The sequence below is a fragment of the Oryzias latipes genome, chromosome 24 (genome assembly GCF_002234675.1).
Source record: "Oryzias latipes chromosome 24, ASM223467v1".
Lineage (NCBI taxonomy): Eukaryota > Metazoa > Chordata > Actinopteri > Beloniformes > Adrianichthyidae > Oryzias > Oryzias latipes.
This window is the reverse complement of record NC_019882.2, coordinates 17977095-18265452: the sequence shown is the minus strand read 5'-3', so window position 1 is coordinate 18265452 and position 288358 is coordinate 17977095. Positions and strand designations below refer to the sequence as shown.

General features: G+C 40.9%; 2 protein-coding genes across 3 annotated transcripts; one reads left to right on the top strand and one right to left on the bottom strand.

Moving 5' to 3' along the window:
• The first annotated feature begins 145751 nt into the window (after nt 1-145751).
• LOC101158740 (mannosyl-oligosaccharide 1,2-alpha-mannosidase IA) lies at nt 145752-271249 on the top strand. Its single transcript, XM_023953195.1, has 12 exons — nt 145752-146506; nt 175885-175981; nt 196091-196206; nt 201389-201469; nt 237578-237672; nt 250540-250663; nt 250739-250832; nt 254507-254622; nt 260380-260599; nt 264037-264209; nt 264304-264419; nt 268166-271249. The coding sequence occupies exons 1-12, from the start codon at nt 146000-146002 to the stop codon at nt 268290-268292; spliced, it is 1866 nt and encodes a 621-aa protein (XP_023808963.1). The 5' UTR covers nt 145752-145999; the 3' UTR covers nt 268293-271249.
• Nucleotides 271250-272400: 1151 nt separating this feature from the next.
• tmem214 (transmembrane protein 214) lies at nt 272401-282775 on the bottom strand. 2 transcript variants are annotated; one of them, XM_011491997.3, is made up of 17 exons: nt 282449-282775; nt 279979-280172; nt 278204-278354; nt 277993-278127; nt 277814-277896; nt 277635-277740; nt 277089-277170; nt 276237-276338; nt 275958-276099; nt 275783-275874; nt 275655-275703; nt 275467-275574; nt 274003-274120; nt 273832-273928; nt 273455-273623; nt 273226-273377; nt 272401-273075 (listed from the first exon to the last, which is right to left on the bottom strand). In XM_011491997.3, exons 1-17 carry the CDS (start codon nt 282594-282596, stop codon nt 272946-272948), a joined length of 2058 nt encoding a protein of 685 aa, XP_011490299.1. In that variant the 5' UTR covers nt 282597-282775; the 3' UTR covers nt 272401-272945. The 2 variants fall into 2 exon arrangements, with proteins under 2 accessions (XP_011490299.1, XP_004083837.1); XM_004083789.4 differs by having other exon boundaries at nt 282458-282775.
• Nucleotides 282776-288358: the final 5583 nt, after the last annotated feature.

Below are 288358 nucleotides of genomic sequence, written 5' to 3'. Positions count from 1 at the left end.
AGTTAAAGTTCTATTAGTTGTCACGCCCCTAGGTGTGTGAAATGTGTCATTTGGTGGTTTAAATAAATGTAAAAATATAAACAACAACAAAAATTCTGCCTTTTCATGCAAATATGTGGCTCTTTAATGACTTACTCTGTTCTCCGATGAAGCAGGGAGGAGAGGGGCAAGGTGACAGCAGCAGTGAGAGAGGGGGGGTGCGCTGTTCACAAAGTCAGATAGGGTTGCCAGAATGGACAGTTTCCCACTCAAATCGGGCAGGTTTTTGCTGAAATTAAGCGTTTCTTTGCCCAATCTGGCAACACTACAAACAACTGAATAAGTAAGGTTTTAAGTAAATTCAAGCTCATTACTGTACATATTGAAGAAAAACTGTGACGAAAGCATTGATCTCATCAGCCGCTCCCCCCCCACCAGTAAGTGTTGTTTAAGTGATAAGTGCACACTCCTGGCATGTAACCCATTGACTATATGAGGACTGGACCGAGTGTGTGCCCCCACACAGATATCCCCATTTTTTATCTATAAACCACCTGGGTGCCAGCAGAGCAAGCAAAAGAGCTCCGACAGTGGCTATCTGTCTGGAGTCCAGCCAGCATACATGGCCCGACCGGCGTAGCCAGCGTGATCGCTCCAGCCCCATGGGCCATGTGACAGGCTGAGGGGCAGGGTGGTGCAACATTAGCCAGGACAGTCTCCAACAACCCCGGGGCCACAACGGGTTAAGAAAATTGATGTAACCTGTGCAAAGTTGTTGGTCACATGAGTCATTTTATTCTAAAAAAAAAAAGTTTTTCCATTTTACGAATAACTTATGGGTGACACTGTATGACAGTGACCTTATGCCCTAGTGGTAATTAGATGTGACTACTGCCTCTTTACTGACCGCACACCAATGATGCACGCACGGGATGTGGACATGATATGTGAGTGCTTGTGGCATTCCCACACAAACTACACTCTGAATGTCTATCTTCATTTCTAACAATCCCCCTGGTGCGCAAGGTTTGGGGAGTTTAACAAAAAAAAATCTGTACAACATGTTTACATCTCACCTACTTCATCCTCACTAACCCTTACCTTACCAACCCTTATTTGTGCGTGAACATTTTCCCTTTACAACCTCAAAATGTCCTTCAATTTCAATTACTAGTTTGTCCACCTTTTACCTGCAGTATTCATCCATAGTAGAAATTTTCCGTCTTTCCTTTTATAAAATGTGATATTTTTAGCATCTTCACAGAGACGTTGGCATCATCATTATTTTTCTTATGTTATGAAACACTGCTATTATTTCTGCTCTTTTTGATCAACCTCTGCAGCACTGAAATGTGTGAAGCGGCTCTTTTTTTATGGCTTCACTTGAAATCCTGTCACTTATTTATAGCGAACTGAGTCACCTGAGTTATCTTGTACCTGTGCTGTCCCTTTGTGAGGCGGCTGCTGTTGAAGCAGAAGACAAGAAAGTGGCAGCTGGAAAGAAAAAGGTACATTTCTAGATGACTGGAACTGGGTTAGTGTGCATTCCCAGTGTTTTCCCTTTGTCGACAGCCTGCCAATTCTAGATCCTCATGTGAAAGCCATTGTCAAACAGAGAAAGACGGGGGAGACATATGTTTTTCCCATCAAAATGGATTTTTTTAGGTATGAAAGTGGAGAATTCCAGTACTTTTTGTTCAGTATCTTTTAATAATTGAGCCTGAATGAAAACAGTTGTGTCTGCAACAGATCCAAACTGGCCTGAGCTGAATCCAATCCCAACAATCAAACTAATTTCCTGACTCAAGCCACAGATGCTGATAAAACAACCAGATTAAATCTTATTTAAAGCACTTACGCAGACAAAAATGTGAGCAATCAACAGTAATTAGAACAGCTGTTCAGCGCTCTGTACGGGAAGCAGAATGTAAACAGAAGGGAAGAAGACTTGAGACAAAAGGCTTAACGCTTTCAGAATGAACAAAAAACCCAAACAAAGCAAAGGAAAAAAAAAACAGAGGAGCAGAAGGCATTAAGGCCACTTGAAAAGACAGAAGCAGCGAGCCAGAGGAGACGGGGCGAAGCGGAGAAGCACTCATCCCTTGGAAAAGTTAGCGAGCTTGCTGTAGTTTTGCTGAAAGCTAAGCCAACATGAGCAGCGGTGATGTATTGCGCCTGTCAGGGTAAGCCAAACAGAGATCTGTGTGGTGTATGACAGGCTGCTTCTTGAAGCTGCAGTGAACAAAGCCACTTCTATCTATAAACAGATGGACATGGTGCTTTTGTAATGCTTATTTTTCTAAATCGGACTTTTAAGATGCATATGTTCTTTTGAGATAACAGGTTGTTTAAACATCAGTATACAACTTAAGGCCTTAGTCTCAACTGCCAAAACTGTAGGTGAAAATGGGGCAAACCCCTTCAAGGCACACACAAAATTGCAAGATCACAGATCCCTCAGTGAACCTGTAGAGTGAAACTTTTCATCCAATTTTTAACTATGGACATGCCGTAGTCATAGTGACTTCTGTAAACACGTATACAAAACATGACAAAAAGCAGGAAAACATAGCTGAAAACAAACCAAAGTGCACAATCCTCAAAGCTTACACGCTCGAGCAAACCAACCTTTCTGGAAAGAAACAACAGCAGCTTTCAAGGGGCCTGCTTAGGTGATGAGTGCATGCCCTTTGTGTACAGGTTTCATTTTTCACCTGCAGACTAACGCTTTGCTAATGACCAGAGTGTTTCATGAAGCAATTTTTTGCGCCACGGACTGGTTTGACGTCAGACAAAATTTTCACGGGCCAGCCTTTAAGCTGAGGTGGACAATTACTGTAGTAACGCTACGATGAAGGAGGCAAAGAGACATGATAAAACAAACTCTGAGCTTTTATGTTGACATGCATGACATAGTACATTGCACAGGCCCCATCATCCTCTCCCCTCCCCACACTCATGGTGTTAAAAAGAAGGACTGTCTATTAAATGTAGCTTTCATTTTTGGGGAGTTGAAGGCTCCTCTTCTGTCTCCTGGCTGGGCGTTTTCCCCTTGGAAAAGAAACTTTCCAAAGACGTTTGGTTTTTTTATTCATTTTGCTAGGTCCTGGGTTTTATTTTAGCGGTAACCTTTCACGTGACCGAGAAGAGCGCCTTGGCCTGCGTCAAGAGTCACATAGACGGATGGAACAGAGAATCGGGCAATTTTCCAAATAAAACATCTTTCAGGTTCCGAAATCAATAAAATGGAAGTAATGTAAGTTATTTATTCTTTCTGTGCGGCCCGGTACCAAATGACCCACGGACGGTACCGGTCCGCGGCCCGGAGGTTGGGGACCGCTGGCGTAAAGGACATCCAACTCGTACATCATAAGTGCGTGTAACTTACATTATCCTTATGAATCCTTGATTTGATTTGATTAATTTCAAGCATTGTAGTCAAAGCAATAAAGAATTTAAAAATTAAAAAAAGAATTAAAAAGACAGAAAATAAAACAAAACAAAAAAGTCACTTAAATCAAATTTTCTTAATTAAATATAGTGATCATTAACTAAAGTCAAGTAGAGCTTGATTTGTTGCTTGAAAAGGAGCGGTAATAAGCAAATTTATAATAGCCCACCCCAACTGAATTATTGTTTTACAGTTTTGTAATCTGGTTCTGATCCAATAGATTCTTTTCAAGTAACAAAATCCAGTGCCGACTAATAATTGATTATCTTTAGAAAACATTCATTCACGAGTTCAGTAATTATTACTTAACCCGTTCCAAAGTTTAGTGCCACACACCGACACAGAAAGTTTTCTTTGTGGTTCTTATCAGTTTGATCTTGAAGTTCCTACATCCCCTCAGTTTGTAGCCTCCTTCATTTTCTAAGAACTGTTTTTGGATATTGAATGGTCACGATTTCCCAATGACTCTGAATAAAAGTTGCGCAGTGTAAAAATCCACAAGGTCATAAAGTTGTAACCCTTGTGCTATCCAAAGCACTTTACCATTCGGAGTGGGTTTATCTAGACCCACTAGACAGTGCTCTGAACCTTTTTTCTTCAATGATTTGTGATCTTCACTGGTGTCCATGGATTAAATGAAATCTTTCCACCTTTATCCACCTTTGTCATGGTAGGGAGAACACGTCAATGTAAGGGTGGGTCATCTAAGATAGCACAAGGGTTAAAAGTCTGGATTAATAAAATAAAATAATTTGTATGATTAAGATATACGGCTTTATGTACAATTCTGATGGCTCGATTTTGAAGTAAAAAGAGAGGATGTAGTGAACCCCCTTTAATTATTCCCCCAAAATTCTATACAGTAGGTGAAATATGGTAATATTAAAGATTAGTACAATAAATATCTACTGTTGTATTCTAATATATATTTAGATTTATCTATGATTAAAATACTTTTTGGGACTTTAGTTTGTATGAGTCTGATGTGCGGCTTCCAACTTAGTTTGTCATCAATAACAATCCCTAAGAATTTGATTTCTGCAACACTTTCAATTAGGACATTATTATTTTAATTAAGAGCTCGGTATTGGCATTGTAGTTACCACAAAACATCACATTGGTTTTATCTAGGTTTGAAGATATTGTGTTGTAATCCATCCATGACTTCATTCTGTTTAAATCTGTGTTTACCAAATTAACGAGTTCTTAATGATTGTCTGTAGAATAGAATATATATCTGTCATCAGCAAATAATATGAGTTTCATAAGCTTTGAAATATTGAATATAATCCTTCAAAATATGCTTACCACACGCACGACAATAATGCGTTCTAATTTCATGACGCGTGTACATATCATGTGAACAGCAACAACTGTAAAAAAAAAAAACTGCCTGTAAAAAAATATGCGTGAATATTTTTTTTACTGATTTAACAGGTTGTCTAGAATTTTCAAATTTCCTGCAGGTAAACTGTGTGCGCCGCAAACATTTGCTCATTTTTTATCTACAGACAGTCCACATCCACCTGTAAGAGCAGTCAAATGAACCTTGACTGCAAGACACACCTGCGCAGGTATCCAAACTTGAGGGTGGGTACGGGTTGTCTGCGGGGTGAAAAATGGGCAAATGGGCACTCAGGTGTTCCACAAAAAATGGTAAAATCGGTGAGCCCGTGAAGCGAAAATGTTTATACATGTTTTACTACAGCCATGCTGCGGGAAACAGGTTGTAGTGAACACTTAAACAACACGTAAGCTAAAGTTAAGTTAAAGAACTATCTACACTCCGCCCATAAGTGCTGTTGAAGTAAAAGGTGCGCACTCTTTGGGCATCCATGGCACGCAGTCTGACTGGGAGAATTGAGGAAAATAGGCAATCACAGTGCAATAACTGGGACATCCTAGAGACACTTCTATATCGAATACACACCTTGAACGTACAATCAGTACCAGTACACACACCTTTCTAACCACTGTGCAACAGCATCACAGTAGGTGTAAGTGTAATTTACTCTATCCTTACAAACATGTCACGATACTCTTACCACACACACGAAAATGGTACGTTCCATTTTCATGACGTCCCTCCATCTCTTGAGACCCAAGCTCTAAATTTGAGCTAACCCTCTACACACATCTCCTATATATATCCTAGTTAAGTAGCATTATTTACCGTGGTAAAATAACCCAAAATATGATGTTTATGCAAGTGGACGCCAGGTCTGAAGAGGTTAAGGGAACTGCAGGACACACCTGCAACCCCTCCTCTCTATGACCCTCCATGTAAACAGGCCTAGAGAACCAAAAACCTGTAGCACCCATATGGGTCAGCCCGCTGTACTAGTGTGACTAATGCCTTATTTTGTTTCTCTACCTCTAGCACCTGTGTGCAACCCTTCACTCCTTTTAACTACTGGAACTGCCTGTGCACAATGTATGGACACACATAGGGAGTCACCATGAGATATCCTCAAACGCAACTTGTTTGTGCCTTTTTTCCACAACAGCAACATGAAAGAGGCTTTGAGACAGAAATCTTGGGCATTTATCTAAATGTGGAGCTCTCATGAGTGTTTTGCTTCTGAAGCGCTGATGATCTGACCTAAAATTGATCTGACGTTGGAGGAAAATTGCAACCAGTCTAAGGATCGTGGGGTCAGTCTATTTTTCAAAACATCGCCCCAAGTTAGGCAGAAGGTCAAAGCCAAGTCTGCTGTGATGTTAGGAAAAAGAAAAACACATAAAAAGATCCTACGATTCCTCCTCATCCTTATTTAGCAACCTGTTTACATGTTTTACTGCCTGTGTATAACTAAAAATGTCCAAAAGCTTTTGATGTCACCAGCTGACATGAAACCAAAATAAATCTAAACACAATTCAGCAACGGCTAATCGTCACATGCGTGTCTCCCGTGTCATAAATGCAAGCCAATGTACTATTAGAAAACCGCTAACGGCAAAGTGGTTATGTAAGAGTTTGGACGTAGTTGCAGCACGTGTTTGCAGCAGGGATGGAGGAGATCATCTGATTTCAAACACAGCCCAATTCTCCAACCATTCTGCTCGGAGGTGTAGCAGTCAAGTCGAAAGGACGGGTTGTGCCTGGATCCTGGAGGAATGTCACGCCGAGGCAGTGTCAGCTGAGTCGAGGCAGAACTGTCAGGAGGCATCAATGCACCACTTTTAATGTTTTAGTAATGAGGACACGCTGTACACAGCAACAACTCCGCTGACGTGCAAACGAGTGTCTGGGAGACATGAACGATGAGCTGCAGAAGCAATCAAGAAGAAACAAACAGACAGAATGAATGACTGAAGAAAAACGTCAACTCAGAACTGGAGTTAAAGGAATCCACTATACCTCTGCATGTAAACAATTTTTCAGCTTCCTTTTACCCCTCTTGCTTGTTTAGAATCTTTTACTGTTGTATGTAAATGTGATGAAGGAAGGTGGTGGAGATTTGCTGATGTGATGAATGATCAGTACAAGAACAGCCAGATTTCTCCCCAGACTTCCAAACAAGCCACTGTTGTTCCTTTCCGGAAATGTTGGGTTTGCTCGACTGTGTAAACTGTGAGGATTGTACAATTCTTTTGGTTTTCAGCTGTTTTCAGTTAACCAAGCCTATCCGTCAGACCCATTGACCGTATATCAGAACTGGACTGAGTGACTCCTCCCCTCTCGTGTTCCAAAAAGGAAGAACCTGCTGGGTAGAAGAAGCCAAAATCGACACACCTTAAGCCACGATACAAAACATCACATCACTACCTATACAGTGTTGGAAAAAAATAAAATACAGCAAATTATAGTTCATCTATTAATTGTAGAAATCTTGTTAATCTGTCTCCAGGCTTTCTTTTCACAACTCTATGCTGATATATGAAAGACTTGGTGTCGTCTAAATCTGGCCTGGAATAAACCACAATTATTAATTTCTCTTTTATGATCATTTTTCAGGCGGTTGGTACTTTTGTGTCTTAAAAAAGACGTTACCCATGTGTCCCTACTAAACCTGATTCCTTGATTTTTTTAAAGTTGAACTGGTTTAACTTTCAATGCATGTTCAATGAGCATGTGTTTTGTACATAGGGCCCAAAAACTGACTTAAAAATGTGTGTATCAACACATGAACGTGAGATTTTTGAACGTGGAAACCCAAAACTTGCATTTACCTGCGTGGACTTTTCATTGGAAGTGGCTGCTTGAATGTGTGTTGCCGATCTCAGTGTGAACGTAGCGTGAGGGCACAATACAAAACCAGCAGACTATGTCACATTAACTCCAAGATAAAAAAAGAGAACCAGTTCAGTGGCAACTCATGTCTAGAAAAGACTTTCTGTAGTCTGAAAAAGTATTTCTCGTCCTAAAAGTTACACAGCTACCACACGTTTGGAAAAAACAAGCAGATATGGTGGACAAATGACTTCACGCAAATCCACCAAAGCAAATTTGTGTGTGATTTTCATTTCAAAATATGAGACACATGTTTTGCTACATCCCACACAGTGTGTGGCCCTTGACACTGGAACCTTCTGCAAATTCTCACACTGATTCATCTTTCAATGCCATACCAAAGAAAATGGTTGTTCTTTTAGTGTCCTTGAGATCAATCTTGCTTATCCTGATTATGTTTTGTATTTAAAGTCACTTTTTATTCTTTCAGTTGCAGCAGAAGTGTCAAAAACCTACCTTCACATTGCAGGAAGCCCTTTTCTATTCCTGTTTAAGTCATTTGCATAGCTTCACTTGTTTATTTATTTATTTTTTTGGACAAGAAAGGCACAGAAGAAACCTGCGAATAGCTTTGTGAAAGAAAATTGAGTCTCTTCCAACAAAACCCAGAACAATATTTTTCTTCAGTATTCTATCTGTCAATGCAGAGCGGTTTATTACCCTTTGCGTTGTTTTAGAAAGTTAGATTTGATTTACAAAAAAAAAAACGATGGAGAGAAAGAAAAGGCTGGCTGGCACCTTCCTCGGTGCCAAGCTGTATTTGCCAAAAAAACAATTGTGTTGACAAAATGGAGTCTAGTCAAGTATAAAACTCCTTCCCTGTGTTCATTAAATTTGTTCACTCTCCCAGTGAGCAGTGTCGGTAGACAAAGTTTCAACTCCTCCTGTTATCTCTACATCAAATTCACAATCGCTTTCGCTTCAGCTCCACTTGCCTCAGACCAGATCCGATTGTCTTCCGGTAAACCGTTTCTTTTTCTTCTCTGAAAACTTCATTAAACCTTCCCCATGTTCAAGCTCCAACAAAAATCTCTGACTTAAATACAGCATGGGGAAATAGGATGAATTAAAAGAATTTAAAGACTCAGAAATTATGAAATGCATAGAAAATAAAAATAAAAACAGATTCTTGCTTGAAAAGGAGTGGGAAGAAGTGAGTTTATATAATGCCACACCTACAAGGTTATTTATTTTATGGTTTTACATAGTTTTTATAATCCAGTTCTGATCGGATTTTCACTTTTCAAGTGACATAATCCAGTGCCTATTAATAATTGCTTATCTTCATAAAACATTCATTCATGATTTCAGTAAACAGTAACATAAATCACACACTATGTAACAGATGTGCAATACTCATTGATTATAATCAGAATACAATTTTATATTAATCCATATATCATTGCCGCACATTGCAATCAAGTTATCAAGAAACCCAATCGAGTGCTTTTTGATTATCCTCAGAAATAATTCTTTCATCTTTTCAGTAAACATTAATGATTTGAACTTTAGGTAACTGATATGTAATAACCATTGTAACACATTATCACATTAAACCAGTAATTATTGCTACACATTGCAGATCAAGTAAAGAAAATGATTGATTGCAATTAAATAATTTCAGTAATTATTATTGCACATTACTCAATGTAATACTCATTGATTGTAATTAAAAGAGCTTTGATTATTTCACCACAATCAAGTTTACACATGTATTTGGAATTATTCAAACACCTGTTAATCCTTAAATCCTGTTATCTTTATATTGTAAAATCAGAGTTTCTTTATACATTTTCTTCAATATTTGGATATCTGAACATTGTTTGAGCTCATTACCTAACCCGTTCCAAAAGTTTAGTGCCACACACAGAAAGTTTTCTTTGTGGTTCTTATCAGTTTGGTCTTGAAGTTCCTACATCCCCTCAGTTTTGTAGCCTCCTTCATTTTCTGTGTTTGGATATTGAATGATAACGATTTCCCACTGACTCTGAATAAAAGTTGTGCGGTGTAAAGATCAACAAGGTAGGTTTTAAAAGTCCGGATTGATAAAATAAATTTTTTCTCTGATCAAGATATCAGGCTTTAAGTACAATTCTGATGGCTCGTTTTTGAAGTAAGAAGAGAGGATGTAGTGAACTCTTATAATTATACCCCCAAAATTCCATTCAGTAGGTGAAATATGGTTGTATTAAGGAGCAGTACAATAAATATCTACTTTTGTATTCTAATATATATTTAGATTTATTGATGATTGAAATACTTTTTGAGACTTTAGTTTGTATGAGTCTTCCAACTTAGTTTGTCATCGATAACAATCCCTAGGAATTTTATTTCTGTAACACTTTCAACTGGGACATTATTATTTTAATTGAGAGCTCTTAATTTGCATTGTAGTTACCAAAAAACATCACATTGGTTTTATCTAGGTTCAACGATAATGTGTTGTAATCCATCCATAATTTTATTTTGTTTAACTCTGTATTCACCATATTGATAGGTTCCCTATGATTGTCTGTAGAATAGAATATGTTTGTGTCATCAGCAAATAATATGAGTTTTAAAAGTTTTTGAAACATTGAATATATCATTTATGTAAATATTGAATTGCAGCAGGCCCAGAATTGATCCTTGTGGGACACCGCAACTTATCTCTCTGGTTTCTAATGTAAATAAATCAATCTTGACAAATTGTTTTATTCCCGTTAAATAGCTTTTGACCCAAGTTAGCGCCGTTCCTCTCATCCCATCTACTTACAGTTTGTCAAGTAGGATGTCATGATTGAACGTGTCAAATGCTTTTCTTGACCTCTGTTTTAAGAATTTTTTTATATAGGTTATTTTTCTTTTACAAGCATTTTGTATACCAGTAGTTAACCAAGGGCATTTGGCAAATTTGTTCTTGAATTTAAAAAATTGAACAGATGTTACCGTAAACTGAGCTAAATATTTCTAAAAAAATAAAACATTTATAAGCGATGTCCACATCTTTCTCTCTGTACACAGAGTTCCAGTTTTGTCTGGATAAGTCATTATTAAAAGAATTCATAGTTTTGACATTAGAAAATGCAATCAGTGGCCATTCTATTAGGCACACCTGTCCAAATGCTCATTAGTGGGTGCAAAAGCAGCTACTGTCTGTTCCAAGGAAGTTAGCGAGTTGCTCCTTTTCCTTGGAGGTTGTTATTCAGACTCCTCTTTCCTGGTTATTCTGAAGAAGTCTCTGGTAAACTCCTCATTGTGCTCATTCCAAAGACAGGCCACTAATTTTCTTGGCTGTTTCAAAAGATGTAGCTTAATTCCTTTTCTTCTTTGTCCTGACTGTTTTAAAGATGCTTTTGTACGCTCTTGTTCCAAGTAAGATTTCGACTCTAAATACTAAGAAAGAAGAGAAAAATTATAGCTAACGTGAAAATGCCTTATGTGCGTACATTCTCGAAGCATGCCTGACCTTAAACATGACCTTTGATCTGTTTGTATTTTGTGAGGGGTTTTCATGTTTAACCAGCATAAACAGCAGCTTTTCTTTGTGATCAGCTAATATTTGAGGTCTGTAAGCCTCAGATCTTTGTGCTGCAATCAGATCAAACACATTCAGAGGTGCACCTTTGATGTAACTTTGAGAACAAAACTGTTAAATCTCTTTTCTAACTCCACTCTTGTTTGCAACAGCAGCTGGCAGACTATGTTTGTCATACATTTGAAGGACAATAATTCTCAGAGAATTTCAAAGGGTTTTAGATATTCTGTTGTCAGGACTATAGTGTCAAATTTGATCAAAAACGAAGCAGAAAATCATCCATTCAGAGTACTCTCTTTTGGCTTTTTGCATAGGGGTGTATTCAGGCCGGAAAATTCCTTTGTTCCAAATCAAGTCCGCTTAATTTATTCCATGTCGAGTTCTGAACCTGATATTTGTTTTATGTTTAGACTGGCATCATTCTGTAACATACGGAGCCCTTTTCCTGACATTAAGATATTAAAATATATCTTGTTCCCACAGATTAATATCTTGTTCCCTCAGATTAATATCTCGTTCGTACGAAAAAATATTCCGTTCTCACAAAATACTATTCCGTTCCCTCAAAATGATTAACTCGTGCGAACGCAATAATTATTTCGTTCGAACGCAATAATGTATCTGTTCGAACGCAATAATTATTCACGTCATAAGTCATTCACGCGGATATGCTCTCTGTACGCCGGCAAAAGCCGCTTTCAGCGGTAACTTCCGTGTCTCTGTGACTCACATTCGTTCAAAAAAGGAACATGAAAAACAAAAATGATCACTTTATTACCGTCTCAATGAATATAAGAAAAATATCAAAAGATTTATGATAACTAGGCTGCTTTGTCATATGATAGCTCCTGCTAGGCTGCTACTAGCTCCGCCGCAGAGCTCTTTGATGTATGCCAGCATTTGGGCAACTGGCTGGTCGGTTGACAGACAGCTGATATTGTAGTTTAGGGTCGAATAGGAATAATAATATTCAGGACTTGTCTTTTATTAACTTTAGCATTCAGTCGCTTTACATTCGAAGGCTATTAGGCTACATGCTAACTGACTAGCCGATCATTTCCTGTTATTAATTTACGTCATAGATTTACAGCAGATACCTTCACATTTCTGTCTGTGTGTGTCTCATTACATTGCATTGAAGACACGGAGGATGTTTAGAAAACAGGTACTCTGGTTCACTTAGAGTGGACCACAGATATAATTTGATATATATAAACGTACATATATATATATATATATATATATATAGAGAGAGAGAGAGAGGGGGGGGGGTGTACATATATATATATAGAGAGAGAGGGGGGGGGGGGGTACACATATATATATATATATATATATATGATCGACGAACACAAACAAACAGAGAACCCCCCGTGTCAGTGCAGAAATGTATTTCTAGAAAGAAATGGCTTTAAAACTTTCCATTACTATGGAAAACAAAATGTTAATATAACATGATTATGAGTCGAACGTCTGATTGCAACCCAGGATGCACTGATTCTCCCAAAAATGGTCTGATTTAGGAGCCAAGGTGAGCGAACAGGAGCAGGAGTAAGTCTGGGGAACTTGAATTCTGTTGAAGTAGAGTTTACATAACAACAACTTTCAAAGTAACACAATAGGAAACAAAAAAGAAAAGAAGAGTGGCATAATCTCCGACTGGTTGAACATGACAATGAGTTCACTGGACTAAGATGGTCTCCACAGTCACCAGATCTCAACCCAATAGAGAACCTTTGGGAAGTGGTGGAACAGCAGATTGGCATCATGGATGTACAGCTGACAAATCTGCAGCAACTTTGTGATGCTGACATGTCAATATGGACCAAACTCTCTGAGGAATGTTTCCAGTACCTTGTTGAAACAATGCCACCAATGATTAAGGCAGTTCTGAAGACAAAAGGGGGTCCAACCCAGTACTAGCAAGGTGGACCTAATTAAGTGGGCAGTAAGTGTAGTGCACCAAAATGAATTTCTAATCAGTCAGTCAGCAGCAGCATCTTATGCATACTGACAAAGTTCTTGAGAGCCACAGTTATCAGATTTGGGAGAAAATGTGAGACGTTTGTGTAGTATTTTGAATTTCCCGAGAAGCACCTGGATGGAAGGCTGGGATGTTAAAAAGAAGCACCTCTGACAGGTGAACAGGCTCTGCATTTCTACACATACGCTGACGCATTATGCTGCATTATTGTTACAGCCTTGCTAATGTTTTTGCTCAGCATGCTCTGGCTCATTAAAAAGCTACATTTGGCACCAAATGTAATCCAAACAATCCACCACCTGTTTGGTTCTGTCTGGTGACTGCAATCACAATCTACTGCAATCTACTGAGATAATGTTGTGTTTACGTATTGTAAAAAAAAAGAACATAGATGCTTAAGTTAGGGAGTGAGATGTGAAGCCAAATATTTATCTGCAGCTGTAGAACCGATAACTGGTACCAACATCTGAATCGGTAAAAAAATAAAAATAAAACTTTAGGACAATTTCTTAAAATGTGTTATTGTGTGTCTCATGCCATCTGCTCCTTCACGGCTGCCAGTCCACACACCCATTGGCTTGATTAGTTGATGATGTCTGCCTTGTGACATAGACTTTCTGTTTTTCATGCATGGGAGTCACTGCCTTCTTCTTTGTCTTGGTTTAAGCTTGTTGGGTTAATTAAAACGTTAAAAAATCCATTTTTATCTTTTTCCTTTTGCAGCTATTGCTATAGCAAATTCTTCTGGATTCTTCATGGACCAACGGAATAAACTCTTTCTGAAATCTGCTATTATAGAAGCAATACACCAAAAATTCCAACCCACACATAAAGAGAGACTGCTGTCTTGCATGAAAGTTTAACTTTTAAAAAAGTAAATGACCCGGAAAATTCCGAAGACCTATTTAGAATGCTACATGCAGAACATCCTCCCAATTTCATGAATGAGGCTTGGTTTAAATCGTAAGAAAATAAAGTATCGGATAAAGGTTTCTAACATTTTACATGTTCTATCTGCCTTAAATGGTAGAAATCCACCAATATCCTCCAATATTTATAGGAGGATGATACTTTAAAATTGAGCTAAAAGTCTACCATACCTTTTTGGACCATAAGGCGCACCGCATTATAGGGAGCATTAAGCGACACAAAACATGTCACATAAGTCACATTATCTACACTACCCAAAATGCCTAGGACAATTGGTCAGAGGGGTTGATGGGAAATTCTTCTAGTAAACTGTGTTGTTCTTCAGGTTCTCTTTTATATGCAATAATCAACCTTTACAAAGAGAGAAACACAATAGATAAGTCAAACTTTATTGAGAATAACACAACATTGTTCAGTTGGAACACATCAAATAGTAAAGAGTACTCTCACTTTTTTAGTTGAATATATTGAGGTACATTTCGTCTCACTCCATCATGCTACTGACTGCAGTACCCATAACGCTCAATCAATCGAGTAACCCTTGTGCTATCTTAGATGACCCCACCCTTCCATTGACGTGTTCTCCCACCATGACAAAGGTGGATAAAGGTGGAAAGATTTCATGTAATCCATGGACACCAGTAAAGATCACAAATCATTGAAGAAAAAAGGTTCAGAGCACTGTCTAGTGGGTCAAGATGACCCGACTCTCAACCTTAAAGTGCCTAGGATAGCACAAGGGTTGAGGGATTCTGTTTCATAGTTTACCAAAGCTCCACTAAAACGTTTGGACAGGTTCTTAAGTACCACAGAAAATTAGTTCCAGGTCAGTAGACACAACCTGAATTCATACTTAAGGAGCACTGTTAATTTTTCTACGGAATAAAAAGTGCACTTTATCGTCTGAAAAATATGGGAACTCTACTGACTCAAGTCCAGCAGTTTTGTGAAACTTTACTGTACTTGAAGATCAACATCTTCAGCATGTACGGGGACACAGGATTCTAGAGGGGTAGCGACTCAAGGTCAAAAAAGGCAGGAAAAAACATTTTTTTTGTCCTTTAAACAATATGGAAATAAAGTAACATTTCTAAATAAACTACAATTAGATAACTACTTAGCTACCATAGGTGAAAGTGATATAATTGTCATTTCTTTTATGTAAATAAATTATTGTCAACATGAGTTTATTCACTTCATCATAGACTTGAAAGATATCAAAGCAATAAAACACTGGGGGGTATTTATTTTGGCACAATGTGCTTTATAATCAACATGAATAAAGTTTAATCCAGATAATAATATTTTAAACACAGACATCCTACAATTTCCATCCCCAGAATGCTGAAATTATTTTTTTTATGACTTAAACTTTATTCATTTTTAACCCTTGCTCTATCTTAGATGACCTTGATGTCCTCTAAAATGTTGCAACTTGATGGGACTGTAGTGGCAGAACCGAAAGTTGTTACTAACAAGTGTCGTAACTGCAGATATCGCCAGAAATCTTGACGAGGTAAGTTGAAATCCTGCCTTAACTTTTCAAATGATTTGAGTTTATTCATATCATATAAGTCGCTTAATGTAAGCGACTAACATTAAGCGACTTTTTGGAACCAATACTTCCAGAAAAAGGTTGTTTTGCCTATGCAGATCTTGGGATTATGCCAGATACCTGCAGCCAAGTGAAGGTGTGGGTGGAATTTAAAGATTTTGGCAACTTTTTCTATATATACCCTTAAGATGTGACAGGATAAGATGTGACTTGGAGTAGGGAGCCAGATTAGTTGACAGACAGCTCAGTGGTGTCAGCGGGGAATTAGCCATATTTTCTAGAGGAAACCAAGGGGGGGCTAGTAGGAACTAATGTGCTAGATGCCTAAGAGAAAAGGCATAGTGATAGTACAGTAAGTTAGGCATTCCAAGTCCGCTCCTTTCAACACTATCCTGCAGTTTCCTCGGGTGTAGCCTTGGTTTCTTATTGTTCCATATAAATAAATTACAAAGCTTGTCAAACTGTTTAAAATATGTAACAGGGATATGAACTGGTAACGCTTGCAATAAATAGTTAAACTTAGGAGTGCAGACCATTTTGATTATATTTCCTTTACCCCACATAGAAAGATAAAGCTGAGACCAACGTTCTATGTCAATCTTCATTCTGTCTAGGAGGGGTTCAACATTGATTTTTACAACATTGTACAAATATGGTGGGAATGTTATGCCTAGGTACTTGATTCCTCTTTCGGGCCATGAAAACATACCAGTAGGAAAGAGAGTTTTGGGGCAGTGACTAGTTAGGTGGAGTGCCTCAGACTTAGCCCAGTTAACCTTGTAACCTGATATAACAGAAAACCTGTTTATTATTGGGAGCAGTGAGGAGAGTAAGTTACTTGGGTGTGACACTAGAAGGAGGATATCATCAGCATACAACATTAGTTTATGACAGCTTTGTCCTTTTACAATACCTGGAAATCTGGACTCTTTTCGTATGGCGGCCGCCAGCGGCTCCAAGGCAAGGGCAAAAAGGAGGGGAGAAAAAGGGTTACCTTGTCTGGTATCTCTTCTTACCTCTTATTCAAACGATGGCCCAATTATACCAAATACTGCCATTCAACCCTATCGAAAGCCTTTTCAGCATCCAATGAAATAGCTGCCATGGGGGATTTGCTATCCTTCACCACCCACATAATGTCAATTAATCTTCTGATATTATTAGCAGAAGAACGGGAATGTATAAAACCAACCTGATCTGGGTGGATGAGGGAATCCAGCCGATTGGCCAAAACCTTTGATAAAATTTTACTATCTCAGGAGGTTAAGCTAATAGGCCGGTAGCTTTTGCAGTCAGATGGATCTTTATCTTTTTTTTTTAGAATGAGTGTTATAATTGCTTCAGAGAGTGAGGGTGGAAGTATTTGCTTGTCAAAAGATTCATTATAAGTTCTAAGCATTAAAGGTGCAAGTTCTTGTGGGAGGTTTTTGTAAAACTCAGCTGTGAAACCATCTAGCTCTGGAGCCTTACTTGAGGGAAGGTGTTTAATAACACCAACTATTTCTTCAATAGTAATAGGTCTGTCAAGACATTCAAGTTGACCCTTGGTCACTTTAGGAAGGTGCAACTCTAACAGGAAAGTATCAATGTCAGTTTTAGTGGCACATGACTCAGAACTGTGAAGCCCCTTGTAGAAATCTCGAAATATCTGGTTTATTTTTTGTGGTTCAGAGAAAAGGTGACCCTTGTCAACCTGAACTGCTGAAATGGTGCTCGTAAGGAAAACTCTGAATGTGAAATATTTCAGATTATGGTCTAGTGATCCAAGCAACCCATGAATTATTGATTTTCCCTTCTTTTCTGTTTGTTTTGGGTTCTTTCCTCTCCCCCTTGCATGTTCTTTCCAAAAATAAAAAAGCAAAAAACAAACCCGATTAATCCAGAGAGCTGATGAAGGCCAAGGCTTCTTTGTGGTCTTCAAACCGGCGGGAACCTTGAGGTGCTTTTACCATCAGCACCGCTGGGTAATTCAGAGAGAAACGGATGTGTTTCTCATGGAGAAGCTTCTTGCATTCTCTGAACTTCATCCGTCTGTCGCTCAGCAGCTCGCTCCTGATTGGTGAGAGTGGTTGCCATAGAAACGAAAACTTATACCAACTCAGACCAATCACTGCTTACTGACGTCTTCTGGCACCAATATGCGATGTCAGTATCGCGAAAAAGGTGACTGAACTGATTGCATTTGGTTGGAGCTGGAAGTAAACCATTTTCTATTTGTGACGTAGAACTCACTCTCTCCAGTTCTCATATAAAGTCAATGTTTTGAACCAGAAAGACGAACAAAGCCCCCTAAAGATGACTGAATGACCTGTAAAAAGTATTTCCAGTTGTATGATGGCTGCATTTGAAGCCAAATGAACCCGACACGTACATTTCATTTATTCACTGGTGAATCCAGATATCTGCTTTGTGTCTGTTCTGTCCCCTTCTGCCACAGTAAAAGCACTTTTTCATCTGTTATTAATGCATTTGATTTGATTTCAATTTACATAATTTCACCTTTATTTTGTTTTTGTAGAATAAAAGCAAAACAAGTGGATGACCCACTTTATAGTCTGTAGTTCCTTTGTTCCTCACAGTGCTGCTCAGCAGGACAAGTGTTTAGGAATGGAGTCACACGGTGTGCTGGATTATTAGGCAGCAGCAGCTCCACCATCTGTTCAGCTCTAAACTACAAAGGTGTGTGCATGCACGTCCTCCACCCTCCAAGCTTTGTTTAAACTCCACCTGATAAAAGCTTTGGCTTGATGCCACAACTTACAGTGACATTTCACTGCACTAGAGTCGAGCACCTATTTTCTAATAGGTTTTATAGTTTGCATGTAACTGTGTTTTAGGATAGAGCAGCTGCCTTTTTGGCCAGTTTCCCTTCATAAAAATGTTCAAATTTAAGTTTATAATTGAATTTTACTTTAACCTAATCTAAGAGATCTGACATAAAGTAGCCTACTATTATGGAAAGGTTTCATCTAATTTTTCATCCTCTGGCCTGTGGTATAAGAAACTGATCTGCAGTCCATTATTTTTATATTCTTTAAGGTGAAATGCAAGGGTCCTTAAACTCTCTCTCAGGTTATTTTTTGATCTATTGTAAAATCGTTCCCAGTGGTCTTTTAATCAGGACAATGCCATTTTTAGCTTCACATTTAAATGTACGGTGGCCCTGAAGGGTCACAAAACAACAAATTAACTTACCACACAACACATTAACTCACAACACAACACATTAACTTACCACCTAACACATTGTGTGTGCCCATAGGATATCCACACAACCACTGATCTGATTGAATAATTTCCTTATTTCAGTCAGACAACTCATGCAGTTAATATATTTATTTATTACATTCCTTTAGTTTGGCATTCAAATTCTTTTCGTTTGGCATTCACATTCTTTTAGTTTTGCATAAGGCTCCATCCAATTCCATGAAACAAGATTTCCATAAAACATTTTGGGTAATAACTACCCCTAATGGAGCTCACAGGTAGAAGCCGGGGAGGAGGGTGGGGCGAAGAATGCAGCGCTCGCGGTAAAGGAAGAGAATGAACAACTGCACACCTGGACTTAAATAGGAAGCTGAACAGGTGGGTTAATTAACTGAACCGCCCTAGGGGAGTAACCGAGTAAAACACTGCTAGAGTAGCCTGCCTGAAAGGCTCCCAAGTTCGCTCATTTTTAACAGTCAGGCTGCACACAAAAAAAGTAAAAATCCACATGACACATCTGCCTCTCATTTACTTTACCCTTACTTACTGTATCTTTTCATACAATATAAGTGTTCCCTAGGACCTGTCTCTTGCAGCATGCCCATACAGAAGAAAAAATGTACACAAACATTTTTACTCTACGGGTTCACCGAGCGGACCATGACCTTGCTATTTTGTGCAGGCTACCTGTGTGCTCAGTACATTTTTCGCCTGCAGACAGCTCTTACCTGTATGAACCACTCCCTATGTCTTCAATGTCAGCTCATGTCTAGTTTGGTTAATAAATTCTTGGGACTTTCACATCTGGTTTTACCCTACATCTGAATCCCCACCGGCTTGCCTGACCATAACATTATGCAATGAGCCTTTTTTTTTTTTTTTTTTTACAAAGTCCTTACATCTCATCAACCTTAAATGATGGAGACAGCAAACTCCCTTTTGAATTTAAACCTGCCAACTGCCAGACCTCTGCATGACTCCAGTAGAGGACACGGTAGAACACCCAGAGCATTATCCTAATGGCGTAATCTATTCCATCCCTGTCAGGATTATCATAATGTTTGTATGGTACTGGTTTACTTAAGTACTGCTTACACAGCTTTGTGAGCAAATGAACCGAGTTATAAAAGCTCACAGGTTGCATACATTGTGGATTTAATGACAAAGAAATGCAAGAGGCAGATATTAAATCTAGACCAGCTACAATTTCCAAATATTTCCAGTGTTTGTCCAGCTGGCACCATCCGAGATGACGGCCCGTGCGGCATTCAAATGACCCCATTTCCGGGATGATACAGTCAAGAACGGGTAATTGGTGGAGCATGGGTGTTACCAAGCGGAGAGGGTGGCTTCATTAATTATTGGCTTCACCTCTTTAACACTGGCAGGCCTGTCAGGGAGTCCTGCTGTGCTGCAAAGCACTGGCGAACACCCACACAAATTGATTTGCAGTTGTTGTCAAAGCAGCAGGCCTTTCCAAACATGCCAAGAGTGTGAAGCTGTCAGGAAAAGATGTTAAAGATAGCAGAAACACACTAAGCGTGTGTTAGTGGGGCTTCTGTTGGTTGAAAAGAAAAACCAGTGTGAATTAGATTTCATCATGGGAGTATAGTGCTTTGGATTTTTCCTCAGGGATAGTGGAAATTTGAGGTGGAAGTCATGACTGTTATAACACACCTGCTAGGCATGAGTCTTGTGTTTGTGAAGGATTTGTGTCCCACACTTGTTTGTGGAATTTGTTTCACTTGGACACATTGGTGGCTTGTTGCTGATTTCATTATTTGTTTTTGAGGCTCTGAACAGTCTTTTTCTAACCTGCTGCAGCTCCAGGAAGAAGTTTGAGATCTTCCACAAAGGTTCTCCTGACAGTTCCTCAAACAAGACTCAAACCCAGAGGTGATAGAGCTTTTGCAGTAGCTGCACACAACTTTTGTCCAGTGAACCAGATGATCAGGACAAAGCGACAACCAACCTGACATTCTTCAGTCTGTCAATTAGACAAAGACAATGTTTTGTTCTTCCATAGGAGGACAGCTATTGTTTAATGTGGGTGAAGCGCTGGCGCGCCCAAATGACTTCCAGACAGTGAGGAGGAATCTGTAGTCTAGTTGTAATTCAGCAAGAAAGAACACACTGATAATCGTATTCTGGAAGCAGTGGATTCATGTTGTGTATCACAAAGTTGGGTTAGGCAATGGCCAGCAACTTCATGTGACAATAGAAATAAAACTGAGGTCGGAAGTGCAACTTGACTTGGCATGGGTGACGTGCTGGAACGAGTCGAAAACACCCCTACAATCTGGCAGAGATAGATCTGTGTGAAGCCTATGTATGTAGAGTAACACGGGCGAAGTTAATGAGCTTGACTGAACCAATAAAAATGTTGGTGCTGAAACCTAAATTGCATAAATCACACAGTCCCTCCATGTCAAAGACAGAAAAAAAGAACTCCTCCTCTCTCTGAGAGGAAGAACAGCTTTCAGTTCTGTAGTGACTACGGAGGTCAATAATGGTTGGCCATCAATTTTACACACACTTAAATGGAGTGCAGCTACAGGTCGTAAAACACCCTCCATCTGCTGCATACATCACTCATCTTTATAACTGCTGGCACTGTTGCTTTTTTTCTTTCCCATGCCGTTCCTCTTGCGGGCTGCTGTTACAGCGCCTGTGGACATTTGGACAGATAAGCGTCATCATTTTAATTGCTTATTTAAACATTTATGGGTTGCAGTAATCACAGCTCCATCCTCACAGATCCAGGGACTCGTTTCCATTTTTTTGCATTTGTCAGAAATTATAAAGTAATAACAAAGTAAAATGGTAAAGTTTGTATGAAGAAACTTTCTGTTGACATTTACTAATTTAATAGGTGGACATTCGAATGGATTTCAATCTATTTTTTTGGGTTTGGGTCCCCCACTACTTTGACCAAATTATTCTTCTACTTTTTTTAAACAGTCGTTTCCACCACCACCCTCTCCCATTTTGGAACCACATTTATGAATAATTCAGACAGTTGATGACAGCCTTTCCAAAAAGAAGCCTTTAAGAGAGCTCAGTTCAATTTAATAAACTTTATTAGCCCCCAAGGGAAAATTTAAACAGCACTGTGGAGTAGAATAAGATGTAAGCGCAAAGGAACTAAAAAAGAATGAAACATTTAAAAAGTAACATTAAGAAAAAAAATAATAATAATTAGACATGGGGTTGCATGGTGGTGTAGTGGCAAGGAAACTCGCCTCACATCAAGAAGGTCCTGGTTAAAATCTTGGCTGGGTTCTTTCTGTGTGAAATTTAAATAATGATCTGATGTTTTATTTTAAAAGCGCTTTTTCATGACTCTTAAGGCCATTGTACCAATGAAACAGGTAAAACACACAAAAAAACAGATGGGAGAGATAGAAAGGATGAGGAGGTGTTAAAGATCTGAATTTCTGAACAGGTGAGTTTGGATTTGAATGGGGACATGGAGTCAGAGTTTGTTAAATCCAGTAAAAGAGTGTTCCAGAGTTTGGGGGCAGAGCAGCTGGAAGCCTGGCCCCCATGGTGCTGAGGCAGGGAAAGGGAGCAGTCAGGTGATCATGACCTCCGGGTACGGGAAGGTGTGACGACTTTGATGAGAGCAGATAGGAAAGGGAGAGATTGTGGATGGCCTTAAAGGTGTATAGAAGGATTTTGTAATCAATTCTTGATTGGACTGGAAGCCAGTTAAGCAGCTGTAGGATTGGAATGATGTAGTGAGGTAGTTCTGGTAATGATCCAGGCAGCAGGGTTCTGGACCATCTGGAGTTTGTGTTAGGACTTGTTGGGGGAAACGAGGAGAAGAGAATTGCAGTAGTCAATTCAGCTGGTGACAAGGCTGTGGACCAAAATGGAAGCAGTGTTGGGGGAGGACGGAGACAGTTGATGTTAAAAAAATGGAAGAATGATGTCCAGTAGATGTTGTTGATGTGGGATTGGAAAGATAGATACCTGGCTAGGACAACACCATTGACGTTTTAACCCTTGTGCTATCTTAGATGACCCCACCCTTACATTGACGTGTTCTCCCTACCATGACAAAGGTGGATAAAGGTGGAAAGATTTCATGTAATCCATGGACACCAGTGAAGATCACAAATCATTAAAGAAAAAAGGTTCAGAGCACTGTCTAGTGGGTCTAGATGACCCAACTCCCAACGTTAAAGTGCCTAGGATAGCACAAGGGCCAAAGCATTCTCTTTATATTTGAAGTTTAGAACATTTATTTTCAGATGAGGTCATTTATGTCTTTAGACCTTTTTAAATGTTTTTAACTATTCACAATTTAGAAATTAGCTAGAAAAGGAAGAGTTCTCTACAAATCCTGTTTTGAATATAAGCGCATTATGAAAGTATTGTAAGGAATTACTGTTGAGCAGGGCAGGACAGGTGCAGAAAATCATAAATACTCAGAAAAAGTAATATATTTGGTTTTAAAGGCCTTAAATGTTCAACCACCATAACTGTGTACTACATGGAGTCTGAGTTCATTCCTGTTGCTACACCATTTGCTGTAAAAGCTTTAAACAACATGTACAAACAGGAGCCTTTGGTACACTTGTGTCCCAATTCCCAGAAGAGGGCAAGAATAAATGGTAAATGGTTTGCACTTCTACAGAGCTTTTCTACCAATTGGTACTCAAAACACTTCTCCACTGTTTTCTATTTGCCGACTGGTTCACACAAACACACATTATACACTGATGAAGAAAGGGCTACGCAGTGGGATCTAACCCACTGGGGAGATCTGAAGCCCAACAGACAACAGTCCCACAGGTTGCTATGGTAACCTTTATTTTCGTATCAGCCTTTGATGTTTTGATAACCAAAGTTATCATTACTCTCTGGCACGTCCCAGCCCTCTTCAGGTCTTTGACAAGTTCCTCTGTTTACAGTTGTGCTCTTAAGTTTACATACCCTGAAAGAAGTTATGAATTATTGGTCATTTTTCATAGAATGTGATTAATACAAAAACCTTTTTTCCACTCATAGTTAGTAGTTGGGTGAAGCCATTTATTGTCAAAAAATTCTGTTTATCTTTTAAAATCAGAATGACAACAGAAACTTTCCAAATGAAAAGTTTACATACCTTGATGACTTTGTTCTGAAAACAGGCACACATGCTGATACAAAAGGGTTTGAATGACAGCAAAAGGTAACCATCCTCCTCTGTGACTTGTGTGTCTGTAATCAATGTGTGCACAAAAGGTCTTGGAGTTTCTGGGCTCCCATCATTCCTTCATCTAGTGCTACACTGACATGTCTGGATCCTGAGTCATGGGGAAAGCTAAAGAGCTGTCTAAAGATCTACGGGAAAAGGTAACTGAACTGTACTAAACAGGAAAGGGATATACGAAGATATCCAAGGAACTGAGGATGCCAGTCAACCTTTTCAAATGTGAGGGGTTCTGTTGACACTAAACCACCATCACAAACATTTCTGCCAGAAAAATCGTTACGGACGCAAAGAAAAACCCACAAATAACTTCAGCTGTGATCCAGGACTCTGAAAAACTGTGGTTTGAATGTTTCAAGATGTACAATAAAGAAGCACCTGGAAATAAAACGGGCTGCATGGTTGAGTCGCCAGAAGAAAGCCTTTTTTACACAAATGCCACAAAATAGTTCGCTCATAACACGCCAAATAGCACAGACACGCCCCCAAACCTCTGGACCAAAGTCATTTGGAGTGATCAGACCTAGATTGAAGTTTTTGGTCAAAACCATAAACGCTACATTTGGAGAGGAGCCAACAATGAAAAGAACACTATTGCTGCTGTGAAACACGGAGGTGGGTCACTGATGGTTTGGGATGTGTGAGCTACAAAGTCATAGTGATGGCAGATGAATGCAGCACATTATCAGAAGATACTGGAGGAAACCTGCACTGTTCAGCTCAGAGGCTGCACATGGGACGCACCTGGACATTTCACCATGACAACAATCAATACCACAAGGCCCCGCCCACCTGTCATTGGTTCCAACAGAATAAGGAGATGGTTATGGAGTGGCTGTCTCAGTCTCCTGAATTCAGTATTTTCTAACCACTCTAGGGAGATCTCAAACAGGCAGTTCAACCAAGACAACCCAATAATTTAAAGGAACATGAGGATTTCTGCCAGAAAAAAAATCACAATTTCTTCCAGGATATGTAAACTTATGAGCACAACTGTAGTTCTGAACTGTTTCCTTGTTTTCTTGATCATTCATACCCCACCAGGTAAGCTCTTGTAAGGAGAGTGTCAGTGGTCTTGTGTTTCTTCCATTTCATTTTGTAATATTTGCTCTAACAGTTGATCTTTTCCCTTCAAGCTGGTTGCTAACTGTAGATTGGTTTGTTTCAGTTTTGTTCAGGTGAACAATCTTGTCCCTGGTGTTTTTTGAGAGCTCTTTGGTCATGGTGGAGAGGTTACAGTCTGACTGTTTTAGGGGTGTGGACATGTGTCGTTTATACAGATAACCAGTTCAAACAGGTGACACTAATACAAGTGGAGGTTGGAAGACCTTTTTCAAGAAGAAGTAACAGGTCTGTGAAGGACAGAATTGTTGTTTGTTGGAGATGTATACCTAATTTCTGCAAAAAAGAAAAATGTAATCGCCACACTGCATCTTCAATAAATATAGTATTTACAGTTTACATGTAGATAGATAGATAGATAGATAGATGACTTTATTAATCCCACAATGGGGAAATTTCATTTATCTGTGGCAGCAACACGACATTCAGAAATAATCTATATAATATAACATCAATAAAGGACATCACAAATTACATTTATATTAGATAATTAAAAATATTACTAAAATTATTATGAAAAATTATTATCAAAAATGAGATTCTTATTAAATAAAGAAATAAATATTAAATAAATACAGCTGCAAAAGTGTAAAAAACATGCGGTCTGCAAAACATGTAAACTGTAAAAAAACATTACAAAGTTTTTTTAAAATACAGAAATAACTAATGAAGTTCACACCAAGAACAAAAACAAACAACTGTTCAGGAACAAAAAACAATTTAAAATTGAAAAACAACAACTACAACAAAAGTAAATGAATCAATGACTTAACAGAAAAACACCCCTGGGACCGTGGAGTGTCACTTTGACACGGTGTTGTACAGTCTGATGGCTGTGGGGAGGAATGACCTGTGGTAGCGCTCCTGTATGTTGCATGTTCAACCATGTGTGCACTGATCTAGTTTTTTCTGTCCAACAGATTTCTTTTTGAGAATTGTACAGTACAGACCAAAAGTTTGGACACACCTTCTCATTCAAAGAGTTTTATTTTTTTTCTTGACAATGAAAACTGTAGATTCCCACTGAAGGCATCGAAACTGTGAATTAACACATGTGGAATTATATACATAACAAAGAAGTGTGAAACAACTGAAAATATGTCATATTGTAGGTTCTTCATAGTTGCCACCTTTTTGTTTGATTACTGCTTTGCACACTCTTGGCATTCTCTTGATGAGCTTCTAGAGGTAGTCACCTGAAATGGTCTTCCAACAGTCTTGAAGGAGTTCGCAGAGATGCTTAGTACTTGTTGGCCCCTTTGCCTTCACTCTGCAGTCCAGCTCACCCCAAACCATCTCCATTGGGTTCAGGTCCGGTGACTGTGGAGGCCAGGTCCTCTGGTGCAGCCCCCATCACTCTTCTTCTTGGTCAAATAGCCCTTACAAGGCCTGGAGGTGTGTTTGGGGTCATTGTCCTGTTGAAAAATAAATGATGGTCCAACTAAACGCAAACCGGATGGAATAGCTTGCCGCTGTAAGATGCTGTGGTAGCCATGCTGGTTCAAAATGTCTTCAATTTGGAATAAATATCCAGTGTCACCAGCAAAGCACCCCCACACCATCACACCTCCTCCTCCATGCTTCACAGTGGGAACCAGGCATGTAGAGTCCATCCGTTCACCTTTTCCGGGTCACAAAAAGACACTGTGGTTGGAACCAAAAATCTCAGAACCAATCAGACCAAAGCACAGATTTTCACTGGTCTAATGTCCATTTATTGGGTTCTTTATCCCGAGTGTCTTCAGTTGCCTTTCTTTAGCAGTGGTTTCCTAGCAGATATTCTACTGCGAAGGGCTGATTCACACAGTCTTTTTTTACCAGTTGTTGTAGAGATGTGTCTGCTGCTAGAACTCTTTTCATAGTCATGAAAAGAAAGAAAACTCTTTGAATGAGAAGGTGTATCCAAACCTTTGGTCTGTACTGTATGTTGAAAGTTAACTTCTACTCCAAGATTAGTTGCAAGAGAAGAAAAAAAAAAATATTCTGACAATATTTATAATATTACACCTCTCACTCTAAATATGACTTTACTAAGATCCCATATAAAAGGCTGAGAATTGTGTTTACACAGAAATTACTGTTTGTTCACAATTTGCCTAATTTGGACTGTGCACAAAGAAACGCCCAATATGTGTATGTGACATTTGAAGGATGTTTTGAGACACAATTGAAATTCAGCTTTAATTACCATGACCAGCCCCATATCGGGCCTAAAGTCTAAAGTTAAAGGCCCAATGTTGTGTAAAGTATTGCTAGTTTTCACCTGCCCTTCAGAAAAAAACATAGATGCAAAACGGCGCCACCAATGCTGCTTTAGCCATGTTTTTAGTCCTACATTGATCTTGTATCACTTACACTGTGCGGTTTTTGTACAACATGGAAAATGTTTTTGCAAAAATGCTAAATTCAAAAAATCTCTTTACAAATGCAAACTTTTAGTCAATCGGTCCCATGTGATATGCCTAACACAACTATACAACCGGACAGTAAAGCTGTCCACTCACTTTCAATGGGATCTTTTTAATGGTGACCCAATTTAAAAGAGAAAGGCAGGATGATCAAAGTATAGGAACTATGTGAGAAAATCCACATTTCATTTAAATAAAACACAGATCAGCAACACAACAACAGCAGACTTGAATATTTGAGTCCAGCTTTTTTCTTTGATGCATTCCTTTGGTGTGATCCCTTAATTGGCTGGTGAAAAGACAAATATGTAATTTTCTTAACAAGAAAAGGGGGCTTGTTATTGTAAAGCAAAAAGGAGGAAGTGTTAATAAACACATGAAAACAATGTAAAAAATTCTTAGTTGAATTTGTTTTACATTATTCACAGAGATGTGTTTGAAGTTGGAGACAATTTGTGGCACAACAATGTCTTGAAAAATTCTAAATTGGTTAAAAAATAAAAGAAAATTTAAATTTAGCACACCAGCTAAGACATCATTTAGCAAGAAGTAGCATAGCTTTACAAACATTTCATTTGGGAACAAATCACTTCTTTTGCTTGTCAAACCACTAAAATTAACAACTCATCAATTCCAGAAAAAGTTATTTTAACGTCAGGCTCCTTTCGACCCGATTTTCAGTTTGGGTTTTGGTAACCAGTGATTGAGAAAAAAAACCTTCAATGAGCTGATTAATCTTGGTTTTACTGTTTTTTTTGGGGATTTGCTCTTGTAACCCTTGTACTATCCTGAGCACTTTAACATTGGGAGTTGGGTCATCTAGACCCCACTAGACAGTGCGCTGAACCTTTTTCTTCAATGATTTGTGTTCTTCACTGGTGTCCATGGTGTCATGGCACGAATGACGTGGCAGACCCAGACGCTAAACCCGGAAGTAAACTCAGACCAGGAAGTCTCGGAAAGGATTTATTTTGACTGTCCAAAAAAGTATTAACGTAAGGTTGTGAGGTAATGGTAAGTAGGTTCTGGAAGATCGCCGTAGGCATCAGTGCTGGAGTTTTGATGATGGCGCCGTGGAAGATTTGCGACCGTGGCGGAGGACTTGGAGAAGCCGCTGTGATCGTGGCCGGAGCGTGGCGAGGATGACGTCGTGGCCTGAGCAAGATGAAGCGAGGATCTCTCGATGAGGAGGAACCAGCGACACCCGTGGAGTGGAACCTGAAGGCAAGTGACAAGGCGTGGTAAGTACAAGACCAGACTAAGACACTTAGCTTAACTTGGAGACCAGACATAAGCACCGGAGTGAGTAACGAACTGGCGATGAATGCCAGGGTTGGATCTCCTTATGAAGGCAGGCAGGTGATGACATGAGTAAAGGCAGCTGGTTCCAATCAGCAGAGCAGAGAAGAGAGGGGAGGGGGAAGGTAGACTGCCAGAGGCACCATGACACATGGATTACGAGGGATAGGTATCGTTAAGGTTTTAATGGTACCACTGCTCTTTTTGATACTGCTTATCAATCCGGTATTTTAACGATACTCTCAAAACTCTGAAAAACTGTGGATGTTTCAAGATGTACAATTAGGAGGCACCTGGAAATAAAATGGGCTGCATGGTTGAGTCACTAATCGATACTTTTGAGGACAAAAAATGAATAAATAAATGAATAAATGAATATCAAATTAAGAACATAGTGTTTTATGTCCTCATTATGCAACATTATTTTTGTAACAAAACGTTTTACTTGAAAAGTAAAATACATGAAAAAAGAATTTTTTTACAGAAAAATAAACAGCAATGTTTTGACATATTCCTGTCATGTTGTAAATATAAAACAGATTAAATAAATGTTTGATTCATAAGGTCATGCCAGAGAGAGTCTCTGCTTCAACTCCCGCAGTGAAAGCTGCGTCTAAATCTGACACCCGTGTTTCCATCTCCCTTGACAGTTTGAAGCCAAAGCCCCTCCCCCGCCTCTCTACCTGCTTTACTTCTCTACCCTCTTCACCTGTTCATATCCTCTGCAGCAGCTGAGAGTTTCTTCCCGCGCCCCTCCATCGTGTGATACACAGAGACTGCAAAATCGACAGGTTGACACGATAGTCGGGGCGCTCTGGCGCAGATTTCATTAATTTTACACGCGCACCGCGTACTGCCTGAACAACAGCCCCGCCCCCCATGCACACAAATAGCCAGACAGACCTCTCCTCTTCAGCGAGAATAGCGAAATTAATATCATAAATTAATTAACGAAAAATTGACTGACTTGGTGAGTTAAATATGGCAGATAACGTTTATACTTTGTGGGACACAAAAAAAAATGCGAATTCTCCAGTACTGAAAGCAGAACCGTTTAGGTCAGACCTTCACGATACTGCAGTCTTGAAGAATGTTGCCCCAGGGCGCGTTCAATACCGAGGCTTGGTACCCATCCCTATGGATGACATGAAGTCCTTCGGTACCCATCCCTATGGATTACATGAAGTCCTCTTCGCCTTTATCCACCTTTGTCATGGATAACACGTCAATATAAGGGTGGGGTCATAGGATAGCACAAGGGTTAAAGTGAATTGACACAAAGACAAAGACCTTACTTTGAGATGATTAAAGAAGCTGTTCAAACTAAAAGTACCACCAGCTACTATTGTGTCTCTTTGTCAGAAGGGGAATCTGGGCAAGTTAGCAACCAAGATAAGCAATTATGGCTGGCTAAGGGCAGCGTCATGCTTCATGGTAGCTAATCTGAGTCAATATTGTGTTACAAACCAAGATGCATCCCACATACGCATCAAACATGTGAAAGAAGCTGCAGAAGGGAGAGTCCGGAACAGCTCAATGGAAACTTTGGATTTTCTATGAGGAGATCATTGATTGTATCTAATCAATGAGTGAGTGTCACGTCAGTCATAGAAAATGGCTTCTAGCTCCAACAAAATGAAGTCAATTCAGTCATCATTTTTTGCCATACATATTTCGCCTGGCTGGAACCAGAAATTGTCAGTGAGCAGTGATTGGTCTAAGTTGGTCTGAGTCCATTTTTCTATGGCAGCCACTCCCACCAAACAGGAAAGAGCATGATGGAAGTCCAAACCTCTATCACTTGAATGCGAGTTTAATTTTATCTGTCCATCAAATGTTTCAAATGTTGGGGCCAGTGGGTAGCACCCACTTTTATAGGGACATCTGAACTGAAACTTGAACAACTTGCATAACTTATGAACTTTAAAGGTTTACTTTTGCTGTGAACAATACATAATAAAGATTTCAGGATACCTACAAGTATATACGGAGCCCGTGACCTGACATGGATAAAATAATAAATATCTCGTTACCACAAATTAATATTTTATTCCCACAAAATAATATCTCGATCCCACGCAATAATAAAGTTGTGCGACCAAAATAATTTTGATTTTTTGATTTGAAATGGTTTATTTCAAGCAATTACCGTAAATTCCGGACTACAAAGCGCACCTGATTACTAGCCGCACCCACCCATTTTCACGTGTTTAACTACTTTTATACATGCACAAGCCGCGTCGGAGTACTAGCCGCATAAATTAGGCAACATTGTCATCCTGACAAATCACGTCCTGACTCCCAGAGTAAGTGTGATTCATTAGCACACAGTGGGTGGAGTCAGCTTTGCCTCAGGCTCATGTATTTGAGTTTATCTACATCTGCCAAACAGCATGGAACTCTATTCTGTTCACAAGTTCCTCAGTTATGTTTTTTTTTATTTATTTTATTTATTTTTTTATTTTTAACTTATTGACAATCTAGGTATCATACATAAATTACAAACAGTAACCATATAATCAACATTACATCCCTCAGTTATGATGAGGAAATTTACATCCGCGATCCCCCATTTCCCATGAGTCTTAGGGGCTAAAGGCGGGGCCAATGCCCGGCTCGCCATACTGTTGTACATGTTTACGAATGAGCAAGTATCAGCAGTGCATGGAGGGGTGAACGGGAACAGCTCTCCTTCCGCTTGTGTCGCGGCAGCGTTATGGTACTAACAGGGCTGGTTAAAAAACACACTAGTAAAATAAAGCAGCGACGACTGAAAAGCGCGCGCCTCAGCGCGATACGCGCGCCTCCTCGCGGCGCGTGGGTCAGAAGTTTCCTTCCACAACAAACACTGTTGCTCCGCGGACGCCTCGAGTAAGCCCTGGCTGCAGCCTGCGGAATGGCTCGACGCCTCTGCGCTCCAAGCTCCCGCGCGCTCCTTGTCTCCCCTTCCTATCTACTCCGACAGCTCTGGCCAGGGCGGCTTCAAGGAGGAGCGCTTCGTCCCCATTGCGCCGGTGAACGGAGCAAATCGTGTCTGTGCAGAGCAATCGGACTTAATACTGTACGTTTTGTGTATGAGGGGCGGATGCATTGTTACGTGTGGGAGCCTTCAGACTGCCATAGGCCCCGCAGCTCACACGACACGCAGTCTCCAGCTCACACGGAGGCTGTGAGCGTTTCAATGCAAAACTCCGCTCAGTCCTTAGAAACCGTTAAAACGACCACGTCAATTTGTGTTTCCAGTCGTGTCCGGACAAAATAAAGGCTGATGTTATTCTCACATATTTACGTGCAGCCAGCCGAGTCACTATGACTCAGAGGTAAATTCACTCCATGCGCTGTTCTCTCCGTCACGCAGCTGACCGGCTTTTCCAAACCCGATGGTGATGGTGGATTTTTTCACGCTGCTTTTAACTATTGTTTTTAACTTGAAAGCTTCATCATATTGTAGTGGCGATCACGTGCACGTTGGGTCTAATGGCACCAAAGGATTCTGGGATGCGGTCGGGCATGCGTGTTTCGTTTTGTCGAACCATGACTGAAGTGTCTAAGACCTGAAGTGAAGTCCATGCTGTTTGGCTGCTTAGAGGTGTGTTGAAAAAACAAATGACTTATGCTTGGTGTTAGATAGAGAATTCAAACCATTCACTTTGTCCGAAAATGCGTACATGGCGGCCGCCAATTAAAACCATAATTTAGCCGCGTCACTGAATAAGCCGCACGGCTGTAAGCGCAGGAAAAAAGTAGCGGCTTATAGTCCGGAAATTACGGTAGTTTGAAATAATACACAACAGCAATATAATCATCAGTTATACATTCATACAGTAACTAATCAAACTTAGGATAATTAGACATATTAATAAATATTGCTTGAAAGGGAGTGGAAGGAAGCCTACTTATATAATCCCACCCCGTTATACTATAACCATTTTATTACATGATTTATTAATATCCGGTTCCCAGTTTTTATCAGACAGAATTAAAAATCATAAGATATCGATAAAGCACATGACAAAGATGAATTACTGAAGTATTACGTCAAAAATAACTATTTTAGAAATCAACATGGCAAATGCAGATCAGTCATCTGAAATATATGCAGATTATGTTACTTATAAAAGCCATTCATATGAATAAAACATAATACTATATCAGTAAAGTAGACACAACACTGTTTCAGGAGTTTTCATAGCAAAATTTCATCAAGTATCAAAAGTTAAAAACATGTGCAAAATCATGTTACATTAGGAAAGATTTTTGATTCAATTTATCAATTTTTGGAGAAATTGAAGTAATATCATTAAAAGTCAATCAATTTAACAATTTTCAATAAGTGATTAATCATTTGTTTTACTTTTTTAAATATTTTTTTTGTATTTTTATTATTTTTTTTTATAATAAAGTAATGCTGTAGGGGGAAAGTAAAAAGGGTCCATAACTGTCGATTGTCCAAGGTTGGTATTTCTTCTTTTACTGATAACAGCCGTTCTTCTGGGTTTAAACAGTTAATAGTTCTCTTCGATGTTATGACTGCAGACATTAGATTCAGGTCCATATCCTTCTTCAGCTGATATCAGCGACGGTGAAAGTTGAGGTCAAGTTGTCTGCAGGTCAGAGCTCTGCTGTTATTCAGGTTACGTCAGACATACAGAGAAAGTGAGGAATCCAGGTGTCATATTTCTTGAAATTATTTGGCTCTTTGGTTTATTACTCCACGTTGTTTCAGACGACCGTGATCAAACACTTTTCAAAGTCTTTCATGGTGTTCACAACCAGAACCTTGGACCGGTCCTCTGGACCAAGCGGTTTGACGTAAATCCTGCAGCCTTTAACCCAAGTGTTCTCAATCTGCTTACGCTTCCTGAGAAGCTGTGCATGTTTTGAGATTTCAGCATTCCTTCTGGTCAGATGGTCGTTCAGATAAGCAGCAGAACCTTTCAGGTGTTTCCTTTGGGTCATCAAAGCTAGCTTGTGTTTGTGAGTCACAAACCTGATGAGGATCGCTGGTTTATCCGTCTCCTGTCTCCTGGGGAGCAGGTAATATCTTGACACAGAGGATGTTTAGAGATCAAATTTATTTATTTTAAAAAGCACAAAAGCATCGGTAATCATGTTTTCTTGTCTGGGTTCATTCACATCCTGGTACGCTCTCCGTCCATCCTGCCGCAAAAGCCGCTTTCTGCCGCTACTTCTGTATTTCTGTGACCCACGTTCGTTCAAGAGGGGAAAAATAAATCCAAGAATGATCGATGTATTATCTTTTGGTTGTCATGCCGGCATTCTGACAGCTGGCTGGCCGGTAGACAGAAAGCCACTTGCGGTATGGGATATTGTAGTTTAGGGTCAAATAGGAATAATAATATTCAGGACTTGTCTTTTGTTAACATAATTGTTAGCAGTTGTTTTACATCCGAAGTATAGTAGGCTACATGCTACGTAGCCTATCATTAGTCCTGTTGTATTTGAACGCACCACAGTTACAGGGACATGGTGATTGGTCGAGATGCATTATGGGATATGTGTGGTGCATGATGGGATACGTAGCATGTAGCCTACTAGCTTTCGGATGTAAAATGACTTCTAACGAGTATTATGCTTTTGTAGAGCTTTTTAATAATTAAATCTGATCTCTAAACATCATCCGTGTCTTCCTTGCAATTTAATGAGACACACATCTGAATAAAAAACAAATATACAAGACTATTCTTTATTCTGGGCTGTGGCCTTACAGTGGGAAGATCCTGGCCCAAACCGGAATGTGCATCTTCTCTCTGTGTATTCTTGAGGTTTTTTTTTTTCAAACAGCTAAAGAAATATTTTATTGGTTGGTTGGTGGCTGCTAATTTCCTTTTAGGATTTTGTTTGGTTGTCTGTCTTTAATAATATCCAATTGCTATGTACTTGAACCCCATCTTCTAAGTTAAGAAAGGTTGGATGACTTAAACTTTTCTTCATTTTTTTTTAAATCAATCTACCATTTGGAAACATTCATACGCTATTAAAACCTGTAATTCTCTAAAGAGAAATGAAAAGTTTTGTTCTTCAGTCATAGAAAATAATAATGTAGTTTCTCTTAAGATTTCTGCCAAACTTTATAGCTAATAACAACTGAAATATTGTAGAATCTAGAGAATATTGTTTCTATATTTTATCAACGCCCCATTTGAAAGGAAACAGGATGCATAATCAAAATTTTCTATTAAATTTAATAGATAAGTGCTTCATGGCGATTTGTAGTATTCTTGGACATAAATGTTAATGCACAACGTAAAACTTTATTTGCCGTCTCTACAAACAAAAAAAAATCAGTTTCAAAATAAAAAGATATCTACAACCACATCTTTTGTTTTTTGTAAAAAAAAAGTTCTTCGGTCCAACTCCGAACTGGTCTTCTTGCATCATCTTTCAGGAAACAGATAACCCCCTAAAGGCATATCACGATTGACAGGTGTAGGTCTGCTTACTGATAAGGTTTGTTCTCAGTACAGAAAATTGAAGGACACCAAATGAATATCGGACGTTTTGCTTTTTTTCTCTTCTTTTCAGAGCTCTGATAACAGAGAGTGTCTGACCAAGCGTTTTTGGAGTGAGCAGTGAATGCAGCACTCACAGATTGTTTGATACCCCTACAGCAGTTCTGATAAGACTACCTGGAATGCACTTTTGGGAAAAAAAATGGTGCCATCTTTCTATCACTAAAAACCACAAAACTATTTTCTCATGTGTATGAAATATGAGAATTAAAAGAAAATGAAATGGTTTAGTCAATAAAAAATAACCGTGAAATAAAGATGATTAAATTATAAGAGTGATGCCACTCGTCCATCTTTATTTCAGCTTATGTGTATTCAGGAGATGTAGAGGCTGACCTCAAACTCCACCCAGAGGATGCAGATGTAGTCTCAGGCCATCTATTAGATATAATCTTCAAGTTTTAGGTCCATCACAGGACTTCCAACAACTCACCAGCAAGGAGGCACCCTGGAAAGGTCTGAGCTTTCTCCTTTTGACAAAAAACAAAAAACAAATTTCATATGAATGATGGAATTTGTTGCCATTATGAATGTGGATCAACTGGCAGATTAGCCTTAGCTGTATCTCAAGTTTATTTTCTTAACTACAACAGACAACAACTACAAACTGTTCGACTCCACCCTTTTCCTCATAAATGAATAGAACTACAACAAAAGCTGGCCCGTGTAGGAACGGCCCAGAAAAGTCTCAGTTTAGACCTCCAGGTCTTAGCCTTCGTCACAACTTCAGCTGACTGTGTGGAAAGAATTGACAAATTAGTAAGCGGCGTGGAGGTGGTCTGCAAGAAATATCAAGGTCATAGACGAAGGTAGAGAAAAAATATTCAAGCACATTTTTCCTAAGGGCTTGCTGCAAGCAACAGATCACAGTATACATTTGTACAACAATTACACGTACACATAAGTGTGAAGTAGGTGAGACACAGGCATGTTGTACAGATTTTTTTTCAAGCCTCCTCAAATCCTCTGCACTATGCAAGAGGCCCATTAGTCCTGTTCAAGTGATAGGTGTGCGCTCTAGGTGTGCAATCTGACTGTTAGAAATGAGGAAATTAAACAGTCGGAGTGTAGTGTGTGTGGGCATCCTATGAGCATCTTACAGGCACTTAAATATAATTTGCATACCGTGTGTGCAACATTTGTGTGTGGCCAGTAAGCAGCCAGTACGTACGCCTTACTAGTGACTAAAGTGTGACGCTCGGACAGTGTACGACAGCATCACCTGTACAACATAAATGTGTGTAACTTACATTATTCATGGTGCAGCGGTATGTCGACCTCTTATCAGAAGATTGCAGGTTTAATTCCATCCTTGCCCAGCCATATGTCGAAGTGTCCTTGGGCAAGACACTGAACACCATCTTGCCTCTGGTGGAAGGTTGGCGCCAGTGTTTGGCGGTGGAGCCATCATCAGTGTGTGAATGTGTGTGTGTGTGTGTGACTGGGACTGTGACTATAAAGTGCTTTGGGCCTTCGAGGAAGGTAGAAAAGCACTATATAAGTATACACTATTTACCATTATTACAAATACATCAAACTACACTTACCACATGCATGGCAATCATACATTTCATTTTATGACACCCCTTTAGGTGTCCACAAAAACCTGAAGGACCCATACGATTCATGAGTCCAAGTCACTAAGGCTTTAACCAACACAAAGCCCAGAATGTACAGAGCGAAGGCCAATCATTGTGACCCCCAAAAGAAATAAATTAATAAAACCTTTGACTATGAATTTGACTGACAGAAAATGTAACAATATTTTCCAAAGAAATGTTAAAAAAGTATATCGTTAAAGTTTACCATTACCAAGTAGGAGCATATTGGTATGAAGTTTGCAAAGGTTTACAAAGTTAAGTAGTTCTGCATTTCTTCCATAAATATTGGTTGGGCTTCAGTGTGGACACTGTGTCCATTCATTTGGCTGTCATTTCTCTGATTTAAGGGGCCCTGGTGGATCATTAGCAGATTGTTTCGATGTCTGTTGAGTCATTGTGTATTCAGGAAGTCAGTACATTGTTAGTGTCTAAGTCAATACTGAAGACTCGGTCCCAAGACTCACTGAAAAAAAAGCTTTGGGACAAAGTTTGAGCAGAGGCAATTCAGCAATGCTCATACTTTTGCATGCTGTGATTATATTAAAAACAATTCAGTTTTATTTTTAATTTTATATTTTTAAGTTCTATCTTTTCCTAGAAGGCACTGTTTATTTACAGCGATCTGTAAATCCACAACATTTTGTAAAGATATTAAAACTTAAGGTGCCGATTGGTTGCAAACCACAGAAGGCTTTGCTGGCTGTGGGCTCATCTGCAAGCAACAGATGACAGTTTAAAAATAACACGCAGTTTTCAGACACTTATTTTACTTTCATTCAAATGAATTCAATTAAGTAGGTGTAACTTTGGTGCTGCTGTTAGATTGACACCACAAGGAATTGTGGGATACCATTCCCTTTGCCTGCCTGGACGGATTTGGGTTTAAGTGTGGCTTTTTGAGCAAATGTGTTTAGATGTTTAGCTGTTTTACTGTGTTTTGCTGAGTTATTTGTCCTACTATGTTTAATTCTTTCTACACCATGAGTGAGAGGGAGGGAGAGGATGATGAGATTATATAGCACCCCTACTGTGGAGAAGTGTGTGGATAAATTCAGAGCTATGGTATATGTTAAATGTTTCTGATCTGTTTTGTTTCATTCATTTAATTGTTGTAAAAATGAGTATGTCTGCAGGCTCAAATTTAGACATATCAGAGTTCAAGAACTACAATAAATTAAGATGGAAGAACATTTAATTGAATTGGAGTAATACTACATTTAGTTAGATAAATATGTAAATTTGGGTTGTAAAAAATTTAGTTGGATAGGTGTAAGAAATTAGGTTGAATAAATTTAACACAATTACTTGTTACCAATTGAATTAATTTAAGTTGGATACGTTTTATATATATGCGTCACAATGAAAATAAGATCAGAAACTGGTGCGTTTACTTTGTCCGTTCTTTTTTCTCCAAGGAGAAACTGTTTCTTTTAGTGATGATGCAGCAGTATTAATTTTTTGATGGACGTATAATCTTCATACGCCGTCATTAATCTCAGACTCCGTCTCACTGAAGTACAGCGCTTTCTTTTTTTCACCACGCGTTTCCATGGTAACTCCAGAAATCGGCGATCCATTGAGAATGTCTTTATGTACTTGACATGCACATGCATTAACCCAGGGTTACCAAGTCAAGCATAATTACGCTAAGTCATATCCGGTCTTTTGGAACCGACATACCCAGAGTAAGCAAGTTCAGGCGGATTTCAACCAGAGTTCAGGATTCAAGTCAGGGTAGTTTAAACATGCTTTCTGGAATACCCCCCAGGTTATGTTCAGAGCATGAGTTGCTATGGCAACTTGACATACCCTGACACATACCTCCATTTTTGGAACCGAAAACTGAGATCATCCGCTTCCTTAGCCTCAAATTTACCGTGGTAACTAGCATAACCTGCTTTCTAGAATACCCCCCCTGGCAGAGGTCTTCTTTATGTTCCAAGAGTCAAATCTAAACATGGCGAGGCAGCTTTCCAGTGTTTTTTGTCAAAAATCTGGAACAGTCTCCCTAAGAGTGTGAGACAGTTCACAAGTCTGAAAATGTTTAAATCTAGGCTGATTTTTGGCTTGTCCTGTCCAACAGCTTAGCAGACAGATAGGAGCTGAAGGCCTCTTGTGTTGGACATATTTCACTCTTACAATAGAGGGTCGTGGATCTTCTGACACAAAAGGTGTGTAATTGTATAAACCCCTTCTGTAAGTGCACAGAAGAAAGGGGGAAGAGGGGCGTTAAGTAAATCTGGAGGATGACTGCAGAAGTGGTGGGGAGTTAGAATTATTAAGCAACAAGATGCTGGAGGATTATCATCATTATTGTCCGGTGTAAAAGTTAGTCAAAAGGGGTGGGGCCTGTCCAGACACATACTCAAATGATGGAATGTTAAAAGAGGGAGAGTGCCCGGCCGTCCCCACACCAAGACCCCCGCCGAAACCCTAGCGGTAGCCAGGGCGCCCCGACACTGGCGCGGAAAAGCAGATAGAGGGAAAGCGCCCGCCGGGCAATCCAACCAGACACCCTGACCAGGGCAAGCTGGACCCAAGCTGGACCCAATGCCAAAGAGCGAGGGGGACTCGAGTATGGTGAGTGGAGGCCCCAGCCCAGCCAGGAGGATAGTCCTCCACCCTGCCAGGGGGTCCAGCCCGGGACCCCACCACGGAGAGCTCGCCAGCTCCAGACGAGCGGCCCACCACCACCCAGCAGTTCCGGGCATCCCCCCTCCCCAACCCCAGGCAGGAACCAGGGCCCTCCAAGGGAGAGCTGTCCCACGCTCCAGGCAACCACACACCCACCATATGGGAAGTCGGGGAGAGAACAAGACATCTCTGCACATGAGGAGGACGCCCAAGAGAAGTGGGGGTCCCTGAAAAGTGTAATAAAAATTTGCCCGACAAGGCTCACCCACAGTTGGAATTTTGGAGGGGGACCAGCGCTTGGGGGTAAGGACTAAAACCCAGAGGTTCCACCTTACTTGTGTAAAGAATGTGTTGTTTGTTTGTGTGTGTGTGTGTGTGTTAGAGGAATTTTGTTTTTTTGGTTATCAGTCTTAATAATTTGAAAGGTTTTGCTCATGTTTTAAAACATGATTTTTATTTCTTTTTGTAATTTTGTATAATGTACTGCACTTTGAATTGCCCTGGGTATGAACATCGCTTTATAAATAAACCTGCTTAGTTGGCTTCTTGGAGGCAGCAGGTACTTCCTGTTTGACACAGGAGGGGGGCGGGGTGACTCAATCCTCTTATACAGTCAATGCTCTAGACTGCTCCACTCATGCTCAAAAAGAAGAATGTCTTTAAGAAATACAAAAATAACAATACAATAACATGTAACACAAGAGAATGTAGAACATGATTAAAAATCTCCTAATTTGCTGTGTCAAAGAGCATTTTCTAAACTCTACACCATCAATCCCACAGGAGTTATCAAAGCCAGGTGGTTTTCTGCATTTCATCAAAGCGGGATTGTGTAGTTCAGCAGTCATGCAGGTGAACTGTGTAATGATGCTTAGCATTTGCATGCGCTGCATGTAGGTCTTGAACATGGGCTGCTGCTGCTAGCATTTTTAATGGACATCCCAGCACTAATTAACCTGAGATGTTGCAGAGTTGCACATTATTTTGCACTTCCATTCTTCCGGATGTGTTTGTGTTGTGTTGAACTGATCGCTAATGTGGTAGTTTTTTCAAAGAGCAGATTAACTCCACTGGCCTCAGATTTTCCTTCTTACTGATGGAACAGACAGAATTTTTTGCCACTAACCCTACAATGCTTTTTTTACTGTGATATTTGACCGTCTTAATTTCCATTTTTGTGCAGATCTCTAGGGTTAAGGGTGGAACATCAAACCTCAGCCTGTATAAAACAGGTTGAGAATCCCCTCCATCAAAGTTTGAGGAAATTTCTTCTTTTAACTTTAAAGATGAAATGATATTTCCCAGAATAGCCGACTAAAGGAGAAAACAGAAACTCGGTGTGTTGGGCTTGTGACAACAATGTCCTGCTAAAGGATGGCAGAGTCATGACAGAACCAGAAGGTTTTTTTTTAGCTGCTGCACATAGCTCACAGAATCAAATACATTTTCCGAATGGACGTGGTGGCAGGAGCTGAAACTCACAGACAATCTGTCAGAGTCATGATTAACTTTGGAGAACAGGTCTCACACTGCCAGGAGTCGGACTGATGAGGTTACTGAGAACGTGATCTGGTGTAGAGCCCCGGCTGCTGCAAGAATTTAAATCAAACAAGAGGTGAAGCATGAGACCCTTTGGGCAGAAACTCTGAGGGAAAGCAGACCATCCTTTGATTGTTGTTTTTAGTCTATGGTGTTTTTTTACTTTTTATTGTTTTGTTAATATGCAGGATCTTTCTGCCAATCTTCAAAAGGTCTTCTCTCTTATTGGAAAGTGTTACGATATCAATCAACGAATCTGGTAAGAAGCCGTTGTCCATCTGCATGTGGACGGATCGTCACAGGCCTGACAAATGTTTGAGACTGCTTTGTTCTAAGGGACTAAAGATGCCAAACAAACTTTAAAGAACTCTGTGTAAATAATTTAAAGGCTAGGTGTAATTGGGTGGTGGTTTCAACAAAGGGTGGTTTTTTTGTATATATGTATATTTCAAAAATAACAACGTAACTGGGAAACATCAGTGTGTCATGTAAGTTGTTTCATATAAATTGAGAAAAAGAAACAAACACATACATTTAAGACAGAAAATAGAACCCTAATTAATTTTGTAAATTCTCTCATTTAACCCTTGTGCTGTCTTAGATGACTCCACCCTTACATTGAGGTGTTCTCCCTACCATGACAAAGGTGGATAAAGGTGGAAAGATTTCATGTAATCCATGGACACCAGTGAAGATCACAAATCATTGAAGAAAGAAGGTTCAGAGCACTGTCTAGTGGGTCTAGATGACCCAACTCCCAATGTTAAAGTGCCTAGGATAACACAAGGGTTAATGCTGAGTGTTACACTGTTTTTAGCTGTTTTTTCCTGGTGTCATCCAACAGCATTATTAACATATATCTCACCTGAAATGAAAACCGACTCAGTGAAGTGTGTATTTTTTCTCTGTTGTTTCTTCAGGATGTGACAGTGGATCTAATCAGTGCATGCTTTATTGGTGTGGACAGTCCTGCAGGAGACTCTCAGAAGAATACAATGTGATTTATTCCATAATAAACCTCAAGCAGTGAGAAAAAGTTTCTCTATTCCCTCAAATATCTGGAGAATTCCTCCCAAAAGGAAAGGCACATTTGAACTATGTTCATTCTACTATGTCTTTTCAGCTTTTAAGCTCAATTTTAGACAAAAATAACCTTTTTTGGCTTTCTTTGACTTCTATACCATTCTGTGCTTCATTGAAAAATTATTAAACACGTTGCATTCTTTCGCACGTAATGATTTTCCTTTTTCTTGCAGAACACGATTTGTATGTGTGTGCACCTTTTGAAGTGCACATCAGAAGTAAATCAACAGCTCCAGCAGCTCTAATGTCCCATAAAGCTCCAATATTCCCCCAAAGCTGAGCCCCCGGGTCTCATTCAGCCTGATGCAGCTCTCCTTCTTCCTCTTCTCCCCTGCCTTAAGTACACATTTGTTCTCCTCACCTCTACAATAAAAATCAACTCACACCTCTTTCTGAAAGAGATAGACTAGCTCAGGGTGGAGGAGTCCTGTACATTTTCAGAGAGGACACTAGATGAAACCAAAATCAGACCACAGAATGTCGGTGAGGAGCAATGTGGCCCCTATAAGCATTATTCAAGTGTTCTTGTAGGATTTTGATTGATTTTTACATAACATCCCACATGCACCTTATTTAAGACAGATTTTTGAAGCAGCCGACTTGTACATAGGATTGATGAAAACCAATCTGGTCAGAAAGTGTTTTGGATGTTTCTAGTTAGTGTCCTGTGCGTTTAATATTTGAGACACGTCAACATAAACACCTTTTTTTGCCTCCTAAATCCAAAACTAAGATCAGTGTTGTGATGTTTTTATATGTAAGGTAAAGGTGGACCCCAAAATGTAATGACTCAGAATGAAGAGATTAAAGCCGTTCCTTTGGCAGTCACAAAAGTCTTCCAAACAGTAGAGTGTTGAAAGGCTAAGGTAAGATATGTGCACTACTGACATATGGGTGATACTGTCATACTCTAGTCTAGTGAGGCTCCTTACTGACCTACTGCCCCTTCTGCTGCACAAAAGTTGCACAGATGAGGTGTGCAGGCGATACAGGAGTGCCTAAACTCCAACTGTCTGATTTTCTCATTTTTAGTCATCTAATATATTCATCATCTAGCGGTTTTTGCAGCAGGGGTGGAGCTAATATCGATAGAGACTGAATGATCTCATGAACGTGATTACAGATGCTTTTGTATAGCTTACAACCCTTGTGCTATCTTATGTAGTCAAAATGACCCCACCCTTACATTGACGTGTTCTCCCTACCATGACAAAGGTGGATGAAGGTGGAAAGATTTCATGTAATCCATGGACACCAGTGAAGATCACAAATCATTGAAGAAAAAAGGTTCAGAGCACTGTCTAGTGGGGCTAAATGACCCAACACCCAATGTTAAAGTGCCTTGGATAGAACAAGGGTTAAAAAAATCCCATCTCTAAACATCCTCTGTGTCTTCGATGCATTATAATAAGACATGCACAGACAGAAATTTGAGTGTATCTGCTGTAAATCAAAGTACTGTTCACATCTGTGTTTATCAATGACGTACCACGCGAGTCGGTATGTGTTAATTACCATGATTAGGATTTAATGGAAACTGCGAAATTGTGTTGTTTTTTTACATTTTTAGAATTAGGATAAAGTTTTGTGTGTTGGAAACAGACTGTATACAGCTTTCCCTTTATACAGTAAATACAATTATTTTTTAAAAAGTGAAATGCATTTTATTTGAGATCCATTGGCCTCTGTGAATGAATATGTAATAAGAAGTAATTTGGCTACCATGTTGGTTGAGGCCTTTTTTCCAACTTTTGCTTTTATGTTACTGGTCCGGCCCACTTGGGATCAGATGGGTTGAATGTGGCCCCCAAACCAAAATGAGTTTGACACCTCTGTCTTACACAGTCAATAGGTAAACTCCACCCTTGCCTCTTAGTAGTTGGATAGTGACCCCATGACCCCAAACAGGAATAAAGCGGATTTAAAAGATTTATTAAGTTTTCAGTCAACTTTAGTGTTGTTGTTTCAGATTTTACAGCTTCATCAATACAGCTTCTCTATGTTGTCACATTAGTTCTGTTAAAAAAATATATAGATATTAAGGACTGATGTGTTATTTTAACATACAGCACAATATTCAGTAATGTCATTTAGGTAATTGTAAATGTTACAGCTGAAAAACTGAAAAATGTATTTAGAAAGTGTAAAAACCACCAAAGAAAAAATACATTTTTTAATGAATATGTTATGGATAAATTGTAGATAAACCAATTGTGGATAAATCCCACAGGTGAAGGACTTCCACTCAATGGTTCTAAATGGGCAAAAGGCTGGATTAAGACCTGAAGGGGCTGCAGGCGGTCATTGGGCTTTATCTTTGTAATACTGAGCTTATTTGACTTGAAGACAGAAGCACCAAAGCCAGTTTCCCTTCGGGAGTAGAGAAAAAAGGAGGAACACTGAGGAGAGGAACGTTGTGAAAGAGGAAAATCAATGGAGATGAGGAATAGAGGGACGTGCCTGCAATGAAAATGAAGCGGTGCTAAAAGTGGCAGCAGCATTAATAATTGGATCCACGTATTAGCTAGTTGTCCTGACTAATTTAGGTCAAGCTCTTTAATGATTGTATGAAAGGACTTCTCAAAATCCCAAGTGTTCCCGGCTGCAGATTGAGCAGGAAAAGAGTGTTTTCTGGCATAATTATGCTCAAGGTTCATCAGTTATCTGCTTAACTGTGAGTGGAAAAGAGAGCACAACAATTATCATAATTCTTCCTTAGCTTTTTTTCTTTTCATAATTGGGTGTTGGTCAAGTCTAGCATTAATTACAGTTAAACTAGTTGTTCTGTGACTAACAAACAAATCTGGCAGCTGCTGGACCAAACACAGAAAGGACACAACCTCACCACCTGTAGAATTTTGTTTTTGGTGTTTTTAACATGTTCTTGTAGCATATTTCTGATGACTGCGCACATATGTAAAGAAAGTTAAGATTAAAATAGCATTTTTAAGCATTTCTTCATTCAAATCATTAATCAGAATCATGCAAAAATCTGGTAGCAGTGATGTAGAAACTACAAGCGGTTTATGGATCTACAATAGATCCACGTACGTCTTTGTTTTCCTCGTCTGAATTATAATCTGTCTCAAAACTAAATGGCTAGATAGCTCTGATATTGTTCGCCATTTTTGTTTCACAGCTAGTGTTGGTTTTAGTGAACTCCTGCCGCTCTGCAGAAACTGTTTCCAAGAAAACGACACTGGTTTTTTTTTTGACAAAAAACTGCATAATTAAAATTAAAAGACCACTGGAAACACTTTTACAATAGATCAAAGGATGATCGGAGTGGGACTTTAAAGACTTTAAAATACAACATGGACATGTCCTGACAAATGCCTAAATACTAGAAACAACAAAACTCTATAGATAAATAGAGATAAAAGTTTACATCCAGCCATTTTCCAAACCGGCTTAACCCTTTTAGGGGTTACCGGGGTTGCTGGAGCCAATCCCATCCACTGTTGGGCAAAGGTGGGGTACTTCCTAGGCAGGTTATCAATAAGTTGCATCTGTTAGACATTTAAATGTGCATCACTTAAAGTCTTCACAGCTTGTCGAAAGAGACTTCTGGCATGATGAAATAAAGTATTTTCTTGCTCTGAGGGCAAAATTAAAGAAAAGTTTCTCCTCCTTTTCCTTCAAATTCCTTGCTTTTATAAGTTACAAACAAATACATTTTAACCTATTTTAACCCACTAAGTACTCTTACTTTTAGGACTTTAAATGTTCTAATTAACCTAAAACATCAAACTATCCATATATTTAGAAATAAACTTCCCCCCTTAATGTGCTTAAGAACTCAGGTATTTTGGCACGTATCTTGGTTTCTTTTTTTTTCTCTAACTTGTCCTGTCCAACAGCTGGGCAGACAGATGAGAGCTGAGGGCCTCTTGTGTTGGACATATTTTACTTTAACAAGAGGGGTTATTAATCTTCAGACAAACCAAAGGTATGTCTGAATAAACCCCTTTTGTAATTGAGGCCAAACTTTATTAATTTCAACCATGTTTGAAAATCTTTGGTGTTGGACCGGACGGAAAAGGGAAGAGGGGAAGAAGAGAGAGGGATGTTAGAGAGGGGGGGGGGGGTGATAGTGGGGGGGGGGGGCAAGACCATGAAGCAGCATAGAGCAGACAGGTTTACTGGTTGTTTATCATTACGGCAAGGCTCAAATGTAGTACAAAAAGGGCGGAGCCTGTCCAAACACACACTGAAATGTTATCAACACACCTGCTAGCTGCAAAAATGTTCACATGTCAACATGTACACAAAACAGATAATGTTCACACACGTATACCTATGCCTTCAAACCAACTAGTGTGAAATATTTCATTCAATCATGCAAACTATTAGTGCAAAGGTGAGCTAACACCTGTGCTCAGGTGAGTGTTTATGTTCTTCTAAAATGGATGGTGGAATGTGAAAAGAAGGAGGAAGAGCGCCCAGCCACCCCCACACCCAGACCCCCGCCACAGCAGCAGCGGCAGCCGGAACCCCCCAACGCCACACGGCAGCAGGCAGGGAACAACCGCCCCCCGGGCGACCAAATCCGCCACCCAGGCCAGGGCCAGCAGGACCGCCGCGAGGCCCCCAGAGCCAGAGAGCAGGTTTCTTTTTGGATCATGATCACATTCATGATTCTGACCCTTTAAATATGTCATGATGGAAAAAATTGAAACGGTCTGGGGATCTGGCTAAACATTTGCTTTTTGAGAAAACCCATTAAAGTCGGCTAACACATGTGACACCAGAATGTGGTAAAAACTCCTTTGTCAACATGATCTGGCTTTAATGAAGAACACCTTCTTGGGTCAAACTCCAACATTAAACCCAGAGGGACCTTACTAATGCCCTTAAACTTCCTGGAAGATTTTACCCCGAAGAGGTGAGGGGGGGGATTCTATTTAAATCGGTTCCCATGGCGACTTTGAAAAAACTTCATCATCAAAATTAGATCCATGGATGGATGTGCCTCTTAAAATCTGAACCAATTTAGTAAACAAGCACAACTTAACAGGACCGTGTCGGTTTTTGGGATGACTTGTTTATAATGTTGACTTAATGCCAAACAAATTCAAAGTGCGTAAAAATGGATCAAAGGTCGATTGGGAGATTATTAAAAATGAAGTAGTGATGACTTTTCAGGCCCTAACTAAAAAATTAAAGGACCTCTATGATTTGGATAACCAAGACATTCATGGAAGAAGTCAGTTGCAGATTATGTTGCATTATGGTAAAGGGGTTCTTGTGATAAACGAAAGCTTTATGGCATCACCATAAAGGGGTGTATTCATGGATTGGGTGCATCCAGAGGAGCCAGTTGAGGTGGCTCGGGCATCTAGTCGGGATGCCTCCTGGACATGTCCCACTGGGGGAGGCCCAGGACACGCTGGAGAGACTACGCCTCTCGGCTGGCCTGGGAGCGTCTCTGTGTCCCCCCCAGAGGAGATGGATGAAGTGAGCGGGGTAGACTTGATACGAACTAGATAACTAGATAATCTGAGACTTCACAAAATGGGGAAAAATCAGAGCATAACCTTTTAATATGGAAATCTATGTAGTTATAAGTATTGGCATCGCTTAATGAAAAAAGACAAAAATAGATATGTTTAGAATATATAAGTAGCCTAAACTTGTAATAATATGCATAAGGATTCACAGCAAAAAGTTAAAACTAAAAGCTAAAAAGAACTTTAACATTGACAGTGCAAGGAAAAAAACAATTTCCTTTATCATTATCAGTCATACAAATATTTTCACATATATAATTTTTTTATGACACGTAGCCCTTTACATTCAGATTACTGAAGTGTGAAGAGCAACACACTCGCAACACACATGTACACCTTGGGGACAATTTAGAATCCACCAACCTATGAAACATGTTTATGGACTGTGGGAAGAAAGTTTCCGGACAAAACCCTCACATGCACGAGGAGAGCGTGCTAACCACTACACTGTAGTGTTTTTCAACCTTTTTTGAGCCAAGGTACACTTTTTCCTTGACAAAAGGCACACAATGATGTACAGTCCTTCCATGATCTCGTGTGCTTTTTGGAGTAATTGAGGCAGAAGTTGCAGATGTCTTTCTGAAAGTTGTATAAAATGTTGCGACAGTTTTCGGTGATGATTTTTAACTAAATTAGCGTAAAGTTTGCGCATGTACCCGTTTTTCCCTCCAGTTTATTGAAATGCAATATTATGTGACTTCACAAAAAACAACTAAAAACAATAATGGTTCTTTCTGATGTGATTAATGCTGGGCAGCAGCACTCCCCTCCCTCCTTCTTTGCACTCACCAGGTTTCGTGTGTTTAGGTATTAAGGTTTCTGTCATTGTGTTTTCGTTGTCTCAGTGTCCTGTTTAGTCCTGCCGTTGATACATAGTTTTGTCCCACATGTGTGGAGGATGGATTTTCTGTTTATCAAAACTTTTTAGCTTTCAATCCTCCTGGATTCGAGTCCTTCCTGCTCCTGGGTTCCTTCCCATAGCACACTGCAACCATGACCAACCCAGCAGGAGGTTTGCACCTGAGAGACTTACCTGGACCATTCGCCGAAGGAGGCTCAGCTGATTTCACAAATCATTTTTAAAATGATAAATATTTCCTTTTTTTTCTTCCAAAAGTTGACTGAGAAAAATATTTAAACCCCCTCCCAACTTAATCAACTTATTATAATTTTCTCTCAAACCAAACTGACCCAATCAAGAATGCGCCGTGATGCAGGCCAGACACTGAAGGAAATTGCCTGTTGCAGCAGATCACAGGCTACATTAAACTGCTAATTACTGAAATTAAAAGACGGACACATACTCAAGAGGTCAGCCACCATTAACCTGCTGAAAAAGCACCTCCTGTCTTTGTGAACTTCGTTCCAACAAATCTGCCTGAACCACTTTTCCGGCTGTTTGTTAACCAAGAAAAAGATAAATATCAGCTGTTTCCAGGACTTATCCAAGAGATCCAGTTCCATCATTGAAATCTGTTGAAATATCTCAAAGGGGAATGTGTAGTAAAATATTCACTAAGCGCTTTTTTCTTCTTTTTTTTATGATGCAGAAACAAAAGAAAAAATTATGCTATAAAATTAATTTTTGAAGTCAAACGTACTTTTATCTAAAATCTATTTTTTTGTGTATTTTTCATGTCATTTTCTTATAATTCATCTTTTAGACAGATTCACAAGACTTTACTTTCCACAATACTTTAGTCCCAACTGCCCTTATGGGTGGATACGGGCTGTCTGCAGGTAAAAAAATAGGCGACCTGTACAGGGCAGGTAGGTCAAGGTCATGGACCACTTGGTGAGACCATAGAATGGAAATATTTGTACACATTTTTGTCAATGGGCACACTGCAGGCGAGCAGGCAGAGCATAGCAAACACTTTAAAATTGTGCAAGGGTAAGTAAGGGGTAAAGTAGGTGAGATGGTTTGCAGGAAAGATGAGAATGGAGAACAAAAAGAGTGTGACCGGGATCAAAGAAGGCTCAGAGAAAGAAAAATGAGAGATCTTGGATCGTCTTCTTCATGATCTGTCATCCACGGTCTCTGCTCTCACACTTTTTAGCCTTTCATTACCCCCCTCTCATACCTTTGGTGTCTCTCCTCCTGTCTCATCTCATAAAGTTACAAAAAGAATCACTTTAAGTCTAATTTTCTGCAGCACAGAAGTCTGTTTCGTCTGGAAGAACCTGACAGCCACTAATAATTTTGGGAAGTTTGAGCCTTCAGGCCGACTCCCACATGAAAAAAATCCCAAAAAATGTGCAGAGACTGCTTGACTAATCATTTTCACTACTTTAACTGTTAGGCACATCAATCCATGCACGTTCGAGCTACTGAAACAGGGTCACTGAAAATATGAGTCGATGGGTAACTGCACAAATGAGAAATGCACGCGTAGCAAAAGTAAATATGAGAATAGTGCTCTCTGTTGCTGAAGATGTACAGATGAATGACAAATACATAGAATCACATAATATTACCTTTAAAGGTCTCTAAGTTACTGCACAATAAAATACATGGATCTCCTTAAGCCTGATGTAGGTAAGATGTTTGGTCTTGAGTCCCATCATCGTTGTGTAATAGATAGGGAAGGAGTACCGAGCCCCGGTATTGAACGAGCCCCGGAGCAACATTCTTCAAGACCGCAGTATCGTTAAGATCTGACCTCAACGGTTCTGCTATCGGTACTGGAGAAGTCGCTTTTTTTTTGTGTCCCACAAGATATAAACGTTATCTGCCATATTTAACTCACCAAGTCAGTCAATTTTCTGTTATTAGTGAAGATATTAATTTTGCTATTCTCGCTGAAGAGGGAAAGGTTGGTCTGGCTATTCGTGAGCCCAGGCGGCAGGGCTGTTGTTCAGACAGCACACAGTGCACGCACACACGAACGCAACAAAGATATACGATGGCAGAAACAGCTAAACGGTCCAAAATGCGGCTCTTTCCTCCCTGTAATGAGGCTCTCTGTGGTTTTGTAAAATAACTATCCTGTTCTCAGATTGTTGTGGAGCCTTTAACACCATCACGTGGAGCGAGAGAGAGCAGCGTGAGCACGCGGAGGGGGCGTGTCTGCAGCTGTTAACGCCGACCAGTCTGTGACACAAGGGGACACATGAACACCCGAGAAAAAAAAAAAAACTTTTATCCTCCTTGACTAAGACCACCCATTTCTGGGTAAAATGACTTAAATTTGTGTTAGGGCGCTCCCATTATCCTATCACCTCGCTGCTACGATGACCGTGTGTTGCACTGTCTGTGTAGAACACACTTGGTGGGGGGGGGGGGGGGGGGTTGCACGCAGGGGAAAACAAAGAACAGGTAGAGAGGCAGGGGTGGGGCTAAAACTCACCGCTCATGATTCCAGACAAACTAGCAGCTGCTTCCTAATAGAAAACAGTTTTCATCCAAAAAGTTATTATAATTTATTGGGTTTACTGGATTAAAATAATAATAAATAAATAAATAGAAAGGAGTGTGCATCAAGGTGAATTTGTTTCCATCTTCTCACTTATCTTAACTCTGGGTGTTTAACAAACAAAAAAGTCAAGGTTGTGGAAAATGGACAAAAGATCAAAGAAAACATCTCGCTCATAAACAATAAAAATAATTAAATTAAATAATTAAATAAATATCCTGACAGCATTTTGAATCAATACAAGTATTGCCAAATGAACTATCGCGATGTGTCAGCAAAAACATTTTTCTAACACATCTAGTGTTGCGGCTCCCGGTGCTTTCATCTCAGTGGGAAACTGATCCAAATGGCTCTTTGAGAGGTTCAGGTTAGCGACCCCTGGTGTAGCACATCCACGTGCATTCCAGGTTTGTATTGTAACATTATCATGTATAAAGTAAAATGTTTTGTTTAAAAAGCAATGTTATTGCATAATGAGGAAATAAAACACTTTATGTTCTTAATTTGATATTTGTTTATCTATTTTTTGTCTTCAAAAAGTATCAATAAGAGTATCGTTAAAATACCGGATCGATAAGTAGTATCAAGAAGAGTACTAGTACCGTTAAAATCTTAACGATACCCATAAATTGTCATAGACTAGGGATGAACCTGCTGTTTGCACTTCAAGAACTTTTTACCAGGACAACCATGACTGCCCTACAACAGACATTTTTGAGGGGAGCGGTGTGCTCAAAACACACAAAACACACAACTCAACCCGAAATCATTTCCTAATTTATAGTAGAGGTGTAACAATCAACCGATTAATCAATCTATACCTTTACAAACCAATCGGATCGATCTGTCCGAGGCAAGTTATTATTCAAATCAAAATCAAACTTTATTTATAAAATAACGCTTCTCATGCATTTTGTGCAGCTCGAAGCGCTTTAACATTAAAAACAGAAAACACACAATATTACAGTAAAAACCCAACCCAACCCAACAGCCGTGAAGCTGCAAAGTTAAGCTCCAGCTGCCCCAGCAAGGGCAACAACTGCAGCAACAACCACCGACCAAGCCGGCAAGCCCTGGAGGAAAAGATCCCCACAAGAAACACTGGGGCTAAGATCATGATAAGATACTAAAATCAAAGACATAATATGCATAGAAAACATAAAATTGAGAATAAGAGTCATAAAATGAAAATAAATACCTTAAATAGCCTAGACTAAAACTAATAGAATAAATTAGCTCTTAAAATCAACTAAAAGCTAAATTAAAAAGGTGGGTCTTGAGCCTCTTCTTAAAAACCTCTACAGTCTCTGCGGCCCTGAGGTTCTCCGGCAGGCTGTTCCACAGGCGAGGACCGTGATGGCAGAAAGAAGCCTCACCATACGTTTTGGTCCTCACCTTAGGAACAACTAAGAGGCCAGCACCGGAGGACCTCAAGGTCCGCGAGGGCTCATATTTTAAAAGAATATCATTTAAATAAGAAGGCCCAAGACCATTAAAACATTTATAAACCATTAAAAGAACTTTAAAATCAATCCTGAAACGCACAGGGAGCCAATGCAGCGACTTTAAAACCGGTGTAATGTGTTCCCGCCCTCTGGTCCTCGGCAGAACTCGTGCCGCTGAGTTCTGTAGAAGTTGTAAGTTTGAAAGAGACTTTTTGGGTAAACCAGAGAGCAGGGCATTACAATAATCTAAACGACTGAAAATAAAAGCATGCATTAGCACCGCTGTGCTGCCAAGAGAGAGGAACGGGCGGACTCTGGCAATGTTTTTGAGATGATAAAATCCTGTCTTAACGACATTTTTAATGTGTGGGATAAAATTTAGCTCAGAGTCAAAAAGTACGCCCAGGTTTCTCACACATTGAGAAGGTTTAAAATTATGAAGATGGGGTAAAATCATCTCTCTCTTGTCTTCAGAACCGATGATTAGAACTTCAAATCAAATCGAATCAAATCAACCTATACCATAAAGTATTTTCAAAATGAAATAAGTCAACTGAATCAATCTTCTATAAGATGATTTGGATTGAGACATGGTAGGTTTCTTTTATTTATCGTAAAAATGACCAAGTGCGTCACAGTGAACAACACACATGTGATGTCATCAAAAACTGATCATTCCAGTCCAATGTGTGGAAACACTTTGAGTTTAGTAAAGTCATGTGACCATACAGTGTCTAGAATGTTCTAAGAATGTTCCCTTTGGATTCTTTGGATATGGAAAAACAACAGTGGGTTGAACTTTAGGAAACTACTGTACATGTGAATGGATTCTACATTCATTATAGTTTACTTATTTGTTTGACACATATTTAATTTACATTTGATTATCTTGAAGAAAAACAAGGAATCAGTTGTGTAAATGGTTGAAGAGTTATGGTAGTTGAAAGCATCCTTGGGGCAGATCTCCACCTACCCAGAGAGGACAAGCTACCTTTTTCTGGTCAGACGGTTGGAGGTGCCGATCCTCATTACAGCTGCTTTAGACTTGACTTTCAATCTGTCATGGCTAACAGAACTAAACAGACCCAGACGCTGGAACCCAGAGGAAGACGCAGGTGAATACTGTAATGGTTTGGAAAGGTTTAATATTCAGGACTTGATTAGAGGGTTTTCTTTAGTGAAGCGGCTGACTCCGGGGAGGACCCACGACGAAGATGGAGGGTTTACGTCCGCTCGTGACGTCACTGGTGGTTGTGACCGCCGCTCATGATGGGCTGAAGGCTCGGCAGAGGCTCGTGGTGGATTGAAGGAATGGCAGAGGCTCGAGGCTTGACAGGAGGCAATGACAAGGCTGTGTTCCGGAAAGGCTGCTGACGCAGGCGACCACTCGTGGCAATGAATTCCTGGAGACAGGTAAGAGTATGATCTTAGACACAGGCTTAAAACAAGGGCAAAGAACGTGACGATATTGTTAACCACCATCAGGGGCAACGGACTGGCGATGAATACTGGTCCAGGAGCTCCTTAAATAGGCAGGTGGAGAAGATGAGTAGAGTGGTCGCTGCTGGGCTGAATCAGGGAACCAAGCAGAGAGGGGAGGGGGAGGAGTCTGACAGAGGCACCATGACACAATCGTCCCAATGTACACTTAAGGTTGTAGTTTTGGAGCGGGTTTTTAATCAAGATGAAAGGGCAATATTGACCGAAGAAATTTACTATTAAACAATTAAAGATTTGAAGAAAAAAAACAGAAAAAGTGGTTCATGACACGAAATGAATTAAACAACATTTTGACAGCGCAATTGATTTAATTGATTTCATTGGCAGAAATGGGTTGAGGTGAAGTGGACCTCAATGGTGCAAAAACTCCAATAATGGAAACATTTACAGCTACATGGCGTGTGAAAGTCAGTTGCCTGGAAGCTCATGCATTATTCCATCACTGTGCTGCGATCTGCATGTTTGCGCTGTTATCATAAAATATTAACATGACACCGACCTGAATGACAAAACGCGATCGCTTCAACAGGTTTGTAAAAAGCCAGTAATGCTGCATATCAGAGAAAGTGGATTCTGCCTCATAAAGAGGTGCATGGAAATTTCCCCTGGGTGCTGCTATTGACTCGTTAAAATGAACTGCCATGTTGCAGGGAAGTTTGTATTCTTTTACACAATTCTAGACAGCAATGAGGACTGCACCCTGCGTCGCAGACTAACCAAATTTAATTCACCAGCCGCTTTCTAACAGGGCTTCATCTTTCAATAAAAATGTTAATAACCTGTGATTACCTCTGCGCTGCAAAGCCGGAGCCGAGGCTTTTGCTTCAAGCATGTTTGGAAGTAAATCGCTCTGCCTCTAAGGATCTCTGTTTTTCTTTTTCTTCCTTTTTTTGTTTTTTTTTGCTCCAAAGGTCTCTACCCGCATAAAGAAGGGCTGCAGATCAATGGGTTTTGACCCTTGATTTTTCTCCTTATTTGTTAACTAAATCTTTTTTTTTAAATCATTTTCAGTTTAGACTCACTGGCGCTTGATCACGACTTAATTAAAAATCAAGGAAGCAAAGATGTCAACATCCAGCACAAAAATCTTTCCGTCTCGTTAAAGCCGGATAGAAGTTCTTATCTTTGTTAAATGAACTGTTAAAAGTAATTAGTGTTTTAATATATTATTACAACATAAACAGAAAATGGAGCAATGTCGGTTTTTGGTTTTTGGTTTTCTGGTTTTCTGGTTTTCTTTGAATTTTATGAGTCATATAAAAAATAAAAAGTGCAGGCGGAGAGTTTTCTTCTGTTTCAAGTCTTGAGTAAAACGTTTTCTATAGTTTAATGGATTTGATTTATCCATCTACTGTATTTGTGAATTTAAATGTGACATGTCTTTAACAGAAACAAATTACTTTGTGAAAGTAATCAACACAACTGCAAAAAAGTAAAAAAGTTTGCAATTTTTAAAATGAATATTCAGGTCCAAAAAGGACCAAAAGTAACAAAAGAAATATATATTAAACTGAATTGGCTTCATTCCGCTGGAGGTAAGGTATTTTCTGCGGGTGACGTCACACACGAATTGTCCAGTGATTTATACTGTCTGTGCGTAGACCCTGGATGGTTTTACCAATCCATTGCACGGCCAGCCCTAACTCCAGTCTCACTAACATTGATTAGTTGGTTTATTTCAAGCAATTGTAGTAATAAAAACCAGAGAAATAATACATTAAAAATAAAAATTGCAGAGATCAAATCTTTTTAGATCTTGAATTTAGAAATGATTTATTTTAAGCAACCGAAACTAACAAGAACTAAAAAACTACAAAAAACAGAATACATTGCGTATTTCAAGAAATTATTATTGTACATTAAATAACAGTGTTCTGCTGCGGTGGGAGGGTGTTGTACTCTGGCCGCTGTAGTTGGTTAGGGCTTGTAAATAAAGATTCATCTGACTATCTTTATAAAAACTCTTTTGCACATTTCCACACACGAAGAGAAACTATGTTTTTCAATCTGATGAAAGAATCTGTAGATTATCTCTGTCAAACTGCAAAAACACACAAAAAAACCAAAAAGTTTTAGTTTAACAATAGTATAGGTGATGGTGATTAGTTTTAGACAGAAGATTGAATGACCTACTGTGGAGCGTCTGACCAAAGGTGGAGTTGCAGTGTCCCACAATCACTCATCCTGCCCAAACATCAATCACCTGGAACCAACAGTTGTTGTCCACAACTGCAAGATGAACTTTTAAAACAGTCCCCTTGTTGTTTGTTGAGCTGGTATCCTGAGTTGGGGGACATTTAAAAAAAAAAAAAGTTCTTTCTTTTTTAACAGGGCTGCGTAAATTAGCCTTTTTGAAGGCCCTAGACCTGCCGGGTTCCAGGAACCCCCCCTTGGTACGGCCCCCTGACGGTTTGCAAGTGTAACTCTGTGTTGATAGAACCTAGGCCATAGGCACGTACTGGCAGCCACATCTCTGTCAGTCTGCCCCAGGGCAGCTGTGGCTACATCAGTAGTTACTAGTTATATAAAGACATAATTTCACAAAATCGAACTTTTATTTAAAAAAGAAAACCAGTCCTGATGAGATTCTTGAGCAGAAAAATGTCCGTTTCAATTCTCTGAAGTGTCTGCAAGATACATTAACCCTTGTGCTAGCCTAGGTACTTTAACATTGGGAGTTGGGTCATCTAGACCCACTAGACAGTGCTCTGAACCTTTTTTCTTCAATGATTTGTGATCTTCACTGGTGTCCATGGATTACATGAAATCTTTCCACCTTTATCCACCTTTGTCATGGTAGGGAGAACACGTCAATGTAAGGGTGGGTCATCTAAGATAGCACAAGGGTTACACAGGTAACGTTTGATGGTCTTTGTTGACTCGTTTCAAAAACCTAATAGGACATTTTATTCGCAAAAAGTATGACTTTTTCATTGTAAATGTATGACTTTTTGAAGCATAAAAACACAACTTGAATCTTGTCGATTGTTGCATATTTTTCTCTTATATGCACAACTTTTTTCTCTTAAATTCTTGACATTTTCTCATCATTTTACAACTTTACTCTCATAGAATTTAGACTTCTATTTCATAATTTCATGACATTCTTCTCATGAATTTGTTTCTTCTTTTATGATAGCCCCAATACTCCATTGTAAAAGAATTAAAAAAAAAACTAAATACCGTAATTCAAAACTATTTTTTCGTTAGTGATTTTGATAAAGAGTTATTGTCCCAGCATTTGGTGGTAATAAGCCCTGAGATGCTCCAATAAAGCAACACAACAAATGTGAAGTCTTTTAAACCACCTATGACCAACACTTAAATCAAAAGAACACATTCAATGTCTGGAAACACACGGTTAATAAGGAAAGCATTCATAGCCCATTTATTTTCCATTTGTCTGCATCTGAATGAGGTTATAATGGCTCGCTAAAGAGCCACATTAGCAGGATAGGCCAGAGCTATGGATTAATACCCTCTGATCCCTCCCTGTCAAACCCATTAAAATGTATGCAATTTGCTATTATCTCACGCGGCACGCTTGCCTCTCTATTCCACATGGTGGGGATCAAGCTGAAAAGATTCTGAATGTATCAGCGTTTCATTTGCTGTGTTTAATGACTCACCAAGTCTTCATTTTCATTTCCTTCTTCTCTTCTTTCCCCTCTAAGCATGGAAGTAAAGATAAAATATGCCAGTCATTTCTCCTGACCTGTCAGTCACGACTGAGGGAAAATTCAAGCCGTCCTGATGATGTTCAGCTTCTTCTTCGTTTCCTCTTCCTTCGGAACTGACCAGGAGAGGCCGTTCTGCCTGGATGAGTGGGTTTCAGGCAAATGTGGTAAAGCCATGCCTCAACTCATCAATAAAATGTCTTGTTTATTTTTATATTTTAGAGATAAGGTCAAGCTTTACTTCAGAAAATGTCTTGTTTTTCAAAAAGTTCTTCAATCTTTTTTTTATTATTTGTTAGTGAATTAGAGGATAGTTTAATCATATAAATAAACAAGAAATCAGACAAAACTTTTTTTTTCCTACGACTTTCACAAATTATTGTTAGAAAAAAGTGTAACTACTGAAATGCCCACCAGCTCAGTGGCCTTGTGGTAGAGTGTCCGCCCTATAAGTTCAAATCCAGGCTGAGTGAATGTGACCCAATGCTTCCCTGCTTGACACTCAGTATTAAGGGGTTAGATTGGGGGGGTCGATCCACAGAATGGTTCCCCCATGGGACTTCAACTTTTCAACTTTTAACTTGTTTTGTTCAAATCATTCATCTTTCAATTTTATATTGGTAGGTATTTGGTATTGTAACGTGTTTAGTGTCAATTTGAATTTATTGAAAGTGCTATTAAAAGAAGTCATCCTTTGTTTCTTCTAGCTCTCCTTCAAGAATTATGAGTTTTCATTCTTTGTTATTTGAGTTTTTCCCATGCTTGTGGTGATTTTTTGGCATTAAAACGTATGACCTTCTAAAGTGGTTGATTCCTTCCTGCTTCTTAGTTTTCTGCTACCGGTCAGCTGTAACTTCCCCGTAAATTGGGCTGGCAGGAAGAGAAGCGTCCTGGAGACCCCCACAAAACGGAGCAGGCAGGGAGAGGAGCGTTCTGTAGACCCCTTAACCCTGGTGCTATCCTAGGCACTTTAACATTGGGAGTTGGGTCGTCTAGACCCCACTAGACAGAGCTCTGAACCTTTTTTCTTCAATGATTTGTGATCTTCACTGGTGTCCATGGATGACATGAAATCTTTCCACCTTTATCCACCTTTGTCATGGTAGGGAGAACACGTCAATGGAAGGGGGGGGGGGGGGTCATCTAAGATAGCACAAGGGTTACATTGGGCAGGATGGAAGTGGAACAATCTGGAGATTCCTTTAAGGCAGGTAAGAAGGAAGAAAACCTTTCCAGAGACCCCCTTAAAACAAGCAAACTGGAAGAGGAGCATCCAGGAGACCACCCCCGATCATAAAATGTATTAAAAACCATGTCAAAATGACCAAAAATTATTCTGCTTTTATGAACAGCAAGATAAAGACAGAAGAAATATTAACTATTAACCTGTAAATAGGAAAGCTTTTGTAAAGTTGTACTAGGTTTCAAATATATAGTATAAGTAGTTATTTGTAAAGATGTATTTATTTCCTTTTATAGTTATATAGATAGTTTAATATTAAGAATATGATCCTAAAGAAAAAAACTGGTTTAATTTTAAATGAAGAAATGGGATAATAGGGAGTAAAACAAGACAACTGAAAAAAATCAAACAAGGTAAACATTTCAAAAAGTGTTGCATGTGTTTAAGAATATAGGATGAATTAAAACTTCAGCTCAACCCACTTGTCAATACAAGTTACTAAAAACTGAAAAAAATACAAAAGGCCATTTTGGCACACTCATTAAAGAGCGTACGCTAAAGCATAAGCGCCGGAACAGTTTTAGAAAAGCTCTCTGCTCAAGCATGAATGCGCAATATAAGCATTAACCAAAGGGGCGTGTCCAGTACGAGGACAAAGATGGCCATTCAGCAAGTGTGGAAATCTACAGCTCAACACACCTTAATGGATGGCCAGTGGTCATGTGTGTAATTCAAATGTTCACTGGATCACTGCGCTTTAAAGACCCACTCCAATGAAAATTGTGCCTTTGGTGTTTTTAACATGTCGCATTTTTGATGATAGAAGACATTCAGTATATAAAGATAATTAAGATTTTTCTGAGTATTTCTTTATTCAAATTTTTGTGAAGAAGTAGATGAAAAATGCAAACGTGAGCGTAAACATCTATTTTAGAAATTTAATTTCAGATCAAACTTTAAACAGTTGTTCCATTTGCTTATTTTTTCAAATGTGCATTGATGTAAAAGGCTTGAGAAGATTGACATTTTCTATCTAACCCTTATGCTATCTTAGATGACCCCACCATTGCATTGACGTGTTCTCCCTACCATGACAAAGGTGGATAAAGGTGGAAAGATTTCATGTAATCCATGGACACCAGTGAAGATCACAAATCATTGAAGAAAAAAGGTTCAGAGCACTGTCTAGTGGGTCTAGATGACCCAACTCTTAATGTTAAAGTGCCTAGGATAGCACAAGGGTTACAAGAACAATGTCTCTGGAAAACTTATCCTTCAAATTTTGATCATGGATAGCAGCACATTTCAAACTGATATTTTTCATTTCTTGATTAATTCACTTTGTGTGTTTTAGAGTTAAGGCTAACGACAAAAGTCCGAATTTTATCATCAAAATCTGTCTCTTGATTTGAAACTGGTATTAGCAGGTTTGGCTCTCAAGAGCAGAAACCTTCTCCCCAGTGGCAGACTGCACGCTGTCAGGGCTCTCTGAGGCCAGATGGCGCGTGTTGTGCTTTGGTTACCTGCCAGACGATCTCCCATTAAAAGATGCCAAGAGTATCTCCGCAGGAAAACACTTGAGGTTTATCAAGCTTCCAAGCAGCTTCCCCTGCCAGAGGATCAAATCTGCCATGATGGCGCAACAGAAAAAGTCCATCTTTCTTGCTTCATGTCCAAACATGGAGCTTGTCCTGTAAATATTTCAAACAATGTCAGAACCCAAATGTTTCTGGCACTCAGTTCTATTGTTGTCCAATGTTGTCTGCAGGCGAATGCCTTTATCAAAGTGCTAAAAATTCACTTTGTTATTAAAAAAAAACTACATTTTTTGCTTTTGTCTTTTCTTTTTCTTCATTTATGTTTCTTCCTTCACTCTCAGCTGGAGGCTGCAGGAGAATGCAGATCCACCAGGGAATAAGGAGGCATGCCTTTCAGAATACCAGGTTTTCATGCACTGACACTCAGTTGAGACTTTCATCAGTTAAACGTGATCTTAGGTTGGTCTTATTGTTCTATAGATGTGAGAAAGACTGCTCACATACTACATATGGCCAAACATTGTCAGAACAGCAATGCTTGTAAGCTGCAGTGTGTGGTATGTGACGGGAAGCGCGTTCCAAGTTTTGACAATCAGCTGGCGAGCGGGTTGACGTTTTTTCATTTCTTCCCACTTGTGTTTGCTCGCTAGCTCTGCTTGCTGTCATGCAAGAATTTCCAAGTCTTCATTCAGTGACTCGAACTTCTTCACCCATATGTCTGAGCCCTTCAGGTCAGCAGCTCTTGGCTCAAAATCTCTGACGGAGACACCACGGATGAACCTCAGGTCAGCACTGACGGTTGCACACTCGTGTGGATGGGTGATGAACTTAAAAAGACGAGTGTGCTCACCAAATTCTCTGAAGCATGCTTTGAATGTCTGCAGCAGGTTAGACGTGAAGTCCGCTAGCTGCTGAAGATGAAGATGTTGAACAGGGTCACTTGCTGTGCATGCATCTTTAAACTCTCCCAGCATTTCAAAGTGTAGCAAACGACCAGTTTTAATATCCGTGATGAAGAGCTCCAGCTTGTTTTCAAATACAAACACTGCTTGTTGAAGGGACAAGACAGTATTTTTAACGCCTTGCATTTTCAAATAAAGCTGGCTTAGATGCTCAGTCATGTTCACGAGATAGTAGAACTTAAGGAACCGCTCAGTGTTAGATAATTCAGGACATTTTTCATTTCCAAAAAGTTCGCTCAGGCAAGCCGCGAAACAGCTGAGTACCTTCCGTCTTGACAACCAGCGCACATTCCTGTGCAGGAGCAGATCAGGGCAATTATTCCCAATTTCATCTAGCACTGATTTAAACTGGCGTTCATACAAAGATCAGGCCACAACAAAGTTGATCACCCAAATGACCAACGACATCACCTCACCAAGCTCCTCATCACACATCTGAGCACAAAGCGCCTCCTGATGCAAGCTGCATTGAAAATTTAGGATTGGTCTCTTTTCATGAGGAAGAGCTGCGAATCCTTTGTTTTTCCCCACCATGCACCATCAGCACACACTGAAATAAGTTAATTTGTCTGTCTGTTATTTTTCCTAGCAAACTCAGGGAAAATCTTGAATAAATCCCCCTCTCTTGTTGTCCCCTTCCTTAGCAAAACAGCGAAACTTTCCTCACGTAATGTGCCACCGACAGCAGGCCTTGCAATCCGCTGAACTGGGATGATTGGCTCACGCAAGAGAAAGGAATAGCGCTGCATTCATATCCTTCAATTGCCTCTATTTTGTGTTGCAATTGTGATCAGTTCTTGCTGACGGAGGCATCTCTTTTATTCATTTGATGATCTGGTAAATGGTAAATGGCGTATACTTATATAGCGCCTTTCTTCCTACAAGGACAAAGCGCTTTACAGTCACACACACATTCACACACTGGTGGCGGCTCCGCTGCCAAACACAGCCTGCCTACCACCAGAGGCAAGGTGGGGTTCAGTGTCTTGCCCAAGGACACTTTGACTCATGGGCGGGCATGGCGGGAATCGAACCTGCAATATTACGATCGTGGGTCGACCGCCCTACCACTCCACCACGGCCGCCCCGTGGTGCAGCGTGGTGATCTTGTCTCCGAATAGTCGTCAAAAAGTTCATTGGCAACATTTGGGCATGAATGCCTTGGTATACTCTCCATCTGTGAATGGCATCTCATTTCTCATAATTGCTTAAGATTCAGCAATGCTCACTGAATTCCAGTCACCTTGTTGGGTCAAAACGCAGAGCTTCTGCTGACTAGCGTTCACTCTGCACAGTAGCTCATGACATGCTCTCTTCCTGCTGTCCCTTGCAGGGTGTTTTGATGCAAATGTCGCATGGCGTATGTCGAAGTGCCACTTTATATTTGACTGTTTTATCGATGCAATTTTTATTTTTTTTGTTTTTTTAAACTTGTACTGTCCAACAGCTGGGCAGACAGATGAAAGCTGAGGGCCTCTTGTGTTGGACATATTTTACTTTAACAAGAGGGGTTATTAATCTTCAGACAAACCAAAGGTATGTCTGAATAAACCCCTTTTGTAATTGAGGCCAAACGTTATTAATTTCAAACATGTCTGAAAATCTTTGGTGTTGGACCGGACGGAAAAGGAAAGAGGGGAAGAAGAGAGAGGGATGTTAGAGAGAGGGGGGGTTAGGAGGGTCATAATAGGAGGGGAGGGGGGATAAGACCATGAAGCAGCATTAAGCAACAAGTTTACTGGTTGTTTATCATTACAGTAAGGTTCAAATGTAGTACAAATCTCAAAGGGCGGGGCCTGTTCACACACACATTTTTATCAACACACCTGCTAGCTGCAAAAATGTCCACATGTCAACATGTACACAAAACAGATAATGTTCACACACGCATACCTATGCCTTCAAACCAACTAGTGTGAAATATTTCATTCAATCATGCAAACTATTAGTGCAAAGGTGAGCTAACACCTGTGCTCAGGTGAGTGTTTATGTTCTTCTAAAATGGATGGTGGAATGTGAAAAGAAGGAAGGAGAGTGCCCAGCCACCCCCACACCAAGACCCCCGTCGCAGCAGCAGCGGCAGCCGGAACCCCCCAACGCCAAACGGCAGCAGGCAGAGAACAACCGCCCCCCGGGTGACCACATCCGCCACCCAAGCCAGGGCCAGCAGGACCGCCGCGAGGCCCCCAGAGCCAGAGAGCAGGGAGGCACGGGGGGAAAAGAGAGCGCTGCCCCAGCCCAACCAGGAGAGCAGCCCCCCCCCCCCCCCCCCCCCGCCGCGCCGGGAGGGCCCAACGAAGGGCCCCACCCGCCCCATCGATGCAATTTTAGCGTTGCTTATTAGACACACTGCAGAACCGGCTCTCTCCACGAAGGTAAGTTCCTCTGTCCATTCCTGCTGAAAAGTACGATACTCCCCATCTTTTTTCTTTTAGCCATCTTCTTCATCTAAATGGTTTCCACAATAAGCTAGATGACTAATTGATGAAACACACTATGAATAAGGACGCCAGTGACAAAAATTACCTAAAGTGAAGCTGCACAGGACAACCGTAAGCAATGTTTGGTGTCGTGACAAGCCATGAGGTTCAGCAATATGGCAACTGCAAACAGTGGTGCAAGTTTTTAAACATGTGCAGCTGACTAGTTGGCATGAAATCTTGTGGCTCTCCAACCAGACCCCTGGCTGTGCCCAGAAATTCTGTCCATAGAGATTTTAAACACAAAGCAAAATCTAAACCACGTTCTAATCCATTCCAAGCACAACTGGTTTCTACAGACTCATATTCTCTCCCTTTTTGGTTCTTCAGCAAGTCAACAACAAATGCATTTTACTCAGAGATGTGACGTTGACAGGAAGGTCCACACGTCTTCTCATTCGGTTTTAAAGCTGACAGCTCACAATGGGAAAACTGCAGTGGATCAGACGGAACTAGGATACACAAACATTTGCCTCTGGGATGTAAAGACAGGAGTTTGGCTGACCTATACGAATGACCTTTAGTTAGACGATGTACGTTTAGCAGCCGGAGAAGGTCATGGAGATGCCTGCTCAACCCAATGTGTCATTTATACATGTTATAGTTATTGACATTCCTCAGCCTTTGACTTATATCTTTATAAAAATATATTTTACTTTTATTTCTGGTTAATACCTAGGAAGAACTCGTGATTTTAATGGAAAAATAGTCTTTTGAGGTGGAAAAAGGCAAGAACAGGTTGATAAAAGAACAACATTCTGGTTTAGAAGGATTTTTTCCCAAATGTACAGTGCTGTGTCCACGCTTCCTCACAGCAGACAGCTCCATCCCTTCACACCTTATCAGCGAGTGCTGCAGGTGAGTCGCTGATTTACGCCAGTCATTTCCAAGCCTCTCCGTCTGCCTGTAATGACTCTGTCCTGGGCCTGCTGGCAGCTAGAGATACTGAGGACTGAAGTCAAATGCTGAATGGTGACTACAGGGGATGGGTCCTCTGCAGTGCTCATCAATTAGACTTTTTTTCTTTCTAATGTCAAGCCTCCAGAGGGACTGCTGCATCTGACTAGACCCTGAACAGAATCAGGAAGCTTTTTCTAAGACAAGTGAGCCTCCAAACAAATAAAATTATCTTTACATTCCAACAAACTTTGAACAAGTGACTGTTTATGTAATTTAAAACAAAATAGCTGGCTGCTTTAAGCCACTAACGGACTGCTTTTTGCATGTGTGAGAAAAAGGGACAGTGCCAGAAAAAAAGAGAGCAGCAATTCATCTGAAATACTGAGAACCTCCTGCTGTCACTATCCACCAGACAAAAATGGGATTTGATGGATGACTGCTCAGAAATAATCCTGTCAACTTTGTGCAAACACACAGAGGGGAAAAAAGTATTTGTCACAGATTCTGCAAGTTGTTCCACTTAAAAAGATGAATTTGGTCTGTAATGCTCATCATAGAAACACTTTTATGATGTATAACTGTGAGAAACAAAATGTAAAAAAGAAATCCAGAAAATCACACTGTTTGATTTTTTTAAATGTGTTTGTATAATGATACAAAAACTATTTTTTTAGACTTAAACAAAAGCTCACCTCAACACATTGTGATGTCATGCTTGTTATTCTGACAGAGGTCAAACCATTGACTCTTTATGAGAACTGGACTTAGTGACCCCTTACCACTCACATTCCAAACAGAAGGTTTAGAATGTGAGTACCATAGACTTCTATAAAGGAAATAAACTGCTATTACTTAGTCATTCTATTGGTCACAATAACTATTCTTGCTCTCTTCTAACTTTTTTTTAACAAGTTCTTGTTAATCCTAGTTTTTTTTTCATGTTTTTTTTTTTTTGTAGTCAAAGTTATTCAAAAAAAGGATGGTGCTGCTACCCCACAACGTGCTCCTGAGCACGCTTTCAAGTAATAGGGGTGAGGACTTCCCACAAGCTCAGTCCTGATTGGTGCAAATGGTTGTCATTTACAGTGAGGCAAGTAAGTATTTAAACACTGTGATTTTGCAAGTTCTCCCACTGAGAAATCATAGAGGGGTCGGCCATTTTCATCTTAGGTGCATGTTCACTGTGGGAGACATCATCTAAAAACAATCTGGAAATCACTTTGCATGATTTTTTAAATAATTTATTTGTGTGCTACTGCTGCAAAGAAGTCTTTAAACATCTGTCTATCAGCTAGAATACTGATCCTCAAAGTCCACCTTTAAATAGTCCACCTCCACTCCTCTTACTATCCTAAATTAGAAGCACCTGTTTAAGGCTGTTGGCTTCATAAAGACGCCTGTCCACCCCATCCACTCAATGAGACTACAACTACAAACAAGACCAAAGAGCTGTCCCAAGACACCAGAGACAAAATTGTAGACCTCCACAAGGCTGGAAGGGGCTGCAGAGAAATTGCCAAGCAGCTTAGTTGCTCTGTTTAAAAAGATTTTAAAAGATTTAATCAATTTTATTTTTTAGACTTCTGAAGATTTTAGATTAAACCAAACTAATCATCCTGGTTTTGGTTGGTGTTTCACCTCTGAACTCTTAACCTGTCAGCTTCTGGATCTGTTGTCATGTCTTACATCACTGTTTTCTTGGACTTCTATACACGGACCTCCTCTTTGTTGAAACTTTACCTACTCCTGCATTCAGTTCTGTTTTGGGGTTGTTCATTCATCCCCATGACAACATCTTTTAAGTGTGAAGGTCAAACATGCTTGTTTTTTTACTAGAAGATCTTCTAAAACTTCCTCTCTTTTACCTTGATTGGTATTTCCGTCAGTCTCAAGCACTTCCCGTTTAACCAGTTCCAGACTTTACCATTTCATCTGCTCAGATGCAGCAGAGCACACTCTCTCATGTCGTCTGTTTCTGAGGTATCTGCTATTTATACAGGTTTCCTCTTTGCTTTCAGCTTTTCCAGTGACATCTCAGGCATGTCTCTGCTGCTGGAGCCATCAGCGCTTTGGATAACTGCCTTTTTTTTTCCCAGTCGGTCTCGTTACAGAGACTCCCCAGCGTCTGGGGAAAATATAACAGCAAAAGTTGTTTCCAATGGAGAAAAGATCATGTTTTAACATCTATGTATAAACTTTCTGACTTTAAGTACAGTCTGCCTTATCTGTTGCATGGTGAAAATTCCAAAATAGAAACACAACATGAGAGCAAGCCAGCTGTCTCTTTATCTTTTAGTCTGGAGGTTTGTTGCGTTCCGGTCTTTTGGTTTGGAGAAGATTTTGCACGACAAAATTAAGAGAAAACAAGTTTTAAGACTAAAAATATTCAATGAAGAATTAAATACTATCACGTCGTAGGATTGAGCCAAAATCTCTTTTTAAGACCAGTTATGATGAAAATTGTGTTTTTAACAAGCTTTTTTTTGAAATTTTTCTGATGATGGAGGACAATATAGAACGAAAATGTATCTTAAAATTGCGTTTCAGAGGATTTCTTTATTCAAATAATAAATCAGGAGCAGACGAAAAAGAACGCTCCATACTGATTCATCCACTTGCATACATAGATGTACATCTTTGTTTTCCTCGTATGAGCTGAAATCTGGATCAAAACTAAACAGTTGTAGCTTTTCACCATTTTCTTTTGCACCGCTAATGTTGGCTTGGGGTTGTTAAGGGCTGTAAGCTAGTGGGAGAGCGTGTCAACAGTTGGAGGATGGGATATCAGCAGAGGTTTACTTCTGCAACAAACAGCCCCACTGTTAGATGGAAAGATAATCAGAGTTTGTTTTTTACCAGTTACTTTATCCAGTTTTAGCTGCGTCTGAGGCACCACTGCTGTTTTGGTTTGATTTGTGTCTTCCTTGTTTTTTCTTTAGTTGCGTCTGTCTCGCTCAGAGACAGAGAGTTCTGGGCCCTTGTCTGTGGCGCTCTAGGCCCTCATTAGTGGGTCTTTAACCCCCGGTGGGCAGTACGTCGGGCCCACTATTCTGGCCCCCTTGAGGCCCTGGATTAGGACACAGAGTGCCCTGTGGAGATTCTTGGCTTCACAGTGAGCCAACTTCATCCCCAGCCGGGGTTTGACTTGCGGAGGGGAGACTCCAACTTAAACATTTGCTTTCAAGTATTTTATCTGGTTTTTTTTTAGGTGAGTGTGTGTGTGAAAGAGTGAGGAGCCTACAGATTTTTACTATTTCCTTCCACAACAGTGAAGGAAACTTCTGGCACGCAACAGACCAGCTTTTCCAAACCCGTTGGTGTTGGTGGATTTTTTCACACTGCTTTTAACGATTGCTTTTAACTTAAAAGCTGAGTCATATTGTAGTGACGGTCACGTGCACGTTGGGTCTAATGGCACCAAAGGATTGTGGGATGCGGCTGGGCATGGGTGTTTCTTTTATTACACCATGACTTAAGTGTCTAACAACTGAAGTGAGGTCCATGCTGTTTGGCTGCTTGAGTGTGTGTCAAAGCAATCACGCATAGAATCATGCAGGCAGTCTCCACTTTGAGATTGTCAGAGCCCTCCTGGCGGCCATTAAATAAAAGCATAAATTGGCCGCATCAATGGACAAGCCGCAGAGTTGGAAGTATGTGACAAAAGTTGCAGCTTATGGTCCGGAAAATACGGTAAATGCTTTGTCTATACGAAGTACCAAAAGCCTAGTGGAAAAGAATGAGATGCTGGATGACCTCCATTGTTGTTGTGAGCTTCACCCCACGTGACGGTCCAACTTTAAATAGGAAATGCTGACTTGAATTGCCTTGGACCATTCTAAACAAGACTGGACCATACCACTCAGTGGAAACGAGGCTTTAGTGTGTGTTCCCTGGCATGGACCTCATGCCCTTCACATGCGTGCATGTCACTGACTGGGGTATCGTTTCTCTTTTTGGCGTAGGTTATTTATTTTGTATTTCTCCACTAGTGACTGCCCGGACCTCTATGGGGGAGTCTCAGCCCAAAGAGGCCTCCTTCAGCCATTTTTCCCTTTCCTGTCTGGTTCTTGTTTTTTTCATCTGGAATTAGAAATTAATAAACTAGAAGCACGTTTCGGCCTGCTGTCCTCTTCCCAAGTTGGCATTGTCATCCTATCACCCACTTGCCATATACATAAAGTTTCAAAACTAAAAAAAAGAAATAGATTATTTTAACATTACAAAATCCCCCTACTATGACAGGTTGAATCACAGAAAACAATCCAGACAAACATTTCTGTTCGACCACATTTGACACTTTTTTCAAAAGTGTTTTACAAATTTCCTCCTCAACACATCTTCCAAAAGACAACCAAATTGTTTCTTCTTGTAACACTTTCTTTGTCACTCTCAAAAAAGTGATGAGTTTAACTGAAAACCTCCTTCTCACTCTGTTATCTTACCCTTTTCTACAAATAATTAAAAGCAATTTCTTTACTAAGATAGTTCATTTTGGCAGGAAACAATTTAAACATTTGACCCACCTGACCTCTGTGGAATCTGCATTGCATTCTATTCAATTTTGCTGCTGGAATTCATATAAATCATCCCCCTTCTTTCCCTCTTCCTCTCCATTTGTGCAGCTTTAATCAGCAGGATCACAGCAAGCACTGAATCATTACAGGGAGCAAATTACCATAACCTGACAGCAGCAAAGCACGTACACCTTCACAGCTCTCAGCCGCTGTTTGTTTAAATGCCTTAGCCCGCTGCAGGTGGGGGGTGAACTCCCAGAAAACGGAGGGTCAGGAAGGCATTTAGCAGCCGTCAGAGACCGCCTGCTTCCCCATTCCACTGGAGCCTAAAGGTGAAGCGGAATAAATGGACGCACACATTTGCCAGCCTCCTCCTCACCTTCTTCCACTGCCTGCTCTGGGAAAAGGGCTTTGACCTTTATCAGACAGGAGAGCTAACACGCTAATAGCCCTGTCCACACTGCAATTAGGGAGAAGATCTGACAGGGAATGGGAATTGTAGAGGCTGTCGCCCCAAGTGGGAGGGAAGGAGAGGGAGATAGTAAAGCTCGATAAAAATTCTTTTTTTTTTTTTTTTTTAGGTGTGGGGGTTATTTGGGTACCAAAATATTAAAAAAAAAAACATGAAAAAAAGCTAAGCAAACAAATCAGGGCCTCTTGTGCTGGACAGAAACACAAGGTGTATGTATGCAAAAACCTTTTTTGCATTTGAGGCTAATCTTTATTTTTGTGATATGAGTCTTGTCACAATGCGGTGTGACTAGAGTGGCCTGGTTAACATAGAAGGCAGATGACCTTAAAGTTCAGGAACAGGTTCTTATTCTCAGCTCACACACACTCATCCCCGTCACACTGAGCTCCTTCCCTTCTATTGGCTCCATTTAATTGGCTGGCCACGCCCAGGAAGGAAGCCACTTTAACCTTCCTCTGGTGTTAGCTTTCTACTGCCATCTGTGGTGTTAGCGGGTCATTTTGGACCCGTGTATTAAATCAGCCATAAAATACCCTAAAAAACAATCTTTTATCATCCAATGTTTTTCTTAACTCTTGTTTAGCTGGTTGGGCTCCCTTATCCATGAAAAGATTGGTTTTGATGTTTTTTGTGGCCCTCTGGGCCTTTGTTTTTAACAGCACACCCCTCGTTTTCAATGTCTAAAAAGTGGTCAAATGAACCTTAAGAGAAGAAGGCAACAAAATAATCAGTTGTTCTTTTACCTGAGTGTAACTGAGAGATATTAAAACACATTTCTTAAATGTTCAACAAAAAAAAGATTTTAATTTTAATATTATCAAATATAGTAACATCTATGGTGTTTCGGGTCATTTTTGACCCGTATATATTCACTTCAAAAAAGGGCAAAAACAAGTCTTTTTCTTCCACACATTAGAACTTTAATACAATATTTAACAATATGAAAAACAGAACAGTCATAAATAATAAAAATTACAATTAAACAAAGATTTGCAAAGTCAAATAAACAACAACCAATCGAGAAAATCACACCAAAAGAGATCAAGTACTTGTTCTATAAATACTCTGTGCAAAGAACATGTGTGTGTATGTGTGTTCAGATGCATATGTTACAAAAAGTTACACTTTTAGTATGTTCTTTGAAGATATATTTGTTGAAGGTGAAGCACACTATGTAGGTTTTTCTGTCCATATTGCTAGAGCAAACCTGACACCTCTTTCTTTTTGAGTGAGGTGGTCTCACTGGCATTGTGGCTGTGGCTGTGGATGGAGTGCTTGAGGCAGGGCTGGCTTCTGAAGGAGAAGGTGATGCTGATGCTCTTCTTGTTACTGTGGATGTGGATGGCGTGCTTGGTGACCCCTGCAGCTGTCTGACCAAGTCTGCAGCAGCTGGGTCTTGGGGCACCCGTTCCCGTAGCTCAATGTGCGGCTTGACATGGGAATTCACGAGCTCCTCAAGAAACATTCTCCGCTTGGTGTTTTGGGTTGAATTCCACCCTTGGTGAATATTGGTCCACAACACAAATGCATTGTATGCAGACACATTGAGGATGTTGTAAAACACAACCATTGGCCATCTCCTGGTCATTCGCTGGCAAGTGTAGGTGGCAGTCAGCTTGTCCAGATTGCCCACTCCTCCTTTGTTTTTGTTGAAGTCCAGGATGATTATGGGGTTTTTGTCAATTCCTGATGACACAGCAGCATCTTTGTGAAGAGTGGTCATAGGTATCACACTTTTTTGGACAGTATGAACTGTGCTCCAACGGATGTTGCCACCTTTGGATTGGAATGATTCAGCAGGAGCAGCTTCAGCACCAGTGACCTCTTCAGACTGATCAGTTGTGTCTGTTTCTTCCAATTGGTACTCCACATCATCTTCGTTCTCAGAGGCCTGCTCATCTCTATCGCTAAAATCCTGTGTGTCCTCTGCCTCATTTGCAGCAAAGATGTGATCCAAAACTTCATTTACATTGAATCTTCTCCTCATTGTTGCATCCTGTGAATTGGAGATGTGTACTCTGCAAGTCACCACTTCTACACTCAAATGGCTTGACAACCCTGGACATGTCTCCTATTGTTTGTTTTCGCAAAAAGGCAAGGAGAAAGGCCACTAAATGAAGCTCAAGTGGTTGGAGGAAGAGGCTGTTGGTTGATTGTGTGTTTATGATTTCATTTTTGTCATTTTTTATTGTTTTATAATCTAAAATTTTAACCGGGTCAAAAATGACCCGAACACCACAAAAGTCATTTTTTTCACCAGCGCACCTTATAATTTAATAAAAAAAAAAAAAAGCTTTTATTTTGTTTAAATGGAAGTCCCTGACAAAGTCAAAAAGTTTCAACGCAAAAAACAAACGTATGAAGTACTTTTATGCATTCTAAAAATCAAAACGGGTCCGTAGGGACCCTAACACCATAGGAAGGTTAACCGAACAATAAAGAAAGTGAAAGTCCTGTAAACAAAGAAAACATAAATAAACAAACGACTCAAATCATTACAACCAAAAGGTATACAAAGAAATCCAAATCCTTTCCACTTCCTGTGCCCAACTCCTACACAGGAAGTGAAGGCCTTGGCCACCATTTTGGTCTTTGGGCACCAGGAAGAGAAGGTGAGAAACATGACAAAATCAAACAAATCTTAAACATTTGGTGGTTTTGCAATTACAGGCAGGTGACAAGTAGATACAACTAATTTGTCACAAATCTATATATTGATTATGTCTGTATATCTTTTTTTTGTTCGCCCCGGACGTCAAAAACAAATCTGGCGGACGCAAATTTGACGTGCAAATGGCGTTTGGTGTGACTGCAGCACGCCATCGTCATCACAGTGGAATGGAAAAGCAAAGTACTCCCAAACGATTGACTTACATAATGCGCTTGCGGGCGATCACTTCCAATGTGATAATCTACAACCAAATAGAACAGCTGACTGCCTCAAAAGTCTTTTTAACCCTCAACTCTGGAGCTATTGCTTCAATGTTGACATGATTTCAAATTATTTCACATACACTATTAATGATAAAGATACTGTAAATCTTTAACTGTTTTATTAACATAGTTTCCAAGGATTCTGAAGTGGAGAAAAGCAGCTGTGCGCCGTTGTGCAACACTTTATGTTAGTGATATTTTGCATGCTGGTGCAAAGGTGATTTGAAAAGCTGCTTTTCTCTGCTTCAGAGTCAGCTGATACACATTGATGGTCAAAGAATTACGGTTTGTAAAAGACCATGTCTCATTTAGATCTTCACAGCGACATTTCCAGTGTTAAAGGTTTTTTTTTTTTTTTTAAACTCTTGGGAGAACCAAAACTGGTTAAAAAGGCAAAGTTACCTATTTGGTTCCCAGGTGGACATATTAACTAAAACTTCTCTGCAGTATTTTTTTTTTCTTTTAAAGAGACCAGATGAATTAATGTCCTGCTTCAACGTGTTGACTATTTTTCTCTTGTTTTGCATGTTTTGTAACCTGATATTCTATCTGCTGCCTTGTTGGCCAGGTCACCTTTGAAAAAGGGATTAGTTTATCCCAGTTTCTACCACAGTAATCCCTTCTGGCCCTCTCTACAGAATGGGGGGGGGTGATGCAGTGTTGTCACATTTTGCTTGGTAAGAGGGGGAGAATCATTCATCTGTTTTGTTCAATATGACTAAATCAACTTTGAGGTTTTTAAACATAGACGGAAACAAATGTGATCTCAGGGTCTTTGTTTTTCTCAGTTTTTGTGTTGGATTATTTAGTTTTGCAGCATTACTGTACTTTTACTAAAGTGCCTAAATAAAAACAATCTTCCTCAGTCGTCCCTGTAAAATGTAAACTAAATAGCTCATACGTTTACATACCTGGGAGGGAATTCTGATTTCTCTGTCATTTTTCATAGAATATGAATGATAACACAAGCACTTTTTCCCACTCATAGTTAGTGGTTGAATGAAGGCATTTACTGTCACAAAATGTGGTTTACCCTTTTTAAATCATAAAGACAAAAGAAACAAACAGAAGTTTGCATTATATGGAAAGTCTTACTAAAGGTCTTAAAATGGTCTGAAACCTAACTTGAAGAATAGGAGCCCTGCATCAACCACTATAGTGGTAACAACTCTTTTTCGACTTATAGTTATAACTATAAGTCGAAAAACAGTTTTTGTGTTTTCATTCATATTCTATGAAAAATGACCCAGAAATCATCATTTCTTGCAGGGTATGTAAACGTAGGAGCACAACTGTACTAGCCAGTGGAGAACGAGCATCTGGCTCTGTAGCCATCACCATGACAACGCGTCACACCGCAAATCAAATCGTTTTTTGTGAAAAAACAATGTCAATGTTAAATATGACAAGAAGTACTAATGTTTGATTTAGTATTGATTTATTTAATAAAGCCCATTAAATATGTGGGACAGTGCCCTTCGAGGTGTCCATTATCAGAAAATGATTGACTTCGCGGAAGCGGTCGTCCTCCGCTTTGCATCGTATTGTTCTCATCTCCGCATTGTCAATTAATTTCAGATAATGGGCATTACCCCTAACTTAAAAAATGGATATGCGGAGCCGGCATCGCTGCTTGTTCATATTTTGCTGATGGGATTGCTTGGCTGTTAGAAACAGAAATGAAACTAAATCATGAGTTGATGGTGAATTTAGCGCCTGCCCTTGACCAGAGTCTGTGTTCTGAGCTGAGCTGAGCTGTAAACCAACTCTAACACATAAATAACCCAACATCAATGGAGGTTTTTTTGTTAGTTTTATCAATTACAGTATGTTTGAGGAGTCCTACTGTTAAAGATCAATTATTCCAAAGTAGAATAAATAATTGTAACAAGGAAACTGATGAGTATGTCAAGATTCAAGGTTTTATTGCTGTTTGCACATGCTGTACATCGGAATTTTTCTTTGGCATCTTTCATGTCAGGGTAAATAAGAAAAAATTAGACAAATAAATAGAATAAAGTTAAAGTACAAGGTATTTAAAAAATAAATATGAGTAAATATGAATATTGCAGCGTCTCAATCTGTTCAGAAGAATTATTGCACATGTGGAGTTAATTGTTTATTGCACTCAGTGATTCAGTCCAGTCTTCCCTCTCTGATGTCCGAATCACTAAGTGCAATAAACAATTAACTCCACATGTGCAATAATTCTGAACAGATTGGGACGCTGCAATATTCATATTTACTCATATTTATTTTTTTATATACTTTGTAATTTTGAGTATTTACCAGATTGTCTAACCTTTTAAACACCATCAAAGTTTTCTGACAAGTGTCCTAAAAAGACTGTTTACTGAGCAACTTCCACCAATTCTTACAGCCTCACTAAAGAGGTCCTGGTTTTACTTTGAGCATGAGGATTAAACAGACTAATTAGAACATGTTTTGGTACCTGAGCACATTTTTTTTTCCTAGAGCATCAACATATTCACAGGCTTTTGAATAATACATAAGGAAGCAAACACTCAGCATTTGGGTTGCTGTAGATGACAATGAATCGCTTCCTGCACTTCAGCTGCAGGTCCAAACAGATGCTCAGAATACGATTATGGGTTTTTCTCTATATGTGTGTGTGCGCGGTGGAGGAAGGGTGTGTCCATGAGCAGGGGGGGAGACTGAGCCCCCTCACAGCAGATTGAACTGTGAGATGATGTGATATGAGACATACAGAGTCACTCACCCTGGCCTGATTGGATGGTAACTGGGAATGATTGCTCCTTTCTTTTTCAGCCAACCCTCTGAAAACTACATCAAACTCAAAGGGAGTCGAAGGTGACAGAATAACACTTTATAATATAATTCCTCAATATTCGAGCTATAAGACATTAACATGTATTAGTAATGTGTTTATAACCCTGTATAAGCATTTTAAGATTGTAATTAACATTTGCTTACATCTTAAAAGTGTTGATTTGCTCTTTATAAAGACTTTAATTTCATTTAAAAGACACTGTTGTCCCACAAATGCCGTGTGAACGCAGCATTACACAACGGGTTGATCTGTTGTATGTTTGTGGCTTTGTGTAATGTCATAATTGGAGTAATTTTTTATAGTATACACTTTGTTGTTGTTTGTGGCAAGAAATAACCCACACTCCAGGTTAGGACACTGCAAAAAACTCAAACTATTAGCAAAGACACAGCTGATATGTTTATCAATCACTTTTAAAAAAGAATCCTCACTTTGGTCACGCTTCAGATCGGAGGCCTGCAGATCAAGCAAAAAACTGTTCAGAAAGACAGTTATGTCACATTATTGCTTATGAGCTGTTTATTAACATGAATAAAAGATTTAAGATATCTCAGATGCTAATAAATGTCTCATAAATTTCAAAATACTCTTAAAAAGCCAATAAATGTTTTAATAAGCAGCAAAAAAGCAGATAAGACATAGTAAGACATTCATAAATGGTAATTAATCTCCTATAGATGTCTTATAAAGACATTATTAATGCTTGTTAATGTCTTATTACTGTATTATTAAGGTGACCTTCTGTCACCAGGAACACTTTTTTGTTTTTTGAATTTCCTTAATTCAACAAAAGTTTAAAACCACTGCAGAGTTCATAAGCAATGTCCAGGTCCTTGTCTGGTTTGTTGAAACCCAATGGACAGTGCGACCATAATAGGTCAAATCCTGTTCATCCACAGAACATTCAGGAACATGACAGCTCCACGTTTGTATTCACTCTCTTGCTCAGGTCATTACATAACCATTCCTGCAGAGACGTTTCAAATACCCATGAGGATTAATGACATCGAAGTCCCACTTTAAAATGCACCCAAGCAATCTCAGGCTGTGAAGTTCATTTTCTCACTCGTTCACCTGTGTGTTAATTTTCTAGAAGACTACACACATGAGAGAGGAGGGTCATTTGATTTTCATTTAGAGCTTAACAACAAAAAACAAAAACTTGACTTTCCATTTTAAGCTGTGGAAGTCTGTTTTTTATCTGTGCTTTTTGTTTTGAGTGTCCTAGATGTATTTTCTTTTAATTTATTGTTAAGATTATTATGAGATGGTGTCGCGGTTGTTTGAAGTTTAATGAAGCAGCTACTCTGACAGAATCATACTGGGTTTTTTACCTGTTATGCTCCAGGTGACGTGAAAGAAGTGGCTATTTGTCATAATTTGATGGTTTAGGTCAGTGTTGCGTACTTCATCGGTAGGCTTCCCAACATGCTTTGTGTTTTCTGTTACCCTCTTTGGAATGACCTGCTTCATCTCATCATCTGACATTGATAGTGATAAAAAAAAACTGTGCAAATTAGGGATGTAATGACTCATTTAAACAACGATTTGATTCATATCATCAATTGCTGTTTTTGATATGATTCAAAGTCAATATTGGTTCATTTTGAACGATCCCATTCACTGTCCTAAAATGGATCCAGGACATCTTTAGCCAAAACTTCAACCAGAGAAATTCCTGCTACTGAACAGTGAAGTTTTCCAGATTCTTGGATTCCTCTTGCCAGATCATCAAGTGTAAATAAAATATGTGTCCAAACAAACAAGTAAACTAGAATGAATGTCAAATCCATTCACATTTTAGTTTCCTAAAATTCAGCCCACTGTTGTTTTTTCACATCCAAAGAATCCAAAGGGAGCATTCTTAGAACATTCTAGACACTGGATGGTCACATCACTTTGCTACATTCAAAGTCTTCTGGAAATGCAAAACAGTTCAATCTAAGTCATGTAAAGTTTTAATCAGTGACTACATGTTAGCATTTTAGCTAACAGATCCTCATGGGATGTAAAAAATATAATGCATGTGGGTTGGAAATTTAGGCATGCAAAGTTTTTCTTTTTAATGCAATTACAGGTTGTAGTTTACACTGTCAATCAATTGCAAGTTTCACTAAACCACATTATTCAGAAGCTTCAGAAACATCCTCCTAAAGCTGGGAAATGGTGTTGCACAATATGTATTCAAAGGACATTATTTACCCAAAATCCTTTTAACACTTAACAATTTTCCTCAAAAATTTTTTGACACCAAACGGCCTTTAATTTGTTAAATGTTTTACATTTACAAACCCTATGAAAGGATACAATCTCCATGTTACAGCTAATTTTTAAGGATCAAAAAGTTGGTCAATTTGTCTGAGCTTTGAGTCTTTTCAACCTCCCATGCATGGTAAATACCATTTTTATAATAGTAGAATGACAATTATTAGCTATTAACTCACAATCATTAGTACTCTACAGTTTTTTGAATCTTTTTTTCTGCTATGAGGTCAATAAATCTTTAATTGGTGGGAGAAATCTGGAAAATGTAGCATTTGAAAAATGGTTCTTAAAACAATCTTAAATTTCTTGCTTATGTACCCAGACTGACCAAAGAGAGTCATTTTTTGACAAACTTTGTCAGAATTCCTGGAGATTGTTGTGTGCTGTGGTGAAGAAATCTGGTCTAAACAAAAGTTACATGCACATTGGTAAACCATCTAGCAGTGAAGGTCATAGTTGCTCCTGTGCCATTAATTAGAGCCTCGGTCCTCTGGTGTCTAATTAAAAAAGCTCTAACAGGGAGCAGCAGTTGTTTGTGTGCATCACAGCGTGTCTCTCTTGAGAGGAGTAATTCACAAAACTGGGGTATTATCAGCAAACTTGCATTAGGAGGTTGGAGGGTTTTTTTTTTTGTTTGTTTGCTTTTTTGCTCCTCCCTCTCTGGAAACTTGGTAAAAATCAGTTTTTCTGCTGTGGCTGACACCAAGGAGGCTGCAATGATGGTGTCAATGTGGAGTAATTGGACTGTAATTGGTGTAAAATGGTCTTTGTGTTTGTGTTGTGGCGCTCTGTCTCCATGGAGATTGTTCAACACAGACAAATTACAGTCCTTCAAGTCTGTCATGGACGTTTCTCGTTGATTTGGAAATTCCTTCCAGGGGTGGTGATTGCATTGATTTTTTCCTCGCAGTCTCTCGGGGCGTTTAATTGAAAACCATGTGACTGTGCGATCCGGTCCCTTGGGGGCGACACCGTAATTATATCCGGAGGGGCGCCTTGACAAAACTCAGAGCTTTTCATGTCGGTGTCCTCCTTCTTATCTCAAGAATGTCGATAACATTCATCCAGTCAACTCACTTCAGCTTTTTTCCCTGCTTCTCATCAGCTGTCTGTTTGTACGACACGGTCTTCCCAAATGCTTCAGCAGCCATTAAAATTCATCAGCAGCAAGATGGTGCTTTCCTAATCAAGTCTGTGTGATCTTGGAAATGACAGAGAGAAACCAAAGTGTGGGAAATGGAGGACGACTTCAAGTGTTGAGGGAAATGCTGAACATTTTGTTGCTCCTCTTCACTTTCTGCTTCTGCTTCGTTGTGTTTCCTGGAATCTAATTTTGTGTTTGGATTTTAATTTTTTGACTCTTTATGCTTTTTTTGTTGTTTTGAACATCTGGAATAAGTAATGCACAAAATAAAGCTTTTCAAAACATTTTTGAAAGAAAGTTCAAAACATCTGTGAAATCATTAACCTACAAATTACACATAAAAACATTCCCCTGTTATAATAATCCAATCCTGTGAGTATTTATTTTAGTAAAAACCGTTGTTTAAAATATTTGTACATTGTTTAGTTTTTTTAAATACTTTATTTAAAGTTTTATTTTCTTTATTTTTTTCGAACACAGAAAAAAATGAAAAAAGATTTTCTGAAATACTTTGGAATACTTGTATTCCTGCTGTAATTTTTATTTTTGTACCTGGTCCTGGGCTGTACAGCGAGAAGAACCTGGTTCCAATCCTGGTTCCAAACTTTCACACTTTTTGACATTTTAAAAGTTTAAAAGTGCTGCAAAAACTGTAAAATTTGTTTTAACCTCTTGAGACTCAAGATAATATATGTGAGTTAACCTTCTGCACACATAGTCACAGGGCTGCAATTAAAAGAAATTAATTACGGGGGTAATATAACCCATAATCTGATGTCCATGCATGTTGATGTCAGGTCTTAGAAGGTTAAACTACTTTATTCTGCTTTACAAAATTTACATTTTTGAAGATAATTTAATTAAGGTCTACTTTCGTTTAAAAGGTTTTACGGGTTAAACAAACTCAAATAACATCTTGTGTTTTATTCCATTTTATTTTAACACTTCTTTTTGTTTTTTTATTAAAAATTTCAGATACATGTGCTATCCTAGGCACTTTAACATTAGGAGTGGGGTTATCTAGACCCACTAGACAGTGCTCTGAACCGTTTTTCTTCAATGATTTGTCGGTTTGACTCAGTGCTGATGACGTCCTGCATGCTGATGGGATAAGCTCGGACCACAGAAGGATGGAGCCTGGGTGCTGATGGTGGTTGAGGCCAGTCTATGTCAAAGCATTGATCCAGGAGAAAGACGGGGCAACGGATAAATTAAAGCGTCATTATGAGTGTGATTAGCTGAGAAAAAGAGTTTTAGCTTCAGGAATTTAGCTTTAGAGTGAAGTCTTAATTAATGAGTGGCGTGTAGAGTGAGTGACGTAAGAACTCAGCTTAGATCTTCCTTATAGATTGGGCCAAAGCTTAAAGATTTAAACTCTTGTTTTTAGACACACAAAATATTCTACCAGGTTTGTTATAGTTATTATTATGACTCACTAATATTATAGAGAGTCGTTTTGGTCCATCTTCTTGCCAATAGAAAAACATTAAATACTTAAAAAACCCTCAAATTACATTGTTATTTTTGGTTATAGATGTTATTTTAAAGTTCAATAAATGCTAAGGTAGACGGGCATTCATTGTCATCATTTTGGAAACACAAATTAAGATTTTTGTCCTAAAAATGAGTACTGCAGATATTACGAGGATTTAATAAGATGGACCAACTTCTACTAAGATTTTCACATTCTTTTCTAAAATTTCCATTTATTACACTAGTTTTTTGTGACTGTAATAAAAAGGAACTACAACATAACTGCATAAAAATTAAAAAGAAATACAAACATTTGCTTAGAACCAGCAAAATATTTACTATTGGGCAGTATAGTATTCAATTTGAAGTCTATCTAACAGTTAATTATTTTTACCTGTTTCAATGCTTGTGTGGAACTCCTTGTTTCTAGATTTTGATATCTTATTATAAGAAGATAACATTTGCCTGTTGAATGGACAGATAATTGTACTACTTTCTAGTGATTCTCTTCTTCAGAGTAGTGTTCTGTTCTTATTTTTAGGCTGCCTCTTTTTGCAGTGTTGTCAGTGATTGTGCCCCTCAGGTAGGATGTGAGCTGGAAGGACGGAGGGAAGAGATGATTTGGACACGTTGAGAGGAAGAACAGTGGGGATGTTGGTAAAAGGATGCTGAGGTTGGAGCTATAAGGAAAGAGAGGAAGACCAAAGATGAAGAGCATTTTCTCATTTTGACTTTGTAATTAGCTGGTAAACAATTAAGTCATTTTGATAGATCAATAGTAAAAAAAACTACATCGGGACCTAAATCATGGCTGATTTGGATTTCCACTGACTTCATGAATGTTTGTTTTCATTAATATTCTGCTTTAGGGCAAAAGAAAAAAGAAAAGAGTCCTACATTTGAAGCTAATTTAAGTTTGTAGAACGCTGCTGTTTCTACATCCTGTAAACAGACAGAGATGCATGTTTTAAATCCCAATAACTTTGACTTTGCTGCTGTTGTGTCGCCTGCAAAGTCGTGTTCAGCTAAATTGAGGTTATCCAGAGCGCAGTCCTTTGGAGGAGTGCCGTCTTCCCCGCTTTCATCTTGAATAACACAAAAATACATTCAAACAAGGAAAATACAGCTTGCTGGTGTTCCTGTGACAGAGACAAAACACAGGAGGAGAACAGAGTGTGTATTTTAGCGCCAAGCTGCTTTCAGTTGGGTATTTCTGTCCTTATGGGCTCATTTCTTGTAAACAGAGGGATTTGATAGAGAAGATGCTCTAACTCACTTATCTTGCCAAGTACCTTTGTAGACTGAGCTGAGTATATCTCAACCTAACATGAATGGCATGTAAACTGATTTAAGCTGCATGTTTATATAGGCTCCCTTCAAGGAAAATTATCTCACAAAGTTTGAGAAAAACTTTATAAATTGTCAGAGAATATTGCTTTTCTAAAGGAACCAGTTGTTATTCTGTATTTGTTACCAAATAACCAGTGTTCTATTGATTCTGATGGATCTTAACAGGGTAAAACAACCTGGAAAAAGAAAAGTACCAGATTTGATAAAGACCCCATGCTTACCATCTTGCTTTATAATGACATATTTAAAGTAGTCAAATTAGAAATACACATTCTCACCCAGCGATTAAAAAAAATGTTGTTCTCCTGCAGAGTTTGCCCAATTAAACATCATATTTTGTGGTAGTTTTTTATCATAAATTTAATAACCAAACTTGTAACTGTACAACAGATCAGCAAACTGAACCCCGCCTTCACTCAACAGTAGCTGGGATAGGCTCCAGCAACTCACCAAACCTGAAAGGGATTAAGCTAGTTTGGAAAAATGAATGGATGGAGAAAAGGGTGATGTCTTTGGTGACACTAAAATACCACACGCTGAGAGTGAGATCTCCAGAGGAAAGACACTGCTGTTAGTGGTTGTCATGAGCCAGCCAGAGCATCACTTCAAGGCCTGGATGAGGCTACTGTAGTTGGCGTGTGAAACGGGGAGGATGAAGGACAGAACCACTCTGATTGTTTGAAACAAACTGTAACCCAAACGTCAGGCTCTCAGTACGCTAACAGGTGGAGGAGCCCACATCAATTTATTTGAGGTAGATGGATCTGTGGTTTCTGCCACAAAGATGTCATCACTCCCTTGACAAGCATGTCTCTGACTCTTTATTGTCTGATAAATAGAACATAAAGGAAACTTATTATTAACATTGGTGTCTTTTGTGCACACGCTCTTTAAAATACTGTGTCTTGTGTCTTGCTGCTGTTGCTATACTGCATCCCCTGTCATTCTGCTCACCTGGCAGGTGTGGCCAATGATCTTGATCAGTACCTGCCAGGAATTTAAGTCAGAGGAGGCTTCAACCAAGCAGGCATGCATAGAGAGCAGTGTTGGAGCGGCGTTGGATGATTTGTTTCTCTTTTTACCCTCTTGCTCCTCAGCAGACTTGTACTGCTGAGGTTTGTTATTTTAGTTTGGGGTTGGGCCTTGGTAGTCTTTATGTGTTTCTTTTGAACAGTCGGAGCCTGTTAAGCAGCTTTAGCATGGAGCTCCTGACTCTGACTGTCTACGTGGCTGGGTGAGCTGTTTCCCTGACTTATTGTATGTTTGACTAAGGTTCCAATCCCTCTATTTTGTCTTTTTGTTTGAACCAGCACAGTAATAATTTATTTTGCACCGGTTCTCTTTCTTTTTTCCTCAACTGTCTTCCCCAACTTTCTGGTCCAGTTTTCATGTGTTATGGACCTGTTGTGATCATTTCCCCTAGACTGAGACAGGTTTGCCTGTCAGGGCAGTAACACTGTAGCTCTTTGACCGCCTGTTTTCACAATAATGGAATTCCAACGGATTAAAGACTATTCATAACTTTACTAACTGAAAGACTTTGCACAGATATGCAGTACTTTCTGTCTTAGTCAAATGCACCCATTCAGGGGATTGACCCGTCCTTGTGTTGTAGACAGGTGCAGCCACATCTTAAAGGGAGCGTAAGTGTGTCTTGCTGTTCCCTTTTTGCCCCCCACCTTAAGGTATGTCATGAAAATGGAACGTGTAATTGTCTTGCGTGTAGCTAAAGTATTTTGAAGTATTTGTTAGATAATGTAAGTTGCACGCACTTGTGTGTGTGACCATGTATGGGTGATGCATGTTCATATGATGCCCTTACGTTGCCCTATAGCTATTAGTGAGGTGTGCGCACATGCCCCTGAGATGCCCTCAATAGGAAGCCAAATGTTACAGTTCCTCAAGTGACCAATGGTGTTTTTTTATGACAAATGTATTGCAAAGCCCTACATTACACATCAATGTTTTTATTTACATCCAGTAAACATGCATCTGTGATCTGCAAACAGGACTGTGACTAACTGCCTTGTCTCTTAAGTTAATAATTACCTCGCCTTTGCACAACAGTAGTTGGGACAGGCTCCAGCAACCCCATGACCATGAAAGGGATTAAGCGGGTTCCGAAAATGGATGGATGGATAGATCTTGTTGGGTGGAAGCTTTAAGGATAAGTCAAATGGAACCTGATACTAGCACTCATCAGCTAAAGGAAAGCAGGAAATAAAAACCTTGAAGCTGTGCTTCTGATCATCAATTGGTCATGTGGATTTCAGCCAGCCACATTTTCCGCAGGAATCAGTTCAAGTTTAAGCCCTTTTAAAGCAGCTAGTGCTAATTTCATTTCACAGTATCAGAGGTGCTCAGTTTAACTGCATGACACCAGTGTCAGAGGTGAGCAGACAATACTCTGTCCCAATCTGAGACGCACACACTAGACATCAGACACAGGTTTCCTTTTTTCCCTCTCGTCTGCGCTCTGACATGCTTCACTTCTCTCCTTCTGATCTCTCCGTCCCTCCTTTCTTCCTCCTCCCGGCACAGCCGTTCCCTCGCTCTCCCATTGATTAATTCCACTGGGTTGCCATTTGATGCTTTTCAAGCCTCGTCCTCCTGCCAGCGCCTGGGGCAACCCAGACGACCGCAGGGATAGTGACTCAGTGGATTGAAGCTCAGAAAAAGGGAGAACTTTTTTACTAAATCATCAAAACCTTCTCGGAGCTGTTGATCGTGCAGGAAAAACAGCTCGGAGCTCTCTGTTTTGAGAGGAAAAGGCAGTTTACCTTCTGCACAGCAATGCAGCAACATTTAGTAAACATGGGGTCATCTGGAGTGAAATAGGCATTGGTTTTAAAGCTGTGAGGATAAATAAGGTTTTAAGGATTAGCAGAATAGAATTAGAGCCATCAGATTTCTCCTAACTCTGGTGAAGAGACTACAGTTGCACTACTTCTTTACTGAGTAAATCACACTTTTTTTAATTATAAAACTATTGTCTACCCTTTTTTTAGTTTAGAAGGCAGTGTTTTTTCAGGCTTTGAACAGAAAAATCTACTTTTTGTCAAAAAAAAAAATCAAAACTGGAATGACATTTTGTGCATTTCTAAAGGAAATTGGCCCCATTGAGATATTTTTAGAAGTTCTTTCACTAAAATTGAAACAGAAAAAACAGAATCTTTTATATCTTTGATAAAACTATAGTGTTCTTCTATAAAAGTGCATCTTTTTTAAGCTTAGCTTTCTCTGTGTCAATCAACAGACAAACAACATGCAAACGAATCAAATACATGTTAAGACATTGTGTTCTACAATCCTCATTTTGTGGGTTAACATGCCAGAATCCGGGGCCTTATTTTTAAACTTCGGCTCCTTTTAATCTGTTGATCTATTTTCAAATCAGATCAACAATTCTTGTCCACATTGGGTATTTTATCACCAAATTACTTATTTTCAAGTGTAAATGTGTTGCATTTACACTTGAAAATAAGTTACAATGATTTTTTTTTTATCAAAGTAAATATATATTGTAAGTCAAATCAGGCTTTATTTGCTAAAAACCTTTCATATTTCAATAACGCCAAGCGTTCTACAGACTCAAAGCAGTATAAAAAATGAAATTGTAAAACATGCAGAAAACGGCAGTGCTTTACTTTTCCACAGCCCTTTATACATGGTTACATTCTGGTTATTCTTAACATTCTAATGTCAATAGAGGTACACAGTGCTCTGTCAAAATGTTCAGTTGTGTCATGGTGGCCCTGGGTGTGGCTCGTCCAGATTGGACTCTGCTGTTTGCACTCATCTCATCAGTTCTGCATTCCTGGATCTCTATTTAGGCTGCTCCTGCTCCAGTGCTCGTTTGCCTTCTCTGGTGTACTACCTGACTTCTGGTTCACATTAATTTATAAAGTTTTTCCTCACCTTCGTCAAGTTTTCTATATATTTACGTCTACCTCCCTGTCCGTCATATGTACAGACCTGATTCCAACTCATCACGGAGCCACTGCCATGTATCTGCCCACACCTCACAGCTTTGAACATGACAGTGAGTTTTGTACTCAAATGACCTCCACAGTCACCAGATCTCAACCCTTTAAAGCAGTGGTCCCCAACCTTTATTGCGCCACAGACTGGTGTGATGTGTGGCAAAATTCTCACAGATCGGTATGTTACATGTGGCGGACACACATTGCAATGAAGGCAGTGACACATGATAAGACATACTCTGCACTTTTATTTTGACACGCCAAACATTGTACATCGCACAGGTGTCATCATCCGCCCCCTCTTCCCACACTCATGGTGCTAAAAAGAAGTAAACACAACAAGAAGAAATAACTGAGGGTGAAACAACATAACTGCCAGATGAAAGGACCCGTAGGCAAAAAGAAACACCCGTGCTAAACCCTATTTTGACCAAAGGGGATTGATTTAATTCCCTGTGCTACCAGCTCCGAAACTAACCCCTGCAGCCTGTGGAACTCGGACAGCAGACCAAACGTGCACGTGACCGACACTACAGTACAACAAAATAATATGACTTGCATGAAAACTGTGGTATTTTTGTAAACATAACAATAAACACGAATTATGACATGAGCAGCGTCCTCTCTGCCCGCAACACTCCCTGGTCGCTATTATTATAAAATTTAAACATGCCTTCAAAATAAGTGCATGAAAAATCCAACTCACCACAATGCTGAATGGTTCAAGGGAATCTCCTATTGGGATAAATCCATATTTTAAGTAGGAATCCTGATACTGTCTATTAAATGTAGCTTTCTTTTTTTGGAAGTGGAAGGCTCCTCTTCTGTCTCCTGGCTGGGCCTTTTCCACTTGGCAAAGAAACTTTCCAAAGACGTTTGTTTTTTTATTCATTTTGCTAGTTCCTGGGTTTTATTTTAGCGGTATCCTATCACGTGACAGAGAAAAGCGAATTGGCCTGCGTCAAGAGTGACATAGACGGATGTAACAGAGAATCGGGCAATTTTTCAAAATAAAACATCTTTCAGATTCCGAAATAAATAAAATGGAAGTCATATGTAAATTATTTTATTTTTTCTGTGCGGCCCGGTACCAAATGACCCAGGGACCGGTGCCGGTCCGCGGCCCGGGGGTTGGGGACCGCTGCTTTAGAGAACCTTTGGGATGTGGTGGAACGAGAGATTGCCATCAAGGATGTTCAACCGACAAATCTGCAGCATCTGTGTGATGCTGTCATGTTAATATGGACCAAACTCTCTGAGGAAAGTTTCCAGTACCTTGTTAAATCTGTGCCATCTGTGCCATTAAGGCAGTTCTGAAGACAAAAGGGGTCCAAGCTGGTACTACCCAGTCAGCGTTCGTATATGACATAAGCTCAAGAATAGACTATTCATTGATGGTCCGCCTTATAATCAGGAGCCCTTTATAGTGCAGAAAACACTGTAAATAGGTAGACTTTTTAACCAAAGGAAAATGGAATTGGATCAATTTACATTAAAACAAAAAATAATATTCCTAAATCCCAACTAAAAAATTAATTAAAAATCTAGGTCCTGAGCCTTTCTTTATAAACATGAATCATCTCTGCAGTCCTGAGGCTGTATGTGACGCTGCTCCACAGACGAAGACTGCAGTAACAAAAAAGTTAAAGGGTTATTAAAGTTTGAAAGCTGTGGCTTTTAAAACGGCAGATTCTTTCCTTTAATTTTTTAAAAATTACTGTTTCAATAATAATGAGGTGGGGCAAGTTCTCAGTCCAGTTTTTAATTACAGTTAATATTTTTTTACACAAACCCCTAAAAGACTCATATCAGAATGTTATCCTTCCTATGATGATCTGACTTTAGTTGTGGATTATCTTCTTGTGGAAACTTGCATCCAATTTAGTTTAACCCCTCTCATTTTTTACATTTCCATTAGAAAGAGCAAAGCTGCAAATCTGGGGTGAAGCTAATGAGTCTCTCTCCATGAGTTTCCAGAGAAAAACGGTCGTGCAGACACATCTTCTAAATGACCAGACTCATGAGATTGTTTTTCATGATCACTGAGTGACATTCAGATCTGACCTTATGCCAGGGAAGAAGCGAGGTTTCTTTTTCTGCCATTTCTTTCCCAGTGTCACATCTGCCTCCAGGCAGATCCCCTCCCTTAGCAGTCGGAGCTTCGACTTGGCGTTGGTGTGTCCTCGAGTGTGCGCTTCAGCCGCTCTCCAGAGTGGTGACATTCAGAAAGGTTCAGAGGCGAGCCCAGCCGTGCCATGCCAAGTTAACACCCTGACATTGTCCTGACATTTTCCTGCTGCTGGCTTCCACTCACCTCCCCACTTAGATACATATATGTATGTGTTTGTGAGAAGGAAAGAGGATTATTTCCCCCCATTTTGTCGTTTACTGTATTTTACTGGCACTTTCCCAGATTTAGGACAAAAGTCTCAGCAGCACATTAATGGCTTAAGGTTTATTGCTGCGATAACCTGCAGCTTTGTTAAATCACAGTGTGCCCTCACTGCATCACCTTTTGATGTCTTGCTGTTTCTCTCAAATATTGTTCCAAAATCTTTCCGTCTGTGATGGTGAGCACTTCTTTTTTGCTGAGATAACCCATCCCACCTCACAGGTGTGCCATCACAAGATGCCGATGAGACAGCATAGAAGAACGTTAGACTGCCCACAAAAACGGCTGTTCCGAAATGTGGCTTTTTGTTCTATTGGGGGGGGGGGGGGGTCATGTGACTCAGAAAATGACCACCTAAAATGACCACCATTTGCCTCATACAGTAAAACACATCTCCTCTGCATAGAGGTGATCAGGTTGTGGATTGTGTCCTGTGGAATTCCTAAATCTATTTCAATGGTGATGAATAAAAAAGTTCTTTTATCACCTTGATGAGAATTTCTATGAGAACTTAACTGCATGAGTGTGACCTTACCCATAGAAAATGATTACTTTCAGTAAAATGAAGTCAACGGACTCCACCATGTTGGATCCATCCTAATTTTTTTACATTTTTTGATAGTAGAATCTCCAATATTAGACATAAGTTGAACAAAGTCATCCCTACTACCAGTCCAGAGCAGGCTGAAGCAGTAGAAGTGAAGGCATCCATAGAAACCTCTGTAATATTAAACTGCTTCACTGCTGTGGATCAAGCGGAAATAACATCAGTTATTATGTCCTCCAAAACCTCCACTTGTCTTTTAGACCCAATTCCCACTAAGCTTTTTAAAGAAACCTTCCGCCTAATTAATGAGTACATATTAACGCTAATAAATACCTCTCTAGAAACAGGTTATGTGCCACAGACTTTCAAATATGCAGTTGATAACCCTTGTGCTATCTTGTGGGGTCCAGTGTTATCCCTAGCATGACACAGGTGGACAAAGGTGAAGAGGATTTCTTGTAATCCATGGACACCAGTGAAGATTAAAAATCACTGAAGAAAAAAGGTTTAGCACACTGTCTTGTGGGGTCTAGATGACCCCACTCCCACTGTTAAAGTAAAGTAAAGTAGTTAAGCAGCTTTACTGCCACCTACAGGACAATAGCCGCTTTGACCTCACCACATTACTGAAACTGCTCTAGTTAGAGTCTCTACTGACTTATTACTGGCCTCTGAAAAGGGACTACTTTCTATCCAGGTCCTGTTAGACCTTAGTGCAGCCTTTGACACTATCAAACACAGTATTTTAGTCCAAAGGTTAGAGCATGACACCGGGATCAGAGGATCTGCCCTCCAATAGTTTAAATCACATTTATCCAATAAGTACCAGTTTTTTAATGTAAATGGACGGTCCTCTCATTGCACTCGAGTTAGCTTCGGAGTCCCACAGGGCTGAGGTCTAAATCCCATTCTGCTTATTCTTTACATGCTGTCCTTAAGAAACATAATCAGGAAAAACAGCATTAATTGATCCTGTACCTGGGCATGAACCTCTCCCGTGGCTCATCTTGCACAAAGAATTGTGTATAGATACTTGCAACATGCTGCCGTGCATTATCATGCTGCATGCTACATGGCCAACGTAGGCAATTTGTCAATCGAAGCGCCAATTCCTGTTCGCCCATGTTTTTAGTTTCGGTAAAAGAAGTTATGAGGTTGTCGACAAAAAAACATTTGTCTTATAGAGAACATGCAGATAAAATGATTACTGACAGATACTCAACAATGACCAACTTTGTCCGAAGTTGCACAAAGACAGGTACGTTCTGACTAAAAGTTGACACTAGCTTATCGGCTAAGTAACTGCTAGCTGCAGTTAAATCAATGAGACCGTAACCTGTAATATGTGTTAACGTTACATTGTACGGTAGCCATCTCTGTATAATCAAAGACTTTCCACAGGTGACGTAGACATTTCCACTACCCACCTTACCTGCAGCAGGTAAGGTCTTCTGTCAATGGGCTACAAATTTAACTCACCATAGCACAACTCCCCAGTGACCTGCATCTAACTCATTTGTTTCTATTCTTTTTTTTTTCTACTCACACTTGATTTGGTGTGAAAAGGAAAATGATTATAAAGGAAAAATAGCTTGACAAAAGTGTTTCATTTTAGGCCAGAGCTACACATCAGTATGAAAAAAATCTGACCCATCATCAATGCTTTAACTGAGAGAATGACATGGCCCTGGTCATCGTCTCCTTAATACAGTGCAGTTATTCAGTTCCATGTACAGAAAAACACCCCCATTACACGATGCTACCATCCCCACGCCTCACAGTAAGGATGTTGTTCTTAGGATGATACTCATCAATCTTCTTCATCCAAACACAGTGATAGGACTTTCTCCCACGACTCGTCTGGATCATCCATATGGTCACTGGCAAACTTTAGATGGGGGAACCTTTCATGCCATGCATGATTTCAAACCAGGTAGGCTGAGTCCTTACCTTTCTTAGGATCACTGAGACCCCACGAGGTGAGATCTTGCATAGAGCTCCAGTCATGTTTAGCTCCTCTCCATTTTCTAATAATTGCTCCAACAGTGGATGTTTTTTTCACCAAGGTGCGTAGCAATTACCCCGTAGCCCTTTCCAACCTTGTGGAGGTCTACAATTTTGTCTTTGGTGTCTCTGAACAGATCTTTGGTCTTGTTAGTAGTTGGAGTCTTACTGATTGTATGGGGGGGGCAGGTGTCTTTATGCAGCTAACTGCCTCAAACAAGTGCTTCTAATTTAGCATATCAAGTGGAGTTTACACCATGAACATGCCTGACCCCTCGTTGATTTCTAAGTGGGAGAATTTGCAAAATCATGGTGTGCTTAAATACTTCTTTGCCTCACCATAATTCTAAAACTGTTTTGTTCAAGTAGAGTGACCCTGAGAAAAATATAATCCATTTTCTGCCTGAAAGTTAACAATAATTAATGTGCTGCTGGAAAGAGCTCGGTCCTCTCTGCATGTCCACTGCCCTGCAGAGTAAGGAACTAATTATTTGCATTGGCTTTTACTTAATTGGGCTTTTTTCCTCTGGATTTGTTTTTAGCACCCACTTTCTCAAGCCTTCAGCTCTTGTGCAAAGTGTAAAGTGTGCAGACAAAGTGAGTGATTTATGCAACATAAGGTGGAGAAAGCTTTTACCCCTTTAAAAACCAAACTTTTCCTTCAGAGCATAATGTCTGAGTGCCTCCGACATAAAACACTCTTCTGCCACATATATGTTGTACAGAGGACAGTTCAATCTGTCCAGAAATGGTGAAAAGTTGAAAATGTAGTCTGTTTGTCACCCAAATACTTAGTCAGAGGGTTGACTCATTCTGGTTCTTTACTGACCATGGACCACACAGGGTACTCAGGTGATGCGTAAGTGCATGTAGGAAACCACACAAACTACACTTTGTCTAATTTACTCATTTTTAACAGTAAAGATCATTACATTGTGCTGGCATCTCACCTACTTCCCCCTTTCTTGCCCTTACGTGTTGTTAAAATGTTCACTACTACCTGTTGCTCACAGCATGCCCGTAGAAAAACATGCATGAATGTGTTCACTATCCACACTCGAAGAGCCGTCTACAACCTTGATATTTTGTGTGAGTCACTTGTTCCTTGTACCGGTTTGAACGTGTTTCACCTGCAGACAGCTCGTATCCACCCATAAGGACAGTTATGACTAAGGTTTAGGAACAGGAACCCACGCTCCTGCCTACTTCTTCCAGCAGCTAAATAATCTCATTAGTCTCTTTTCATTTGTCCTCCCTCCACCTCCACCTCCAGCCTCTTCACCATGGTCATTACGTCTCAATAATCCCCACTCACTCCTCTTCCTCTCCTTACTCTGGCCCTGTCTGCCAAAGTGTCTGTCTCAGCAACAGTAATTGTCATTAATTATCACTGCAGGCATGTTCTGGTGCCAGAACGACCCAGGTGGCAGCTGAACATCGCCGCAACTGGAGAGTGGAGTTAAGCTGGCAGATAGCAAAGCAACTTAACTACCTATCAGTGCAGAGTAGTTAACTTTATCCAAGAGATGAAAGCCGAGAAACGCTTGAAAAGGAGTTGTGAGTGGAATCCAAATTAAAGCTTTTATCCTCAAAAGTACCATTAGGACAACAGTGATGTACTCGACTGTGACCCTCGCCAGGTATCATGCATTTAACAGTCTGCAAGTGTTTGTAACAGATACAAATAGAAAACAGTACGTCTGGAGTCATTTCCAAAGATTAAATATGAACTTTGGGAAATTTACAGCTGTGTGTTTACTCTCAATGGGAGCCTTTTTTTTTTCGTTGTTTTGGCATCTCAGAACTTTAGTCAATGTTATAATTTGAAAAACTTTGTTAATTAAACACAATCATATTTTTGGCTAATTTAACCATTTCTATACCTATTCCACATTCAGTGTCGTTAAAAGCCTTAAAAAACAAAATACAGGAAGAAATAATATTTTTTATAACCTTATTTATCATGACGTTTACACGTAGCATTTCTAGAGATAGCTAGCTTCTCATCAACCCTGAAACACGCTTTATCTTCTTTTTAGCATTTCAATTCTCATTAGCCGCTGTTACATGCACAAAATATCTTCATTGGATCAAAGGTCGGATTAAAATTCAAGCGTGTACATGGGATCAGAAAAAAAAAATTCCGATTATAACAAATATTCACACGGGTCACACTTTCGGTCGGAATAAATCATTTGGACATGGGCAGTAGTGTTGAAAATACTGGAAGAGGACATGAGTCCCTCCGTAAACAAAGTGAGCTGCCATATACATTTATGCAGCAGTTCGGCAATATACAAGATGATCTTCTTAACGTGCTTTTGTTAATGTTATGGTTATTATGAAGCGCCTGTTCACTCATCATTTTATTTTTTAATCTGTGTGGTCAGTGCTTTTTTGTGGAAGAACGGAGCTGGAAGAACCGTTAGGAGAAGGCTAACATGCGCTAACAACATTTAGCCTGGATGAACATAAAATCCATGCGGGAAATGCCGCAATCTGCATCCTGGCTGCACGTAAATATGTAGGAATATCATCAGCCTTGATTTACTAGGGACACGACTGGAAACACAAATCCTCGTGATTGTTTGAACGGTTTCCAAGGACTGAGCGGCATTGCTGCTTTGAAAAGCTCACACATCGCCCCCAAAGCCTCTGTGGGAGCTGGCGGCCGGAGCTCTGCTCATACACACAGTTGTCCTTAGTCCGGCAGCCGCTAACCCAGAGCAGCGGGTCGGAAGCCTCCCCCCCGGAGCGCACACGTAACAAAGCACCACCGCCCTTTCTGCAAACACAAAGCTATAAGTCCGGCTGCTCTGCTCACAGACACGGTTCACTCACGCAGAGCAGCCGGTCGGTCCTGTTTGAGCTCCAAAGCCTTCTCTGAAGCACCGCACCTTCTCTGCGTGACGTAAAACCAGAGCAGTAGTGACACACGATCGGAATGAACTGTTGACATGCCACACGATCGGATCAACCATCGGCAAAACCCACCTATCTCGATCGGAAAGAAATTTTGATCCGAACGAGACTGATCGGGATAGCCTATTCCGAACGGCGTGTTTACATGACGCATTTTTCTACCGATCAGGTGATCTTTCCGATTACTTTTGTCCATGTAAACACAGCTAGTGTCATCTATCATCTAACTATTTTGGCAATACTTTTCCTCATTTTAAAGTGTCTATGTCTATGCAACAAATAAAGTCCAGAAAGACTTTGGAGATTGCTCGGTTTAAGAGATTGCTGCGGCATTAAAGCGTCTAGCAATAAATTTGACGTGCATCAAAAGCGAAACAGCAGATGAGAATTTGACACGCAAATGGCGTCCGGTGTGAATGCAGCATAAGATTAGCATGGTAAAGTCCCTTTAAGCAGTATTTCAACTCCTGAAGCTTCCAGTTGGCCTCAGAATGACTTACCTCCTTGAAGGACTTTTGTATAGTCGTTTATGTTTCAGCAAAACCTTTTTAAAAGCTCTTTTTTAGAAGTATTAGACCTCTGTAAGATAATTTATCATCAGCAAAATAAAAAATTTGCATTATAACATTTTCACCTTTTATTGCTGTTTAGCTTTAGAAGTACACATTTAAATTTCATTATTTCATTATTTAAAAAAATTAAGCTCCACTTCATATGTTTGTTTAATTGTCCTTACATGTTCTCTCATTGTGAATGCATTTATGTCTAATGTTGCACTGTAGGATTATATAACATCTTTTTAGCCTCTTGGACATTCAGAGTTTGGACAGCATTCAATTATTTTTCCGGATATAATATGCTGAACTACATTATGCCTTGATTTAATTTATCAGCAGAGAAAGATTAAGTTTTTCATTTTTGTTGTTCACTAATGTAAAAAAATGTCCAAACTGACTCCAAAGAGTTTAGTAGTTTTCAGATTTATGATAGTAAATGTGTTTTTAACTGCATCTATTGACAGATTTTTGGATTGTTTTTATTCTTGTTTAGATATAATAAACTTTTTTTAAACTTCTCTGAGGTTTTTCGACATAAACTCGTTAACACTGAAGTTGTCACGGTGACGGGGAATTGAAAGAGAGCGTGTTGTTTCCTGTCACCGGCAGCAACTCTGCTGGCCCTTAAACAGCTGTAGCGCTGGTGTTAACTGGTTAAACAGTTTGCAGTTTATGTTGCTAATTTACTTAACAAAGTGAGTTGTTGTTCTGAAAAAACATCTCTGTTTGTGTGCAGGGAATCTGTAAAAATGTTGTGAAAGATACAAAGAAAAAACACAAACGTCTTAATCCATAAACTACAATCTAATCAGGTATTACATAAAATACAGCTTAAAGCTTTCTCCTTTTCCCAGGGATTCAGCTTTTCCTTGATGTGTTTGTGTTTTTCTCCATAAGTGCCTCATCTGAGACAAATGTATTTAACTTCAACAAGAGTCTCTCTCAGGGCCAAACAGTGGAAAGTAAGACCGGTGCAACCCAGACGTCAAGAATCAAACAAACACTCTCTCAAGGCAAAAAGCAAAGCACATAAGTTAAACAAAAAGGGAAAACTCCTTCAGAGGATGAGAAATATCTAGGTTTTTCTGAGAAAATGATGAAGGTTTTGAATAATAGAGTAATCCATTTTAATCTGCACCATCATAGTTTTATTATCCTTTACCTTCTAACATCCCTACATATATGATGCGATCTCTCGTTGGTATAACAAAACATCTTTGAAGCACAAAGTAAAAGTTAAAAATAAAATGATAAAACAAATCCAAGAAAATGAATCATTCTTGTAGCTCTGAACTTTTTTGGGGGCACGTTCCAACTGCAAAGCAGTGCAGAGAAGTCATTGTCTTTTCGTGTGGAACAGACACTCACACCTGCAGTCTGGCAAAATTAGATGTATAAATCTGAACTCAGCGGTGCAGCAGAGGATAATTATTCTGCTATGAATATTAAAATCTAAAAATTATGTCTCGGAGCAGACAGCCTTTTTCTTGTAAAACGTTATGTCGTAATGATAAGCAGCATGAGACCATGTGAGCAGCTCGTGGTGCCAGTTTTCAAGCGAATGTTCTGCAACCATTTCCTCCCTATAGAGTGGAACACGAGATGGAAGAATGAATGATAATAGGGTTTGCCAAAATGTATTAGAATGCATCAATTTTGGGATTGATGGCAGTTTTTTTTTATCCCCACAATGCTCAGTTCCTCCATAGGAATCCTTGGACCTTCAGGATCCCGCCAATGATCGTAGATGTTTTTATTACTGCACTCTTTTGGTCAGAGGTAATAGATGTTTCGGATTAGAAAAAGCAACATTTTCAGTTTGGATGCTCAATCGACCACTTGTACTACCGTATTTTCCACTTTATAAGGTACATTTAAAAGCCCTAATTTCTTACAGTACACCTTATAATCTGGAGCGTTGTATATGCACAGATTGATGCTGGTTGTGTTTACTGATGTTAAAGCGTTTTGACAGATGCAGAACACGGTCAAAATATCTGTCAATTTGTTTAACAAGCTGCAAACAAGGCTGGATGATATTGTAAGTTTGCTAAAACAGCCAACTTGGGTGTTTGACAGACAGAAAAGTCTATTTAAGGTTGTGGAAAATGGACAAAAGATCAAAGGAAAAATCACGCTCATAACTAATTAAAATAGATAATAAAATGAATATCCTGACTGCATTTTGAATCAATACAAGAATCACCAAATGAACTATCGTGAAATATCGGCGAAACCATTTTTTCTAACACAGCTAGTGTTGCGGCTCCCTGTGCTTTCAATTCTGTGGGAAACTGATCCAAATGTCTCTTTGACAGGTACAGGTAGCCGACCCCTGCTCTGAACTGCAAACTGTGACCCAGCAGAGGCTTGAGGATTGAGACTCTGCCTTCCTTCTATTATTACCTTTCTGTGGCACCCACCTCCCTGTTTTGGGAGTCAATGTTTCTCTGTGACCCTCTGGTGGACCATCCACCTGCCATCAAACCCCAGGTACATCTAAAGTTAGCCACCCATGCCACTTTTCTATTGTTTGTTTAAAGGAAAGAAGTGCTTCACACAACCACACTTCAGAAAAGTGCAAGTTGTTCATTTGTTGTTGGAGCTGTGGTGCAGAGGTAGAGCCGTTGACTATTGATAGGGAAGTAGAAGGTTCCGATCCCACCTTGCCTGCTCATATGTTCAACAGTCCTTGGGCCAGACACTGAACTCCACTCCTGGTGGTTAAACTTTACGCCTTGCATGGGAGCAGAGCCACCATCAGAGTTTAATTGTGTGCGTGCATGAGTTAATAGAATTATGAATAAATTATCTTGGTCCTTGATCAAGATTTAAAAAAACTAAAGGAGAATACACCCAAAAACATTCTAGTACATAAAGCTGTGTATCCTTAAGTCTCATTCTGCATGTTCAGTTTCATCTAATCTAGCCTGACTCATGGTGTATGTGCTGTGCTGGGCTGTGCTGTGCTGTGCTTTTTTTGAACTCCATAGATTGTGTTTCCAACCCATCAGATTGCAAAGTGACTGGACTCCGGGCCACAGCTAGACAGTACAAATGTTTGTTGGTTATACTCTGAACACTGAGCACTCTGACTGTGAAGATGCTTTGAGTCCATTGGTATATTTTGGTGTGAGGATTTTGTTTGTAGTATCTGCTTAAATCTAGTCTGTAATTTTTTCTTTGTTGCATAATTTCCTGCCTCAAAAGATCCCATGTCCCATATGTTTAATCGTCTGCCTCATACTTCTATGCTGCCAATGAGAGTTTCATCCACAGCAAAAGCTGAAAATAGTATTTTTTCTTCCTTGTTTTGATCTGTTTTCTGTGTTGTTTTCCTGCCCAACATAGTTTAAGAGCCTGAGCATTTTGGTTGGTTGTATGGATTTCCTCATTTTGAATGGATGCCTTGTGGACAATTTCATCCTGTGTAACCTTCTTAACCAACTGTTTTGAGATTATTAGTTAAAAGTGAAAGCAAAGAGAGATTTTTTTGAACTCAAAAAGAAGAGGAGTATATTTCACATTCTTATTATATTACCAGTTTCTCTGCACACTGCTGGGCTTCGGGAACACCCGGCTGCTGCTTCCAGTCAGCTGGGACTCTGTGGTTCTCATCTAATTTCAGTAGAACAGACTCAGAAAGTAGATAATTAAGTCAGGATCACTTTTCGGCAGTCATCCTGACCAGCTTTGTTATCCTAACAGCCTCCCTCTTTCGTTAGTGCTGCCTAATGCTGACATACACTCAATTTAATCAATGCAATCCATTCAATTGAACACTCACACCCTGTGTTCACTTTATGTTATTTTTGTTTTTTTATTTTGTACTATCGTTTCCCTTCTCATATGGAGGAATTACAGTATTGTATGGTATTGTTTTTTAATGCGTCTCATGATGGAACATCTGCACCTTAAAGGGAATTGTCCCTTGGGGATAAAGTAGTTTGAATTGAATTGAATTAGTGGCCTGTAGGTTCCGTAATGACTCCTCCTGAGCTTCAAACTCTTTTACATTAAGCCCCATCAACCTTTGAATTCTGTCCAATACAAAATCTGACAGGGACAATACAACTAGTTGTGACAAATCTTTTGATATTTGGTAACTATGGGTAGACCTTGTGCCTATTCAGTACCCCAGTTTATTGACAGTGATGATGCCAAATCCTATTGGTGTTCCCACTGTAACATGGCATATACAGTCAGGACCATAAATATTTGGACAGAGACACATTCTTTCTAATTTAGTTTCTGTACATTACCACAGTGAATTTTAAATAAAACAACTCAGATGAAGACTAGGATCTCATAATGTGAGAAGAGTTTTAAATATCATTCATCATAAAAAAGAAAACTGCTCTCCTGTCATTAGATGCAGAAAAAGCATTTGATAGGGTTGAGTGGCCCTATCTTTTCAGTATCTTGGAAAGATTTGGATGCGGATCCAACTTTATAAAATGGATCAAGATTTTGTATAAAGACCCGACAGCGGAAGTTTTAACAAATAGAAATTTCTCTAAGCCAATTAAAATTAAGAGAGGATGTCGGCAAGGATGTCCTCTCTCTCCTTTGCTTTTTACTTTAGCAATAGAACCATTTGCAGCAGCGATTCGTGCACATACACAGATAACTGGAATCACAATAGGACCCACTGAACACAAAATTTCTTTGTTTGCAGACGATGTCATTTTATATTTGAGTAACCTTACTTCATCAATCCCAGCAGTGCTGGAAGTGATTCAAATATTTGGAAGTATTTCAGGATATAAAGTGAATAATGCAAAATCCTCAATTTTAATGCTAAATTCTATGGAAAGGCAAAACCCCACTTCCAAAACATCTCACTTTAAAGTAGTTAACATTTTGAATACTTAGGAGTGGTAATTGTACCAAAGCTGGAAGAAGTTGTCCAACGTAACTATGATTACTTAAAAGAAAAAATCAAAGATTCAATAGACAGATGGATGAAGCTGCCCATAACTATAATGGGAAGAATAAATATCCTAAAAATGAACGTATTGCCAAAACTGCTATACTTGTTCCAAAATATCCCTCTGGCACCCCCTCTAGAATTATTTGCTTGGTTAAAGAAAATCACAGTAGCCTTTATATGGAACAACAGAAAACCTAAACTCCGTCTTACTTTACTATACTTACCATTTGATGGAGGGGGGCTAAAATGCCCTAATTTTAAGCATTACTTCTGGGCTACACATCTGCGCTCCATTATGTTTTACTTCTCTAATGAGAATAATCCACATTGGGTGGAAATGGAGTCCCACAATTTAAAAATACCTTTACCGTCGTTCTTATACTCCGATAAAATAAGAAAGTTACAAAGACAAATCAAAAATCCTTTCTTGAAACACATGATAAAGGTCTGGTTTGAGGTCAAACACTATTTAAAAGAAGTAAATTCTTTATCACAATTCAGCCCAATCTGGGGTAACCAGTGTTTTGTACCAGGAAGAATGGATACAACGTTTAAAACGTGGGCATCCAAAGGACTTAGAACAATTAGAGACAGTCTGATACCTTTATGTCCTTTGAGGAGCTAAAATCTATGTACGACCTGGATAAAAAACACTACTTTAAATATCTTCAGTTAAGAAGCTTTGTGAATGCAAACCAAAAGAGTCTTAACAAAATTCCTTTTTCACAGCTGGAAACCCAGATGATGAAAAACAAATTAAGAAAAGGCATAATTTCGGACCTCTATAACTTATTGACATCTAATACATCAGAGAACTCAAATGGTAAATTAAAATCATGGAATGATGACTTATCACTCAATATTAATGAAAATGATTGGACAAGGGCATGTTGTAAGATTCATTCTATGTCTATTAACAGTCGACTGAGAATACTACAATTTAAATGGTTAATGCGTTTATATACGACACCAGTGCAACTAAATAAATATAATAAGAACATACCAGATGTTTGTGCAAAATGTGGATTTAAAGGCACATTGAAGCATTGCATGTGGGAATGTCACCAAATACAAATCTTTTTGGAAGAAGTTAAAATTACAATAGAAAAAATAATCTCAAAACAACTTACATTGAGCCCTACCCTATTTCTTTTGACTATATATCCAGTGGAACATAATTTTAGTAATACAGAGAGTACATTTATTGATATCAGTTTCTTAACGGCTAAAAGGTGTATTGCACAGGCTTGGAAAACATGAGCAGAACTAGCATAAATCAGTGGCTAAAACAAATTTTGTATTGCCTTCCTTTGGAAAGAATAATGTATATCCATAAAAGCAAACAACACCTATTTGAGGAAATTTGGGGACCCTTTATTAATTATATTCAAAAATTAGAACTAATAGATGATTCAACAAATTTTTGATCTCAACCGCACGGAATTTTGCAACCTCAGTTTAAAAGCTTTTGAAAAGGAGAGCTGTGATGGTACCATGCAAGAGAAGCAATGTTCGTTGTTAAGTTTTGTTTTATGTAATTATAATTTTTATTTGTTTGAGTGCAGATATTTGTTTTGAGTGAAATGTCATACAATACAGTTTAGTTTTTTTTTTTTTTTTTTTTTTTTTAATTATTTTATTTCCTTTTTGCTTTTTTGTCTTTTTATAAGGAAAATGTAACTGGTATTATTGAAGTTGCTGTGTTGTCATGACTAATTCTTTAAATAAAAAGTTGTGGAAAAAAAAAAACAACTCAGATGTCATTGAAGTGCAGACTTTCAGCTTTTATTCCATGGGTTGAACAAAAAGATTTCATAAAAATGTGAAATACTAAAGCATTTTTTAAACACAATCCCTTCATTTCATGGGCTCGTAAGTAATTGGACAATTGAAATAACTGAAAACAAAATGGTCATTATTAATATTTGGTTGAAAAGCCTTTGTTGTCAATGACAGACTGAAGTCTTGAACTCATGGACATCACCAGATGCTGGGTTTTCTCCTTCTGAATGCTCTGCCAGTCCTTTACTGCAGCGGCTTTCAGTTGCTGTTTGGCCGTTCAAGAATATTCCGCTTCTTTGCTTTAATGAACTCCTGAGTTGCTTTGGCTGTATGTTTTGGGTCATTGTCCATCTGTATTATGACACGCAGCCCAATCAGTTTGGCTGCATTCACCTGGATCTGTGCAGACAGTTTGTCTCTCAACGGCTGCTTCTGTCCTGTGTCATGTCATCAATAAACACTAGTGTCCCAGTGCCACTAGCAGCCATGCACGCCCAGACCATCACACTGCCTCCACCGTGTTTTACTGATGATGTAGTGTGCTTTGGATCATGAGCTTCTCCACGCCTTCTCCATACTTTTCTCTTGCCATCATTCTGGTAGAGGTTGATGTTGGTTTCATCTGACCAAAGAATGATTTTTCCAGAACTGTGCTGGCTTTTTTTAGATGCTTTTTAGCAAAGTCCAATCTAGCCTTCCTATTCTCGAGGCTTCTGAGTGGCTGGCATCTTGCAGTGAACCCTCTGTATCTACTTTCATGCAGTCTTCTTTTGATGGTAGACTTGGATATTGATACGCCTACCTCCTGTAGAGTGTTGTTCACTTGGCTGGCTGTGGTGAACGTGTTCCTCCTCACCATGAAAATGACTCTGCGATCATCCACCACTGATGTCTTCCGTGGACATCCAGGTCTTTTTGCGTTGCTGAGTTCACCAGTGCTTTCTTTTTTTCTCAGGATGTACCACACTTTTGACGTTGCCACTCCTGATCCTGTAGCAATTTCTGGCATGGTTTTTTCTGTTTTCTCAGCTTAATGATGACTCCTTTCACCTGCATGGAGAGCTCCTTTGACCGCATGTTGTCTGTTCACAGCAAAATCTTCAAAATGCAAGCACGAGTCCTCTAATCCAATCCAGTCCTTTTATCTGCTTCACTAATAATGACATAATAAGGGAATTGCCCACACCTGCCCGTACAAATAGCAGGGAAGTCAATTGTCCAATTACTTACAAGCCCATGAAATGAAGGGATTGTGTTTAAAAAATGCTTTAGTTTTTCACATTTTTATGCAATCTTTTTCTTCAATTTCTTCATTCATGTCAAGCTGTCATTGCAACAAATGGTTGAAATACCCACTATTAACATGGTCAATGTTTATAATGTCGGGCTATCTTTATTATTGCCTTTTTTGGGGAGTAATAAAAATCGAACAAATAAAAATTGTGTTTTTTCTTATTCATTGTTATTAATATCAAAGGGAACTTTGACACATTTCACTTAAAATAAAACCAAATAGGAAAAGCACTCATTTAAACAACAGTATTATGGAGTGCAGTGTATTTTTATCCCAAATTGTTATGAGTTTTTACACATTTTAAGTCCCAATGTCCCTGTGTCAGCATGATTCAGCAGCTGAAGTTGTTATGAAAGCTTTTGTGTTGTGCTCACTGGCAGTATGAGCAGAGTGAGTTGGGCTCCTACATGCCGCTCAGTTGCCGCGCCGCCCTCCTTGATGCCTTTTTCCGCCGGGTGCACAGCGACACTGTGTCACTGCTGCAGGAAAGGAACAGCCACTGCCAGGCACCATCACAGCATCACTGCTCCTCTACATGGAGGCAGTTCATGCTCTCAATGTGCATTCTCTGTCTCACAATAGAGTTGTTCTCAGTTCACCCTGAGGCAATAAGCAGGAGAGCCGTTATATCATTCTCAACCTGCCTGGGTAAAAATGAAATGCAGAGTGCACTCGGTGGCAAGGACACTGAACCAAATGGCTGTAAGTGATCCTGCATTTCTTATTTAGAGAATATGAATGGATGCTTCCATGGACTTAATTTGCCTCTTCCACTTTCTCTGCCTCTTTGACTCCACCTCAGTTGTTTTCCAAAAAAAAGTTATTCTAAGCAGGCAAATTGTATTCAGGCAGCTCTTTGTCAAAAAATAGACATTTGTTGTTAATGTAAACTACTAAGGTTTTCCTCCCACAGTTTGGTCAAAACTTGTTTTTTAATGATAAGCCGTAAGGACTTAGTGCTGGTTATTCCTCCCGGGGGAGGATAGCCAGCCCTGGACCATGTCGCACTGTGCCGTGGAGGAGAAACGCATTTCTTCATGTTGAAGCACAGAAGATTGCATTTACATGGAATTAATGACCTTTTGTCTTTACAAGACTTCTTAAAATAATAAAACAAATGTTGTTATGTATTTTCCGAGTGCTGGGAGCTAACGTAGCTCACTGGCGACTATTGATAATGTCATAGAGTGGAAGTAACTTCTGAATTTGAAGACACTATTTTTCCATATCACTCCGCTTGGAGGGCTAAATGTAGATGTAGTGAGAAGCCGGATGTTTACGGGGAAGAAGTCTGATTCAGCCTTAGTGTCATGTAATTCTGGCTGCGCACAAACCGCAATTGTTATTTGTCTCCATGATCAAGCAGTCCCAACTGCCCTTAGAGGTGGATATGAGCTGTCTGTGGGCAAAAAATGGGCAAACCTCAACTCTTTAGTTAAAAAGCATTCGCGTGTGAAAGACAGGTCTGCCCTATAGATGTATTCACCAGGATTCTGTTATACTAGTGGCTTTTTAACCAAACTTACACACCAATTTTATTGAGAAGAAAGACTGGTCCAAAAGAAAATCTATTCAAAAAATGAATTGATAATCAATTATACGGTAAAAATAAGGATAGTTATTTTACATTTCCATCATTTACCCAGGCAACTAAAAAGCTTAGGTTTAATGAGGTCGCAGACGCGTCATCCGATCTTTTTGGACAACACAATAACTACCTGGAGCGCCGGCAGCTGTGCCCCGCTATGCTTTGTTCAAAGCTCGGTGAAAGGAGGGCTGCTCTTGACTACCGATCCAGCGCTCTCAGGGAGCCGTGTAGATCTTGAATAAGCTTAATATCCTCTGAATGAGAAGTAAATGCTTTCCTTAAGTGCCTGTCAGCAGCGTGAGCGGAGCTGCAGCTGTGTTGCTCCTCACTCACAGCTTTTCCAAGCAGCTTTGGTTTCATTCTGAGGTTATCGAATGAGCTCGAAATACGTGAATCCCTGTCTGCTTCATCCCTCCTCCTTACCTACAGTGTATTGATGGACAGTTTTTTTTTCTCGCTCATCTTAGTGTCAGATTTTCTCCTTTGATGTAACATTCGTCTTTCCAGCAGATCTGGTATAATTGTTACAGCTTAAATTAATAACTTAGTCAAATCAGTGCTTGTATCCCCCACCTTTTCACCTTTCTTCCTTTTACTCTCTTCCACCCTCCCCTCACATTCTTCCCCTCTCCCTCCCCACACACACTAAATGTAACAAATAAATAAAAAATAATACGACAAAAAGGGGTTTATACAAATCTACACTCTAGTTTCTTGAAGCTATATAACCTCTTTTTGTGATAGTAAAACCTGTCCAACACAAAAAGCCTTCAGCTCTAATCTGTTTGCTCAGCTGTTGGACAGAACAAGTTAAAAAAAAAAAAAAAAAAAAAAAAAAGAAATACGTGAATCTGTGACCTCTTTCCACTGCATTTAGTCTACAATATCCTCAGAAGTTTGAAAATAGAAAATTACATTTCAGGATGTTCTTGTTTGCTTCATCTCTAAAAATTAAAGACTCAAATTTTCCAAATTTTTCATGAACTTACACAACTTCAGCCATCCTGGGTCACGTCAGCCCAAAAATAGATATCAATCCTGATTATTTCAGAGGCATTGAGGCGGAAAGTCTTGGCTCTGAAGTGATTTTGCGCGGTGACTGGTAAAGGTCAACCGATAACAAGTCCAAAACAACTTTATTCTCTGAGGAAATCATATAGCTCTGCCTATGAAACCAGCAAATGGACTTTGAGTCATTTCAGCTTCACCTAAGTGCTTTCCTGCTTTTCAACAATTATTGGTAAAAAAAACAAAAAAATAGATCTCTGCAGTTGCCTGTAACAAATTAAAACTGATATGTATGGATAAACTGTTTTTCTCCTCAACAAGCACATTAACTACTCAGAAAAATCAATTAAAACAGGTCTAACTGGTGCATGAACGCAGGAGGAAACCAGAGAAGCAGCGTGTCAAAGCCCTTCCCCGTCAGAAACAACATCACCCTCATAAGCAGTCAGTCTCTCTGAGGACTGAGGGGACGTAGGGCCCATTTTGGTTTTATGTATGTCTCATTCAAAGCCTTTTTTATACTAAGGGTGTATTCAGACTGGAAAAATCCTTTGTTTCTGGATCAAGTCCACTTAATTTGTTCCATATCGAGTCCTGAACCTTGCGTTTGGGCTGTATTTGTCATGAATCTCGGAGAGTGGCGAACCCAGGCGCTGGAACCCAGAAATACAAAAGGTAAGTGGCAGGTAAGAAATGATTTATTTCTTTCCAGGAACTTTTGAATTTTGTGGTGGCGGAGGTCTGAACAGGACAGAGGCTTGTGGCTGGAGCGTTTGGCTGTGGCGTGGCTGGAGCGCTTGGCTGTGGCGTGGCTGGAGCGCTTGGCTGTGGCGTGGCTGGAGCGCTTGGCTGTGGCGTGGCTGGAGGTGTTAAGCGCGGTCAGCATAAGCCAGGAGATCTTCTACTTCTCAGAGAGCTTGATGGATGATCCAACTGGCGTCACTCATGGGATGATTCTCCATAAGGGGTAACGAACTGGCGTTGAATGATTGAGTTGAGTCTCCTTAAGAGCAGAGGAGGTTGATGAGCTGAGTGACGACAGCTGGTGGAAATCAGGAGCAGAGTGGAGAGGAGCTGGAGGGGGGATCTGACAGATGCCTCATGACAGTACCCCCCCCTCAACGACCGCCTCCAGGCGGTCCAGGACGCCGATCCGGGTGGGCACGATAAAAATCCTCAACGAGGGTACGGTCCAGGATAAGGGAACGGGAGACCCAGGAGCGTTCCTCCGGACCGTAACCCTCCCAATCCACCAGGAACTGGTGGCCACGACCTCGGCGTCGGACGTCCAAAACACCGCTGGCCGTGTAGGCGGGAGCCCCGTCGATGACCCGGGCGGGCGGAGGGGAAGCGGAAGGCGGGCAAAGCGCGCTGTCCAAAACAGGCTTGATCTGTGACACGTGGAATGATGGATGAACCTTGAGGGCCGCAGGAAGCTGAAGACGGACACAGGAGGGATTAATGACTTTTTCAATAGTGTAGGGTCCAATGTAACGGGGGGCGAGCTTGCGTGACGTGGCCTGGATAGGGATGTTCCGCGAGGACAACCAAACCCTCTGACCTGGCTGATAGGTGGGTCCCACCACCCTGCGACGGTTGGCAGAACGGCAGTTGCTCTCCCTGGTGCGCAGGAGAGCAGCCCTGGTTTGATGCCAAATGGTCTGGCACCTGCGCAGATGGTCCTGAACCGAGGGTACTGCCAAGTCCAGTTCTTGTGAGGGGAACAGTGGTGGTGGGTACCCGAGGGCGGCCTCAAACGGAGACTGACCTGTAGCAGAAGAGGGATGCGTATTGTGTGCATACTCGACCCACACCAGATACTTGGACCAGTCAGTGGAATTCCTATCCGCCAGGCAACGGAGAGAGTCTCCAGCTCTTGGTTGACCCGCTCCGCTTGACCATTTGACTGAGGGTGGTACCCAGAGGTGAGGCTGACCGTGGCACCCAAGGCTGAACAGAAGGTCTTCCAAACTTGTGACACAAATTGGGGCCCACGGTCTGATACTATGTCAGCTGGGATGCCGTGGTGACGAAAAACATTGTGGACCAGGACATCGGCGGTCTCAGAGGCAGTGGGTAACCGTGGTAGAGGGATGAAATGAACAAACTTGGAGAATCTGTCAATAACGATGAGTATGACGGAGTTACCCTGGGAGAGAGGCAGACCGGTAACGAAGTCCACAGCAATATGGGACCAAGGGCGGCTGGGAGTTGACAGAGGATGGAGCAGTCCAGAAGGCGGAGAATTGGATGATTTGGAGCGAGCGCAGGTGGGACAGGCGGCTACATACTCCTTGACATCCTTGCCCATGGCCGGCCAGAAGAAGCGTCTGCGGAGAAGACTGAGGGTTCTGGCTATGCCACCGTGACAGGCGATGCGTGAGGCGTGTGCCCAGGTTATGGCTTCAGATCTTAGAGAAAGAGGGACATACAGGGTACCATTGGGAGGATCAGGGTGGTTGGGTTCCTCACCTTGGGCCTGCATCACCTTGGTCTCGATGTCCCAAGTGAGATTACCAATAATGCAGGAGTCCGGGATGATGTTGGTCGAGTTGGTGTCTAGATTGTCCGAAGCGCAGTATTTCCGGGATAGAGCGTCAGGTTTGGCGTTGCGACTGCCTGGCCTGTAGGTTATGGAAAAATTGAAACGGTCGAAGAATAGACACCAGCGTGCTTGGCGTGAGTTGAGCCTTTTTGCGGAACGAAGGTATGCAAGATTTTTGTGGTCTGTCCAGACGATGAAGGGTTGAACCGCTCCCTCCAGCCAGTGACGCCACTCTTCTATAGCCAATTTAATTGCAAGAAGTTCTCGATTCCCCACATCGTAATTCCGCTCGGCAGATGAGAGTTTTTTTGAAAAGAATGCACAAGGCTTGAGCTTGCCAGACTTCTCTTCTCGTTGAGAGAGAACGGCCCCAACACCAGTGTCGGAAGCATCAACCTCGACCACAAATTGTCTCATAGGATCAGGTTGGATAAGAATGGGAGCTGTCACGAAGAGCCTTTTGAGGGTGTTGAAGGCTTTTTGGGCTGTGGTGTTCCATTGGTAGGACCTAGTGGTGGATGTAAGCTGGGTGAGTGGCGCAGCGATAGCACTATAGTTCCTAATAAAACGACGGTAAAAGTTAGCGAAACCAAGAAACTGTTGCAACTTTTTACGGGAAGTAGGAGGTTCCCACTGAGAGACGGCCTCGATCTTGGCAGGATCGGGACGTATGCAACCAGCCTCAAAAATATAACCGAGAAAAGGGATAATAGAAGTGTGAAATTGACACTTCTCGGCTTTGACAAACAGCTGATTCTCGGACAAACGTTGAAGCACCTGACGAACCTGATTTTGATGTTGAATGGGATCTCTGGAATAAATGAGAATATCGTCGAGGTACACAAATACGAAACGGTTGATGAAGTCTCTAAGGACGTCGTTGACCAGACGCTGAAAAACAGCGGGAGCGTTAGTAAGACCAAATGGCATGACCAAGTATTCATAGTGACCGAGGGGAGTTTTGAATGCGGTCTTCCATTCATCTCCTTCCTTGACCCGAACAAGATGGTAAGCATTACGTAGGTCAAGTTTGGAGAATATGCGAGCTTCCTGAATGGAGTCAAAAACGGATGTAATGAGCGGAAGAGAGTATTTGTCTTTAATTGTTATTTGGTTGAGTTCGCGGTAGTCAATGCAGGGTCTCAGGGTTTTGTCTCTCTTTTGGACAAAGAAAAAACCGGCGCCAGCCGGAGAAGACGAGGGGCGAATGTGTCCCGAAGAAAGTGCTTCATGGATGTAACTCTCCATAGCTGCTTTCTCGGGACCGGAGAGGTTGAATAACCTTCCCTTAGGAAGAGAAGCTCCATCCAATAGGTTGATGGAACAATCATACGGCCTGTGGGGAGGCAGCGAGCTGGCTTTAGATTTACTAAAGACAGAGCGTAAATCATGGTAGCATTCAGGGACGTTAGAAAGGTCGATAATTTCAGGAGTGTTGGAGGTGAATAATTTAACGGACGGAACGGCTGACTGTAAACAGTTAGCAAGGCAAAATTCACTCCAATTAGTGAGGCGATGCCGAACCCAGTCAAACTGCGGGTTGTGGCGCTGTAACCAGGAAAACCCCAACACTATTGGATTCTGCGGAGAGTGGGTGACAAAAAACCGGGTGAATTCTCGGTGATTGCCGGAAGAAATTAGCAGAACAGGTTCAGTACAATGCGTGATAATGGACAGATGTTGACCCCCTAACCCAGCAGTTTTAACCGGGGCTTGGAGTTTTTCGGTGGGTAGAGACAGACTGGAGATAATGCTATGGTCAATGAAGCTCTGTTCGGCTCCAGAGTCGATTAGGGCTTGTAGTTCAATGATTTTGGATGCATGGCAAAGCTTGACAGGAATGAAGAGAAAGTTTTTTGAAGTGGAGTCACCCGCCCGCGGCCTGTCTTCTAGCGGGGAAGTTTTGGAGTTTGGACGTAAATTGCATTGATTTACTAGGTGACCTGATTCTCCACAGTAAAAGCACGCACCTTCAACCTGACGTCTCTGCCGTTCATCCGCAGAGAGTTTGGATTGCCCGATCTGCATGGGTTCGTCCGGACGACTGTAAGAGAGCTCAGGTGATGAGATAGAAAAATGATGCTGTGCCGTACCTTGAGATGTCTTAACAGGGTTTTTGCAAGGCTGAGAAGTCCTTTCCTGTTGTCGCTCCCTAAGACGGGTGTCTGAACGGAGAGCTGCGGTGACGAGCTCCTCAAACGTGCGAGTCTCTGGTTGGGTACATAGGTGGTCCTTAATAGTTTCGCTCAGGGATTGGTAAAATACCCCTCGCAACGCAGGATCCAACCATCCTGCTTCCACTGCTAAGATCCTAAAGTCAATGATATGGTCACTGACAGACCGGTTACGTTGCTTGAGGGCCAAGAGTTTACGAGTGGCTTCCTCCTGTCTCCTCGGCTGATCAAAAACCAGCTGGAATTCATTGATGAAGTGTTCGAAGGTCAGATGGGAAATCGGGTTGACCGCCAAGAACGCCTGGGCCCATTGTAATGCTTTGTTACGGAGAGAGTTGATTATTAGTGTTATCTTGCTATGATCAGAGTGGTAATACCTTGGAGCTTGTTGGAACAGAAGTCGGCACTGAAGCAGAAAACCGCCACATGCCTCGACTTTGCCAAAGAACGGCTCTGGTTGTAGACGGAAATTTTCAGGAGTCGAGGCGGAAGCGGATGTGGAGACGTTGCTAGAAGCAGGAAGCGTAGCTGTAGTTACAGGGGTAGCCATTTGCCCTGTAACAGCCATTAATGTTTGTGTTAAGCTGTCGAGGTGTCGAAAAAGTTCCTGTTGGACGGACGCTATTTGAGACAGGGCGGCGGCTTGACGATCCAGGGCGATGCCTTGTTGATTTACCGCAGAGCGTAGTCCGTCTGGGTCAGCTGGGTCCGGAGTATGGCCAGTTCGTTCTGTCATGAATCTCGGAGAGTGGCGAACCCAGGCGCTGGAACCCAGAAATACAAAAGGTAAGTGGCGGGTAAGAAATGATTTATTTCTTTCCAGGAACTTTTGAATTTTGTGGTGGCGGAGGTCTGAACAGGACAGAGGCTTGTGGCGTGGCTGGAGCGTTTGGCTGTGGCGTGGCTGGAGCGCTTGGCTGTGGCGTGGCTGGAGCGCTTGGCTGTGGCGTGGCTGGAGCGCTTGGCTGTGGCGTGGCTGGAGGTGTTAAGCGCGGTCAGCATAAGCCAGGAGATCTTCTACTTCTCAGAGAGCTTGATGGATGATCCAACTGGCGTCACTCATGGGATGATTCTCCATAAGGGGTAACGAACTGGCGTTGAATGATTGAGTTGAGTCTCCTTAAGAGCAGAGGAGGTTGATGAGCTGAGTGACGACAGCTGGTGGAAATCAGGAGCAGAGTGGAGAGGAGCTGGAGGGGGGATCTGACAGATGCCTCATGACAGTATTCAGACCGGTATCAAGCGGACCATTTTGTAACGGACCAAAGCTTGTAAAAAAAAAACCTGTGACTAAAGATCTCTACAGTCATTAGCCAGGAACTACGACGGCGGGTCAAAACAATAAGAGAAAGACGAATGTGATGCACATTATAATCCTAATCGGGACAGTTAACTTATTACAACTTAATATTTCGATAAACCATTGTCACACCATTTTTTCTTGCTCGCGAGGAATGAAGCCCATTGAGATGACTATTTGGGTAATATATAAATAAAATTGAATTGAATTGAACTGAATTGAATTGAAAACCTGGTAGCTAGGAAAGAAACTTGTTCCAAATAGCAAAGTTCCTCGGCTAATACCGCATTTTTCTGACCATGAGCCCCACATCACATTACACAACACATAAGCAACCAAACTCAGACTGACAATGTGGTGTGATTGCACTGCCTGAAATGCCGAGAGGCAGCAGGTGATTGGTCGGTGGGGTTGATGGGAAGTTTTCGTAGTGAATTGTGTTGCTCTTCATGTTTTCTTTAATCTGCAATAATCAGCCTTTGGAGAGAGAGAAACACAACAGATAAGACAAAATATATTGACAATGACTCTGGTATTTCATGACAGATACTAAACAATACTCTCACCTTTTCACTTCTTTATGTTGGAACACAGTAATCTAGCCACAGGGGTTGCAAGCCAGTTACTTCTGTGCCGGTCCCAAGCCCGGATAAATAGAGAGGGTTGCGTCAGGAAGGGCATCCGGCGTAAAAATTGCCAAAATAACCATGCGAATCATCCACAACACTTTAGACATACCGGATCGGTCGAGGCCCGGGTTAACAACGACCGCCACCGATGCTGTTAACCTACAGGGTGTCGGTGGAAATTTGACTACTGTTGGTCGAAGAAAGAGGGGAGGCAGAAGGGTCCGTGGCCAGAGAGAGAAGGGAAAAGGCAGGAACATAGGTTTGAGAATAGGGACTCTTAACGTTGGCACAATGACAGGGAAAGGCAGAGAGCTGGCAGACATGATGGAGAGAAGGAAGGTAGATGTACTGTGTGTGCAGGAGACAAGGTGGAAGGGCAGCAAGGCACGTAGTATTGGAGGAGGATACAAACTGTTCTATCATGGTGTTGATAGGAAGATAAATGGGGTAGGAGTGATTTTGAAGGGGGAGTTTGTAAACAGTGTTCTAGAGGTGAAAAGAGTCTGGGACAGGATGATGAGCCTAAAGTTAGAAATTGAAGGGGTGATGGTGAATGTAGTCAGTGGGTATGCGCCACAGGTTGGCTGTGAGTTAGAAGTGAAGGAGAGATTCTGGAGTGAGTTGGATGAGGTCATACGGAGTATCCCAAGAGGAGAGAGAGTTGTTATTGGAGCAGACTTTAATGGGCATGTTGGTGAGAGCAACAGAGGTGATGAGGAGGTGATGGACAGGTTTGGTGTGAAGGAAAGGAATCTGGAGGGACAGATGGTGGTGGACTTTGCAAAGAGGATGGAAATGGCGGTAGTCAACACTTACTTCCAGAAGAGAGAGGAAAATAGAGTGACATACAGAAGTGGAGGTAGGAGTACTCAGGTGGACTACATCCTATGTAGACGAGGTCATTTGAGAGAGGTTAATGACTGCAAAGTGGTGGTAGGAGAGAGAGTAGCCAGACAGCACCGCATGGTGGTGTGTAAGATGACTCTGGAGGTCAGGAAGAAGAAGAGAGGGAAAACAGAAAAGAAGACCAAGTGGTGGAAGCTACAGAATGAAGAAACTTGTGAGGAATTTAGGCAGAAGTTGAGACAGGTGCTGGGTTGTCAGGATGAGCTTCCAGATGACTGGGAAACTACAGCAGAGATTATAAGGGAAACAGGTAGGAAGGTGCTAGGTGTGACATCTGGAAAGAGGAAAGACGGTAAAGAGACTTGGTGGTGGAATGAGGAAGTACAGGAATGCGTCCAGAGGAAGAGGTTGGCTAAAAGGAAGTGGGACGTAGAAAGGACTGAGGAAGGTAGACAGGAGTACAAGGAAGCGCAGCGTAGAGTGAAGAGAGAGGTGGCAAAGGCCAAACAGAAAGCTTACGATGAGCTATATGACAGGCTAGACACAAAGGAAGGAGAGAAGGACTTGTACAGGCTAGCCAGACAGAGAGACAGAGATGGGAAGGACGCGCAACAGATAAGGGTGATTAAGGACAGAGATGGAAAGGTGCTAACAACCCAGGAGACTGTACATAAAAGGTGGAAGGAGTATTTTGAGGAGATGATGAACGAGGAAAATGACAGGGAAAAAAGGGAGGAAGATGTGGTTGTTGTGGAGCAGGAAGTAGCAGAGATTGGAAAGGATGAGGTTAGGAAGGCTCTGAAAAGGATGAAGAGCGGAAAGGCCGTGGTCCTGATGACCTACCTGTGGAGGTATGGAAGTGCTTAGGAGAGACAGCAGTGGAATTTCTAAAGAGTTTGTTCAATAGGATTCTAGAGAGTGAGAAGATGCCTGAGGAATGGAGGAGAAGCGTTCGGGTCCCGATCTTTAAGAACAAGGGTGACACGCAGAACTGCAGCAACTATAGAGGAATAAAGTTGATGAGCCACACAATGAAGCTGTGGGAAAGAGTAGTGGAAGCCAGGCTTAGGAAGAAGGTGGAGATTTGTGAGCAGCAGTATGGTTTCATGCCCCGTAAGAGCACCACTGATGCCATTTTTGCTTTGAGAATGTTGATGGAAAAGTACAGAGATGGTCAGAAGGAGCTGCATTGTGTGTTCGTAGATTTAGAGAAGGCGTATGACAGGGTGCCGAGGGAGGAACTGTGGTACTGTATGAGGTCGTCTGGAGTGGCAGAGAAGTATGTCAGAGTAGTTCAGGACATGTATGAGAGAAGTATGACGGTGGTGAGATGTGCTGTAGGTCAGACAGAGGAGTTCAAGGTGGAGGTGGGACTACACCAAGGATCAGCTTTGAGTCCCTTTTTGTTTGCTATGCTGATGGACAGGCTGACAGACGAGGTAAGACAGGAATCTCCCTGGACAATGATGTTTGCGGATGACATCGTAATTTGCAGTGAGAGTAGAGAGCAGGTGGAGGAACAGCTAGAGAGGTGGAGGTTTGCTCTGGAAAGAAGAGGCATGAAGGTCAGTCGTAGTAAGACAGAATACATGTGTCTGAACGAAAGGGATCAAGGTAGAAGCGTTAGGTTACAAGGGGCTGAGGTGGAGAAGGTGCAGGAGTTTAAGTACTTGGGGTCAACAGTTCAGTGTGATGGAGAGTGTGGAAAAGAGGTGAAGAGGCGAGTGCAGGCAGGTTGGAGCGGTTGGAGGAAAGTGTCAGGAGTGTTGTGTGACAGAAGAGTGTCAGCAAGACTCAAAGGAAAGGTGTACAAGACAGTGGTGAGACCAGCTCTGCTCTATGGGTTAGAGACGGTAGCAGTGAGACAGAGACAAGAGGCTGAGATGGAGGTAGCGGAGATGAAGATGTTGAGGTTCTCCTTAGGAGTGACCAGGTTAGACAGGATAAGGAACGAGTACATCAGAGGGACGGCTCATGTTGCCTGTGTTAGCGACAAAGTCAGAGAAGCCAGACTGAGATGGTTTGGACATGTTCAGAGGAGGGATAGTGGATATATTGGTAGAAGGATGTTGGAGATGGAGGTTCCTGGCAGGAGGGCAAGAGGACGGCCAAAGAGGAGATATATGGATGTCTTAACAGAGGACATGAAGTTGGCTAATGTTAGGGTAGAAGATGTCCATGATAGAGTGAAGTGGAAAACGATGATTCGCTGTGGCGACCCCTGATGGGAAAAGCCGAAAGAGAAAGAAGAATGTTGGAACACAGTACGTACCACTCCACCAGACTCCTGAATACGGTATCTGTAATCCCATCAGTGCGGCTTTGTTGTTTAACAAAGTCTTGCTAAAAATTTGGACGCAAAATTTTGTTCCACAGAGAACCGATTCCAGGTCAGTAAGAGCAACCAGAGTTTACACAAATTGAACCACAAGACGCACTGTTGATTTTTTGGGATTCGTTTGTGTCTTATTATTGAATACAATTGGTTCTTGAATATTGTTGCTGTGCTTTGCCGATTTGGAAAAAAATCAATTGCAGTTTTTTTGGTTTATTTTTATCTTAAACATGGATCTTTCACAATCTGTAGAGTCACCAGTAAATAATAATTTGAATATTATAAATCTACCTGACCAACAACCAAAATAGTTAAATATGGATCTTAGCTGTTGTTGTGGATACAAATGCCTACTAGCCTACTGATGAAGTCGGAGAAAGAGCTCTTGAAGCTGTTGAAATTCTTTTAATTTGGTGGACTTTAAAGGTAAAAATCGATCCTAAAGTGTAGGAAGACATGCTGATTGAGACCACAAGAAGTGCTAATTCAAGTGCTAAGCAGTCTGTTGGTGCTGGTATGACAAGTTGATAAAAACTAAAAGACTCTTTTTTTGGGGGGGGGGGGGGGGGGGTTATGGTGTAGTTTGCTGTTTGTGTTGTTTACAGAATGTAGACAAACAAATAAATAAAAAAGAGAATAGACAGAAGGTTATACAGCTTATTAGATACCTATGCTTGTCCAATGTCCAAGCTGATCAGTTTAACCCTTGTGCTATCCTAGGCACTTTAACATTGGGAGTTGGGTCATCTAGACCAGTTTTTTTCAACCTTTTCTGAGCCACGGCACACTTTAAGGTTAAAAAAATCCCGCGGCACACCAGCATCCAAAAATGAAAAAAAAAAAGGAGAAACTCATAGTCTGTATTGATCTACAGCCCCTCCACAATCTCACATGCATTTTTGTGATAATTATTGCAGAAAAAGCTGGAAGCTGCAGCTGTTTTTCTAAAAGATGCAATAAAAGTTAAGTTAGAAGATTTTAAAAAAGTTTGAAGTGTGTTCGTTGTTTTCAAGACGTTTAACAACAGAACTCCTTTTACGCTGTCACTCTCACAGCCCAATGCATCATGGGAGATGTAGTGCATAAAAACGGCCGGCGGAGATCGCTTTTCGGAGCTTCATGGTTTTGTTCACTTGTTCCACGGTCTGATACTGGATTCTGTGGAAAGCTACACCGCTAAAGACGAGCTTTAGCTGCTATTTTTGTTAGAACTGAGCGACTTTACGAGCTAAATCGGGACAAGGAAGTGAAGACTTTAACCACTTCTGATTGGGCAGACTGATGACATGTGATTAAGCCTTCATGAATGATTGGTGGAGACAGGTAAAGGGGCGGGACTTTTCCTAAATACAGCCGGAGCTGCAGCTGAATCGCGCTGCCGTCATTCTTATCAAAATGTCTTTAATAAAATAAAATAAATGCAAATAAAAAGTATTTTACGATCTTTTATATTCCTAACTCCTCAGTGTTTTATCGGGGCCTGTTTGGATGAACACAGAGCTGAAATCCTGGAGATGGGAAATGTTTTTAGATCAGTTAATGAGGGCAATTTCACACGGCACACTTGACCATCTCCCACGGCACACTAGTGTGCCGCGGCACACTGGTTGAAAAACACTGATCTAGACCCACTAGACAGTGCGCTGAACCTTTTTTCTTCAATGATTTGTGATCTTCACTGGTGTCCATGGATTACATGAAATCTTTCCACCTTTATCCACCTTTGTCATGGTAGGGAGAACACCTCAATGTAAGGGTGGGGTCATCTAAGATAGCACAAGGGTTAACAAATCAAATAGACACAATCAAAAATAAAAAACAGTTCTTTACAAATGGATACAAGTAAATCAAGTCCTTCTACATCTGTGTTTTGTAACCATTTATACATTTATGTTTTAGACTTTTTGCATGGCTTTGCTCACACAGGTATGCTGTCAATAATCCAATCTGTAACAAATTTCACAACTGGACTTTGCATTTCCAAGGAGAAAACGTTAGAAATCTCTGAAACTTGTTCTGTCACATCATTGTGATTTAACACACCTAAAAACTACACACTAACATTCAAAGCCTTGTTTTAATACCACATCAACAAGTCTACTAAAGTTTGCTCTTTTAACCTCTGTGACCTCCCCCAGCTCTACCAAAAATGGGATTCTAGTAGAGAGGTTGACCCTCTGATCGTAAGGTCACAGGTTGGACTGCTGCTCAGTCTCCCCATGGGTGGAAGTGTCCTTGGGCAAGATACTGAATCCCAGATTGCCACTTTGTGCCAGGAAAAGTCCTGTGTTGAAAAAGATTGGTTTGATGTGAACGCATATGCATGAGAATTGTGATCATAAAGTGCTTTGGGCTTAAATAGTCCTAAATAATTATAATCAATTCATATTGATTTCTGTGGCCAGTAGGTGGCAGTAGAACATCCACAATTATTGAAAAAAAAACTCTGTAGAAAACAAACACCAGAGGGCGATAAAGTTCGTAGCTTCCAATAGGGTAATTTAAATCACAGTTTAAGCGCTCACAGTTAAAACCAACAATTGACTGTTTGTTAATAAAATGCACACATCTGATTTGACAAACCTTAACAAAGTTTTGGTCGAGTTACTTAAAAAAATCACTGGCGCCCATTTTTTTTTTGTTTAGGAAACAAAACAGCAAAAAAACAATAATAATAAACCTAAACAAAACGAGTCAATTGTTATTATGCTATAATCTATAATAGTAACATAGCTGTAATCTGTTTATTTAGGCTAAAATGTCCTAGTAGGGTTTTAATGAGTATTGACGTAATCAGATTACATCTAAACATGTTCAGTTTAATATTCTGAACATGCAACAACTGCAAGTTTTCTTCGTTGTGCCTGTTTGCACATATTCCAAAAAACTAGAAAAATGCAACAGCAACGAAATCCCACTGCCATCTAGTGTTAGGTAGTGGTATTACACAACGTTTGAACAAGTGCATCGTTGTCATCTTCAATAGAACACCGGTACATTTTGAAGATTCAATAGAAACTCCATCTGCGGTCCGATAGAAACATGTAAACAAACTTCCGAGGAGGACAACAGTCAATTGAATGAGATGCTGCTGTTTGTGGCAGCACTTGCTGACTCAGCTCATGCTTTGGCTTTACTGCTTGTTTATTGGCCAAGCTTGTGCTGAGTTTGCATCTTGCAGCCAAACGAAAAGTATTGTAACACAATATGTATGAGCAGTAAACATTATTGTGTGGTTGCTGTTGCAAATATAAAGCCTTATTCACAAAAGAAAGACTGTGTGCTTGTTTTTGACAGGGATCTTACAACAGAAGGAACTCTGGTCAGATGACCATTAAAACAAAAAAACACCTGCAGGCAACTTTGTCGTTAAAATGACCCCAACAGTGTTTTTCATTTTTTTTTATTAATTATCTTATTTTGGAAAAAATTTACCTTGGGTATACATTTGTGGTTTAAATTAAAATATTAAACGTTTAAATGACAAACAGTCATGAGAATTCTGTATTTCCTACAGTTTTCAAGATATTATTAGATTGTAAGTTTGATTAAAAACCCAAAACCCAAAACTCATATTTTAAGTGTTGCCAGTAGGTGTGGGCAATACTGGGAATTTGGGTAATGATAAGATACCAAGTAATTATAAGTAATTACGCACTGTTTACACAGACAGACTGTTGCCAGATTCGACCGTTTTCAGCTCAAATCAGACGAGTTTTTGCTGAAATTTGGCAGTTTTTCGCCCGATATGACAGACAGATAAGCTATGTCCAAATTCACACCCTGACCCCTATATAGTGCAGCATATAGTGCGTTCGCCATTTTTTAGTGCTGACCGAATCAACAATTCCCAAATTGAGTGCCCTAGAAATTTCTCTGTGAATAACCAGTGTGCACCAATGCTCACTAGTCCGGCAAATAGAGACCACAATGCATTGATTTGGAACTATTTTTGCCATAAAAAATGTATTTAAATTTATTTTTTTAATAAATTTTTCATGGTTTGGGCTTCTTTGCCTTTTTTTTTTTGCTTCTATTTGTGTTCTGTCATGTTTTAAGTTCTGTTTCCTGTTTTATTTTGAAGGTTTCCATTACCGTAATTTCCAGGCTATGAAGCGCAACTGATTACAAGCCGCAACCACCCAATTTATGGAGAATAAGCCAGTGTTTTACATACACAAGTCACTTGTTATAATGACTCAGTCAGTATGTCATTGATTACCCTGCCCCTAACGCTGTGCGACTATGAGTAGTCTCAGAGAGGGAGGAGTGAGCAGTATTTAGCCCATTAATTTGAACATGCCCACATTAGCCAAACAGCATGTGAGTCACTTCCGCTCACAACCTCCTCAGTCATCGTGAGGAACTTTACACCCACGATTCCCCACTTCCCATGAGTCTTAGGGGCTTAAAGCAGGGCTAACCCCAGGTCGCCACACTGTGCTGTAGATTGAGGATGTGTATGTGCTGAAACCACAAGCGCATGTTTATGAAGGAGCAGGGAGCTGCAGCGGAAGGAGGGGAGAGCTGCTCTCGTGCTCTCCTCTCCTCCTTCCTGTGACACGGCAGTAAGATGGCAGCAATATGGTAGTAACAGGGCTGGTTAAAAAAACATACCAGTAAAAGTCACTGAGAGCAGCAGTGACTTAAAAGCAGAGATTAATAAGCAAGTTTAAACCTGTAACACCAGAGATGCCCTCTGTTTGATTCCAACCTAAAACAGGTCTGTTTGGTTTGGTCTGAGCATGGCTACAAGATTTAGGCATGTGTTTCTAGGAATTTGTGACCATTCTCCCAAAAGTGTATTGGTGAGGTCACACACTGATGTTGGTGGAGAAGGCCTGCCTCTCAGTCTCCACTCTAATTCATCCCAAAGGGGTTCTATCGGCTGCAGGTCAGGACTCTGTGCAGGCCAGAAGTTCATCCACACCAGACTCTCTCATCCATGTCTTCATGGACCTTGCTTCATGTTGGAAGAGGAGCGGACCCATTCCAAACTGTTCCCAAAAGGTAACCTCACACCATAATTCCTCCTCCACCAACTTTCACACCCGGACAATGCAGTCCCAAATGTACCGTTCTCCCGGCAACCTCCAAACCCAGACTGGTCCTTCAGATTTCCAGATGGAAAAGTGTGATTCATCACTCCAGAGAAGGCGTCTCCAGTGCTCTAGAGTCCAGTGGCGGCGGGCTTTCCACTACTACATTGACGCTTTGCATTGCACTTGGTGATGTGTGGGTTGGATGCAGCTGTTAGGCCATGGAAACCCATTCCATGAAGCTCTCTGCGTTCTGTACTTGAGCTAATCTGAAGGTCACATGATGTTTGGAGCTCTGTAGCAAGTGACTGTGCAGAAAGTCTTTGACCTCTTTACACTATGTGCTTCAGCATCCGCTGACCTTTCTGTCAGTTTACATGGTCTACCACTTCATGGCTGAGTTGCTGTTGTTCCCAAACTCCTCTATTTTGTTCTTGTAGAGCTGACAGTTGACTGAGGAATATTTAGGATGAGGAAATTTCACCACTGGATTTGTTGCACGAGTTGCATCCTGTGACAGTTCCACGATGGAATTCACTGAGCTCCTGAGAGCGGCCCATTCTTTCATGAATGTTTGTGAAAACTGTCTGCATGATTGACTGCTCGATCAACCCAAGGGATTAAAACACCTGATTCTGATCATTTGGATGCATGGGTGAATATTTTTGGCTATATAGTGCATGTCTGACAAAACAACACAGGTTTTTCGAATTTGGATGAAAATAGCCAAGTCCTAATTAAAGGTTTACTGGGATCGCTTTTACCATAGATTAGAAAACGGTTGGTCATGTCCGTTTGGTTCCTCAGACTTTCCGTTTCCTTCTTTAGGGCTCATTCAAACCCAGGACTGGATCAGCAAATCGTGGTCTGCCTTAAGCCGAAGGGCTCTTTGCACTTGCAAGTGAATCCTGATGCAGTTCACTACAGTGTAAACACAGTTACACAATCCAGAGAACCAAAATGGTAATAAGCAATATGTATCATTTGGTTTAGTGAGCAGGTAAATTTGACTTTTGGTTTTTCTTTATGCTTGTACTTCCTCCTGATCAGAATTTGTTCTGGGTAAAACTTCCTCCATATGAGTCACTGCTGTAACTGTATGTGCCAGAGAAAAAAAACAAAATAAACTTATATTCTTTTAAAGTAAATTATTTTGATCAAAAATATATTTTAAATCTTTGCCCTGGCCTACCAGACAACTTTATTACATGTTTAAGGATTTCTATCAATACCTGTAAAATAAAAATCCTAATCATGATTGATGTAGGTTTTGATTGATAGGTTTGCAAACTTTGAATGTGTAATGAGTCAGAGAATCACTAAAAAGAAGAAATCAATGATTAGCTCATTTGCAAACAGTTGTTGGGTCTCAACAATGAAACTGAACCAAAAGACATAAGACGGATCCAGAGATGGTACAGTCCAGACCAGCATGGATTCTGTGTTGAGCAGAACAACCACCAGAAGTCAAAGAGAATGATGGTCGGCCGTAAGTCAAAAAGGCAGTTGACAACAATATAACCGTCTCAGCTCGTGCCTCTGACACATTTTATAACCCGTGATATTTCACTTCTGCTGAGACCCCGAGGGCCAAACGCAATAAAACGAGGAGCAAGGCTCAGAGGGGGGTATTTCTGAGGTTACTTCATTTTGTTAATTTATAGCATTAGATTGACATGTTTTACTTTTCTTTTAACCCTTTAACAGCGGAGCTTTAGCTTCAGTGTTGACTTCTGTAATTCTTCAAGCGTTTACTCAATTAATGCAATCCAATGGATTCTGAAGCAGACATGAGCAGCTTTGCACTTATATGTACCACTTTACAGCAGTGAAGTGTTTACACGATCAACGTAAATGATGAACAGTTATAGCAGATCAAAGAGCATTTGTTGTTTAGGTGTTGCCATCTTTGGTGTTAAAGTCCCACTCCAACTATATTTTGATTATAAAAGTGTTCCCAGTTTTTTTGTAATTTTTTGGCTAGTTCTTAGCCAAAAAAAAAACCTGTCGTTATCTAGGACAGTTTCTGCAGAACGGCAGGAGTTTAGAAGATATTTGCCTCTGGATTGTGGGCGGGACTGTTGGCACGTGTAAGCCTGTGCTGATATCCTATCAACCCTTTGTTTACGCTCTCTCCCGCTAACTTACATCCTTTCACAAACCCTAACCTAACATTAGCTGTCATGATTTGACGTAAGTTCAGAGTGACCCAAACGCTGGAACCCGGAAAAAGACTCGGACAAGAGGTAAGTTTAGATGGTTTAATGTAGAGGAAGAAGAGTATGGCTTCTTTCCAGGAGGAGGCACGGCAGCTGGCTGGAGGAGTATTGCTGCAGAAATCCAAGGGCGAAAACACAGGATACCAGAGGACTGCGACCAGGTGAGTATCTGAGGAGGTTTTTCCTGAGACAGGGCGAGAAGCACAATAAGTAAAGCGAAACATGGCAACATTCAGGAACATGAGTTGACCAGACTATGCACCATAGGAGGAACAACGAACTGGCGTCGAATGATGATCCAGGTGCTCCTTAAGAAGGCGGCGGAGATGATGAGGTAAGTGAAGGCAGCTGGTCGCATCCAGTACAGAGAAGGAGGGGGAGAGTAGCTGACAGGCAACATGACATTAGCGGTGCTAAAAAAATGTAGCAATATTGTAGCTATCCAGCTGTACAGTTTAGATCCAGATTCCAGCTCAGACGAGGAAAACAAAGACACACACGGATCTATTTGTCTGGCAGTGGATGATCAGAATGGAGCAGAGCAGGGAGCTTGTGGCCCGCTATAGTAACTTCTATGTCATCCTTACAATCTTTTTCTAACTGCATTTGTTCTTCTGGTCCTGATTCCAAGAATTGAAAAAAGACATTCTAAGAAACCCAGTACTAAATCAAAAACACTTTAAAAGGGGGGGGGTTATCTGAGTGGATTATTCAAGGGTTGAGATGACATAATCTGTCCCTATGCCCCCCAGCTAAAAGTCGAAAGCAAACACAGAAGAGAGAAATCGATTGATGACCAGGCCAACATAAATGGCGCCCTTCATGATGCCTAAAAAAATGAGACGCACCCAAGTAAACAGAAGAAAAAAATAAGATCCAATATACAGTCTAGCAGAATTGTCAGGAGCCGTCAAAACCTGAGCAAAGTTGGCCTCCACTTTCCAAACTTGAAACCAATAAAAGTCAGATGTTCCCTAAAAAGTAGAGATGTAAAGGATACAGATATGTATATACAACAAAAACTAGTACTGAGAGTACCAGCAGTATCGATGGAAGACATCAGAGACAAACAAGATTATGTTGATAAAAAGATATAAAATTGATCAGGAAGTAAATAATCGATTTGTGACAAACTTTGTCAGTTTCTCTTTCAGTTGTGTGTCTACTGTCTTTGCCTTTTCATGTACTTGTAAGCAAATACACGTCCAATCACAGGCTTGCTTTTCCCAAGTCAGGTCAGTTAACCACAAATAACAAAGCAGTGTGAAAGACCCAAAATGTCCAGTTTGAATGTTTGAAGCGTTGTGTCTTTTAGACATTTTGGTTTTGTTGATACCAGAAGGTAAAAAAAGGTTTCTCAGTTAAAATTAAATTTGAATTAAATGTAACATGAATAATACCTATCTAGATTTTATCCATGTAAAAAAGTGACCATATTGTATCACCACAAAGTCAGTGGAATTTTTCATGCATTGATTTGGACCGTGTATTAAGATGCAAAGTGAATTGTGTGAAGGGGAAAGATACACAACCCTATACCAAAAAGACCTCATATATATATACTGTGTGTCTATAGTTAAAACAAATAAGTGAAAGGACATGATGTTACTTCTTTCATCCCAGGGCAAAAAAGTACAGAAGGATGAACAAGTATGCAGGAGATTTTTACAAATACTGAGGTTCTACACTTAAAACAGGAATGAGTTATTTTTCACTGGAGGTTTTACAAACTCAGCAGAAAGCATAGGCGGGTGGCTCCCTGCAGACATTCTGACTGCTGGGGGGATGTTTCCGGTCAGATAAGTGTGCAGGAACCAACAAACGTCATTTTCGCACTGACACAGAGCGATAACTCTTCCCTCCCTCTCCATCTCCCTGTCCTCTTTGCAACTGACGACGCAAAGAGGGAAGGTTATAGAACCTGAACGACTCATTTGTGCTTCCAGAACCGCCTCCAGCTTTTGTGAGAACTGTTCAAAGTGAATGTCCGCCTCAAAAATCAGGACTTAACAGAGTCCACGAGAAAAAAATAGACTAAATAACTATTAAGTTTTCACTCAGTTCTTTTCTAAGGCCACTGCAACATATGTTACTAGGGATGGAAGAGTACAATGTATTCACGGTTCCATTTGTACCTCAATACTTGGTTCACAAGAATAAAAATACTTTTCAATTTCTCAAATGAAAGTTTTATAAATGCTGGCTTCAGGGCCCAGGAAGCCAGCATTCAGGGGACACGGCCACCACTGCTGAGGGCCAGTCCCCCCACCAGGGATGGGTAGTGGACAGGAGATAAGAGGTCCCACCTCCTTAAACAATATGTGTGTGTTGGAGTTTATACTGTTGAGGGGTAAAGGGTGTGTGTACTAAAGGGGGCAGTTAAAATTGGCAGGTAGGGCACTGAGAGGACATCTCCTCATTGCTTGCAGAGATGTCCACCCACCCCTCCCACCAAGTGTCATACATGCGTGTTCATGGACCCATACATTATTAATGTGAGGGAATGCTTTCTTTTCTTTTCATGTCCAGGGCTCATTACCTAAAGATGTTACGTTAGGAGTTGGAAGACAATAAATCAAGATCACGAGGAGTTTCAATTTCAAATCAAAGGTGACTTTTTTTTTAATTCAAGATGGCGACCTCTTCCTGAGGTCATAGATCAAGGAAACTGTGGTTGTGGTAGTAGACTTAAGCTGGTGGTGTGTGTGAAATTCTGTGAAGAACACTCAAACAATCGTTTCCCCCTTATTTGGAAAATGTAAAAAATCTGCAAATTTCGCACTATTTTTTATCGCCATCCCATAATAAGTTCACAATTTCCCTTGAACATCCCGGACACGTGTTTTGGATTCTTTAGTGGATGATGACATATTTTTTTAGGTCGTAAAGAGATTTGGCCCCCGCTCATTTTGTGATGGTTTATGCTTCTGTGATGTCATCAATTTTTGGATGGGGGGGGTTGTTCACTATCTGAGTGAGTTTTGAGCATGTGGTGGAGGTGACGTAACATTTTTGTCAAAGGCGCAGTAAAAAAGAAGAATTGTGAAAACAATATAGTCCATGCAGTTCAGGACTGCTGCGGGACAGAAAAATATACATCTATATATACATTTATATAAATATATATTGTTCATTATGGGGTTTTGAACCATTGAGGATGTACAGTACCTTATGGTTCAGTTTTATATCAAGCATTGTTACATTTTTATAAGCTACTACTGAGAAAAGTGTTGTTTCTCAGCTGTCAGATGTGTTTCCTCTCTGTGTTAACCCTGACCGTGTGGCGTGTGCTTGAGTTTACTGGATTTGGGACCACCTGGAAGCGGCACCTTGGCGTCCTGCAGAGACACTAAAGCAAATCGACTGTGTCAACTCTCTGGTTAAGACGTGTTGAGTGTCATGTGCAATCTGCCCTTTAATCCCAACGCGGCATCCATCACTTCTGCGAGTGCTGTTAACTAAATGCATCCCGAGCAGCCGGGTGTGAAGAGCTCTCCCTCATATCTGCGCAGCTCCTGTCGCCGGGGTGATGGATGAGGCGGGCCTCGAGGCCGAGCAGCTGGACTACAAATAATGCACAAAGGTGGCGCCGGATGCATCAGGAAGTAGATGCTCGGAGATGCGCTCCGATAAATAACCTGCGAGATAAGGTTATTTATTACCGAGATGAGCCCTCTCTGTGAAAGAGTGTGCTCACACGGAAAAGACAGAAATTGGAATTCTGAATGTGCTGCTCTGTTGAGGTGGGGGGAAAAAATGATGGACAATGAGGAAAACAACACTAAGGTCACGCTCTGTGCACAATGTGATTGTACCGACACTGAACATTCAAGGACTTTTGTGCCTGAGAGGGAACTTTTTAATTAATAACAGACTTGGTCAGTGTGCGCTTCTGCAAGCCTGCGGCATACAAACGCTTTAAATGGACTGTTTTACCAGGCTGGAGGTGATCTTCTTCTCAGCTAATGTGATGTAAGTTAGTGCAGGACTGAGGCAAAAATGAATAAAACGGTTCCTGTTCAGTGTTCAGGGGCTGATTTGTGACACCCAATTTTTTAAACAAAACCCGTCCTATTTTTCCTCTTTTGGTGCGACCACTGTTTGCTTGTGTTCTGATCATATTTATTTCTTCCCTCCTCCATGTCAGCATTAATGAGTCAAAAACAGTAATTAGTTGTTTTATTAAAAGTTCCACTCCAACTATATTTATATCTAATATAAAAGTGTTCCCATTGGTCTTTAAATTACGAATATGCCATTTTTAGCCAAAATCAAACCACCTGAGTCGTTTTCTAGGACATAGTTTCTGCAGAGCAGCAGTAGTTCTTTAGAAATTCACCCCTGACTTGTGGGCGGGACTGTTGGAGTAAACATGCTCTCATTTGCCATCATCCCTTTGTTTACACCCTCTGCCGCTAGCTTACAGCCCCTAACAAATCCCATGCGTACAATTCTGATCCAGATTCCAGCTCAGACAGGGAAAACAAAACGTTCATGGATCTGTTTGTCTGCAAGGGGATGCATCGGAATGGAGCGGAGCAGGGAGACTTACGTAACAAATATGAGCTTTTTCATGTTTGTTAAGCTTTTGTCTGCCCTGATCTGTGACGATTTAAATGAAGAAATACGCTGAAACACGGTTTTAATCTTGAAATCGTACACATGTGTATTCCCTCATGAGAAAAATTCCACAAAAACAAGTTAAAAAAATCAAAAACACAATTTTCATTGGACTTGGAACTTAAAGACCAACTCCAAAGAAAATGGTGCTTTTCTGCGTTTTTGAATAAAGGACTCATTTGAAAATGGACGCTATCTTGTAAAGAATTGAACAATTGTCACTAGTTTACTTGTAAAAAAGTTTTTTGCAGTATTGCTTATACTACACGTTTTTTTTATATAAAAGAAATGTTAATGCTATCCAGAAAAAGTGCCTCCATATTGAATTTTTCAAATAATAAGATGTGTATTTTACCACAAAAGTGAAACATTAAGTGTATTACTTGTTTACCCCTCTTGTTCTTGGAAGAATCAGCAATTTGGATGGAGTGAGATGTGTTTGTCAGGAATCATTACAGCATTAAAGCCCTTTCTGATTGTCATTACAGAGATTGGAAAAAGCTTTTGCGGTGCGTGTCCCCCCTTTCAGCCACTTCCCCGCCGCCTTAAACTGTGTCTTAGTGTCTCAATGTATGAGGAGTTAATGGGAACTGATGCATTGTTGCGGTGTGCATGTGTGTCTGCTAATCGTCTTATAATTGAAAGGGATGGTGGGGCGTAAGCTGAGATGATGAATCACTGGCTGCCGAGCTGTGAGCGCAGCAGTCAGCCAGCAGATGCTGCAGGTGCCGAGTTGTCGAGTGTTTGGCTTCCTGCTGATCTGACACACTTTAGAACACGGGCGTGGAACGACAGCCGCTGCAAAGGCAACGCACACACACAGCGGGGACAAGAAAGGGCATTAATCACTTGACAGTCACCCGTCTGTCAGGACACAGACTCGTACTGAACACTGTGTGAGGAGATCCTCCTGCTTCCAGCTGAATCTTTTCATGACTCTGGCAGTTGTACCCATTAGGTTAAAGTTCCATTTAAGCCTTAATCACAACTGCCCTTATGGATGGATACAGGCTGTCTATGGGGAAAAAAATGGGCAAATCTGTACGGCACAGGCAGGAAGTATCAAGTTTGTTGATCACTTGTTATAAAAAGTGCCCTAGTGCCCTCTGTTTTTTTATTTTAATTAACATTTATATATTTCTGTTAGAGATACATGAACAAAGTTTTGCTACAAAATCCCCCGGTCTTCTATCAAACCCATTTTCTTATCGCAGGGTTTCTCTTCTGCCACTTCTGTCTTTGCGGCTCCACTCGGACTCAGAGCCGCCAGAGAGAGTTAGGGACAGCGGCCGAAACTGCTGAGAAGTGACAGAGAAGAAACTTGAATCTGAGAGTTCTAGTCTAACTAGTCGCCGTCCACGGATTTAACGAGCTGAAATATGGTTCATATTTCAAGAAAAGGCTCTATATTAGTCAAGGAATCCCTTTTTACTTCAGCCAGACGTCTGAGCAGTGCATCCATGCAGCACAGAGCGGATCCTGCAGGGACAGGAAGTTGGTGCTAAGTTCAAAATAAAACACCGCGGGAATTGAAAAAAAAAAAAAAAAAAGAACAATATTTATGGAGAATTCACAGCTTCCTCACTACAGGTCTAACACTACGGTAAGTCAATCTGTAATTATTGTCTAAATAGTTTTGCCTTCTCTAAACTCTGTATCTTTCATGTTTTTACCATCTTCTGTATTAAAAATCTTTCTAATCACAACAAAAGTCTGTTTAGAGAATCAGACGCAAAAGAAAATTTAGCCGTAAATCCCAACATAGAACCAGAGTCACATTGGATCCAGCTGTCAGGAAATGGAGGAACCAAAATGCTGGAAACTGGGCTATCTGGGTGGCAGAAACATGAACATTTAATGAATAAACCTAAACATGAAAACAAAAAGCAGATAAAGCAAAGTGACAAAATAGAACAGAAAACCAGGCACTTCTACTCGCTGAGGACCGTAAACAGAAAAGAAGACAGCTGTGGATGATTTACATGAAGTGACTGATAGAGGATAGAACAAAAGCACCACTGAAAAACAGTATTATACCAATAAATACTATTAATAATTTCAGCATTGTGGGGAAAAAACTTGTGGGATGTCTGTGGTGAAAATATTACCATCTGGATGGAACTTTATTCACGTTGATAATGCAGCTCAAAACTGTTCGGCTGGACAGCTCCAACATTGCTCGGCATTTTGTTGTACCACTAATGTTAGGATGGGGGTGTGAGGGGCTGTAAGCTGGCAGCAGAGCATGTAGAGCTGTTAGGGGGGGGAAAGGGGGTTTGCTCCAGGTCAATGAGTTGTGAATGGAAACTCAAACTCATTCAACATGGCCTCAGAGGTGAATTTCTGATCAATTACTGCCTCTCTACAGAAACAATGTCTTAGAAAATGACCCAGGACGTTTAGCTTTGGCCAAAAACAGCATAATCATAATTAGAAGAACCCTTATTTTTTCTTCAAAAATGGGTCTCCAAGTGCGTTAAAAGAATGATCTCTGTTGATGAATTTAATGTGTTGATAGTCTCCCCAGTCCTAGTAAAATATAAAATATAGTAACTCAAAAAACATTTTAATAGATTTCCTTTAAATGAAAGTCTATGCAGGAAAATATTTCTGCCTTTACAGAGATAAAATCTGGTTTTAATAAAATGTCTTGATTTATTTGATGGGTGTTTAGACCTCCATTAAGTTAACACAGTAAGACATGAGAGATCTTTCCAACACTTTACAGGCTGGCGAATTAGTCTCATTATTGGTATCCTCAGATTTTGTTTGTGAAAAGGAAAAATAAAATCTCTGCTTCCCTCAGAATAATCAAGCAGAGCAGCTGCTTTGTTATCCCCACTCCAGTCCCCACGAAAAGCCAAACCCACCACGTTCTCCACAGTAATGAAGCTGGGCCTGCGTGTTATCACATCACTTCTGCACTTGTGACTTCTCTCACAGTTAAGTTTGTTTCCTTTAAGGAAAAGTCGCCGAGAACATAAAAAGCCAGCATCAGAGGATGACAGCAGCCGGAGCTAAATTCTGGACTCTTGTTATCTTATTCCAGCAGCATTCCCTTTCTTTCAGCCTCTTGCAATCCACTTTGTGCAAATTGACATATTTTCTTTGCCCTTATTATAGAATTTCAAAATAATTTGATTTCTGTCAGGAACGAGGGAAAAGAATTGCAGAGGAGCTACGAGTCTCAACCCAATTAGTGACCTCGCTCATAGAACTCATCCCCTTTTTCTTCCCTCCTTCCCATTCATTGTGCCACCCCTCCGTATCCCTCCATCCTCCCAGCCTTTTCTTCTCCAGTGGACGTTCTATTCTCTCTCGTCTCGGCTCTCTCTGCTCAAATGAGTCCATTTCGCCGGGGGCATGAGACCACGGTGGTTAAATCAGATCGGGGCGAGGTTATATTAGGATTGTGGAGAGAGAGAAAGTGAGACAGGCATCAAACAGCTGGGCAATGACTGCGTGGCCTATTTTACATCAGCAAATTGGCGAACAGTGAAGTCTCAAGGCGCGCTCAGCTTACAGCATTAGTAATATTAGTCTGATAAAGTCATGTGGAGCTGCCTCACCACAAAAGGGGGAGATGCAGCATAAGGTCATGATCCCATGAGAAGACGGTTATGGAAGAAAATACACCTTTTTGACAGGATTACCAAACATCATCCATACATTCATCCGTTTTCTGAAGCCCTTTTGGGGTCACTGGGTTGCCACGGCCAACCCAGCTACTGTTGGACGAAGGCGGGGTATACTCTCAACAGGTGACCATTCTAGTGCAGGGGCATTTTCTAATTACTGTATTTTCTGCACTATAAGGTGGCAAGATGTACTTAAAAGCCTTGAAAAAAAACAACAGTGTGTCTTCTGATCCAAAGCGCCTTTTATATGGATTCCTTCTGGTTGCTCTTACTAATGTCGAAGCAATCTTGAGAAGTAGACTCTACTTTGTCCAAAAAAGTGTAGCGGTGTCTGACTTTTTTTGTACGTATTGCTGAAAGTTGGGAGTAAACGTAGTCACAGTAACTTTTGTTTTAGCTGTGTCAGTCTGTGTTTTTACCCTGTTACCTGTCATGATTTCAATGCTAGGTGGACCCAGATGCTGGAACCCAGAATCAGGACAGGTACGTGGCAGGTAAGAATAATTTATTGTTTCTCCAAGGACGACGCTGTGAGAAGGCGAGAGATGATCCAGAGAAGTGAAAGGCTGTGGCACGGCTGGAGGTACAAACGCGGTAGTCCTTTGGTTCTTCCAGACAACAGAGAGAGGGGTCCATACTGTTGTCACTCGTGAGCAGATTTCCATAATGGGCAACGATCTGGCGTTGATTTGTGGCGTTGGGTCTCCTTTTAAGCAGCAGAGGGTGATGAGTGTAGTGACGACAGCTGGAGAATATTCAGGAGCAGAGTGGAGCAAGGCTGGAGGGGGAGGAGTCTGACAGAGGCACCATGACATTACCATTCTCTCAAGCGTATACATTTTGTTAGAAAATTGGTAGATGTACAAAAAACAGACAACTACAATCATTTTTAAAGAACTATTCTTCTGCTTTGATTCCTTTCAGGTATCAACACAGGGAATCATCTGCCTGCATTTCCCAGGTTTTGTTACTCAAACAACCAGTAACTGTCATGCAAAAAAGTCACATTTTACTCACAAATTAACCTTCATACAGGCTGGCATTGAACTGTTTTGTTTTTTTTAGATCCTTGATCCTTTTTTCACAAATCTAGAGGTGAGGTGGTAAAAAAGCAACTCTCCAAAAACTCACAAATTTAATGAATGGTGAAGCTGCTACACAATAACGGCGGCTATGTTCAAATGTAACTTGACCTATGAAGATGTTTTTGATTGGATTAGCTTTAGCTTTATTTCAGTAAAAATGACCTCTTAATGCAGCAAGTTCAACAAATGACCTTTGTCAGTTCTTTAGAATTTATCAAATGTTCAACTCTAATGTGAGAAAAATATGGAAATAAGGTTTTATTTAAAAAAAATTCTCTTTATCTGGTTTGTCCATTAACATTTAATTTATTCTCTAATCGTTAGTAACTTGAAAGTTATGCTGTAATTTGGATTAAATATTTAAAAACATAAAAGAATCATAAGATCATAGAAGAATATCATTTGGATAATAATTTGGAACACGCTGTACAGGGGAGTCACTTTTTGAAAAAATCAGTTGTTTTGAGTTTTTTTTTTTGGATAGATGGATGGATGGAGGATGGATGGATGGATGGATGGATGGATGGATGGATGGATGGATGGATGGATGGATGGATACATGTATGGATGGATGGATGGATAGATGGATAGATTGCACGCCCATGAGTCGAAGTGTCCTTGGGCAAGACACTGAACCGCCTGTGTTTGGCAGCGGAGCGGCCACCAGTGTGTGAATGTGTGTGTGACTGTAAAAGCACTTTGTCCCTGTAGGTAGAAAACTGCTATATAAGTATACGCCATTTACCATAGATGGATGGATGGATGGGAGGGTAGGTGGATGGATGGATGGATGGATGGATGGATGGATGGATGGATGGATGGATGGATGGATGGATGGATGGATATATGTATGGATGGATGGATAGATGGATAGATGGATAGATGTATGGATGGATGGATAGACACTGAACCCCCACATAAACCAGCACGAGGTTCTGACGGCGGAGAGAGGACACAGAACTCTGGCCTTCCTCACCAGCATTTTGGATCCATTTCTGCAGGGGTACCAGGTCCGGATCAACGCACCATTTAAACAAATTCAGTTTCAAAACGATCACTTAGTTCAGGAAGTTAAGGCTCTGAGTTTTAACGCTTTAATTTTCCATTTTGAAAACTTAAATCCTATCCTGCTATATAAGTATACGCCATTTACCATAGATGGATGGATGGATGGGAGGGTAGGTGGGTGGATTTCTTGATTGCTTGCTTGCTTCACTGACTGACTGACTGACTGACTGACTGACTGACTGACTGACTGACTGACTGACTGACTGACTGACTGACTGACTGACTGACTGACTGACTGACTCACTGACTGACTGACTGACTGACTGACTGACTGATTGATCGAACCTACAACACCTAATTGGTGATTTCTGACATTGAAGAGTTGAGTGGATTTAAATTCAAATTCAAATTCAAATTTTATTTGTCACACACACAATCATACAGCGTACAATGTGCAGTGAAATGCTTAGGCGACCGCCCGCGACCTCAAACAAGAAAGAATATCAATAGGAATAGGAAGATAGATATAAAATATAGGAATATACAATATAAAAACATAAAAACATAAAAACATAAAAATAGAATGTCCGAATGTGTGCAAATATGCTCTAAAGTGACATATGTGAAAGTGGCTTGTGTGTATAATGTCCATGATTACTGGTTAAGAGTCCGTATCGCCTGCGGGAAGAAGCTCCTCCTCAGTCTCTCTGTGTTGGCCTTCAGAGAGCGGAAGCGCTTTCCTGACCGCAACAGCGAGAACAGTCCGTTGTCGGGGTGGCTGAGGTCCTTTGTTATCTTCCTGGCCCTGGTCCAGCACCGCCTGCTGTAGATTGAGTGCAGGTCAGGGAGCTCGGTGTGGATGATGCGCTCAGCTGAACGCACCACCCTTTGGAGAGCTCGTCTGTCCTGCATGGTGCTGTTCCCGAACCAGGTTGTAATGTTTCCCGTCAGGATGCTCTCTATGGTGCAAGAGTAAAAGTTCCTAAGCACCACAGAGGGCAGTCTAAAGTCTCTCAGACGTCTAAGATGGTAAAGACGCTGCCGGGCCTTTTTCACCACGGTGTTGATGTGACAGGACCATGACAGGTCCTGCGTGATGTGGACACCGAGGTATCGGAAGCTGTTCACTCTCTCCACTGGGCTCTTGTCGATGACGGGGGTCTGGTAGTTCCTCTTCTGCTTTGTGGCGAAGTCCACTATCAACTCCTTTGTCTTGCTGACGTTTAGGAGGAGATTGTTCCTCTCACACCAGTTTTCCAGATGTCCAATCTCCTTCAGGTAGGCCGTCTCATCATTATCAGTGATCAGGCCCACCACAACGGTGTCGTCAGCGAATTTGATGATGGTGGTGGAGTTGGTGGACGCCACGCAGTCGTACGTGTACAGTGAGTACAGTAGAGGGCTCAGAACACAACCCTGCGGGGCTCCAGTGTTGAGAGTGATGGAAGCTGAGACAAATCCGCCCATCCTTACTGCCTGTGGTCTGCCAGTTAGGAAATTGGAGATCCACTGACACAGAGATGGGCTGAGTCCCAGGTGCTCCAACTTGGTGGTGAGTGTGGAGGGAATTATGGTGTTAAATGCTGAGCTGTAATCAACAAAGAGCATTTTAACATAATTTCCCCTTCCAGTGTCCAGATGAGTGAGAGAAGTATGAAGTAGATGAGAGATAGCGTCGTCCGTTGAGCGGTTCGAACGGTAAGCAAACTGTAGTGGATCCAATGTGTCAGGTAGTGAGGAGATAATGAAGTCTTTGATCAGTCGCTCGAAGCACTTCATCACTACTGAGGTGAGGGCTACAGGTCGATAGTCATTGAGGGAAGTAGGATGGGGTTTCTTTGGGACTGGAACAATAACAGACTCCTTAAAGCATGTAGGGATCACCGACTGAGATAAAGAAGTGTTGAATATCTCTGTGAACACAGGTGCTAGCTGGTCTGCACAGGCTCTGAGGACTCTACCTGAGATGCCATCTGGACCTGCTGCTTTCCTGGTGTTTACTCTCCTGAAGGCTCTCCTCACGTCATGCTCGGAGATGATGAACGTGTTACTGGTACTGGTAGTGACTTCCTGTCTGCAGCCGTTAGTACCGCTAGCATTAGCGATGCTAGCATTAGCATCGCTAGCGTCCTTGGCTGCAGCCTCGAAACGAGCATAGAAGGTGTTCAGTTCGTCTGCCAGAGTCCTGTCCGCGTTCGTCACACCGGATGTTGGTGCTCTATAGTCCGTTATTGTTCTTAGTCCCTGCCACAGGCTCCTGGAGTCACTCTGTTGGAGTTGTGACTCTAGTTTCCTCCCGTAGCGCTTCTTCGCCTCTTTCACCACCTTCCGGACGTTGTATGACGCAGCCTTATACAGCTCCATGTCCCCGGACGCGAGTCCCGCGTTATAGGCAGCGGTGCGAGATCTCAGAGCTATTTAATAGTTAATGCTATTTAATGTGCGACATCCAAAATCCCTTGGCAACTCTTCTCAAGAACAGAACACATGAAGAGGACCCGCCCCAGGGACCCCTCCCAGGGATAGGACATATAAAGAGTAGTGGGTCTATTGACCCGTCTATGGAACAAAGGGATGCATAACATGGCATGATAAATAAAGGACTGCAGGAAAACCTTCCGGCGTGTCCTAGCATGACGACTATCGACGACATCGACTGCAGTGGATAAAACCATGCCACAGCAGCAAGAATGTCCTGCTGGATCTAGGTTAGACGGGTTATTCTGTCAGGAACAAGAGATGCACTGATCAAGCACCTCTGCTTCAGCTTGCAGCTCATGAACCAGAAGTTGTGTCAGAAGCCTTTTCCCATTGTGTCGACACCACTACGTCAGCTTGTTGTTACATGAGGTTTTAACATCTCTATCAGGAACCGGTAGTGAAGGGCTTAAAATGAGGCTTGGTGACCCAAATTTAAAAATGTATGAAACATGACAAAACCTTGAACAACGGGAGCGATGAAAGGATGACAAAACAGATGACCTGACAAGGACGAATGGAAAACCAGACCCTTAACCCTTGTGCTATCCTAGGCACTTTAACATTGGGAGTTGGGTCATCTAGACCCCACTAGACAGTGCGCTGAACCTTTTCTCTTCAATGATTTGTGATCTTCACTGGTGTCCATGGATTACATGCAATCCTCTTCACCTTTATCCACCTTTGTCATGGTAGAGATAACACATCAATGTAAGGCTGGGGTCATAGGACAGCACAAGGGTTAAATAGACTGAGCATTTTTAACTTTTGAGGATACTTACACTTGAAAAAGCTGAACCTAATGTTCTTGTGACAGAAGGATAAAAAACATTACAAGAACCACGAAAACATAACTGAAAATAAATCAATGTAAGGGACATAATGCTCACAATTGTTTACCTGTTACTAGTTGTACTGTTATTCCTGAGAAACTAGAAGTTATCTGTTGAAACAGAACACTTGAGTATGGAAGAAGGGCTGTGGGGAAAATATTTTTGCATTTTCAGGCCTCTCTTAAAACCTTCCTCCAATTTATGTGGATGTATTTTCCATCTATGGTCATAAAATTAGCTCTCATTTGCAAAAATCTAGCTAGGAGCACTCATTTTTCCCGCTGTTTCTCCGATGCAATCTAATAGCAAAAACATGTTTTTCCTTTACATTGGTTTAATGGAAACAGCTCACTGGAGAATCCTGACCTTATTTTGTATAAATGGTAAATTATCTGCAATGATTATTTCCCACAGTTGAGATGAATCACCACTTGCAGGTTTTTTACCTTTCCAGCAGTGCAGGTTGAAATCAACAAAATTACCGCCTAAAAGAGTAAAAGCTCCCTTTTGACATCGGTTTCTTGCATTAACTTGCAGACATGGACAGCAGAAGGAGCAGGGAGTTAGTAACAGAGGAAACATATCTAGCTTTCTTAAAGACTCATTCCGATGAAAATTGTGTTTTTAACATGTTCTTGTTGTACTTTTCTGATGATAGAGTACACATATAATGCTGTGGTGCAGAGGTAGATCGGTCGACCTCATATTGGATGATGGCAGTTTGGTTACCGCCCCCATGTGTCAGTGTCCTTTGGCAAGACACTGAACCCCACATTGCTCCTGGTGGTTCTAGGTTGGAGCCATGTATGGCAGCAGTGCCACCATCAGTGTGTGTGTGTGCATGGGTGATGTCAGAATGATGACAGTAAACCCCTTTGGGCCTTCTAAGGAGGTAGGAAAGTGCTACATAAATATACACCATTTACTCAAATTAAGCTTAAAACTACATTTATGAATATTTCTTCATTCATTTGTTGTGAATCAGGGGCAGATAAAAATGCAGTTTGAAAAAAAATGTAGTTGGCATGTAGAAACTACAACCGGCAGGCTACAAGCTCCCTGCTCTGCTCCATTCTAATGCATCCATTGCAGACACATAGATCCATGTACGTCTTTGTTTTCCCTCATCTGAGCTGCAATCTGGATCTAAACCAGGGGTCGGGAACCTATGGCTCGCGAGCCATATATGGCTCTTTTGATGGTCACATGTGGCTCGCAGACACATTTTTATTTTTTTATTTTTCATTAGACCAGTCCTTCTCGGGCGCGATGCGATGCCAGAGGCGCGCAGTAGTATCCGTGCTTGGAGAGAAGGATCTGCGCCAGCATTATCACTTTACTATTATCTATTATTTCACAGAGTTTGTACCACCCGGAAACCTGTGAATTGCCGTGCCTAAAACTGCGCGCCCCCGTCTCTGAGAAAGAGCGCGCAGTAGCGGGGACGGGATGTGAGAGGGAGAAAGCAGAGGGTGAGGGTGGAGTTGTGGGCTCGGTCAGTAAGGTGAATCGCGCAGGGATTGTAAAAACGTAAAACCTGCTGCCCGTCACTCACTACAGCGTGTGAGTGTGTGTTTGGCTCCCCGTCTGCATGTGAGCAATCTGTCTCACATTTACAGAACATTCAGACCTATGACCACGTTTAAAGTATCAACGCCTGCATGAAGCAGAAACTCACCATGGATCAACCAGACTAAACCATCAGCAAAACTACCACGAGAAATACTCATCATTTATTAACAACAGCATAACAATGTTATTAAAAATAATCCACAGACTTATTGTCCTTTAAAAGTGTTGAAATTATATCAAATGCACACATTCACTTGAATATTTAATTTTAAACATATTGTCGCGGACTGAGTTTAACTTGGCTGTTGGGCCGCGTTAAAAGTTCTGGAGTTCCTTGAACGCATCAAGCAGAGATCTGATTGGCTCTTAGTTCTGTCGCTCAGCCTGTTGTTAGTTAATTTGGACCAATGGGGTTCAGCTATGGGCCGAATAAGGGAAATGGGAGGGCTGCAGCGGGAGCAGGGGAATATAAAGTTGGGAGAAGCGCTCTCGTCTCGGCGGGAGAGATTCAGGAGTTGCTGAATTAATTTACGGCATTTGTTACAGCCTGCATTAACCAGAATAAAGAACCTTAAAAGAGGTTAAGTCTCAGTGTGGGAAAAGGACACTACATTATTGTATGGCTCTTTCGAAATTACATTTAAAAATATGTGGCGTTTATGGCTCTCTTGGCCAAAAAGGTTCCCGACCCCTGATCTAAACTGTACGTCTACATAGTCCATGATTGCTGAGCATTATTGTTGCCCCAGTAATGTTAGGTTGGGGTTGTGAGGAGCTGTAAGCTAGTGGGAGAGAGTGTCAACAAAGGGATGATGGGAAATCAGATAAGGGTTACTCCGTCTCGACAGTCCAGCCCACAACTCAGAGGGGAATTTCTAATGAACTCCCACTCTAGCCCTTGTGCTATCCTATGGGGTCAAGATGACCATTGACGTGTTCTCCCTACCATGACAAAGGTGGATAAAGGTGGAGAGGATTTCATGTAATCCATAGAAACCAGTGAAGATCACAATTTATTGAAGAAAAAAGTTCAGCGCACTGTTCTTTGGGGTCTAGATGACCCAACTCCCAATGTCAAAGTGCCTATGAAAGCACAAGGGTTAAAGAAACTAAACTTAAAAAACGATAGTTTTTTTTTGTGGCTAAAAACGACATAATCATAATTAAAAGACCATCAGGAACACTTTTACAATAGATCAAAAGAGGATCGGAGAGGGACTTTAACACCAGACCCTGTAAACAGAGAACTGTCAGTCAAAGGGGGGGGTCCGTGCCAACGGTCCCAACTACAACTAAGAGGTAAATTTCTAATGATATTCTGCCACTCTGCAGATACTATGTCCTAGAAGATGACAGTGTGTGGGTTTTTTTTTAATTATTTTTGCTTAAAGTTACATAATCATGATTAAAAGACCACTGGAACCCTTTGACAATAGATCAAAAGCTGATCGGAGTGGGACATTTCAGTCAATCTGAAATGAGTAACTACTAGTCAGTAGATTTAGTATTGTGTTTTCATCCATTGTTGATAAAACTGTCAAAAAGTTTTTGATTGGAAATCCCAGAGACATCAAAGCACTCTGTGTCCTTACCGTGAAGACTGTCAATGGCATCTTCCTCCTCTGAGGTTATGAAAAATGACTAAACAAAGCCAGTCTTTGTTCTCAGGATTTCTCCCCAGCAGCTAAGGATCTCACTTCTAAGACTGTAGCAGACCTTTTTGATTAGAAAGTGTCTGTAAGGAGAGTTCAATTGCCATTATCTCTGCACAAGTTAAGCAACTTCACAACAAAGGCCCATTTGTTCCTCCCCACCTAGAAAGCTGTAACACCACAGGGAAAAGGGTGTTTCTTTGATACATTCATTATCACCGGCTTCTCAGGTTGAAAACAAACCCCAGCAGAAAAGCCAGCCGATGCAGAGAAAAGTACCGCCTGTGAAATCTCTTCCCGCCGCAGACTCGAGAGACCCTTGGCTCTGTGCTGACAAGAAACACATTTCTTCTAAGATTTAATTTTCTGCTTGAATCGCAGGATGAAAAAGTAATCATACACGCGTATGCCGACATTTAGAGGAGTTGTCATTCTAAAATTACAACTTCAACATGGCTGCATGGCTCTGTGGGGATCAGATTAGAATGTCCATCTCTAGAGCTCCTATCCCACCAAGGAAGCGTAAGAGTGAGGAGAATAACATACGTGACAACGCTTTCAGTCCAAGCGCTTCTTCTTTCACTCAATGGAGTGAATTGGATCAGTGTGTCGGCTATTTGGTGGGCAAAATGTTTAACGGCCCAAGAATAGGACTGCATTCAAATCACACATGAAAGAAAAAGAGGTCAGAGTGAAAACAAGAGCAGGCACTTCTCACTAATGGAACAGAGCAAATTAGAGATAATTCAGTCTCTCAAGCAGGCTCCCTTCCTTAGATTGCTTTAATGAGTTGGTTACAAACAGTACAGGAATGTCTGTGAAACTTTGAGTTCAAAGGTCAGCTCCCATGAAGGTCCATACCAACTACTTCATATTATTTTCAAATTTATACAAACTCTTGACTACACAACTCATAACAACTTTATTAGGCACACCTGTCAAACTGTTCGTTAACGCAAACCATCTCTAGGGTTAACAGAGAACGGTCTGAAAAAGAGAAAATATCCACTGAGCAGCAGTTCTGGGGGCGGAAATGTCTTGTTGATGCCAGAGGTCAGAGGAGAATGACCAGACTGGTTCCAGCTGATAGAAGGACAACAGGAACTCAAAGAATCACTGGTTCCAACTGAGGTCTGCAGAAGAACATCTCTGAACACACAACACGTCCAACCTTGAGGCAGATGGACTACAGCAGCAGAAAACCACGCAGCAACTCAGGTGAGGACAGCAGTCCAACAATAACAACGTACATGGATTTATTGTTGGACAAGTGGGGAGAAGAAAGGAGCTTGTGGCCTCCTGTTGTACTTTGAACGTAACAAGCACACAAGCTTTTTCCAACTGCATTTTTTTTGTCTGCTCCTGATTTCCCACAATTTGAAAAAAGCAATGGTCAGGAATGCCATTTTAATGTTAATTCCTTTTTTTATGTCTTCCATCATCAGGGAAACACTACAACAAACATGTTAAAAACTCAATATTCATTGGAGTGGGTCTTTAAGAAAAATCTCGCATTCGGCTTTTCCCATCACTTCAGATTACAGCTTCTTCTTCTGCGTAAGTCGCCAGCTCTTCAACTTTCACCACTTAATTTCAAGACACAATGAGTTAGGATCCAGATTCTTCTACACTTCAATCTCTTGTTCTCCTCAGAGTTACTTACCTGGTCTTCTCCTCCTCAGCAGCTGGTAGTGTCCACATGTCCTCTGTCACTACCATGTGTTTCCAAACTAAATTGAACATTTGACTTCATCCCTCGTGGTTCTGAGTCTTTTTTGTTTGTCTTTCCATCTAACTGAGTCTGCAGTTGTACCTTTTCAGAACCACTTTGATAAAGTTTCAAGGTCTTCTGTCTTGCAATCAGCCAGAACACATCCAAATGCTCTACTTTCTTCATTTTAACATTCTGACCACATGTTCGGCTTCTGTCTGAAAATATTATAAAATTTTTAAACCCTTTTTTTTATTCAGAATCTTGATTATTAGACTTCTGATTGCCTGTCTTTTGGGACAAAATTTTCATGCATGATGTGAATTAATGATGTATGTTTGTTCTGCAAAGATGATAATTATTCAGGAGAAGAGTAAGTGCTTGTCTTGTTTTATCCATTTATGAAAACATTTTCATTAGAAGTCAGATGTTTTTTGCAAACCTTGAAGACCTTTGTTAGTTTTTTTTTTTTAATGTGCATATGAGTAAACCTCTGTTTTTCTGCAACCCATGCAATTTAAAAGCTGACTGGTAGTATCATCACATGGAACATTTTTACAATCTTTTTCCACTTATCTGTTAATCAATAATAGATCTGATGACAGACACTCTTTCAAATCAACAAGTCCCAGGACCGAGGAGCGATTGGTGAAATGGTCAATGAGAAATCCAGTGAGGAATGTTAACAGTATTGGGGAAAGAAATTCAATTTCTCTTCTTTTAATAAACATGTTATTTGACATGCATTGCTATTAAAACAACTTTTTTTTTCTCTGTTTAGCTAGGTTAATGGGGGAAAATAACGTCTGCTCTATTACTATCGTTTTGTTGAGTTCCTTGAGATGACTTCATCGTAACCATGATAAGATACCTTAAAAGCTTGGTATTTTTGGTGTTTTCCACATGTTCTTGTAGCATTTTTCTAACGATGGAGGACATATAAAAAGAAAATTAAGATTGCATTTCTGAGTATGTATTTGTTCAAACTGTTATGGATCAGAAGCAAATAAAAACTTGCCATTTAAGAAAGGTCTCAGTAGTTGGGGGGGGCCTGTTCTGCTCTATTCTGATGCATCCACTTACAGACAAATACATACATGTACGTCTTTGTTTTCCTTGTCTGAGCTGGAATCTGGATCTAAGTTGTACAGCTGGATAGATAAGATATTGCTCACCGTTTTTGTGGCACCGTTACTGTTAGGTTGGGGTTGTAAGGGGCTTTAAGGTAGTGGGAGAGAGTGTCAACAAAGGGATGATGGGATATAAGCAATGTGCCAGCAATCGCGCCCACCTGCTGCTCCGTAAAAAACATCTTTAAAAAAATGACACAGGCTTTTTGATTTTGGCTAAAAACGACAATCAAAATTGGAAACGTTTTGAAAATAGATCCAAAGTTGATTGCAGTGGGACTCTAAACAATCACTTTCTAAAAATTCTCAGAGTTTTTTTTTTTTTGTTGTTGTAGAAAAAAGTATTTTTAGTATTTTGAGGAACTGTCAGAGATGTCCCAAAATAACAGACGCAGTTTGAACTGCCAAAACCGTATGACCATTTAAGCCATTAACATAATCCAACTGATTCTGACACAGACAATCTGACTCAGCTGATTGACTGTATACACTTTGGTACTGTAAAGTGTTGCATGCCAGCCCATAGCTGCTTTTCTCATCTTCAAAATTTGTTGAAACTACAATAATTGTGTAAATGATTGAGAAGTTATAATTATTCACAGAACACAACGGTGGAACTAAATCTCTGGCGTTAAAATCCCCCTCCGATCGTCTTTTGATCTTTTGTAAAACTGTTCCTGGTGGTCTTTTAATTATGATTATGTCGTTTTTAGCCAAAATGAAATAACATGTGTCTTTTTCTAGGACATAGTCTCTGCAGAGTAGCGGTTCATTCGAAATTCACGTCCGAGTTGTGGGCAGGACTGCTGAGATGGAGTGAGCCTTATTTCATTTCCCATGATCCCTTTATTTACGTCCTCTCCCACTATCTTACAGGCCCCTCGCAACCCCAACCTAACATTACCCATTCAACAAAAAGGGCGAACAATATTGGAGCCATCCAGGTGTTCAGTTTAGATCCAGACTGCAGCTCAGATGAGGAAAACGAAGACATACATGGATCTATTTGTCTGCAAGTGGATCAATCAGAATGAAGCAAATCCACTGCTACAAGCATTTTACAAAAGTTAATAGTTCTCTCAATTGTTTGAATGTGTATAACATTTAGAAAACTATTTGCTTTTGCCATAAACAAAAGATGGTTCTTGACAAAGAAAGAGACAAGGCGTATAGGACATGTCAATATTAAATTGAAGAAACTCATCTGTGATTCTAAACAGAAATATGTAGGTCAAGTCCTCTGACAGCTGCAACGTGCACAAGGAGCTAATATGGGATCGCTCTGTTTATCAAAAATAAAAAAAGATATGACTATATTGCTTTATCAAAAGAAAAACAAGGTCATAAAGTAAAGAGAACAAGACTTCAAATACAGAAAAAATGTTGTTAAAACACATGCATTCATTTTAATTTTAGATTTACTACAGCCTTTAACACTTTCAGACATTAATATCCTAAATTAAACCCAAATAAAACAAGACTCAGACATGTTTATTGGCTACTTTATTAGGCTGCTTTACCATACTTATTATTGTTTGTTACTCTTATGATCTCATGCTATCTGCAGCCAGTTTATCATTTTGTACTTTTTGGATTAGTTTCATCGTTTAGCAATTACATATTTTTCATGACAGTCTTCATGACACATTTTCTCTTTTCTCTGTTTGTACCACTGCAGACAAACTAAAGACGTTTCATAAAATGTAAAAAAAAAAAAGGAAATTAAAAACAATACCAGTATGACATGAATCTAAAGAAGCAAGAAAAAGTTGGATCATGTTTTATAGGTAAACGTGGTTTGAAAAGGTGTAGAAGCTTGTTGAACCAGTTATTCAGGATTCAGGATTCTTCATTGTCATTATACCACAAGAGTAACACGAAATTTATCATTCCTTATCTTCATTAGGAACACATTTATATTTTCCTAGTAGGTATGGATTTCAATAATTACCTTGATATCATAATTAAAATTTCATAATAAAATTATTGGAAACTTTTTTGCAAAAAATCCCTTGTTAAGATCCCTTCATTTAAGAACAAGGTTATTCAGATTTTTTGCTTCTTTGTCATGTGTCATCACTGTCTCCAGCACGTCTGAACATCCTGATCAATTTCTATCTGACTTGCAGTATCTGTGTACGTCACTAAGCATCATCTTGAGTAATTCCTATCTAGTAAGCAAGATTACCTCAAATCCACCAGATTTTCAAGTTTTTTCAAATGTTTACAGCAGGGGCTGTCTGTACTTTTTGCAAACAGGGCCAGATTTGGTGAAATCTGTAAAGGCCAAACATTTAGCCTGCATTCTTTGAACTATTTTAATAGGATTAAATGCAAAATATTTATTTTAATGAAACTTTTTTTTTGCAATGGGATACTTTTCATTTCTTCACACAGAACAGAATTGTACTCCCTAGCAAAACAAAACAAAACTATATAGTAGTGCAGGACTATCTAGTACACAGGACTTTCAGAGCAATTTGGACAAAATGCTCACTACTTTTTTCGGATTATTTGTTTTTCCAACAGCAGGGATGACATCACCGACTTCCCAGAGTAAAAACACAAAAATATGAGCATGTTATGATGACTATTTATGAATCCTCTGTGTATTTGAGGTGAACCACGACATAGTGAGGAACCACTGTGTAGTGCGGGACTTTCTAGTGTCCTGGATTTTAACACAATTCTGACAATTTTTTTTTTCTTTATTAAATTGCAAATATGACGTTACCCATTTGTAGTAAAAGTAAATAAAGTAAATATGGACATTTTACAAAGACTATTTCTGAGTCCACTGTGTTTCGATGATGAAAACTTTGATTATTAATAGAAAAAATAGATTAAAATCCATTTTTTCAAATGAAAAATTGTTCAAGCGTAATGCATTGTGGTCTGTATTTGGCAACATAGTGAGCATTGACACAAACTGGTTTTTCACAGACATTTGAATTTCTTGAACACTGATCTTTTGACTAGAATTGTAAAATTCCAAAATCTATAGATTCGACAACACTACAAAATGACAAACGCACTATATAATGCACTGAGTAGAGAAAGTATTCAAACACAAGCAGAATGTACATTTGTTTTCCATAAATCATCCAAGTTTTCATCATCAGAACGCAGAATATTTGTAATATGTCAATGTTTATTCTATGTGTTACTTTTCTTCTGCAAAAGGCTGACATTATATTAGGCATGAAAAAACAATTAAGTTAAAATCCAATAGATAGTCACTAAAAAAAGTCTTTTAGCGGTTAGGAATTCGTGAAGGAATTCAGACATGGGCTCTGTCCGAATTTCCACCCTAACTAGTAAAAAACCCATACAGTGCAGCACTAAGTATGGCCTTGAATACTAAAAGCAATTCAGAAATCATGCTCACTGCTTTTTTTATTTTTAAAGGCGGATATGACGTCATCGATTTCACAAAGTTAAAATTGATATGAGTGTTTTGCGATGATCATTTATGAGTTCACTGTCTTCTGAAGACAAAAGCGTTGATGATTGAATAAAAAAATACATTGAAATACATTTTTTGGCAAAAATTGTTCCAGTGCAGTGCTTTGTGGTCAATATTCACCAATCCAGTGAGCATCAATGCATTCGCAGAAACTTCTGGGTTAGTTTCCAGGGCACCCGATTTGGGAATTGTAGATTTGGACAGCAGTTAAAATGCCAAATGCACTATAATGCACTCAATAGGGGTCAGGGTGGGAATTCGGACACAGCCATGGTTTGTATTAGACTACAAGGTTGGGCTGGTCCCAAAGGGGGTGGTTCAAAGTCCTGATTTAATTTTTTTTATTTTTATTTTTTTTATCTGTGTATAAAAAAGTTTTTTCACGTATGAAATTGTTCGAGAGAATTTACTGATCCTCGGGTTTCTGGACGTTCATAATCACTGATTCTGTCTTTACCTTGCTGGTACTGAGACTTCTTATCTCTCTCTAACTCTCTTTATGACTGTCTTGGTAGGTTTGCACCAAATCATTGGGAGACCACGCCTTCTATCCCGTGCACCAATCAGAAGCGCAGAATCGTTACCCACTGGGTCCGTAAGCCACGCCTCCCCCTCACTGCTTCCTGTCTGAGTGAGCCGACAACAGCACTCTGTCTGCGGGGTATCGGCATGGGCACTGGCTGCTCACCTCAACAACTTTTCCACTCTCTAGCGGCTTCACTTAAGCGACATTTATCCTCCGGAAATGGATTCTTGGGCGGAATAAACCAAAGCTGAGCGCCGCGCGGCTTGAAGGAACAGCTCGAAGCAAAGGCTCGTGAATCTAGTTGTTGAAATTGTTCGCGGAGGAAAGGAAAAATGCCAGTCGCAACTCTTCTGCCTTTCACCTCTACCCCGAATAGGAAGTCTGTCAGCGCCACTTCTTTCAGGTTGACGGAGAAATTCATCTTGCTGCTGGTGTTCAGCGCCTTCATTACCTTGTGTTTCGGGGCTATTTTCTTCCTGCCGGACTCGTCCAAGCTGCTGAGCGGAGTTTTCTTTCGTTCCTCCGCGGTGGAGACGAACACGCGCACCGGTCCGGACGGCAGTGAGCCCGGCTCGGCTGGAAACGATGGCCGGGTTTTGGATAAGATCCGAAAAGACCACGACAAGGCGCTGCTGGAGGCCAAGGATATCCTCCAGAAGCGGCCAGACGACATCAAAAACGACATCCTCTCTGACAAGAACAAAGTTCCGAACAGTTCGGATCAAAACGGGAAGAAGGCCAACGATCTACCGTCCGTTGAGTTCCACCGCCCGCCCGGGGCGATAGGCAGCGAACCCCGGGACCCCGAAACCAGGGAGAGACGGGCCAAAGTCAAGGAGGTGAGTCAACTCAGGACTTCCTACAAAGCTCCTGTTGATAGAGAGGCAAAGTGGCTCTATGCTGTTTATTCATTTTCTATTATATTGATAAAGCACAAAAAATAAAAATCATGTTTGGGTAGTCGCTTCACCCCCCTTAAGGCGGGACAACCCGTTAGACCAGTTTGTCCCAACAAAAGCAGACTAACCTGAAACCACTAAGTCACATCTTGACCCATATTGTAAACAGCAGATAATCCCTAAAGCGAAGGAAGGAGGCTTCCTGACACTGATCACTGAAGGCTGGGAGGCATTCAGGATGAATGATCTGGGTTTATTATTATTATTATTATTATTATTATTATTATTATTATTATTATTATTATTACTACTACATGATTTTTTGTGTAAGCGGTCTTTAAAGTGACATCAGGAAGTTTCATTCTTTTCAGATCACTTCATCTACAGAACACTGAAGGTGACTTTGTTTAGAAAAAAAATCAGTAAGATATTTCTTTATAAATATAAAGTTCTCTTATTTCTGTGTTAAGCTACGGCCACACCCCCCTCTGGAAGAAGCGTTCAAGCGCCCAATTCCCACCATAATTTCATGCGTTTGTGCGTAGCTACACAGGTTTCTACAACCGTTTCCGGCCTCTACGTACAAAACGTGTGGCTGTTAACCACACGTTGCAAGTTTAACCGGGTCCCAGTCAGGGCCTCTGATTTGGTGTTAAATTGATGGCGTCTATTCTCATTTACGGAAGTGTTGATTATTTTCAAACTTGATGATTACATTTTATTTTAACTGGAATTCTATGACACCAAGTGTTTCATAAATCAAAACAGAGCTGTGAAAGAGAAAGTCTGGAGCACGATTCACCAGATTTGCACCGCTTTGACGTTTCACACCAAGCCTCTTCCAACTGCAGGTGGCAAACATGCACTTGTAAAACAGAAGAAGAAGAAGAAGCCCCTCCCTTCTTGTCTAGTGTGAACACCATGGGTTAAACGCCTGTTCAAGAAGCACATTCTTGAATGCATGTCAAATGTCTGATATGTGCATAGCTTTAGGCGGCAGAGGTTCTATGGTGGTATAGTAATCCAAAAATTAAAAATTGGGACTTTTATTGGGACTCAGCATTTGCTGAGTTTTTATATGGGGAGCTAAAAGTGAGTTAAAAACCCCAAAATGTATAAATATGTAAATCAACATTTATATATTTTATTATGCGTTTACATAATTCTATATGAAAAACATCAAATAATTGTCCATAGAAGGAAGAGACTCTGGAATATGTAACAAAAAAGCTATAAAAAACCAGTATCATATTTTTCATTCCATCCCTGCTACTAGAAACCTTAATTTTTTTTTAAAAATGACAGTGCTCCTTCTAATCCTCTTATGGATGGCAATAGACCTTTCTTTGGTAATTGATTTTGTGTCTCAAATAACTAACGCCTCATGTTGTGAAAAATGTGTTGTGTTTTATTCCATGTCCCATGAGTCTTGGGGCCTGAACAATTCTTGAGGAAGTGATTACTTTCGTCGGGGTGACTCTAAAGACATATCAACAATAATACAGTCGTGGTCATCTCCATATGCATTTACTCTTATTTTTATTGATGTTTTTACTATATGTGTTCATTTTTTTGTTGGATTTAATTTTGGCTCTTTAGGCTCTCCATATCCAGTGTGGCAAAAATATTCAGTCAGCCACCAAAAAGATAGGGGGGCTGTGATTTTCAACATAGGTATACCTCAACTGTGAGAGACAAAATGAAAAAAAATTCCAGATTTTCTGATTATTTTTTTTAAGCAGTTATGTTTGGCGGCTGCAGTGGGGGGGGGGCTCCTGTAGGGCGGCCGCCGCTGTCCTTCGACAAGCTAAACCTGTTTCTCTGATGGAAATGGGGGTCTGTGGAGGACCCCGCCCGCCTCACGGTGTGCAGGCGGGAGCTTCGCTCACAATCACAGAGGGTTTGGAGTCAGGATCAGTGGGGGGGTGGAGGTAAAAACGAGAACACTGGCTGTCAAACAGAGAAGCACTACATGATCCAAAATGTATAATGGTAGTCCTTGTAGATGGTAGAAATACAGCTTTTTTTCTTTCTTTCTTCAAATTTCTGCAAATTGTTTTGGTTTGACATCTGAAAAGGAATCCTAAATTTTTGTTTTTTTTTCAATCACAGAATGTCAGCAGGTATTACATCTTTGTCATTGAGAATCTGCTTAATCCGGTGACTGTATATGAGGACTGGACTGAGTGACTCCTCCCCTGGCTTTCCAAACAGGAAGTACTTGCTGGTTCTTAGAACCCAAAATCGCACAGACTTCTATTTAGTCATTCTATCGTTCAGAATAATCATTCCTGCTCTGATACCTTTTAAACATGTTCCTCATAATCCATCTAAGGCATGTGGACTTCCAACAAGCTCACTCTGATTGGCTGGACTGGTTGCCATAGAAACATTGATTTAGACCCCCTTGGACCAATCGTTGCTAACTGACGGCGTATTGCTCCAACATGTCTATTGTGACTGAATTGACTTCATGTGGTTGGAGCCAGAAGTAAGTCATCACCACACTCGCTCATTCCAGTTCTGATTTACAGTCAATGGTTTTAACAGCTGCTTTGTTGACAGTTGCCTTCTGGGAAATGATAAGAACATCAACAGGAGTTAAAGTGTGCTCTCCGGTTTCCCCATCCGCCTCAGAAATGCTTATCTGCAGGTCAAATGACACACTGAACACGTGTCTTGTTACAGGTTTATCTTTCACTTCGTGGTATTGGTCCATTTGAAATGTTGGCGTGTTGAACTGACTTGGTGTGTAAAAAAGATCAGACTCATTGTCCAGCTCCTTTTGCAGTTTTAATAAAGAGCTTATCTCAGACATGAGGTTCTGGTGGGTGGTGGGACACTTTCAGAGTCTGCAGAGTGTTTTTGTACCGTAGGAAGAGGAGGGCTAAAGAATTAGCCGAATAGCTGAAATACCAATTCATCAACTACTCCTCAGACTTCCTCTTAAAGCTTGGGGTGTAGTGCTACAATCTGACCTGATGTGTGGACAGACGGACATTTGCAGTGAAACCCTTTCTGGGCGTCTGTGTATGCAAGTGTGCCTTTTCTACTTCCTGCTGTGAACAGCTGTCCTGTTGACACGACCTAGTCTTCTAAAGAAAATTCATGTCCGTGTTTGAACAGGATATATTCATTTGTAGACTAACCGGCTCCACGTTTCTTCTCCCCATCGTTGTTTTTGCTGTTGGAATAGAAACCAGAGCCTGGCATTTAACTACAATGTTTGCCCGTTTTCGGGCAAAATAAAAATGCTGTCGTTTTCTAGGACATAGTTTCTGCAGAGCGACATCAGTTATTTAGAAATTCACCTCCGAGTTGTGGGCGGGGCGGTTGGTGCAGAACAACCCCACCCCCTTCCCAGCTCCCATAACCTGGAGCTCTCTGGTTACCCGTTTCCTGATAGCTTACAGCCCCTCACACCCCAAGCTAACATACATTCACATGAATGCATCAGAATGGAGCAGAGCAAGGACTTTGTCCCAAATGCATTCTTTTTGAGATGGCATTTTTGTTGGTCATTGTTGTTTTCCAGCGGTCTGTCTGCGGGGCAAACCAACCTCAAACCACCTGCTTGAAACCACAGAGCCAGACGAGCTCAAAAAGGTTTAAACTGTACACAAAATTCTACGGGACGTCTCCTCTGAACGGTGAAAACCAACCTGAAGTGAGACGGATAAACCAATGTCACAACAATGAGGCCGTCTTAATCCTGCCAGCAATAAAGGGAGAGATTATTATAATCTGCTGATGCTGATTGTTTACTTTGACTAAACAGCATTAGATCATTTTATTTTCACTTTAATCAGGATTTATTTAAAACCACCCAAAGCACAACAAAGCTATTTGTTAAAAATAATTAAAACAAATTAAGACATTTGTCTAAAAATATGGTTGAACAAAACTTAGTTAATTTAAAAATGTTTCCTACAACATCTTTTTCTTTCACTGCTGAAAATGTAAACACTAAATCACCTCAAACTTTTAATTTGAAGGGAAAAAAACAACTCCCATATTCACCTTCGATGTCTGTTGGCAGATCCGAGTGTGTTTGTGCATGCCTCTGCACAAACCACAGCATTAAAACATTAAACGGCATGTTTTACCTGACAACTCAAAGTCATAAATAAAAGCTCGGTCCCGCCCACAGCTCAGAGGTGAAAACTCCTGCCGCTCTGCAGAAACTACCTCAGAAAACCACACAGCTTTTTAGCTTTGGGCTAAAAATGTCATAATTAAAAGACCACCAGGAACACTTTCCAATAGATCATAAGATGATCAGATTGAGACTTTTAGCTGATAAACCTGTCATCTGTTAACGTGGAGTCCACCTATAACCAGCAAAGACTCATTTCTTTTATAATGTCATGTACCAATCAGGAATTTGATGCATTTAATTGTGAAAGTAGATACAAAGCTGCAGAGGGGATACGATGGATCACACTTAGCCGTGCTTTGCATTTATCTTTTTTAGGGTCATTAGCATTCTAAACGCTGAATACAGGATTATTAGCATTCTCTGTGCTATAGATGCTGATATATGCTGGACAATGCGGCCGCGTGGGGCTCTGAATGTCAAATCTATGCAAAGACATTTCATTGCAGACCGTGTTTAATTGATGTTTTCTCCTGGATTATTTACTGTGGTTTGTTGTATTTTTGTAATCATTATTTTTGACAGAAAGTCTGCATAAACCTGAAAAAAACCCAAATAAGAAGAACATGTATTGCAAGAAAAGATTAACTCTATGGAAAGGTCATTTATTGCTTTTTTTAATAGATGGTAAGAAAATGAAAAATACCAAAAAAGAAGCTATATGCTACATCAATCAACTATTTTTTTTTTATATTTCAAGGATACACCCTTTATACAGTTATTCATATACACAGTTTTGTGTAAGATCAAGAAGTGTCCTTGGCAACACCTTAACAACGCCCTCTTTGACCTATCGGAACTCCTCGGCTGCTGATGCGATCAACGTGAATCGGCTGATTCTGATGCACCGTTATGAGGCACATTACTGATGTAAAGTGTACCATAACAGCACAAGGCCACGACAGAATCAGGTGATTGCTACTACTGTAAAGTGTCGCGTATTAGTGCAAAGCTACTTTTCTTCACTTCAGAATACCTAAGGATTACATTCATTGTGAGTTTCAGTAGTTACGGTGGAAAATAGTTCAACTTTCTTAAACTTTTCTTTTTGCTTTTGTGACATTAAGGCATAGCATTTACAAATGTAGGCTGTACCATTAGTACTGTTGAGTTTATGATTTTTGTACACTTGATGTTTTGACGATGATGAAGCACTGCTCGACTTATTGTTATTTGTTCTTTTTCTGTACCAGACGGGCTTAATTAAAGTCTGTGTTTAGCATTAGTACTCAACTTGCTTACAACGAAAGCCCAGTTAGCACCTTAAGCTTATTGCAGAGAAAAAAGCTTTTAGGTGTAATGATTCATTTAAAACATACATTCATGTTATTGTTAATGATTTTTATGTAAACGAGCTGGAGTGTTGGTTTGAAATGTCAGCAGGGATGCGCTAACTACTAGAGTTGTCGGATTCACAAAAGTAAATGTCAAAAAAGGTATTTTTTTTCTTGTCCTCTTTTTAAATGTTAACTACTGTTTCAGTGCAGAGATAGAGTACTATGGGAGTTCCTATCAGAAAGGGCTGCATTATTTCAGTTAACGTCCCTTTTCTTTAATTATACAGTCTTTCAAAGTAAAATACAAGTTTCTTCTTTTCATTTGGATCCATATTTCATTTTGTAAAGCCGAATGAGACCTTTTAACGCCGACTCTCGTGCTCCGCTGATGCTGAATACTCTGGGATATTCAATATTAGCACGTCTCAAGCACTTTTGAGTTTATGGTTGGCTGAGTCAACACCCCCCCCACCCCCACCCCCAGCTTAATACTGAGAATCACAGGCTGTCAATCACATACTCCATTTATTTTTCAATCTCCTCATCCTACCTTCTCTCCTTTTACCACGAGAGGACTAGAATTTTAACACACCAGTCCCCATCGGCTTGAATATTGACTCAGCTTATTATTGGTTTTCTTTTTTTTCTAACTGTTTCTTGCATTCCTGGCATTGGCTGCAGAAACTCTCAACAAGCAGTGCCGTTTTGCACTAAAGTTGCTGGTGTGGTTGCTGCTGTTTAATTGCTTTCTGGTTGGAGGATTTTACATGATCAGCTTTTTTGGCCTTTGTTCAAAGTGAATCAACAGCTTTCAGAGCCTCTCACTACTACTGTAAACACTTTATACATTTTTCCCAGACAGAAATAAACATTTTCACACTTTTCCCCTTTTGTCTAAACTTTCAAAATTCAAGCTTTCACAGAAAAATAAATCCAGTATTATAGAATGGAAGCCAAGATCTAAGACTTATGAGACTATGGCAGGTTTAATGCACTCTGTACAAGAGACATGACACGGAAGAGATGGATCCACAAGGTGCACAGCCAATCAGGATGCAGAACACAATGACCTCTAAAAACAAATAAATAAATAAATTAGAAAAAAAATGCAAAATTGTCCCGAAAGAAATGTGAAAAACGTCTAGACCGTGAAGGAGGAACCACAATGAGGGAACACTGAATACCAATCTCCATCCATTCATTTGGTAGATGTCTTCCCAGCTGAGTTTGCTTTGTTCAGTGACATTTACTACTGAAGCAGAATTTCAGCGGCAGATCTCTGAGGCTATAGTTAACTTAATGACATTTGATCAGGGGACACCCATTGACTTTTAGATCAAATCAGATTTTTAAAACAAATAGAGCTGAAACCAGGTCAGTTCTTTGATAAACTTAAAGGTAACCAATGACATCCGCCTGAACACTGATGATGGAAAAGTCTCTGTCTTAATCCTGCTAGACCTGAGTGCTGCCTTTGATACTGTTGATCATGGGATCCTTTTGCACAGACTCCAAGACTGGGTTGGCATCTCTGGATCTGCCCTAAGTTGGCTCAAGTCTTATCTGGAAGACAGGAAATATTTTGTTGAAATTGGGAGTTGTGTCTCAGACTACATGGGCTTGAATTGTGGTGTGCCCCAGGGATCGATCCTGGGACCCCTTCTGTTCAACCTCTACATGCTGCCACTAGGGCAGTTAATACGCAGTAATAACATATCTTATCACAATTATGCAGATGATACTCAGATCTATGTGTCACTGACAACAGGTGAATATGGGCCGGTGGATTCTCTCAACCACTGCCTCCAACAGATCAGCGCGTGGATGCAGAACAACTTTCTACAGCTAAACTCAGACAAGACCGAAGTTATTGTTTTTGGCCCACAGAAACAAAGAGAAATTGTCAGCAGCTACCTTCATTCTCTGTCTCTTAAACCCTCAAATCAAGTCAGAAATCTAGGGGTAATCATGGACTCTGACCTGAACTTTAACAGCCATATCAAGTCAGTAACATCAGCGGCATTTTACCACCTGAAAAACATTGCCAAAATCAAAAACATAATCTCAAAGCGAGACCTGGAGATACTTATCCATGCATTTGTCTCCAGTAGGTTAGACTACTGTAACGGCCTGCTCACCGGCCTGTCCAAACGAGCTGTAAAACAGCTTCAGTACATCCAGAATGCTGCTGCTCGAGTCCTGACCAAAACCAGGAAGTGTGATCACATTAGTCCTGTGCTCAGGTCTTTGCACTGGCTCCCTGTACCTCAAAGAATAGACTTCAAAGCAGCTCTGCTTGTGTACAAGTCTCTCCATGGCCACGCACCAAAGTACATCTCTGACATGTTAGTGCCATATGAACCATCTCGTACTCTGAGGACCTCAGGGACCGGCCTCCTGTTGATGCCCAGAGTCAGAACTAAACAAGGGGAATCAGCGTTTCAATATTCTGCAGCTAAAATCTGGAACAGCCTCCCTGAAGGCGTAAGACAGGCCTCTTCTGTGTTCATGTTCAAATCTAGACTTAAAACATTTCTGTTTAGCCGTGTATATGACTGAAAGGTCCTATCTGCACCTTTCTTTCCTTCCTTTCTTTTTAAATCTTTTTTTTTTTTCCTTTTCTTTTAAAGTAAATTTTATGTTGATTATTTCTATGATGTATTGTGATTTTAATGCATTTTTCTGTTTTGTGAAGCACCTTGAATTACTTTGTGTACGAATTGTGCTATACAAATAAACTTGCCTTGCCTTGCCTTGCCTTGCCTAAAGACCAAATTTTATTTCGAATTTAGAGTAACTTTATAACAGAGAAAGGACATAGAATTTGGTCCAAGAAAGGCTTTTTTCTATTTGATATAAATTTAAGTTGAGGTACATTTTTGTTTGAAAGATTTTTATTTGATGTGAATTTGGGGGGTATGACCTTTTGATTGTGAGGTCAGCATTCGAAATAAGTGGTTATCCTTATCGAGACAACCCGATTACCCGGAGGACAACCAAAAATGAACCTGATGGTTGTCCGTGTGACAACCTGGTCTTTTGCATTTTGGTAGTTTTTGACTATTTTTCAAAGTTTTTGGGAAACCGACGTCCGACTTTTTAAGATAAAACCAATTGTACACGAATGATGTCACGTGACGTCTGAACGAACCAAGTACGCCCGAAGACATCGCAAAATGACAACATAGCACCTGCATGTCTGGTTTAAAAGATCAGGGATATTAGTCTTTACTGCTACTGCAGCGCACAATATAAACTTGGCATCATTTACACAGGTGTTTGTTTGAAATAGATGTTATATCATATTACAACTTTTCATCACATGTAAATATTACTTTATATTTGGAATGCTGTACTAGTCCCAGTCCATACAAGGTTTCTAAAAATACTCATTAGGTTACAGTGTTGGTTAATGTAATTAATTTTCTGATATATTATAGGGTAAGATAAAGTATTTTCATTTGACCGGAATAATATTTGATTTACATGGCAATACTTTGTGTAACCAGATGCTTCAATATTTAGTAAAATGTTTGTTTATAATATTTAAAGAGTTTTTTTAAATGTCCATCATAAGAGGCAGTTGATATTAGATGTATAGAAGAAACAAAGATGTAAGTACTGACATCTGAGTAGGTTTCGTTGCTGTTGAATATTGGTATCGAAGGACAACCAAAGATTGGGGAGGACAACCAAATATTCCTTTTTTCCTTAACCATTTTTTTTCCTTATTTCTAACGCTAACAGTCATACTCTTTACTGTCCAGTGACTGAGCATGTGCAACACAACTCACTGTTGTGTTTTGAATCATTTTAAAGTCAGTCTTAGTCTTTAAAATTGGGCTATTGACCCACTATGATGTAACTAAACCTGGTTCTACCGGAGAATTTAATGTCATAATGGACCCAGAGAAGCTGCTATTTCCATTCATTTCTGTTGACCACAATGGTAATTTCCTAAATTAAAACAAAACGTGGTTTATAAAAATGAATCCCAGTACAGTTTTTTTATATTTCTCAGATCCAACCACAGAGGGGAATTGTGTTTTTAGATCCAGACCATACGTAGTTTAAAATGGCACCTGATGAAATGATCTAGTTCCAGTGATTTTTGTTTCAAAATCCGCTTCAAACATGATTCATCACTTTGTTCAGCCTGTATGGTTTTTTTTTGTAGAAGGTTAGGATGGGGGCGATAACAGAGAGGAAGAACTGGTTCGACGTTGTCTGACAGCCTTCTGGTTCCACATCAGTTCAGTTCTGCTCTTTTGCAATCGTTCTTTTTTTATTTACAGGAACTGGGAGTTTCGGTTTAGTCTTTGCAGTGGGCATCGGTGCTGCCGTCCCTCTAAGAAGAGCTCTTGTTTACATGTATACTGAAATAATTTCACATAAATGTCAAAGTTTATTTTTATTTAACAAATTAATACAATCAAATTTACTTTTATTTTAAATTAGATTAATTAACTTTTTATCTGCAGGAGTTGTGGGTAATTACATAATTAGAACAAGGGTTACAAGGGAAGAATCAGTTGAGGAGAAATATATACAGCTATATGAAAAATGATATGAAGGAAAATCTTTCAGAAAATCAGGGTGAAGTTTTAAAAAGGTTTCATAATGTAGACACTAGTAGGACAAGATGGGGCTAAAATAATCCCACAGTGAGGGCATTTCTGTTTTTACAGCAACTAAAAAGTAAAATCATTTTCAATGTAGAGGATTCTATTTTGGTTTCATCTGACCATAGGACATTCTCCCAGTCCTCTTCTGGATCATCCAAATGCTCTCTAGCAGACTTTGGACGGGCCTGCACATGTACTGGCTTTAGCAGGGGGACACGTCTGGCACTGCAGGGTTTGAGTCCCTGACGGTCTAGTGTGTTACTGATGGTAGCCTTTGGTACTTTGGTCCCAGCTCTCTGCAGGTCTTTCACCGTTCTTGTGATCATTTTGACCCCACAGGGTGAGATTTTGGGGAGCCTCAGATGGGGGGAGATTATCAGTGGTCTTGTTTGTTTTACATTTCCTAATAATTGCTCCCACAGTTGAATTCTTCACACCAAGCTGCTTACCAACTGCAGATTCAGTCTTCCCAGCCTGTTGCAGGTCAACAATTTGGTATCTGGTGTCCTTAGACAGCTCTTTGGTCTAGGTCATAGCGGAGTTTGGAGTGTGACTGTTTGAGGTTGTGGACAGGTGTCTTTTATACAGATAACCAGGCCTCTCTCCTCTTTTTGAGTGGGAGAACTTGCACAATTGGTGGATGAATAATACTTTTTTGTCCCGCTGTAAAAGCTGGAAGGAACGTAGAAGAGGAAGGCCACAGTGGAAACCTTGGGGCTGTGACCTCCCCCAAGGTGGGAGAATAACTCCAGCAGACCCCATGAACAGCATCCAGATCTCAGTCCAAAAGAGTGGAGTCCTGGGAACATCAAGGAAATCACTCAGAACCCTCAACCTCTCCTACGTGTTACTAACGAGGTTTGGAGTTGGCATAGTCACAGTAGTGTGTGTTTTAGCTGTGCCTGTCAGGTTTTTTTCACGAGTTGCAAATAAGGTCGGTAGTTTCAGGAATTTTGAATATGCTAATGTGGGTAAAGTGGCGTGTTACAAACAAGTTCTATTATTACTGTGTATGCAGTTAATAGTCTGACTGATTGACTTATCCAGTTTAGTTTAGGTAGTTCAGTTTAGAATTTTTCTATTGAATTCTATGTATTCATGATCCTTTTTATTTTAGGTTTTACACTAAATTTATCTGCACAAAGCCCATCTAGACGACTGTTGTTGTGATTTTATGCTATACAAATAAAATTGAATTGAATTTAAAATTGGAGTTATCTTGGGTTCTTTTGCCTCGCTTTATGCACCTTCCATAAATTTCAAAACAGAATATTCATTGAAGGTGTGGATTATAATCTGGTGTGCCCTATAGTGTGAAAAATACAGTACGTGTGTGTTTTTGCCATGCATGTCACGGGTAAATGGGAATCTTCCCTGTTTCCTCTGTGCTGCCTGCTCAGGTTATTTTGTCGTGTGCGGTGTGCACCAGCCCTCTCTTCATTAGTGCTCTGAATCCCTCTGCCCCCCCACCACCCCCTTATGGTTTAAACTTCATTTTTTTGTGGTTTGTTTTCCTCTTTGCTCCCAGATGTAAGCGCGGCTCTGTGTTGCGGTGTGCCCAGATCAATTTACTGTGGAGAGCGGTGAGCAGAGTATACACACTGAATAATTCAGGGTGCATCCTGCATCCACCAAACATGGCGAACCAAAGAGATGAGTGTGTCTGCACGCCTCCGATGTCTGCTGTGATAGATGCTGATAATTACAGAGTCGCTTTCTGTTTGTTTTGGGGATAAACTGATGTTTCCTTTTTTTAAACTGTGAACTGTTTTTCTTTTTATATTTATTACTATTATGAACATTTATAGAAAACTCTGAGCCAAAAAAACAGAACTGAAGCTTTGAACCAAATCAGGGAAAAATATGAAAAAAGTGGTCAATGTGAGCATCAGTCACATGCAAATAGTGTGGATTTAAGGGCTAAAATAAAGGTACAAATTATAGTTAACTGGGCTTTTGGCTAAGATATAAAAAGTTTTGTGATTAAAGTACAATATATGAGTACTGGCGGTGTTAACTGACCTAAAACCAATTTTCTGTGTCACATGGCACGCAAAAAAATGTCTAAATGAAGCCGCAACCCTCAATGAATTGTTGGAGCATGATGGGTATTGTAGTCAGGTGCCTGGCGGAGTGATGCATGTTGGGCCTTCTGTTCAACATACTGAAGTGAAAAAGTCAGAGTATTGGTTTGTATTTTATGTGTTCTGACTGAGCAATGTTAAGAGACAATGTCATTTAAGTTTGACTACTGTGTTGTCCTCCGTGAAGGATGATTATTTCAGATAAAAGAAACAAACGTGAAGAACAACACATGAGGAATACATCCCATTAACCCCTCATCAGCCGCTGGGCCCTTGTGGGCATTCTGAGTAGTGTAGTGACATTATTTATCTGACAGTCATGGTCCACCTTATAATCTGGTGCTCCTTATAGTTCAAAAAAATAGTGTAATCACTCCAACAACTAATAAAATAAGGTTGTAATAAAATCTGCAAGTCACTTCAGCTAAACCTGCTCTGTAAATGTGCCAGAGTCCTTTTGTAAAGCTGACCCTCAAAGCCACCTCCTCTGCACTTCTGGGAAGACAGAGATTAGCCCTGAAACGATCTGTTTCACAGAAAAGGAAGAAAAGCTTTGAGCTCGCCGCGTCCCTTGACTGCACCAAGACCAGCTTCAAATGGAAGTCTTTGCCAGTGTGTCAGGCGAAGGATGTGCTAAATGTCCCCAAGTGTGTGACATGGACTCATCTGTAAGAACTTTAGAGGAAGCTGTTGGTCCTAATGGAATGGATAACTCCACCAAAACACCTTAAACACTAGAGGAACATAGAAAAACTACTAAAGAAAAGAGAGAAATAAGTCATTTAAAGCCAACACTGAACAGATTTTCCATTAAAAACTAATCATAAAATCTTACACACACACACACATATGGATGGATGGATGGATATGTAGATATAGATAGATGGATGAGTGTGTAGATATATACAGTGAGGTCAATAAGTATTTGATATAGCAAGTTCTCCCACTTAGAAAACATGGAGGGGTCTAAAATTTTCATAATAGGTGCATTTCCACAGTGAGGGACAGAATCTGAGGAAACATTCAGAAATCACGTTGTACGATTTTTAAAAACAATTTATTTGTCTATTACTGTGACAAGTATTTGATCACTTGGGTTAAACAACTTTAATATTTGCTACAGAAGCCTTTGTTAACAATTACAGAGGTCAAACAGTTCATGTAGTTCTTCACTAGGTTTCTACACACTGAAGCAGGGATTCTGGCCCACTCCTCCATACAGATCTTCTCTAGATCTGTCAGGGTTCAGGGCTGTCACTGAGCAACACAGAGTTTGAGCTCCCTCCAAAGATTCTCTATTGGATTTAGGTCTGGAGACTGGCTAGGCCACTCCAGAACCTTGATATGCTTCTTACGGAGCCACTCCTTGGTTTTCTTGGCTGTGTGCTTCGGGTCATTGTCATGCTGAAAGACCCAGCCACGACCCATCTTCAATGCTCTGACTGAGGTAAGGAGGTTTTTGCCCAATATCTCACAATACGGAGCCCCGTTCATCCTCTCCTTAATACAGTGCAGTCGTCCTGACCATGATACTTCCACCCCCGTGCTTCACTGTAGGTATGGTGTTCTTGGGATGATGCTCCTCCTTCCTCCTCCAAACACGCCGAATGGAGTTAAGACCAAAAAGTTCTATTTTGGTCTCATCTAACCACAAGTCTTTCTCCCATGACTCCTCTGGATCATCAAGATGGTCATTGGCAAACTTCAGACGGGCCTTGACATGGGCTGACTTCAGCAGGGGAACCTTCCGTGCGATACATGATTTTAAACCATGACGTTTTAATGTATTACTTATAGTAGCCTTGGAAACGGTGGTCCCAGCTCTCTACAGGTCATTGACCAGCTCCTCCCGTGTAGTCCTGGGCTGATTCTTCACCGTCCTTAGCATCATCGATACCCCACGAGGTGAGATCTTGCGAGGGGCCCCAGTCCGAGGGACATTGACAGTCATCATTAGCCTAATTCATTTTCTGACAATCGCTCCAACAGTTGTTCTTTTCTCACCAAGCTGCTTGGCAATTGCCCCGTAGCCACTTCCAGCTTTGTGAAGTTCTACAATTTTGTCTCTTGTGTCTTTTGACATCTCTTTGGTTTTGCCCATGTTGGTAGTTAGACTTCTGACTGATTGGGGGGGGGGGGGGGGGGGGGAACAGGGGCCTTTATGCGGGCACAGGGGCCTTTATGCAATCTAACAGCCTCAAACAGGTGCCACTAATTTAGAATCATGAGCAGAGTGGAGTTGGACTATTTAAAAGCAGACCAGCAGGTCTTTGCTGGTCAGAAATCTATCTGATAATCAAGTGATCAAATACTTATTTCTCCCAGTAACATACAAATAAATTGTTTAAAAAAAATCGTACAACGTGATTTCTGAATGTTTCTTCAGATTCTGTCCCTCACTGTGGAAATGCACCTATGATGAAAATTTTAGACCCCTCCATGTTTTCTAAGTGGGAGAAGTTGCTAAATCACAAGGTGATCAAATACTTATTGAGCTCACTGTGTATATATGCCGCGCTCCATCAATTAGAAGTTGCTTTCACTGAGACTTTTGGGGGGGTGCAGGATAGCCTGGATCTGGGTTTTAACACCCCTACCTTGAAGCCTTTTAGACTAAAACCAAAGCAGCACATTAATAATAGATTTTACAAATAATACATTCGCTTTTAAAAAATGTATTCACATGGATCTTTGAATGTGCACCAGGTCAAAAAAATCAAAGCACTTGGAAGTCATTATTCACATGTTATCTGAAAAAGACATTTTCTTAGAATTGAAAGTTAATGATTAATCCTCCATTTCTCTGGTAACAAGCAGCTGGTGTAACTGCATGGCATTATCGGGCTGTTTTCTTTGCACTCAGGAGTGTATTGCAGAAACAAACAAAACCATTTGAAGGTGTAGACCAGGACTACTCAATTCTGATCCTCGAGATCTATTACCATGGCCTGTTTTCCAGTTCTGTGTGCACTGTTTTCTACCGATTTGCCGAAGGAATGTCCTTATTTGGATTGATCGAATCCACCTGATCCAGGTAATCTGCTGGAAAAGTGCTGCCTAAAACAGAAAGGGTGGTATATATTGAGGATCTTGGTTGGACAGCCCTGACTCCCCATCTAAAAATCTACATTCGTGTGAACATCTTTTCAGTTTACCTGCTTTGTCATTACTGCGATTGAGAACGTTGCATAACCTGTTCATTTGATGTGTTCAGCGTTGTTTGATGGAATGATTCTCCAGAGGTAAGGGCTATAAACCCACCTGTTGAATAAAGGAGGCAATATATTCCTCGGACTGGGACTTCTACATCCGCGTCAGGACTCCGATCAGAGAGCACAGGACAAGATGAGCGGTTCAAACTTTTATCTTCAGTTTTCTTCAGTTTTTACAGAGCTCACAGCCTTGCCACATGTAGCCTGCTTGCCCCCCTCCCCCCCCCCTCGTTTTCCTTAGGACCCCGCTCGTCCTCATACATGCCTGAACAGAATGTACTAATCAGAGAGTAATTCACCGCAGTACCTGAACAAATGTACTGAACAGGTTGGAATTTACAACACCACCTTTGAAAGAAAGGGTCTGTGTCAGCTGGACTGCATCTCTGCATTTCATTGGCTTGGTTTATGTGTGGAGAACTAAAGTAGGTCATGCTGTAAACCCACGAGCTCCACTTTACATCCTTACAACTGTTGAAATGGGATAGTTTTCACAACTGTCATATACACGAAAAATGTCAATGTAGATTTGTCTCGTAGCCAGAGTGGACAGTTCCAATCCTGGATATTTCTCATTCCTTAGATTATGCTCTGTCTTGTCTGTCTTTAGAAGAGATCATAGCTGTATTTGCGGTCTTTCTCTGGTGTTCTGGTCTCATCTTTGCCAACCAGTTAAACAAATGAGTGATGATCAGCGGCTCGGCTGCCGCCTGCCTGCTGTATTGAAGCAGACGATGGATCTGATGAAGGGAGGCAGAGAAAAATCAATTTGCCTTTCAGAAAGTCTTCATTAGTTTGCTTTTCGTCAAGCAGCTGAATCGGTTGGGCTTCTCTGTGCAAACCAGAGACAAAGGTCAGGTCGGTAAATATATATGCATGAATTTTTATAGAGTCTAACATAAACCTTGACAGTTTTGAAGGAGGTTATCAGCCTGTTGCTGTGAGCGATTACAACCACAAAGACAAGGAAAAGAATTGTCTCTGACATTTTGACTGACACTAGAATCACAAAGTTAGTTTTAAATAGAAGACTTAATTCAACATCTTAAAGTGAAACCAGGTTTAGTTTTAAAAAAAGAGAATAGCTGTTATTTTAAATCAAAAATCCATTAGGTGTGAAACAATTAATCGAATTATATTCCTACAATCCAATCAGATCAATTTCTCTGATACGAGTTGTTAATCAAGTCAACCTATACCATTACAAAGTTGTTTTAAAATGAAATTAATCGATTTAATTGATCTTTTTTTAAAACCATTTGGATTGAGGTACAGTAGTTGATTTTACTATAACGTAAAAATGACCAAGTACATCACAGCAGACAACACATGTGATGTCAGCAAAAACTGATCAGTCCGTCATTCCAGTCCAATGTGTGCAAACGCTTTGAATTTAGCAAAGTCATGTGACCACACAGTGTACTAGGATGTTCTAATAATGATCCTTTTGGATACTTTGAATATAGAAAACTTCACCTGCCCTGTTCAGTTACCAGGTATTTGTCTCTGGTTGAAGTTTTGGCTGAAGATGTCCTGAATGAATTTTAGGTCAGTGAATCGGATCGAATGAACCAATATCGATTTGTGACTTGTATTGGCAACCACAAATTATGATGTAAATTGAATTGTTAAAATTAGTTATGCTCCTAAAATTTGTATATGTCCAGTAGTTTCCTTTTCACTTTGTCATTATTCAGATGGGCATTAAAAGAGACTGGCACTTGATGTTTGTGCTCTTGATGTTGCATTTTTTGGTTGGTAAATGGAATAGTGATAGAAACCGAGGTTTATTTGGCATAGAACGGTATGTTACTGTATTTCCAGACAAAAATATAGGCAACAACACAGAATGGACATTTCAAGATTTAATTACATGTAAAGCAGTACGATTTTATTAAAACAGTATAGCGATGTGTCAGTTCTTCATGATGTGTGAGTGCTGGCCTACGCTCACTTTAGGCTAATTTACCAGGAGCAAGTATATATACTGCTGTGATGTTCACGGACAGTAGGTGAGAGGTGTGGAATACTCATGGTTCTAAAATCATGTTTAATGTATACTTTTAATGTCCATCCTTCTGTTTGGAATTATATTTTCATAAAGACTCATTGGGCTGTTCTCAAAAAGTTGACATGTAAAAGAAAATGTCAGATAATGTGAAAACCCTTTAGAACTGGGACATGGTAAGTTTAGAGGTCACATGACTGACTTCTCTAAACATTACCATGAGTGGCTTTAAAGAGATGGGCCAAAGATCAATTGACTGTGCCTAAGCAAGATTCAGAACGATCACAATCATCCAAAAACTTGTGTGGCAACTGTTCTCTGGCGCTGTGTGAATTGGTGGTTGTGAGACAGTATATTTGTTATGTAAAACAGTTTTTTTTAACATTGATGTAATGAAAGTTGCTTTGATTTTGGAAAAAAACCATCTGTAAAAATGTCTGCCTACTGAACACTGTACATAACGGTTGTAGCTCTGTATCAACTGGGCTTTAGTCAAAGCTTTGAAATATCATGCTTTGTTGATGAATCAATTTCTTTGTTAATTTTTCCCCCACTTTTTCTGGCATGCATGTTTTGCTTGTTTTCTGGTTTCAACACATCTAGCCCCAAAACCCTGAAAAAGGTCAACAAATTTGATCATGTGTCATCATGTGCCTCATGAAATGAGGAAACGAGGAAAAGATCCAGGCCAGGGAAATGTGGAGCAATAAAAAGAAAAAAAAAATGCTGCAGTTGAGTTTTTCCTCTTGACATTTATTTCCAGGAAACTGTTGGCCCAAAATCAACTTGGGGTGCTGGTAGGTTCAAGGCCGCACTAGAAGGCTTGAGGCTATGTGCCCTGCGAAGCAGACTTCCAGTCAGGCTATGGAACATGATACTCTTTGTTTTAGGGCAGAGTTTACTGTTTGAGTTAGTTCACTTTGACATACACCTGTGTTTAAAAACAGATAAGAGTGTTTATATGATACTGGTACCTTACTCATAGGACACGGAAGTACATATTCTGCTTGATGTGACTTGCCTTATTCCCAGGGTGGTGATTATTGTATTTTTTAGCATTAGGACAATTGAAAGCCTGGCTGAAAAACAGAAATAAAAACCAAAGAGAGGATACTGTGCAAGGGGCTGCTGAAAAGAGGTTTCAGAAAGTAGTTTCCATTCTTGATTTAAAGGCGCAGGTTTTGCTCACTTTGCTCCAGATGTTTGGAACACAGAATGCTGCTGTGGCTCGTATTTCTGTCTGTGGGCATAGTACGCCTTTGAGATGATCAGAAAGGTTGCTGGTGGATTTGAGTTTATTTAAAGATTACCTACTTTATCAACAAAGTATCTCCTCTTACACAGATTAGTGTGTTGGAATCTTTTGCTTTAATCCACTTTCTGGGCTCACAGCCTTGCCACATGTAGCCTGCATCCACTTTATATTTTTTTAAACTACCCTGATTCAGAGTGTATCTGTCATCCATTCCAGTCTTTGGCTTAATCTATTAAGGTAAAGTCACCTGCGGCCATATTGGGGCTTGGCCCATGGAGGGTCGTAGAGAAGGGAGGCCAGTTCAAATACATTTTAGTTTCCTTGTGGCTCGTTGAAAATTGAACATACAAATGTTGTGGGTGTCTCTTGAAGTATCTGTAAGGCTAATGTAAGCTAAACGCTATATTCATGACGTGAGGGCGACTCTGTTTTATGATGCCCTCTAGATGAATTGAGTGTGTCATCCTGGTGACGCCACACTGTAGTCATTAGTAGATATCTATCTGTGTACTGGTGAACAATGAAGGAAGCCTCAGGAAGACGAGTCAGTGTTTACTTGTTGATAAAGAGACCCATTGCTAGCCTCATCTCCTTAATAATGTTGTATTTTATGTCTTTATCGCAGGTCTTTAGTTTTCATTGTTGCACTATTTTACTGTCCAAAGCAAGTTTGAACTATGAAGTCAAACATATGGATTTCTTTCACTTTCCATTTCATCATTCTTTCTCCTCCTTCCCCAATGGCCATCAGCCAGCAGCGATCAATGAGCAATGTTTCTGTGTTGCTTCTCTTCATCTCTCCACCGTGTTCTCAGTACAGAACGCCGTTAAGCACCAATCATACGAGTGAAAACAAAATCTTTTATGAGCCCTGTCAGCTCAGAGAGTTGTGGCTAGTGGAAAGTTCTGTGTCTTTTATTTAGATGGATTTAAAAAAGATTTCGCCCTTTTTTCATTTATACAACTAATGCTCTTTGTAATATTCACCAAAAGTGTTTATCTGTCAGAAATATAAGGAATTGGATCTGCAGGTTGAGCCGATCTCCTGAAAGATTACCATCCATCCATCCATCCATCCATCCATCCATCGTCTTAACCCGCTAAATCTCTTTTGGGGTCGCAGGGTTGCTGAAGCCTATCCCACCTACTGTTGGGCAAAGACAGGGTACACCCTGGACAGGTCGCCAATTTTCTGTATGACTCCTAAAACTTTTCACACAGCAACCCTGTGACTCCAAAAGAGATTGAACAGTAGTGGAAAATGGAAACTAAGAGTGAGCACTAGTCAATCGTCACACAGTTTTAGCAGCTGCTCGTTTTGGGTGTTGTATTGTTTGAAATGAACTTTGACTAGTGCAAAAAGACATGAAGGGGCGTTCAAATCTTCATCCTCATTTCTTGACATTGCTACATCATTTATTGGGACATATTTTACACTGACTCGTAGAAAAGGCTTTTAAAAAAATCCTTATAGCCACTTCCTCTTTGTTTTCCTTCTGATCTTGTCTTCTGGATATTCTCCCAATCCACACTAAAGAGCCAGACCAGAGTTCATTTGCAAGTAAACCGAGAAGCTTGCTTTCAGGTGGCCCAGAGTTCGCACAACTATACAGCCACACAGTAAAAACAGTTGAACTCTATAAAGACCCAAATAGTGTTTTGATATGTTCTTGTAGTATTTTTCTGACGTTAGAGGACATACATAAAGAAAATTAAGCTCGAAAGCATTTCTGAGTATTTTTTTAATTTAAATTGTAGATAATCCAGAGCAGACAAAAAAATGCAGCTTGAAAAGGCTTGTAGTTGTTGCTTACAAACTACAGTTGGCAGGCCACAAGCTCCTTGTTCCACGCCATTTTGATTCATCCACTTGCAGACAAATTATTCCATGTACGTCTTTGTTTTCCTCGTTTGAGCTGAAATCTGGATCTAAATTGTACGACTTAGTTTAGTTAGTTTAAATTTGGATCTAAACGATATTGCTCACCATTTTTGTTAGATTGGGGATGTGAGAGGCTGTAAGCTAGCGGGATAGATTGTTAACAAAGAGTTGATGGGAAATTATAGCAGCCTTACTCCATTCCAAAAGTCACGGCCACAAATTTCTGACGAACTCCTGCTGCTCTGTAGATGTCCCAGACAACAACACACGTTTTTGTTTATTTTCGCCAAAATCATAATGATATTAATAATTATTTATAAGCATGCTTAAAAGACCTACGGGTACACTTTGAAAATAGATCAAAAGATGATTGGAGTGGGACTTAAACACCAGTCTTTAAGCAATGACAATTGACACAGTCTATGAGCACCGTAATTCTTCTACCGTTCACATAGTTTACGTAATTCCAATGGATTCTGACGTGGAGAAAAGCAGCTTTGTGGCGAAATGCAAGACTTTACGTTAGTAAATATGGAAGCGATTCTGTAGCATAAATAAAAAGCAGAGTTAAAACCAGAAATGCTTTTTCATTTTCAAAATGAAGCTGCATTTTTTGACTCAAAAATAAAATGAAAAAGCAATCCACCAAAATGCTTTTTCATTTTATACTTCAACACAGCTTTTTCTGTCACTTAATTATAATGATAAAGAAAATGGTATTTGACATTTCATTTTAAAAAAGGTCCCTGGTAAATGTGTAGCAAAATCATTTAGAAATGTCTAATTTGACATTTAAAATGGATAAACAGAAATGCTTTTTAATTTTCAAAATGAACTGCATCAAATGACTCAAAATTAAAATGAAAAAGCAATATTTCAAAATGCTTTTTCATTTTATACTTAAAACCGCTTATTCTGTGTCATAATTAAAACAAAAATGCAAAGAGGGGATTGCATTTGCATTTTCACATCCACCCTGGGAAACTTGTCTCAATAATCATTTAGGAAAAGCATTTCCGGAGGGGAGGCGGGGCGATGACGTCACTGCTTTCTCCCTGAGTCAGACAGACCAGGAGCAGACTGTGTTAGCGGCAGAGTAGAAGACGGCTTTGAGTTGGTTGTGAACTTCTGATGACTTTACACAGCTTCTCAGGACTACATAGCAGCATGTCCGCCTTCTGCGGTCCTCCTCCTGACGCACCGCGGACAAGCTTTTGTCTTCGGACCGCCAGCTGCCTTTGCATAGCGGAGGGCGAAGCTCCCGATCGATGAAGGCGGAAATGCTGCTGCGATCTGAGAATCATCAATCAACCATGATGATCAACCATCAAATGAAAAATGAAAAAGCTTTTCTGGTTTAAACTTTGCTTTTTATTTATGCTACAGAATCGCTTCCATAAGTAAAGTGGTACGTAATTAACTTTATTGTACTAACGTTACAATAGTTGAGTCTTTACTAATGTAAAGTGTTGCATATAAGTGCAAAGCTAATGCTGTTTCTGAATCGGAATCAGCTGGAATTACGTTAATTGCATAGATCAGGGGTGGCGAACACGTGGCCGCTTGCGGCTCTCGGCCCATGAGCATGCAGCTCTTTGCGTCTCGTCATATTGTGGCGACCCAGGGGTTAGCCCCGCCTTCAGCCCCTAAGACTCATGAGAAGTGGGGAATTGTGGGTGTAATGTTTCTCCCCATGAGTCAGGGGGCTGTTAGCAGAATTAAGAGCCATGCTTTTTCTGGGCATATTAACGTGTGCAAACAACAAAGTTGGAAAGGAGCAATTCAAACTATCCATGACTTTGCTTATTCCTCTTTGAGATCAGCAGGAGTTGGTTGATGGATTTGTCACAGATGTCTCGCAACAATAATTTCGACATACTAAGCCTCATTTCTTGAGTAATTCACTTTTATACAACTCTCAAATCCATCAGAGAATATCAAAAATAAATAATAAAAAGGCCGCCGGGCAGTGTGAGTGTTTTTATTCTGCTCCCGACACATAAGTGACCGCCAGTCATTTGCGCGGGTTTCGCCCAATAAAAAAAAATTACTAAACATTACCCTCACATTAAAAATGGCGAAATTAAGAGTATAAAGAGAAATGCATGATGTTCCTGGAAGAATGGGAAGATTCTTACTTTTTTACTGAATAGAATGAATAGTCACTATGTTTATTATTCTGAGCTTTTGGAAGCAGTAAAATAGTTTATGGCAGAAAAGAACTAAACGTAAAAATTAAAAACTCTTCCTGATCTGACAAAAATTGTCTCCTTTTTTAACAAGATGAAGCTTTTCAAAGTGCACAGACACCTGACTGAGCATGCTTGTGTGAATAGTGTGGCGACCGTGGGGTTAGCCCCGCCTTCAGCCCCTAAGACTCATGGGAAGTGGGGAATCTTGGGTGTAAAACCATTAGTGAGGTGGCTATGAGCAGAAGAGAGATTCATGATGTCTAAGTTTTGACGGTTGAGTTCAAGTAAATGTACTGTTAATCAGGTAGGAAGCAGCTCAATACTTTTTTCCTTACTACTTTGGTGAGCAAGCAAAGTCGTTTCAATTTACATAAACATGTCATCAATTACTTGGTTTTCATGATAAGGATCCATCATAAAACTATAAATTAAAAAATTATTGAATATTTCTTCTTTTTTTTTTTTACCGTAGGTTAAAATTAAATTATTTCTACACTCAACTGAAATAAAACTTGAAACAAACACAACTACAATACTTGCTGTTGTGTTGTAGGGAGAGGAGTGTTTTATGGAAAATAATACGGCTTTAATTGCGTGTTTGTGTGTGTACGTATTGGCAGGTCAGTGTGTGGTGTGGCTCTTTGACTCTCACTTGGCTCCTGGTGTCAAACTTGTTCGCCACCCCTGGCATAGATGGTTGAAGAGTTACGGTAATTAAAAGAATGTCAACACTTGAGCTAAAGGTCTGTTGTGAAAGGTTTTTTTTTCTCTTAATGAACTGTCTTTTTTTCAGCAATAATGCTAAATAAAGTACACTTCTTAAAAGTCTTGAATGAAAAGCCTGCTTCGCTGGCCAACAGTTTTCAGTGTGACAGACTACGCTCACAAATAGTAGCAATGTAATATCTGCAGCTTGCTGTCACGGATAAATACATTAAACCCACTTCTCTGTGAGCACAAAGTGGTGAGGTTGTTCTGTTGAAGAACTGTTAAACTGCTCAAAAATGTCTTCACTGCTCTCTTGTGTGCTGCTAAGCAGAGAGAAGGAACAGCTCGAAGACAAAATAGAAAACGGTCCACTGGGTTCAGGAACGCCGCGGTTGTTCTAAGGTTTAGCTGCTTTTTGTTAGCGTTAATGAAAAACAGTTAAATATTCAGCTTCTCACTACCAAAATCTGTTTCAAACCAATTTGTCAACTACCCCATACCAAATGTTAGTTTCGTTAGATTTAACAACTGTTTAATATATGTGATTGAGAGATTCACTATTAAAGATTTTTAGTTGCTTTAATTATAAAAAGCTCCTTTTTTATTTTTTTCAGATTCCAATTAAAGTGCTGCTTGTGAGCAGCACAGTTTACTGGTTCAGCTCAGTACCGTTCATTTGTTCACGTCAATTAGTACTTGTCTGTTTTATAACAGCTATAGCTGACATCTTGGTTTACTTCCATCACCTTATAGCAGCAGCTACACATTACTACGTAAAACAAATACAATAAATGACAAAACAATATTTGGGTTTGCAATTTAATGAACATTTATTCATCTGTATGCTTCTCATGCTTATTGATTAAATAAAGGCTCTGAATCCCCCAAAATAGTGGTAAAATAGTCGATTCTTACATTTTGGAGGACTGAACGTCCCATTATCTCTTCACCTCTTAATATCTTCTTCCTCGCACGTTGTGCTTCAAAGCTTTACCTCATTGTCGGCTCTGTTCCTTTAGAGAATGTGATTTTCTGATTACTTTCTGCTGAATGTCGTCTTTAGCTGCCGCACCTGGACAGCTAAGCAGCTGGTTTGCAATGCTAATCGTCTCTCCCTCATTCATTTGCATGCTGCGTTAAAGCTACAAACATACCAAAAGTGGACGTTCAGGTTTCGTATGGCGTACACCTCACATTCACACACTGATGGCAACTCTGCTGCCATACTGTAACCATCAGGGCCAATGTGGGGAAACATGGGAAAGCAGGGGAACCAAACCTGTGACTTTCTGATCAAAAGTCGACTGCTCTACCTCTACCCCACTACCACTCAGTTATACCTCTTTCACACCAGAGCTTAAGCTCCACTATTTACATTCTTTTGACAACATTAACTCTTTTAATGTTTACACAATTACCATAATTCCAGGAGATTCTGAAGCGGAGAAAAGCTGCTTTGCACCATTATTCAACGTCTACTTTAGTATATGGTGCACAGCCTATATAAAAAGCCGGTTCGCATTGATCGCATGAATGGTTGAGGAGTATGTTAGAGATTGTGTGTTATTTAGATGTCACCGGCAGCATCTCTAGTGTTTAGAATCTGCTGAATCTCTTTTGGGGTCAAGGGGTTGCTGGAGCCTATCCCAGCCAGTATTGGGCAAAAGTGGGATAGACCTTGAACGGATCGGTAGCCTGTCGCATGGCACAACACTCAGAAGTAAGAATAATCAGTTAACCTACGACGCATGTTTTTAAACCACGGGAAGAATCTGGAGTCCCTGGAGAAAAGCCACACATGCATGGGGAGAACATGCAAACTCCACATAGAAAGATCCCTGTTGGGATTTGAACCAGGACCGTTTTTGGGTGGGGCGAGAAAGCTTCACAGTATCTGCATTATCTCTACACATCAGCAAAGACCTTTTGAAAATATCAGCTTATGGAATATCGTCATAAAGCCCAGATTCTTGTTTTGCTCTGTTCATAGTGTTTACACCTGCTTTTAGCTTTCCGTCTGTTAGCTTGAACATCCTTCAGTCTACAAGCCAGATGATTTCAGTTTGTTTTTGGGTTTGGGCTGCTGTCTCTGCTGCCTTTTACCTTTTTTTTCTTTCACTTTTGGTTTGGTGTATTCTAGTTTACTGAGCTAATTTCCAATCAGCCTGCTTCTGTTTTGCATTTGCGTCGTCCACAAACCAACCAAAACGTACACAATGAAACAATTGAACACTGTCAGACTTCAGTGTCGCTCCAGACAAAAGGAGAGGTGTTTTTCTGTCCTGGCTTTGCCCATGTGCTTTCTGTTTGGGACCATCCGTCTATTAAAACCCTCTGTGGTCATCGTTTGCGCTTTTTGTCCCAGTTTGTGTTTAAACGTTAATGTAAAACACTGCAGAGAGTTGTTTTTTTTACTTTGAAAGTCGACCTGATCGTTCATGTGTGTGACATCTGCTTGGAGCGTTCCAATGTGGCTTCTACCCAAAACAAGTCAGAGTATGTATTTTTAATGCAGAGACGCCCTGAGCCCCTTTCGGGATATCGAGGACATTGATGTCTTGCATTAAAATTGTGTTACGGGGCACAGTAACCCTTTTAGCAGTTATTAAGGCCCGCCCCATCTGGGAGAAAACATCGCAATTACAAGGCTGTGTGCATTTTTCTGTCTAGGTTTTAAGAGATTTTCTACCTAATGCCTAATTTTAATCCTCTACATTCTGAACAAAAATTGGTTACATTCTACCATTCCATTTACACCTTTTCAAATAAGATAAAAAGATGACCCCGCCCATTTAATGATGTCCACATTGTTGCAATATTATAAATTTTGAACGGCATAAATCGGAATAAGAATCAGAAGTACTTTATTGATCCCACATGTGGGAAATTTGTGCGTTACCGTAGCGGTGAACATAAGAGTAAAAAAGAGTAATATAAAAACAAAAAGTTTAAAGACTATTTACAAACAGGTAACAATGTGCAAAAATGTGCAGAAGTCATCTGTTCCACTGTGAGTTACACGGTGTGGGACGGGGGAAGCCAGTCTTGACGTTCTCTCTTGTCTGTGGGAGGGGCGCCAAACAAATGCTAACACGCCATTTTGCTCTGAATTGTTTACAGATTAGTGCAGATCATTATTCTCATTATTCACTGCACCAATATGCCTTATCAAGACGCTTGAATTCTACCCACATGATGTTCCTGCAGCAGCCTCATCATAACGGCACGTGACCAACAAAAACCCTACAGGTTACGCGTGATTTATAAGAAATATCACGTCAGACGAGCTTGACTAACGCTGGTTAGCAGGGGAGATTAGTTACATGCCAGGGCAAGAAACCCCAGGTCCTGTGACGGCCGACCTTTGCTCATTAGAGGCTGAGATAGGCTCCAGCAACCCTGTGACCCTAAAAGGGATTCAGAAAAGAGGGTTTCGTAGGAAAATGGATGAAACCCAAATGCACAGATACATTAGCTCCAAACCTTCAGCAAGGAATCAACAAGTCAGTTTCACAACATTAATGTATTTTTAGCATGTTATAGTATGCAGCATTATTTTGTTGCATGTTGTAGCATATTGTATTACTGTGTAGCATGTTGTAGTAGGTCATTGTAGCGTGTGTTTGTAGTGTGTTTGTAAAGCTTCACTGCGATTCACAGATTGTCTGGGTCTATTTTCGATGCTAAAGGCTGCAAATGGGGCCTTAAGGGTGGAGTTTTTGTTGTGGTAGTGTCATGACATCGCACTTCCAACCTACAAGCACACTTTAAGGAAACAAATGTTTGCCAAAACCACATTTGTGAGAGCTTTCAGCGCGGAGGACCTGTTGCCTTCAGAGCAGTGAGCATTTCTGATAAAAATGTGGCTCAACGCGAAGCCTGGATGCAGTTCAGTCTCCGTTATAGTCGCTGTTCTGCGTCTCCTTGCCTGACCTAAACTAAAATGCTTGTTGATCAGTCCCTTAGCACTGAGCCGCTCCACCTTTAAAACTGCTTCAGCCACCAGATCTTCATAAGCCTTGAAAATCCAAGACGTTAATCCAATTACAGTCAACACATGGAATCCTCGAGAGTAAATCCAAAACAAGTGTACACACAGGAGAGTCTTTCAGCCCGAGACACAGTTACATCTGCAAACGTCTTTACAACCTGTATCTGTCAGCGTAGGACTCATGCCAGAAGTCTGCTTGAAGACGTCTTTAACGGCGCCTTGAGCAGTAACAAACCGGACAGTGAATGAACACATGACTGTTTGTATTTGTTCCACAGTAAAAGTGTTAATTCAAACCTGTTTTATCCCAGTAAGGAGCTTATAAATAGATCCCATCACCATGAGCCTCTGCTTGTCTTTTATTTGGTCATTTTTGTTTGACCAAAAAGGACTCAGAAAAGCAGCACTGAGCAGTCCAAAGGATGCAAAGGGTGTATTTGATTTAGTTTTTAGGAATTCTTGTGCAGATCTGCCTGGAATGACCCAGTTTCAAGCAAAGTTAGATTTGCCTCTGCTGAACGACGAGCAATTCCCTTCATAAAGAGAACAGGTCTGTTCAAATAAGGACAGAGCTGTCTGTGTGAACCCCCCCTTACATTTCCAGTCCAGCTGAGCAGCAGGACATTAAAAAAAACAACCCACTGTTGGAAAATGTAGACGATACCAATGGAAACATCTTCAAATCTTAACGGTAGAAATGTGAAATAATTAATTAAATATTAAATTCAAAAAGAGGGACTATAATAAATCATGTTTTTTTAAGTTTTTGACATGTACTTGTGGCTTTTTTCTTAAGAAAGAGAACTAATGTAATAAGAAATCGTTTCATTTTTGCATTTCTGAGTATTTCTCCTAGTAAATCGCTGTCAATCAAACTCAAGCTCAGGTGCGAGAGAAATGCGGATGGCACATTGCTGCATTCCTGCACGTATTTTAAGTGCATCTGAGGCTTTTTTTTATGTTGGCAGCACGTTTTTCAACTTAAGTTAAAGTCTCAAATGTGTTCTCCACATTTGTGTTCTCTCTCCGACCGAGTCTGAAGGCTTGCTGTCCCGCATTAACCAGAGAGGGTAAAAATTAAATCAAGAATAAAATCTGGAGACCTTTTTTATTATTGCCTCGATGAAAATAAGAAAAATATCCTAAAGTTCAGGAAGGATCAGGCTGGCTGCTCATCCCGCAGAGGGTGTCTGTCTGGCCGCCAGCTCCCCTCCCAGGAACCGACACAGTGATCGGGATCGCTCCAGATCCATCCACCCTGCGACAGGCCGTGTACCCGCCTTCAACCAACAGTAGCCGGGACGGGTACTGTTGGGTGATTTGGTTCGGGCAAGTACCAAACTGTGCCGCTAAAACCGCTAAAACTGCCAGACCTTTGTGCCTGTTGCCCGCCGCTCAAATCACGCCTCTCCGCTAAAATCCTGCACCTGTACATTTTTAATAAAGTTAGTAAAGGCCACTGTTGTCTGAAAATGTGCTGAATACATTAGGAACTTTATATGAAATAGAAAAAAAGGAGAATTATTTCATTTGTTTTCATTTCATTCTAATTAGCTCATTGATGCTCAATACCTTAAAATACAGTTTGTGACCAAAGACTCTGATTCTTCGCTGGTTTTATGCAGAACTTTTTCAGGACAGCGTTTTTACAGGAACCCCTCTGGGTAAAACAAAGTAATGAAATTCGGTTTTATGTTCCACATTGTTGAAGTCGATGGTGCTGGGGAAAAAGCTTCAATAAAAGGCTTACATATGTTTGGATATCGGCTCAGAAAAACTCTATTAAGGTGCTTGTATGTAATCAAGCGCAGAGTTCTAACGTCGTTTCATCTGTATTGACTCTCACTGCAGTAACGTTTATTTTTGCTGGGAGCCCCCCCTCCCTGAGTCTGTTGGTTTGACCGTCTGCACTTTTCTCCTCCCGACAGATGATGAAGCACGCGTGGGACAGCTACCGGCGCTACGCCTGGGGTTCAAATGAGCTCAGGCCGGTCTCCAAGCAAGGCCACTCCAGCAATCTATTTGGTAAGAGAAAGGCCGTGTGGTGACACCCCCCCCCACACACACACAGACACACCACCATCACCTGCAGCCGAATCGACCATTGCTTCAAATGTCAGCTTAGTTCCACATCCAAATGTTGTAATTTTTTACCGCTCGCGGCTGAACGGCAGCCGTTCCTGCTGTGTAGTGCTGCATTTGTTCTGCTGCGCTAAAGGGCCATCTTACTGCAGCTTCCTGAAATAGCATCAGACAGATAGTAAGTCTGAGTTTGAAAGACGTGCACGGTGGGAAATAAATGTATGCTGCAGATTAGACCCAACACACTGCAGTCTGCACACTCAACCGCAGTGTCTTCTGGCTTTCAAGGTTCTACTTTTATGCTCACGAGCCACTTCCTCCCTTCTGAAGCCATCACCACAGTTGGTGTTAATATCGCGACGCTTGATGAAATCCTTTGTTTATCGTAGGGATTGCATTCCAAAAATAACCTCCAATAGGTGTAGGGTTTCAGATGTTTTAGGATGGTAAACTCCTCACTACACGTTTTCTGCTTTCCTAAGACAGACATGAACATTTTCACACTTTTCTCTCTTGTTTAAGAGTTCAAACCTTCATAGAAAAACCAGTCTAGTATTATGGAATGAAAACAAAGATTTGATTGCGATCAAAGATTAAAGTAAATTTGGCAAACTGACCACTTCGTGTTAAATGAGACATGAGATTGATCGACAATGCTCTACAGAGAAACGCAGCGATGCGCCAACATGCAACGCGCTACAGTGGCTATGGGTTTGGGCAATCAACATTAATCAGCTGATCCTGTCGTGGAGAAAAGTGGCTTTGCGCCATTTTGCAAAGCAGCTTATTTTACGTCAACCCTCCACCTGGTAGCATTTATGTAGATTGGATAAACGGTGGAAGATTCTCAGTATTTCAGTGAGGGAGTGTCATTTGGGGGTTGCTGCCCACATCTCCAGTGTTAAAAGGTATAGATCATGGTATCCTTATGCCTTTCAGAATAAACTAATATTTCATTAAAAAACAAATTTTTATAAATGTGGGTGGCGCCCATTTCATGACGTCAACCTACAGTCGGCATTGTCTGCGTCTCGCCCGCAAAAACAAACAACATCCAAACTTTTTCATACGTGGGTGTGCATATTGTGCTTGTAAAAGGTAAACAATTTGCCGATCACCGTTAGCGCCTGTTAGCCTTGAGGCGGTGCTGGCAGCACAGACTCCTTGGAAGGGGCTGTTCTAACTTATCTACGTCACAATGTGAGAACCTGCTGGCTTTCGTGGGTTGGAAGCAGGGCCGGCCCTGGTCTTCTGGGGGCCCTAAGCGAAATTTAATTTGTGGGCCCTCTAACTGATCGGCAGCACCAAAAAGCAGCACCAAAAAAATGCAACTGTTGTTGTAATATAAATGAGATATCTCTATTAATACATTTGTGAATTATTATTGCTCCCAAAGAATTGAATACAGTAAATTGCCTGCATGTTGGATGCACATTAAGTGGTGCCAAACAAATTTTAAATGCAAAGAAAAAAAATGAATGACAAATGTATATATATATATATATAGATATATATTTTTTAATGTAACATTTGGCACTCAACAAATGACATTCACAAAACTCCAACTTATTAAAAACAGCAACTTAATAGCAAATCAAATGACAATAAAACAATCCAACATAAAGAAAACAACAGCTCAATGAGGGGATTTTGGAAAGTCAGAGTCTTTCTCAGTCTGAAAAGGACCTCTTTGCGCCAAATCCATTCTTACTGGATCAGAGAGTGTGGTTGTCCATTCAGCTGGACCAACTGGATTTGAGGTACCGGTAGGTGGAATTTTGGATCCAGTAGGCTCCTCTTCCATACACGCCTCTCTTGGAGCCCCTGGAACATGAGATACATAACTTCAATAAAAGCAAACAGTGAAAAGTCAAACAGTCAAATGTTTTCCCTTTCAACAGTAGATGTGGTGACAGGAGTTTCTTCTGCAGCTAAAAAACCAAAAATATTATTATACAATAATCAATGATAAAGCTAATAAAATATCTATAGCAGAATACTAATAATATATTGGCTCGTTTAAAATCTGTGTGCAGGTTTTTCACAATTTCATGATCTTTTTATATATTTATGAGAGATTTATTGTTTGATTGTATATTTGCATAAGGTCATATTTCATTAATTTAATTATGAACAGTTTGGAGCTCCATACTCTTCAGCTGCTGTTTATGAAAAAAAGGTTTTATGCAGACACTGTTTTTTTAATTACTTTACATGCTTTTAAAGTTACCTGAGATGACATCTTCAGTGAAGTCAGGAACATCTTGGGATGTGGATGCTGCACCACCTCCAATACTTGTTAATACTTTTTGAGAGCAGAAGAAACTGTCGGCTGAGACGGAACTGTGCAAAACATCATCATTATGTAGAATCAAAACTGCAAAATACAAATAAGAAATAAATGTACCCATTTATAAATAATAAAATGTGAACACTAATTTGAGAATAAGTGGAATTATAAGCCTTTTATACACTTCTTTTTGTATTATTTTGTATGTTCATAATTTTAAAATTAGTACATTTATTTTGTTTGTCATTTATAGATGAGAACCTTTATTTCCTATGTATTTGGCAGTTTTCATTCTCCATATTTCATGCCGATGCAAGATTTTAAGACACATTCATTGTTGTAAAACTCAGACTACCTGACTGTCTATAACGGATAAACAGCAGTTTTATGCTGTAATAAACCGGAAAATGCAGAACGCACTAAATATGTGTTAGCAAAACAATGAAACAAAACGATAACGTGAGTTAAACATTTTTCAGCCATCATATCGTTGTCATTATTTACTTTTCTTTACTCTCCACCGTTTTAGAAGGTCATGTCCGACCTCATCTTGGAAACTTGGGTATCAAAATTATTTTCGAGTTTTCCATTGGAAATTACGACAAACGGGATCGTTATGTGCAAACTTCACCTCACATCGCGCAACGTAAATCGCGCAGCTGCACAGAACTGCTGGATAATGTAAAAATAAAGCCCCAACATCCTCCAAACTTACCTTGTGATTGATGTTGAATATTTTTATCTTTTTTTAGCTCCTGGTGGTGGATAAAGTCTCTGAGGCATGACGTTTTCTTGTTGTCGCTTTGATCAGCGTGACAAAATGTGCTCGTTTTTTTCTTTTCCCAACTTTATTGAAACAAAATGCGCTCGTAAATGCACACCGTGCCAGGCTCAGAAGCAATTATGTTGACCAATCGTTGCTAAATGGTGTAACGTCATTATTTGGGTTGCCAGATTGGTTCATGTGTGCTGACAGGGGGGGGATCATTAAAGTGCAGGCAACTTTCTTTTGCACAACATTCAGAGCACACGTTGGTAAGGAAGTTCTATGAAAAGGGTTGCCAGATTTGGGTCTCTTTTAATTTAATTTTTGTCGCCACTTCGGGGCCCTGCTGGTGACGGGGGCCCTACGCGGCTGCGTAATTCGCGTATAGGGAGGGCCGGCCATGGTTGGAAGGGGCTGGTGCTCAAAGCGCAGCTTTTTTCCAACCTATTAAAAGGCTGTCCTAAAGTGGGATGTGCTTTTAATAAAGTTTTGTGACTTTGGGTTAAATGAAGGGTGGCCGTAGCTCAAGTGGGCAGAGCAGCCTTCTGTCACTAATTTGACCTTTGGTTCCATTACAACATAAAGGTCATTATGTCACTCCTGGTGGAGCCGGTGGGTAATTCCTACCAGGTGGAGGGTTGCCTGGGTGGGATGTTTGGAGGTGTTTGCATTTACTTGGTCCACTACCCTTGAGCAGATGCTTCTGTGGCCACAGATTGGCTGAGTGAAAGGAGAGTGCCATTGGTCAAAGAACGTGTCTTCAAAGAGGAGGAAACATATTTATTTGTGTGTGTGTTTCCTCACATAGTCTATTATGTTTTTTTTTAAATATCCAGCTACCAAACTGCTACAAAAACGCCATATTTCCTCCTATTTAGTCTTATGGGCATATGCTGTGTGTAAGGGCTGCACGGTATGAGGAAAACTCGCGATATGCGATATTGGTGATTAATATTGCGATAACGATATAATTCGTGGTATATCAACAAATAGCAAAACAACCAAAAACATAATTTCCGTGTGCACTGCAACAGTTTAAAAATTATACTCCAAATGACCCTTGTCGACGTAGGAGGCAAACATCAAACATAAAAGGGCTCATCTGATTGATCAACAACGTAAACGGGTACTTTCGATTGGTTAAATGCATAAAGGGATTTATTTCATTTGTTCAATATTTCAAGCTGCCATGAGATTGTTTTAGCACATTTAAGGTAAACACTTATTGCGATTTTCGCCGTCTTTTGCGGTATGCATATTGCACAGTTTAATGTCGCGATAACGATAAATTTGCGGTATATTGTGCAGGCCTACTGTGTGTTCAGCAGCACGCTGAATGTGGATTTTTGGATGCACTTTAAGCATACGGTGTTCAGGCAGGCCGATATTAGCACATGTACTGTACTGTACTGAGTCAGTGGAGGCTTGATGCGAAATGTTGAAGTGGTGCAAACTTCATGAATCTTGCTCCAGGCTCTTTCTTTCACAGCTCTATTCCAATAGAAGAAAGACTTGGTGTCATAGAATTCCAACTGGACACAACTTTCGATGTGTGCACAATCACTATGTAATTCGTACGTAGAGCCCGAAAATTTTACATAGTGACTTATGAATGGGAGAGTTTTGAATGTGCAAGCCCGAAATGCGCATATACGCACGTCTACAAAGATTTTTCCGCCCAAAACGCCCCAGCGATGTTGTTGGCGCTCATCTCTCTTCATTTTCCTCGCCATCCTTTAATCTGCCGCTCAGCTGATCTCGTCTCGCCCACCAGAACAGGTACATCTTTGTTTTGGATTCAGAGGAGGTCTGATCCTGTTATGTCTGCGCAGTTTGCCAACAGGCACAGCCTGCACCCATGCGACTTTAATGAGGCGTGGAACAGAAATGCTGAAAAACAGGCTGACTGCTGGGAACCGACCCACTCTGATCCTGTCAGGAAACCAGACTTTCCAAACGATTACTGCTGCAGCTTCAAGTTCAGTTCTCAAACTGGTACTACTATTTTTTAGCAATGATAAAAGTAGCTTTTATAGGCAGAGTTTGTGTACATGCACACGAGAGCTTAGGGGGGACCGCCCCCTCGTCCTTAGGGGGTCCATCAGCATTTGTGCAAAAGATGTCCACCTAAATAAGGCATACTTGACATACTGTGAATCTTCCAAGGTTTAAACGGTCATCATCAATCAGCGGCTTTGCACTGATATACTACAAATATTATATTAGTAATGTAAAGTGTTGCATAATGGCGCAGAGCTGCTTTTCTCTGCGACAGAATCAGCTGATTTATGTTGATTACGTAAACACTTTACTACTGTAAAGTGTTGCAATGCAACCCATATTATAAAAAGCAGGTGTAGCACTTTTGATCCACTACATGTGAAAAGTACATTGAGCTTGAACGCTTCGAACGCTTCGGAGGAGATGTGAGATGTTTATGAATCTTGATACACCAGAAACGCATTGTGAAAATATATTTACAGCACAGACGTATTGGGTAACATATACATATATACAAATATATCTTCTCAGGTACAGAAGAGTCTTTTGTTCTGTTCTTTTTGATGGTGAGTTCATCCACAGAATGGTAAGGGGTCTGTATGAGCTTTGACTTTGTCTGGGATGTTTTGTGGGTGTTTGGTGGGGTTAGACCTACCGCGCCAATAGCACATCATCACTGTGTGGGGGTATGCAGAATCCCCAGGAGGGAAAAGCGAGAAGAAACCTGGCTTGTGTAAACCTTGGAACGCTGTTTCTAGAGCTGCACGATATGAGGAAAACCTGTGATATGGGATATTAGTGATCAATATTGCGATGACGATATAACTTGCCGTATATGAACAAAAAGCAAAACAACCAAAAACATAATTTCCATTTCCCTGCAATAGTTTAATTTAAATAAGAGTTAACATACCTTAGATTTTACTCCAATTGGCCGTCGTCCACATAGGAGGCGAGCATCTAACATAAAAGGGCTTCATCCGGTTGGTCAACAACGTGAAGGCCAAATGCATAAATTGATTTATTTGATTCGTTAAATAATTCAAGCTGCCATAAGATTGTCACATTTTATCATATGTAAGGTTACCATTTAGTGCAATTTTCCCCATCTTTTGCGATATGCGTATTGCACAGCTTGATATCGCAATAATGATAAATTTGCGATATATTGTGCAGGACTAATTGTGTCAAATATATCAAAAGAGACATCCACATTCCATTACTAAAACGATATCATCCTTGCATATTCATCAACAAAACTAATTGATATTCAAATGACAATCAAATTCATCAGAATACTTTTCAGAGTTTATCTTCGTGTACATGATCAGAATTTTTCTCAAAACAAATGTCTTCTGATAGTTATTTCTCAAAGGATAAATATTTTTTAGCCCTTTTATCAATCATATTTACAGTAATTTCCAGATTATGAGCTGTTACTTTTGTCACACGCTTTCAACCCTGCGGTTTATTCAATAATGGGGCTTATTTATGCATTTTTATTCTTTTTTTTATGCATTTTTTCTAACGGCCGCTAGGGGCGCTCGAGCAGAAAGGGTTAGAGTGAGACGGGGAAGAGCGAGGAAGACGCAAGTTTAATGTGAATTCCTGCTTTGTGAATAAATAGCACGAACAGACCCTCATCATGGAAAATGCTAGAAGAAATACATACGACGCAGCTTTCAAGTTAAACGCAATCATTAAAAGCAGTGTGAAACAATCCACCATCACCAACGGGTTTGGAAAAGCCGGTCTGCTGCGAGGACAGCGCAAGCTCAGGAGAGAATTTGTCTCAGGATGAGAGTGACACTGACAGCTACAACGAAGGAGAGACTGAGAGAGTGTGGTGAAGAATATCTGACGCTATTCCAATCCAACACTGAGGAGGAAGACTTCCATGGTTTCAGTGCACAGGACCTATAAGTTACTGCTGCTCTCAGTGACTTTTACTGGTATGTTTTTTTTTAACCAGCCCTGTTGGTGCTGTTACTTCCATATTACTGCCGTGTTACTGCCGCATCACACGCACTGTTAGGAATAGAGCTGTGATGGTGTGGGATTTTGATTACACTAACTACTAACTATCTAACTAATGAACTAACTATACATGTGTTGTAGAATGAGTGTGTGTGTCAGCGCGCTGAGTGTGTAAGAGGAAGGAGGAAGGAGCCAGACCAATGCAAAAGTGAGTGAGAGCCTCCCTCTTGCGTTGCACGCGCTCCCTCCTCTTTTTTAGACACGCGGCGCCGCGGTTTCAGCACATACACATCCTCACTCTACAACACATGTTTCAATGTGGGCACATGCGGCTTATAGACATGTATAGACATTATACGTAATGGGTGCCGCGTATAATCAGGTGTGCTCTATAGTCTGGAAATTACGGTAAACATATGTGTGTATGTATGTATATGCAATAGATTTTAAAGTGGTAACTACGTGCAAGTACCGCTGACTCAAACAAAGAAATGTCACTCACCAGTTCGATTCACGGTTAACCCAGACGGCTCAGTGTTGAAGCATGGCGGGTGATCAGTAAATGTATACTGGAAGATGGAATAAAAAAACCCAATTGTAGAATGTCTATGGCAAATCAAAGTCCAAAGCCTGCCTATAGCAACAGGAATTTTCTCTGTGAGCTCCCACACATGCTCGTCTTTCAGAGCGTGGTAGGAAGGATGTGTCTAAGACTTAAAACGATTCTACATGTGGGGCCAGGTAAAATAATTTAAAGTAACAGTAAGTGGGTTACACAGGTTTGACACAAAAATAAAGAAAATGTTTTGTTCATTTATTTACATGACATTCCATTTGACACCATCCCTAAATGTAGTCCAGACCCCGCGATGGACCTCCTGCCAAAGGCTGTCTAAAGGCAGAGGACCAGCAATGTCTCCCGGGACGCGTTTGCTTTGCAGAAGGTTATCAGGTCTGACCTGGAGGCAGTGCTTTGAAAGACGGCGGTGTGAATGGCAGCCTTCAGCTCGCACGCTGCCAGGTTCTAGTGACGGATTCTTTTGTTTTGCTGGCTCTCTCCTGTGCCCGTCTCTGTGCCATGTCAGGTCTCCGCATGGCTTTGCTAAGATTTATTTCTGCTCTCTCCTTTATCTTGCTGCCTGAAGTGATGCTAGTTCTTCTATCTCCTCTGTCTGTTCTTGTGTACAGTGGAAAGACCAAAACATATTTTTGTGTTTTTCTACAGATTCTCGCTTCTTTTTATCTCAGAGCAAAAAGTGTGTCTTTTGTCTGTGCTTCGCTGATGTAAAAACTCAAATCTTTGGGAACTTTGAGTTTAAAGATGTGAGGAAAACACTATAAAAGATAGTAGGGTTGGAGCAGAACAAACAAGAACTTAACTGAAGGTTTCGTTGTTACAGATCTTTCCGTTTGTTTTGAATTGAGGTTATTGATGGAATTACTGCTAATGATGATGATGACGTTAACAATGATGAGTTAAAGATAAATATGGCTTTTGCAATTATAACAATCGTATATGGCATGACTACACTTCCCCTAGAGTGGCTAAGGCTAAGAGGGAGCAGGCGATTGGGCAGAGGGGTTCATGGGAAGTTTCTTTTGTGAATGATGCTGGTAATCTTGTTCCTTTCTTTTATTTGCAATAATCAGCCTTTACAGAAAGAGGAAAACAACAGATAAGACAAACTTTATTGACAATAACTTTATTGACGATAACTTTATTGACGATAACTTTATTGACGATGGTATGTATCACTCTGCCAGGCTGAGGGACTATAGTACCCATAACACTTCAACAATCCATCAAGAGTTGTGACTTTGTAGTTTACCAAAGTAAAACTTTTGGACAGATTTCTGAGTGCTGTGTTTCACAAAAATCAGTTCCAAGTGAAAAAACACAATTTACTCATAGGGTGGGCCGGATTATACGTCAAATTTCTTTTTTTTTATTTGGAAAATTACAGGATTTGATGTACGCCTGCCTTATAGTGCAAAAAAATATAGATCATTTATTTTTATAAAGATGAACAGGTTTACAATGTGATAAATGAAAATTGACTGCAGTTGTGTAACTACAGTCACCAGTTACATGTTCATTTCTTGGTTAATTCTACAGGTGAAGGTCCCCCACCCACCCTAAAAAAGTAGGCTAACGTTATTCAAGACGACTGGTCAAAGTAAAGGGAAAGATGATGGGAATACAAAGAGAGCTCAGTAACTACACTTGTGTACATAATTTAAATGTCAAATACACAATGATTTGCATTCCCTGTGAAAATCTGTGTATAATTGTGTTGAATATTATTATCTTGAACTGTTAAGGAAAAAATTGGGATCTAGTTTGGTTAGTTTGGTCTCTGGTTTTTGTGGCCGCTGAATGACTTGCTGGAACATTCTTTGATTCTATTCTTTTTGGGCACCAATGTCGCCCTTCGGTCGTTTCTTTTAGTTTCCTGGCTGCTGGCTAGCTATGAGTTCCAGGCTCCAAACATCACCGTACGCACTTCAGAAGAGCCAGTGTTTTCAGTTTTATCCTCCGGGTGTTTTCTCCACAACTTTGTCCCAATCTGCCGCCTCACCTTCCTCTCTGGATGGTGCGCCTCTGTAATTGAAATGGATGGCTCCGGTGTTGGTGTGAGGTGGAGCGGGGGCGTGTGTTTGGAATGTGTTACCCCTGCCGTGGCAACCCTCCTCCCCTGGGCTTTGATTTAATATTTTGAACCTGAGCCGAACAACAAGGACGGTCTCTGGGGCTTTGTGGGGCCTCTGCACCGACGCCGCCCGTCCCGTCATTGGCTGTGTGTTAATGAAAACACCGCTCATCCCTGCAAATACCCTGCAAGATTACAGCGGCTCCTACATGTGCGCAGAGCCTCCCGCTTTGTCGCGTTGTGACAGCTCTGCTCCTACTCCTTCCGTTCTGCATGGGTTTCTCTCTAACCTTGACAAAAACTGTTGACTCTTGAAAATCTGGCAGCTGGAGCCGGGAGGTTAACACGCTCTGGGATGTGCGCGTGTCCACGCTCTCTGGCTGCAATAACGCGATTAGTCCGAGGCTTAGCCATCACTTTTCCTCCCCTCCCCTCTGTGACCTCTCAAAAAAAAAAAAAAACAAGTTGGGACTCCGTGGTGAGATGGTTGTTGGCGTAAATGAGATCAGCAGCAGGGTGGAGGGTGTCAGGATCCGACTTCAGCGTTTGGGATTAGGCCTGGCGTTTGCATAAGGCAGGGATAAGGAACACTGCAGCCTGTAGAGGCAGCCAGCAGAAGGGAGGAACCCAGGTCAATGACGGAATATGTTTAAGAGTGCTTTTTTTTTTACTAAATATCCCTGGCCCTCTTGGTGCTGTCAGCCTTTGAAGGCTGCTTAGTCACTGAGTCCTTGCAGTGTTTGTTCTCCTCCAGAACACATAAAAAAACCTCTTATGTTTGAGCTAAATTGGTTTGTTACTGCCCAAATATTTCTAGAGAAATGGTTTGTTGGCACAGATAACCAAAAGAAAAATGAAAAAAAAAAAAGCATTTTCTTGTTGTGTTGGAACAAAAAACTAGTTCCACCCCCAAAACAAACAAATGTATTAGTGATGCAGATGAGTTTTTATGACCAGTACCAATAACTGAAACTTCCTTCTTGAATCCAATGCCGATAATCAACTGATAATTTTCTTTTTGTTTAAAATATTTGAGAAAAAAAACCATACAAAGTAGCAGTGTATCGCTCTTATGTAACCCAGTACATTTACAGCACTGTTGTGACCTGCAAAGAAGCTGGAGTAAAGATTGTACAAACACGTTTTATTGGCCTTTTCATGCTTTGCCTTTCTTCTCTGAATGGCCGCCAACAACAGCCCTGGTGTCGACTTCGTATTCTTTCCACACGTCGCTGTGATGGATTTTCAGGTGACTTTTAAGATTTGTTGTGTTAAAGCCCGACTGTTTTAAGCCCCTTTTGGCACTTTTGTTAAGCACATTTTACAAAACTTGGGTGAATCATTTGTCTTGAACACGGTAAAAGTAAGCCCACACGAGTGAACGCAGCGTCATTTGGTTCAACGGCTATCAAGCAGGTGCTAGCTGTGACATCACTTACATGCGACAGAAGCTGGCAGTATGGAGACCTACACCTGCCTTTCTCTGCAACTGCAATCAGATTCGTTGACGAATGGAGAAATGCATGTATAATGGATGAAATGCCTTCACGCCCCACAGTTTGAGAACATACAAAGTGAATTATCCTTTTTTTAATTTATTTATTCTTTGTATAAAGAATCATTTACCTTGTACATGTCTTCCCTGCAAGGATTCTTTCTCATATATGCTCAATACGACTGGCTGAGAGATCCGTTTAACGCAGCAGCAGCTGCTGATTTGAGCTCTGCTGAGGAGGATCAGTTCATTGAAATCCCGTCAGACCCCACCCTGAGGATGAGGTTTACAGCACAAACAGAGGAATATTCATCCTTCTCCAAAGGGAACAAGAGAAAAAGTTTGAGAACCGCTGCTTTAGACTATACAAGTTCTTTATAGGCAGCAGTTTTTGTCTGCTCCTGATTTACAAGGATTTGGAAAAAAAAGTATTCAGAAATGCACATTTGAGCCTGATGTTCTTTATCCATGTCCTCTATCATCAGTAAAATGCCACAAAAACATGTGAAAACCACCAAAAACCTCATTTTCATTGGAGTGAAATAAAAATGTTACTGTATAAAAACCAGTGTTTGGTGATTCCACCCTGATTTGTAGAGTTCAATTGGAGGACGTTTTTTTTTAGCACCAGTTTGAAACCCAGATCTTTCCAAAATTGATTTTCTAAAATTGACTGTAAGCTTGTAACCAGCCACTACCAACTTATGGTTTGACTTCCTGCTTGAGGCCCATCTAATAAAACAAATGGAACCACTTCAGTTCATCTTAAATGTGCCTGAAGCAGGAAGTCAGACTGTTACTTGCTGGTTAGCATTTTAGATTTAGTGGGTTAAAAACTTTGCCTCACTGCGACATCATGGTCAGAACTGACTTAGCTTCACAGATTACTAGTGGGGATCGGGTTTTGTGTGGCTAAAAGGCGCCACTTTGTGCATAGTTGTTGTCAGGCCAAAATGGAACTACAGTTTTCCTGCCTTGATTTGAATACATTGTCATTTGTTTACACACCTGTTATCCCCGTTTCCTCAGCTAGATTTACAACCTTAGCTATGTATTGAAGGGTCCTAGTTGATATTTTGATGTTCGATGTGTATTTTAACAGTTAAATATGTGTTAAGATGAGATTTGGGAGACAGGGCAGGTGGGGACAAGGCCCTAAGGTAGGAAGGAGCATAGCTAATCTTCATGTGGGGCTTGCCCGTGTTGCTAGCTATCCCCAGTGAACGAAAGGCCTGTTGAATGTTGCTGCGTTCGCTTGTATCGTCATGCCTGATTTCACTTTTATGAGCTGTAATAGCAAATATACTTTAAAGAAATTTGTGACGAATTCCTACCGGCTTCATCAAAGCTTTTCCGAAAGACTCCTTTAACCCCTTGTGCTATCTTAGATGACCCCACCCTTACATTGACGTGTTCTCCCTACCATGACAAAGGTGGATAAAGGTGGAAAGATTTCATGTAATCCATGGACACCAGTGAAGATCACAAATCATTGATGAAAAAAGGTTCAGCGCACTATCTAGTGGGTCTAGATGACCCAACTCCCAACGTTAAAGTGCCTAGGATAGCACAAGGGTTACGATAGCTGAAGCAAGCACGTCTCATTTTCCCTTACTAGTGAGTGTTTCTGTTGTTGAGGGTGATTTATCGGTCAGCCCCCTCTGAAGTGCTCCTCCCTGCATGGAGTGGAAAGGCTAAATTGAGTAAACAATCATCTAAAGGGCACCTAAATGGAAGACAATTGGACTTCATTTCTGCAGTCTCCTACTATCCAAAGGCTTCATCAGCTCTAAATGGCAGCTGAGACTTTTTGACTGAGAATGAATCTGCTTTCAGTTTCACCTTTTTTTCATCTAAAAGTAGGATCTGTGATGTGGTTGTGTACTCATTGGCTTTTGTCTTACCGATTTAAAGCATTACAGCACCCTCCAAATTATTATGTAAATGACATGTTTCTAAATAATCATTTTAAGTCTCTAAGCATTAGAGTGTATATTAAATGTTATTGAACAAATCAAATCAAATAAAGATAACAGTAGAACACAGTATTTAAAAAAAAAAAAAAACCTACAAATGCACCATTTTAAATTAATACGCACAACAGAGTTCCACAAATTTGGTACGGTGTTGGGGGTAATGGATTAAAAAGTAACAAGTTACTGTAATTTAATTCCTTTAGTAATTACTACTACCATGATTAGTAATTACTCCAGTAACAGAGTTTGGTAGACACAAAAAGGTAGATCGAGAGAGAGAGAGAGCGGTGCAACTCATAGTAATGGATTACCTAAAGTCAGAAAAAATGAACATGGAGGCATTTCTGTGTTTTCAGAAGAATGGCTTAATTTCATATTTGATAGGTATGAATACATATGAATATCTCACTTTGAGCTGTGCCATATAGACCACATGTAGGCCTGCACAATAAATCGTAAATTTCGCGAAATCGGCAATAAATGGTTACTTTAAATGTGCTAAAACAATCTAATGGCAGCTTGAAGTATTTAGCGAATCAAACAAATCCATTTATGCCTTTGACCAATTGGATGAAGCCCTTTTATGTTAGATGCTCCCCTCCTATGTAGACTAGTTTCATTTGGGGTATAATTTAAGGTATGTTGACTCTTATTTAAATTAAACGGCAGTAAAATGGAAATGATGATTTTGGTTGTTTTGCTATTTGTTCTTAAATTGCAAGTTATGTCCTCATCACAATATCGATCCCTAATATCGAGAGATTTCCTCATATTGTGCAGCCCTAACCACATGTGTTGTAACTTCATTTTGTCATTTTTGAATTTTAATGAAGCCAGGTTGTGTCTTGATCCAGGTTCAGACTTTGCACAAGGTCATTTCTTTAAGAATCAAATTAAATGAAGGACAAGAGGATCTTGTTTGTGCAAACGGCTTTTGTTTATATGAGTGGAAGAAAAGTAACGCAAAAGTGACAAGTAGTAAATTACTTTCTCAAATAGGTAATGAGTAAAGTCGTTTATTATTATTTGATCCAGTAACTAGAGTAAAGTGATGCATTATTTTTCCCAACACTGATTTTATAGATTCTAAAGAACTGAAAATAGTCATTTGTTGAATTTGCTGCATTAGGTCATATTTACTGAAATCCAAATCTATTCCAATGAAAATTATCTCCATAGGTCAAGTTCCATCTGAACATAGAACCACTCGTTTTGTAGCAGCTTCACAATTCTTTCATCCATTGAACTTGTCGGTCTTTGGAGAGTTTTTGCTTGAATTTCTTTGCAGGATGTCAGTATAGTCTCCCAGAGCTGCTGTTAGGATGTGAACTGCCCCCCCACCCTCAGAGATATTTTGCTTGAGGATTCTCAAAGCCAGAGTTCCCTGTGCCGGTCCCCAGCCGGATAAAACACAGGGTTGTGTCAGGAAGGGCATCTGGCGTAAAAATCTCTGCCAAACCACCTGTGTGAATCAGTGAAAACTGATTGTGTGTGGCGATCCCTGAAGGGATACGCTGACAGCTTAAAACAAATCTAGCTGTTGTCCTTTATGCTTCAATAGTCATTTCCTGGTTTTAAATTAGTTATACATGTGTAATAAAAGGTAACTTTTCTTTAAATGGTCCATGCCCTCACATGAAAAGGACAGAATTTTCTGAAATAACTTAAAGGACTTTTTTCTGCTGTGAGCTTCTCGAAATTAGGGTTCCCTAAGAGTAACAAAAGATAAAACTTTTGGTTCCTGTTTGGAGGTAAATGGGAAAAAAAATCCTTTGATACAAAAACGTGTGAAACGATGTATGATCGATTCATCCACCCGGTTAGAGGTGCACTTTCAGAGGCGCACAGTTGTAGATCTGTCTTTATTGTGTGAGCAGAGCCGGAACATAATTTACAGCTCAGCGCTGAAAAGGACTCGGCAGACGAGTTCAGACTGACCCACAGCCAAATCCTTCAGCTTCTTCTCCCCCCAAAAAAGCAACCCTTTACTCTCACATAACTTGAAAATCTGTTTCATCGATTCAAGACAAAAGAGCAATTTAGATGACAAGATGAAGGAAGAGAAGATGAAACCTTTTCAGGTGTTCACTTGTTGCAGCATTGTAAAGATTGCTTTACATGAGCAGACGGATTCGTTTTAGTAAAACAATAGAAGCTGGAGAAAAAAGATGGATGGTTTCCTTAGCAGAAGACAAGTGGATGTTGAGAGAGGAGCAACAGGATAGATTGTGTTTTACAGGAATAGAAGGAAAGCGTCAGTTAATGACTTTTGGACCCTCGGTTTCCCATTTTTCTGCCTCCCCTCCCTGCCATCTATCCTTCCTCTGCGTCTCAGAACAGAGAGGTAATGATTCTTTTCTTTCGGGGACATGAGCCCGCTTCATTTTTCATTTCTCCATCCATTTTGCCCATCTTTGCTCTGCTTTGTTCCTCTGGTAGCTTGTCTGAGTGTTTTTAAGAAAAGACGAGGCTTAAAAAAATCTCTATTAGCTGAAACCGTTCTAGATTTCATCATCTTCAAAGGCGAAGTTGTTTAGAGCTTTACAGCATCTTTATAGTCTATTCCCAGTCCACCTCTGATTCATGACAAACAGAGGACAGTGGGTGTGAATTTGTGCAAAGAGCTCCTACAAATGTAAGGATTCTCTGCTGAAAGCATCGTGCAGCCGGCTCCCCTCCCATCTGCCACTCTTGATAAAAGCAATCGCAGCGTCTCCCATCATCCGCCTCGTAGACGTCGCCCTCTGCTGAGCCATCTGCTCCCTCCCCATGCTGGAGTCTGTCGCGACATCCTCCTCGCCGTGTTCGTTGCCTCCGAGATCATCAGACTTTACTCTCCAACCTCCTGGAGCTTTGTCTCACAGTGCTTCCATATGGGCATAAAATTGAAAGCGGATTTGATCACAGCCTGGCTTCTCATTGGCACTGTTGACCCGATCGTTTCATTGCAGATCACCAGAAAATCATTCACAGGCGTCAGCGCTCCACTACAGTTCAATTATGTTGTATGGACATAGTGCATCTAAGTGTAAAGACTTGGTCACAACTGAATATGGGGCGTCTGAGAGCAAAAGATAGACAAAGCTGTAAAAATAGACAAAGGACACGCAGAATGGGAAAAAACAAGCTAGTAGACATCTCAGTGAGAGTGAAAATGTTCATGGACATTTTATTTTCCAGGCATGCTGCAAGCGAGAGGTCAAACGAACATTTAAGCAACTCCCAAGTGCAAGTAAGGGTGACGTAGGTGAAATGCAGGCACATCATACTAGTTTTTTCTCTTTTTTAACCCCCCAAAGTCCTGTTTCAGTGCCGGTCACATGCTAAGCGTGTGTTCTGTGCGTGCTCCTTGCATACGGCCTGACTGTTAGAAATAAGAAAATGAGACAATGTTGGCGTCTTACAGGCACTTCCGTATCATGTGCAGTCAAGGGTCAAACCTTACCAACAAGCAGAGTAAAGGCGTTCATCCTAAGTGTGTGTAGCCTTACAAATACTTCACGCACCGCAATGGTACTTTCCATTTTCATGGCGTCCCTTCAGGTGGCCTTGCTAGCCTCAAGGGAACTGTAAGAAACACCTACCCTGCTCCTCTCTACGACCCTCCAAGGCCGTATGGCATATTAGTCACATGCATCCATTTGGAGATTGACCCGTAGATTGTGTTTTTAACAAGTTTAGCATTTTCTGCATAGTATTTAGCGTCATTAGCATTTCATTGACAGATAATTATCTATTTGGTACTATTTAGCTTCTTCTAAAATCATTTACATTTTTTGGGCTAATTTGGATGGGCAGACTAACACTATTAATGCATTCTCAGCATGATGTTAAGGTTTATTAGCATTTAGTTTAGAAGTATTTACTTATTTGGTATTATTTATTGTTCCTGGTTGTTTTTCTTTTACTTTTTTTGCTTTGCTTAGCATTATAGGCATTACAAAGAACTTTTTTTTTTGTTGGTAACATTTAACTTTCTCCCAAATGTGGTAAGTTCTTTTCTAAATTGTGTAACCATCAGTTAATTAGTTATAACTCAGCTTCCTTCAATTAGTTTATCTGTAGTTCAGCTAATTAGCAATTCAGGAGTCAGTTTAGCATAATTAGCATTTGTGCTGTTGCTCAGCCTCCTTTACCTTCTTTTCTCTTTTCTTTTAGTTGCTGCAAAAATCGCTTTCCTACAAATTAGCATATATCAGAACTTAATATGGCCTTATTAACATTTCTCTGTCACTTCTTCCACTTTTCAGCTGCCATCCTTTCAAAGTCAAAGCTGCTTCAAATATCTATTTCAACTGTTTTTTTTGCATTTTTTTTCTTATGCTAATGCATAAACCAGGACTCTGTATCTATTTTTGTCTATTTTTTCATCTTTAAAGATTTTGTTCCATTAAATAATGATAAAATCATTTTTTCTGGTTTTTGTCACGGTTGTTGCCTTCGTGTCACATGACGCATGTGAGGAGAAGCTTACAGGAAGCTGACATAGTGAAAAAGCAAGAATGCTGATGGATCAACAGACACTCCTGGGTTTTTAATTGCCTCACTGCATTAGAAGAAATGCACAAAAACAGCAGCACCTGACCTCTGCTGGTTTTCTTTTAAAGAAACATATTAGTTAAAGATCTGTTTAGGTTAATACCAATAAGTTATCACGCTAGAGGAGACACGCCCTCATGGGAAGCCTGGCCAATGGTGGCGGAGCGCGTCGCCATCTTGGTGAGGTCGTCAAACTTTAATGAAAAATGCAAAATTGCAGGACTTCTTACAAATCTTTTTTTTTTTAATTGTGAGGGTTTATTTTTTATTTTTTTTACAAATAATTTTAAAAAATAATTTCTAAACATTTAGAAGTTTTAGACCTCTTTGACATGTAACTTAAATTATTGAGAAAAGCCCAACAATAAGTCAATAACAAGTCAATAAATAATTATAATAATCATAATAATAATAATAAGGCAACAATAAGTTCAAAAGTCAACAAAAGATTTACCCTGAAAAAACAAAACAAAAAGCAATGAACAATGATGTAACACAGATGTTATGGTGCCGGGTTTCAAGCGAACAGTCTGGCCTCTAATCAAAATCTGTTTCCACAAAATGTTTTGAACATAGCCAGACTGTATTACTAGTTGGTACCACAGTGATCCATCCAGCTCTTGTGATAGTTAAGGCCCACTTTTTCCTCAAGTCTGAATCCATTAGAAACCAGCAAGGAAAGTTCAGTCACAAAATAAAGTTTACATTTATGTCGACAGCAAATTATACGTACATCATGCAGCATGTTGATAATAAAAGCCATGCACCATGTGTACTATTAATGAAGCCCCTGCAGCATTAAAACAATAGAATTATGGTACCTACCTGTGAAATGTCATGCCTTCCTCCTTCATGGACTCATTTATCCAATTTTGGCAGTTGAAACCCGCACAATGAACTGGCATTTTGCAAAAAATGTGTTCACATGCTTGCACTACAGCAGTGAGTTGACCTCACCAAGATGGCGGTGCTCTCCTCCCATGAGGAATCACGTAATGTCTCCTCTAGCGATATGACTCATTGGTTAATACAGTGTGATTCTCAGTTTGCCATTTCTACTCAACTTCCTGTTTGTGTTCATCTTCACTGCTACGTAAACGTGTCTGTGTTTCTGAATTCTTTCATCCATCGAGCATAAACACGGCTCAGACAGCTGCTGCAAATGTGGAAGCATTACACACAAAAAATGACTAAATGATGAGCTTTTCAGTTTTCAGAATAGAAAAATGATTTACATTTAGAAAAAACTTTTGCTGAAGTTTTTGTATGTTTTGCTTTTAAAAGTGCAATGACGGTCAAAAGTTGTGTTTTAAGATTCAAAATAACCTCTAGATTTCTCTGAAATTATTTTGAATATATTTTGCTAAATGAAAGACTTCTACAGAAACTACTACTTAAGATAATATCCAACTCCTTTTCAGTCTTCTTATAATTTACGTCATGCAGATCAAATCTTTTTTGTTGTTCCAAGAGTTAAAAAAGAAATTGGAAAATATTCATTTTATTAAAAAGCACCCTCTGACTGGAACAATCTTCCTCCATCTATTCGCTCTTTAACCTCATTCTTTGCATTTAAAAATGCCTGTTTAGTACATCTTCAACACTCATGTAACTTTTTTTGATTTAATTTGATGATTTGATTTCTTTTTATTCCTTTACCTTAGACTAACTGCTAATAGGTGCAATAAATGTCTGTGTTTGTGTGTGTGTATGTGTGTGTGTGTGTCTGCCTGCTCTTTGCCTTGTATATTTTAAGTTCGTCTTTGTTTTGACATATGTAAGGTTTGCTCAACTGTATCTGTCGGTATTTGCTTGTTTTGTTGTATGTCGAGGACCCCCTTGAAAACGAGATGACATGTCATCCTTCAAACAAATACATTGAAATTGAAACAGGAAGTTGAATAAATCTGGCCTTTTTATTTTATTGAACTCACCCTAAACAGATCATTTGAGCCTTGTTGTTAGAGGTTTTGCTGGTGGCTTACTCTAAAGGTCTTCTCACTGAATCTTTATGTAGCAGCTTTTCATTCAGACCTCCCTCTGTCCTCCTCTGTCTCTCCGTGCGGTTCAGGCGGTCAGGCGCCTCCTCGGGTTTGTAGCGAGCAGGAGCGGGCTAGGCGCCTCCTCGGGTTTGCAGTTCCGATTTCCTAGATCGGCCCAAGCGCTGACAAACGCCGAGGCTGGAACGGCGGCGCTCTGAGGCTAATCAACCTCAATGAGCTGCTCTCCTGATGTTTGATCCATGCCGATAATCAGCAGCTCTCACCATCTGTCTGCTGAATGATTCTCTCTGCCTCCCGACTCCTGCTGCTCCTCCAGGATGTCTCACCACATGTCTCCCTCTCTGCTTCTTGCAGGGAGCATTAAAGGAGCCACGATAGTGGACGCTCTGGACACGCTCTTCATCATGGAGATGTCCGAGGAGTTCAACGCCGCCACGGAGTGGGTGGAGAAGAACCTGGACTTCAACGTGGTACGTGTGCATCAGGGATGCTCATAAACATTCTGACACTATCCCATGAGCCTCTGCAGGGTCACACATGTTTTCATGAAGTTCATTTGATCAGCTGCTTTAAGAAATCAAACAACAAAATCCATAAAACCAACAGCTCTTTAGAAATGACTAAACAAGGTGATGTATTAAAAAACAAAGCTAAGACTTTCAATGTCTCACTCTGACTGTAACCAAAGATCATGCTGTCAGATTTGAAAGGACGTAAGGATCCCACAGGAAAACCTTTACAATAGAAGCAACAACTGTCAATGACCATAACGAGCATCATTTGCAATCTTTTTACATCTAGTACAGGGGTCGGGAACCTTTTTGGCCAAGAGAGCCATAAACGCCACATATTTAATGTGGTGTCCTTTTCCCACACTGAGGCTTAACCTCTTTTGAGGTTCTTTATTCTGGTTAATGCTGGCTGTAACAAATGCCGTAAATTAATTCAGCAACTCCTGAATCTCTCCCGCCGAGATGAGAGCGCTTCTCCTAACTTTATATTCTCCTGCTCCCGCTCCAGCCCTCCCATTTCCCTTATTCGGCCCATAGCTGAACCCCATTGGTCCAAACTACCTAACAACAGGCTGAGCGACAGAACTGGGGGCCAATCAGATCTCTGCATGATGCGTTCATTGAACTCCAGAACTTATAACACGGCCCAACAGCCACCCAGTTAAACTCAAGCCGCGACAATATGTTTAAAACTAAATATACAAATGAATGTGTGCATTTGATGTAATTTCAACACTTCTAAAGTACAATAAGTCTGTGGATTCTTTTTAATAATATCGTTATGCTGTTGCTAATAAATGATGAGTATTTCTCGTGGTAGTTCTGCTGATGGTCTAGTCTGGTTGATACTTGGTGAGTTTCTGCTTCATGCAGGCGTTGAGACTTTAAACGTGATCAAAGGTCTGAATGTTCTTTAGATGTGACAAAGACTGATCACATGCAGATACGGAGCCAAACACACACTCACACACTGCAGTGAGTGACGGGCAGCAGGTTTTACGTTTTTACAATCCCTGCGCGATTCACCTACTGGCCGTGCCCACAACCCCACCCTCACCCTCTGCTTTCTCCCTCACACATCCCGTCCCCGCTACTGCGCGCTCTTTCTCAGAGACGGGAGCGCGCAGTTTTAGGCACGGCAATTCAAAGGTTTCTGGGTGGTACAAACTCTGTGAAATAATAGATAATAGTAAAGTGATAATGCTGGCGCAGATCCTTCTCTCCAAGCACGGATACTACTGCGCGCCTCTGGCATCGCATTGCGCCCGAGAAGGACTGGTCTGATGAATAAAAAAAATTGAAGATTTGTCTGCGAGCCACATGTGACCATCAAAAGAGCCATATATGGCTCGCGAGCCATAGGTTCCCGACCCCTGATCTAGTAGATTATATATTAAAATACACTTCAGACAATGTAATGAATGCTCTGAAAATGTAGAATAATGTTGGATTTTAATCATGGGCTAAATAAACTGAAACTGTCACCAGAAGTAAATCTAGGTTCAAAGTAAAATTATTAAAGTGTTTTTTATAGATTTGCCCGAAGTTCGGTTTACTGAACTAGGTTCTGAAACACTGATTTTCTTTTTTAATATAGTTGATTTGGATTTGCAAACTGTTCATTTCAAGCCATAAAACTAAACAAGACAGCAGAAATATATCCATCTGCTTCCGCTCATCTGGGATGGGGCCTCCAGGGCAGCAGTCTAAGCAAAGATGCCCAGACTTCCCTCTCCCAGGCCACTTCCTCCAGCTCATCTGAGGAGATCCCGAGATGTTCTCAGGCCAGCCGAGAGACGTAGGCCGTCCTGAATTCCCACCCTACTACTCCCTAACTACTAAAAAATCAATATAGTGCTGGACTACATAGTGCCCTGGATTTTAAAAGCATTCAGACACCATGCTCACTGCTTTTTCCTTTTAAACTGCGAATATGATGTCTCTACTTTCAGAGTAAAACTCTAATAAAGACGAGCATTCTACGATGAATATTAATGAATCTACTGTGTTCCGAAAATGAAAACGTTGATTGTTTATTTAAAAAATACCCCCCCCCCCCCCCCCCACACACACACACACACACAATGCAGTGCATTGTGGTCTATATTCGCCACTTTAGTAAGTATTGATGCACATTGGTTTATCACAGAGACTTCTGGGAAATTTCTGGGGCAATCGATTTTAGTCTGTCCAGCTTTCCTGGATATAAAAGATATAAAACCAAAAGTTTGGACACACCTTCCCATTTATTTAAATGAGAATTGGTCTGTACTGTATCTTTATATATGTATATATATATATCAAATGAAATTTATTGGAAAAAACATTTACATACACCAACATACACTTATCAGTAATTTAAGTGATCATAAATCAACTTTTATGCGTACAGAACATGGTATATTAAAATGTGAAGTAAAAAAGTTTGTCAAAATTAGTTTAATTAATGGCTTGAAAGGGAGTTAGTCGTTTCTGCGGTTTTGTCGTAGCTGTGTTAAAGTGATTCTATGTTAGCCATCGTTTAGCAGAACGGCATCCTCCTCTGCCTGCCATTAGAGCAGCGATGCTGACTCACAGCACAGAGATGAACTCGTCCTTTTGTGGTTTTAACAAGCTACAGTACCAGAAGATCTGTGGATAAGGCTTTGATCTGCAGAGCGCTAGGTAGAGGGTTTATCTCATCGACCCGTCCGGCTGCCCTCCTTAATTAGCTCTCTCTTTGTGCTGCTCATGCTGGTTTTTTCATACGCTCTTTAACATCACTGTGATAACATCCCGCAACTGCTGACTCACAGGGGCCATCGTCCAAAGATTTAACGCAGCTGCTGCTTCGGTTCGCCATTACTCCATTTTCTGTGGAGCTCCTGCTCTGTAGGAGTTTAAACGAATCTCAAGCAAAGTTTTGAAAAATGTAGATTACAGCTCAAGGAGTCATTTATTTTTAATCGAGGCGAATCCGAGGCTCAGTCTGCTTGTTTATTCAGCCTCTCGGGACACACTGAGTGGCTTTTCCACATGACAGCTCATTGTGTCCCACCCCAGCAGTGATGCATGCCAGCTGTCAGTCAGGCACGACATCTTCATCTGACTCAGGAAAGTTTCTTGTTGCCGTTTTTAGGATTGTTTTAGAGGCAATCCTCTCTGTTCGTGTCAACTCTGTGCTGCGCAGCTGGACTCCGTCTGAGGCCTCAGGAGACGGCAGGGCTCTGTTCCAGACTGGAATATATCTGCTCTGCATGGTGCGATCTGTTTATTTATGGCCTCAATGAGGGTCAAAGGCGGTTTTTTAACTGTCCAAGTGTTTTCCCCCCCAAAATGTTCTAAAACGTAGAGAAAAAACTGAGTAGAATTGTTAAAAAAAAAACTAACTTCAGGACTACTGAGGCTTAATAGAGCTGACAAAAAAACAAGCTTCTAACACCAGCATAAACAAACGCCTGTAAAAGGCACAATACTGAATAAAAGTTTCAGAAAAATATGTATTTAAAAAGTCGAATTCTATAAGCCGTGCAGCACTAAACCACGATGGAAACAGTAAAACGAGTGAGGCTCTTCTGACAGCCACAATGCTGTGAAGTGCCTCAATGACAGGTGAGCTTTCATGGTTACTGACTGTGGATAATCAGATAAGTTACCACTCAAAACTTGCATAAATACCAGCGTTGCATTACCCAGAGGTCAGTTTGCTTATTGCTTTATTTACATGTTTGTGACAGACAGCTCTCAGTGTCTAGGAGGCTGCAGTCACTTCCAACGGCTTTGAAGATGTTTATGGGTGTATTCAGACCGGACACATTTGATTCGTCTAAAGTGAACCAGAGGCCGTTTCCACCGATAAGCTGGAACACATTTTGAGTCTGACCCTGGTCCACGACCGGGAACCGCTATCTGACCCATCTTCGGAGGTGGTCTCCGTTCATTTCCAACCGGACGGAGCTCCGGTTCACTCAGTTTCCTCAGTCTCAATAGGCTCCTTGCTCGGAGTGAACAACTGAACCAAATCAGCCACCGTAGTCATTAGGTGAAATAAACTGAGAGCTGTGGACAAACATGGAACAGCATGGAAATGTGCTCTGATGAATGATGGCTCTTTAAAACAACTTTTAATCTGACACACATTGCCTCTCACTGTTTTCCCAGCAATCTATATGTCAGAAAGACTTATCAGCGTACTTTCTCAGCTGTCTTATTGCCAGTAACGGCCTCTGCCCTACCGAAGCAGCAGTAAAAAGTGTTGTACCTGATATTGATACAGAAGTCTGAATAAGTGAACCATCCCGATGTCTGGTAGAGGGCAGTCTGAATGCAGACCAAATGCAAGGTTCAGGACTCGATCTGGACCAAATTAGGCTGACTCAGTCCAGGCCAATGGACCTGTTCAGTCTGAATTCACCCTAAGAGTCATACGAACATCTCTTGGCCATTATGTTCCACCTTGACTGCAGGTGGCGCCCCGTTAAATAAACATCATCATTCATTTTAGTAGTTTCCATTTTCTGAGGCTATAAGTCAGACCCATTGACTGTGAGAGTGATTGCCGTAGAAACGGTGACTCAGACCGACTAAACGAATCACTGCCTACTGACATCGTCTGAGTCCTTCATGGCGGCGTCCGTAGCACCAAAAATGACTGAACTTCTTTTGGTAAGTGATTTTCTGTGGGTGATGTCGCACTCATGCAGTCAAGTGTTGGACTACAAGTTCGCCCCTGGTTCTATATGAAATGCCAAGCTGTAGTAATTAATGAAGGAAAATATGAAATAGATCCTATAAAATATTTCAAACAGACAGATTTTCCAGAAGACCACAATCTTTTCGATGCTTTAGGCTACATTTTTAAGTAAATAAAAAAAGGAAATCTTTTAACAAAAAGTTCAAGCCTTCCCTGCCGGGATGGGGACAAATGCGACACCTTGTCTCATTTTTCTGCTTTGAAAAATCGCCCACAGAGTATTTTGGACTTCATAGTAAACTACAGCGAGCAGCTGAGCTCATTTCTGTGGACTGTGGGATCCCCTCAGGCAAAGTGAAAGCCTGAAATATTCTGTTTTGAATTTTCACTTCTCCTAACAGCGAGAGTAGAATGATGCATTGGGAAGAAATAACCTGTGAAACCTTTTCTTTTTTGTCTCTGCTGCAGAATGCAGAAGTGTCAGTGTTTGAGGTGAACATCAGGTTCGTCGGAGGTCTGCTGTCTGCATACTACCTGTCAGGAAAGGAGGTAAGGCACCTTCTGCACCGAAACCAAAACAAGAAGCTACTCTCATTCCTGGTTACACTGGACCCACCATGGTCAGCTGCAACATTTTAATACTGTTTAAAAAGAAGTGCTAGAAAGTGACTAAAATTCTAGTTTGACTATGAAGAGTGTTTTTATAAGGAGATGTTGTTTTATTTGTGTGTATGTTTTGCAATCGTCTGATGAATCATAATGGAAGAACCCAACCATCTATATTTCTTGGAGAAACAGGAGTGACTTAGTAAAGCAAACTGCTTTCTCTATCTAGAGGAAAAGCATTATTTTCTGATGAAAAACTGGAGCTTTAAAAACTGTTCAGTAATTCTGACCTTCTCCAAAATGTCACCAACAGTTAAACAAGTTTAAATGATTATGTAAAAAGTACATTTGACAGTCAATATACTAAAAACAGCTGAACACCTTTTGTAATAATAAAGTAAATGCAAAATAATTGTATTTAGCTACAAAACGTGTTAGCTTAAGATACTTTATAGCTAACATTAAGGATGGGCCAATGTCATTTTTTCCAGCCGATACCGTTAACCGATGTTTCCCCAGCAACTGTGGCTGATAGGCGATATTTGCCGATACCGATACTTAAATGTCTACAGTTACACAAAGTTCAGATTTCCTTTTTGTTGCTTTATTAGAAATGCACAACTTTTCTTTTACTGGACAGTCAGATTGTTCTTTTTAACATACAGCAAAGGATCTTATAGGAAAAAGTATCACTTTAAAACGATATCTGTAAGCATTCAGACCATTTATTGAATGTTGGACACAACTGTAAACCATAAGCTCCCCATTGCCAGAGATCTTTTAGGAACAGCATGTATGCCTATCAAAAACCACATTTACCTAAAAAACAGTCAATTACTGACTACGCCTGTAACCATGAGCCACCCGATCTGTTAGGAACAAGAAGACATTTCAAAAATAAAATGTTCCTGAAAACAGTCAGAAGAATATCGGTAGATTTTTTAACATTGGACTGATACCAATAAACTCAAATTATTCAAATATCGGCCGATACCGGCACCAATATATCGCCCATCCCTAGCTAAAATGCTATATAACTTAATACAATCAATAGCCATGGAAGCGTATTGCATTTAAGAAAAAATAAATGGATAATCTGGATTCTGATCATTTTATAAAATAAAAAAAAAGAAATGAGTAAGTTTCAATGTTTTCCTTTATTAAAAAAAGAAACAAGTAATCTTTGTTCTAATTTTTTTCGTGTTAAAAAAGCAGGTGTTTTTCGCTTACATTTTTTTATGACTACAACTACAACCCATTTTTTAAAAAGTGGCAAAAATAGTAGTCAACGTATTAATGAAAGAATTCAACGTAAATTCTAAATGAGCTAAAAATGCTAAAGGTTTAGTTTAAAAACCTTTAAACTAAAACAGTTTTAGCATTCTTGCAATGAATTTCTAAATAGGCCAAACAGCTAGACTCTCATTAAAATCCATTAGAATTCACACTGGTGGAAATCCATAGATCTCTTTATCTTTTTTTAACATCTGATTATTTGTTGGGGCTTGTGGAAGTATTATAGCAGATTAGTCCTGCAACAACTCAAACCTCCAGCTTTTAGGAGTCAGCCTTGTGTTCAGATCTGGTCTGTTTTTTTTTGGTGAAAACGTTCATCCTTCAGTCATCAGAGCGACCGCTCTAAAGACAGAAAAAACAGACCTTCACGTTCCCCACTGCCTGAGGACACGGAGTAAGGACTTAGTCTTCCTCGCTATCACTGACCTTTCTACTTTAGTGCTCACATGTTCTCCGTTCATTGCCCACGATTTACATTCAGCAGCTGAATGAGGCTGAAGTGTGAGGCTGAGTGCTTCTTTATTAGCATGAAAAGAGTTCAAACAGAAGTCAGCTTTCGGGGCGAAATCCATTTAGAAGTTCCCAGAACATTTGGACACATGAAGGCGCAGGAAGCCTTCATGTTTTTCTGTCAAATGATGTCCAAGAGCCTGTTTTCAAATGACTAAACCCAAGAAAACTTGTGTTGTTTGCATTGACTGTATGTGAGAACTGGACTGTGACCCCTCCCCCTGGTGTTCCAAACAGGAAGTCCCTGCTGGCTATAGAGAAAGAAACAGCTGTTACTCACTCATTCAGTTTGTCAGAACAGAACATGTTTTTGATGATCCAAAATGTCTTTCTTGACATTTTTTCTGTAGTGCAAGTTATTTCAGTTATAAACTGGCCAATCAGATGCCTCAATAAAAGCATGTGGTCTCATGCCATACGTTTGAAACATTTGATTGGAAGTTTCTCTCCAGACCTTTTAGCAAGAAGACTTTAGCAAGACGAAAACACAGCGCCCAGATTTCATTAGCCGAAAACGGATGTCCGGAAGCAGTTCATGTCCCGCCTTTACTCCTACACTCCTGAGTGACAGGAGTGGTTGTCATAGAAACGTTGACTCAGAAAGACTTGAACCAATCACTGCTGACTGACATAGTCTAGCGGTGCCTAATTCGCGAAAAAATGGTGACTGAGTTAACTTCATGTGGTTGGAGATGGAAGTAAACCCTTTTCTATTGGTGACGTCGCACTCAGTCCAGTTCTCACATATAGTCAGTGGTTGTTAGACTTTAAGCTGCAGTATGACAAAAAAAAGGTTTAAAATAAAGATGATACCGTTTATAAATACAAATCTGTAAAACTACAATGATTAGAATAGTTTTACAATTCATCTGTAAGTAAGCAATACATATGTTCAGTTAAAGTCAACACAGAGCTTCCTGCTGAGAGTTTAATTACAGACTAAAATAAAAGTGCTGCTCTAAATGGGACTCCTCTTCATGTTCCTGCAGTTTGCATAGATGGGCAGCCTGACAGCTCTGTAAAATTTTAAAACCTTGCGCACACGTTGCATTTTTTATGAGAATAAAAGTGTTCGTTTTTGGTGATGGCAGAAGTTGATATTTTGGTTGAATTAGCCACATTTGGAGGGCCGGTGTGGGGGTTAGCACTGTCACCTCGCAGCCTCTGCTTCCGTATCAGCTGGGTCCTTCCTGTGTGGACTTTTATCTGCATGCGCCAGTCCAAAAACCTCCTTCATGAGTCGATTGGTGACTAAATTGGAAGCGAGTGTTTTTGTCCGTGGCTCCGGGCTGGCAACCTGTCCTGCACACTGGAACAGAGGATGGCTGGTTATGTTTGGTCATTAGGCTTCACTCTCAGGTTTCTTTCCAAAACACAGCTGAAGATGAAAAGAACCGGCGCATATTTGGGATGAACACGCAGATCAAACGTGCTTCAGAAAGGTTTTCATGGAGCTTCAAGCCGTTGGTCTGGAGTCAAAAGCAGCTTTTGTGAAACGCCGTTTCTCAAAGCTCTAAATGATGTTTTCTGCAGAACAGATGAAATCGTCAGCGTCGCCATGCTGGCTTCAGATCTGTACATCAACTCTGAAAGCTGAGCTGTCAGCTGGAGATAAAAACATGAAAGCAGGAGCAGCTTCAGACATATTTCAGGAGCTCGCTAAGTGGCTGAAGGTGTGCTAAAAGCAGCGTTTACCTGTCACCCCAACAGCTTTCAAAGCCACCCTCGGGCTTCTGTCAGCCGCGCCGCTGTCCTTCCTTTAGGGGAACGCAACTGCTTTGGTTAAGGTGACGACAATCCACTCCGCCTTTGATTCGGTGCTGAAAGTTTTATCAGAAAAACATCATCGTCAGCCAGCCGGCTCCTTTCTGGGAATGGCGTCGACGACAGACGAGATGCACACATTCTCTCTGGCCTTGGCTCAAAACGTTATCTCTGGTTTAAAAAGAAAAAAAAAACTGATCAGGGTAAGTGCAGCTGGATGTGTGAGCCCTACCTGCAGGCCTTTCACATCACCTATTTGTCCTCTTCCTCTGAAGAAAGGAAGACGTGAAGTACGACAGGAAACAAAGAGAGACCAACTAAATTAAAGCCTTTTACTCTCTGCTAATCAAAGCTAAGTGCCTCAAAGGAAGAAGAGCCTCTGCAGCAGGAATGAAAGGCAGAGCATGAAGAAAGTTGGACTGGAAAATGAGGGAGGCTTAAAGAAATGTGGATAGATTGAGGACTGCATGAGCTGATGAAAAACCAGCAATGGGGGATAAAGAGAATTAAAAAAAGAAAAAAGAGAAAGTGGCTCACACTCAACTAAACCTCCTTAACCCCTTCATTTACCGGCATTGTAATACGACGAATTATTCACGAATCTCCTTCACTTTTAGCTGCCAGCAAGAGTAATCCGGTAATGGAAGGAATGAGGGTCCGAGTGACAGCCTGAGCCCCCATCAGGCGCATTCTGCTTCTGTACCAACACATCTGATTCAGCTCATCAGCTCTTCATCAAGCTCAGTGAAAGCGAAGTAATGACACATTGATTTGGCTCAGGTGTTGGCGCAGGGAAACGTCGACCACGCAGAGCAGAGCAGAGCAGGGCAGGGAGGATACGTTGAAGAATGTATGCAGGAATACCGCAGAGCTAAAGCTGGACTCGACTTCTTGGTGTTGTTTGTCGGCTAGGCGTTGGTGCCAAACAGCCTCAGCTCGACTGCAGTACTCCTCATTTAAACCAAAGAACAGGACGCTTAAACAAATAAGAAATGCACTAAGACGTATTGGATTTTTAATTTAACGGTGTTTTCACATTTCCCAGACAGGCACTTGTGTGTCCTGTCAGTCTCACCCAAGAATAATCAACAGTTGATTAAGGAAACACAAAATCAATTATTCTTTGCCACTGAAGCAGGATATTTTGTTATTAGGTCTTATTTGAGAAGGCAAAGACTGGAAAGAGAGGCCATGAAATGCAGTTAACCAGCTTCAGGTTGGAATTTTCATTGGCTTTAGACCTCAAAATCTGGGAATTTAGCCTGAAAATTGTCTGTACCACTGTTTCATTAAATAAAGATGGTGAAATCATACGATGTAAGAAAAAATGGCTGCATGTTAGCCTACTTAGACGGCCCATTTTTACCTGTAAGGGCAGTTGTGAATAAGCCTTTACTCTGTCTTGAGACATGAAAAAACTACAGTTGCTAAGGGAGTTCATCAACAGAGACTCATTTCTGTAATGTTATGTCTTTATTCCTGTGTAGTGTTTACCTTTAAAAGTTGTTTGAACTCCTGTTGTCTGGGTTAAATGAGGCCTGACCTGTAGCAAAGGGGGCTTTTAGCCAGGAAAGGCAGCAGGCGCTATGCCGCCCTGCAGAACCAAACACAAATCTCTTTGATTTGTTTGCCATTGATCTTTGCGCTCCAAACAACAGGAAATACAGTAGCTGAACATTATGGGCCCAATGCCGGGCCTTGATTCATTCCCTGAAAGCTTTTATTGTTGGTGATTGATCAGGCGGCTCATGAAGACGGATAATCGGGCACAGAATTGCCCTGCATGTCATTAACAATCATTCCACCAATTTATTACACTCCATTTAAATAATATTTCCCAGGTATACTGACAAATCTCAGCAACACTCAGAGTTGCAGTCAGGAAAGCTCGGCTCTAGCTTCATGATATCCTCATGCAATAACAGATTACAGATGTTGTTTCTGATAGATGGAGCTGACCTCATTTAACTTTTCAAAATTTGACAAATCTACTACTTTATGGGGAATCATAAATAAAAAAGTCTTTAACCCCAATAGAGGCTGTGATATTTGTGGCAGATGAATTAGGATAATGTTCTCTTTAAAAGTTAGGTGCCTTTCAGGCGAATCTACACATTAGCCAATCATTAATGGTGTAACATGTTGACTCGATTTACCGTCTTTAATGTCAGCATGAACACTAGCAGTAGGGTACGAAGGTAAAAGAGGGGTTCTGTCAAAAAATTCTGTTTTTTTTTTTAGTTGATTTGAGTTGAATTATGGAGTTGCCACACGAATAAAGCTAATAAAGAACACAAAGTCTAATGAAAAACAAACACTAAGATATTTTTATGAGATTTCGTCCTAATTCCAAAATCTTGTAGACTCCAAGAATACATGTCTAGTTCTTTAAATGTAACATATGAAGTACGCCTTAAGGCCTGTTCACACCGGGACGAATTTCGCGCGCGATATTCGCCGACGTTAAGCCTCGTGACTAAACAAAGGGCACCAATGTGAGTGTACACACCGACGCGCAAAACGCATGCGTAAAAGCGTCATTTTTTAAAAACGGGTTCGTTTTTTTGGTTTGACGCGCCGCGTCAAAATCTATCCGACCAATGAGAATGGCGCTTTTGCACACGTGTCTGGAGCTCCTGAAGTTACAGTAAAACACAACTTGGGGGCGCTCAAACACAAAACTGTCTTGCTGAGCACACGTACGTCACGGCGAAGAAGATAGATGCCAAGTAGCGTCTACACTGCCGCGAAGAAATAAGACGGACAAGATGCACTCACTGATGGACATTCTAAAATATCCCCGAAAACGCTCATGATACATTTTCAGCTGTTGTACCAGTCGATAAAACTCCCCATGTTCTTTTCTTCTCGTACCTAAGGGATGTACCCAAAATCGGCGTCTTTTCCAGCGTCTTTCATCATTCAACGGAACAATAATTTCTTCATCGCTGGAACTGGAGCTAGAGCTACTGGTGCTGGAAATATTCATGTTTTCTTTGTATGATTCTGACAAGCACGTAAATACTTGCTCTCTTCTTCTGAGTGAAAAGCGAGTTTAAGAAGCGTAAAGTTGCGCAGCGCCACCTTGTGTACAGGAGTATTTCTGTTTACATTAAGCGGCATCTAATGTCAGGGAATGAAATTGCATGTTCGCTCGGCTCATCGTCAGCGAAAATCGCCTGGGTGTGAACACAAAAAACGTGTTGAAAAACGCTGGCAAATAACGTGCGCCGATATTCGTCCCGGTGTGTACGGCCCTTAAGACTCTATCACTTGGCCGTATGTGTGTACCTTTTGAGACCAAAGTGACTCAGTAGCTGTGGTAAAGCAGGTGAAGTGGTCCTCTTCTATCTGCAAGGTTGACAGATTGATCTCCTGCCTCTCCATATGTGAAGGTGTCCTTGGAAAAGACCCTGAATCTCCATATAGCTCTTGATATGCTAATGTGTGTGACTTTAAAGAGCTTTATGAGACTCTGAGTGCTGCGAACAGAGCTTAAAAGAAGGTTAAAAACCACTCTGTGTTTTTGTAGCCAATGCATGTCGCTGTCGACACACTGACAGATAATTTACAAGTTTCCAGTTATGTCTATTTGCTTCCAACTGTCTGTCCAAACCATTTGTGTGACTGGTTGTTTTCTCGTAACTAATGGCTTAAACTGAAAGGGAACTTTAATTTAGCCCTTTAACACCAGAGCTTTAGATCCAATGTTGACATTCTTTCCACCACTATAAGTTTTCAACCGTTTATGTAATTAACGTAAATCCAGAGTATTCTAAAAGAAAAGCAGCTTTGCACTGATAAGCAACACTTTATAGTGGTGAAGTGCTTACATAATGAACGTAAATCAGGTGATTCTGTTGCAGAAAAAGCGGTGTACTAGCAAAACGTTGGTATTGCTATACAAGAATTAGCCGATAGACGTTAACCACGTAACCAAGAGTCAAGAGCGTCGAACAGTGTGTGTCATTGACAGAAATTTGTGTTTTTGGTGTTTTTGCCATGTTCCTTTAATGGAGGACATTTATAAAGGAAATACAGATTGAAACTGCTTTTCTGAGTATTTCTTTATTCAAATTGTTGTGATTCATGATCAGACGAAAACATGTCGTTGGAAAAAGCTTGTATCTGTGACGTAGGAGCTGATGCATCCACTTACAGACAATTAGATCCATGAACGTCTTTATTTTCCTCGTCTGAACTGGAATCTGGATCTAAGCTGTACAGCTGAATAGCTCAGACACTGCTCGCCATTTTTGTTTCACTGCTAATGTTAGTGTGATCAAAGGAATAATGAGATGTCAGAGCAGGTTTACTCCACGCTAACAGTCCCAGCCGCAACTCAGAAGTGAATTTCTAATGAAACTACTGCTGCTCTGCAGAAACTATGTCCAAGAAAATGACACAAGATTTTTGATTTAGCCTAAAAACGGCAAAAGGGAACGCTTTTGAAATAGATCAGAAGATGAGCAGTGTCGGCTTTCATTTCTCGTGTTAAAGGGTTAAAGAACTGTTTGTCAAGACATTTCTGAGCCTTTTAGCAAAGGATATTCCAGTAACTTGTTTCTCTTGGTCATTTTCACAGCTTCAGTGACGATTACCGCAAAAATGTTCAATGCGTGAATGAATGAATTCCATCAGCTTAACAAATCGATAACGCCACACAAATTAAGCCGGAAAGAGGATCTAAGTGAAGAGGCTGGAAAACCTGAAGTATCAGGATAACCTGATTTCATTCCTGAAAACACATGAAGGTCCACAATAGACTGAGATGGATTTATAGAGACAAAACTCGCACAAAAGCAACACACACGCATAAAGGGTGACCAAAGCAACCCATATTGACAGGCCATCTCCTGAGATTGTGATGTCCAATCAGACACCCATTGAGTGTTGCACGCACACACCTGCAGCTCTCCATTTACTTTATCCAACTCCTGTGTGCTGCTGTCAGATGGAATGAGGGGACGGATAAACACCTGGATGACTGTCTCCGCATTTTTCATTTCGTTTAATCTTTTATCTTCTTGTTTTGGGAGAAGCAAAGCACTTAAACATACAGATCGGAGTCCTGCAGAACCTGCTGTGCTCAGAGATGCTGGTTTCTTCCCATTGCACCATCAAAGATGTGGAGAAATCTTGTCTAAATGTCAATGTTTTTTAAGTCTCTGTTTATGTCTGCATTAAACAAATTAGAGACCCTTTAATCTAGTCTTTAAAAAAGGGGGGAATTATATTTACCAATGTGCCAGCTTCCCCTTTTGGTCCTTTGCTCTTGCTGTCATAACACATGCATTTACATGTTTTTTTTAAGCTTTGAAGCTGCAGAAAAGTCGGAAACTAAAGACTATATGTTTGAATCTTTAAAAACACCAGTATATGTGAAGCAAAAGATCCAAAAACCTCACAGTTGTGCTTAGATAGAGAATTGTTGTAGAAAGGACTGGTGTTACAATCCCTAACATTTATCACTCTTGAGGTTCTTGGACTCTCATTAAGTTTTGCCTGTGAGGCACATCATCAGTTGTGTACCTTGACATCTTAGGGGTGTTTTGGCTATTTATCACAATACACCCTCTTCTGAGGTAGGCTCACCAAAGGGTGATCAAGCCTGGGTGTGTGTCTTGCTGTTAGTTGGTCATTTTTGTCCATGTAATGTTACTTCTCCTCAGCCACAACCAATGGCTCGTCCTCTCAGCGGTGTTGGTCAGTTCTTTAATGGCCCCTGCATCCCACCTCCACTGGGCACACCCTGATATTCCAGCCTCTTTCCTCTGCCTCAGTCGGCACAAATTAGACCAGAAGACAAGGTCTGGACCCAGAGTGGTTGCTTCAAACCCCGAGGGGAAGATGAGCCTCTGGTTTAGGTTGACTCGCATTTCCCAGTCCCTGGCTGCATTCACAGGGGTCAGCTCAGGGTGGAAGGAATTACTCCTCGTCTTCTCCCCTTCACAGACAAATGGTGGTGGGTGTTGGTGCACATCTTGGCTGCTGATGGGTTAGGCATTGATAAATACCCTCTTGCACTCAAGTGTATTGGCAAGACTCGTCAAGACTAGGTTGTGTCTACATGTTTATCTACATGAAAAGGAAATACAATTTTAAGCTCAATTTTCCTTATATATGCCCTCTATCATCAAGACAATGCCACGACAACATGCAAAACACCAAAAAGACCATTTTTGTCGTAGTGGGTCTTTAAAATGTAAATTAAAAGAGTTGCAGTCTTTCAGTTGTGGTTATGATGTCTACACAGGTGTACTGTTTTACATATTAAAACATACTGAATCTTAAAGGGTTAAAGCCCGTTCACCAACATACACACACATTTCCACACTGGTGGGGGCTCTACTGCCATGCATGGCACCAACTCCAATCACTAGGAGCCATGTTGGGTGTAGTGTCTTTGGAGCAATATTTAGCCATAATGTTCCACCATACCCAAAGGTGGGTATGGCAGGAAATGAACTTGTGATCCTGCTATCAAAGGGCAACTGATCTACCTCTGCAACACAGCTGCCCATTTCATAAATGATAGAATGGCTCGGTCTCTTATTATTAAAGAAAGTAATACAGTCAACCCTTGACTTTCTTTCCTGTTGGACACTTGAGAAGCTCCTGTCTTACTGGAAGAGCCAGCATGATCACTGCTTTGTTGGGTTGTTGAAGTTTCAGACTCAGATTAGACAGGAAACATACTTTATTCTCAGCTTCCTATCAGCACATGGTACAGTGCTACTCCTCTCCAAGTCTTTCAAACCGCTCACAGTGTCGTCCTATCTCTGAACCCACAGTGTTTAGGTCAGCAGAACAGCCTGCATTGTTGATCGCCTGCATTCGTCTATAGCAGCTTCAGGATGGACAGCTCTCACTGCTATCTGCTTGAAATTCTTTTCACTCCGAGAGAACACCGACTTTGCTTGAGGGACGAAAAGAAAAAGCCTACGCCCCATCCCTGTTCCCCTCTGGGCCAACCCTTCTTCCCTCCTGCCGTGCTGAAGCAAAGCCTTCCTACATATCCACACACATTCACTCAGATGCGCTTCAGCGAAGGTTATTTACCAACCGTAGAAAAGGAAATTTTCTGGATATCTATCTTAATCCCTTTTTTGACTCGTCTGAGCCGCGGCGAGGAAAGTGAGCTGCAGCTGGAAGAAGAGGCTTTAAGAGACAGAGCAGGAACGTGAAGTATCAGACAAATATACCACATACTTCCCACTTCCTCTTAAGAAATAAAAGCACTCTTTGGGTTTAACGTTTAAGAATGATCTCTCAAAAGCCTGAGACAGGGAGGGAATTTATGTGAAGCGTTCACATATTTAATGTTTTGTTTAAAGTAAAGTGTTGATGTTCTGGGAATCAGTCGCAGAGGTTAGAAGGGTCCAAAATGTCAACACTGATGTGGACACTCTGAATTAGAGAGGGATTCCTGAAGAATGCCTTTAGATACTAATTTTAAGAAACATTTTTTTCAGAAAATTGGAAAATGCTGGAACTATGACCATTCTTTGCAGAGAGAGAAACATGACAGATAATCAGAATCAGAAATACTTTGAAACATTTGTTTGTCACCATAGCAACTGACAACAGAGGGAAAAAAAGACTTAAAATTAAATAAAAAGCAAGAACAAGAAAATGTAGCATAAATGCAAACATCAAGGTATTATAATTTAAAAAGCTTATTTACAGAACAGTGCAGGTAAAAGATGTGCAAAAGAAATGTGCAAAATAGAAAAAAATAAAATAAAAAGACAATAAAAAAATGTGCAAAGGTTATCTGTTGCATTCTGTGTTGTTGTACAGGGTTATTGCATTGGGTATGAATGACCTTTGGTACCGGGCAGTTTTGGAGCGGAGCTGTCTGAGCCTCCTAGAGAGGGAGCTGCGCTGTTTGTCCAGAAGAGGGTGGAGAGGATGCTCTGGGTTGTCCATGATTGAAAGGAGTCTGTTCAGTGACCTCCTCTCCGTCACTGCTTCAAATGTGTCCTGTTTGCAGCCAATGACAGAACCCGCCTTCCTGATCAGTCAGTCTGTTGGTGTCACTGACTGCAATGCTGCTTCCCCAGCTGACCACGGAGGAGAACAAGGTGCTGCCTACCACAGACTGGTAGAAGATCCCCAGCATTTTGCTGCACACATTAAATGACCTCAGCTTCCTTAGGAAGTAGTGTAAAAAAAAAAAGCGAGAAAAAAAACACAGATATTTATACTCCTCCACCGCTTCCACATCCTTGCCCAGGATGCAGAGGGGTTGTAAGACTGTCCTTTTCCTCCGGAAGTCGATCACCATTTCCCTGGTCTTGTCCACATTGAGCAGCAGGTGATTCTCTCCAGCCCACTCCACAAATAAGTCACACTATTAACAAGAACTTTCAAGAAACAATACACTCTCTATGGCTAGGACTGGCTGTCTGCTGGCAAAAAATGGGCAAAAATGCATGGACTCCCCTTAAAGTACGACCCTCCACAAGCCTGGACAACCTTTAAACCTGCAGTACCTCCGTACGCATATGACTATACCTTTATGCTGAAGCACAGTACATTTCACTCTGCCAGGCTCCTGACTACAGTACCCATAATGCACCAACGATCCATGAAGGGGTGCTTTGTAGTTACCCAAGAGGGTACTCAAACATTTAGACGGATTTTCTACAGAAAAAGGTCAATAACCACAACCAGAATTCACGCACAACACACCAGGTTAAAAGACACACACTTGATTTTTGAGATAATGGTTTAAAAAATACAATAACAAATGCTGGCGCTTTCCTTTGTCAGGTTTACTCATAAAAAATTATTTAGACTATTTTAGTATTTGTTAATTCTACTTTTTCTTTGTTATTTTGGCTCATTGGTTCACTGCTGTTTTTTAGTCAATAGGTTTGTTTGCATTCACACTCATAGGAACTAAACCAGTCAGTTTACAAGCAAACTAAAGCCCTCGCTCTCAAACTGACAAGAGTTCACTTGTGTCATCCTCATCAGAGTTCAGGTGAACTTTCACCTTAAACGGAGCAGACTACCCAAGAAAACCAAATGAAACCTTACAGAATAAAAGCATTTTTTAGGATTTCCTAAAACACAGCAGCTTCTCATCTAAATTACCTTCTTTCCATATACCACGGAAAGATTCGGATTAACCCACAAACAAGTCCTGTGGTAGCCACGTCCCATATTCCCTGTCTGATATGGAGTAAACATTTACATATGCACAAGCGGCTGTCTCTGGGGTTAGTGACTGACACATCTGTGGCAGGTTATTGTTAGAAACCACCGAATATCCCCCCCGAGTTCACGTCTGCCGCTTTGTTTCTCATTCCCGTCATCTGGCCTGCGGGGAGCCAGGCTGCTTCCCAGACCTGCTCTCATTGGACCTTATCTCCTCCCCTGCAGGCGAGATAAGGAAAGCAGGCCTGTTAATATAGTGGCGTGCACATTCATGCACGCACATGAGTGACAGAGGAAGCAGAAATAGCTCTCTCCTTGCTCTCGCATTTGAATATTATCAAACTGGAGCGCTATCTCATCACAGATTAGCAGCTGACTCTGACATGCCCATTGTTCAGCCTTTTCTGTCGTCGTATCTCCACCTTGTTGGGCTGTCAGTCAGGCTTGTGTCTCTTTTTGTTTTACATTACAGCTTTTTTTCCCTCTGTGTCCCTTGTATTGGTGTTGTGGAGGGAAAGAGATCCTGTTTCATTACGGCTCTGTCCACTTGGGCCCCTTCTCTTGTCATGTTTAGGCAGAAGTTTGCAGTTCCTGTTTAGCTTGATGATTATTTTAGAATTGCAGAAATAAGGAGCACATTTGTTCAGAACATTTCAGGTCTGGCCTCAGATCCAAACAGAACCAGACATAAAGCTCTGATTAAAAACCTATTGAGCCAAACGGTTCCACATCCCCCCACTGTCAAATACCAGCCACCCTGCATGGTATAGTCATTTATTTTAATTACAGTTGCAGCAAGTTAGATGAACGGAGGGCGAAGCAGGCTTCATTCTGCTCAGTGGTGTGAAAAGAGCGACTGCTTCCTTGGGTAAAACTTCAGGGCCATTCGCCGTTCACTGAATGCCAACAAACACTCGCCAAGAACGACCCAAACTAATGGAAACTGCAAACAAAAGCATTGGTCGTAACATTACCGAAACGACCTGCCAAACAGTTTCACTGTCACCTAAAAGCAGTTTATAAACTCAGGCACGAGCTGCCATGTTGCTTTGTGTGCTACAGTTTTATTCAGCACAAAAGGAAGAACAACTGGAACCAAGAACAAGACGTTTCCTTCTGATGGAATGGCAGCTGTAAGCTTACACCAGGTGGAGTGAGTCTTTTTTTTTAGCATTTGGGATTGCAACACTTTCTTTTGTACAATGTGTTGTTTGCTTCGTATACAGTTTTAGTTCAGTCAGCAAAACACAACCTAATTACAGCTCTAAAAGTTGTAATTAAATTCAAAAACTTTGAGTCCGTGATTATATGGCTACACTTTGAATTTTACGAGTTCATCACAAAACATGCAGAAAAAAAGCATTAGAAATTAGGCAATGATCTCTTGATTTTCCCATGGAATCAGGCAGTTCTAAGCCACTGTAGATGACAAAATGTACCTTTAACCACAGTCATGGAAACTGTAATATTAAAGTCCCACTCTGATCATCTTTTGATCTATTATAAAATGGTCTTTTGATTAAGATTATGCCAGACCAAGAAAAAGAAAGAGGAACATGGATCTATTTGTGGATGCATCAGAATAGAGCAAAGCAGGACGTTTCTGGCCCGCCCAGCGTACTTTCTACGCCACAAATACAATGTCTGCTCCTGATTCACAATGATTTGAATGAAGAAAGGCAGTTTTAAGCTTAATTTTTTAAATAAATGACCCTCATCATGAAAAAAATTCCACAAGAACATGTGAAAAACAGCAAAAAACATAATTTTCATTGGAGTGGGTCTGTAAGTCATGAACACACATGGCCTGGGCCTGTTAACACATGTCTGAAAAAACTTTGGGAACTAAATTTAAGGCCTTTTTGTGTATTTCTGTCTTAATCTGAATTACTGTGAAGGTCTTTGAGCACCTAAACGATATTTAGTCTGTTGCAGCTGAAGTTCAGTCAATATCATGTTTTAAGCAAGACTGTTTGCAGTTTGTGTCGCGATAAAGACTGACGGTCTAGACTCTGCACTATCGCACACCGGATTGTAAAGAGGAAGTGATGCCTTTTACCAAAAGAAAACAAATGTTTTTATAAAAATTATGACAATTAGTCAATGAGGCGCTATTATTGCTCTGTTGGGAGACTGGATTTAAACACGATCCGACTGTTTATTGAAGTAGTCAGCGTTAAACAACAACATCAGTTGTTTTTAATGACAGATATTTGGCACATTAGGTAATTAGGCTAATTTAGACATTTTAAAAGTCTATAAAACTTAAATGACAGTAGAAACATTTGCCAAAAGAAAATAACATGCTTAATTATGAATTATGAAGCCAGTGTATAATTATAATAATAAGCTATAGATTTGTTCATCAGTGTAAAGCAGGACGGTCGTGGTTTTCATCCAGAAGGAGCGTTTTCTCTCACTGCTGTTGATGAAGATGAGGAAGAATCAAACATGTACATCCCAGTGTGGTGGAAAAAACCTCACTTTCATTTCCCCTAAACAGGACTCCATTTATAATGTTTGATGGTTTTATTTATAAAAGTGACGGTGGTTCCAGTTATTGAATAAATCAAAACAGTTATTGAATGTTAACATCCTATGGCTCCTACAATAACTGTTAAGAACTGAGTTTAGTTTAGTTATCCATGTTTCATTTAAAAAATCGACTTTTCAAAATAAGTCGATTTTAAGTTTGCTTTTATGTATCGCAGACAGCAATGTGATCAATTGCAGAACATCATGCAGTGAATTGCGACTAAACATTTTAATCATTGTCCTGCACTGGAAAATGCATCTATTTAAGGTCATGACCTCTGACCTAGAGTAAAGCTGCAACATCCACTAACCAGATGGAATGATTTCCAACTGCAAACCGAATCAATCTTAGTTTAGTCATAATGAATAATTCTTTCTTTACATCTAGATATTTTTGTAGTTTAGCATTTCACTTAAAGTCGCACTCTGATCCTCTTCTGATCTGTTTTTTAAAGCGCTCCCAGTGGTCTCTGAATTCTGATTCTTGTTTTTAGCCAAATAAAATAAAAATAAAAACAGTTGTTTTCTAGGATATGGTTTCAATAGAAATTTGCCTTTGAAGTTTGGGTGGCACCGTTGGTGTGGAGCAACCTGTTGCTGAGAGCTCTCTGCTTACAAGCTCTCCTGCTAGCTTACAGCCCCTCCCACCCCCTACCTAACATTACCGGTGCAACAAAAATGGCGAGCAATATCGTAGCTATCCAGCCGTACAGTTTAGATCCAGATTCCAGCTCAGACGAGGAAAAGAAAGACGTTCATGGATCTATTTGTCTGACAGTGGATGCATCGGAATGAAGCAGATCAGGGAGCTTGGGACCCGCCCAGTTTATTTTCTTCATCACAAATACGACACATTTTTCCATCTGCTCCTGATTTATGATTTCAATAAATAGATACTCAGAAATACAATTTTAAGCTTAATTTTCTACAAGCTACAAGAACATATATTAAACTCAAAAAAACACAATTTTTATAGAAATGGGTCTTTAATCCTTAGACCGGAGCTTTCAACTGTTGGTCCAAGTAACACAAGTCTAACAGATTCTGAAGCAGACAAAAGCAGCCTTACACCCATATGCACCACCAGTTAGTAAAGTCAGCTAAAGCTTTGGTGTTTAAGGGTTAACTTGGGTTAAATTGTTCTCCCATTATAACACACATTTCTGCACTGACATGAATACTCAGTGTAGAGCGCGTGTATCTCCTAAACTGTCTAAATCTTGAAGTACAAGGCTATATTTGTATCTCCCTGTCCTGATCAATGAGCTCCATGTCCTGCAGCTCTGTTTTAATATTAATGCCAGGTCCTGCGTGCATGTTCTCACCCTTCAGCCGCTCTCTGAGCCTTACAGTCCAATTACATCAGCTGTCTCCCAGGCTTCGCTCCTGGGTCTCTGAGTGTGTCTGTGTCGTTGGCGGCGGCTGAAGTCCCTTCAGATGTTTTCTATGTTTTCCTGGTGCTTTTAAGAGTTCATACAGCAAGCCCACCTGCCTGTCACACACAACCCGCCTTTAAACAGAAAAGACCCGTAGAAATGGCTGCAGTGGTTTCTCTCTTATTGTTCTCTCGCAGTTTGACAGGTAGTGTTGTTTTATAACACCAGGCAGAGCTGCGCCTTTGTGTTCCCTTTGCTTGTTCAAAACCAGTCCTGTAGACCTGAATGTTTTCCTGAAAACTAAAAATATAATTGTTATTTCTGGTTCATTATTTCAACATTTAGGTTTAGTGTCTTGAATTAAAAATCATGTTTTTCATTACTGTCACAGTTTACTTGAGAATAAACAGAAATTTTTTTTTCTTTTGGATTTTATATCTGTTATGCCTTTGTCACAACTGCCCTCACAGGGGCATACAGGCTGTCTACGGGGGAAAATTGGGCAAACTTGTACAAGGCACACAAACGTCCTGCACCACATATCAAGGTCATAGACTTGAACCCGTACAGGAAATGTTCACAAGCGTTTATTTCTACGGGGATGCTGTGTGCGACAGGTCGTACTGAACACTTAGAAAACATAAAAGCGTAGGGAATGGTGAAGCAGGTGCATTGCACACTATTTTTGTTTTTTCAGTGCTGAACAAAGACGTCCAAAACCCACATTTACATAGACTTTTCATTGGAAGTGGCTGCTTGAACGCACGTTTTTGAGGGCAGTGCGGAAATCCTACGAGCCATCCACCGGCACGTATCTATCGTCTGCACACCCTGGGAGTGCAGCATTTACGAACGGTCAGTAAAGGGGTCAGTACTTGCACCTTGCATACTAGAGTGTGGCTTAAAAGGACCGCACAACACCATCACCTGTATGTCGGAAGTGTGTGGAACTTATATTAGCCTTACAAAAACCACACAATTATTTTTATGACCTCCCTTGAAGTGGCCGTCCCATACAGGTGAACGTTACTAAATCTTGAACTATCTCCATTAACTTGTATTGTTCCGTTTTGAGTTACTGTAACGTCACACTGTATACTACGGAGCCCCTAAAGGGACATTGGAGGAAAAAAAAATCGAAGTAAAAAAATAAATTAATAAAACTAACTGGTTAGTAACGGGTGCACACAAGTTAAATTTTTTTCTTTTCTTTTTTTTACTTCAATTGTTTTTTTTTCCTTCAATGTCCCTTTAGGGGCTCCGTAGTATACAAACATCTCTTCACCACATGAAGAATTCTTCAGAAAACAACAAAAATGTAATCCAAAAATGTTTTCCTGTGTTCTTTTTTCTACTGTTTACTTCATTGATCACATATGTATATGTGAAGAAGAAGATGTTTCTGGCATCCTAAAGATCTAGTCGAGCTTGCGGCCTCCACAAACGTCTTCTTGAAGGCAGGCATCGACAGTGAGGAGGAGAAATGTTTTTTTGCATTGTGGAGGAGGGGGTTCATATCAGACTCATTATGGTCTGTGGCTCTCTTGAAGTGTTTGAATGAATATTTGACATTTCCTCCCGATGAAAGCCCTCCAAATCAGCTTTGTTCCCTGCCAACACTGACCCTCCGCAGGAGGGTTTAAGAGACCCTTCACCGCACTCCTCCGCAGTCCGTTTTCATCTTTAATTTCAGTGGTTTCAGGAAGTACGCCACTCTGAAATATTTATGATTGTTTGCGCAGGTCCATTTGTTGTGGCTTGGGTTATTGCCACTAGCTCTGCTGGTAATTCTCCAAGTGGTTCCTGATGCCGCTTAATGGATCTAAATGGAAGGTCGGGCGCTCTCTAGTAAACGGTTAATGTTGTAGTCGCTCGTTTGTGGCCACAGAGGATGTTAAAGAAATCTGAGAGGGTTTGGTACGTTTGGAGATAAAATCAGAGGGTTGCATTTAACCACAAACAGCCACTTGAGATGCAAACATATTTTCCTCAGGTGGAGCAGAACATGACGGAAAATGATAAAACTTGATTTGATTTTTGCTCCAATCAGCTTTAGAGAAAACATTTGTTCGCTTTTACTGTCTGTGCTCCATAAAAAACAAAGTCAAAGTCATAATCTGTCAGTCATTAACATTTGATTCCTAACTCACAATTGATCTCATATTTTAGCTGTTTTAATTGTAATTCTAAAAGTCAATTTCCATGTCATTCACCTAGGACTATAAGAGGGGAGAAAACGGGAAAACATGTTTTTATTTTGAAACACGACTCAGAAATCTGAATGAAAATGGCTTCAATTTCAAAATATTAAACTCATAATAACCTAAATACTAAATTATGTTCACTCTGTTTGTGTCAAAATTCCAAAGTAAAGAAAAAGCATGGCTCAAAAACAACACAACTTTGAAATGTTTCGTCTACTTTCTCACTAAACTTAATGACTTTAGTGTTTGAACTAAAATAATATTTCACTTAACTTTCATTTAAAAACAAAATGAAACCCAAAGGAGATCTTTGAAATAAAATGTCCAGACGGTAGGAGTCACTATCACAGGCTTCATCCAGTGTTGTCCATAAAAGATGCTGTCAGACTCTTAACAATTCATATGGAGATAAATATATAAAAGTTTTGTTAATCTGGAAGGTTAATGAATTAAAATACAACTACCACTATCACTCTCTGTCTGCCGTCCATCCGCTCATCTGTCTGCGTTTCTATCTAATCTATTTGATCTAATTTGTGGATGTAATCTATCTAAATGTATAAATCTTACCCGTACAGCTAACTTTTGTTACAAACCATATTTCCATCCTCTGCTGTGTTGAAACATCAAATCCCAAAAGGACAAACCTTTTTTTTTCTCCTCTGTTACCTTTGTCTTGTTTCATGAACAACACCTCCACCTTTTCCGCTGTTCCTCAGCTGATCTACTGATGTCTGCTCGCTGCGTTTGAACACACACCACCTGTAAGGACTATGTGTGGGATTTACCATAAAGTAACAGCTGCATTTTTCAAGACATCTGTTTTACTGCAACACAAAGCAGTTGTGTGAACAAAACTGTGAAGTCAAAAGCTTCCTGGTCTTGTTTTTTTCTTTTTGAGGTAATTCCTAAGTAAAGTGATTGCTTCGCACAAATAACCTGATAAAAAAAACAACAATTTGTTCTTTATAATCTATTATTCATGCTGCAACAATACAATTTCCCTTTGGGGATTAACAAAGCTTTATTGAATTGAAATGATTGTGCTGCATTTTCATCCTTTATCCCAACTCTAACATTTTTTTCCAGTCTTTTATAAACTGCTACAGAGGCTGCAGTTTTCTATGTAAATGTGCAAAACTGTTTACTGTCTGTTTACTTCCTTTTCATTGCAGCACCAGCGATGTTTGCTGACTGTGCAGAAGGACAGGAAATATCCCTAATTTATTCTATCTGCACGTGTGCTTATTGACGAGCGAGACTAATACGGAGTCCGGACAGAACGCCGATACCTTTCTGGGTCTTAGAAGGCGTTTATAAACGTCCCATTTGTGGAAGCAGAGATCTGCATCATCTGTTGGACAGATTTTCTGCAGAGTGCGGTTCTGTTTCATTTGACTTAATCCTGGTTGATAGAAAGCACATCACACAAGCAAGTATTGCACTAGCTGTTGAATACAGGTACATAATGTGCTGCTTGACTTGGAAGGTGTTCAGAAAATGTCCCTACCTTTAACATCATGCACAGTCTGAACGGATTTACTGGAGAAGCATGCACATTTTCCCAGGAAGGTGTTGCATGTTTGGCAATCATCTAAAAACAAACTTGAAGACTAAAACTGAATATATTTTACTTTGTGGGCAACGTGAGTTATTTGTGAAAATTACCAGTGAGCAATAAAGTTAGCTACCCCTAAATAACACGCTCTTTGACCTGCCATTCATAGCTTTTCATTTAGCATCCATATCATTTCGTTGAGCCTTCAAGTACTATTGTGTTTTAGCCTTTTATATTGGGCATTTTTCTGACCTTTATAGCATTACTTGACTTGACAATCTGTATCTAATTTAGAGAATTGCAGTTAATTTTAATCTGTATAAAATGAACTACAACCTTTCAGATTTCTGATCACGTCTGACATGTTCTTCATCTAACTCTGAATCTTGCAACTATTTTAGCATGTTTAATATTTAATTGAGCATTTAACAGATTGTTTTGGTATTGTGTATTGAGTCGTTAATCACTTTGGAGCATTTTAATTAAGATTTCAAACCTCTAGCTAAAGGATAAATGTTTCAGTGGCTTTTAACTCGATTCACAGGAAACCAAAGCGTTTTTTATCAAAGATTTTATACTGTAGTAGAGGGGTTTCTGACCCAAACTAACAATTTTTTGGATGGTAGAAACAGTATTTGTGATCTCTCTTGTCCTGCCTTCTTCTTTTTTTCTTTTCTTTACCACATTCTTCTGTTCTTAGGTGGCCCTGATGACAGAAAAAGATCTCTTGTTTATCCTTCTGTACTTCATCACTACTGACGGGTGTCCCTGCTGAATCACGGGATTCATTCTGGAGTTTGACTCCCACCTCTTTATTCATTCATTCATTCATTCATCTTCTTCCATTTGTCCCTTTTGGGGTCACGGGGCTGCTGGAGCCTATTCCAGCCACTGATGGGCGAAGGCAGGGGACACCCTGGACAGGTCCTCTTTATTATTTCCCCTAAATCTTGAATTCAGCTTTTTCTGGGAGCTGCATCCGCCCTTTTCCCCACCACTGTGCCAAGTAAGGGTGCCTTCAGGTTGTGCATCCACAGAACTCACTCATTTAATAGAGCACTTGGAATCAATTTTGCCAGCATTTTCATGCGAAATAAATGTACAAAGAAAGAAGGAGGCTTCCATCTTCGCTTGCTTTAGTATTAACATTTTAAGCTGATGGTTCCTGCAGTGTAGTGCTTTAATTCAGACGGGATTTATCCCTCAGCAAACGCCAGCGGCTCTCTCTCCACCAGATGAAAGTACAAGTCAAGATTCTTCCCACAAACTGAGACTTTTCCTCCTCTTTTCCCCCTTCATTACTTTACATATTTATTTATTTACACATTTATTTAACCTAGGTGTGTGAATAATCGTTCAAGTCTTTTTTGGACGTGTTTTTTTTTCTATTTTTAATTCCTTAAGCGGTTTATTAGAACCAGAAAAACCAAGGGCGAGTCTTCGACAGAGAGCGAAGTGGAGGACAAGAGCAAGCATTCACACAACAGCAGGCTTCTTAACTGCTGAAAGCTGTTGCCTCCTCTGAGCTGTGTGTGCTTCCTCTTTAGTCCAGCTGTCAGGTCTGCGCCCTTCTCAAGCCCACACTCACTCAGACTGTGGGCCCTTCATTCAGGTTCGGACTGTTTAGTGCCTGAAATATAACCTGACAGTTTTCCAAAACACCATGACGAAAATGGTGTTTTTAACATGTTCTTGGAGGACACATAAAAAGAAAATTGAGCTTAAACTTACTACTTACTTATACTTCTTTAAACAAATTGTTGTGAATCAGGAGCAGAAGAAAAAATGCAGTTAGAAACACAGAAAATATACTGGGTGGTCCACAAGGTCCCTGGTCCGCTCCATTCTGTAGTGGGCGACTTGTAGACAAAAAGATTCATGAATGTCTTTGTTTTCCTCGTTTGATCTGGAATCTGGCTCCAGACTCTACAGTTGGATAGCTCCAATATTGCTCGCCATTTTTATTGCACCGCTAATGTTAGGTTGTGGGTGTAAGCTAGTAGGAGAGCTCTCAGTTAGGGCAAGGTGGAAGTGGTCATTGTTTGCTCTGCGCCAACAGTCCCGCCCACAAGAGGTGAATTTCTAATGAACTCCTGCAGAAACTATGTCCTCAAAAACCACACAATGTTTTTTGAATTTGGCTAAAAATGGCATAATTTTATTAAAAGACAACAATAGTTTAAACGATGGATGGAGTGGGACTTTAAAGCTGAACAAATCCATCCACGAGGCATTCAATTTTCCTATTTTTAAATTTTTTATTATTTTATTTAAAACAAATAGTTGTTTTATACTATTCTTAAATCTTTAGGTACTTGATAAATGTGTGAAAATTCAATGCAGAAGCACAGTAGTGTTGTTTTACAAGAAGCGGGTATCCGAAATTCATTTAAATTATGTCTAAAAAAACATGCATCAGTTTAAAACAAATAGTTTACCCTAAAGCATCGGATATAAAACCAGGTACACAAGTTTAGCTAATTTCTTAGTATTGCATTATAACCAGAATTTTGTTAACATTTGTTGTAATTGTTGTTGTACAGAAAACCTGAAGTTTGCAGCAGGTTTTCTTAAAGGTTGCGATATTTTTAAAAAATAATTTTCAAATTAAAGGCTAAAGGAGAACCTAAAAGTTTTAAAGCTGTTGTTGTTTTTCCTCAATTCATACTGTATTTTAAATTCACATTCATGCCTGCATCCTTTAAAACGGTCCCTTATTTATCGCAGGAATTACATTTAAAAAATGTATACCATGGTCCGGGTGAATACTCGATTTTGATTGGCTGCTAGGTGTGAATTAAAAAGTCATATACCACGGGAGAACCGACCGCCCCAAAAAGAAGTTCCGGTCAAATCTCTTAAATCTTCTGTATCACTGCGCCGGCTTTTTTTAAAACAATCTTTAGCTTCATCACCTGGACAAAAACGAGCGGTAAGAGGGTTACTTTCTCTCTGAACTGATGCTTTATTCAACCCATCGGAAAGATCAACACATATATATTGCTTTATATCGCCGAATGTTCACTGCAGCAGTGGTGCGCCACATTGTCACTTTCCCGTGACAACGCGCCGCACCATGTAACGAATAGTCCGCTTTTCGTGCAAAAAGCGATCCAGATCAGAAACAAAAAACAAGAATTAAGGATTAAAAATTGGTTAATATTTATCTCTTTTGAAAATGACCATGGGATAAGCAGGTTAATGGCAGACGAAGTGTGCATTATCACTTTTTTAACGCACTTCGCGTCAGACAGTTCAGGCTTCCACGGCTTGCGTTAAAAATTGATAATGCACACTTCGTCGGCCATTAACCCTTACATATATCCGAAATCCGCAAATTAGTCATCCTTATTTTATACAATTATCACAGATGTTTGAGGTTGTAAAACTGCTCACTACACACTTTATGCACTTCTCTCAGATAGTCATGAACATTTTCACACTTTTCTCTCAATGTTCAAACCTTCAAAAAAATCAGTCAGGACTATAGAATGAAAATAAAGATCTATTATCTGGCAGATTCATGAAGCTTTCTGTACAAGAGACACAACACAGAGATTGATTGACAGTTATCTACAGCCAATCAGGAGGCACAACACTGTGCAAGGTTATAAATAGATTTAAAGCAACATGCAAAATTGCACTGAAAAAAATCTGCCAAAGCACGTAGCAAAGAAGCACGGTATACAAAACGGTTGGTCATTTACCACGGAAGTGTCATGGTGAAAAAATTCTTGTCAATTGTCAACTTTTGTTTGTGCTCAAACACAAGGAGAACAAAAAGGTTTGGCTCCATTTTCATGAAGGTTAAACAGCCATTGGTACAGGCTGTTCAGAGTTTGCTTTTGTTGTGTAATAGGTGTTACGGTAGCGCAGTCAGAGATGATGTTCCGTCAGTGAAGTCGGTGAACTCTGGGAGATGTAGCAGGTTAAAATAAAACACTGGCACTAATGCCAAATGACTCATGTCTCAAAGATTTTTCATTTAGTGCCTTTTTCTACCTGGCCTGACAGCAGAACTTGCAGGAAACCGACGACCCAGTTAAACACGATATTCCAGGTGCGACTTTTGTTGTAACCGAGGGACTTTATCGGTCATGTTTGCACAAGAAAGTGGGAATGTTAAGCATTTTTGATTTGTGGGACTGATTACGCTTACCTCTGAGTCTTGATTGGTGGATACAGTTTGATGGGTTGGACTTTTTCAAAAAAACACTGTTCAAGGTTGTATCAAAGTTGTGACAGTTGGACAAAGTTGCTATTTTGAAAAAAAATTGCAAGAATTGGTTGAACCCACGTGAATAGGTCTGAATATAAACTAGGTTGTGTATGTGGGCTGATGGTTTCTGTCGACCCCCTGTAGAAAACACCAGCCCTTTGCAACGGCGGCTGTGTCCCCGGGGTGCCGGCTTCCTGGGCCCGGCGGTGCTCTCTCCGCACGGTGGGGGGGTTCACATTACATCTGAGCCGGGGGTGTTCGTGTCCCTGGGGGGTGGGTTCTGGTCCTTGCTCCTGAGTGCTGGGCCCCGCCAAATTTCCAACTGTGGCCGAGCCTGGTTGGGCCATATTTACAACACCCCTTGTGGGCCCTCTTTTTTCCCCGGGGTTCCCCCCTCCTGGGCGGGGGCGGCGGGCCCTGCCTCGCTCCTCCCTGGACCAACCGTGGGCCGGGCGGATGGCTGCCTGGAGTGCGGAGTGGGTCTCCCTTGGGGGGTCCTGGCTCGTACCTGGGGTTGGGGCGGGGGGATGCCCGGAACTTCTGGGTGGTGGTGGGGTGCTCGTCTGGGGCTGTGGGCGTCCTTCTCCGGTGGGGCCCTGCGTTGGGTTCTCCCGGCGCTGCGGGGGGGCTGCTCTCCTGGTTGGACTGGGGCGGCGCCCTCTTTCCCTCCGTGCCTCCCTGCTCTCTGGCTCTGGGGGCCTTGCGGCGGCCCTGCTGGCCCTGGCCTGGGTGGCGGGCTTGGTCGCCCGGGCGGCGGTTGTTCCCTGCCGGTTCCCGTGTGGCGTTGGGGGGATTCCGGCTGCCGCTGCTGGTGCGGTGGGGGTCTGGGTGTGGGGGTGGCTGGGCGCTCCTCCTCCTTCTTTTCACGTTCCACCATCCATTTTAGAAGAACATAAACACTCACCTGAGCACAGGTGTTAGCTCAACAGACTGAATGACTGAAATATTTCACACTAGTTGGTTTGAAGGCATAAGTATGCGTGTGAACACTATCTGTTTTGTGTACATGTCGACAGGTGGACATTTTTGCAACTAACAGGTGTGTTTATAACATTTGAGTGTGTGTGTGTGGACAGGCTCCGCCCTTTTTTTTTTTTTTTTTTTACATTTAAACCTTACCATAATGATTAACAACCAGTAAACTTGTTGTTTTATGCTGCTTCATGGTCTTATCCCCCTTCCCCTCCTATTATCACCCCCTACCCCCCCTCTCTCTAACGTCCCTCTCTCTTCTTCCCCTCTTTCCTTTTCCGTCCGGTCCAACACCAAAGATTTTCAGACATGTTTGAAATTAATAAAGTTTGGCCTCAATTACAAAAGGGGTTTATTCAGACATACCTTTGGTTTGTCTGAAGATTAATAACCCCTCTTGTTAAAGTAAAATATGTCCAACCCAAGAGGCCGTTACCTCTCATCTGACTGCCCAGCTGTTGGACAGGACAAGTTAAAAAAAAAAAAAAAAAAAAAAAAAAAAAACACCAGCCCAAAACACAAAATGTTTTTTATATATATATAAATTCTAAGAAAAATCGTTGGTAAATGTGGCTTTTGTGATGTGTGTTTGCATTTTTAATCATTAAATCATTTAAAGATAAAGATTAAATCTGGAGAGTTTCCATTTAAAAGTGGGCACCTGTTGGTCTCAATTAGCAGCCAATCACCATAGATATTTTTATTTGATTTAAAATGGTTTATTTCAAGCAATCAAGTAAGAATAATACACAAAACATATAATACACAAAAACATTACAATCAGCAGTTATACATTCATACAAAGACGTATCAAATTTATGATAATTAGACATATAAAAAAAAATTTTTACTTGAAAGGGAGTGGAAGGAAGCGAATTTATATAATCCCACCCCTGTTCTACCGTAACCGTTTTATAACATGATTTATCATTATCCGGTTCATAACTTTTATCAGACAGAATTAAGTATCAATAAAGCACATGACAAAGATCAAATACTTAAATTATTATGTAAAAATAGACTTAACTATTTCAGAAATCAACATGGCAAATTATCAGTTATCTAAAATATACGCAGATTATATTCATTAGAAAAATCATGTATGTGATTAAAAAATAATTCTATATCAGTAAAATAGACATAACACTGTTTCAAAAATTGATCAAGTATCAAAAGTTAAAATATGTACCAAATTATGTTTGATTAGGAAAAATCATGAATCAATTTTTGGAGCAAGTGAATTAATATAATTAGAAATCACTCATTTTAACCATCTTCAATAATTGGTTAAGCATTCTTTTTATCTTTATTTTCTTTTCAATTTTTATTTTTGATTTTTTTATTATAAGCTAGTGCTGTGAAATAAAATAAAATAAGAAAAAAAGGGTCCATATTAGGAGAACATTTTGACCAAACTGGAAGTCGTTTTTTTCCCCCATTCCGTTCATTGTTTTTCTGTTTGGATTGAGACTGCAGTTTCTGCATAATGCCTCTTCTTCCATCTTTTCTGTGGAAGCCAATGTCAAGATCTAATCTCTCCAGCGTGTCCTGGATCCGCCACAGGTTCTTCTATCAGTTGGTCACGTCGGAACGCCGTGTCCAGGTGGCGTTCTCACCAGACCACCTGGACCGGCTCTTCTGGATTTTGAAAGGAAGCAGCTCAGATGGCTGAGATTCACACCTCGCCTCTAAAAGAAACCCTGGATTGAGAGTTTTCACCAAGATCTGCTCGTTCACAACGTCATGATGCTAATTCAATACCTGTAGGAGAGTTTTGCTCGATGTGTAGTCATTTATCCGTTTAGACGAGGAGTAAAATAATTCATTTTAAGAATATATTATATGTATAATTTGTGGTTGTGGATACGATTCCATGTCAATATTGGTTTATATTGAACAATACGATTGGAGCTGAGTCACTGACCTAAAATTAATCCAAGACATTTTTAACCAAAACTTCAACCAATGTAACTCAATACGTGAGCAATTTAGATCTGATAATAAAATAAACCTACTGTCCTTCATTTCTAATGGTATTTTCCAGTGTTGATTATAATCCATTTATTTCATTTTGACATGATTTTTAATGGTATAGGTCCATTCAATTAATAATTTGCCTCAGACTTATTGACTTGGTTGGATTTTAGTAAATAGAAATCAATGAATCACCTAATTGTTACACCCCTTTGACGCTGAACATTTATTTCATGGATTCTTTTTGGAAGGAAAGCAGAAAAATATGCATTTCCCCACAAGAGCAAATAAGTTCCTCATTTTCTCTTAATCCTCAAATTCATTTTAAATATTATGATAGATTTTTTAATATTTTTATTTGGCACACTCTCAAGATCCGAAAGAAGCAGAAAGAACCTGAAGGGGGTTTGCCAGGATCCCCCAGCCCATCAAAGGTGTCGGCGCACGTGGTGCGCCCCGTCCCGTCCCCACGGACCCTCCCCCTGTGTGTTCCATCAGGCCCGTCCGCCGCTCGGAGGCCAAGCTGAGTGATTCATCTTAGTTAGGGAGCTTTCCAAACATCCCTCTGTGGAGCTCAACGCATGCAGTCGTACGCTCGACACACACAAACCCCACCAGTGAACACCGCCAGGAACGTGGAGGTGGAGCGATGGTTGAAAACGGGGCAAAAACTCGGCTGAAGATGAGATGCTGGAGAAGAAACAAGCCTGTTAAACCCGAGGAACTCCATGCTTAAAAAAACGACTAGTAGATGATTGCAAATTTTTTTATGCAAATGTATAAAAGCGGCAAATTTGCAACACGAGTGTGTTTGATGGCCTTCCACACAGAGTTGTATCAGGATTAACATGCACAAACAAACAGGGCTGCACCGTGGTGGTAAATCTTCCTGATGGATATTTTGTCAAAGCCACTGAGGTGTTAAATGTGATTATCAGCGTCAGCCTTTACTAATGACATTTGGGCCCGGTTCTGTGTGTTCCTCAGGTTCTGTATGATTCAGTGGCTTTATTAAAGCTTGTTGTCAGTTTGCTTGATGGCTTTGGACACCGCCTCTGTTTAATTCATTCATCTGTGTGTCCCTGGGAGTCATTCTGTTCTTCCCCTCAGTTGGTTTCTGCTGTTATTAAAGGCATTCATCTCTGACATGTGATGCTCGTTACTACACTGCCCTGCTCCCACAGCGCAACACAACACAACACAGGCACACTTTTACTCACCCACTGCTCTCCACGGGAAAATACTTTGTGGAAAGTCCCACACTTGGTCATTAGGAGTCTGGTTTAATGGTTAAATCAAATCTTCCATTGGTCAGCAAGTGCAGGTCAGAATAATCGTTTGGAAATGAAGAGTTTGGGGCATCATTATTAGCATCTTTCCAATGCAGATTTCAACCAAACTTTTCTATTTAGCGATCTACTTTGCACCCACTGTGGTCAAAATGATTAAGTTTCTTTAGGCGAGACCTTAAAGCCTTTCAAGCACATCCAGTTACCCCTCCGTTTGTAAATGTGTGTGTGTTTGTGTGTTCAAATGGGTTGATGGGAAATGGTGTGAAACCAGTTTGGATTTCTGCTAGTTTTAGTAGATTTTTCACCATTTACTGATCCAACCAAATCAAACTCTACTGATTTATTTTTAAAGTGCCTGAACCTGTGCTCAGATAGTGGGTTTTTAGAGGAAGACTCAGAAATGTGTGCACGGATCAAATGACCGCTTTGGAGTGGTTTATAGTGAGGAGTGAACATTATATAACACTTAAAAGCTCAAAAAGTGGACTTTGCATTGTATAAGTTTAGAGTTGGAGCGGTTTAATGCTGTATTTGCATCATTCAGCGTCAAAGGATTATACTAAATTCATGGTTTTTACTGCACATTGATGTTTAGTCCACATCAGAGGGCTTTTGTTCAAACATTTCAGGTAAACTAGAATTAAGAACCCAAAGCTGCTTTTCTCCGCTCCAGAATACACTGGAATTACGTTGTGTAAATGGTTGAAGAATTATGGTAGCTTAGCTATATTCATCATTTCCTTCTGCTAATTTAACATCTATTACCGGATTTGTAAGATTTATTTTTCCACCAATCCTTCTACTTCTTACTTTGTCTGATGCCTTATTACGCCAAAGTAGCTGTTAACCCTTGTGCTATCTTGTGGGGTCAAAATGACCCCACTCCCAATGTCGGGAGTGGGGTCATCTGAACCTTTTTCTTCAATGATTTGTGATCTTCACTGGTGTCCATGGATTACATGAAATCTTTCCACCTTTATCCACCTTTGTCATGGTAGGGAGAACACGTCAATGCAAGGGGGGGGTCATCTAAGATAGCACAAGGGTTAACATTTATATTTTTAAACCCTGAATATCCCTTGAAACTTCTGTTCTATGCTCTTTCTTAATGTAGCATATTTAGCATCGATTAGCTTCTTTTCAACTGTTAGTCAAGTTGGGCTAAATGTTTGGAGGGAAATTGCAACCTTTTGTCGTTTGCTTTGTCATGTTAAGGCTTTAAAGCTTGATGTACCATGACTGTGTCCGAATTCCCACCTTAAGCCCTAGCTACTAAAAAGCTATACATAGTGAGGGATTATCTAGTGCCCTGGGATTTTAAAAGCAATTTGTACACAGTGCTCAACACCTTTTTTTTTTCTTTTTCTTAATTGGCGAATATGACATCATCAATTTCACAAAGTTAAAATCTAATAGATACGAGCTTTTTGTGACGATCTTTCATGAATCCACGAAGATAAAAACGTTGACATTTTATTTAAAAAGATGCATTTAAATACATTTTTTGGCAAAAGTTGTTCAGATGCAATGCATTGTGGTCTATACTGTAGATAATGACAGCACTACCTAATGGTGAACGCACTATATAGTGCACTTTGTTGTTAATAGTGAGGGAAATTGGACACAACGCATGTTAGGCATCGATTTTTAGTTGTTTAAGTCAATTTAGCCTAAATTAACATAAACTAGTTAAATAGTTTAGGGATTTTTGCAATGTTTACCAACCTTTTTTATTCTGAAGTGTCTTTCCTTTTTTAAACATGTAACTCCTTCTGGCATTGCTTAACATAATTTCATAGCTGTTAACTTTCATTTGCTTATGTAAGCATGTTTGAGCTTATTTTGCTAAAATGTCTGCAATCGCTCTGCTGATTTTTAGCTAATCATCAAAGCTTAAAACAGCAACAATTTAATGTCAAAAGACTTCTAAATGTCTTCATTTGTTTACTTCTGATACTTTTGTTTTCCTGTATTAATTTATTCCAGTTGGCTTGAGAAGCGCTTTTTTTTCTTAAGTTTGATTGAGTTCCCATGACGACATTTCTGAGCTGTTCGGGTTCACATTCTAGCCACAATACTGCTTTTTTTGGCTGTGTGGGTCCAAAACCTGCAGTGAGCAATTTTATGCCTCTCTTCCAATACTTATTCCAACAGCTTCAGCTGTAGCTTTAAAATATACAGCTTTAAATTTACAGCTTAAATTTTATGTCTAATTATCTTATGTTTGATACGTCTTTGTATGAATGTATAAGTGATGATTTTAATGTTTTTGTGTACTATTCTTATTCGATTGCTTGAAATAAACCATTTTAAATCAAATCAAATCAAAGTCTAGAGCCAAATTAGCAATAGATACGTGTTGTTGAAACAGACAATAGAAATTGTGACGTAAATTCCTGTGTCACATATTCCCACCAGGTGTACCAAAATACCACTTATGCGTTCCCTCTCTCTTGTTCAGCACGCCGTACCCTTTCCTGCCTCTCTGAATTTTGGACTGCCACATTGTTTTGACAGGTAGCCCCTGGGGCTTTTTCTTCTTCAACCCCCCTCTCAATGCCCCTGCCTTTCATATTCTGCTCAGCAAGTCATCCCAGAGGTGCAGAGCTGCCGGCATCGTAGACAGCACAGGCTCACCTTAAAGTTCATTGTGTGAAGAGATACTACAAAGAATGGAAGGACGGGGATCACGTCTTCATGTTTAAAAAAAGTGTAAACGCCGATTTAAAGCCAAAGGAATGAGTATGAAGTAGGGCTGCACAATATGAGGAAAACTCGCAATATGCGATAGTAGTGATCACTATTGCGATGACGATATAACTTGCGATAAATGAACAAATAGCAAAAACAACCAAAAACATTTCCACTTCACTGCAAAAGTTTAATTTAAAAAAAGAGTCAAAAGACCTTAAATTATTCTCCAAATGACCCACATCTAATTAGGACGGCAACATCTAACATGAAAGCTCCATCTGATTGGTCAACAACGTGAAGGGCTCCATCTGATTGGTCAAATGCATACAGGGATTTATTAAATTCATTAAATAGTTCAAGTTGCCATTAGATTGTTTTAGCACATTTAAGGTTTACCATTTATTCGCTGACTATTGCGATATGGATATTATACAGCTTGAAATCGCGATAACGGTAAATTTGCGATTAATTGTGCAGGCCTTGTATGAAGGCTTTTGAAAAAGAAGCTGTCGTATGTTTCACACTATAAGGCACACTTAAAAGCCTTAAAGATTGTGTCTTATAATCCAGAGCACTTTATATGTGTATATTTTGTGGTGGTGTTTGCTGATGTCAGCCACAAGAACAGGCAGACGGCTGGATCCAAGTTCAGCAGGTTTATTAGCTCGGCTAAAATTCCACAAAGCTAAATAAGGGTCAGGCAGGCAGGAGTCGAAGAGACGGGATGGTCAAAAATCCAGGTGAGGGTCGGGGCAGGCGGCAGTCAAACAGAATCAGGGTCAGGAGACAGAAGATCATGTCCAGATAGAACGCTCGGTAATGAAGGCAGAGTGGCACAAACAATACTTTCCATTGAGCTCAGCTTAGTGCAAAGCTTAAGTATGCTGTGGTTGATTGAGTCAAAGAGAGTCAGGTGTGTGGCATTCAGGAAGTGCACGCTGGGGGTGCAGGGAGGTGAAGTGCTTTCAGTACTCTGAAGATTGTTCCCGTTGGTGACCAGAGGGGGAGACAGAGTTCTGACTTCTGACAATGTCGCAGTGATTTTGAGAAGTACACGGTTTTCTGTTCAAATGTTTGGTTAGGTTTTATTGTGAATACTTGGGTTACTGTGTGGCTAACATGTAGCGGTCTCTGACTGTTTTTTTTCTTTACCTGTAACTTACAAAGTATGGACTTAGTGTAGTTACAGTAATGTTTGTTTGGCGCTATCAGTCTGGTTTTTTTTATGTGATGCAAGCAAGTTAGAAGATTACTGGTTTAATGACTTTGCTTCGAACATGTAGCGTGTTACAAACAAGTTCTTCAGTAATTGCAGTTGATCAAATAAGACTGGCTGACTTATCTCTGACTCTTTTGTGTCGCCTAATGCGCCTTATAATCCAGTGCACCCTAGTGTAAGGAAAATATGCTAAATAAGGACTGGCAACATTTTAATTTTGTTCGTTTACAGGATTTGAAGTTTTCATTTAAAAAATACAATAAAAAATGCTGGGGTTTTTTTTTTTTTTTTTTGCTCACACTTCAGAACAATAAGATCAAAAAACAATCTGTGGATCAGTTTTGTATTCTTGGTGAAATCAAAGGCCTCTCTATGGCCCATATTTCATCCACTCAACCTCCTTTAAAGCTCACAAAATCCATAACACGCAATAACAAGTTCACTCATTTAGGCCAGACTCAGCCTCTCTGTGCAGATCCCAGATCAGCTCTGTTTGCTCTCGTTTCCCACCTGAATATTCATGAAGTTATTTCAAGCGATGGCAGGCTGCTGCCTTGGCGCCAAATTGGACTGTAGGTTATTTGAGATGGAAATTTTCTTTTTAATACCTCAAAACTATTCAAGCTGATGTGCACTTTTTATGTGCACTAGAGGCTTGTGTTTAGGTGCAGAAAGAGGAGAAATAATAACCAAATGAGCCTATTCATATGCAGGCTAACTAGCTGTGTTTTTAAATTGTTATGTTTAGATGAACTATTTTTCTTTACTCTAGTGTGCAGAATCATTAAAACATAAAATGTCTTCAGGCTGTTTTTTCATTTTTTAGTTGCTAGTGATGGAGCCAGAGCTGTGGATCTTTCTTCAGAGAGTTTGCTTGTCAGTTTTGTTAAAGCAGCAGGAGTGTTTTTCTGGCCGCCCTCTCAAGATGAACGTGCAGTCACTAATGCTTCAAAATACCATCACTCCTAATTTTTCTTTTACTCCTTCTTTAAGATACTGTTATTGACACATTTGTTCTGGCCCTGGGTTATGCTGTGTACCTGGATGAATATTTTCTGTTGTTGGTTTGGTTTGAATTTATGTCTTTATAAACATATACTTTCTTTGAAAAATATGTCTAAATTTTCCTACCTAAACATATAAGACCACATGTAAAAAAAAAAAACACAGCATCCATATTTGATGACTAGTCTGTATTCGGCCAAGCTTTTTAATTATCATTCAGCTTCGGCCACAAATTTCCATTTTGGTGTATCTCTAGTTTTCACACACTGCTTATCGTCATGACGACAGACTTTTTTCCAGAGCTTTGTACGTGTTACTCTTATCCATCAGGAGACTGAATTGGAATTTTTGCTGTGAAAGTACATAAAAACTTTTGCTCACTTTGCCTTTCTGACCTTTTACTGAAGCTCTGCCCATCCTCATGGCCCCACCCATTTTTACATCACCCCACCCACAGCGGAAAAAACGGAATAGAAATCAAATGATTTGCATGACTGAAACGAAACATTTGAATGAAGCACCAACATCTGTGTTTTTGTACTATACCAGTAGTATCTGCTCTTGGCACCGAGTTTCAGAACCCGTCACTAAGCAGAAGTGAATGAGTGATGTGAGAGCCATCATTGAAGAGAGAGAGAAACAACCCACACTGTATATCTGCAACTCACACAATGGTTTAAAAACGTCTGGCTAACATGCTGTTTTGTGGGTAGAAGGTTCACATCCAAATATGACACTCAGGTGTCTAGCAGGGCTTGCTAGTTTCTTTTCCTGCTTGTTTTGGTCAAACTGCCTCCAAAATAGCACCCTAAGTGCTAAAATTCTGATTTGAAGATTGAGAATCTGTGATGAAAAGTGACAACAATAAAATAAACAAAGTAGAAATATATATTAATGGATAAACCATCTCCAGAAGATGATTTTATCAATGATTGTTTGTAGGAAGGGTCATTAATCAAATCAACTCTTAGTCTCTGCAGCTTCTGTGAACAAATGCTGTGCGTTCGCTCCCTGAAGAATGTTGATAAAAGTAGTTCAGTTCTTTGAAAGTATGTCCTCGTGTCCTCTGAAGGTAGATGGGTTGTACTTTTACCTCTAGAGATCCAGAAGGAGCTTTATGGCCTCTGGGTTTTTCAGAACTGCCTCACACTATCAGAAGAGCTCAAGTCTCTGCAGCTTTAACAGCGCTCCACTGGCTCCCGGTTCTGTTTAGAAGAAGAAGTTCTGTTTAGAAGCTCCACATGGTTTCTCATGCACAGTCAACAGTCGGGACAAAGGCAGAGCGTTCTAGACTTTGGAAACCAATCGCTTGGAAGACTTGATCCCTTCTAGCTTTAAAAGGTGTGAGGGGACAGCCAATAAAACCATGCCGAGCTCTAAAATAAAGAAGAACGTTTTTTAATAGCTTCTGAGATATGAGATCATCCGTCATATCTGTGATCTGTCTGACGAAACATTGAAACTGGACGACCCCACCACACAGATCAGGTTTGATATGAACACAGTATAAAGCTTTTATTTGACCCCTTTGTGCTCAATAAAATGTTTTTTCCATGAAAACAGGTTTAACTTCATTGCTGATGCATCTCCAGAGGTAGTCCTAGTAAGACAGGACTGAGACGATGATGCTGTTACCGTGTTCTGTAGTAAAATGTGTTTTTCTGTAAATATAACTGACTGTTATTGATCTGACTTCCTGCTCCATTTCTTTAAATGCTGTGGTTACGACTGCTAAAGAACGTTTCCCAAAGGAAAAAACTGAACAGCAAGCATCCCTTTTTTTACCATTTATGTCAAGTAGAAAGTAACATTGATTATGGTTTATAAAAATTTTTAGTAGAAACAAGAAAAACTGGTCTGTTCACGCATGACATGATCGGAAACCTCAGAGATCTCCACTAAAAAAGTTGAAGGATTTTTGTGGAGCACAGTGTGTCACAGTTGGTTTTAGTTTTTTTCAACAAAAAAGCTGATGTTAACACCTTTACGCTCTGTTATGCTCACATGCAGTCTAGCTGCTGCCAACAGTTCTCATTCTCTCCTTGGAAATAATCCCAACTGTTGATTGCTGCTTATCTGTTCTGTTTTTTTAAGTTTGCACATCATCACTGACAACTAATGTCTAAAGAAACTGATTTTCTTCTACTTATGGCCATGCGCCTGCTTTAGGCCCCAGTTGCTGCAGGTACTCCTGACCTGTGGGAGTCTGGGTTCTGCTTCCTGTAGAAACCAGAACATAAAGAAATGCTCTTTTCTCTTCCTCAGGTGTTTCGGCAAAAGGCAGTGGAGTTGGGCGAGAAGCTGCTTCCAGCTTTCAGGACATCCACCGGCATCCCCTGGGCTCTGCTCAACCTCAAGAGGTAGAAGACACACACACACACACACGCACACACACACACACACACTCTGTGTCCGTCAAACAGATCCACTCCGGTGGTTTTGGAGGAAGCTCTCCTGTTTTCATGTTTTGAAGCTTAAAAGAGGTTTTGTTTCAACAATCCACAAGCCAGAGTCAGCGTGTATTTTTTTTACACTTTTGAGTGTTTACCACAAGTAAACCAGGTTTAGGTAGAGATGTAAGAACACAACTACAAATAGAAAAGTCTTCAAACCTTGCTAGATCTGAATTTTAAAGTTCCTGATTCACATTAGATCTAGAACTTCATAAAACCACAAGCCATCATCAGATGTTCTGTATATTCCTATGGTCATCTAAGTAGAGACACCACTATACCATGGTCCAGGTGAAAACTGGATTCTGATTGGCTCCTGGGTGTGGATTAAAAAGGATTATCCACAGATGTACTGTTCTATAGCACTGCTCTGGCTTCTTCAAAATAAACTTTAGCTTCATCATCTGGACAAAAACAAGCGGTAAGAGGTGAATTTTCTGTCTGAGCTGATGCTTTAAATAGCGTCACTACGTAACAAATAGTCCGCTTTTTCTGAAAAAAGCTATCTAAACCAAAAAAATAACAAGAATAAAGTACAAAAAACTGATTGAATAGTTATATCTCACTCTGCGTTGGACGGTTCGGGCTTCCATGGCGTGCGTTTAATGTCTGTTTATGCACACTTCCTCTGCCATTACATAACATTATGCCAGAACAAAGCCATAATGTCACATTTTTGACTAATTCTTTCCTCAAGTAATGAAAACCTGTCCTCCTGATTGTGTTAATAAAAAACATTATATTTTGTTGCCATGACAACTGATTAAAGTTCAAACTAAAGGACTGGCTGGAATGGAAAATGAGCATACATCTGCATGCCGCGTACAGTCCATTTGTTTTCCCACAGACAGCCCATATCGACCTCTAAGGGCAGTTGGAACCAGTGCTCTCATGGAAAAAAATGTTGTGTGATAAATTAATCATCACCTGTGATAATTCATCCATTCATCCATTTTCTATATCCGCTTTTTCCGGGGTCACGGCTGTAGGGCAAAGGGAGATTACACCTTGGACAGGTCACCAGTCTGTCGTAGGGCTACAATCACTCCCACACACACACCTAGGGACAACTTAGAGGAACCAAGTAATGTATGAAGCATGTTTTTAGACTGTTGGAGGAAACACCCACGCATGCAGGAGGAGAACACGCAAACTCCACACAGAAAGGACCCAAACCATATTTCAATATGAAAGCACTTTGATGCTTTCCTTTCTTTTCGTTTATGAAATATACTTTTGTTTGTTGGGATCTGTGAAGGCATTTAAAGGTAGATCTGTAAACGTCAGGTCATAAAAAGACTTGGGTTATGTCGAATGGAAATTGGTCTTTGAGGTACAACCATAAAAGATCTTCGTCGACACGTTTATCAACCCTAGAAAGTACTAAAGCTGAAGCGGCGGTCACGTTTAATGTAACAAACAGACATCAGTCATTTTTATGAGCACCAGCAGTGATAAAAGCATCCACTGTGAAGATATAAAAATGCTCATATTTGTTTTAAACTGTACAAGAAGGTCCGCCTCCATGTTTCACTGCTGCCTTTGTTCAGCCGTCAATCACAGAGCAGCTATTTTTTTTATCTCTAGAAATGTTTTTTTTTTCATTCTTTCCCCTGAGAGCTGCAGACGAACCTGCTGTTTGTCAGCTGTTAATTAAAAGACAGGTTGTCATGGAGATAAATGTGCTGTAACAAATTAATTTTCTTTCTAACTGTACGGGTGAATGGACTCTAACCCAGCCTCATTGTCCCTGAAGTGAGAAAACACCCCCGGGAGAGAAGCGTGTGAGTGTGTAGGTGTGTGTGTGTAGGTGTGTGTGTGTGTGTGAGACTGTTCACATTCTTGATCCCCCTGAGCCCTCAGCAGATAACAGCTGATGATGACTTTACCTGCATGGCTGAGCTATGATAGCTTGGAAGACACACTTTCACATACTTTTACACACACACAAACACACACTCACACACTTGTAACTGGGATTTTAAATGTGTTGATATTTTTCTGGTAGCCTTCAAAATGTTCATATATGAAATGATTGCTTCACCAATCTGATAAATTTAACAACAAACTTGTTAAAACTTTATGCTACACTGTTTTTTTAGAAAACCCAGCCCTTCCCAAATTATATTTGAAGATCAACAGTTTATATATTAAACCAAAAAAGTGTTTGTCGGTCATCAATTCTGCAAGTTGGTGCACTTAAAAAGAGGAGTTTGGTCTGTAATGTTGATTGTCCGTATTCCCTCCCTAATCCCTAACTGGTAAAATAAATTATATAGTGCTGGATTATCTAGTGCCCTGGATTTTAAAAGCAATTTGGAAACCCTCCTCACTACTTCTTTTTTTTTTTTTTTATATGGGAGCATGACATCATTGTTTTGACAAAGTGAAAATCTAATCAATATGAGCGTTTGGCGACAACTATTTATGAATCCACTGAGTTCTGATGATGAAAATGTTGATTGTTCATTTAAAAAAATACATTTTAACACTTTTTTCCACAAAAATTGTTCAAACGTAATGCATTGCATCCAGTGAGCATCGATGCACACTGATTTTTGGCAGAGGCTCCTGGGAAATTTCTAGGGCATTGGATTTTGGAAATGTAGATTCAAACAGCACTTCAAAATGAGGAATGTAGTGCACTTTGTGGTGAGTAGTGAGGGAATTTGGGCACAACCATCGATTTACTCCAACTCGTAGAGACAGAATGTAAAACAAGAATCCAGGAAATCACATGGTTTTACGTTTTTAATATTATATTTGTATAATAGATCAGAAAATAAGTATTTGTTCCAAACCAGATGCTAGATGCTATTTTGGTCCATTCTTCCTTGCCGATCTTCTTAAGAGCTGTTATGTTTTGGACTGCTGCTGGACAACAGATTTGGAATTCCCCTTACAGATTCTCTATTGGATTAAGGTCCAGAGACTGAGCAGAACACTCTAGAACCTTGGAATGCTCCTTCACTGGTAGGTGATGTGTTTGGGAACACTGACATGCTGGAAAGAGGTATTTGACAAACATCTCTCTACATTTGACTCTCTTTTGGATGCAACTCAACATTCTATCACCTGCAAACATGGCAAGTGACATTTATGATAAAGAATTCCATTTTGGTCTCATCTGACCACATGACCTTCTCTTAATCCTCAGGATCATCCAGATAGTCTCTGGAGAACTTTAGACGGGTCTGAATATGTTCTAGCTTAAGAAGGGTCCACTCCATAACCCTAAATCTTTGGACCTGGTCTTAATCCTAACCAGTCCCTGCCCAAAATAACATCTGACTTTTAATTGAACCCCTACCCCTTAGGAAATCCTAACCTGAACCCCCCCATTACTGGGAGATCGGTGTGTGGCGGTCTGGGGCCAGAGTGGGTGGAGCCTGGGGCCCTGCCTCTGAGAGTGCTGTATGGAGTGTGCACTGACCCCCACCTTCCTCTGAATGGCTTATTTTATAACTTTTTGGAGCTTTGCAGGATCGGAATATGACGGTGCAGTTTATTTGTTTCTAAGGGGTTGCCATGGTAACCTTTGTTTTCTGTACAAAACAATTTTACAGACCAAACTCGTCTCTTTAAGTGGGACAACTTGCAGAATCGAGGACAAATACTTCTTTGCCCCTCTTGTCTATTTGGACAAGAAATAAAAGAAACCGCATCTTCGAATTGTTTTCATTTAACCTTAAAACTAACAGATATTTATCTCAATATTTCAATAGTCAGACTATTTTTTTCCTTTTTTTCCCTGAAGGGTAAAACCATTGTGTCGCCATAAATTGTCACAATATAATCTGGACCAAAAAAAAGAATTGGTCCACACGGAAAAATCTGTTCATTTAAAGTCACTGCTGCAATAAAAACAAAGTCCAAAAGGTCAAAGCAAAACATAAATACATATGCATTCTAACTTTTGCAACGTTTTTTTTATATAATGAAGTCAGAGTAATTGGTTTAATTTATGAGACACCTTTGCATTTTCCTTGCAAAATCTTTGGAGTCTTTGCTAAAAACTGTTGCAAACTTTACCAAACTCTTTATATTTGGACACTTTTGGTCGTTTTATTGAAACTTTTTTAGATGATTTTAAATATGAAGCAGAAAGCTCTTACAAGTTAAATTAACTAAGAGCCTGTACAAAAATGCCCCCAACTTTATAAGAAAAACAGAATGTTGGAGCTTCAGCACCACCTTGACCTATTTTTACAATGTCAGACAGGCCTTCAAACACGGACACATCATCAAAATTCCACGGCTTTCCCACTTTCGGCTTTTTTATTCCAAACTACTTCAACATCACACTTTCCGAAACGTTGTCACTCCTCACCTCTGCCTTACCTTGAGGGAGAACTGTTTCCCTCCATTCGTTTTAGGAAAGCTAGGTCCACTGATCTCTGTGTCCTGATTCTCTTTATTCCCTGGTGATGGTGTTTCATCTCTGTGCCCCGCAGCTGTCTGCAGAGTCTAAGACGAACCGCATGAAATCAGGCCACGGTGATGTCCGACTTTTCCGTGATGCTGTGGGTTCGCACTTTGTTTCTGTAAACTATAAAGTTAAACCTGGGGCAGAGAAAAGTGTCTCCAGGTTTGAGGTTCTGAAGATGAAGTAAAAGCAGCATCCACAACCAATGCCGTGTTTTATCAAAGCTTTTAATACTCGACTTGGGACTTGCCTGCTTTTGACTTGGCTTGACTTGGATTTGAGGACAAAGACTTGAGACTTTCTTGTGACTTGCAAAACAATGACTTGGTCCCACCTCTGTTTAAAAGTACTTGCATATACAATTTTGGAAAGAAATCAATACAGCGTGGTTCAAATCATTCCTAAAAGACAAACTAATTTAAAATTGGATTTTAAAAATGGCCCAAAAAAAGTGACAGAAACATTACATCAAAGAATATGTGGCGTTCAGTGAAAAAAGGAATCTGTCTGTAAATGGACAAACTTGGGCAATGGCCATGTGTGGCGCGTTCAATGCGCTAAACAGGCATTTTCCAACACACTTTTAGCGTGTGATGCTCACACTGGACTGTTGCTACTTGACACAGTTGGAAGAGGCTGGCCGTAAAATGTCAAAGCGGCGTAAATCTTTCTCCAGGCTTTTTCTTTCACAGCTGTATTCTGGTGTACGAAAGAATTGATGTCATATAATCCCAGCTGGGTGTAAACCACAATTATTCATTTCAGTTCCATGTTTTAAAAGGATACTTCCCCTACACCACCACCAAAGCCGCATCCCTGAAGTTGTTCAACTTTGGATGCTCATTCAGTGGTGGCCTGTTTTTTATGTAGAGCCCGAAAACAGACTTGAAAACATGCCCAGTTACGCGTGAATGCGAGGGTTTTAAACACACAAGCTCAAAATGCTCGTACATGTGTGATTGCGTGACCTTTCCTTGAAACTGGCTGATCAAACGCACGTTTCTGAGCCCAGCGTGAACTTAGCATGACAGAACCAAACTTGAAGCCACAGTCTGCCATAATGGGTCAGAGAAGTTCTTTCGCCACAGAACTGCCGAATACATGCATCATTACATTAGAGTCTACACTTTCATGAAAAAAAAAAAAAATGCTGTACTTCTGCTATAAAATGACTGCTTCGGCCTCTCAAAACAGCATCAGAATGTTAATAAATGCAAATTTAAAGCCATCTTCTTACCCCTGTTCTCATTCTTTACCTCACAGAGAGGAACATTTTTAAATGATGACACTCTTGGGGAAATGCTCTCCTCCTACAGGCTCTGAGAAGCAATCAATCTGGTTTTTGGGGTCTCAGAGCTTGATGAATGGCTGTAAAATAGGAACAGTTCTATTCTCGTTTCAACACCGGGTCACCGTGTCCGTAGTCATTCCGTCAGGGAGACTTTTCAACGGGTAGGAAGATCAAACAATCTTAAGTCTATCATCTTTTAAAATATTACAAAAATCCGACACTTGATTTAGGTTTTGGACTTGTTTTGAAGACTTCTTTTTTTTTTTAAGCAAGCACAATTGGACAAATCTGATATTGGTAGCAGTGGAACAACAACCCAGAGGCGCTTTTCAGAGAAGGAGAACTGAAAGCATTTAGGGTATACAGATTCATTTTAGAGACCTTGCCACACATGCACACTCACACTCCCAGAGCACCTCTCCTCATCCATGACCCGAGGCGGGGAAAGGTAGCTGTGATTTAAGGTCCCTAATTAAGTTGCTAACTGTGACACTGTCACAATTCACATTTTCTCTGAGCCTGGAGGAGTGGAGGTGCTATAGATTTTAAGATGGAGAGGCAGAGATTCACAGAAAAGAAAATCAGCTGGAAAAGAGGGGTCATGTCATGGCTTGGGCAAAGCAAAAGATCGAGGAAAATTTGTTTGAGAGAAATGAGGAAAAAAACTGTTGCATATACAGTTAAATTCTATTTTATTTTTATATAGCCCAAAATTACAACATAAATGTCTCAACATGCTTTAACAGAGTACCAGCAATTCTGACATCTTTAATCATCGAGGTTGGACATTCTGCTCCTACTGCTACCTCATTGCACAATAAAGTAAATAAAGAAATTCAAGTCTGTTGTTCACTTTTTAAAATAAACACTGAAGGTAAAAAAGGAGCAAAGGACAAGCCAGAGAAACAGAATAAAGAGTACCACACCCCTGACAGAGGCCACGGGATGAACGCCTTTTCTTATTTTATTCAGGCTTTTTAAAACACACATAGACACACTTGACGTTTTAGCTGTGTGTCAGTACATGTGGAGCCTCTTTGTCTTAACAGAAAGCTTAGAGAACAAACTGCAGCCCGGCACAACATGGCAATTTTGGGATGCTGTCTAATTACTTAACCCAGCCGTTCATCTACAAGGAAAGGTCGGCCTTTCAGGAGCCTTTTTTCCATCTGTGTTCACAAAGAAAGACATTCAATTTCTTATCGTACTCCTGTCAGAACCAAAGATCTTCAGGTGTTTGCTGATATCCTGAGTCTTAATAAAGTGCATTGTCCACCACGTGGACAGTCGATTCTTTTAACCCTTGTGCTATCCTAGGCACTTTAACGTTGGGAGTTGGGTCATCTAGACCCACTAGACAGTGCTCTGAACCTTTTTTCTTCAATGATTTGTGATCTTCACTGGTGTCCATGGATTACATGAAATCTTTCCACCTTTATCCATCTTTGTCATGGTAGGAAGAACACGTCAATGTAAGGGTGGGGTCATCTAAGATAGCACAAGGGGTTAAGATCTTTTTGCTCTTAGTCAATGAAACATCTGACGTGGTCTGAAATGAGCTTTAGATAAATTGTTGAATATTTTTAGTTTGTTCTAAAGTATTAAAAATAACTCTTTGCTGTATCTTTGATTCACAACAGGTCATAAACTTTCCAAATCAGTTGACCTTTTGTGTGCAGAACATGAAAATGAGCCATAATCCTCATTGTTATTCACTGCACTTCCCTGAGTGACTTGTATTTTTAATGTTTCTTATTCATTGGAGCATTATTATTCACTTCCAGCGAGGAAAGCAGCGGCTGGATGCATGCAGAAGACCACATTTTCTAAATAACTGGCTTTCTATCACAGACCTTATGGGTTGCAGTGAGACATTCAGCTCAATGTGTTTGATCATGTTGTGTTTTTCGTAGAGACATTTTCATACTTTCCCAAATGTGTCCCAGGCTTTAATGCGGTAGTCCCATGCAGCTGTACAGGGTTTGACCCGTACAGGTGTTGCAGATTTTGGAGTTCTCCAGGCTCATAGGAGGTCATAGAGAGGAGTGGCTGATTGAAGGCACATCTTAAAGGGTGCACAGGTGTGTCTAGCAGTTAGTTCCCTTGAAGCTCTTTGAAAAAGAGCGTACAATTGACGTGTGTGGTAAGTGTATTGTGAAGTTTCTATAAGAGTAATGTGAATTGTGCGCATTATGATGTACAAGTGATGCTATTGTGCACTACCCTTACACCACACTGTAGTCGCTAGTAAAGTCTTAAAGTGTATTCAGACTGGAAAAATCCTTTGTTTTCCGATCGAGTCCCGAACTTACGTTTGGTCTGTATTCAGACCGGCATCAAGCGGACCACACTGTTAGGGACCAGAGCTTGTAAACAAAACCACGTGACTAAAGATCTTGCCAGTCATTGACTTGGAACTACGAGAGCAGGTCAAAAAAACAAGAGAAGGACAGACGTGCTGCGCTTCACAATCCCTATCAGAGCGGTTAACTTATTGAAACGTTACATTTCAATTATCAGTTTTGTCACTTTGGTACGGTGGAGGTCTTCTGCAAGGCAGTTACTGGCAAGGAGTGTGGTAAAACTCAGAGGATGCTAGCAACTGCAGTGATAAGGTGATGTCGGGTATGAAGGTATGCTGATAGGTGTTTATGACGTATAGACTGTCGGGAAAACGGTGAGAAGTAATGTGTGTCACATTAAAAGTTCATTCCTACTCTGTTTACATCTGCTACGGTGGCTGTTTTGGTTCAGTTTTTCCGCTCCGAGGACGGATTGTATTAAGACTGAGGAATCTCAGAGCGAATCAAAGCTCAGACCAATTGGAAAAGAACCGAGACCACCTCCAAAGATTGGTCCGAGAGCAGTTCCTGGTCCTGGACCAGGGTCCGCTTGGGGCTAGTCAGACTAAAAATGTGTTCCGGATTATCGGGGGAAACAAATTCTCGTTCACTTAAAGCAAACCAAATGTGTTCAGTCTGAATACACCTTTAGTCACAGCTGGCCTTACAGCAAGGTACAGTCTGCAAGCAAAAAAATGGGCAAACCAGTAAGGAGCTCGCAAGACGCGTGTGGTCATTACACAAAAAGCATAGCTCACAGGATTCAGGGATTCAAACAATGAAAAATCTGTACGTGCCTGCTTCTCACCTACTTCACTCTTACACACCCTTGTGTATTGTATACAACCTGTTGCTCACAGAATGGCCACAGAAAAATATCCATTAATTTTTCTCTCTCTCAGGGCTCACCTAGGGGTATATGACCTCAATATTTCATGCAGACTACCTGCATGCCCTGTACAAGCTCACCCTTAGCCAGCCTGTATCCATCCGTAAGGCCAGTTGTGACTAAGTCATAAACCCTCTGTCATACAAGATACTCCGTTTTGGAACATTTAAAATCTCTATAAAGCTCTACGGGAATGTTTTTTAATGCAGCTTCCAGTAGTTGTTTGTTCATCGGTGAGTATTAAACCAACGGAGAGGGTGAATACTACCACCCACTGTCTTGTTGGATGAGGCAGGGGCATCCGAGCTAGGCCCACTTTTTTTATGGACCATTTGAGCCCTGCCCTGGCGGAACTCCGACCAGGCAACAATCAAGCTCGATCCCAGTATACAGTAGATTGTTGCCTTGTTCTAATACAGTGTTAGTCGGTAACGCTGCATCTAGTAAAAATATATCCACTCAAGGTTTGCACCTCTGGAGCTGTCTAACTTGTAAAATGTCCCACGGTTTCTAACAAGGCTAGAATGGACATTAAAATAAGTGTTTTAATGAAACCTGGATGCACTCAAATGGGAACATCAGTAATACACCCAGCAGCTTAACTGCTTTTCTTACAGTGACCTCTTATAGTTCCAGACCTTAATTTTGAATAATAAACCCTGACAGGTCGGATAATCAATCTCAGTTGTCACAGAACAGGAGTCTGTACCAGGTCCCACAGGATTACACGTCATACGTTTATTACTGCTCTTTTAGTTAGTGCAGTATTTTATTTAGTATTTTATCGGGTGTGGAAATGGTTACTAGCTGTCACTTTATGGACCTCTTAACAATTCTCATTTAATTTTTCATGAGTAACACCAAAGTGTTTCTTCTGTTCATCAGGAGTTCATTGTCACTGCAGCTTTGGGACGATACTTGTCATGAGGAGTTTGAACGTGAGGATCGACAGAAGGAAGCATTGATGAGGCAGATCCAGTGTACAGTAATGGGGAATAGGTTAAAGCAGCAATAATTATTGGAGAAAGTAGGTGAAACAATTTGCCACCATTAGCTTTTGTTGGCATGCCTGCACTAAACAGTAGAACTACTTTAACATACAGCCTGTCAATGAATTTCTCCAGAGAGATGAGATGTATCTGTTGTCACGCCATTCGCACACTTTGCGTTTGGCTGACTTGATTAAAATCCTGGTGTAATGGGAGCAAATGGCTGTTGCTGCAGCATGATGAGCTAAAGGATGGAGCGTTAATTAATATGTTCACCCACCTCCACTCAGAGGCCCGTGTGTGGTGCGCTGCTCTCACTCCACTCCTCTGTCCCGTTTATGCATTTGCTGAACGTGGTCCCTGCTTCAGCCTCCTCTTTGTGTTCCTGCAGTGAAGTGGCTGCACTGATAACATGTGGCCTGAACACTGTCGCATACGGTCACAGCATCGTGACTTCACTGTAGGAGAGACCCAGGAAGCTCTGATAGGGACAGAGCAAAACCTTTTTCAACTTTTTTCAGTATGATCTAATTTAGTTTCATTTTAGTGCCATTAATCCCAATCATATTACATCTCTTTTAGGATTGTGTGTGAAACTAAAATCACAACAGATGAAGATGTTTTATATAAAGACCTGGAGTCTTTTTTAGCTATGACTTTACTGGTTTTATTCTTACTTTAATCAAAAAGCTTAGTGGTCTAATTAGAGACTGGCTAGTTTGAATCCACAATCGGGACGTATCAAGTACTCCCAAAAAAGACACTCTTGCCTTAGTCATGTGCCTCCATATCGGGAGTTGACCCATACGGGTGCTGAGGGTTTTTGAGTTGTCCGGGCCCCTGGAGTGTCGTAGACATGATCTTTACTGATCTTAAAGGGAGCTCAAATGTGTGTTGCAGATCCCTAAGGATAACGTTAGTTCAGGGCACTTATGACGTGCGGTGCCCTAAGGTCACACTTTAGTCATTAGTTAGTGCACTTACTGGCACCTTACTGACCGCAGACAAATGCTGCACGCACTATGCAAGTGCCTGTAGGATGTCCACACCATTTACACTGTGATTATATAATTCCCTAATTTATAATAGTCAGGCTCCCTGCAAGGAGTGTGCAGTTATCAGGTGAACAGCACTAATGGGTTCCTTGTGTAGTGTGCAGGTGTGTTTGAAAAAAGGAAATTGGATTGTAACCCTTGTGCTATCCTTAACATTGGGAGTTGGGTCATCTAGACCCCACTAGACAGTGCTCTAAACCTTGTTTCTTCAATGATTTGTGATCTTCACTGGTGTCCATGGATTACATGAAATCTTTCCACCTTTATCCACCTTTGTCATGGTAGGGAGAACACATCAATGTAAGGGTGGGGTCATCTAAGATAACACAAGGGTTAATGCAATTTGGACACAATTTGCTCCCTCCTTTTTTTCCGTTTTTAACTCCAAATATGACTGTCGTGCATTTGCCAAAACAAAAACCTAATAAATATGGATATTTTAGACTATCATAGACTAATTGTAAATCCACTGATGTTGTAAATGCTGATGGTTTATAAAATATATACTTACATACATTTTTTACAAAGACAAACAAAGACAATGCATTGTGGTCTATATTTGCCAATCTAATGAGCACAGATGTACACAAAGAGACCAGAGTCTTCTGGGAAGTTTCAAGGGCACTGGATAGTGGAATTGTAGATTTGGACACCCCGACAAAATGGCGAACGCACTATATAGCACACAATGTGAGTAGTAAAGGAATTCAGACATAAGTAACAAAGAGGACTTTTAGTTCCACCCTTGTCTTTTATTGTTTCTCTGTGGCTTTTACAGCATTCACAAGCTCACGTTATAGGGTGCAGCAAAGTGTCGACAAATTCTATTGTCAATCACTCACGGATTGCGGCACCGTTACCACTTTTTTAACTTTTGATACAAACACTTTCAACTGTGTGCAGATTGATAAGGATGCTTTTATACTAGAAATGTTTGTATGCTGCCACATCTGATACTGACTTGGCACTTTTGCACGGCAAACCAGAAGGTAAAAGACCTCCTCGACATATGATATTTGTAGGACAAATTGATTCCATCTTTATGCTTCAATGTTCATTTTTGGGAAAAGCCAATAGGGAAAAAGAAGGAAGGCTTCTGTAGGTATGAGGTGTTTTTAGATGGACTGATCTGCTTAGAGTGGAAGCAATCCAAATGCAGATGGGATTTTTTGGGTAACTTTTAATATAATCAAAAAGAATCTTTGACTGTATAAAGGACTGAGTGAGTGTGATGGCAGCCATACAAAATGGTTTACCTCTGGCTCCAACCAAATGAAGTCAACTCAGTCTCCATTTTTTCACAAAACGTAGGGGTCCAGAGCCTGTCAGTAAGTAGTGATTGCACTGAGTGGGTCTGAGAAAATGTTTCTATGGCAGCCACTCTTGCCAATCAGGAGTCAGCAATCAGAACCTGTCAATCAAGCGCTGGCCAACCGCCACATACCTTTATCTAGACATCAGATTGTCCTGTTTATACCTTGAATAATTTGCAATAAAGAAACAATAGGTTTATCGAGAATATGTTAAAAAAAAGTTATCAGAGCAAGAATTGAATGGAACCGGCAGGTACTTCCTGTCTGGAACATCAGGGGGGAGGGGTCACTCAGTCCAGTTCTTATATACAGTGCATGAGCAGAGTTCAGTAAACTGTCTCTGCTTCTTTTATTTATTTTTTTAAAAGAATTCAAACTGTCTTTACACAAACCTGTTTCTCTCCTTTTCATAGATGAGTTAGTTTATTTTGCTGATGTTAACCCCACTTTGCTCTGTGTGTTTCTACAGTGGTGTTGGTAGGAACTGGCCATGGGCGTCAGGTGGCAGCAGCATCCTGGCAGAATACGGCACGCTTCACCTGGAGTTCATGCATCTCAGCAAGCTCTCTGGAAACCAAGAGTTTGCTCAGAAGGTCCTTCATGTTTGAGGAAAACCCCGCCTTCTTGCTCCTTACGCCGTGTTGACACTTTGTTGTTTTCTGCCGTAGGTAATGAATATCAGGAAAGTTCTCAACAGACTGGACAAACCTCAGGGGCTCTACCCTAACTACCTAAATCCCAACAGCGGTCAGTGGGGTCAACGTAAGTTTTTGTCAGCCCTCTCTTGTTGTTTTTGAACATTATATAGTGAGCATGTTCTGTATGATTATTGCTGGTCATTTGACATTCACATACATGAGCTTGACCAAAAGAGGTGCTGTTGAGCTACAGCTTTTCCAGCCGTCTCTCCTTTCACAATCTTGTCGCACGTTCCATTTGAACCTCCTTGACTCTCCCCACATCCCAGCAGCCCACTATTTACCCATGTCAGAGTCAACTCCTGTCATAGTCACTTCAGACGCCTCGTGTTTCCAATAGGGTGTAATTTGAAATGCATTAGCGGACTCTTAAAGCCCTGTAGCTGAAGAGGTAATGATGGTAATCACAGAGAGGTCAGTTCTGAGGAGGAGGAGGAGGAGAGGGAGAGGAAGGAGGTGTTGAGGATAATGAGGACATGAAAGTAAGAACCAGAACTTTGGCTTCTCCATCCTAATGGTAGTAATGATCGTGATGAGACTGTCAGCTAAACAAACCAACAGCAGGAGCGTCTGTGGACACAAACCCACCTTGTTGAAAGATAAAACACTCTTTGATCACAAGTAAGTCGTTATTAGATGAGTTAACTTTGTTGGAGGGAAAGATGAGAGGATCTTTTGAAAGAGATGAGACGATGTGTTCAAAGAAGGTGTTTTCTGCAATATTTTTAAACCTAGTTTTTTTTTTTATAGAAAAAATACTAAAATACCCAAGTGTACAGTAGGGACATCCTTTTGAATGAATAAATCCTATTTTTGCTTTTACTAAAATGGGTTTCAAACACGGCTACCATGCAGCGTGTTACAGACGAGTTCTAGAGTTAGTTAGTTACCGTGAACGCAGTTAATAAAGTCTGACTGTCGTTTCATGAGCCTTATAGTTCAGTGCACCTTATACATGACCCAAGTCCAACGGTGACGGTGCGCCTTATAATCCGGTGCGCCCTATAGTGCACAAAACACAGTACATTTACTTTAGTGCTATGGAAAAAAAAAGGTCTACTGGTCTTACTTGGTGCTGCGTTTTATTTTTATACTAATATTTTCTGTGAAAAGCTTCAATCTGAGATATTTTCGTTTAAATATATGACATGTGTCGCAGTAAAAGATTAAATTACAACAACAACAAAAGAAGGCTTTATTAAGTTTTCCTAAAACAACAGACTTCCAACCAAGAGGTATTTTGCTTAAAACAATTAGGAGAAAAAGAAGCAAACGCACAAGAACAAAACATCTCATTTAGCACATAAAACAGTAGGAACACTTTTCTGAGCAATCCAAAAAATATTGACCACAAACTTTTTATTAATACCGTGACACATGGGGACATACATACCTTATTCCTCAGTTTACTGCCCCATGCGATCAGCCCGCTATGTTCCTCATTCATTTATGATAACAAACCCCTTTATCCCTTACATAATAGATCATAGCACATTGATGACATCACAGCAGCAATGTGGCGAATGTAGGGATCACTCCCTGCATAAATCAGTGACAGGGACAAGACCTGCATTCTCACTTGAGTTCAAATAAAAAATTCATCCAAGCAAACACTTGGACCTTTGTTTTTTATATTGTTTAACATGACAAAATGTTTAGATTTAAAAGGAGATTAAAGCAATTAAAAAAATATTTAATTAATTAATCACAAACAGCGCGATCATTTGACACCCCTAGTTTTACCATCCAGCCAACTTCTGGACCCGCCTTAACCCTTTTAGGGTCACAGGGCTGCTGGAGCCTGTCCTATCTACTGTGCAAAGGCAGGATCCATCAAGAAAAGTTTAATTTTCTTTTCTTTTTTAACACCTTTTAAAACAGAGATCCTTTTCTATGTCCACTATTAGATTGAAGACTAAGTCAAACATTCTCATCAGCAGCAGCCGTGGGTCATTTAAAACCTAGTTAATATTTTCCCCTCTTTTGTAAGGAAGTACAATCCTTCTTTAACCCTATAATTTAAGAAGCTTACAAACACTTTCTGGTTGATTTTATTTTATTATTTTTTTACCAGGTCAATTCCTCCACAGGCAGCACAATCTAGTTCTGTCGTTTGTTGGTCCCAAGTCTGGGGAGCAGATATTTGTGTCTGGAAGAATATTCAGCGTTAAACCGAAACCAAATCAATCACGAGAATCACAAACAGAACTTTCATGGTGCTGCTGGCCTACAGGGTTCTGGTGGAAACTGTACGACTGGTGGTGGAATAAGAGGAAGAAGCCGTGTTTGTAGACAGAGGGAGAAAAAGAAAAGCATCAGGGAATGACTTAGAGTAGAAACTTTGAATGTAGACACAGAAAAATCTAGAGAGGTGGTTGACGTGGATCTTCTGTGTGTTCAGATGAAAGGGAGCAAGGCGGATAGATTCAAGGTGTTTTATCAGGATGTGGATAAACTGAGGAAAGATGTTGGAGTGATCCTGAAAGAGGTTTTTGCCAAGAATGCCAGAAGTTAAAGGTGTGATGTTTCATGTTACCAGTGCTTATGATGTAGGATGTGAGCTAGAGGAGGAGAAATTCTGGAGGGAGATGAATGAGGAGATCCAGGAGGGACAGAGGGGTGGAGCAAAAGAACAGTTGGTGGTAGACCTTCTTAAAAGAATGGACGTTTTTCCAGGAAAAAGAGGCAGGGGGTGAGACCCAGACTGGTTTAGTGTGGGTAACGTTTGGGCATCAGCAGCCTGAAATGACACATAAGGAGGTGTTCATGTCCTTCAAGCAGGAAAACAGGAAAAATGATTGACGTTATCAATTTAACATTCCTTCAAAAGTTCACTTTTCAGTTGCATTTTCTTGCGTTTGTCTCTTGTGTTTCAGAAAACCTTTTCTGCGTCTTCTTCATTTATAGAGGATTTAAAAACAGAGAGCTGAAGAGAAGCAACCTTCTGTAAATCCACTCGAGACTTCCTTTCATTTTTCCTGGAAGTTCGTCTCAACTCTCCACCAACATCACGTCTCGTTTTCTGGTGTTTAAACACAAATAGCAGTAATTTAGTTTTAAAATCCACTGAAACGCCTTCAGCCTTTACTGTAGGAGGTGTTTTAGAGCTCATTGAGATGTTGCTCATATCTCAAATGGATAAATAAGGATCCATGTCTCTGCTCTACTTTCTATAATCATCGGAAACAGCTAAATTTTGACAGCAAGCACAAAAATTACATGTTCAGTAACTATCATGGACGTTTAGTGATAATCCTCGCTTTTATTGGGAAAAGGGTTCAAGTTAGTGAGTTAGTTTGCAAATGTAACTGTTTCCTGAAAGTGGTCTGCAAAGATTATCCTCAGATTTAGCGAAAATGTCCAAAAACAGGTCGACAGTTCCCTGCTGTTTCATTTTCAGCCGTGTTTTCTCTCAATTGTCTCCAACCTTTTGTTCCTGGTTTAATACAGAACTCGTAAAAAGGTCGAGTAGTTTTATTGGCTTAAACCCAGACTATCTCCACCAGCAGCGCACCCCCCACCCCCCTCATCACTTCAGGATGATCACAGCTGACATTTAATCTCTGCACTCCACAAACGGGGCCGGACTCTGTTAATGACACATGCATATGGATGAGCCTTCACCCACTGTCATCAAGATAAAGCCTAAAATACACCTTTCTCCCTGGAAGCGCCCATCACATAACAAGCACACGCTGATGCCTTAGCGTGTTTATCTCGTGTGTCTGTGTGCTGCAGATCACGTGTCTGTCGGTGGCCTGGGAGACAGTTTCTATGAGTACCTGCTCAAGGCCTGGCTGATGTCTGATAAGACCGACGAGGAGGGGAAGAAGATGTACTACGACTCCCTGCAGGTAAAACTCACGCTCCTCTCTTCCTGTATACTCCCCCGAGGTGATCCACTGAAGCGGTGTCTTTCCAAACCCGCCGCCGTGTCTGTTTATTTATGACACAGCGGTTTGCTGATAAGGCGCCTCACAAAGAATCAAAGAACTGTCAAACCAAGGGGGAAATAAAGTGATTACAATCCTTGTGCTGCGTTCACAGCCAATGCAATTCATGTCAGATTTGTTGCTTTTCTGAAAATTAGACGTTCCCACCGTGTCTGGAAGGAGCTAGGTTTACATTTTTTTGGCCTCTTGGCTACATAGCATACATTGAGAGATCAACAAAAGCATCAGTGATCACGTCTCCATGTCTGGGTTCATGACGTCATCCAGAGACTCCCCCAGAACGGTGAGCTTCACCGTCTACTGCAGAATTGTCTCCATACAAATCAGAAAAATATCAGGAAGTTCAGGAGGAGAACAATCAGATTCTCCACCTACTGGTTACATCAACACATCATGGGCCAAAGCTGGGTTTCTGATTGGTTGAATTCTTCACCCAAGTTCAGATCATTGAACCATGGAAACGTAGCAGCATGTTGCGGTGCCCAAACGGCGGTTGACTGCTGTTCCAGCTCTGATATGTTCTCCAGATGAAGTCACAAAGGTTTGTAAGGTTAGGATCAGGAGAGTGGAGCAAAGACAGACCTCAGTGGACTGACATTTTAGTGTTTAAACCAGGTGAAACCGTCAGAAAACCAGCTGTCTTTGGCACTTCCTCTGTGGCTTTTGATGCACACGAGCATCAGAAGGGACGAGGCGAAGCCGCTCTGCACTGCCTCCAGCTTTAATGTGAGGTCGTTCTCTCTGAACGCATCACACAAGTGTTTGTTTACAGCTGATAAAGAGCGCCAACACCCTCTGAGTCATGATAAATGGCTGTTGAATAATGCTGGATGACTAAAACCAGGTCAGCTCCTGATAATAAAGAGGTCTCTGGTATTTATTTCATCCTGCAGGCAACCTGAGAGACGTCCAGGTGCCCTCCTAACCTTGGGAGGAGTTTTCTAGTGAGTTTGGGCAGATGGGAGGGCGACACTACAGATGGGTGTTTGAATTAAAAAACACAGTGAGACGGAACAGATGAACAGCCCTATTAAGTCCAGAACAAAAAGCCTAGAACCACACGGCCTCAGGTGGGAACTCGCATTTCTCACTTGCTGACTTGATGCACTTCAAGTGTGGAATGCTGCTCTTCTCTTTGTTGCACCCTGGAAAAGAAAATTGATCATGCGGTGACAAAAATACAGGCTTCTGCATGCTGCGATGGTTTACCCATAATCCCTCCTGATCTGTAAGGATTATAGACTTTCTTGTCAGGGAGGAGAGACGCAGCAGGCCCGCCTTTTTAGGCCTCAGCAGGGCGATGAAATCATGGCCTCTGTGCAGATCAGGTGCTAAAAGGATCAATTCAGCCACAAACACACAGAGGAAAAAGGATTTCATCCAAGAGCGGCAACGTCCAAACACTTCTCAGAAGTTTGTGTCTGAAGTGAATGCAGCTGTCCAGCAACAACACGCAGGAGGTGTGGAAGGGCATACATGACATCACCAACTACAGGGGATGGCAAGTAACTACAGACCATCTAAATGCAGCGCTAGCAGAGGAGCTGAACAACTACTTCGCACGTTTTGAGGCTCCAAAACAACAGAACTCTGCCGCACCAGTCCCACCCCCACCCCCAATCCCATCCAGCTCCACCTCTCCAGTCACGCCACTCACTGTGACTGAGGACGACGTCAGGAAGCCGCTCCTAGCTGTGAACCCCAGAGAGGCAGCTGGCCCAGATGGGGTTCCTGGCAAAGTGCTCAGAGCATGTGCTCCTCAGGTCCCACCCATCTTCACAGAGATGGGTGGGATCTTCAACCTCTCCCTGGCCCAGGCAGGGATACCGTCCTGTCTGAAATCTGCAACCATCATCCCAGTGCCGAAGAAATCCCCCATCTCCAGCCTCAACGACTACCGTCCGGTGGCGCTCACTCCAGTTATCATGAAGTGCTTCGAGAGACTGGTCCTCCGGCACATCAGTGACCACCTCCCCCCAGACCTCGACCCCCCACCAGTTTGCATACCGCACAAACCGGTCCACAGAGGATGCCATCGCCTTGGCCCTGCATGCTGCGCTGAGCCACCTGGAGGAGCAGCAGAGCTACGTCCGGATGATCTTTGTGGACTGTAGCTCTGCCTTCAACACAATCATTCCTGACATACTGATCAGGAAACTGGACACTATAGGCCTGTCCCCCCCCCCAAATGTGCCTGGATTAAGGACTTCCTCACTGACCGGCCCCAGGCCGTGAGGCTGGGCCCCCACCTCTCTCCCACATGCACACTGAGCACCGGCTCCCCACAGGGCTGTGTGCTGAGCCCCCTCCTGTACTGCCTCTACACCCACGACTGCAGTCCACAGCACGAAAGCAACCTCGTCGTGAAGTTTGCTGATGACACCACAGTCGTCGGACTCATCTCAAAGGGAGACGAGGCAGCCTACAGGGAGGGGGTCCTGAAGCTGGCAGCTTGGTGCTCAGACAACAACTCTGAACACCAAGAAAACCAAGGAAATCATCGTGGACTTCAGGAGGCACAGCACTGACCCAGCTCCCCTATACATCAACGGAGAGCGTGTGGAGAGGGTCCACACCTCCCGGTTTCTGGGAGTTGTATTTTCCAACATCTCCTGGACAGAAAACAATCTCGACCCCAGCCTGCTGACAACCTTCTACCGTATGTCCATTGAAAGCCTTCTGACGTACTGCATTACAGTGTGGTACGGCAGCTGCAGCGTGGCGGACAGGGAGAGAGGTTAGTCAAAGCAGCTCAGAGGATCATCGGCTCCCCTTCCCCACCCTGTTGGACATCTACTCTTCCCGCTGTCTTAGCAGAGCTGGAAAGATCATAAAAGACATTTCCCACCCTGGCTCTAGACTGTTTGACCTGTTGCCCTCCCACATGCACTGTCACTGACAGCTCCACCCCCATGTCTCCCTCTTTCACTATGCGCATCTCATCATGTCAACACCATCTCATTATGTGCAAGATATTCCCATCAATGTGCAATATAGTAAGTGCAATATATCTCTGCCATCATGGGCATAACTGTTTTTTGTTTTGTTTTAACTACTACCTCTCTGTGGAAATTTTCTATTTTCTATTGCACCTTTGTATAAGTTTTTGGTACTTGGTAAATTGTATTCATCATTTTTGTGAAATTATATTCTTATGCATGTTAGCACTGTATAGTGAGCGGCTTATTTTCATTTCATTGTATACGCTTATGCAAATTGTACATGTGCACAGTGACAATAAAGGCATTCTATTCTATTCTATTCTGGTCTAAAGCATGAGGCTGGGGAGGAGAAGGTGGAGGTGTTGTTCCGCCCACAACTCAGACTGTTTCTCTGCAGAAACGGTCCTAAAAAATGTCATTTTTTTTTATTTAGGCTAAAAACTGTATCATCATAATTAATAGACCACTTTAACAGCAGATCAAGTTGAGGTCTTAAAGGTCGGCCACACATTCAGCGTTAACGTGAGGATTTTATCATCCTCAAAAGAACAGCCAAATTTTTCCTCATTTCCAAATGTTAATAGATCTGTTTCAGGATAAAAGTTCAGCCTCCATTTCTTTAACGGGCGGACTGAGAGGAGAATACTTTACCTTCTACCGGAAAGTTGCTGGTTGAACTTTTTCAATTTGCCTGAAGGCAACTGTTGTGAAGGGACCGCCATCAGTCTTTAATCGTTCAATCCCTTCAGCTGTAGGAGCTATCGTAGAAAGGTTCTGGGTTGCAGGAGTGCATGAGTCCTCTCGACAGTGGTGCAGCGTGCGACCGCACGTTTTCATCTGGTCCTGCTGAGGGGATATTTTACAGAGCCTTGCTGGAGTAGGTTTGTGCTGCTGAGGTCAGACACTCTAGTCGATAAAGGCCATGCTGTAACCCACACACGCAGTTTTTTAAACCTTTTCATAGCACTTTTAACTCTATCCTCTTTCCTTTTAGAGAGCTTCCCCTCAAAAAAAATCTATTTGTCCATTTTGGGGTTTGTTTTATGAGAATGTGACCAATGATTTGACGTTCCTGCATTAACACGCTTTAAAGAGTGTTAGTACGATCTGTCTGTCTGTAGTGGAAGCAGGTCGTAGGGAGGAAAAACTGTCTTCTTTCCCTCTTCCTGTCATCTGGTTCCTTTGTTTTGTGTTTGCAACAATGAAATATTGTTCTGGATTGATGCTCCTAGAAAGACCTGCGTCATGTTTCTGTAACACAAGTCGGTGTTGTGCTGTGAGAAAGTTCCCAGTTTACACCTCGTCCAAGTGATGGATGTCGTCCAGGAAAGCCTAGAAGGGTTCGAACAGCAGCAGTTCTTTTTCTGAGTGAAGCTCAAGAAACTCCCATCATCGATCAAAGATTTGTTCAGGATTCACACCAGACTGACCCCAACCTGGCGGGTCGCTTCAACAAGCTGGATAACTGGCTACAGCAGGAGACACTTGACTTATGAGACGACTGTGTCCCAGCATGCAACAGGAAGACGGAGGTCCATTGGCATTCAGACAGAAACTCTGCAGATTGTCAATAACAGTTCTCATTTATCCCGGTGACGTTCTCTTAAAGCTCTGGATTTACAGTCTTCTCTTCTTGAACGTTTAGCCGAGGGAAGGTGGGAGGGAAGGAAGGAACATGGAAGAGAATCCTTACACTTGGAGGGTTTTTGGGATGTGCTCCATTAAGTTCCTGAAACCCTTTGGATCACTTTTCCCTGACACACCCACAGATGCCGAGCTCCGCCCACATCACGTTTAAGCCAAACTTCATCACACCGGCCCATTTTTATGGCTTTGAGTTGGACAGAAGACTTGAGTTCAGGGGCAGCCTCCTCCTTCCCTCTTTGGTGAAGGTTTCCTGCCGTCATGTGGGAAATGTCACAAAAGTCATCGTGGGAAAGGTTCAACACCATGCTCGGCCATTTCGCTGGAAATATTTTCAAAAACCGCCCAGTTGCGAGAAGAGCCCTGGAGTTTGGCCTGAATAGAGCTGTCACCCCAAATATTAATCCAATCCGTGACCTCTCTTCCCTTCTACTGACTGGTCTCAGCAGCATCGTCCGCCATGATTGATGTCTATGTTCTCATTCCCGCCTACTTCAACGCAGAATGATGACGTTTGTAGCGTATCGATGATGTACGGGTCGGATGCATGTGGCCTGGCCGTTCAGACGGAGGTCGCATTTCAAAAGATCGGATACGTATCGGATTCAGGACCACATACCCAAGTGGCCTGGGTCGCATTTGAAGAGATCGGATCTGTGTCTTTCAGACTGTCATGAAAAAATCAGATACAGGTCGCATAGGGGCATAAAAATCGGAATTGGATCATTTCAGCCTGCGGTGTGAACGTAGCCTTAGCTTAAATGTTTCCTAACTGTAACATTTTCAGTCCACAAGCATTCCCCAAAGTTCTGCCCGTTGCCATGGTAACATTTTTATTGATTGGCATGTAAAGCAAATCTTGTTCTAGAATGAATGTCAAATGTATGCACATTTTCATGAAGGCAGCTTTTTCTTAAACAGAAGAATGAAGTTTAGAAAGTTAGTATTTGATGGGTTTTAAAAGTGAACAGAATGTTTTCAACAGCGTGACTCATTTCTGGCATTTTAACACATTAGACAGTTTTTTTCTCGGAGAATCCTCTGATTAAAGTGACACGCGCTTGTCTATCAGGCCATAGAAACCAGCCTGATCCGGAAGTCCAGTGGGGGGCTGACCTACATAGCCGAGTGGAAAGGGGGGCTGCTGGAGCACAAGATGGGCCACCTGACATGTTTTGCTGGCGGCATGATCGCTCTGGGAGCTGACGGTGCGCCTGGAGACAAGACAGGCCACCAGATGGAGCTGGCAGCAGAAATCGCCCGCACCTGTCACGAGTCGTACGCCAGGACAGGTAACCCCCCCACACACACACACACACACACACACACTGCTGACGATGATGGACATCTGTCCTCTTTTCGTTCATCTTTCCTGATAGCTTCAGGATGAGACTTTTAAAGAATCACATAAATGACCGCTCTGAACCGCCTCCCTCACTGAAGACCCACTTCGAGGAAAATGGTGTTTTTGGTGTTTTTAACGTGTTCTTAGAGCATTTTTTTCTGATGAGAGAGGAGATATTTAGAGAAAATTGAGCTTAAAATGACATTTTGAGTATTTCTTAATTCAAATCAGTTAAGATCCAGATTCCAGCTCAGACGAGGAAAACAAAGTCGTACATGGACGCATCAGAAAGGGGTGGAGCATCAGAATGACCAGTTTCCTGCTCCTCCCCATTCTGATGCTCCGCCCCTTTCTGATGCATCCACTTGTAGAAAAATAGATCTATGAACGTCTTTGTTTTCCTCGTCTGAGCTGGAATCTGGATCTAAACTGAATACAGCTGGATAGATTAGCTATCTTTGTTGCACCGCTAACATTAGGTTGGGGTTGTGAGGGGCTGTAAGCTACAAGAGAGCATGTAAACAGAGAGCTCTCAGCAACGTAAAGGGGAAGGGTGGCCGGGGTTTCTCTTTTCCAACGTCTCACTTTCAACGCAGAGGGAAATTAATCTAACGATCTCCTGCCGTTCTGCAGAAACTATGTTCTGGAAAATGACACAGGAGTTTTGATTTATGGCACAAAACTGCATATTCATAATTAGGTGGGTCAAATTATCGTTTGTTATTTTTTTGTGGTGTTAATTGAAATATCGCGTTGGATGGTTGCTTCGAGGAAGTCATTTATTTTCCGATAACGCACCATCCTGCCTATACTTTGGTCACTTAAGAAAAAAATGAAAAAAGCATCAATTAGCAGTAACATTTTTATATATTGCAGGCTCCAAAAAATGCATAGTAAAGAGGGAAAATATCATAATTTAGTGGCTCTGGAGTACGTCGCACAAGATTTAACGATGTCACAAGATTAAATAAAAATACCTCAAAAATGTTTTTCTTACAGCCATTAATAGGTTAGATTATCAAAACATTAAGTCAGTGAATTAATTAAAGGTCATGATTAATTAATCACACAAAACACTTAATAGCATGACGGCACTGGTCTTTAGGGGTGTAGGGAAAAATCGATTTTTTTTTATAACTTTATTTTTATTAGTTTTTGTTACAAGAACACAAATCTCAAACAACATCACAAAAAAAACAAGAGAGAAAAGAAAAAGGTCAAGTCTAGGTGTTCCACGTGTCTATCTGTTGTACAGTGTCCATTTTTTCCACTTTCGGTGTAATTGTGCCTCTTGCAGCTTCAGCCTGTATGTTATTAATTCCATTGAATATATGTTGTTGATTGTTGAAGTCCATTGCTCCTTTGAAGGGATCTCCGTAGTGCCCCAGTTTCTGGTTATTGTTTTTTTGGCGGCTAGTGACATGACTTTAAATAAATATTTGTCACTTTGGTGGATTAGGTTTCCTGAAAACATGTACAGATAAAACAGTTCTGGCAACAAAGGAATTTTGTAACCCAGCACTTTGCATGTGAGATCGCCCACCATCTTCCAAAAACCTGTTACATTCTGACATTTCCAAAATACATGAGAGTGGTCAACATTTATTTCTCCACATCCGCGCCAACAGCTCTGATTTGTTTTCAAATGTTTGTTCTTCAGTTTAGGTGTTATGAAAAATCTAATAAGGTTCTTCCAGGCAAACTCTCTCCACGTTCGAGATCCAGTGGTGGTATGGTGGTGTCTCCACATATCTAACCAGTCCTGTTCAGTTATCCTTATGTTTAATTCTCTTTCCCAGTTATCTTTTACTTTCAAAGTTGTGTTTTCGTCATATTCCATCAATGATTTATATAGCACACTAATCAATTTAGTATTGTTGTCTTTATATGTCTTTGTTATTGTGTGAACTATCCCGCCTTCATCCCCAGAGGAGTCGCTCTGTATTGCTTTCTTATGGTAGTTTCTCATTTGTAAGTATCTGAAAAAATCCTGTTTTTCAAGGTGAAATTGTTTAGTTAAGTTCTCAAAACTCTCCAGCTGTCCGTCCTTTTCTAGCAAGCACCATGCTGTTATTCCTTTTGTAGTCCAATATTTAAAGGTCTGATCATATTCTGCTGGTTTAAATTGCCTGTCATATGCTACCCATTTTAATTTTTTTGCACTATTTAAGATTTTGTATTTTTGGAGTAGTTTGAACCATATAGTTAGTGTATGATTTGTTATGGGATCTACATGCCTTTTCTTTGTTTCATATAACTCTTTATCACCAATAATGTTTTGAATAGGTTCTTGTAAAGTTTCACATTCAATATTTTTCCATTTTCCAGTATAATGGGGGTTACACCAACAGCATAAGTACCGTAATTGTGAGGCTATGTAGTATTCTTTCAGCTTTGGTAATGCCATACCTCCTTTGTTCTTTGGAAGCTGGAGGGTGCCATATTTTATTCTGGATCTTTTATTGTCCCATATGAATCTGGATATTGTTTTATCCCACGTTGCAAATTGAGTGTTGGAGACCTGTGCTGGTAGAGCTTGAAATAAAAATAAAAACCGCGGCAATATGTTCATTTTCACTATTTCGATTCTAGAGTTGAAATCTAGTGGGAGTGTTGACCATCTTTCTATGTCTTTTTTTATCTTGTCTTGTACTTCTGAATAATTTTTAATGTTTATATGTTGAAAGTCTTGTGTTATTTCTACTCCTAGGTATTTAATACTTTTCATATTCCAATTGAATTTAAAGTTGTTTCTAATGTATTCAGTGGGAACATAGTTGAATGTTAGTCTGAGTTTTTGAAATATTAATTTTATATCCCGATAAATTTTCAAATGTTCCCAACAGTTTCATAAAAGGGAAAAATCGATTTGGCGATATTTCATTGGGCGATACCTTTATTGATTTAAAATTCTGTCAGGACGATATTTATTTCATTATTTTTGAGCGTCCTTCAGCGCAGCAGAGCACACGGAGCCTCGACAACACAAACAACAGGAAGACCTCAGCGAGAGGCCGCTTGTGTTAAATGCTAAATGTTCAGTCAGCCTTGCAGTTTTTGTTGTGATGAGACATGAACTACCTGTACTACGTTTCTTTCTTGGAATGGGAACCGAACCGAAACTATCTAAAAATACAGATTGTGGTGCTTTGTAATGGGCTCCAGATGCTTCACTCCTGACACTTGACATGGATTGTGATACGTCATATTCGTGCCAATACGCACCCTACTAATCCCAAGTAAAAGACCAGTGGGAACGCTTTTAAAATGGATCAAGAGGTGATCCGTCTGGGTCTTTAAAACTGGTCCTGGGTGACGTTACGGGTGAACAAACGTGACCTGAACCGAGCCACTCTCAACGGCTGCTGTTTCTGCGGTTTGCAGCCTTAAAGCTCGGTCCAGAGGCGTTCCGTTTCGACGGCGGGGTGGAGGCCATCGCCACTCGCCAGAACGAGAAGTATTTCATCCTGCGGCCGGAGGTCATCGAGACCTACATGTACATGTGGAGGTTCACCCACGACCCCAAATACCGGGAGTGGGGCTGGGAGGCGGTGCAGGTAAAACCACAACTGTGGCAGCTTTCACACGAAACGCCATCACCAAGTCCCGGTTTTAACGCCTCTTTTGCCCCTCCCCCTGCCTCTCCATCAGGCCTTGGAGCGGCATTGTAAAGTGGAAGGAGGCTACAGCGGCGTCAGAGACGTCTACTCCTCAAACCCGAGCCTCGACGACGTACAGCAGAGCTTTTTCTTGGCCGAGACGCTCAAGTAAGACTGATTCTTATCTTTGTTCACACTTCACTCCTGTCCTCTTATAACCACTGCAATCATCACGCTTCTTAGAGGGTGTGGATCCTGCAGCCCTCAGCTGACGCTGGGGGGGCACCAAGCTCACGTCAGACGCCGACAGCCCCTCTTATGTTAGAAATAACAACAGAGATACAGAAAAGCATCAAGCAGACCGTCACTGTGGAGAAGGAAGTGTGCAGAGCTGCTGCAGGAGCTTGATAACACAGATCCGCCGTTTTCTATCAGCGTTCCGTAAATCCTTCAATTACACAGAGTTATGGAGAAGCCATGAAAGAGGTCGACATTAGGAAACAGTGAGGAATCAAAAATGGAAGCTTTTCAGAGAGCTTATCTCTTCCCCTTCACGGTGGAGACGTGCAGCAGAAGCGGTGAAAGAGCGTCCAGAAATGACGGGAAACTTCATTTCCCCAAGCTGATGCTCCACAGCAACCAAACAGGATGCAGCTTTAGTGCAGCGACTGACGGGAACAGTCCAAACGTTCCATGGCGGGTGGACACCTTTAGCCTTTAGTTTTATTTTGGAAACCTTCTGCATTCTCTCCACCACATCCGACTCATTCTTGACGCGTCGAGTCTGTCACGTTTCAAAAACACATCTTCCACTTTCTCAGGCGGCCGCACTGGTCGCTAATTTGAAACCTCCGAGCTAGCAAAGCAGATAAAAAGACAACGACATTTGGAAAGTTTGTTTTCAAAGAAAAGATCCAGAGATGAAACAGAAACGCCTTCCACTTCAAAATAAAAGAAATCTGCATTTAACAAACAAAAACCAGTCGCCTTTTCTCCAAATGTTCCCACAGACCAGAAGAATAATGCAGAATATTCATCAACCAGCTGCTGCTAATAAAGTTGCTCAAATGCTGGATTCAGATTTATCATGATTATCTTTAGAAAATACCTGTCTAAGTGACCTTTTCTTCGTTTGTAAGAAGTCAGACGAGGCTGAAGTCGGCGTCTGGTTTTGAAGCTTCCTCTTTGACAGTTAGGAGTTTAGGGAAATCTAGATCACCTCTTAATGCTTCTTGCAGCTCATTAAATCACCTGTTTCCTCTCTGCTGCCATTAGTTTTCTGCTCGTCATCATGAAGCTAAATCCAAAGCAGCAATGACTCAGCAGAAAAAGACAATAATGATTTAAACACAAAAGAAGCAAACATTTTCTCCATGAGTGTAGACAAACTGCTGCTCCTCCTCGCTTCCTCTTGATGGCTGCCTGTTATTTCTGCTCGGCTGCATATGTGTGAAAGTCTTGACTTTTCTGGCGTAAGCGTGCGCGACGGCACGCCCGCGGCGCTGTAAATGCGTCTGGCGGCCGCAGCGGGATGCTGGCCGGCTGACGTCCAACCGCGTTCAAAGCAGGAGCGGACATCGCGGCGCCGTTTTCACACCAGGCGTGCTGGTGTTTCCTCTACGCTCCTTCATGGAGACTTCTCACTTCAGCTCCTGAAAAAAACAACGAACCCAAACAAACGTGAAGGAAAAAAACAGTTTTTGTTGTTAATAACAATTATGCTAAATATTTTACTCATCACTTTTATAGTCCTTTTTTGTCTAAACTTCCCGTTTTGACTTAGATTTGATATTTCTGCTGTCTAAACAGGAGGAAGACGTCACATTGATGAGGGAAGCTCAAACCTTTGCAGGTTACAGGGACACTGCTAATAAAACAGTGGATCCCTGTTTATTATTAGAGTTTGAAAATGTGACCGTTTGTTCAACGGTCAGACAAGGCTGAAGTCGGCTTCTGGTTTGCAGATTAAGGGTAAAGTTGAGGGAAATCCATTTAATGGCTCCAACATGAAATCTAGTGACGGTTTCTGTAGATATTTGAAAAGAATCAAAATTCAATGAAGCAAAGATTCTGATTCGTGTAAACGTGTTTTAAGAATTTTCTAAATGACATTTCCTCGTGTTAACTTTAGCACAGACAATATTCCTATGTGTTATAGAGAAATACACAATAAATCGATATTTAATAACATTTTTGTTCATCTTTTTTCCCTGAGGATAAAGTGAACGGTCACAGAGATAAAACAGCAATCTATGGAAAAACCCTGAAATTTAGCCTTTAATGAATTCCCACATATTAAAAACTATTTAAGGTATTTTATTGAATATTCATCTTCTGAAAAAGATCTACAAATATCTTCAAACTCTGTTTTTAATCTGTTTTCACGTTGGACCGTTTTATTCCGACAAATAGATTTTCTCTTAACTTTTCCCTCAAAACTTTAGGGGAAAAACAGAAGCTTAAAAATTCAGACGCCAACTTCGGCCTCCAGCAGGCCGCCCCGTCGCCCAAGAAGGTTGGCGAGCACTGACCTGCACGCCATCCGTGTGATATTCAGCAGGAGTCGGATGGATTGAAATAGATGAAGAGCAGATTCTACTTTCAGACTTCAGTTTTGGTCTCCTCCTTTCTCCCAGCCTCCATGGAAACTTCCCATCCATCCGTTAATCTGGCTGTCATTTATCATCTCCCTGATGAAAGCATCCGTCTCCAAACTTTTAATTGATGGTCCCGTTTGCTTCTCCAGCTGATGCCCCCCCCCCTGAAGGTCGAGGTTAGAAAAAGCGATGAGTCGCCCGCTTTAGACTCTGTGGAGTCTAGATTCATTTCCTGATGGAAAAAGCAGCCAAAACAGATGACTCACCTCAGAGGCGAGGCGTCCCTCTGGAGGGAAAATGACGGCCGCTAACCTGGAACGGTTGCTCCATCAGGGGGGCGGGTCAGATGTCAGAGAAGGTCGACGGCGCTCAGCGGCGCCCAGCCCTCTAATGTTTCTGGTCATCATGCTGAGCTGCTGCCAGGAGCTCGACCGTGTTTGACTCCGCCGTCTTCGCCTCCATCACTCCTTCTGGTGGAGCGGGGGGGGGGGGGCTCCTTTTCATTCAAAGAAGTCTTCATTTGTGATTACTGATTGTGACCAAACGAATCCCACCAATCTATTGTTTGTTATATCAAGAAACGCTGAGCTTGCTGTGCGGGTTCGAGTCCCGGTGCAGCCCGAGTGAGGACGCTCCGTGTGGGACCTCTATGTGGAAGCCTCTCTTGCATCAAACACCAGAAGTGTTTCTTAACTTTTTACACGAGAATCAAAGAATAATACCACTTCCTGTCTGGTCCTTCAGACAGAACGGGAGGTTTCTGTTTATGACATCATTTGTTTTCCATTGACATACAGTAAAACCATGAAGTACATCATGTACTCCAACACTGGTCGCCATGGCAAACAGAAACATCTACCTCAGTGTAGCGAGGAGGGTTTTAGCACAGCTTTTGTTGTGAAATAATGTGTGACTTCCTGTTTCCTGTCTGTTTATGCTGCTGTAAAAATTCAACCATTGACAGAAAAAAACTTCAGTTTTGAAACTGATGATGTGTTTGGAAACATTAGACGGACGGAGGCAGAGGGCAGGCTCCAGCGTCTGAGGTCACGACGTGTTGATTTTATGACCAGATCATGCGGGAAAGGTCAAAGGTCAGCCGAGGAAAAGGCTTGTTGCTCTTTTGTTCAGAGTGGCTGAACTCTGGCTCCTTTACATCAGGCTGGCGAGTGAGCGTGCTGACTCAGCACTCCTCCGTCTCTCTCTGGGTGGATCAGCTGCTGGAAAAGCAGAACGTCCCAGATGGAGACGGACCCGGGAGCTCAGGGACGCTCAGGGACGCTCCTCCGGCCTCATGGGTCTTCTTCTCCTTCGCAGGTATCTGTACCTGCTCTTCTCGGAAGACGACCAGCTGCCGTTCGACCACTGGGTCTTCAACACGGAGGCGCACCCTCTGCCCGTCATCAGGAAGGAGCAGACGGACCGGCCCAACGAGGTGGAGTAGGGGAGTCCCACCGACCTGCAGTCCTGTAGACCTGAGCCTGGAAGAGCGGCGGCCGGCGGCTGGAACCGAGCTCCTCCTCTGCTTAATGTTTTTCACCGGGAGTCCAAACACTGTTCTGCTGCAGCGATAACGTCTGCTCCTGACGCCGTGACCACCACCAGTGGACGGGACGTACGAACTGATTCTACGAGTTTGAGGCTCCTGGAACGACCCGGCACAACCAGGGCCTCTTTCACATAACCCTTCCTCCTCACCTGCCCGGGACTCTTCCGTCCTCTTCCTCGGTGTTTACACAGAGTTTCCCTCCTCTTCTACTGCTGGGTTTCCTTTCCTGGACGGGCGTTTCCCCGAAACTCTTCATTTTCCTTCAGCAGCTCACCCCCCCCCCCCCCCCCCCCCCCGCCAGGGCCTTCTCTCCTCTGTGAGGACCCCCGCTCCGCCCGCCCCCATATGAAGCCATACTGATGCGACGCAGCTTTAGCTTTTGTCCCGCCGCCCCGCCGCCGTCTCCTCACTTCAGTCCGGTGCCTTCACTGTTGAAGAGAGCAGCGATGGAGGAGCAGCTCGCCAAAAAAAAACAACCCAAAGAAGCAGCTTCAGAGTCCTGCAGCAGGCGTGGATCAGAGGATGGAACCTCCAGCATTTCATTTCAGAGGAGCTTCAGCCTGGAAGTACGTGGAGGGTTGGTAAAAACTCCCATCAGGAGCTGCAGCTGCATCTATTTCCTCCACTGCACTGACATCTAGTGGTGAGAACGTCAAAGTACAGGCGTTTCCTTTTCCAAATACTAATTTTCTAAAATTTCATTTATTAAAATGACCTTTTAATGTTAAAAGGAGCAGAAATAGAAATAATGACCTAAACATGAAATCAGAATCCAGTTTTTACCAACTCTTACTGCCTTCCCGTTTCCTGGGAGACGGCGACTCCCTCCACCTTCTTTCTGTAGCTCATTCCTGCACCACCTGACGATGGATTGTAAATCACTCGCTCTGATTGTTAATTTATTTAGCGGTAATCAAGCCGGCCTCTAGGTGGAGCTGTGGGGATTCAGCCAGAGGTCGGAGGAAATGGCTTTATTTTTAGAGGGGTGAATGTACCATCAAATGTGAAGAGAAGAACTTTTTTTGCTTTTTGTTTCTAATTTTTTTGTGCTTTTATTGTTTGACGCCGTTTTATTGAACTCTGAAAGCACAAAACAAGTGAAGAGGAGGAGCGGCGCGCTGAGATGAAGACTCGCTGACAACCCACCAAAGTCTGCAGACGTCATCAGAAAATCTCATCTTTTCAGGCAAAAACGTTTGTGATAAATGAACTTTTTTAATTTAATGAAGACATTGGATCATATTTTTGTGGGATTTAGGCAAATATATGGAAATAAATGTGGAGAACTTTAAGTTTAACACTTAGAAGCAGTTTGTTGTTCTGAGAACTTGAACGTTGCTTTATTTCAGATTCTAAAACGTTGGATCAATTCTGAATCTGCTTGGTTTTGTGGATCAACGACTTTCATTTTGATAAATGAATAATTATCAAACTGACAGAAAACCGAAACGAATGAATGAATGAAATAAACAATCAGAAAACAAATCAGAAAGAGTTGAGACCAAAAAGAAAATCGCTGCCAACGGGTTAAAAGATAAACATCATAGGAAGTTTACCAAAAAACACGAAAAGGACAACAAAGTCTCATCTAGAAAAAAGAAAATTAGAAGTTCAAATGACAAGAAAAGGAACATTTTTATCTCACAGATGACAAAAAACTAAGAGATAAGATTTCTTAAAAAACAAAAAGTAGGACATTTTATCAGCTCTTATTAGTATTTAGTCCTTAACTCTAATTTATAAAAATCTAAATTACTTTTCAAAAATCTTTGTCAGCAGATGATTCATTTAAATCCTGAAATAAAATAACTTATTCTTGCTAAGTTAGCTAAAGAACACTTAAAATGTTTAAAGCTAATATTTGACTTTATCAAATTTTCCCAGTAAAAATTCTCCAGAGGCAGAGATCTTTCTAAATTTGACCTTTTATGACGAATTGTGATTCAAATTCCTACATTTCTCTTTAATCAACAGTTAAATCAGAGGAAAAGTTCTAAAATTTGAATTATTTTAATTAACTTAAACACAGTGATTCAATTATTTTCCTTTTTTTTTCTACATTAAGTCAAAAAAATAATAAATAAATAAAATAAATGATTTTTATGAGCGTATTGGAGCCGCTATAACAGAGAAGTAAATAAATGTATGAGAATAAAGTTGTAAAAATATGAGAAAAACAATCAAAAACGAAGTCAAAATTTATAAGTGAGTGAAATGAACTTCTGAACAAAGTTCAGATTTACAGAAAAACTGACACGATTTATTTAATTTAAAAAGGTTAAACAATGTTAAAGGTTTACTTACGAAAACTTAAAATAATAAACATTTTACAGCTATATTTTAAAATCAATTTTAGAAATAGCGCCTCCTTGTGGCAGCAGCATGTAGGGGCAGGAAGAGCTGCTCCTGCAGGAGGTCCACGCCTGATGGTGTTGGTTGGTGTGGAGGTCTCCGCCTGAACAGGACCGTCTTCTCAATGTGAGCTTCAGGGGATTCCAGGAGGATTCCTCTTTTCAGGAACTTGTTTATGTTTTTAGGAATTGAGCATTTTGATTCTTTTTCTGGTGTTTTTTTCTTTTTTAAAGGTGTAAAAGTGTGAAATCTCATTTGCTGGTAAAACATTCCGTTGCACATTGTTTACTTTTTGTTCCAGTGCGATGTTTTTATTTTTATTTGTGGGGAATCTTGTCTAATATTATTGATCTGAAATGTAAATATTCTGTGGCGGCGAATGAGCCATTTGACATTTCTATGAAAATCTTGAGATTATGGATAAAAGTGATATAAATGAGCAGTTTTAATAAACTATATTTGTTACAATTCTATGGTGAATAAAACAGATTTTAATATGACGGCTGCTGCTGTGTTTGTAATCTTAACCTGAACGCTTTATCATTTTATGCCACCAGGGGGCAACAATGAACCGTAAACTGTCCAGTTTTTGTCCAAAAAAAAGGTAAAACAAAGATTTATTATGTACGACGGAGTATTAGTTTATTTTATTTTTTATTAGAATAAAAAAGTAAAATTAAGAAATTTAAAAAAGTCATAGATTAACAAGGAGAAAACACAGAAGTTGTCTGTTTATCGGAGCATCGCTTGAAGATGAAATATGTGGAGCCTTTTGTGAAGCTTTATTTTCGGATTATTATAGGTTTAAAACAGAGATTCTGAACCTTTGGCGACTCAAAATCAGATTTTTGTCAGTAGAGACGGCTTTGCCAAAAAAGTGATCCTCCTCCTCAGACGGAAGCGTCACACAAGCGTAGAGATCTTGTTTTTGGTGGAGGAAGAAAGGATTGAAGTGGAAAGCTGCAGGGACACCGATGGCTTCATCGGGCTGCAGGGATCCTGCAAACCAACCATCAATAAATAAAACTTTAATAAATTGTAAATCAAACAAATGAGCTTCCAGATATTTGGAACGTTCAAGCTCATTCAGATCACCTGTTCAACAAAGTTTAGTCGGTCTGCTCTGTTGCTGTGCGGCGTTCACCTGCTGCTCTGCATGCTCACTTCCACTTAATATCGTAAATTTACGAGTTTTTTCTCATAAATTTACGAGATAAAAACTCGTAATTTTACTTTTTTTTTCCCGTCGTAATTATGAATCCACTAGAATGACTTTATTTCTCTATAGAAGTTTATGAGATTCTGGCTTCTTAACCCTTGTGCTATCTTAGATGACCCCCCCCCCCCCCCCCTGCATTGACGTGTTCTCCCTACCATGACAAAGGTGGATAAAGGTGGAAAGATTTCATGTAATCCATGGACACCAGTGAAGATCACAAATCATTGAAGAAAAAAGCTTCAGAGCACATTCTAGTGGGTCTAGATGACCCAACTCCCAATGTTAAAGTGCCTAGGATAGAACAAGGGTTACACTTCATGTCTGCTTTGGCGAGTCGTCATCCTGTCTCCTACTCGCTACTGCCGTTAGCCTGAACATAAACATTATGATCGCTAAAGAATAAATGTGATCCAGAAAGAACCTGAAAGTATCAAAACTGGATTGAAGCGTTTATTATAAATCATTTACTTTACAAAGTAAGACAGTTTTTGCTCCCAAATACTTTCATTATCTTTTCCATTGGTGAGCTTCAGCTCAGAGAATGGGAGACGGGACAACAGCGCCCCGTAGTGGCTCAGAGTGGAACAACAAGTAGCAGACGTGACAAAAAGCAGGCGGGTGAAGTTCTCTGGCTGGTGGGTCTGACGCTCGCCTGCAGCGGTCGCTCCATCCACCAGCAGGTAGGTGAGACGCTTTCCCCTGACCTTTAGAGTTCCTTTAGAACGTCTTTAAATAAAAACGGTTTAGAAATCTACAAACCAGCAGATCGTAGAAATGATGTCGATCTTAAAGTTAAGCAGAATTTGTTCTAAAAAAAACTCGGAGAGAAAAAAACTCCTCCAGCTGACAAAAGCTTTTAAAAAAAGGAAAAAGTCTTTAGAGGATCAAGTGGAGCCGAAATGAAGAGAAGAGACTTTATCAGAGTTCACAGGGTCCTGTTTGTGTGTGTTTGTGTGCGTTTGTGTGACACGGAGACGTCATCCAGCGCGGGTCAGCAGCTCCTGAGCCCATGTCTTGATGGCTGAGGTGGTGTGCTGCAGCAGCTGCCACGTTGAATTGGTGAAGGACAAGGCGTGGTCCTGCAGGCACGACACGGACACCTCCCCACTGCAGACACACACACGCATGCATGTTCAGCACTGTGCTGCATTCAAGTACCAACAGAAAGCTGGCACAAAGGAGCATCTAGATAAAAGGCCAAACTTATCACTAAAGACAATATTGGGGACTCGAACACGTTTCCGGCTGAACACTGACTTGCAGGAGTCCTGCAGGCTGCTCCACGCTCGCTGCAGCAGCTCCGACACGAACGCCGCCGCCGGCAGGACGTAGTTCTGCTGGATGAAGAGGAGCAGCTCCCTGATGTACGCCAGCAGCTGGAACACGCTGTCGGGGGTGTTGGTGTTCACCTGAAAGCCAAAACATCAGCGGGTTGGGAAGGGGGCGGGAAACAGAGTAGCACGGTGACAGGCGGGTGGAGGCTTACCCACTCAATGGCGAGCGGCGCCGACTCTCTGAGCCACAGAAGAAGCTGGGAGGCTTTTTCAGAGATCAGCACGCCGACCGCTTGGCTCTGCTCTGCAGCCTGGCGGGCGATCGGACCCAGAACCCGAACACACTCCGAGTAATAGTGAGGAGTGTTCTTCTCCAGCCAGCTGAAGGGCGAAAACACACTGTTACCATGGAAACCAGTCTGAGGGAATGTGTGTTGATGGAGTTCAAGGTGACAGCGATCGATTTTCTGAGTTTTTTTTTTAAAGCATTTCAACTTATTTTGGTGATATACGCTTTGAATTCCCAGAGGAGCCCCGCCCGCAGGGGGAGCCCCGCCCGCAGGGGGAGCCGCGCCCGCTGCAGTCGTACCTGAAGCCCTGCTTGGAGTAGACGGTCACCTTGCTCCAGGCCTGCTGGGACACGGCGGTGACCCCTGAACTCTGCAGATACTTGGCCGTGCTCGACCCTGAAACACGTCAGCAGAGGTTAGCCTGAGCAGACGGGAGGCACTGGGGGGAGGACGGGGGAGGCGGGGCTTACCTGCGACGGAGCCGTTGGAGCGGATGTCGTGGGCGATGAAGCCGGCGGCGAACACGGACAGAACCAGCAGCAGCTTCACCCACGGGAAACTGTTTCCACGCATTTTCACCTGCAGGTTCTGATCCAAAACGACAGAAACCATCATCATTAAAGGGAGGAGCTATTTTTACAGTACATCGTTTTAGGGATTTAGGAAAGAATCCAAAACAAAAATATGGATTTTATTTGAGTTAAATGTGAAAGAAACGAATTACATGAATGAATGTTTCAGATGAAGGTACTGAGGAGAAAAAAATGAAAGAATCCACTGACTTGTTTTTTGTACTTGTGGGTTTTAAAACATTTCATCTTATTGAATCATGTTGATGACATTGAATGACATCAAAAACGGTGTTTATGATCCCGTTTTTAAACCAGCATTGAGCAGCGACTGTCAGCAGATGCAAACTTGGCCTTTGGACTTTAACGGTCTTTGTTGTTTGTGGACATGCGGCGACGCCGGCTTTGGCGGTGTCGTTCAGAAGAATCCAACTTTTCTCCCAAAAGTGCAACTTCAACTGCAGAGCCATTTTTTTCTTCTTTATGATGCATCTTGCTGCTGCTGCTACCTCCAGATGTGTGGAGATGTTCGGGGCTTCAGCATCCAGCTGTGACGGCGTACAGCCGAGCAGCAGAGCAGCCGTCCATCACAAAGAGCGGTCAGTCCAACAGCAGAGAGAGAGACTCCTGCTGTGGAGCTGAAGCGTTTCCAGGAAGTACAGATGTTCTGTTCAGTGTTAAAAGGGGATTTTCTCCGAATGCTTTGGTTTATTTTACCTCTTTGCAACATTTGAAAACTTTCATTTGTGAATTAGAAAGGTGTCTTTCTTCTTCTGTGGTGCGACTTGAACTGGAAACTGGTTCTATCCCTGATTCCCACCAGACTCTGGATGTTTAATTTTCTTTTTTTGGGTAAAGGAGTAAAGCTTTTATTTTGAAGTCAATCTTTTTTTTTCTGTAACTGATTGTCAGACTTTTTCCTCTTTTTTTTTCATGGAAATGACGGAACAAATATGTGATGCTTTATTTTTCAGAGATTCTGATTCTTCCTGGAAAATATTTCAACACAAAGATGAACTTTGTCGTGTCATCTCAGAACAGAATGACAAACAAAATACTTCAACAGATGGGAGATCATTGTTTTTCAGCTAAATAACTGTTTTATTCATCACAGTAACTTTACCTTTTTTGATATTGATCCAAACCTTTCAATTATTTCTCATTATTAGCCATTTTCAACATGCTAGAAGTGTTTTCTTTTCTTTTGCTGACTACACTTTTTGATTTTTGTTGACATATTTCATTAAGACGACGGCTTTTTTGGTGCAGATCGTGGGACGTTTTGTACAGACGGATGAGGGTTTGGTCTTTTCTAAATAAAGCTCAGACTCCCGCTCAGACCTGGAAGCAGACGTTTCTCCTCACCTGACACAGCTTGTTGCACTCCTGCAGCTCCTCAGACTCCACCACCTCCTTCATCTCCTCGTTGGTGACTCGGAAGGATCGGATCGTTTCTTCCAGGTTCGTCCGCAGCTGCAAAGGAAAGACAGAAACTGATGAGGGGAGGAGCAGCGCGGGCCGGTCCATCTGTAGGGGTCCTTTCTGAGCCGGACCTTTGGTGGCAGAGCGTTCCAGGACTTCAGTAAGTGGTTCAGCAGCAGACTGGTGAGAAGAGACGACACAAAACCATCAGAACGTCTGCCAGAACCCCTCAGCTGGTGGGCTGGGGGCTGCCTCTCACCTGGACTGCGGTAGGTGTTTGGTGTAGAGCTGCCTCCACACCCCCAGACTCTGCACGTCCACAGCCAGACACTCCGTCATGCTGCTGAGCAGCTGCAAACACAAACACCGGTCTGAGTCCGGACGCCGTTCTGAGCGGCCGTCCATCAAACGAGAGGCGGGACGCGGCTGCTGACCTCTCTCTTCATGTCGTCCGGACAGCTGGGCGTGGCTCTGGACAGGAAGGAGGGCAGGTATGTGTGTAGGGTGTTCTCGGGCTTGGCTCCAAACGCCAGGACCTTCAGTCTGGGATACAAACGCCTCAGCTGCTCCTGCAAACTGTGGACAAACACGGATGAGGACTCTGGACCGCAGTGGGGCTTTAGGACCCAACAACAGAAACAGGAAGTCTAACAGAACCACTCCTATTCTCACGAAGGCTCCACAAGAAGCTGCAGGCGTGTTGCCATGGTTACCTCGGTGACAGAGAGTTCTTTGGCATGAAGGCGAAATCCAGCAGAGGGAAAAACTCTTTGGGACCCATGATGCCGAATCCCTTCGACAGGTTAGCGTGAAGTCTGGAAAACAAAGCAAACGGCTGGAAAACAGACCTGAACAGGAGCGGAAGGTTTGCTGGTTCAAGTCCCACGATTCATTGAAGGGTTTTTTTGTTTTCTTATGAAGGTAAAGAATTAAACCAGTTTGGTAGAAGAGTGACTACAAATGACCCTGATCCAACTGTCTGTGGGAGGGGCCGAGTCACCGGCTGCAGCATCAAGCAGAGCTTCTGCTGCGTGTCGGTCTCCACAGCGACGCTCTACTGAACGGGATTCACGTATCGAGCAGCGTCCAGCTTTAATGTGAAGTGCCACTACAGACGTGGTGTGTGACATGGTGTGACATGTCGATGCCGCCATCCGTGGGTCCAAAACCAACATGGAGGAGACTCTTACGTCCTCCTGAACTTCAGAAGAAAATAATAAACTAATGCGGGACAGCAAGTCTCAAAGTGGGACACAGAGAGACAGAAGTAGCGCTGAAACTGTCATGAATCAGTTGTGTAACTTTGTCCCAAAACACTTGAGACTTTAGGAATTCTGTTAGAGGCAAAGAAACTAAAGAATGTAACTGACAGTCAACCAACCTGTGTGCGTTCGCCTACATGTGTGTGATTGTGGGCTTTAACAATGAACCGGACAAATGAAGTGAGCTCAGTCGGGATTCAGTTCAAGATTCAAATGATTTCATTTATTTGTACCAGACTCAAAGATGAAAGGTTCATTTACAAGAGAGGAGGAGTGAAACGGAGCGCTGCAGAGGAGACTTACAGCAGGAGGCGCTCTAGGTAGGCGATGGCGTACGCAGACAAAGACTTCACTCCCAGAACAGGAAGCATGATGCCCAACCAAACTGCAGCACAACACAGGAAAACAAACTATGATCACTGTGGAGATTACAAGAAGAAGAATTGTCATTTCTTCCAGCCTGACGTCTTTCTAAGCAGAGAATTGACTCAAACTCAGTTGTGAATGGGGGTTTTAGAAACTAAAGATTTATCGACATGTTGAAGCAACACTGAACGGATGGTTATTTTTAATCCCATATCTGATGCTTTCACGTCAGAAAAATGTGCTGCAGACCAATCAGATCAAAGTCCTCTGTGAACAGACAAACCTTCTGTTCTGAGAGAACACGGCGGTTATTTTTAAGAGCAGCACAGCGTTCCTTCTTCAGAAGTGTGTGTGATGCCAGAATGTGACCCGGTGGGGGTTTATTACATCAACATCTGTCACACACAGATCAGCAGGGGACACGCTGAGCTGCCTGCGCCTTCAGACGGTCTTGAGAAAGTGGGATTAAAGTTGGACTTTTACCCAGGAGACCCTGGCTGAGGTCGTAGAAGCCGGCTTGACCCAGGGCCCACATGATGGTCAAGCACTTGGCGGGCCGGTTGTGGACGCTCCGCAGCAGCTCCAGATACTGCAGAGGAAGCACAGGGGGGCGTTAGGGCCGGCCGCCCCGCTGCAAACACGTCTGCCAGTCCAATTCTCACCTCAGGCAGATTCTGGGTGGCTATTCTGGGTTTGTCCTGCAGGACGGCCTGGATGCAAACCCGGAAACCATGCAGAGGCTCTCCTGGAAACACGGAAGAGCTTTTGGAGTAACTCAGAACACTGTGAGGAAACACTGACACCCTCCAAAGCGGCAGAGAGCGGCTGAAGGACCGCCTACCTGACTGTCTGTCCAGCTCCCTGAGCATCGTGTAAACGCAGTGGTCGAAGAAATCCGGCAGAATGTTGCTGCAACGCCCCAGGAGGCTCTTGATGACGGCTCGCAGCTCTTTCCCTGTAAGGCAGTATGGGTAATCTGAGGAGGAAAATAAGCTGACATTAGTTTAAAGTTCAGATTTCAAGGCGAATCCTTACTCGGCGCCTGGACTCACCATAAGGGAAGCTGCTGAGCGTGGGCTCGCTGTCGGGCGCAGCCAGGTGCTGGTTGAGGTATCCTGCCAGGTCTTTGACCCAAACGGACGGGTTATCCGGGAACAGAGTCTGACTGCGGGCCAGCTGCTGCTTCAGATCCGCAACATCCAGCTGCAAGCAGAACCGAGGACGCGTCAGGAACGGCACGCCGACGCCCCTCAGACGTGACTTTAGGGTCAGCAACAAACACAGACATGACAGCAGTTCCACTGCAGGGGTCATCGTCAGCAGAAGAAACTCATTTTCAACCCGTTTAAACCAAATAAAAATGTAAACTCGATATTTCAATGTTATTTAGCTAAATATCATGTAGGAAATTTTTGTTCATCATTTGACTCCATGTCCAGGTGAGCGGCAGTTGTAGCCATGACTGCCAACCATGAAGGGATGGAACGCCCCAAACTTTAATTCTAAGCATCCCCCCGTGTTTTCTCCTTGGTATGACCCGGCTGTGGAGACTAACCCACACGTCCCAGTCACAGGCCGGACCCTCCAGCACAGCTCCACAGCCAGGAAGTGCTGCGTGGTACAATTTGATTGGAGAATTTAGCATTTGCACTCACCGGCCACTTTACTACAGACAACTGTCAAAATGCTCTTTCATGTCTAATCAACCAATCACACGACAGCAACTCAAGGCATGTAGACATGTTTAAGACGATCTGCTGCAGTTTAAACCAATTTCAGAAACTGCTGATCTACTGGGATTTTCACCCACCACCTCTGTAGGGTTGACAGAGAATGGTCTGAAAGACAGGAAATATCCAGTGAGCAGCAGTTCTGGGGGTGGAAATGTCTTGTTAGTGCCAGAGGTCAGAGGTCAGAGGAGAATAACCAGACTGGTTCCAGCTAATATAAAGACAACAGGAACTCAAAGAACCACTGGTTCCAACTGAGGTCTGCAGAAGAACATCTCTGAAAACACAACACGTCCAACCTTGAGACAGATGGACTACAGCAGCAGAAGACCACACCGGGTGTCACACCTTTCAGCTAAGAACAGGAAACTGAGGCTGCAATTTAGTTAGAATTTGGCGTCAACAACATGAAAGCATGGATCCATCCTGCCTTGTATCAACGGTTCAAGCTGGTGGTGTCATGGTGTAAGGGATTTTTTCTTGGCACACTTAGGACCCCTTTAGTACCAATTTAGCATGGTTCCAATGCCAAAGCCTACCTGAATATCGTTGCTGACCATCTCCATCCCTTTCTGACCACAGTCTACCATCTTCTAATGGGACTTCCAACAGGACAATGTCATCTCAGACTGGTTTTTAGAACATGACGGTGAGTTCTGGACTCAAATGACCTCCACAGTCACCAGATCTCAACCCAATAGAGAACCTTTGGGATGTGGTGGAACAGGAGATTGGCATCATGGATGTTCAGCTGACAAATCTGCAGCAATTGTGTGATGCTGTCATGTCAACATGGACCAAACTCTCTGAGGAATGTTTCCAGTACCTTGTTGAATCTATGCCACCAAGGATTAAGGCAGTTCTGAAGACAAGAGGGGCCCAACCCGGTACTAGCAAGGTGGACCTAATAAAGTGGCAGGTGAGGGTTTATTACCAATGGTTAGCTAAATTTAGCTTTTCTCCATCTGGTTAAAATTTCTTTAAGTATTAAGCTGTATTTTTTTGTTGCACTTCTTTCACTGTATAGAGATTTTTCTTTAAAAGAAATGAACAAATACTCCGTAAAAGTCCTGCAGTCTTTAGGAAAGGATACTCACAGCTTTGAAGGCTTCTTCCAGAGTTCTGCAGGCTGCAGGTGTGCTTGTATTGCTTGGAGATTTCTTGGGGGGTTTATTTGACGAGGAGGGTTTCTTGCTCTGAGGCTCGGCCGCTGGGGGAACCTGTTCCTTGTTGTGTTTCTTGCCGATTTTCTCAAAGCCCCCGTACAAAGTCTCTGCCATCTTGATGGGCGCTGAGGAGAGAAAGAAACAGCAGCAGGAGGAGGAGGAGGAGGAAGAAGAGAAGGAGGAGTGTTAAAGCTGTGGCTTTCTGGTTTTTAGTGAAACTTTCTCTCTAACCCTGTTTCACAAAGTAGGATTTGTCTTCTGTCTGCTCTTTCCTCACACTCGTTCTGCTTGCCTAATGGGTGACTCAATAAAAACAACATCAACACCAACTCCCATAAGAGTCAGACAAACATTTGAGTTTGTAGAAACTAAAAGGACTTTGTTGCATTTCCTGTTTGCAACTTCAAATCAAGTTCCTGAAAAGTGAGAATTAAACCTGGTGGAGTTATAAACCAAAAGGATGAGGACTAATAGTCCTATTGCTGCCAGGCAGGTTGTGGGAGCAAAGGTCAGAGACATCGTTTTTCAAAGTAAAAGCCTTTTTACTGATTAACAGCCTTTTTTTTTTTTAAAGAGGAAAAATAAAGCTGCAAGCTACTGAATTACCTTAACTCAACTTCAATCTCAAGAAGAAACTAATTCTGAACACGTCAGTTGATTTGTTCAGTTATTCATCGTTTACTATGGCTATCAATGCTTTTATTTTCCAGATGTGTTGTCAAATGTGGATCTGCAGGAACATCCATTTGGATCATTTAACTGTTTAACCCACAGAAGAAGAAGAAGAAACTTAATTATCAACTCCATACTTGTCCCATAAAAATAAAAAACAATACTGTAATAGGAATTTCATATAAAAGCACAACTTTAATAATTTTTTTCTGTTTTTTAAAAATTGAAATTTTTAAGCAAAGCTTCAAATTTTCTGCATAAATCCCACGGTTTAAAAAACAAAAAAGCTAAATATGGCATAGTGGTTACTTTTTATTGTATAAATAGGATCTGTTCATCTATGAGTAATAAACACTGGTTTGTCTTTTGTTCATCTGAATAAGCAGCTGGCATTTGATCTGACATTTGAATCTGAACAATCAGGAGCCAAAAACGCTTTAACCAACGATTGAGCTGTTTTAATGCTTAGAAAAAACACTTAACTGGAACAAAATGACCCGAACAATCAGGAATAACGTCTGTTCATTAATCAGAACAAGCAATATGATTAAAAATGAGCCATCTTCCATTTAAATCCACCTCTCATGCAGTCTCTCTTCATAAAAATATGAATAAAACTCAGGTTCAAGTTGTCAGTTCTTTTTTTTTTGACTCAAACTAGAGACCTGAGCAAAACGTATTCTATCAAAAAAAGGGAATGAGAAAAATTCAGATAAACTCGAATACGATTAAAAATTCAACGTAATCAGTTGAAGGCTAAGTTTCACTGCCAGAATCCAACCAAGTTTCTAAATAAATACTTAAATTAAAAGTGCGATTTAACGTTTATAGGTAAGAAGTTTTACATTTAAAAAAAGACTTTAAACACATAAAAACGAAGAAACTGGGGTTTTTAAGCAAACAATTGATTTGTTCTTTTTGATGAATCAATTTAGAATTTTCTAAGAAAAGATAAACTCATTGATTTAACCTATAATTATAGAGGGATGTATTCTTTACAACGGGTCAAGCCTTCTTTATATAGAAATCAATGAGATGTAAAGATTTAGTTAAGGCTATTTATTTTTACATTTGTCTGATAGAGGACAAACATAGCCTATGGACAGAAGATAATCGCTTAATTTCTCCAATTTGATAAAGATTTATAGTTGATCCACTATGTAATAATTTGGTTGTGTTTGGAACATACTTTAATAAAGTTATGTTGGTTTGAATAGATCATCATTTAAGGGGGGTTCTCTGAGGTAGCCACGTCTCGTATCTCTGACGTTTTTCCAGTTTTTGTTGAGTTTTGTTTTCGTAACAGGAACAGTTTGAGGCGATTACGGCACTCGTGATTGATAAGGATTGATTTTCGGGTTAAACTAATCAATTTTCTCCATAAAATGTAGCTTAAATGAGCAAAAGAGTGAAAGTTTGACGTTGATGGTGACACCAAAGCGATTTAAGCTAACTGTTAGCATCGCGATAATACAGAAATTGAGCGAGAATTTGATCTTTATTTTTTCTTCAGTTAGATCTTTAAACAAGGAATATTAGAATTTTCAGCTAAATCAAAATTAACTATACAGATGTGTTGGTGTAAAATGACCGATTATGACAATTAGCCGTTACAGCTAGCCATTTCTGTCAGCTTCGCACCAACGCCGAATTATAATATTAGCCAAATATGTAAACCCTGTGGGTTTCGAAATAGTGGGTTAAAGGTTAGCGGACAGAGCAGGCCGACCTGACTTACGCCGATCCGCCTCCTGGTTCGACTCCCCCAGGGCTCTCCTCCCCCCGCTTCCAGCTCTCTTCTCTCCTCCTGAGTTGCTACTTTTCTTTCCTTTCTTCACCACCTCCCACTTCCCCGCGGAGCCCTCGTTGGACGCCATCTCTTTAGTCCAGACGCGTTCGGTGGTTCGGTGTCCGTGACTTCCTGGCGCCGCGGAGCTCAGAAACACGACGGAAGGATGAGAGGATGCCCACGGGTTCCTCGAGTTTAAACGTTCGCGTGCCACGTCTCGTGCGTACCTGACACACGTCAGTCAGAACTGATCGTTTTTTTCCTCTTCCCATTCTTCCCCAATGACAATATGAATGTAGCTATACCGCCACCTACTGGACTGGAGGACATCTCTAATTATGACAAAGTTTGACCAAATCTCCTCAAATGTCTTTTAAAAAGTTCACTTTAGCAAGAGTTCTGTTACATCAAATAATAATAATAAAATAAAAACAGAAAAAGGTCGTTAACTGGAAAAGAAAAACAATGGAACAGTATAAGTACGACATGATGACATTATCTAAAAAACAAAAATAATGTAAATGACTTCAAAATAACGTTTTACTACAAACCTTCATGATTGTCAAACTTTTTCCGGTAATGTACCTCCCGTGAAAGACTTCCAGAACCTCTGATCAGGTTAAGCAGGAATACATCAAGTTTGAGCTGCAAATCAACAAGAAAACAATAAAAAATAAACAATAAGGACAGTGACTGGCAGCACTAAAACAAACATTCAAATAAAAACAGCAGTAAGACCTTTTAACAAGAAATTTTTGGTTAAAAAATTTGTGTTAAAATATCTTTAACACATGTAAAGTTTTTTTAAAAACAATTTTACTAAGTGAAACTGAATTAATTTGAGGGGATATATGTTTAACTGCCTTGTACACCTTTCCTTTGAGTCAGCAAGACTCAAAGGAAAGGTGTACAAGACAGTGGTGAGACCAGCTCTGCTCTATGGGTTAGAGACGGTAGCAGTGAGACAGAGACAAGAGGCTGAGATGGAGGTAGCGGAGATGAAGATGTTGAGGTTCTCCTTAGGAGTGACCAGGTTAGACAGGATAAGGAACGAATACATCAGAGGGACGGCTCATGTTGCCTGTGTTAGCGACAAAGTCAGAGAAGCCAGACTGAGATGGTTTGGACCTGTTCAGAGGAGGGATAGTGGATATATTGGTAGAAGGATGTTGGAGATGGAGCTGCCTGGCAGGAGGGCAAGAGGACGGCCAAAGAGGAGATATATGGATGTCTTAACAGAGGACATGAAGTTGGCTAATGTTAGGGTAGAAGATGTCCATGACAGAGTGAAGTGGAAAACGATGATTCGCTGTGGCGACCCCTGATGGGAAAAGCCGAAAGAGAAAGAAGAAGATATGTTTAACTGCATTTTTCAAAGACATTTTTAGTCTTTTTAAAAAATATTTTAAAAATGTCAACCATATAACATTTTTCAGTTGACTGATTGTATATGAGAACTGGACTGAGTGACCCCCTCCCCCCTCGTGTTCCATACAGGAAGTAGATGCTGGCTCCAAGAAGCCAAAAAATCCCATAGACGTCTATAGAGAAATAAACAGCTGTTCTTCAGTCATTCTATTGGTCAGAATAAACATTTCTGATCTACCTCTTTTTGACTTAATCCTCATTTTTTTCCTGAATCTTTTTTTTCTTCAATTGCTCAAAGCGTTCTAATAAAACCTGTATTTGTGCAGGAGGGGTTTGCTCCGCCAGAAGATGAAGACCTCGACGAAGGACCACGAGGAGACCAGGAGGAGTTTTAAAGCTCCTCTCTTCGTCATCACTCACACTTCTGTCACTCATCCTTTTATCTCTCATTTTTGACCTTTTGTCCCCGCCCCCTTCAGTTACTTTCCCCCCTTTTTTTTTTCCCACCGGCAAAGACACTAATCGCGGTCTGGACTAACGCTCAGCCGCGCAGCTCGGCCCATCAGTCTAATCCTACCCAGAAAGCAGTGGGACAGCCGCCTCCCGCTGGACGATCAGAAGGTGCAGCTCCGAGGCCAGCAGAGAGACCCTCTCTGGATCCACGCACTGGGATGCCTGTTCACGTGTCTGTTAGGAACCCAAACGACCAGACATATCAGACTGAAGCGGTCCAAACACTCCCAGGAAGTCATTGTGAGGCCCCGACATGTTCTCATCACTTTTTCACAGCCTGTTTAGAAGAAAGCATGGTGTATTTATCTTTTTATTTATTAATCTTTTTAATCTGCTTCTGATGAACAAACAGAAAAAGCCTCGTTTGGATTTGGGGGGATTGATGGTTTGCACTAAATGTAGCGAAAAGCGACTGAACAGATTCTAAAATGCCAACATGCAGTGAGTGGCTCCTGCCAGAGGAGACACAGGAAGATGTAATTTTATATTTTGTAGATTTTGTTTGAAGACGTTTTTTTGCTGTATCCCATGATCCTCTTGTGTTTGAGAATGATATTAGAATCAGTAAAATGCAACCACACGTCAAATTCAAGGTTAATTCTAACTGAATCTTTGGCACGTACTCAGTTCGTTGTGCGTCATGTAGCTACGGTAACCCTTTAGCCTGTTCTCTAACCCCCTGTTATTTTAAGTTGCCTTTCAAGATGAGATGTATGTTCTTGGTCTCAGATTTTGTCAAATAAATTTCCCGTCAAAATGCGACTTGTAGTCCAGCGCGACTTATCTGTGTTTTTTTTCTACTTTATAATGCATTTTTGGGCTGGTGCGACTTAATGTCCGGAAAATACGGTAATCAAATCAGCCATTCCTTTTGAGTTGTCATTAACAGAATTATTTAACAAAACAAACTAATGAAATAGGGCTGGACAAAAATGATGGTACCTCCATAAAAGACTGAAAATTAATTGGCCCAGGGGGTCATGATGAACTCAGGTATGTCCTTTAATTGACATCAAAGTTGTTTTCAAACCCAGAGAATTGTCCCAGGACATTAGAAAAAAAAATTATAGACAAACATGGTAAAGGTAAAGGCTATAAAACCATCTCTAAGCAGCTTGAAGTTCCTGTGACGACAGTGGCACATATTATTCAGAAGTTTAAGACCAACGGGACAGTACCCAACCTACCTGGACGTGGCCGGAAGAGGAAAATTGATGACAAATCCCCCCCCTCCCGTGGTTGCTGTATGGAGTGGGCCCCCCCTCTTTCGGTTTTATTTGCACCTTAGACATGTAGGGCCCTTGGTAAGGGGGGTGCTTGGACATCACTGCCAGCAAGCAGCGGATGTCCTCCCAGCACCCTACCCGCCAATTTTAACCGCACCTTAGACATTTAGGGCCCCTTGGTGGGGAGGGTGAGGGGACATCACTGTGAGTAATCAGGAGACGTGCCCTACCCGCCAATTTTAACTGCACCTCCTTAGTACACACACCCCTCCCCCCTCAAAATATACATTCCAACATAAACACACACACATACACACACAGACCCTCTCAAACACACATACATGCACACACCTTTTGCAAGGGAGGTTGGACCTAGGACCATCTGTCCCCTACCCCTTCCCTGGTGGGGGGTACGGGGCCCTTGGCAACGGCGGCCGTGTCCCCTGGGTGCCGGTTTCCTGGGAGCGGCGGTGCTCTCTCCGCACGGGGGGGGGGATTTCACATTACACCTGAGCCGGGGGTGTCCGTGTCCCTAGGGGGTGGGTTCTGGTCCTTGCCCCTGAGCGCTGGGCCCCGCCAAATCTCCAACTGTGGCCGAGCCTGGTCGGGCCAAATTTACAACACCCCTGGTGGGCCCCCTTTCTCCCGGGGCGCTCCGCTCCTAGGCGGGGGGCGGCTGGCCCCTGCCTTGCTCCTCCCTGGACCAACCGTGGGCCGGGTGGGAGGCTGCCTGGAGTGCGGAGCGGGTCTCCCTTGGGGGGTCATGGCTCGTACCTGGGGTTGGGGCGGGGGGATGCCCGGAACTCCTGGGTGGTGATGGGCTGCTCGTCTGGGGCTGTGGGCGCCCATCCCGGGTGGGGCCCTGCGTTGAGCTCTCCCGGCGCGGCGGGGGGGCTGCTCTCCTGGTTGGGCTGGGGCGGAGCTCCCTTTCCCTCCGTGCCTCCCTGCTCTCTGGCTCTAGGGGCCTCACGGCGGTCCTGCTAGCCCTGGCCTGGGTGGCGGGCTGGGTCGCCCGGGGGGCGGTTGTTACCCGCCTGCTGCCGTGTGGCGTTGGGGGTTCCAGCTGCCGCTGCTGCTGCGGCGGGGGTCTGGGTGTGGGGGTGGCTGGGCGCTCCTCCTCCTTCTTTTCACATTCCTCCGTCCATTTTAGAAGAACATAAACACTCACCTGAGCACAGGTGTTAGCTCACCTTTGCACTAATAGTTTGCGTGATTGAATAACTGAAATATTTCACACTAGTTGGTTTTAAGGCATAAGTATGCATGTGTGAACACTATCGATTTTGTGTACATGTTGACTTGTGGACTTTATTTTTCAGGCAGCAGGTGTGTTGATAACATTTGAGTGTGTGTGTGGACAGGCCCCGCCCTTTTTGTACTACATTTAAACCTTACCGTAATGATAAACAACCAGTAAACTTGTTGCTTTATGCTGCTTCATGGTCTTACCCCACCCCCCCCTCCTATTATCACCCTCTTACCCCCCCCCCCTCTCTCTAACGTCCCTCTCTCTTCTTCCCCTCTTTCCTTTTCAGTCCGGTCCAACACCAAAGATTTTCAAACATGATTGAAATTAATAAAGTTTGGCCTCAATTACAAAAGGGGTTTATTCAGACATACCTTTGGTTTGTCTGAAGATTAATAACCCCTCTTGTTAAAGTAAAATATGTCCAACACAAAAGGGCCTCAGTTCTCATCTGCCCCCCCAGCTGTTGGACAGGACAAGTAAAAAAAAAATAAAAAAAGAAAAGAAAATTGATGACAAATTGAGGAGACGGATAGTTGGAACTGTATCCAAAGAGCCCAAAACAACCTCCATAAAACAGAGGTGAACTCCTAGATCAAGGTGCATCAGTGTGAGATCGCACCATTCGTCCTTGTTTGAGCCAGAGTGGACTTAATGGGAGACGACCAAGGAGGACAACACTGTAGAAAGGAAATCATAAAAAAGCCAGACTGGAATTTGCAAAAATGCATGTTGACAAGCCACAAAGCTTCTGGGAAAATGTCCTTTGGACAGATGAGACAAAACTGGAGCTTTTTGGTAAGGCACATCAGCTCTATGTTGGTAGACTCAAAAATGAAGCACACAACCAAAAGAACACTGTCCCTACTGTGAAACATGGAGGAGGCTCAGTTCTGTTTTGGGGCTGCTTTGCTGCATCTGGCACAGGGTGTCTTGAAGTTGTACAAGGTCAAATGAAATCTCAAGATTATCAAGGCATTCTGGGTAGAAATGTGCTGCTTAGTGTCAGAAAGCTTGGTCTCAGTCGCAGGTCATGGGTCTTCCAACAGGACAACAATCCAAAACACACAGCCAAAAAACCCCAAGGATGGCTAAGAGAAAAGCGTTGGACTATTCTGAAGTGGCCTTCTATGAGCCCAGATCTGAATCCCATTGAACATCTGTGGAAGGAGCTGAAACATGCCATTTGGAGAAGACAACCGTCAAACCTGAGACAACTGGAGCAGTTTGCTGATGAGGAGTGGGCCAAAATACCTGTGGACAGGTGCAGAAGGCTCATTGATATATACAGAAACCGTTTAACCTTAAAAGGTTTTGCAACAAAATATTAAGTTATGGGTACCATCATTTTTGTCCAGCCCTATTTCATACGTTTTTTTAAATAATTCTTTTAATAATTTTAAACAACTCAAAAGAAATGGCTGATTTTGATTATCTAACTTTCAATAAATTTTAATTTATCGTTACTTTTGAACGTTTCAAGTCATTTCAGTGAGC

Excerpts from the sequence above, each read along its gene's own strand:
- LOC101158740 (XM_023953195.1), top strand. The coding sequence starts at position 146,000 with ATGCCAGTCGCAACTCTTCTGCCTTTCACCTCTACCCCGAATAGGAAG. Across the intron at positions 146,507-175,884 it reads GACGGGCCAAAGTCAAGGAG|ATGATGAAGCACGCGTGGGA; the intron begins GTGAGTCAACTC and ends TCCTCCCGACAG. Across the intron at positions 260,600-264,036 it reads CGAGTCGTACGCCAGGACAG|CCTTAAAGCTCGGTCCAGAG; the intron begins GTAACCCCCCCA and ends TGCGGTTTGCAG.
- tmem214 (XM_011491997.3), bottom strand. The coding sequence starts at position 282,596 with ATGGCGTCCAACGAGGGCTCCGCGGGGAAGTGGGAGGTGGTGAAGAAA. Across the intron at positions 273,624-273,831 it reads TACTCCAAGCAGGGCTTCAG|CTGGCTGGAGAAGAACACTC; the intron begins GTACGACTGCAG and ends TTCGCCCTTCAG. Across the intron at positions 273,378-273,454 it reads CGCCGCTCGCCATTGAGTGG|GTGAACACCAACACCCCCGA; the intron begins GTAAGCCTCCAC and ends TTTGGCTTTCAG.